General features: G+C 35.8%; 1 pseudogene; it reads right to left on the bottom strand.

Annotated features, from left to right (window-relative positions):
• Nucleotides 1–60889: 60889 nt before the first annotated feature.
• Nucleotides 60890–255039, bottom strand: LOC120248503 (annotated as a pseudogene).
• Between the last annotated feature and the right edge of the window lie 33319 nt (nucleotides 255040–288358).

Raw genomic sequence — 288358 nt, 5'->3', positions numbered from 1 at the left:
AATAAAAGGGCCACTATTTGTCATGTTCTGATATCTTGAGGATCAAAAAAAGAAAAATGATAGTTAATTACAATGGTTTCTAACCAATGACAATTTTGTCTCCCAAGAGACCCTGAAATTGTCTGAAGACCTTTTGGGCTGTTACAACTAGGGGAAGTGCTAGTGGCTTCTAATGAGTAGAGGCAGGGGCGCCTGGGTGGCTTAGTCGGTTAAGCGTCCGACTTTCGCTTAGGTCATGATCTCGCGGTTCGTGGGTTCGAGCCCCGCGTCGGGCTCTGTGCTGACTGCCAGCTCAGAGCCTGGAGCCTGTTTCAGAGTCTGTGACTCCCACTCTCTGACCCTCCCCTGCTCATGCTGTCTCTCTCTCTCTCTCCTAGAAATAAATAAAAAACATTAAAAAAAAAAATAATGAGTAGAGGCAGGGAAACTCCTAAACATGCTACAATGCACAAAACTGCTCCTCACAAAAAAGAATTTACAATTTAAAATGTCAGTAGTGCTTAGACTGAGGAGCACCTGTGTGACTCAGTCAGTGAAATCTGATTCTTGATTTTTGCTGAGGTTATGATCTCACGGTTCATGAGTTTGAGCCCTGCATCAGGCTTTGAGCTGACAGCACAGAGTGTGCTTGGGATTCTCTCTCTCCCTCTCTCTCTCTGTCCCTCCCCTCCTCTCTCTCTCTCAAAATAAATAAATAAATGTAAAAAAACCGTTTTTTAAAATCATGCTTAGATTGAGAAATGCTCATCAATGGAAACAAAATCAGTTCATAAACATACTCCAAATGGGGAAAAACTACATAAATGTAGAGTAAGGTAGTTGTTTGCAAAAGAAGAGTAAATGTAACATATGTTTTTAAATTTTTAAATTTAAAATAGAAATTTTAAATTACTTTTAATGTGTGACTGGATTTGTCACCAACTAGACCCCAACACCTGACATTTACTTCCCACCTGCTTGTACTCACTTATCTTTGTCTAACACTTTTTCTTAAACTCTTCTATTTGGCTTACATCTTGACTCAGGCAAATGAAACTGAAGTTGTCCCTCGGATGATGGTGACTGCCCTGACAAGACGTGCCACCAGCCCAGACCACCCAGACCTTGTGAGCTAAACCCCTGACTAGCACCTGTGCAGATGTACCACGGAGTGACCTTTGGAATGACCAATAACTACATTACTTCATTACACTAAGATCTCTGCCCAGGGAGGAGCCTCAGTCTCATTTACATAACATACAATGTGAGAATAGACATTTTTCTTTAAGATGCAACCCTACGCCCGCCTCTACATCGGACGACAAGGCATCCTTATCTAAATACTCATTATAGTCCAAAACCAAAGGAACCCGTTCACTCTCGCTCATGCAGCCATGGCTTTGGATGCTACTTCCTACAATCTCTTTATTTGCTGCAAATAAAAGTTTTCTTTGGGCAACAGCTCAGCCTGGTGCCATTTCTGACTCATCAAAGAGCAAACTCCTCTTGCTTCAGCTACAGATTGACATATCTGAGTGTGCTGATCTCAAGATTTTATTTGTTCTTATTAAGAATATGTGTGATGAAAGAGATTTATTGTTTGTTATCTGTGTGATGGGGAACAGTAAACAAAAGGAATCATGAGTGAGCCCAACTGAACCAGAAAACCAAGAACTGTATCATAAATAAGAGCGGTCAGCAGAAATGGCCACACAAAATCATCAGGGAGAAGTAGGTTTCAATGGTGGGTTGCAGTGCAGCAGTGCAATCGAATGTCTGTAAGAGGAAGTGGACAGTAAGGACTGAGCTGTCTTAGAAGGGAAATCTCTGTATGGTTCAACTAGTTATAATGAGGTACTAACCAGATACGGTGAAGTAAATGGCTATATGAGGTATCTGTAGCCATAACTCGATGGATAAGGGAACAAGAAGGGAGTTGCAAGAAAAGGAGTCAGTGAAACAGCACATGAACTAAAAGAGGGAGTCATACCAACTAGTAGAGACTTGGAATTGAATCCCCCACATGTAAAAGCAGGTCTTATTTTCAGACCAAGTATCAAATCATTGATACATCAGAACCTGATATCTTGGCTTGAAAGAATATTATTTGGGTTATCCTGTTAAGATGATCATATCCAAGTATATGAATGGAAATGCTAATTTTGTAAACCCACAAATCCAGAGTGTCAATATCTGTGCAGTGATTTAAGTGTTAGTGTAACAATAAGATTTGTAATCATTGAGCTGTTCTGTGTATATTTAATTTGTTTTAAGGGGTTGAAGCATTTTAAAGGTCTCTTACATTAGATTCTTATTTTTAGTGACATTCAGGGCTGGCCTGGGTAAACAACTTCTAAATGGTTAGAATATCAGATTTATGAATGTATATTTTTATTCATTGGAAACATAAGTAGTATATAAAGGTATAGGAAATTTGCCTAATGATTTATAGGCTTAATAAATCGAATGATAAAAAAGCAAAAGAAGAGATAAGTGCTCCTTTCCACGCACAACAGTCTCCCAAGATTTAATGATGAGAAATGGTGAGAAGGAATAGCACTGATATTAGCAAACTATGGCCCACAAGTCAAATCTCGCCTCCTGACCATATAAGTAAAACCTTATTATTACCTTTTTAACTACTTGAAAAAAATCAAAATAAGAATAGTATTTTGTAACATACAAATTATATGACAACCAAATTTCAGTGACCATATGTTATTCATTGTGCTATTGGAACACTGCCACACTCACTTATATATTGTCTCTGTTTTTGCAGTGTAATGTAGTATAACAAGTATAGCTAGTTGTGACAGAAACTATGCTGATAAAAAATGTAAACGCTTACTATATGGCCCTCTACAGAAAGTTGTTCAATCCTTGGGAGAGCAGTTATTAACTTGGCCTTCAGAATAAGACAGATTAGGTTTAAACTTCAAGTCTGCTCCTACTAGTCATGATTCTAGTGAGTTTCTTAAACTTTGAGAACCTCACTGTCCCCATCTGTGAAATGGAGACAATTTTAGAAGCTATCTTATAGAGCGGCTGCAAAGAGTAAACGTGTGATACATGTAAAGCACCTAGAAGAGTGCCTGAAAGCGGGGAGTCCCTAACAAAGGCTTCTATTAACACCAACTGGTGCTTACTTACTGCTAGTGTTAAAGGGAGGGTGGAGAACTGCATATACTATCAACTTGGAAATGTGCGCTTTTAAACGTTGCACACTTACTTACCATCCTAATCTAAAGTTCATATACCTTCTAAATGTCAGAGCCCTGATGCTAAGCCAGTTGCACTTCACTTGAACTCATCCTGAGTCACAAGGAGTTGGTAGCAGAGGTTAGAATCATTGTGTGGTGGAAGCACACGGGCTTTGGAACCATGGAGGTTACATATGAATTATAATTCTTCCCCTGACGATATGACTTAAAACAGTTCAATATCCCTTTATCAAGCATTGCTTTTGGCATCTACTTAAACGCAAGATATACACCAGCATCACAAATACAAATACAGGTACTTGGACCTGCTGAATCTCAAAGGATGATATCCAGATGTTTGCAATTGAAAAGAAGCTGACACGCTTTTGGTGCACATACAGGCAGGGCTGAGAATCACAAAACTGAAATGTTTATGTGAACATACACGTTATCTCAATGAGATAATGAGTGTCCAACGCCTAGCAGAGGACCGGAGACAACCACTCTTCCCAAACCCAACACTTGCCAACATTCTGAACATCAGTCATTTAGGGTAATAGAAAACTTGAACCTGGATGTCTTCATCCCAGAAAATGAAGAAAGATCATTTTTGTGCAATAACAACAGGTAGTGAACAGACCTTGCATAAAGTTGTCCCCCAACCTCTGGGAGTTGGGAGGGGGCAGAAAAAAGGCCTCAATCCAACGGTTAGTATTTCCTCAAACTCTCCATATTGGAAAGAAAGACGGTTTCCAGAACCTTACAAAATCCTGTTGATGATTGATAGCATTAAAAGTTTGAATATAGTGGCGCTGGGTGGCTCGGTTCATTGTGTCCGACTCTTGGTTTCAGCTCAGGTCATGATCTTGCAGCTTTGTGGATCTGAGCCCCACATCGGAACTGCTTGGGATTCTCTCTCCCACTCTCTCTCTAACCCTCCCCATCTGTGCTTTCTCTGTCTCCCTCAAAATAAATAAATAAACGTTAAAACATGCTTCTAAAAATGGTTGAATATAAAAAGCACATTCTCCAAGGGTGATATTTCTATCAAAATTAGACCCTTTCTCCTTCAACATAGTTGTGAGCTTATTAACACTTTAAAATCACTGGAAAACTTGTAAGACCATGCTTCCATAGTCCTGCTCTACTCTGAATGGTTCAGCATCAATACAAAGTCTCATTAACCTTATCACTTTCTAGTCCTTGAGCACAATGGGAGATGTCAGGCAGCTGCCACTGTCTGTGTGCTCTAATGCATAAACTTAATGGGTTTGGAGAACAAGACTTCCAGCAGTGCCACGAGCTATTCAGAGGTACTTTTCAGCTAGCAAATAAGTTATTCTGAACAACCCAGCTATTATTGGAACGTATGGAGCCCTTAATTTTGGTTTAATGGTATTTTTGTAAGGAAGGCTTCGATGAAACAGACCACATTTCTGAAGTCCAAGAAAAATAAGAAGGGCTCTCTTTCCCACATAGTCCCAGTGACATTAACCAATGCCATGTGATGAGGTCCTCACCTTCACAGCTGCTACCAAACTGGTTTTGAAAGATAAATTCACCTTATGGATTCAATAGTGCAAAGTTTAAGGAAAGTTCCAAAATAAACCAAATTCTCTTGGAATTACTGTAAGATAAAATATTTTTCATTTGACTTAATTGCCAGAGATGTCTAAAAGTTCTTTCTGAGGATAGAAAAAAGCAAATCAAAATATTGGATAAAGTATTTTTATACCTGAGAGCCACGAAACCACTAACACCATCCCCATCCCCACCACATCCCATAAATATAAATCTCACTGGGATAGTATGTCATATTTAAGAGATGTTTAATATACTGACAAGAATAGCTTTGTGAAATTGTGTACTCAAAATTTAGTTGGGAAACCAATCTTGTAGTTAAAAAAATTTCCAAAAAAAGAGGAATTTAGAAATCTATAATATGAGAAAAGATATCCATTTTATGCTATTTGCTCTTTTAGTGGGTACCACGCCATTCTTCATACAAAGAATTCTCACTTTTAGAAAATGCCATAATACATTTTGTTAAATAGAATCAGACTGGAGATAGTCTCAAAGAGCTGGGCCAGGGATGATCAAAGGCAGGGTCAATCCTACATTGGTTCGTCAATATGGCATGCTCTGTTATTGGCCAGCCAGGGCAGAAATCCAAGAACCTTGCACCATCAAACAGTTTTTTTTTTCTTTTCTTCCTTAAAATGATTTTTTAATGTTTATTTATATTTGAGAGACAGACAGAGAGCATGAGAGGAGGCAGGGCAGAGAGAGTAGGAGACACAGAATCCAAAGCAGGTTCCAGGCTCTGAGCTGTCAGCACAGAACCCAATGCAGGGCTTGAATCTACAACTGGTGAGATCATGACCTGAGCCAAAGTTGGACGGTCAATCGACTGAGTCAACCAGGTCCCCAACAGTGCTTTTCTTATTCACTAAGTTGTAAAATCATAAGTGATTTTGATGGTCATCTATCTGAGCTCTTGTCACTTTCTCCCCACACACATTGATTATATACCACACACAAATTAAGTATATACCTTTTAACTTTATCCTTATTTGTGGGTGGTTCTTCAAGGTGTATAGTTTAAAGAGAGTTTTCTGGATTTTTCTCTCTTTGTGACTTTCGCCATATCCAATCAGCTATTAAGTCATCTTTTTTTCCTTCTTTATGTGTCTTTTCATTCCATTTTCTTTTCATTTCTTTAAAAAAATTTTTTTTAATGTTTTATTTATTTTTGAGAGAGAGAGAGACAGCATGAGCAGGGGAGGTCACAGAAAGAGATACATGAAATCCGAAGACAGTCTCCAGGCTTGAGCTGTCAGTGCAGAGCCTGATGCGGGGCTCGAACCCACGAGCAGAGATCATGACCTGAGCCAAAGGACGCTCAACCTACTGAGCCATCCAGGTGCCCCTCTTTTCATTTCTACCACCCAAGTGCATACTCATTCCTTCTTACCCAGGTTATTGAAATAGTCAATCTCTTTCTCACTATAATCTCGCTTGTACAGTACTCCCTGGTCTATGTCAAAACATTATCTTTCTAAAATGAACTTTTGATCATTGGGTTGGGATATTCTTTTTGTTCCTTTGGATTCATTTTACACATTTTTCACTTTTGTTTGTGTCTGAGAGGTTTTCTTTGGCAGACAGTGTAAACTAGCAATCATGTTCTCTGGCTTTCCTTTCAGTTTGCCAATACGAGTCACCAACAGGAGGTTGGGTTAGGACAAAGAGGTAAACATACCTTTTATCCACCACCCTGCCGGGCTGTGTTTTGGTGGTAGCTACATATGTCCAAGGTAAGGACATACTCCTTTAGAATGTCAGGCTCCAATACCTTCACCTTCTTCAAATTCTGGCAATCACTTTCTCCTCTTCTGTCTCCTAGTCTAATGTTTTGAACCCCACAGTAGTTTTCCCTTAACCCTGCCCATAGTTTTCCAACTATTTCCTATGTGATTTCTGTATGATTTTCTATATGATTCCTATATTATATTCTTTTTTTTTTTAAAATATTTTTATTTATTTCTAGGAGAGAGAGAGAGACAGCATGAGCAGGGGAGGGTCAGAGAGAGAGGGAGTCACAGACTCTGAAACAGGCTCCAGGCTCTGAGCTGGCAGTCAGCACAGAGCCCGACGCGGGGCTCGAACCCACGAACCGCGAGATCATGACCTAAGCGAAAGTCGGACGCTTAACCGACTAAGCCACCCAGGCGCCCCTCCTATATTATATTCTTATATTCAACTGTTTCCTATATGATTCTGACTCCTATAATTATGCTACTTCCCGAACAGGTACTTTCAAATATCTTTTTATGCCTCTAATATAAATTCTACTTTCCCATATCTGATTGCTAACCCCACTAAATTTAGCCCTAATCTATCATCTTGATGATCTTCAATTGTTCAGTTACAGGAGCACTATCCTCTAGTCAGACTACATCACTCACCCTGTCCCTCACATATCACATGTGTTCCCAAGTCCATTCCTTGATACGGAGAAATAATCTGGCTTGGCAGGTCAGCCTCTTTTCCTCTGAGATCTACTTTCCATGTTCCACATTATGCTACTAGGAGGTATATTTCTGCTATATGATCCTCCTCTCTATCCATAAAAACTTGGATGAGGCACACATACAAGATCCAAGCTATGTAATCACAGTCCTGTTCTCAGGAATGTGGATTTCTAAACAAAATTATCACAACCAGATCCTTTGGACAGTGGAGTAACAGCAATAAGACTGTGGTAAAAGAAGGCCCATGATCATCCATCCTGGGCCCAATCCTTGATGTTTCTTTGAAAAACTTCCTTGATTTCAATGAAACACTAGAATATCTTCACTAATAAATTTTCCTCTCCCAGCTCAATTTGATTTCTTTAACTGTAAAGCAACCATCACTAATACACTAAGATTCAACATTTCTTTCTCTTGGATCAGCAGCATGCCTCACTCCATATATTTAAAGCAATGGTCTCCAAAATTAGTTGTGAGCACCAGAGATGATGAATTAGTGGGAGAAGAAAATTACTGGAGTATCCTTTTTCTATCAAAACAACTTCAAATGATTTAAAAATCAACTTATATTAATATTTAATGTGCAGATTAACCTCAGTGCCCTCACTCAGCCGGTAAGTCAACAGGTGAGGTGTTCTATACAGACAGTATTGGGAGGGGAAGAGTGGGAGGTTTATAAAGTGGGTAGGTCGACAGTGGTATTATCTTTATTTACTTTTAGCAAAAGTTGTATTATAATAGTTTATGTCTGACCCATTAGATTGGTTTAAATGCTGGAGTTTTTACAAGGCAATGACATGAGAAGGGAAGTGATTCTGATTTATTTCTGTAACATTCAGGGGTTCACTGTTTATGTCATGGCAAAGTACTTCAAAGAGATGTCAAGTTTAAAGATAAATGAAGAATTTCTCTTTTAAACAGATAAGTGTTCCAAATATATTGAATTTTTGGTGATAAAAAATTGCTATCTGTAGTGTGCTATCTAGCACATATTTTTTTAAAAAAACTCAACCTTCACTGTATCCTTAAGATAAAAATAATATTTTAATAACAAGTGAGAGTAACTCCATTTAGAAAGAAACTCCTTTGAATTTGAGTATTGGTTAAAGTTTCTCTCAATGTGCAATTTTTATTTTATTTTTATTGTAAAAATATGTCATTTACATAGACTTTGTCATTTGTGCATTAAATCATAGGAAGAGACATTTCAAACCAGTTTTAAATTCTCCAAAGAGACACTATTACTAAGCTTTGAGCTATCTGCTTAAAATAAAAATTCAGCACCTTCCAAACAAGTCAGAAATAATCTCCCAAAATCAGTTAGAATATAAAATTAAGAGCAAAATTTCAGTTACTTTTCAAAATTAGAATAGAAAAATATGTATCATAATTATCAAGTATTTCAAATTATTCATCTCACCAGTTAAATCTACATATATTCCTCAGCTTTCACAGACATTGTTCTCATATCAATATTATAATATACTTAATTCAGAACAGAAAATTCAAAGTATTATTAATATTTTAATTAACTACATTAAATTTTAATTAGTATTTTAATCAAAGGGTTAAAATTCATTTTTCAATAGATTGAAGCTTTTTCAATAATATTTAGTAAAAACAAAGAAGTTTGGCCATGACTAATAAGAATAAATGTAATAATTTCAAATGTCATTTATTTGTTTTCTTCTTACACTAATTTTTCTCACATATACACTGTATAATATATAATTATACTACTATAGTAATACATGTATCTTATTTTATGCATACTGTATATTATATAGTATTTCTATAGCATATATATGTAATAAGTATGGTAATGTGTTTACAACTTACGTATAGTTATATTCTGTAAATAGATATGTTCTCATTATTATGTAAATAAATTTTACATATATATTTGTCTATCCTTGCAGGTGTTCATTTTTTAACTATTAGGAAAATGGGATCAAAATAGTTCAGACATGTCAGCATTAGTAGTGGAGAATTAAAAACAAACAAATGTGGCCCCAACTTGGTGAGTTTTGTATCTGTACTTGGTGTTTTATTTTTTATATCTCCTCCACTTTGAGGTATTTTTGAAATGTCCTATTGAATAGCTTCTGAGAGCATGTTATTCCTATAATTATAGCTGTAATAAGTTAAACTTGTAAATGGACAAATAATTTATAGATTTCTCAAATAAGGGAGAAAAATACTTTGGGGGATTAGATCAAAACCAAATCCGTCTTCTATAAGAAAAACTTTCTAAACCAGTGTTTCTCTTTCCACCAAATTCCTCTCAAAGCTTGTATAACTAGTCTTAAGGTCTTTAATTTAATATTTATGAGTTTTCATATTTTTTATTTTTTATAAACATATATGTTGTCGATTCTATTATAGTTGATCCTTAAAAATGGAGGTAAAGGATGCTGATCCTCATGCAGTTGAAAATAGCTATGTAACTTTTGACTCTCCCAAAACTTAACTACAGTTTACTGTTGACTGGAAACCTTACCAATAACATAAACAGCAGACTAACACATATTTTGTATGTTATATGTATTACATACCATATTCTTACAAGAAAGTAAGAGAGAAAAGAAAACATTATTAAGAAAATCATCAGGGAAAATACGTTTACAATACTACATTATATTTATATTTAAGAAATCCACATATAAGTAAACTCACACAGTTCAAACCCATCCTGTTCAAGGGTCAACTGTATTTTGCTAGTTCTTCAGAAGCAATCATTGCGTTTCACGGTTGTGTGTATCTACCTTTTGGTCTTCTCTTCTGTCCTCATTTTCATTTGATCCAAACAGATCCTAGTTAAATTCAATTCTCTACCTTGAAATGGGCTGAGATGAATTAGTCATGCAGCTAGCCAACCTTATTTTAAATTCAAGCTCACTGATCTCAGATAAAATACAATGTATTTCCTTGGTCCTTTCATTCTCCTGTGTTTCCTCGTGACTATTTTGTGTCTTGCATTTCTCCAAACTTCTAAATAAACTTCTTTGCTTATTCTTATTCACAGCAGATCATCTCACTTTCAATCTACTGAAGGAATCAGAAGAAAACTCCAAGAGGGGCTGAGTCAGTTAAGGGTCTGACTTCAGCTCAGGTCATGATCTTAGCATCTCACTGTTGGTGAGTTTGACTCCCACATTAGATTCTGTGCTGACACCTCAGAGCTTGGAGCCTGATTCAAATCCTGTGTCTCCTCTCTCTGCCCCTCCCATACTCATGCTCTGTCTCTCTGTCTCTCAAAAATAAATAAACATTAAATTTTTAAAAATAAATAAATAATAAAAAACTCCAAGGAAAAAATTCTAATAAATTCAGCTACTTGTGTTCCTGCATGTATGACCTCCTTTGCTACTGTAACCTAGGTCAGCTCTTTACCTGAACTAGATCACATCTTGTCTCATTGGCTCAGACCTAGCTTTCAAAATGATCCCTTGTCTTTCCTCCATTGTCACCATTTCCCTCTGAGCTTTATGTCTTCATTAGCATACAAACCTTGCTTTCATTTCTTTCACCTTAAAAAGGGAGTCCAGGGGCACCTGGGTAGCTCAATGGGTTAAACGTCAGCACAGGGGGCAGTCGGCTTGGGATTCTCTCTCCTCTGTCTCTGTCCCTCCCCTGCTCACATGTGCGGCATGCTCTCTCTTTCACTCTGTCTCTCTCAGAATAAATAAATAAACTTAAAAAAAGAAAGTGAGTCCACTTTGCCTTTCAACCCCACTCTTATAGTTTGGTTTCAACGGAAGCCTGATATTTGACTACGTGTATAAAAAATATTTTCTATTTGCTGAATCCCTTCTCTTTGGACATACAGGGTCAGGCTTTTACCTCTACTTCTACTACAAAACTGTAATTAGCATCATCAATGGTCATTCAGTTGCCAAAATCAATGTTCAGTTCTCCAGACCTCATTTTCCTTGATCTATGAGCAACTTTGTCAGAGTTGATTACTCTCTGCTTGTGAAACTCTTTTTGTACTACCCCAAAGACACACTCTGGTTTTCCTCCTTCCTCCTGGTAGTCTTTTCTTTTTCTTCTCTGTTCGTCATTGCTGACCTGGCTTTTAAACATTGGAGTCCCTTAGGATTGGAGTCCCTTGAGGTTCTCTCTTTTATTTTCTACATTTACATAGTAGCTTGGTGATGCCATCCATTATATATACATATAATATATATAATGTGTGTACATATTTATTTATATATATAATATATGTTTATATATAATATTTATTTATATATAATATATATAATGTGGATATATTTATTTATATATAATGTATAAATATATATAAACAAATAAATATATATTAAATTATACACACACACTTTGCCTACCCTTTAGTGTATCTTCCATATATATATTTTAAACAATTTTGTACTACTACAAGCCTAATGATCACTGTTTATAATTTTTGCAGTATTTCGTCTTTTTTAAAAATAAAAATAGCTTTGTTTTTTATTGTAGAAATACAATTCAAAATCTAATAAGTATAAAATCAGAGAAAAAATGTTTAGAAAGCAAAATCATCTAAATATGAAGAAGGAAGCAGGAAGGAGATAAGGAAGGAGGAAGAGGAGAGGAACAAAGAGAACAAGGAAGAGGAGGAGGGAAGGAGGTAGGAAAGGAGGAGGGGGAGAAAGAAGATGAAGATGATGAAGAAGAAAGAAGGAGGAAGAGGAAAAGGAGGAGGAGGGGGAGGAGGGAATAAGCTTGACACATCAGAGCTTGTCCCCAGTCCCAATACCTCTCCTGGGACTCTAATATCCACCTGCTTAGTCACCTTGTCTACTTGGGTGTCGAGTCAGTATCTTAAACTTTACACATCTAAAACTGAGCTCCTATTAATTGCCCCAAACCTACTGCTCTCATAATCTCCATTTCAGTATTTCTACTCTTCTATGTGATCAGAACAAAATTCTTAGTTAGTTTCTTTCTTTCCCAGTCCGTTCTTAATAAGTCTATTCTCCAAACAGCCGCCAAAGTGATCCTGCTGACAGCTGTCAAATTATGTTTTGCCCATGGCCAACATTTCTCAGTGGCTTTCCCATATTGTATAATTGTACAACGGGTTTTAACTGTAAACATCTGTGGGAAGACTGGAGATTTTCTTTGTATCACTAACACTATTCCCAGATAAAAACAAAATGTTTATTTATTTATTTTTGAGAGAGAGACAGCGCAATAAGGGGAGGGGCACAGAGAGGAAAACACAGAATCCAAGCAGGTTCCGGGCTCCAAGCTGTCAGCACAGAGCCTGATGTGGGGCTCGAACCCACAAACTGAGATCATGACCTGACCTAAAGTCGGGCGCTTAACCGACTGTGCCACGCCCCAGTTCCTGGACAAAATATTATTAAATGCTGGCCTCCTGAAAGCACCACCCAAATAACCTGTTGATAAGGCAGAGCTGAGACCATTGCATCCTGTAGTGAGGGAGAACCTTGTGTTGAGAGTATTGGTAGCATTTCAGAAAAGTGAGAAAAACTGGGTTACTTTTGAGGCTTTGGGTTATAAAATAGATTTCTCAATGTGGGAGTTTAATTAGAATTTTAAGGATCATGATATAATAGTGTAGGATTGGTAGACACAGAAAGATGAAGATTTCGAGGAAAGATTCTCACAGACAGTGTCGGCAAATAAACAATTGTTTGATGCTGTCTGTGCAATATTTATTTTCCTGGGCAATTATTTCCTGTATCAGCAGTCATGTTGATGAAAATAGTGCAAGAGAAGGCATGCTGTATGAAGATATAATAAAAAAGCAAAGTTATATAACTGTAGCTAATGATCTGTTATAAACATCGATGATTTTGATTCTCACCAGATACACTCACCTTCTCTGGCTACCCTTGCCCACTCTCTGAAGTCAGAATATTAGAGAGTCTTGCTATGAATACACAGAACAGATCAAATATGGAACACTGTGTTGATTCACATATTATCAGCTCAGTTTGATCATTAAAAGTATTTAAATACATAACTGCCAAGATTGATAGGGGTTTTTGACTTTATTAGATCAGCTATCGGTACATTTATGTGCCAGAGATGTGTATCATCAAAATGTTAATTTGATTGAACATTAATTAATTTATTGAACAATAAATATCCAAAATGCAAACAGCACTTGCACTGTTTCTGCCATGACGGAAGCCATCATCATCTTGCATCAGAATTATTGTAATGACTCTCAGTCTCTACTCGTCTCTCTCTTGCCCATCCTTCAGCCTATCCTCCTCAGAGCAGCTGGAGTGATCCTGTTAATAGCTGTCAGATTATGTTAAATCCTTGGCCAAAACCTCTCAGTACTTTTTTTTTTTAAATATTTCTCAATTTCTGTTAAACTCCACAAAATCACCCTTTATGGGAATTTTTGAGGTTACCTATCCATAATATGTAACATCTCATCATTAGGAATCCACCCTTAAAAATCCTCAGTAAGAGCAACATCCTGTCCACTAATCCCAACATTGACCTCTAGGCTTGTAATATACACTCCAACCACTAGAGGCACACTTCTCAGCAACAAAACAGGACTTCCCCACTCCCAGAGGACCAATAGTAACAATTCCATAAGTCTTACAATCCTGCTCCTTGGAAATTCCAGCAAGTGGAAAAAAGTCAAGCGAACCACACCCATACCTAATAAAAAGCACTGACATTTCTTTAGCCAGATGTGTCAGGGCACTACTTTTTTTCTTGCAGAAATTCCACCACCACCGACTCCTGGTCCATTCTCTTCGGATTACAAGGTACTCTAAATTCTGCAAAATGTCCATCTTCAGAACAGTACTTCTTATTATCTTCATCTCTGCCTCTCGCTGGCTCAGAGTGAGCCAAATTCTTTACCATGGCTTACAAAGCACTTTCTGATCTAGCTGTCCATTAACTTTAATCTCATCTCCTACTGCTTTCAGTTACTTCCTCTGGTCCAGGCATACTGGCTTTGTTGGTGCATGTCTGGCTTGCTTGCTCCTGCCTCAGAGCCTCTGCGCTTGATGCTTCATCTGCCGGGGATACAATCCTCCACGTAAACGCATATGCATTCTTTAGTCACCTTATTTTTATTTTTCTCCATTGCACTCAACACCACCCAATACACTGTATATATCTAAGTACCTGCCTTTTTTTTGGTCTGTGTTCTTCCACTGAAACATAGGGTTTATGAGGATAGAAATTATTTTACTTCTGAATAGAAAATTTTTTACACCTAGTGACAGTTCACAGGATCAGACTATTGGAAAGACACGTTAAGCCTCACATGCATTATTTACAAAACATTACCTGAAAATCATAAGAATGAATGAGTCATCTCTGTTGTATATTCTTATGATCCTGTTCATGCCTCTCTAACAATGTTCAGCACATTCATTATAGTAGTCGTGTTCATATTTATCTTTCTTTCTGCAGTAAGAAGTCTTTGAATTAAAAACATGTTTTATTCACATTTCTGTGGCCAGGTCCCAGTGTAGAATTGATATTCAATAAGCATTATGTAGGGGTGCCTGAGTGGCTCAATCCTTTAAACATCCGACTCTTGATTTCAGCCCAGTTCATGATCTCGTGGTTTATGAGTTCGAGCCCACATTGGGCTCTGCACTGACAGCTTAGAAACTGGAATGCTTCAGATTCTGTATCTCCCTCTTTCTCTGTCCCTCTCCCACTCTCTCTGTCTCTCACAAATAAATAAACATTAAAAAAATTTTAAGAAAGCAAGTTGTATTGACCTTTGATCTCTCCTTTGTGATTTTATTTATTCATTTTCTTATTTATTTTTGCATTTGGAAGAGAAAGCAGGCATAAAAAGTAAATGTTGACAGCTCCTCATCACTATGCAGTATAGGAAAACTGACTGAAGTCAAGTTCATGGTGCTGTGCTAATTACACAGTCCACCAGATGAAGGGATCCTTTCTGTTCTTCCTTCTCTTGTGTCCCTATGACTGTTACTGACCAATTCCCCCATCTCACTATTTTTATGTCATTGGACTTTCTGACTTCACTTCAGTTCTCAGATCTAAAGATACATAGAAAAGAGACATGCAGATAGAAATAAGACGGAAAAGCAGAACAGGGATGAAGTAAGAAAAGATAGATAAGAGAGGGGAGTCCAGGGCAGAGGAGGAAGGAGGAAATTCTAGGTCTGTGACTCATTTGCATCATAAAACTTTGCTGCTGTAAGGAGATCAACAAGAAGTAAACTCTGGAAAGTGATCACATTCAAACTGAGGTGCCAGGGGAAGATTGGAAGGGGTGTGCACTGTAACGAAGAGGTATACTAGAGTAGAAGACATGAATTCACACCTTACAGGTTTCACAACATGGTACATACTATAAGAGGTGTCAGTTTTGGTGTATGATATTCAAAGTTTGAGAAGCTGAAGGATGACAGTTTAAATAAAACTCTCATCATTGGTGGGTTTCTTTATCTTTTTTCTTTTTCTTTCTAATTAGCTCTGTTTTGAAATATTATGCTTTTAATTTTTTTAAATGTTTATTTAATTTTGACAGAGACAGAGAGAGAGACAGAGCACAAGTGGGCGAAGGACAGAGATAGAGGGAGACACAGAAGTTGAAGCAGGCTCCAGGCTCTGAGCTATCAGCACAGAGCCCAACGTGGGGCTCAGACACACAAACCGTGAGATCATGACCTGAACCGAAGTCAGACGCTTAACCAACTGAGCCACCCAAATGCCCCAAAATACTATGCTCTTAAATATCTGCTTTTCTAAAAGCTAAGCTAAAACTTTCTTTTATTGTTTGATTGCTGCTTTGTTGGGAAAGGGTTCGAGGGACACCAAAAGCTTGTTTTAAGAAAGATACTTTATTTGTTCGTATTGTGTTTCTTTATTTTGATTTATAAAAGTTTTGCACATTAAACATTTAGTGAGTGACCTTGAAATGAAGCTAAACTCCAACTCAAATGTCAGCAGAAAGAAATGCCAATTTTTATGAAAATTTTGCTTATGACTTTTAAATGTGAGAATAATGTCCTTTCATTTTTAAAAACATTCTATTCTCTTTCACCTTTATTACTACTGTAACCTTTAATATTTCAGACAAAGACTTTCAATTGTTTGAATTAGTCAAATTTATACAAAGGGAACTTACGAATATTGACCATTAAAATTTACCATTTGCCAATACTAAAATAATTTCTAGAACGAATTATATGACATTTAACAAAACTTACAGGTATACTCTTTGGAGTTTTTATCATATGTTCTCTTTTGGAATTTTTTAAAATATTGTTTTATTAATATGGTGCTATAAATAATGAATTTAGGTTGGGAGAAAACATCTAAAAAAATTAAGGTAGTAGACATAGAATAGAAAAAGAACCTTAATCACAGAGTTCTTATAGAGGTATGAAATCAAGGTGTGTGGCCAAAAGCTACTTTAGATTTATAATTTATTATAATTAGTTATTCAGAGCTTTTTCTTTTTTTACTTTCTTTTTCTTTTTTAAAATATTTTTCAGGTTTGCTTATTTTTGAGAGAGAGAGAGAAGCAGAAAGACAGAGTGCAAGCAGGGGAGGAGCAGAGAGAGAGGTAGACACAGAATCCGAAGCAGGCTCCAGTCTCTGAGCTGTCAACACAGAGCGCAATGAGGAACTCGAACCCACCACTGTGAGGTTGTGACCTGAGCTTAAGTCAGATGCCCAAACGACTGAGCCACCCAGGCATCCATTTTTTTACTTTCACTATAAAAAATGATACTGCATGCTACCTTTTCTCAAATCTCTTTCCCTATCCCAGCTACACATGAAGAGCAGGAGTATTATGTTCGTTACTATTGTGTTTAAAACTAATAGATTCTATCAGTTTTTATTAGCCACCGGGGATTATTTAGAACTCTTATTGTTTTCCAAATATATTAAGCAATTTATTATAAAATGAAAGCATCAAAAAAATTTTTAAACAGAGCTTGGTTATAATAAAACGGTCACTGTGTGTTTATAAGTATTTTAACATATCTTATCCTGTTTAAATATTATACTAACTCTATGAAATAAGTACCTTTGGATAGAATAAACACTGAGACTTAGAGAGCTCCATGAACCTGTCACACAGTTAAGGTGCTGATCTGGGATTTTTAAATTTTTATTTATTTTTGTTTGAGAGATGGTGAGCATGGGAAAGGGACAGAGGGACAGTGGGAAAGAAAGAGAATCTTAAGCAGGCTGTATGCTCAGCATGAGTCCAATGCACAGGGCTTGATCTCACAATCCTGGGATCATGACCTGAGCCCAAATCAAGAGTCAGATGCTCGACCGACTGAGCCACCCAGGTGTTCCTGATAGGAGATTTGAATTCAAATTTGTCTGACTCCAGCAACTAGCTTTTAAATAGTGTGGTGGATGGTACTGCTGTTTCAAAATAACTGCTGCTCCTTTTCTAGGTCCCCTTTCTATGGAGGGCTATACATATGGTCCCCAACTTATGATGATTTGACTTACAGTTTTTCTAATTTCCAGTGAGGCAAAAGCAATACACATTCGCTAGAAAGCATACTTTGAAATTTGATCTTTTCCAGGCTACTGATAAGCAGTAGGACATTCTATTATGATGTTGGGTGGAGACAGTGAACCTCGCTCCCAGCCAGCCACACAATCAGGAGAGCAAACAACTAGTATAACTGCAAACAGTCCATATCCATATAACTATTCTTTTTTTGTTGTTTGTTTATTCATTTTGAGAGATAAAGAAAGAGAGAGCAGGGAGGGGCAGATAGAGAGAATGCCAAGCAGGTTCCACACTGTCAGCACAGAGCCCCATGTGGGGCTCAAACCCACGAACTGAGTTCATGACCTAAGCTGAAATCAAGAGTCAGACGCTTAACCAACTGAGTCACCCAGGTGCCTGAGAATAGACAGAGAATCATTCTGTCTATCACTTTCAGTAGAATATTCAACAAATTCCATGAGATGTTCAACATTTATAAAACAAGCCTTGTTGGATGATTTCATCCAACTGTAGGCTCACGTAAATGTTCTGAGCACATTTAAGGTAGGCGAGGTTAAGCTATAATGTTTGGTAAGTCATATGTATTAAATGCATTTTGATTTATGATATTTCCAACTTACGATGGGTTTATTGGTACATAATCCCATCCTACATCAACCTCACTGGCTTGTTCATGCGACGCACCCGGTTTTGGCCAACGGGTGATGAAAATTGACATGTGCCATTTCCAAACAGAAGATTTACAATCCATCACATGGTTGTCCACCTTGTTATTTTCCCCTTTCCCTTGAGCTTGGCAGTGTCCGCAGCTGCACTGACCCTACAGTCTGGGTCTCAGGTGATGCTGACTCTGAACAAGGCACTGGACAGCGATAAATATGGAACTGAGTGTTCACTGTCCTGTGTCAATGAGACCTGCAGGTCATTTTTTGTCATAGCACAACAGAGCCTAGCTTGGCAAATACATTATTCAGCCTGTGCCTCTATTTTCTTATTTATGTAGAGAAATTTATTTGTAATGTAATTTTTCTCTTTACTGCAAATAAACGAGAACAAATGAAAATCTCCTTCCCTGCAAAACATTCTGAATACATCATAAAGTCCTTCAGTAAACTCTGTAAACATACAACATAATTAAATTATGAGGGCATGAGAATTATAAAATGCCTGCTCTGGTTGGATGTTGCACAAAGTGCAAATCAAGTAGAAGAGCAAATACTTTTCAGAGATTATTTTCCATTATCTACTGTTAATAACACCTCTCTTGGTACCGGCTAAACCATTTAACTTTGCCTGCGAGCACATTTAAAACAGATTCTGTTGACAGGTGCTGTTCCAAAGACTTTTTCATCTTCAGTGAAATTATATTGCTCTCCCACTCACCCTCCTTCCTTTAAAATGGTACTTCCACCCACTGCCGCCTGGATGCTTTTATTGTGGAGGAAAGACTAAAGAGTGATTCATCTGGGTTTTAATCTTTTGGCCTTTTCAGAGGAAAGGTAGAATCACAGGAATTAGGGATGAAAATGATCAACTGCTTTTGCATTTACATCTTTATACCCGGAGTCATCAGCTTGCCAACAATGAGGTTGAATTAAAAAAAGGATAGGTAAACCAAAACCCTCTGATACAGATTATGAACTACCCACAGACCTGAGGGTGGGCGTGGTGCTTTATTTAGAAAGACTGCCTGAAAGATGTCACCGTCATCGTCTTTAAATTCAGTCTCTTTTGGCTCAGCACGTATCCATTGATTTTGTTTTGGCTGAAATCTGTTAAAAAAACAAGATAAACAACCATGAATTTCTCGTTTGCAACCATTTATGTATATGGGAAGTGACTTATTGATCTTCTAATTGAACAGTCATTGCTCACTCTTCACCAGACTATTTTTCATCAGTGTTATTTACCACTGCCCAGGCACTGACTTGACTGTCGGGCTGTGAGCAGCTCTGTAGACAAGAGTGCTGCTTCTGTGGTTACAGCAGCCATACATCAAATGCTTCTAACGAGCTAAATGGAAACTTCAGGCACAATATAAATAGATTTTAAATGATTACTGTAGCCTCTTCTTGATGGGTCAGACCTCACAAAACACTTGGTCACCTCCCGTGCCATCGCTTTTGGCCCCAATAACAATTTTTTGGTGGTTGTTCTTAATAAACTTGAAATGAACAATAGTAAGGTCTAGATAATGCAGGTAAATTAAAAATGATATGTGCCTACTTCATGTTAGCAGCTTTTGACATTTCTTGATTACTTCATGGCTAAAAGTAATAAAATAGTAAATGTGTTCTAGGAAATTTCATCAAAAGGAATACAAAGTATAGCAATTAAAAAGGGGGTCAAGACTGATTATATTCTCCTTCTTATATATGGTATCATGTAGGGTGGATTATTGAGACTTCCTGATAAATTTCTCTCTTGCTTTGTTACTCATTTTACTTACTGCTTTAAAAAAAAAACAAAAAAAAACTATCCAGACCAGTGCTGTGCAATACGGCTTTTTGCAATGATGGAAATGTTCTATAATCTGCACAATCCAATACCATACAGTCACTAGCCACAAGTGCCTAATGAGCACTTGAAATCTAGCAAGTACAACTGAGAAACTGATTTTTAAATTATATTGAATTTTATTTGACTTAAACATTTACATGGTGCTAGCAATTGCCTCATTGTGCAGTCAGGTCTAGACCATACATAATTTACATTTTTAGAATCACAGAACTTTAATGTTGAAAGCAATTTGCAAAGAATCTAACCTAAGCTGTCTATATTGTCACTCACCTGTTGGAGAGATGATTTCTGACATTATTTTCATCAATTATAGTTGCTTGCTCCATCTAATCATTACAGATGAAGCCAGAGTCCAAAAGTTTCTGGGTTTTATTCTTGTAAACCATATAACTGTACTTGTCAACCATAAAATAGTTCAAATAAGCAAATAGGATTACTAAAATGGTGAATGAGGGAGCTCCTGGATGGCTCAGTTGGTTGAGCATTCAACTCTTGATTTCAGCTCACGTCATGATATCAGGGTTGTGGGATCCAGCCCCTCTCACAGAGCTCCATGCTGAGCATGGAGCCTGCTTAAGATTCTATCTCTTTCTCTCCCTCTAGCCCTCTCCCACACTCTCACACACTTTTTCTCTCACTTTAGAATTTTAAAAAATGTGAATAATAAACATATTTCAGAATTCTACATATCATCTGAAATAATGTTGCTTGCCCTTAAAATTCATGCAGAAGTCCAGAATTCTTCTCAGAGCTAGAATAAATAATTCTAAAATTTGTATAGAACCACAAAAGAACCCAAATAGCCAAAGTAATGTTGAAAAAGAAAACCAAAGCTGGAGGGATCACAATCCCAGACTTTAGACTCTACTACAAAGCTGTAATCATCAAGACAGTATGGTATTGGCACAAAAACAGACACATTGACCAATGAAATAGAACAGAGAACCCAGAATTGGACCCCCAAATGTATGGCCAATTAATCTTTGACAAAGCAGGAAAGAATATCCAGTGGAAAAAAAGATAAGTTTCTTTAGCAAATGGTGCTGGGAGAACTGGACAGCAACATGCAGAAGAATAAAACTAGACTACTTTCTTACACCATACACAAAAATAGACACAAATTGGATGAAACAACTAAATGTGAGACAGGAAACAATCAAAACCCTAGAGGAGAAAACAGGCAACAACCTCTTTGACCTTGGCTACAGCAACTTCTTACTTGACACCTCTCTGAAGGCAAGGAAAATAAAAGCAAAAATGAACAACTGGAACATCATCAAGATACAAATCTCCTGCACTACAAAGGAAATAATGAACAAACCTAAAAGGCAACTGATGGAATGAGAGAAGTTATTTGCAAATGACATATCAGAGGAAGGATTAATATCCAAAATCTATAAAGAATTTACCAAACTCAACACCTAAAATCAAACAATCCAGTAAAGAAATTGGCAGAAGGCATAAATAGACATTTTTCCAAAGAAGACACCAGATGGCCAACAGGCACATGAAAAGATGCCCAACATCACTCATCATCAGGGAAATACAAATCAAAACCATATTGAGATACCACCTCAAACCGGTCAGAAAGTCTAAAATTAACAGCTCAGGACACAACAGATGTTGGTGAGGACGTGGAGAAACGGGAACCCTCTTGCACTGTTGGTGTGAATGCAAACTGGTGCCACTCTGGAAAACAGTGTAGAGGTTCCTCAAAAAGTTGAAAATATAATTACCTCACTACCCAGCAATAACACTACTATAAATTTACCCAAAGGATAGAGTCTGATAAAGTACACCTAAGGATACGTGTACCCCAATGTTTATAGCAGCACTTTCAACAAGAGCCAAATTATGGAAAGAGCCCAAATGTCCATCAAGTGATGAAAGGACATTCCATCCAAGAAGATGTGGTTTATACATACAATGGAATACTACTTGGCAATGAGAAAGAATGAAATCTTGCCATTTGCAATAACGTGAATGGAACCGGAGGGTATTATGCTAAGTGAAATATGTCAGTCAGATAAAAACAGATATCATATGTTTTCACTCATATGTGGAATTTGAGAAACTTATTGGAAGACTATGGAGGAAGGAAAGGGGAAAACATAGTTTCAAACAGAGACGGAGGCAACATAAAAGACTCTTAAATATAGAGAACAAACTGAGAGTTGATGGGGGTGAGGGTTTGGGAGAAGGGAAAATGGGTGATGGGCATTGAGGAGAGCACTTGCTGGGATGAGCACTGGGTATTGTATGTAAGCAATGATTCATGGTAATCTACTCCTGAAGCCAAGAGCACACTCTATACATTGCATGTTAGCAATTCTTTATATATGAAGAATTCGTGCTGAAGTAAATACAACACTTGATCATTTTTTAATTTTTTTTTAATGTTTTTTTATTTATTTCTGAGAGAGAGAGTGAGAGAGAGAGCGAGCGAGCAAGCGAGAGAGAGAGAGACCATGAGCAGGGGAGGGTCAGAGAAAGAGGGAGACACAGAATCCAAATAGGCTCCAGGCTCTGAGCTGGCTGTCAGCACAGAGCCTGACACAGCGCTCGAACCCATGACCTGAGTCGAAGTTGGACGCTTAATCCACTGAGCCATCCAGGCGCCCCAATACAAAACTTGATCTTAGTGAAACGGCTGAGAAGCGATAAAGCAGAAATACAAAATATGAAGTCGAGTGTGAGTTTGTATATGGAGGAAAATGGAACAGAAAACATGATTTCTGCAGAAACATTGAGAATATTCTTTGTTGCTAGAAACCATGCCTTGTTTATCTTTGTCTTTTCAGAACTGAGCACAGTAATTCTAATTTGAGAGATGACCAATAAATGTTCTATGGACATACTGAAATTAAGTGATTACATTAAGGGAGAAGAATGGCATTTCAATTGTTAGTATCCTGTCCACAATAGATTAACCAATACAGCTTAATACTTCACTAGTCTTTCATTTTGGCTTTATATTGGGGGCACCTGGGCAAACTTAGAAAATGTCCAGCCCAACTCCAGGAAAACCGAGAGCCAAGGCAATAGTAGTTTTAAAAGCTTCCCAGCTAATGCTACAGAGCAGTAAAGTTTGGAAAAGATCATTTGTTTAGTAAATTATGGTAATAAGTCAAAGTTAAAATATACTTCAGAGTCTAATTTATAACCTTAAAATATGCCAAAAGTGACTGTGATTGGACTGATGAAAACACCTTATCACTAATGAAAATAGAAAGATAAACCTCTACCAATTTTTAAAACAATCAAGCAAAAAACAAAAAATCAGTGAATTCTATTCTCGTTGTGGTTTCACATATCTATAGATATACCTGAGAGATTAGGAAGTCCTATGTGACAGAATCAAATTTTCATGGCATAAAATTTGGGTCATAAGAGAGAAATCACTCTTAAGCATGAAACAGAGTTTGGACCTAAGAACTGGACTTCACAACAGGGCTTTGGCGTAAGGGAAGAAAAGATATGCCTATGTATGTAGCAGGTATTTGAATAATAACTGTACTTGCCAGTAACGGCTGCCATGTGTATATGTATACATATATAAGTCATATATACGTATGTATGTCATGTATATATGCCTACTGCAAGTCACACTATTCCTAGGTCTGCAAGGGTATTTTCCATCTTATTTCATAGAGAACTACTGGATTGTTTTAGTGTCCGGATTGGAAGGGACTGAACTCCTAGATAGCCATGATATTGGTAAGAATCTATGCTACAAAGAGGCCAATTTTAGAGAAAGTGATAGAGCTTAAAATGGTTTGTTCGTTTGTTTCTTTAAGTCAGAGAGTCTTTTCTCCCTTCCTGCTTATCAAAAGCCTTTATATCTTTTGAAGACAATTTTGGAAATTAAAAAAAAAATCTCATGTATGTTAATAAAACTTTACTTAAAACTTTAATTGAAACTAGAGGCCTCAATTCCAAATATAGTTAATGGTAATATCGGAGTTAAAAAATTGTTAATAGTGTCTGCAAGAACAAAAGTAGCTATTTTCTTTTATTTGTAAAGCAAAGAGAAGTAAGAAAATATCTACTTACAACTTACTATAAAATGTAAGTAAAGGCTGTAGTACATTTATACTGTATTTGTATTCATTACAAAGTTGAGTTTCCGATGGTGCCTTTAATAAAAAAGAGATTTATGATAATTTGCATAGATAGCTCTGAAAAGTCTTCTACTCTAGACTGCTTACTTATTACTTTGAGATTATATTTTAGATAGAAAAACATATTTTTGGTAGAAAATTGTATTTGTTCACTTAAAACCAAAGTAAGTATATCTCCTAAACCTAACTTAAAGCCTTGAATATATATGTGCATGGAATAAACATTCACTGATTGATTTACATGAAAAATAAGGATATTATTGGGCAAATTGAAATTTGGGGTGCCTTGGTAGCTCCGGAATATAATTCCCATATGAGAGATACCATGTATGCATATGTGTGTGTTTGCGTGGGTGGGTATATGTTTATGGACTTTGAATTCAAAAAGAGTTTTTAGCTTTGGAAGTAAGAAATTATAGATGACAAAATTTTATTTTCTGGGTCCATTAGGAGCAAAGTAAACAGATAAAGAACAAAAATCACGTAGAACATAACTATGGAATCTCCTGAAACATTTTATGAAGGGCACTCAACAAGAAAATTAAAGGAAATTTACCAGATATAGACCTGAGGATTCTGAAAATAAAAGTAAAAGTTAAAATTGTTAATTACAATGACTAATCTTTCCATCATTTGTAAAAAGTAAATTTCTTCTTAAAATATGGTCAATCAGCTTCCTTTTTGACAGACTCTGCAGTCCTTGGTGCCAGTTGGAATTCTGCATTACAAATAGAAGCTCCATTCCCTTACAGAGAGAAGAGGGTTTGATGAACAATTGTGAGAATTGTTGAGTAGATTTCTCCATTCCCCAGATTCAGGAAACAAACTTGATGATGTATGTTTAAGGAAATGTACATAATTCTAATTTTAGAATTTTATTATCAATGCAATATAATGTAAGATTTTGTATTTTTACAAATAAAAATGAATGAAAATATTTAAAAGGGAAACAATAGTTGAATTCTCTATATATGTAAGAATAGACAGATTAGAAATCACAGGGGTCTATTTAAAACCCTGCATGGCGTTTTTATTTTCAGAGAAATAAACCAAAGCAAGATAAATCTCTTTCATGTCTGATGAACAATATTATTCCTCTATTTGCATTTTAGACTATAGATGGAAAAGGAAATGATATATTTGCCCAAGATTTTTTCAAAGAGTAAATGCAGAGCCAGGAATAAAATGTCTTTTATTCACAGTTCCAAATCTCTTACTTCCTCTGCTTGACAAGATGACAACATCCTTCTGCAGCAAAACAGATTCCAATTATATAACTATCTTTGAATCAGATAAGCGATGGTCTAAGAATGCATATACACTACAAATTAAAAGTAGCATTATTCCAAAACCTGTGTTCTTCATTTTTTAGAAACAACATTGGTAAAAAGTTACAGAAATCATGCACCAAATTAGACTTTTCTAAATAATCAAATGATTCCAGATGCAGTAACCAGTGCCTTGATTAAAGAGCATACTCCAAACTTTGAATTTCACTGCTCTTAAATAACCTTCCTGGCAGTAAACATTATGCAAATACAGGCAATGAGGAAAAACCACTTCTGAAAACTGCAGTGTGCATTTAAGTAAACAGCTATTGAACACAGAAATGTGCTTTCTGATTCTACTAAATCATTTCTTTCTAGAAACTCCAAAGTCAGGATGCTGATACACTTAAGAACATTGACCGCAATTCAAAATAAACTGAAATAGCAAATGGAATTTTGACAGATTTGTACATATTATAATCTAATAATTCCCTGCCATTTAAAAATATATCTTCTGGACTTGCCCCACTTTCTGAAAAAAAATTATATTTCTAGAGAATGATTTTGTTATTCCGAACTTGTGTACTAATTCATGTGCCAGGCATTCCTTGCCGGCAGGGACAGGAAGATAGAGTTCCCCACTGGCAAGCTACAGAAGCTACTTAAGAGAGCTAGCCCAGTGGAAGAAATCTCCTATATTAACCTTAAAAATCCCATACAATGGGGTGCCTGTTTGGCTCAGTCGGTTAAGCATCCGCCTTTGGCTCAAGTCATGATCTCACGGTTCTTGAGTTTGAGCCCTGCATCAGACTCTGTGCTGACAGCTCGGAGCCTGGAACCTGCTTCAGATTCTGTGTCTCCCTCTCTCTCACTCTGCCCCTCCACCGCTCATGCTGTCTCTCTCTCTCTCTCTCTCTCTCAAAAATAGATAAACATTAAAAAAAATTTTTTTAAATAAAAAACAATCGCATAGGAGATGCTTCCACTACACGAATCACCACCAGGAGTGTGTGTGCACTCAGCTCCCTCCACTTACCTGACTCCAACTGCTGTGTTGGGATTTTGAGTGAGTGCGCTATTAAGGGAAATCTTTGCATGTGGAAAAAAAAAATCCTTTCCTTCTTTGTGAGGCTAGAAAAACTCAACAGTGTTTCTCAGAACGCAACCGCAAGAATCATTGCCTGAGTTCTCACAGTGAAAGTCAAATCCTCGCAGGGCCTAGACAGATAAAGAAAATACAAGAAGCAGGAGGATATAATCCTGGAAGTACTGGTCACTGTAGTGACCTACCTAAAACCGTTCATATTTGGAAAATAAAATTTTTCAATCAGCATATTAATTATTCAAAATCGTACTTGAACATTTTAGATCAAATAGGTATAAAGTTTCAATATTTATTTTCAAATCTCAGCATATCACTTGCATGTCCCTACCACGTGTGAATCTCACGTGGGTGCCCCGAATAGCTCCATATGGCTAGATGTGCTGCTACATGTTTCTTCTTCTTCTGAGTAAGCTATTCGGTCTTCGGAGACTCTACCCCAAAGGCATATATGAGACAAACATAGACATTTTCAAGTATGTCTCAGGTAACATAACATAATTTGAAAATCAATATTTTACTTTAGGCCACTGACCCACGCAATGATCTCTTTTCTTATCTCCACAGGATTCAGAGATTTTTGAGCAGTATATCATATATGGTAAACACGATAACTGTATATATTTCTTCATTTCACTCATTTCACCTCTCTCTTTCTCCTTTATTTCCTTTATCTCTTCTTTTGGAGGCAGAAGACAATGTCATGTTTACTAAATTTTTATTTTTTATATTGTGTTTAATTAAGGCCAAGGAAATATACACTGATCCTTACATAAGTTATAGTGTAAACTCAAGTAGATTTGGGTTTTAATGATCTTTTCTTAGGATATAGATTTCAAATTCTTTATTCTTAAAGTTGATGTCTTGTTTTTCTCTCTTTGACATATTAAAACATTTGAATACTGAGAAAATCTTCCAGTGATTTGTTTCTTTTTCCTTTTTTTTTTTTCTTCATTCAGTTCTGTTGAGGATTACTTTATACAGAATAAAATATATTTATTTAAGTCTACAGATTGACGGGTTTTGACACAGGACACACCACAATCAAGACACAGAACACTTCCCTTATCCTCTTTGGTGGTAAAGATACCCACCCTATGACCCCGCCTCCAGGTTAGCATGATCTTCTTTCTGTCACTAGAGATGAATTTTCTATGTTCTAGAATTTCATAAATGGGGGCGCCTGGGCAACTCAGTCAGTTACACATCTGACTCTTGATCTGGCTCAGGTCAGGATCTCATGGTTCAAGTGATTGAGCCCCATATGAGTCTCCACAGATAGCATGGAACATTTTTGGGGTTCTCTCTCTCCCTGTCTCTCTGCCCCTCACCCCCTCCTCAGAATAAATAGACTTAAAACCAAAAGAATTTCATATAAATGTACTTATACACTGTGTACACTCTTTCATGTCAACCTAATTTCCCTCAGCATAACATTTTTAAGAATTATGCCTGTGTTTATCAGTATTCTTTTTTATTCATGAATAGTATTGCATTTCATGTATCACAATTTTGTTTATCCATTACATGCACAACAATTTGTTTTATCCATTCATTTATTGATAGATATTTGGTTTGTTTTCATTTGGGGAGTTAATATGAATAAACAGTTAATCATTCACCTGTTGCCTTCCAATTCTGGCCTGGAACATACGTGTAAACATATGTTGTCATTTCACTTGGATATAGACCTAAAAGTGGAATGGTTAGATTGTAGGCTGCACATATGTTACCCAATTGTTTTTCCATAGTGGTTTTACTGTGCTCTCTTATATCAGCGTTGCATGAGGGTTGAAGTTGCTTCATGTTCTCTCCAATACATGGTATTGTCAGTTTTTTTCTTTACCACCATTCTACTGGCTATGTACTGGCATCAAATAATTGTTGTACTTATATTCCTAATAAATGATGATGTGGAGCATCAATTATGTATATAATAGTATATACATTATTCTTCCTAGAAAGTTAGTAAATATAGTCTAAGAATATTAACACAGGGGTATGGAAATGAACCATAGGTATTAATGCCAAAAACTATTTTAACTTTTCACTGTATTTCCATGATGGAGCAGAATACAGAATATTATTATATTAAGAAATCACTTAGAGATTTACCCATTTGGGTAATTTACACCTTCTAATAATTTAAAAATTTTATACAGTTGTCATATTTATCGGCACAAAGTTGTTCCTAACATTACCTTACTGTCTTGCTAATATTTGTAAAATCGGGAGCTCCCTCCTCCATTCTTGATATTCATAGTGTCTTCAGTGTGTTGCTTTCTAGTAGTCCAGCCAGAAATTTATTAATTTTTGACCTTTTAAAAAAACTCTTTGGTTTTATTGTTTTTTCTCTATTAATTATGTGTCTTCCAGTTCATTGATTTCCACACTTATTTTGATTATATTTTTTATTATTTTCTTCCTTCTAGTAACTTTGAATTTATTTCTTTTCCTGAATTTGTTAGGTGTTACATAGATTATTTTAGACCTTTCTTTTTTTCTAATATAATGATTTCAAGTCTTATATTTCCCTCTAAGAATTGTATATCCCACAAATTTTGACATGCTATGTTTTTATTTTTATTCAAATTGGGATATTTCTAATACCTTTTTGACTCTCCTTTGACTCATGGTTACTTACAAGTGTGTTCATTAATGTCCATTTTGAGGGAAACTTTGCAGTCAATTAAAAATTTAATTCTAGTACATGCAGAGGTAATCTTTATAGTTTCAGTTGTTTCAGTTTTATTAAGACATGTCTTATACCACAGTATAGGTCCACCTTTGTGAATGGTCCATATGCTATTGAGAAGAATGTTTTTTCTGCTGTTTCTGAATAGAATATTCCACAACTATCAATTAACTTATTTGGTTAATATTGCTGATTAAGTCTGCTTTATATATTCCTGTAAAAACTTGTAGCCTCCACATAAAATTGTAGATTTTTAAATTTTTCTCCTCAGTTCAGTCAGTTTCTGCTTTGTGCATTTTGAAGTTCTCTTGTTGGAAGTACATATGCTTAGGGTTGTAATACTTTAATTAATTTCTTATCTTATCTTTCTTATCTTATCTTGAAATATCCTTTCTTCCAGGTATAATTCTTTGTCCTAAAGTTTACTTTCTCTAATATCGATATAGGTATGTCAGCTTTCTTATTATTAGGGGAATATGATATACAGATATATATTTATATTTGTTGTGTATTTATTTATTTATTTATTTATTTTAAAAAATTTTAATGTTTTTATTTATTTCTGAGAGAGAGAGAGACAGCATGAACAGGGGAGGGTCAGAGAGAGAGGGAGACAAAGAATCCAAAACAGGCTCCAGGCTCTGAGCTGGCTGTCGGCACAGAGCCTGACGTGGGGCTCCCACCCACAACTGTGAGATCATGAACTGACCCGAAGTCGGACGCTTAACCGACAGAGCCACTCAGGAGCCCCTATTGTGTATTTATTATACAACTTAACTGTGTCCTGACATTTGAAATGCACTTTTTATAGGAAGTATATGATTGGGTCTTGCTATTTTATTGTCTAATATTCTCTCCCTTTTATGTGGAGTCTTTATATGATTTTCCTTAAACTAATTATAGATGTTGTTCAGTTAAAAGCCATGACTTTTTATTTGTTTTGTAGTTGTACCTCTGCTATTTTTCCTTTTCTCTTTTTCTTATTTTTTCATATTCCTTTTTATTTTTTCTGTTGCTTTATAGCAATAGCTTTTTGTTTTACTTTTAGCTGATTTTGTAGGATTTTCAGGTGTCTGATTGCACTCTGCCTTCAGATAATGTTATACTACTTCACATAAAATGTTAAAAACTATAATATAATTATACCTTCTCATTCCTTCTACTTTTGTTTTCATACATGTGATTTATAAGATATTCTGTATACATATGACAAACTCCACAACACGTTTTTTATAGCTTTTGTTTTAAAATGTCTGCAGTTTTTGTTCTACTGTATACTTGTCTGTTTTTATTTGTATCTCACGGTTTGAAAACTATTCGTTATAGTTTTCCATCCCTGTTAAAATACCAGCTCTTTCAAGCTGAAATGCTAATTATATTGAATTGGATCCATTACATTGGATTATGCATAAAATGACAACGTCTGGTTATTTAAAATTAAAAAGTTAAATCCAAAAAAATAAAATAAAATGTCATATATTTGATAGATATTTAAAATAAGAAAAACATTTTATAGTTGTTATATATTTACTATTTCCAACATCATTACTTTCACTAAATCCAAGTTTCCATTTCACATCATTATCCTTTCACCTGAAGAACTCTCTTAAATATTTTCTGTACTGCTGGTGATAAAGTCTCTGTTTTTGTTTATTTAAAAAGTCTTCATTTTGAGGGAACCTGGGTGGCTCAGTCAGTTAAGTGTCCAACTTTGGCTCAGGTTATGATCTTATGGCTTATGAGTTTGAGTCCCATGTCGGACTTTGTGCTGAGAGTCCAGAGCCTGGAGCCTGCTTTGGATTCTGTGTCTTTTTCTCTCTCTGCCTCTCCCCTACTTGTGCTCTGTCTGTCTGTCTCTCTCTCTCAAAAATAAATAAAACCATTAAACAATTTTCAAACAAACTTCATTTTGCTTTTCTTTCTGAAGTGCATTTTTGCTGGGTATAGAATTCCACATTGACATCTTTTTCTCTTAGCACTTTGAAGAGGTTAATCCATTGTTTTCTGGACTTTGTGATCTTTATTCCTCTCTAAATCATTTGCTTTTTTCTCTGACTTGTATATTTAACAAGTATTTAACAAATACTTGTGTATTTAACAATTTGATTATGATGTGCGTAGGTAGTTTTTTCTTGATAGTTAGCCTAATCAGGACTTGTTGAACTACTAGGAAGTGAATATATCTCATATTTACCAAATTTGGTAATATTTTTGTCGTTATTTGTTTAATTTTTATCTGCCTCCTAATACTCTTCCTGGAACTCCAATTACACATTTATTAGACCATTTTGTATCACTGACACATGAGATGATGAAGCAGTAGAACAAGTCCCAAACAAGACCCTATTGATATGTTTTTAGTCTTTTTATATTTTTCCCAGGGTTGGGGGAGGGAGTCACATTAGAGACGTTTTATTTCCATGTCTTCAAGTTCACAGATCTCTTCTGCAGTACCATGTCTACTGTTGAAACAATCTAATTAATTTTTATTCTCAGATAGTGTATGAGATATAGAACACTCTAGATATTATATTTGGTCCTTTCATATACATCTCTAATTTTTGTCATTTTGTTGTTCATATTTTCCTTTAAGTGCTTGAATATATTTTTCTTAGTTCTGTTAAAGTCTTGTCTACTAATTCTATGATTGTTGTCATTTTTGGGTATGCTCACTGATATTTCTCCCTTTTATGAATCACATTTTCCTGTGTTTTCACATAGTAATTCTTGATTGGAAGTTGGATATTGTGTATTTACATGGCTGAATGCTAGTTTTTGTTGCCTTCCTTTAAGGAAAGTTGGACCCTAATCTGTTTGTGTAAGTTATTGCTAATCAGTTTGATCCTTTCAAAGTTTGTTTTAAGATCTGCTAATAGGTTTGTGGTAGCTTTTCTTCTAAGACTTGTTTATCCCTTGTATTAATTATCTACGTTTAGGTATTTATTATGGTAGCTCCCCACTTTCAGGTAATTATATACTGTATATAAAAAATTGTCCCAAAGCATTAAAGTTTTAAGAAATACACCTTCTTTACCTTACAGTGTCAGTTGGACCGTGGTCATAGCACAAATTCCTCTTCCTCTTCCTCTTCCTCTAGCTCCCTGTCTCTTATCAGCTGTAATTAAGCTGTGAAGCAGGGCTGCAGTCATCTCATAACTTGACTGTGGGAGAATCCTCTTCCCATCTCTGTCAAGTGGTTGTTCAGAAGATTTAGCTGCTCGTGAGTTGTTGGCTGGAGCTCTCCCTTAGTTCCTTGCCACGTGGTCCTATCCATGACACAGCTCACAGTGGATGCCAGCTTTCATTAGAGTAAGCCAAAATGAAAGCAAGGGAGAAGACAAGTAAGATTTAAGCCAATACTGTTTTCTAATTTAATCTCAGAAGTAAATCTCATCTTTTCTTTCCCTGTATTCTACTAATTATAGACAACCCACTATGTCTTGTTCACAAAGGAGAAGATCATAAATCCCAGAAGTGTGGATCATGGGGAGTATCTTAGAACACTAGCATATCCTTGCTGCAAAAGTGAAACTTGTTACATATATCCAGAATGTCTTTAGCGTTCAATGAAGACTTAAGTCTGAGTGGTCAGAATTTAATACCTCTGATGTTGAATTCAATTATTTAATTCAATTCAGTTCCTCTGTTTACTTTACAGGTTCGTGAGCACTTCCTGACCTCACGGAGTTAATCCTAACACAAGTTTTGCATAGTATGTAGGAATAGGCTCAAAGGGACACTTCTACAGATTTTGGGAGCTCTATCTCTGCATAGCTCCCTTTTCTCTGATACTATGTTGTCTACATTACAGCCACGTCAGCCTTTCCAAGACCTGCCCTCTGTCTCTTTTACTCAAAACTACTGTTATACTTTGTTTTGCTTTTCCTTTCTACACGGTGGTCTGAAGAGTGCTTCCAAGCAGAAAGCTGGGGCAATTATAGGACTCATCATTATTGTTTCCTATATTAAGAGCTGTAGTTCTTGCTCCCTGTTCTCTCATATTTGGTCATGAATATGTCATCTATTGTGCTTGTTTGTGTATATGTTCACGGGAGAATGGCAAGTCTGGTCCCAATTACTCCATCATGCCCAGAAGCAGAAATCTTCAAGGAATCTTTGAACTAGCTTTATTCTTCCACAGATACTGTGTATAGTATAGTTAAGATATCTTTTTGTAATACAAATGTTAGCCTTACAGAAGCAAATACTAATACAGGACTTAGAAGTTGAAAATAACTAAATTAACAGGAGTTACAAATATCCTACAGAAGCGATTTCTATAAAGTCCTTTAATATAACAACATACTTTTAAAATATAATTTAAAAAAACTTTCAGAGGCACTCATCTCTTCTTAAAAGTAACGATGAATGTCAATCTAACTGTAATATAATTCATTAAAAATTCTTAACCATGTAACATTTAATAGAGCTTCAAATTGTTACTGTTGCCCATCTTTGTACACTTTAAAATCCTAAAAATGTCTTCTACAGGAAATTTTTTTCCATGCTTCACTTTATGATAATACACTTTGAAAGGTTACAAGTGAAAAGTTCATCAGCTTAATAATAGCTGATGCTGTACTCTACTAAACTCCTCAACATTTTCCGTTTACTGTCATTCATTTATCACATGACTACTTGCAGTGCCCTAGAGATTTGAAACTAATTAGCAAAGGAGCAAAATTTCCTTTGCACATATTATTCCTTGCCTTTGTGTCTAGGAAAATATTCATAGCCCTCCTTCCCCTAGCTCCCACCTGAGGCTGTTCCTCGGAATGAGCAGGCATTGCAAAGGATTATCTAGTTACTCTAACTTCTACACTGTTCATTGCACAGTGTAGACACCATGTTTCTCCTAGATGCAGGTTTGATGTAAAGACAAATTAAGCCGGTCTGTGTATGCTAAAGGAATAGTTTCTCAATAAACTGATAGAAAAGAAAATTATATATTTCCTACTTCATCCCCTTACTATAATGCAGGCCAAGTCTGGGCAAAAAGTTTTAAAAAATATATAGGTTATTCAGACCCACCAAGTTTCACTGACTAACACCTTTTAAGACATAGTATACATATTTCTACTGTTATGATTCCAGATTAGATATGTTCAGGTACTTTTCAATATGGTTTCATGTCCCTGTAAAAATAAATAAATAAATAAAGATGGTGAGTGATAAGAAAAAAATACACTCTCTGTGTCATAACATTTATAAATAATATTTGTGTTGGGCAATAGTATTTGAGGCCAATACAACCTCTCTTTTTCTGTTTGTATGGCTCTTTTCTGTCTGTCCTTCTATGTCTTCCTTCTGCTGTCTGTTTTCAGACCCTCTTCTGCTGGGGAGAAGAGTTTTCTTAAAATTCAACATTTTTGTAAGAAAGCTAATATTCAGCTTGGAACTGAACTTAAAATAGTTCCCAAATTGCCCTGCAGTTATGCCTGTCAGAATATTTCTAATGTAATAATTTTAAGCTTACTCAATGGCTAGCAATGCTAATGGTTTAACTGCATAATTGGTTTGGACTCACTGCCTAGAAGACAACTGTGGTCTGTTGGTATAATCTAAAAAGAAGGCACAGCGTCCAATTAGTAAAGGTAAAAAGGTCAGCACAATCTTTTCACTGATTAAAAGTGAGTACTCTAAGTACTATGTTTGGAAACTTGTTTTGGTTAATAAATTCTGATTCAGTTATTAACAAAGATCGTATCTTTAGTAAATGAGTTGCGTTCAGCTAGGAAATCTACAACACTAAGAAGAACCTGTTTATCTTCTATATTTTCACTGTGACTTGAAAATGGAAACGTTTGCATATTTTACATATTTCAACAATTTACTATTCTAAAGTGGAATATTAAAAAAAAATTCTGCAGCACCGAATTGGGCAACTGTGTTTGACAGTATCTAATTCTGCCTATTCTGGGAGTTACTGAAATCCTGGCTAAATGTGGAAGGAGCAGACAGCTGCTTCTGTTGTTTCTGTTTCCACAGCACAGCAGTGAACTTAAACATGAAGGTGGCATTTGAATACTAAAGCATAGCCTTCTCCTGGCTAAACTGAAGTACTACCAAATACATAATGTTGTCAGGCTCAATTAATTTTAATTCAATTAACATAACATTATTCAAACTGGACAATGCTTGTTTTCAAAGATAGAGTTAAATCTTTTCTTATAAATAATTGTCAATCAAATTTGGGCTAAACCAATTTCTATGTCTACACAAAAACCTGGGATTGTAAGAGTTAAGTTTGCTTTTAGGTTTAGACAATTTAAAAGCAAGTACCAACCAAATATCTTGGTGTAATGAATACTGCTGAATTTCCAGATTTACCCAGGAGTTTTAAAAATATATCAATTGCTCAAATGAAGAATAAAATTACCTTTGGAAATCTAATAATGGGAATCTAGAGAGGTTAATTTCACTATGAGTACTTTCTTATTCATCTTATTTTAGACAGATTGTTAGCAACAAAAAATATGCAACAGAATGAAGTTTATAAAAATTAATTCTTAGGATCATTTTGATAAATAAAATATTAGATATTTAATTCCTCCTTAAATATCTACAAGTGGCATTAAATATAAGCTATTTCTTTATAATAAAACAGGAGGTCTTTTTATAAGATGGTACTATTATACTGGCATAGTGATACCCATGTAATAATCTTACATGCTATTGTATGTTTATAAGGATATTTGCTAGTGCCCTCAAATTATTAAAAGCAAAAATTCAGACAGTGCTCACAAGAGATCCCAAATGATAAGAAGTTATGATATTTATTGGACATATTCTCTCTGTACAAAATGAGAAAGTTAAATTATTTTTTTTACCTGAGTTAACCAGTGTTTTTTATTTGGGTTTCTGATATACAGTTCTTATATTAAACAAAACACAACAAAAATCCCAGAGAAATCATCAAAACGTAATATCTAATTCATGCTGTTTTGAGAGAATTCATGTCTGCTAGAGTCAACCTCTACCAATGACCTTGGACTGCTCTGTTCCTCTTTGCAATAGCTCCATTTACACTTTCCATCTAGAACTTTGTGATTGGATTTACCTGGGCTTTTTCTACACTTGCAAGGGAACTGCTTACAGTTAGCCCCACACTCGTGAATAACTAGCCTGTATTATTCTAGCTTTCTAGTATAATGATATGAGATTGGCTAATTTGTTTATTAAATTATTTGGTTTTTTTGTTTTATTTATCTGTATCCCATTCTATTACACAAAAGTGTTATAAACCATCTTGAAAAGATGTATTCAAGATAAAATGTAGTAAAACAGGAGAATGGTGACAAGAGGGGACAGTTGGAGACACAAGCAGGACAGCAGTGTAGAGTCAGGAGGTTAGTATGGAAAAATAAATCCAGAAAATAGTTTAATTTAGTAAAGGTGAGCCACAATTATTGTTCTAAATTTATTTAATAAGCAGTGTAGGAAAGGGACAGGGAAAATTCCAGAATTCCCAGAAGCAAAACAAATGGGGCGGCTGTGGGTAATCTGAACCTCTGCTGCGAACGTCCACATGCTTTGGAAGTGGTCGTCTGGGTTCAAATTCTGCGCTCCTCAGGGATGTAACTTTGGACATGTCCCTTTACCTATCTGTACCTCTGATTCCCTGTCAATCCAGTATAAATAATAGCAATGAAACTCTTATTGGGTTGCTCTGAGAAGTAAACGAGTTATTCTATGACAAGTGATCAGCACAACGTCTGACATATAACACTTATTTAATAAGTAATGCATAGACGAATTAGAAAAAAATTAATTTTTTAGAGTGCATTTATTTCTTTTGAGAGAGAGAGAATGAGTAGGAGAGGGGCAGAGAGAGAGGGAGAGAAAATCCGAAGCAGGCTTTGCACCGACAGTGCATAACCTGACTTGGAACTCGAACTGATGAACTGTGAGATCGTGACTCAAGCCAAAGTCACAAGCGTAACTGACTAAGCCACCCAAGTACCCCAAAAATGTATTTTTCAAATCTAAAAACATGGAAATATCGTTATAGAAAATATTTATTATTATCTGTAAGTTTACATTTAAAAGTGATTTTACGATGATAAAGCAACAATATTAGACCATGAGGGAAGAAACTGAGTTTTTATCCTAATGCTTCTAGATGAATCATTTGTTTAAGATCTCAGAGTTTTATGACCCAGCAATAGCACTGCTGGGAATTTACCCAAGTGATACAGAAATGCTGATGTGTAGGAGCATATGTACCCCAATGTTCATAGCAGCACTCTCAACAATAGCCAAAACATGGAAAGAGCCTAAGTGTCCATCAACGGACAAATGGATCAAGAAGATGTGTTTTATCTATACAATGGAATACTACATGGCAATGAGAAAGAATGAAATCTGGCCATGTGTAGCAACATGGATGGAACTTGAGGGTGTTATGCTGAGCGAAATAAGTCAGGCAGAGAAGGACAAATATCATATGTTTGCACGTATAGGAGGATTAGGAGGAACTTGAAGGAGGAACGAGGGGGAGAAGAAGGGGGGAAATGGTGGGGGAAAGGGAGAGAGGCAAACCATGAGAGACTCTTGAATGCTGACAAAAACTGAGGACTTATAGGTGTGGGGGGGGAGGGGGGATGGGCATGGAGGAGGACACTTGTGGGGATGAGCACTGAGTGTTATGTGGAAACTAATTTGACAATAAACTATTTGTAAAAAAAAAAAGATCTCAGAGTTTTAGTTTCCTCATCTCCAAAGATCAACTGAACAATCTCAGGATTTGTGCCAGCTCTAGGAGTAGCTTGTTCAGACAAAGCTTTTTTGTTGTTGTTGCTATTGTTGTAAATAGATAATAGAACCGGTACAATGTTGAAAATCAAACAAAAAGAAACAAAATGAAGATCACTCTCAATATATTATTGAGTTAGAGAACTTGAAGCTTGGTGTTTATATAAGGAGCATATTACTGGAAAACAAGGAAAAAAAAATGAAGCTGGAGACACTGGCCTCAAAGGAACCAACCTACACATCACTGCAGTCATTATTGTTATTTTCATAATTAGAGAAAGTTCATCTAAGATTACCATAGACTTTAGACAAGTCTTTTTGACAACTGTCAGAGGCAAGTAGATCCGGTGGAACGATGTGACTCAAAAATGCAAGATTTTAATTTATGATGTCATAAAGGCAAGGATTATTTTAGCTTCTTCAGTATTGCTTAGGGCTTATTAAACACAGTGGACAAGAAGATACCAAAACATGTTTCTGAATGTATTTTATTTTTGATATTTATTTTACCAAACAGCCATTTGGTAGAAGGAAAAATAGGCATCAGTGTCTAACAAACATGCATCCATACAGCAGGTCCTAAATTTTACGTGTTCACTGAATACTTCATTGCATTAGCATTCCCATCATGTGTTCCAGCCTATGAAAACTATTCAGGGTTATCATCAACGTATTTTTTAAACATTCCATAGCCAGACCATTTCAAATTATCTCCTTTTTCTCATTATGTTTTTTCAAGGGTTTAATCAGTACCCTGTCACATTGAGCAGAATGAAAGCAGGTTTGATTTGTTCCCTCCAAGAGGCCTCTGTGAGACTGAGTGCCAGACCCTGCAATGGGATTATTGTGGGAGGGTGGTACATGGACCACATAGGGATGTGGCTGACTCAGGAAAAACTGAATTGAGACCAAGTTGGCAAGGAGTCCCCAGCTGACCTGACCATATGGAAAGTAGATGTGCAAGTCCACCAGCCATGGCCTTAGCAGCAAATGTATAGGAGACACCCAGTGATAAGACAAAATTAAGGCCCTCTACCTGCTTAAAAATAGATTGAAGAATCCCTTCTCAATAACCAATGAGGTTGCAGTGAGTTACCCAAATCCAGATGTCATCTTAGAAAGTACAGGAAGAGGGAAACAACTGGAGAGGGAGCTTGATTCTTAATTGAATGGATATTTATCCAGACAGAGACACATGATTTGGAAGAATCCAAAATATTTTTCTGTAGAAAACTTTAAATTGTTCTGCCATAGGTCAATACAAAGAAGGCTGGATTCTCAGTTCAATTTCTGGTACATCCAAGTTAACAACACATTCACTTTCAACCCACCACATGTTATTTTCCTATTATAGCCAGGAAATACATACTACTCAAGAGAGAAGTACTTAAAAATACTTTATTCTAACACATTTCCAATGTCAAAGAGTATAGAGGCATTATTGTCAATGAGTCCGGTGAGATGGCAGTTATAATGTCTTTTAGTCATCTCAAGCTGATGTAATACAACAGCATAGATTGTATGGTTTAAACAACAGAAATGTATCTGCTCACAGTTCTAGAGGCTGGGAATCCAAATTCAGGGTACTAATATAATCAATATCTGGTAAACGTACCTCTTCCTGGCCTACAGATGACCACCTTTTTGCGGTGTCCTCACATGGTGCAGAGAAAGAGGGATAGCAAGTTCCCTGGTGTCTCTTTTTACAAGGACACTAATCCCATCATAAAGGCCCCACCCTCACCAGTCCATTGAAACCTAATTGCCACCTAAAGGTCCTATCTTCAAATACCATCATGTCAGGGATTGGGGCTTCAACATATAAATCTGGAGAGGATGTAATTCAGTCAAAGCATTGTCTAATCAAAAAGATACCAAAATTCCTGCACGTCTGTATTGTCAGTAAAAAGAAGGAAGAAAAGATACTTACCATGTTTAAGGGAAGATTAAAAAGGAGTTAAATATTAGGGACCTTGAAGCGTAGACACACAATTACTTAGGATCCTGACTGCCTTGTGAATCCCCATGTGAAGTTTGGCAAGGGACCCGTGAAGTCAGCCAGTGGACAAGAACCAGTTCTGCTCCCCCGAGTCAAAGCCCACAGCATCTTTAAGCCATCTCAGGAGCAGGCTGTGACCCATTTTGTAAAGTACAGCATTAGTTCCGGCAGTATCAAAATGAATGCTTGGCCAATCTCCAGATTCTCAAAGAAGATATAGAGGAGTTTTAACAGTGCCATTTTAGGAACTTTGTCCTGTGTCTTGAATAGACAAGGAAAAACATTTTGGAAAGCAATCAAGAAATCTTGTGAGTCATTCTGCACTATCATTTTATATAATTTTTTTCTTACTTGTTGACATGATATTTGTGGAATACCAGGCCTGGTTTTTATATAACATCTATTTAAAAAGAAAATATCCTAGGGGTAGCCTGGTCAAATGATGAGAGTTACTTTGTAGAGTCCCTGTCAGATAGCGAAAATTCACTCAGCTAAGAATCTAGATTCTGGAGTCTACTCCCTCAGCTGTTGTCACTAAATAGCTATGTGGCAATGATTAGCTACTTAATCTCTAGACCATAAAATCTGCCATCTGTTAAATGGAGCCATAGTAACCCCTTTACATCCTTCTGTACTTGTCTTATGTGTATACTGAACAGGATAATGGTGGTAAAAATACAATTTAAAACCAGGAGATAGTATATAGGTACAAAGTGCTTTTTTTTCTCTCTTTCTCTCTCTCCTTATTATGCTACCTTGAAATGCTCTGATTACTCTCAAAGTAGGACAAGGATGGGTAAAATACAAGTAAAAGTTAGAAACATAATGTAGATATGTCAAAGCCTAGCTGGGTATGTTTTGAATGGTTTGCGGTTACTTTAGTTTTACTGTTTTAACAGTTGCTAAAATGAACGTGTCACCCCTGAGACTCTATCTTGTATTTCTGCCTTCACGAATGCCAGACTATATCATGAAGGGTACACCATCCTGGTTAGCAGTATTTCTGTCTGAAATATTTTATAATCTCTGGGCCTCCTTTTCAGAAATAAGAAAACCCAATTCTAGAGTGGATGCCTTGACATCTTGACATCAGAACTATTAAAACCTAAAGTGTGTTTGTCTCTAGCGCTCTCTTCCTTTTATGATGGCAGCTTTAATCATTAGAGCCTGAGCAAAGCCAAGATTCCTTATCTCAAAACCTCCTGAGCAGACACATTTTATAATTCAGGTTATTTTAGATTTATAAAAAGATAACATTGTATAAATTGTATAATTTGTTAACATTCTAGCCCCCTTTACCCAAAGGAATGAGTGTAGCACCTCATGGCCAAATACACCAATATTTTGGCAACAAAGCAAATGAATATTCACAAGTGTGATAAATAAAGATTGGAAATGGCTTCACCATTCAGGGTAATATTCGCAGCCAAGTAAGTCCAAGTCAGGCCAGATGTTGCAGCTAACTAAGTTTAAGAAGTTTGGGTTTTCAGAGTTGTTTCAATATTAGAACTTCAGATAAGAGAATATATAGGTCTATAGAAGGAAAGACCTGAAGCTCACTTTTTAAAATTTTTCTTTTTTTAAGTTTATTTATTTAAATTCATGTTAGTGAACACAGTGCATAGTATTGGTTTCAGGAGTAGAACCCAGTGGTTCATCACTTATATATAACACCCTCCTTGATGCCCATCACCCATTTAGCCCATCCTCCCCAGGAACCTCCCCTCCCACAAGCTGAGGCTCACTTTTTACACCCAGCCTCAAATCCACCAAAACAGTCAACTTTTCCAAGGTGGAAAAAACAGACCAACTCTCAATCTCCATGTCCACTTCTCAAGTCTGTGTTTGATATTAATTTGTTGTTAATTAAAGATTGGTCATAGATTTCTTAAATATGTTTCTATTTAATTTGGAAAGGACCTTAGAAATCACTTGATAAACACCTTTATTTTATTAATAATAAACTTTGCTCTGAGAATTACATGAAGTTTTGTATATGGAGAATCAAAGCATAAATTTTGGAGTCAATTAAATCTGTCTTAAAATCCTTCCTCTGCTTCTTGCTCGTAGTATAAAACATGTAATTTACTCCATTTTGTTTTTTACCTCAGTGTCCTCATCTGTAAAGGGAAGGTTGTAACACCTCCATCACAGACTTTCACATTTATTACTATTTATTTATTGCTACTAAGCAGGCACTGTACTCGGGACAATACATCAGGATTGTTTTCAGGATTAGGTTGATGATATATATTAAAACTTAGCACAGTAGCTGGCCCTTTATAGTAGTAATTGCTGTGATCAATTATTATTATTATTATTATTATTATTACCTAATGGTAGAGTCCTGGAATAATAACTCAGCTCTCTGGGATCACAATCCATTTCTTCTTCAAGAAAAATGGTGGGATGTGGGTATAGAAATGTTTGCTTATGCCAATATGCCCCAGGAGTAATACCGGATTTGGAATACTACAATATTAGTACTTCAATATTAGTGATTTTTTTGATTCATGTCTGAGAATTACCTAACTTTATGGTGCCATTGAAATGTCCTAGTCTTGGGAAATTCCTTCTAAAAGAGTAGAATCTCAGAGACCGCCTAAGTTACAGACTACAGACTGCCCATGTTTATTGGTTTGTCATGATCATTCTTTTATTTCTTAAGTACCTGAACTAAAATTTTATAGCTAAATGGGAACATAGCGATGTCTAATAATAACCAGTGTTCCACTATTTTTATTACTGTCATGATGCAATAGCATTTTTAAGAAAAAAATATAATGCAAATATCCTGAGCTAGTGAAAAAAGGTTAATTGTTAGATTACAATTGCCAACATTAATAGCACTTTATACATTTTGTTGTAGTAGATGCTATATGAAAATGAATCAACAATTTATCATTTCTGTTCTGTATGAAATTAAAGCAGTTCCTTTTTTTCTTTTTGCCTTTTAGTGAATTTTAAAATTTGTAATATTCTCTGTGCAAGAGAGTGTTATTTTAACGTTAAGTCTAAGTGTTAAAGAAGCTGTCAAGGACAAAGAGTATTTTTTAGCCTAGAAGATACAGTGTATACACTTTGCTTTTCACTGAAACTTTTCTGTAACTGAATGCTAGTTGTGGAATTTTTGAAGTATGTGGGAGCAAACTGGCAGTCACCTTAGCAGAAATGTTCCCTGCTTTCACTCAAATAGAAATGAATAAACTGGAAGCATTTCTTTCCAATATAGAATAATGATATATTTAACATTTTGCATGAAGAGAATGAAATACCTTTGAGTCATAAGATTCTGGCTCACTAAATGGAAGCAGCACTCAATAAATTGTTATGAGTGTGTGTGTGTGTGTGTGTGTGTTTAGTAGAAAGAGACATAAACCAGTTAATGGTTTAAAAGTTATTCAAATTCCTATGAGAAAATTCATCATAATATAACTGATACATTCACTTCATTCAGGTTACTAAGTCCTATTTATACAGAAGCTCCACTTTTCATATATTTTTAAGATTTTGATATTTTTGAGGAATTATAGTGGCATAGAAGAGACACAGTATGGGCGCCTGGGTGGCTCAGTCATTAAGCGACCAACTTCGGCTCAGGTCATGATCTCTCAGTTCGTGGTTTCGAGCCCCGCGTCAGGTTTTGTGCTGACAGCTAGCTCAGAGTCTGGAGCCTGTTTCAGATTCTGTATCTCCCTCTCTCGCTGACTCTCCACTGCTCACACTGTCTCTCTCTCTCTGTCTTAGAAATAAATAAAACATTAAAAAAAATGTAAAAACAGTATTTGAGGGGAGTGGATCTTTTTTATTTTCAAAATCCTATAACAAAGTTCTTGTTCTAAGATGAACTTTGTTTCAGGATTGAGCAAGGGACATATTTCTCAGGGAATTTTCCAGTGATTTCTGAAGATTGTAGAAATTATCACTCCAGGATTTCAAAATTTCAACAGCACAGGTGAAAGATGGAAGGTTATAAAAATAGTTTGCAAAGGGGCTCTCAATGCAGAATGGTAAGCTGGAAAAAAATAAAGTGTAAGCAAAAATGTTTTTCCTTGGCCTTGTCTTTGACAAACAACATTTCTGCACTGACATGACAAATATTAAGAACTAGAAGTTCTAGAGGCAGAAGAAATAGAGAAGATGACTACAGTATCCACTCTTCTGGCCCTCTACATGAGGATACACACGGAATAGATTTTAATTATGGCTACCAATTCCGTGTTGCTTAATGTAAAGGGATTCTAGACAGAGAAGTGCAGCCTAAATCAAACAAAGCAAGTGATAACCTCAGAAACCCATTGAAATGATTCATTATTAAAGAACATCCATAGTTTCTAAAAATGAGTGTTGATAAATATTAATATTAAAGAAAGTCTGGAAGTCTCTCTCATTGCAATTTCCCAACTTGAATGTATGCCTTACCTTTCATGATATAAAAAAAAATCATAAAAATTTGGAATGTAAACCAATTCCTTGTTTTCCAGTTTGCAAACAGTGGTGCTTGTGGTAAGGGAAAGACGGTAGATGATATAAACCTAGCTTTTTTATACTAAACATATTACTTACTGGTCCAGACCAAATTCACCAAGTGAAATATTTTTATTATGACACAAATTTTTACATTGTCTTCTTGATGACTTAGAATACTTTGAGTGTGAAAGTTGAATTATCTTAGTATTACTCACCAACTTAGATACTGTTGCATAAAGCCGTATAAACAGCTCTTTAGTTACTCTTGAATATCCAGTAAGTTGTTTGAACTAGAAAAAAATGTCAACACTTTATATTCACATATCACATCCTCTGAGAATACAATTTATGCTTGTATGAGACTATCTCAGTATAAAATTTCATTTTGTCAAACAGACTCACGAACTACTACGCTAAGGTATATTTATTTTTCTTTTTCTATATTATAAACTCATACCAAACACACTTGAAAAACTGCATACCAGGAGACTATTCTCCCCTCTTTAAAGAAATAACTTGTAACATTAACAGGATATAGCAGAAAACCAGAGGGAACCACACCCATTCATAATACAAACATCCTAGGTGCGTAACTACCAGCAGTACCAGTAGATTATAAATGACAAAAGCAACAATACTATTTTCTAAAGATGTGAAAGGAAAGTAGGTCTGAGACAAGATGGACAGAAATATCCTTCATCCTGCTTGGTGATACTTAACAGGCCAGAGGAAAAGAAAGCAACCTGTCTCCAGTACTTGGAACCCTGCACAAAGACCTAATTAGAATCTAGGTGACAGCACTGAAGGCAAGTAACGGATTAAGAAACAGAACTATAATGGCCATTTATACTGAAGTATTTTATTTTCCCTTGAGAAGTTACATCAATGAATTGAAAGGTACCATGCTCCACTTTTCAGATGGCCTAAGACCTGGTCTCGAAGTCAGGAAGTTGTTCAAGGCAGCCACTTGACAATTATTCATTTCACTAAAGATGTAAGTGTAATCAAAAGTCCTGAAATTAAAAAAAATATCATTTATACTAAGATATGAAATTAATTAGGCTACATTTAAAGAGATAACAATTACTTTCTATCACGTGCTCACTCCATATAAAAGGAAAGCAGAATCGCCTGGATGACTCAGTGGGTTACACGACTGACTCTTGGTTTCAGCTCAGGTCATGATCTCGTGGTTCCTAGGTTCAAAAACCCCATGAAAGACTCCTTGCTGACAGTGCAGAGCCTGCTTGGGATTCTCTCTCCCTGCCTCTCTCTCTGCCCCTCCCCTGCTTTCTTTCTCTCCTTCCCTCCCCAAAATAAATAAACTTCAAAAAAAAAGAGCCAGAGAGAGAGAGAAAGAAAGAAAGAAAGAAAGAAAGAAAGAAAGAAAGAAAGAAAAAGAAAATAAAGAAAAAAGGAAACAAGCAAGCAAATGTTAAGCATGGATTCAGAGGGAGCTTAGGAGTCCATACTACCTCCTTTCTCTGAGCCTTTGACAGTGAACACTACTTGGCAATGGTCAGCTCAGTTTACCACCTGTCACTGCACAATGATTTAAGAAGGTCTCCACTCTCTTAAAAAAGCCAAGCTATGAAATTCAGTGAAATATTTGTGTTTCTAAGGATACTTCTTCCTCTTGAAAAGTAGAAATAATCTGTCTCGAATGTCAACCAAAGATATAATTTAATCTGGCAAATAATTACAATAAAAATGATAGACTTGACACCAAACCTAACAAATTCTAGAATAAAGACTAAGAAGATTGTTGATGATGTAAATGATGTAAATGATGTTGATAAATAAAATTTGTATATGTTGGCTATAGGTATGATCTGGAATAGAAGCTCTCAACTTTCAAGGAACATTAAAAGTACCAGAGAAAATGTTAATACAAATTACTAGGTCACATTCTAGATTTTCTAAATGTGGAAACCTGGAGCCTACATTTTTTAAAAGCCCTCCTGGCAGTTGTAATATGTGTTCTGATTTGAGAAGAATTAGTCTAGACTGAGAATTCTTATTTTATTTAATCTTAGGTATGCATCTTTTTGTTCCTAATAGAATCAAAAGTATAAAAACTATATATGATTAGTCTTATATTTGAGAAATTATCTAACTAATATTTCTTTTGATCTTAGCATTTTAGTTTTGCTTGTGTATAAGCCTCACTTATGTAGGGTTTTTCCCTCTCAACAGCTGACAAACACATTTAGATTAAAAACAGACAAACAAATAACAACAACAACAAAACTGCTCCACCTGACAAGTAGCCAGGTAATTGTGAATTGAAAGTAAGTAATTTTTTATACTGATGAAACTTCTAAATATATGACTAAAAGGATTATGTTTGGTGTATCTCAAGGTTCAGAAAAATATCACTAAGTTGAGGACACTATTTTTTTAAAGTATGCCTTTTATAGAATAATATTTATTAATGAAAATAAGTCCATTCCTTTACCAGAAATCCATTTAATACAAGACTTCAAGGACTTTACTTGTCAAGTTCTTCTCTTACTCTGAGTAACGTCCCATCTCTGTTGAATACTCAGTTCTATTCAGGCATCATCACTCTTCACACAAAGCACAACTGCAGTAGATCTGTGCTTCCGTGATTGCCCCCTGACAGTGCTTACACAGCAGATTGAGTTAAAACTTCTGGAAAAGAGAGGATAACACAATACAGCACCACAAAATAAACAAACAGGAATTTTAGAAGCCCTGTTTAATTGCATGAGCGAATATTATATATGTATGTGTGTATATGCTTTTTTCCCTTTTCTAATTTTGGGATAATAATCATATATTCAAAAAGGCAATGTTAATTTTAAAATGAAGAAGTGGAACAACACATCTTAGGAAGTAACTCAATTCTGACCTGGATAAAAATAGCCCGACACAATTGTTTTAAAATTTTTTATTTTTATTTTATTTTAATTTTTTAATGTTTTATTTATTATTTTTGAGAGAGAGACTGACAGAACGCGAGTTAGGGAGGGGGAAGAGAGAGAGGGAGACACAGAATCTGAAGCAGGCTCCAGGCTCTGAGCTGTCAGCACAGAGCCTGATGTGGGGCTCAAACTCACAAACTGTGAGATCATGACCTGAGCAGAAGTCAGACACTTAACCCACTGAGCAACCCAGGCGCCCCCACAAATTTTTTTTTTAAAATATGACATTACTAAAACTTCCTTTGCTTTGGTTTTCTCTCATCTATAAGTGTAATGATAGTAACTATTTCCTGGAGTTCTTGTGCAATTGAAGGATCAAGCATTTAAAACAACGTTTCACAAATGGTATATACTCAATAAGAATTAGCGATTATTATTTTCCTTCTTTCATTTCAAACTCTGTGATAATAAAGAATGTCCCAGAATCTATTAGCTATATTATGAACCATAAATTCATCTAAATAATTCACCTTGTTTTTCCTCACTGGTTTGGATTATAAATTATTTTCTAATAAAGGTTGTCAACAGAGAGTGAAGTTTCAGAGAAGCAAATACAGTAACAGTCAATCTTCCTCATTATTTTGGGATTCCATAATTGTGAATCACCTAATTGCTAAAATTTATTTGTAACTCCCAAATCGATACACAACAGTGCTTTCACAGTCATTTGTGCACATGTGCAGAATGGCAACATTTTTGAGTCACTGACATTTTCAACTAAGATCTAGTAAGGCAATACTCTGCCTTCTTATTTCTGCTCTCACACCACAAGCAAGTGTTCTTTTCATGGTCTATTTATTGCCATGTTTTTGTCATTTTTATGCTTTTTGTTGGTGATTGAGCTGTTTAAAATGGTGCGCAAACATAGTGCTGAAGCACTGTGTAGTGTTCCTGAGTACAAAAAGGCTATGATATGCTTTATGGAGAAAGTATATGTGTTAGATAAGCTTCACGCAGGCATGAGTTACAGTGCTGTTGACTGCAAGTTCAGAGTTAATGAATCAACAGTATACTACAACCAGAAAAGAAAAAAAGAAATTTGCCAATCTATACATGAGGTCACTCAGAGAAATGCTAAAGTAACATCTGTATACTGTGTGATAAAGCTATGGATCAGATGGAAAAGTAGCTCAATGTGTGGATTCATGAAACGAAAACAGATTTTTTTTATTTTTGTTTTTAAGTATAGTTATAAGAGCATGTGGTGGGTGAGGCACAAATGCTGACCTGTGCTCAACAAATGTTAAACCCTTCTTGACTATTGTTGTCTGACTCACATGTTTCATAGGAGAATTCTGCAGACCAGGGGCCTCCAGAAAAATCTTAAAATTACTTGCTAAGTATAAAAGGGTTATGTGGAAGATAAGTTTTCAATTCTGAGGAAACTGGAGACTGGTGTATTTTACAAGGACATTGGAAAATGAAACTATTTAATGCAATGGCCTCTGGGGTCCCTAGCTTTAAATCATTCAAAAGCCATGTAGTAAACTGTTGATGAGAAATATATATTAAATGAGGTGTCTTTAAATAGAAACTATCATAAAACAAGGTTACATATTGGTTGATGAAAATGTTGTGACCAGAGGCATGCATGAACCTAACTCTGAATTTTTCCTAGAAGCATTTCCCAGTTCAGTGTTTTGAGGTTAACTTACAGAACATAATTGCCACAAATAATGAGCATTGACCATATCTGTCTTGATAGCTACATTTTTACTTTAGATTAAGATGTGTCATTTGTTTTAATTTTTATGCTTTTTTTTCTCCTATCTTTATACTTTCCCATTTCAGAGTGTATCATTCATCATTATAGCGAAGGTTAAATCATTGACTGGCTTCTATTAATTTCAGTTATTCATTGTTTTTGTTGTTGTTGTTGTTGTTGTTCTGTATAATCCTCTCAAAAAATCTTTTCCAATGTTCATCATTCTTGTTCTAAGATTCAAGTTTTCTTCCTTTATAATTATCCTTCAGTCTGAAGTATTTTCTTTTGCATTTCTTTATTGTAGTTCTGCTGCTGACCAAGTTCTTAGTTTTCTTTTATAAGAAAGTATTGTTATACCTTCATACTTGAAACATATTTTTGCTGGATGTATAACTCTGAGTAAACAGTTCTTTTGTTTTAGTATTTTAAAGATTTTCCTAGCTTTTTCTGGTCTCTGTTGTTTCTGATGCAAAGTTGAAGTTATTTCAAATATTGTTCCTCTGAGTGTAATTTATCATTTTCTGTGGTTATTATGACAATTTTCTCATTATCATTGGCTTTCAATAATTTTAAATAATGTATTTTTTGCTATAACCACACTTGTAATTTGCTAAAATTCTTGAATATAAATATTTATATTTTTTTATTAAATTAGGGAACTTTTCAACCATTATTTTTTCAAACATGACCAAGTTCAATACTAATAGGCAGAATGACATATCCTTTACATAGAGGAGGTAAAAATCTATTTTTACCAACAAAACCCAAATCTACCAAATTGGGTACCACAGCCTTCAACTAAGCTGTGAGATGAGTGAGATAATTTTATTCCTGTGGTTGGTTAAATCTAGTGAGAAGGATACATAAAAATTTCTTGTATTGCAGGAATTTTATGATAATGTACTGCATGATCCTGGATCCTTTCTATTTTTTTGAATATTCCTTCTTTCTTTCCCTGATGATTAAAAAAATAATAATATCATTGTAATATTACAAAATAAAGACACACCCCAAAAACTATAGGTCTATACACCTCTTGAGTATACACAAAGATTCTTTGAAAGCTAGTCTCAAATAGGGGTGTCTGGGTGACTCAGTTGGCTAAAAGTCCAACTCTTGATAATGGCTCAGGTCATGACCTCACAGTTTGTGAGTTTGAGTCCCTGTCCAGCTCTACACTGTCAGTGCAGAAACTGCTTCAGATTCTTTCTCTCCCCCTCTGAATCTTTGCTCTTTCCCTGGCTTGTGCTCTTTCTCTCTCAAAAAAATAAGCAAACATATTAAAAAAAACTATTCACATATAGACCATAATCATATAAAAAGGGCAATATATAGTGACGATGCCAGATTTACCTCAGATACGCCAGGTTGATTTAACACATTCTGAAAAATTAATCAATGTCATTTACTTTAATAACCAAATAGAGCAGGGGAAAAACACATGATAATGTAAATAAATGTAAAAAATTGTTTTAAAGAAGTCATTACTCATGATAAAAACCCAGAACAAACTAGACAGAGAAGAATTTTCCTAACATGATTAATGAGGAAAATTACAGCTAACATCATACATAATGAGAGAAGACTGAATGCGTTTACCCTAAGACTGGGAACAAGGCTAAGTGTTCACTTGTGCTACCAATGTTGATTATATACTGATGGTCCTAGCCAGCGCAATGGAGTAAGACAAGCAAAAAAATTTTTTTTTAAATTACAGATTTGAAGGCAAAAAACGAAAACAGTCTTTTTTCATAAATACATGATTGCATTTTATATAAAACCCTACACCTTCTACGAAAAAGTACTAAAAATAAAAAATGTATTTAGCAATACCATAGGGTAAAAATCAATATACAGAAATTTTTATATGAAAGCAACAAACGTTCTAAACAAAATGAAACATCCAATTCAATTAAAAATAACAACCAAAAATTTAAAAGTTAAAAAATGTGAATTCAAGCCCTCTGTTGGGCTCTGTGTTGACAACTCAGAACCTGGAGCCTACCTTGGATTCTGTCTCCCTCTCTCTCTGCTCCTCCCCCGTTCTCACTCTGTCTCTCTCTCTCTCTCAAAAATGAATAAAACATTTAAAAAATTAGAAGTTTAAAAATGGCAACCAAAACTATGAAATGCTTAAGGATATTTTAACAAAATAAATACAAAACTACAAAATTATACTGAAAGAAATAAAAGAACATCTTACAAAAATGGTGATATAAACCATGATCATGAATAAAAACCTCAATATTGATTAATACACCAATTTATCCCATATTGACCTACAGATGTAACAAAACTCCAGTATAACAATTATCCCTGTAAATTTTGACAATCTGATTATAAAACTCACATGGAAACGCAAATGACCTAGAATGGCCAAAACAATCTTGAAAAGGAAAATGAAGATGGAAAAATGTCATTACCTTATTTCAAATCTCACTGTAAAGTTATAATAATCAAGATAGTATAAATTGGACAAAGAGACAGACAAAGAGACAGACAGACAGATAGCTCAATAGAACAGAACTTAAAGCCCTGAAGTAAACATATACACATACGGCAAATTGAATTCTGAGAAATGGGTTAAGGTAACGCAAAGATGAAAAGAATCATTTTAAGAAATGAGGCTTCAAAAGAAGGTTGGAAGATGTTGGCAGAGTAGAAGGACCCTGAGCTCACCTCAGCCCACAAATACAACTAGGTAACTATCAGATCATCCTAAATAGCCCAGAAATTGACCTGAAGACTGGCAGAACAAATGCCACAACTAACAATAGAGAAATGGCCTCATTGAAGAAGTTAGGAAGTGCAGAGGTACAGCTTAGGAGAGAAACAGATGGTAGCTACTTCAGAGGGGAGGGAGCCATGATCTCAGAGGAGAGGTGAGAAACAGACAGCACACAGGGGAGTCACAGGGGAAATAGGAATCCCACCATAGCATTTGGCTTGGAAAGTGAGAGGGGCTGAATTTCCTGAGTTCTTGCAACTGGTGCGGCTTAAAGCCTGGAGTTTTAAAGATTAGTGGGCTCGGCTAGGATAGAGCCTGTGGGGTAGTGGGGCTGCTCTTGGAAAGAAGGCAGTCAAACAACCCGCGGATATACAGCATGGACACAGTGAGAGGAATGGCGCCTGGCACCTGTGGTGAAGAGGTTATTTGCTGATCTCAGCCCATCCCAGGAGACAGCATTCAGAGAGTCCCCTTCAGGAACAAAGGAACTGGCCAGCACCATTTCCCTCCTTGCCCCTCAGCATAAGCACAGAGCCACGTACAGGCACCTGTGAGCACACTCAACACTGACTACCTACCCCAAGCCCTGTTCCTTCTCTCCTTGTACTGTAGTGGAATTGCCCCTCTCAGTCACCCTTGTCTTAGTTTCAGTGCAGTGGCCTCTTCCTCCCAAAAAGCAGCCCAGAACCCTGCTCATACCATGTCTCTGGACCCAGGAGTTTTTCAGGGCCTTGGTTTCAGCAGTGGTGGTAACAGGTCTCATTTCACAAACATACCAGAGCACACCTAGTTGAAACATGCCACATTCAGGCCAGGGACCAAACACTGCCCAGAACAGGCAGAGAAAGCCTCTGCAGATGACTCTCCTGAAGGAGAAAGCTGCTGGAAGAAAACAGCAGAGCATATGCAGCACACATTGAAGACGCTACCAGATGTATGAGGCCCTGGGAAACAGGGGATCCTACATGGAAGGACACTACAGGACCTCTTCTTCATAAGGCCATCACCCTCAAAAGCAAGAGACTTCCTGAAACACAGAAATAGGCACCAAGACTTAGACAAAATGAGAAGACAGAGAAATGTATTCCCAAATGAAAGAACAGGATAAGGTTACAGCCAGAGATCTAAACAAAACAGGTATAAGTAGCATTCCTGATAGGGAATTTAAAGTAATGATCATAAGGATACTCAATAGGCTTGAGAAAAGAGTGGAAGACATAAGTGAGACCTTTAACACAGAGATGAAAAATAGCATAGCAAAGATAGAGGGCTCAATAAACAAAATGAGAAACAACTTTAATAGAATGAACAGCAGGCTGGAAGAAGCAGTGGAATAAATGAATAACTTAGAAGACAGTAATGGAAAGCAATGAAGCTGAACAAAAGAGAGAAAAAAAGAATTATGCAAAATGAGAAGACTTGGGAGCCTCAGTGAGTCCATCAAATGTAATGACATTCATTTTATGAGAGTCCCAGAAAAAGAAGAGAAAAGGGGCAGAAAACTTATTTGAAGAAATAATAGCTGAAAACTTCCCTAATCTAGTGAGGGAAACAGATATTCAGATCCAAGAGGCTGAGAACTCCAATCAGAATCAACAAAGGCAAATCCACACCAAGACATATTAAAATTAAATTTGAAAAATAGAGTGATAAAGAAAAATCTTAAGCAGAAGTAAAGAGCAGGAATAAATGTTATAGAAACTAAACAAACAATAAAACAGATCAGTGAAACAAGGAGCTGGGTCTTTGAAAAAATAATAAAATTTATATCCAAACTGATCAAGAAAAAAAAGAGAGGACTCACATAAATAAAATCACAAATAAGAGAGAAGAAATAACAATCAACACCCTAGACATACAAACAATTAGGAGATAATATTATCAAAAAATATATGCCAACAAAATGGACAATCTACAAGATATAGATAAATTCCATTTCTTTCTAGAAACATATAAACTAACAAATCTGAAACAGGAAAAAATAGAAAATTTGAACAGACCAATAACCAGCAAATACATTAAACCAGGAAATCAAAAAACTCCCAACAAACAAATGTTTAGTACAGAAATCACAGGTGATTTCTAACAAACATTTGAAGATGAGTTAATACCTATTCTTCTGAAACTATTACAAGAAATAGAAAAAGAAAGAAAACTTCTAAATTCATTTTATGAGGCAGCATTATACCACACCACAGAAAGACACTACTAAAAATGAGAACTACAAACCAGTATCCCAATAAATATAGATGCAAAAATCATCAACAAAATACTATCAAACCTAATCCAACAATACATTAAGAAAAAATATTCACTACAATCAAGTGGGATTTACTCTTAGGTTGCAAGGGTGAGTCAATATTCACTAATCAAAGTGAATAAGAGAAAGGATAAGAACCATATGATCATTAAATGATCAATAAATGCAGAAAAGCATTTGACAAAGTTCAACATCCATTCATGATAAAAACTTTCAAAAAAGTAAGTTTGGAAGGAACATACCTCAATAGGATAAAGTCCATATATGAAAAACTCAGACTTAACATCATCCTTAATGGGGAAAAACTGAGAGCTTTTCCCTCTAAGTTTAGGAAGAAAACAAGGATGTCCACTCTCACCGCTTTTCAACTTAGCAAATGTGGGTCCTAGCCACAGCAATCAGACAACAGAAAGAAAGAAAAAGCATCCAAATCAGCAAGGAAAAAGTCAAACTATCACTTCTTGCATATGATATTCTGTAGCAAACCCTAAAGACTCCACCAAAAAAACTGCTAGAACTGATTTAAAACATTTCAGTTAAGTCACAGGATACAAAATCATTTTACAGAAATCTCTTGCATTTCTGTACGTCAATAATGAAAAGTAGAAAGAGAAATTAAGAAAACAATACCATTTACAAAAATGAGATACCTAAGAATAAACCTAACCAAAGAGGTGAAAGACCTATACTCTGAAAACTATAAAACACTGATGAAAGAAATTGAAGGCAACACAAAGAAATGGAAAGACATTCCATGCTCATGGATTAGAAGAACAAATATTGTTGAAATGTCTGTGCTATCCAAAGCAATCTACAGATTTGATACAATCCTTATCAAAATACCAATCGTTTTTTTCAAAAAGTAGAACAAATATCCCAAAATTACAGAAATACAAAAGAACCCAAATAGCCAAAGTAATCTTGAACAAAGAAGAGCAAAGCTGGAGGCATCACAGTTCCAGACTTCAAATTATATTACCAAGCTGTGGTAATCAAAACAGTATGGTACTGAAACAAAAATAGATGCAAAGATCAATAAAACAGAATAGAGAACCCATAAATAAACCCAAAATTATATAGTCAACTCATTTTGACAAAGCAGAAAAGAATATCATTCAACGGGAAAAAGATGGTCTCTTCAATAAATGATGTTGGGAAAACTGGACAGCTACATGCAAAAGAAAGAAACTGGAGCATTTTCTTACACCATACTCAAAAATAAACTCAAAAAGGATTAAGACCTAAATGTGAGACCTGAATCCATAAAGTCCTAGAACAAAGGCAGTAACTTCTTTAACATCAATTTCTAAATTTCTAAATATGTTTCCTGGGGTAAGGGAAACAAAAGTAAAAATAAAATGTTGGGATTACATCAAAATTAAAAGCTTCTGCATAGTGAAATAAATAATCAGCAAAACTGAAAGGTAACCTATGGAATGGGAGAAGATATTTGCAAATACCATATCTGATAAAGGGTTAATATCTAAAATATATAAAGTACATATCAAACTCAACACTCGAAAAACAATATAATTAAAAATGGGCAGAATATATGAACAGACATTGCTCCCAAAGAACATATACAGATACAACGGACGCATGAAGATTCTCAACATCAATGATCATAGGAAATGATGGGGGTTGGGTGAAATAGGTGACAGGGATTAAGAGGGCACTTGCTGGCCATATGGAAGTGTTGAATCACTATATTGTACACCTGAAACTAACAAAACTAACTGGATTAAAATAAAAACTTAAAAACAAGAAATAAAACTTAAAAAGAAATCTATTTTTATTTTTTTATGTTTATTTATTTTTTAGAGAGATAGAGGCAGAGAGAGGGAGACACAGAATACCAAGCAGACCCCACACTGTCAGCATAGAACCTGATGTGGGGCTCGAACTCACAATGAGATTATGATCTGAGCTGAAATCAAGAGTCAGACACTTAATCAACTGAGCTACTCAGGTGCTCCTAGAAATGTATTTTTCCAAGAAAACAAACAAACAAACAAAAGAAATGAGGCTTCAACAATAGGAGTTCTGTACCATAAAAAATAAACTTCCAATTCACTCATATCATACCTGAAAATTACCTTAAAATAAACCATAGGACCAAAGGTAAAAGTTAAAATTATATAATTTCAAGGAAAAAAGGTGAGAACATTTTTAAAGTGATAGACAACCAAACATTTCTTAGATAGGCTATCAGAAGTATGAAACAAAAAAAAAAATAATAGTAATAAGCTGAACTCTATCAAAATAAAAAATTACCCTTCTAAGGTCAGATGACGTTAAGGCTTAAATGAAATAATAATTCATGTGTAAATGAAATAAAATTCAAACTACAAATTAGGAGAGAATATGTGTATGTATGTATGTATGACAAAGCAATTGTATCTAGAATGTGTAAAGAACTTTTACAACTGAATGAGTAACACAATTTTAATATTTAGTAAAAATTGAAGAGTAATTATTTTTTAAGTTTTTATTCTAACTCCAATTAGCGTACAGTGTAATAATAGTTTCAAGAATAATTCTAAAGATATACGAAATATCAATAAACATCATCAGTTGAAACAAAGTAAACTAAAACCTCAATGAGATACAACTATACACATACAAATGGCTACCGTAAAAAATGGTGGGAATGAGTGGTGCCAATTATGGAAAAAACTACATTGCTGGTGGGGAAATATAATGACACAACCCATTCTACAAAAATAGCTGGGCAGTATCTCATAAAGGCAAACCTACAATTTACATATGATTCAGTAATTCCACTCCTTGGGATTTATCCAAGAGGCATGAAAATTTATCTCCTCACAAAGACATATGAAAATGCTCACAACAACTTTATTTATAATAGTTAAAAACTGAAAGCAACTCAAATGTTGATTAGCAGGGAAATGGATGTCCTAATATGCAGCACAATGGAATACTACCCAGCTCCAAAAAGGAACCAAGGAAACATTCAATAACATTGTGCGGAAGGAAGTCAGAAATGTCATGCTGAAAGAGAGGGGCTAGGTATAAGAGAGAATGTACTTCATGATTCCGTTTATGTGAAATTCTAAAAAGTTCAAAATAACGTATATTGAAACCGCTAAGGAGCATAAGGGAATTTTAAAGGGTGATGGAAATGTTATTTATCTTGATCGGGAGAGTAGTTTTACAAATGTATTCATCTGTCATAACTCACTGAATTGCTCGCTGGGAATGGATACTGATTATTCTAAAGTTGACAAAAAGAGACTAAAGTCTGCACCTTCATTTGTTACTACCCATTTCATATCTTGGATTAATACTTGGTAATAATTAATAAACTCATGTGTCAGGAATTGTTATCAATGCTTTACAGATATGAATATTTACTAAGGCTTGTATAGAATTTTATTGCTTGGGGGTACTTTAAGTGATTTCCCAAGTATTCTTTCAAGTCATTATAATCCCCGTCACAATACTGCAATGTATCCTAGGCAAGTGTATTTTTCCCATCATTTTAAAACAACAACAACAACAACAACAACCTGAAACACATTGAAGTTAAGTAATGTATTAAGCAAAGCCATTCAGCTACTAAGGAGTAGATTTGGAAATCTAATCCTGTCATCTTTCTGCTAATCATTCGCATATTTGTGCTGCTGAAGTGATCACTCTGCTAATCATTCTAAATAATTCACTGGCAATTTGTTTGAATTGAATAAATCATATATTTTTGAGTAATTCTCAAATTTGGAAATCGACGCTATTTTTTTTTTTTTTTTTGTCCTTGCACTTTTAGAGGAAGAGGCTTGCGTAGTTGACTCATCACTACTTAACTTGGTTCTCATTTTACTGCAGCTATTGTAAACACTTAGTCCATTTGCAACCCACATATGGAGAGAACACTGCCTCCCATGGACTGTGTTTATCTTGGGTGGTTAATGATCCTGAATCCAACATCTACCAAGGTTATGGCTCAAGGAGCTTTTCCAAAGCACTCATTTGAAAGATATTTTTTCCTTCGCAGAAGGAAATTCTATATGAAATCTTGCCTTCTGACTCATCTGCCAAGTCCAGCACATTGCATTTTGTCCCAAAGGCACCAGACAATGGAGCCAACCCATCAAATTCCTGCCATAAATTTAGCTTCAACTACGAGATTATTTCTCCTGGGAAAGATGTTTCACACCCCTCAAGCAATCCCCTGGACATTTTAAATATTTTTCTCCTGGGGCGCCTGGGTGGCTTATTCTGTTAAGCGTCCGACTTTCGCTTAGGTCATGATCTCGCGGTTCGTGGGTTCGAGACCCGCGTCGGGCTCTGTGCTGACTGCCAGCTCAGAGCCTGGAGCCTGTTTCAGTCTGTGACTCCCTCTCTCTCTGGCCCTCCCCTGCTCACGCTGTCTCTCTCTCTCTCTCCTAGAAATAAATAAAAAAATTTAAAAAAAATAAAAAATAAATATTTTTCTCCTTATATGAGTGCTTATTATTTAAGACTAAGCGACGAATACTTCTGAACTAGATATTTTCTTTATCATTGTGCTTTTGATGTTGATTTAGATGATTTAGATGTGTGTGCATGCACGTGTGTTTGAAAGAGAGAGAGGATTGGAGGAGAGGGAAAGGGAGAGAACCAGAGACGTAGGGAGAAAGGAGAGAAGGCAGGAAGAGAGGGAGGAGAGGGAGGGAAAGAAAGGGAGAGTGAGGGAGAAAGGAAGAGAAAGGAGGATATTTAAAATATGTCTATTAGCTAGGTATTCAGTGGCGTGATTTGGGGGCCAAATAAGAATGTTTACAGAATTTTTTTCCGTTCTGAAACACTTTTGGGGGAGTCTAAAAAGTAATTTATTTTAGATATAACATGTATCCCGACTATTAATAGTACGATTTATGGATAGCTACATTTCCAATGTAGATAGTTTAGATTGGAATACATAACTATAATGTGGCAGGCAGAAAATGCCCCTGCTCCAATATGCCCACGTTCTAATCCCTAGAATTTATGAATATGCTATTTTATGTGGGCAAAAGGACTTTGCAAATGTGATTAAATTAAGCAACTTGAGATGGAGAGATAATCCACGATTATCCAGGAGGGCCCAAAGAAATGTCAGGGGTCCTCACAAGTTAAAAGGAAAGCAGAAGGTACAGAGGGAAATACAGAGATTCTAAGCACTGCTGGATTTTGGTTTTTTGTTTGTTTGCTCATTTTTTATTTTAATTCTTGTGTAGTTAACATATGGTGTTATATTAGTTTCAAGTGTACAATATAGGGATTCAGCTGGCCTTTGAACGCAGAAGAGGCCACCAGCCAAGAGTGCAGGCCCCCTCTAGAAGCTAGACAATTCAAGGGAATACATTCTCCCCTAGAGCCTTCAGAAAGAATGCAGCTCTGGCCAACACCTTGATTCTAACCTACTGAAACCCATTTCAGACTCTGGTACTCCAGAACTGCAAGATAATACATTTGTTTTTCGTCTTGAGCAAACAGATCTGTAGTTGTTTGTTACAGAGGCAATAGGAAACAAACAGACCTAAGCAGGACATAGGAAGGACTTCTTTCCCCAGCAAAATGTGTCCTTTATTTACTTAAACATTTATTTACTTCTAGGAAATAAGTGTTTTCCTAATTTCAAGCAGCTATGAGAGAGCTGCTCTGTTCCTCCACACGCATTTGCCAGGAGGTCAAACTGGAAGTCACATATATGTCTATGGATGGGAAATAAAAGGGAAACTCAGATGTTCCAGAAGATGAAATTCTGAACCGTGTTTAAATCTTTCCTAGAAATAGACATTGCTGGGTAGAAATATTCAGATGCTGCATAAATAAGCCTGTAAACATTGGGCAAGATTCATGGAACTGGCAAAAAAAAAAAAAAAAAAAAAAAAAAAAAAAAAAAAAAAAAAAAAAAAAAAAAAAAAAAAAAAAAAAAAAAAAAAAAAAAAAAAAAAAAGCCACTGAACTGCTTTACCAAATATCACCACGGAGGAAATGTATAAAACATATCACAAAGTATAAAATCGTATTTTAATACAAATGCCAGATTTTAAAGGAAGCGCTTTAGATATCCTCATGGTGAGTTTTATTGTTTCTTCCACAATATTCAGATGTGCAAGAAATTTCACAAGAAAACAAGTCAGCAAGCTCATAAGAAGCCAGCAAATTCTTCACAAGTCAAAGGGGCTCTTGAACCTACAAAAAGACAAGAAGCAAGTGTAAGATTATAAAATGTTAAAAATGAAATTCCATCACAATGTCCTGTTTTCAAGCTTTACTGCAAATGCAACACAAATATCAGTGTTAATTACACTTTGTCATATGATTTGAGCTCACTTTCAGCTCAAAGGAAGATTCAATTCATGTACAAAATCTGTTGCTTACCTGATGTCCTAAAACTACAGGTGGACATTCCCAGTGCCAAAAAAAAAAAAAAAAAAAATTCAGCAAAGCTTAACTATAGGAAAATGCAAGGTAGTAAGCTTTTGCTTGACGCTTCTGAATAGTAATGTGAAGTCATCAAACTGATACTAAGAAATGGTAGAAAGACATTATCTTGATAGTTTCATTTTAGTTTCAATGCCAAACCTTGCAAAAAAACCCCCATGTTTCTGTTGCTATTTTCTGATTTAAGTTAACCATGATGATCAATATTTAGGGTCAAAAGTAACTGCCCTGATTTTATTTCAAGATTAGCCATGTGTCTTCCATTATTGTGACCTTATTTATGCCATTTACCTTCTCTTTCATAAGTTTGTGGCTAAGGGTGCTTCTGCTCTGTTTTTGATGCCTGGAGTTTTAAATATTTACCATCCATTGTTTTTTATCTGGTTGACTGCAGAAAAGAGGAGGGGTCAGAGTGTGAACAAAGAAGTGTCTTCATATATATACTCATCCAATTTCTCCAACACTCTACCATTATCTGATATCCCTTCATGTCTAAGATAATCTTTAACATCATTAGCAAAGTCAGTGAAGAGCTTCTGATCATATATAAAGATACCATTGAGGAAAACTTAGTGATAAATGGATCATTATTTCTAATGATGAAAAACATCCAGTTTTTTAAATAAATATCTTTTAATTAACTGTCTAAATTCACCTATCTTTACATGTTTCAGTACATTCATATTTAAAAAGTTATTGGACCCCTGTTGAACACATTCGGATACACCAGAACAAGACTTTCTTCTGTAAAAACCATAATTTTCACTACAGTCATGCTCAGCACTGCATTTCTGTGAATTTGTATTTTTTTCTAAATTCTTCAGAGTGAATTGGATTTTCTTTCCTTCCTTCTCTTTACCTTTATATCTCTGGTTTTATGTACGTGCCTTATACTGTGAGTGTAAATACTCACTAAAGACTGTTGTTGGGGGTACCTGGGTGGCTCAGTTGGTTAAGAATCCGACTTGGGCTCAGGTCATGATCTCATGGTTCCTGGGTTCAAGCCTCACGTTGAGCTCTGTGCTGACAACTCAGAGCCTGGAGCCTGTTTTGGTTTCTGCGTCTTCCTCTCTCTCTGCCCCTCCCCCACTCACACTCTGTCTTTCTCTCTCTCTCTCCCTCTCCCTCTCAAAAATGAATAAGCATTTTTAAAAATTAATAAAAAAAAGACTGTTGTTGGTTTTTGAGCTGCTGCTTCTTTTGTGGCACTGTTCTACCCAGATCGCAGTATCCTCACCGACCAGGGACCACCAGGGAGACCGAGTCACGCATGCAAAGGCAAAGGGCTTTATTACGGGCTTAAGCTCGGGCTCACAGACTTCACCAGCGTATGGGTCCGTGCTGAGAGCCCCCAACAAAGGCAGAGTGGGGTTTTTATGGGGTTTGTGATGGGGAAGTTACAGAAGTTGTGACATGGGAACAGTGATCCAATCATAATTATTCAACATCATTGACAGCGGGTTTGACCATACACATTGTCTAGAGTATTCGTTACTTTTGGTGGGATCCAATTACAGCATTTAGAGTACCTTTAAATTCAACCAATCACAGAGCCAGCCTAGGGTCTTGTTTGGCGACTAACAGGTTAACTTTAACATTAGGTGGCAGGGTCCTATCTATAGTTTCTATCTCCAGGCCTCTCCCTTAACAATGTGGAGGGTGGTCGCTGGCCTTTCCTGATTGGGTGCTGCAAGGGTGGTTTCTCCTGCCTTGGGCAATGTGTAACTGCCTGATAGTTTCGGGGAAGCCGAAACTCAGGCCTTCTAGTTCAGAGGGGAAACTTAAAGCCTGTCATGGAGTCAGTTTGATTTAGACATTTAGACTTGTGGCCTTACAGCACCAAATCTTTGATTGCCCTTTTCTTCAAGGATATTCTTGGTGGTATCTTTAAAATACCTGGAAGTGTATATAACTAACCTGATTTTTTTTTTTCTTCAGATTTTCTTCCATAGCTTCTTTAGCCTGTTCAATTTCTTCTTTACGATGCCTCACAAAATCCTCGGTAGACATCGTGGCATCAAATGCTTCCTTCACTGAACCCAAAATGTTTCCTTCGACTTATTTTTTAGCCCTGTTGTTTCCTCTGCCCTCTTTCTTGTTTGCATCAGTTTCTTTGCTGGGAGCCGCACTGGCCTCATTGGATGACAGTCACAGCGAGGGAATGGTAGCGTTTGCACAGCTCCTGCCTTGAGAAACGAAAACTGGTATCTCCTTCTGCTACTACTGGCTCATGTTGGAAGTGAGGCTGCTGGTATTGACCAGGCCTCACAATAGTCCAGATCAGACCGATATTCCCCACAGAGATTGCTCATAAGGAAAAGCATATTCCGGCCTTTTTCAAAGAGATTTCACGGGCGCCTGGGTGGCTTAGTCGGTTAAGGGACCGACTTTCGCTTAGGTCATGATCTCACGGTTTGTGGGTTCGAGCCCCGCGTCGGGCTCTGTGCTGACTGCCAGCTCAGAGCCTGGAGCCTGTTTCAGTCTGTGACTCCCTCTCTCTCTGACCCTCCCCTGCTCACGCTGTCTCTCTCTGTCTCCTAGAAATAAATAAAACATTAAAAAATTCAAAGAGATTTCAGATGAAAACATTGTGGATGATTGTTAAAAGCCCCTTCCTAAGGGCCTTGCAGATCCAAGACTTACATAATAAAGGGGGCTTGAGTCTGGCCCTGAGACAAAGAGCCTAATTTAGAGTTAAGGGCAGATATCCATCCCCACCCATTTGTTTCTGCCTGGAGCACTAGCCGCCCCCCACCTCAAGGCATTGTTATCAAGTAGTTGGAGTGACTTATTTTGGTCTTGAATATGCTGATTGCTCCCTGAGGAGGAACCTATTGAGGAACTTCTCCTTATGTGATTATGGGATCAGAGGTGTTCTCCTGAAAGACCTGTTTGACCCCTGCTCACAGAGAAGTAACTTCACCCTTTTATGCTAAAAACATTGTCTGGTATACTAAAGATGCCTGCCTTTCTCATAAGATAAGCATCTAAATCCCCTACCTCAATCACTATTGATAAAGGTTATGCAGGAGTCTTCTACAAATCTATGTTCTGGGAAATTCTTACATATCAAAGAAGTTTGTTATCAGAAATCATTGTCTAAGGCAAATGCCACTTCTGTGCCATCCCCAAACACTTATAAAATAAAGTTGAGTCCCAGTCAGAGCTGAGATGTCTGGCCTGGTGATCAGAATGAATCTCGGGGCTCTCTCACTCTCTCTCTCACTGACACTGTCCATCCTTCAGGGACCCCTGGACCTGCCAGAGCCGGCCTCAGGCATTTCTTGTTTTACATTTCTATCTTTTGCCTCAATATAGAGTCTTTCCCACAAATCAGAACACCACTGTCTAAAGTTTAGCTTCTGCTTCAGTTTGGTGAGTCTTCCCCATAAGATTTCTCTTTCCTTTTTTTCAGTCAATACATTAGGAGAGTCCGAGTTGCTATAGGACTCACTAGGGCTTCACTGCTGGTGTTCCACCTTTAAAGCCATGTTAATTAGTTGTTCTGTCTCCAGTTTCCTCCTTAGCATCTTTGCTTCTGTCAAGAGAGTCTCCCTTTGGTTAAGGAAGCTGTTTGTCTTTAGCTTTTTTTCTTCCAGATGCTGCTTAAGTTTCTGATTTTCTATAATGAGTCCAGTCCCTGTCCCTTTATCTTCCAATATCCTAATCTGTTCTCTTAGTCTTCTTAACTCTTCTAATGAAGATAAGGCTTTTGCTTCCTTCTACAGAGATATTCTTAAATACTGATTTTTCTGTATCAGAGTTCTTTTTCTGAGTCTCAAAGGACATCTTTCCTTCAGTAAGGGCCCAACATCTTGTAAGGTTTTCCTTCGATGACTTATAATCTATAAAGATTCTTGTTTCTGTTGACACTGGGAAAGATAATCCTTCATATCTTTCAGTTCATCTTCACGTATCTTTCTGACTGTTGATGCTTCTGAAGCTGAACTGTGCCATAGAAATGCCCAATTCCCATGCTGATCGCAATCACAAATCAACTATAACACACTTATTGAGACCACTGGCATTTACTTATTGAACTGGCATTTACACAGCTCCCTGGAGGGTTTGGTTTCTTGTTTAGGGAGTAGCTCACATTCTGAGTTAAGAACACTCCTCTTCCTAACATGGCATCATCAAAGGCAGGAATAGGCTGATGACTGGTTTCATTACTATTTGATTCATTATTGCTAGCCTGGGGTGAAAACATGGTTTCTGGATGACAGAATGTATACTGGGTGCTAGGAAAAGATCCCATGTTAAAGTCTTCGGGACTCTGTGCTTTTTTGAGAATTATAGCTTCTTGATTTTCAATTTCTTCTAACTTAGGTGGCTTAAGGTTATCAATATCAGAATCATCACTGTCAGTTCCAAAAGAGACATTGTCTTCAGATGACTTTTCTTCTTCTTTCTCGAGTGCTGACTTTGTTTCCTCCAAAGCTGGGTAAGCAGTTTCTTTGTCCATAAACACTGTACCATTTTGGCTCCTCACTCCCTCCTCTGACTGCAATATTTGTAACTTCTCTTACTCTAAAGATGTACATTCTGGAGTAAGCTCACAGCTGTCACTGGCTGTACTACATTCAGAATTCACCATCTCTACATCAGACCCTTCATAATGGATGACAGTCCAACCATAAGATGAATCCCTGCTGTCACTGGAATTTTCAGATGTTTTTCAGGTCTGAACGGGCAGCGTTACCTCCATCCTAATGAAGTGGCTGCCACAGTGGTGGCGGTCATAGCCTATAGAAAGTATGTTGGTATTTTTATTTCACACCCAGTTTTAAGCCCTAAGCGCTTCTGTTTTGTAGTCTTCATGGCCTGGAATTCCAATAAGTGGAAGATAGGATTGGCAGCATTAGCTCTTAAGGTGACAACACTGAGGTATTTCTAGGAGGGCGACGATCCCAGCATTAGAGAATATTACCCCTCCTAAAATGTCTGAAATTTGAGAATTTGAGACTATCTTCCACAAGTGTCCTTCTAAAGTATCTGAACTCTCAGGGTCAATATGTGGTCTTAGTATAAAGTACTTAGTAAATACGTGTTGAATCAACAGAGAAAATGGCTGCCTAGGAATAATAAAGGTATTTGATGCATAAAATCGCCTCCTCTACGGGCTTGTTAGTGTCTGAGTGTCACCTTGTATTTCTGTGAGGTGAGGCAGAGTGCGCTTTTGAAGAAATGAGACTGTAATAAGATACAATTTAAACGCATATGTTTTGGAGGTAGATAGTATAAATGTACTTACCAAACAAGCTTACTGTGAGGAATAAATGATTCAGTACAAGCAATGCGCCTAGAAACATAGCAAATAAGTACTGGACACAAAAAGAAGCTATAGGTAAACCCCATGAGTTGAAATGGAGTGTTTGAGACAGCAGTGAAAGTGATGTAATTTTATTAGAAGAAAGGTTCATGAGATACTGAAGATAAAATTTCCTATTAAAACATTTGCCTAGAGCTAGCCCTGGGCACTAAAACAATCTGACATTAACACTTTCCTAGGTTAGAGATATTTTTCTTCCTTATCATCTCTTCATATACACACTGGCTTTTGATGAATGTTCACCATTTTGAAGTCATAGGCTCACAATATTGACCTCATTAACAAGGGGCAAAGAAAAGTGGCATACTCAGTTGATAATAAAAATTACTATGGCCTCTAATGATCAATTAATTGAAGTAATAGCTGCAAAGCAAAGTAAGCAAGCAAAAAATAATGGCTGTTGTCAAATGGCTGCTTGTATATGACGTCATGTCAGGGCAATGCTGCTTCTCTTTTTGTATGTAGGTCTAAAGCCACTGGACACAACCACATTTTGTAGACAGTACAGCCCGAAGAGGTATATTATTTATGAAATGACTGTTCACATTATACCTGTCACTGAAAAAAATTCCATTGTCCCTTTTAATATTCTTTGACTCTATTTTTATTTTTTAATTTTTTGAAAAAAATTTAATGTTTGTTTTTGAGAGAGAGCAGGGTGAGGGACAGAGAGGTAGACACAGAATCAAGAGCAGTTTCCAGGCTCTGGGCTGAGCCCACAGCTCTCTCAACACAGAGCCCACATGGGACTCGAACCCATGAACCATGAGATCATGACCTGAACCAAAGTTGGACACTTAACTGACTAAGCCACTCAGGTGCTCTCTCTATTTAAAAACAAAAGAAAACAAAACAAAAATTACTGATGTATAAGGTACATACGATAAAATGTACAAATTTCAGGCATTATTTTGATAGGTTTTGACAACTGTATATGCCATGTAACCACCAGCCAAAACAAGATACAGAATTTTTCTGTTATCTCAGAAAGTTCTTCCTACTCATTCTTAGAAAGTAAGAACCTGCTCTATCACTACTTTGGTACCAAAGTTAACTATTTTCTGATTTTTATTACCTTAAAGTAGTTTTGTTCTTTCTTGGACTTCATATACATGGAATCGTAGAAAAATAGTCTTTTGTGTCTGGTTCCCCTTGTGGAATGTGACATTAACGACATTCGTCCCAGTTGTGAGTATATCAGCGTGTTCCTTTTTATTGCTCAATAGTATTCCATTGTGTGAATGCAAGAGGATTGTTTATCCATTTCTTCCTCATAGCAATTTGGTTTCTGTTATGAGGCTATTATGACAAGGTTGCTGTTCATATTCCTGTCAAAGATTTTATGTTGACATATGCTTTCATTTCTTTTCAGTAAATACCTGATTCAAGATGGATAGTAGACTTGAATGAAAAAGCTAAAACTATAAATCATCTGAAAGAAGTGATAGGAGGAGATCTTCAAGCCATTCGAAGCAAAGATTTTTTTAGATAGACACATAAAGCACCAATCAGAAAAGAAAAAAACAGACAAATTGAACTTTGTCACAAGAAAATATTCTCTGTACCTGAAAATGTCATTTAAAAAAATGAATAGGCAAGCCAAGGAGTAAGAATAAGATATTTTCTGTTTTTTACTGTTTATTTATTTTTTGAGAGAGAGAGTTCAGGCAGGGGAGGGAGAAAGACAGAGGGAGACACAGAATCCAAAGCAGGCTCCAGGCTTCGAGCTGTCAACACAGAGCCCAAAGTGGGGCTCGAACCCACGGATGGTGAGATCATGCGTGACCTGAGCCAAAGTCAGATGCTTAACCGACTGAGCCACCCAGATGCCTAAGGTATTTTCAGTTTGTATAACCAACACAAATTTTTGTCCAGAAAATATAGAGAACTAATACAAATCAATATAAAAAGACAAAGGGCCAGTGAAAGAGGTACAAAACATTTGATTGGATAATTGACAACATAGATCCTGATTAGAGGGCTTGTATTACCTAATTTCAGGCCTTATTTTACCCTAGAGTATTCTTACAGTGTGATATGGGCAAAATGATAAAACAGTGAATGTAGGAAACAGAACAGATTGCCCAGGAAGAAACTGAGATATGGATGTGATGAATTCCCGTTTTAAACCAATTCTTCTGCTGCCTTTTGCCCCATTGTTTCTTCAATATCTAATGTCCTTGTTCTTGTGTTTCTGTGATCTCTCACAAAATCACTCCCAAAGTCCACTCGCTTCTAACTCTCCTCTTTTTCACTAAGGTATATGTTATCAACCATGCATTAAGAAATCCTATTTTCTCAACAAAACAACATACTATGCCCTAGTTGACTGGTACCTCATTTAATCTTATTTGTAGACCAACAACTTATTTGCTGATACAAATACTTCTCTTGGTTGGTTGAGGAAATGTGCTAAAGTGAAACAAGCATCACAAGAACATAAAGTTTACAGAAGAAAAGGGTCACAAAGTGTCTCATCGCTCTCCTTATGCCACATGATATAGGAAACCCTGACTCCACACCTGTGTATATACAGGCTTCTCTTTCTTGACAAATCAAGTATCAGACATCTCAATGGAAATGATATGAGATACATCACTTTTTCTCAAACTAGAACCCATAGAAGGCTGGTCTCTTTTAATGTTAGATTTATGTAAATGGCCTCAGTTTCTGGTCTCCTCAGTAATGTGGTATGATCAGCTGCTAATGGTATTTTTAATGATATGATCTATATTTGAATATTAAAAATAGGAGTAAGCCATGGTAATAAGTAATAACAGGGAAGAATGATAATCCCGTTGTTTACTTATTGTTTGCTTATGTATTACAAATGAAAATTTTTAAATTTGGGAGAGGTTGAAGAATAGCTTTTAAGTCACAGTCAGCACTGGAATTTGAGCCCAAATTTGAGCTGGGCTAACTCAAAACTCCTATCGTTCCCATCGCCAAGGCAGTATTGCACTATGGTTAAGGACAAAGACTTGGTGGCACGATTTCTGGATGAAAATCCTGACTCTGTTACTCATTCATTGTTTAAACCTGAACAAGTCATTTGGTCTTCCTGAATACTATGTTTCTCATGTATAACATGGGAATAATAAAGAACCTATCTCATGAGATAGCAATGGGGATTAAACATGTTAATATATGTAAAGCCCTGGTAAGAGCTCCCTGCACCTAATACAAGCTCCATTAATGCCCCTGTTATTATTAACACACTATATACATTTTATTATGTATATGAGTATGTATCCACTTAGCATGTTGTAATAATTTCTGAATATCTTTTAAGTGAATTAAAATGCAATCTGTAATTCCTCTTGAGAGAGAAACTTCATGTACTTATTTACATTATACACTAAGATGTTTTGGAGGGTAAAACATATATATGCTCATGGGATAGTGGGTAATATGATCATAATTATGTTCTGACTGAATAAGCAATAGGACTGAATCATGCCTGTTACTCAATTAGCCATGATCTATAATCATCAAAACTATAGCTGCTATCTTGGCATGATTTTTTTTTTTTTTTTTTTTTGGATTGGGTCATAAGGAGTGGCTATAGATGACACTGTCTGTCTGACAATTAAAATCTAAATGATCATAGTGCTTCAAGATGTCTGTCTACTAACTGGAAAAGTAATTGACAAGGTATAATTTGCAAGTTTGTCAGTATTAGGATTTAACTAGTATTCCACTATTACATATTAAAGTTTAGAGATGCATTTTCTCTGAAAAATTAGTAGTGTTTCATCATCTGTTTTGTAGGAATGAACTTTAGAATACAAATCCCAAACAATCATTTTTGTTTAAGAACTTATCCCCAAATAATGGTTTCAGATTTTTCACTCAGAGTAATGTAAACTCTTAAAGAAATTTATTTCTAACCATATCAGGGCTGCATCACTCACATGTTTCTGTCTTTGCTTTTCCCTTTCCATAAATCTTCCCTCTTTTCCACTAACTATTCCAGAGTATTAAAGTGACGGAGACTTCTTAGATTTTCTTTTATCCATTGCAGCTTCTCATGAGATTCTGAGTACAAGGCTGCTAATAATGTACATGTGATAACCTCCCCAGAAGATTACTATGCTTTGGTTTTTATCCTTGGCTTCACCATTTTGCCCTTTGAAAAACCCTCACTTTTCTCCATATTCTCTCTGCTTGTAGATCAGTTCTCCTTTGGGTTTCTCAGTTCTTTCTCTTACTTAGGCCAAAATACAAACATATGTTTCTTTATACTGTCCTTAAAAAACTCTTTAAGGGGCACCTGGGTGGCTCAGTCGGTTAAGCGTCCGACTTCGGCTCAGGTCATGATCTCGCGGTTCGTGGGTTCGAGCCCTGCGTTGGGCTCTGTGCTGACAGCTAGCTCAGAGCCTGGAGCCTGTTTCAGATTCTGTGTCTCCCTCTCTCTCTCTGACCCTCTCCTGTTCACGCTCTCTCTCTCAGAAATAAATAAAAACTTAAAAAAAATAAAAAGCTCTTTAAAATGAAACAATACATCAGGAATATTTATTCATTCAGGTACGCATTCATTCATTCATCCACTCACTCACAAAAAGTGAATGTTAATCAGTTGCCAGGCTTTATTTCAGATTCTGAGAATACTTTAGTAAACAAAACAAAACAAAAAGAGGTTCTGCCCTTATGTCATATGGAAGACATGAAGATACACAAACACAAACCAAGTAACAAGGAACATAGCAGAGATCACAAAATAGGAGAAGAATTGTCAGGATGGCTTCTTTGACAGGGTGATATAAGAGCAGAAGTCTGAAGATGAAAAGTGCCAACTCTGAGTATATCTGTGTTTGGGGCACATGGAACATCAAATGAAGAGCCTCAAGGTGAGGACACATGGCATTTTTGGAAAGCCAGAAAGAAAATCAAAATGTTCAGAATGTGGCCAGCAAGTGTGAGACAATGTGCCAGTTCAGAGTTCTTGATTGCAGAGTTAAGAATCCATTCTAAGTAACATTTGCATGTTACATAATACATTATTAAAGGATACTAGGAAGTTGAGAGGCTCTCTAAGAAGTTGGAGATCCAGTCCCAGCAGCCTGGGCCAAGCAACCACAACGCGGGGGTTGCTTCCATGAGAATATCACTATCATTGTCACTGAGCACCAGAATTATAGCTCACACCTTTGAGATTCTTTGGGGTCCCAAAATCTCTCACTGTCTCCACCAAAAGACAGATTCTGCACTGTACCCACTTCCCCCTACTGCTTACTTCCAATTTGATCTTTTGCATCACAGAACCATGTAGACAATAGGAGGGCTGAGAAAAGATGGTCTGGCTTCTAAGTTGAGAACACGGGACTGATTATACCACATTGGAAGAGTGCTCAAAAGATGTCAGTGCATCAAATAATGATACATGCTCACCAGATCACAGAGAAAAGCTTGGATTGTTAAATGTGAATGTAATTTCAAGGGTGTTATGTGTGATTTTCCTGTTCTCCAAATCCTGCCTCATGGAAATAAAGAAATTGAGAAATATGAAATATGTTGAGCTCCTAGCACTGTAGAATGACTGTGAGAGAACAAAGGGCCCAGCAGCTCTGATGTGTGGCTTAATTTATGGAGAGCCTTGGAAGGACATTTCATCAGCAGGACTATCCCTGCCCACATGAACAGGGGCTGCCAGCCACTACGTGGAATCTCATCAGTATGATCAAATGAAAGTGACACCTCTCCGTTGAGAATAAGTACATCACTTCTGTAGGACTCTGAGGTGGAGATAATTGACCACTGAAAATGAGCATGAGTTATGGAGAGTTTGGCAGAAAACGGATGAGGCTTACAAATGTCATTCAAACCTTACACTCCTGGAGTTACACCACGCTGCTAACAAGGCCCGAATCATTTCTATAAATGAACTGGAAAATGGAGACATTTCAAATTCATCAAATGTAGCAAAACAGCTTTTATCTTTGGAAAGTTAAAATGTATTGTATTTGCAAATTAACTGGCCTTCAGAAGCCATCTTTTCTTTCTGTGACTAGACAGGGCTTGAGAGATACTTGTGACCAGGTGACATAATGAAGCAAAACCCTGAATCCATTAGGATTTCAGTTAATACCTTAGATTATAAAATAAAACTTTTTTTTTTAAGTTCCATTTTGCCTATGGTTGGGAAAGAGTTAAACTCCATTCATGCCACACAAAATCTATGTATTACAAGTTAAACATTTACTGTTTCAAGACAGTGAGAAGGATATACTGGCTGGTAGTCCTGGGTATCAGAATAACCTGGGGAAATGTGCTAAAATAAAAACTTGGGTCCCACTGCAACCTTCTTATTCATTATTATCTCTCAAGGCCTCAGAGACCCAAGGCATTCAACAGGATATGAATTTTACAGCAGTCTGTCCCCAGGCAGAAATCTACATGAAATCATGTGATTTTCATCTCATTGGAGATATACAGGGGAAGAGTTTTCACAGAAATCGGACCCACATTCTGCAAAAGCCATTTAAATAGTTACTAAGTAAGGAAATGATGACAACTTATCTCCCCAGGAAAATCCGTTAAAAGTAGTCCCTTTCCTCTGCTAAGATCTACACACCTCTGATAATCTAGGCACTTAGGAATATGTTTCAAACAGTCTTTGGGGGGATTATTATATAAATCATAATAACAATAATAATAACAAAGAGAACAAAATATAAATAAAAGATTATAGATTAAAAAATCTATAAGTGGTATTAAACAAATAACATATTACATAAATAAAAGCTAGAACTGATTTTCAAAAACCAGAAAAACAGATTAATCCCTAAGACATCTAGTAATAAACAGAAAATTGAAAACAAATTTGGAAATGAGAATGGGACTATAAAAACATAGAAGATTTTTATGATAAGAGAATATTTATAATTATAGTTAGTAAATATGAAATTTTATATTAAAAATTTTTTAAATATATTTTATTTTTGAGGGGGAGAGAGAGAGCCCAAGTAGGGAAGGGCAGAGAGAGAGGGAGACGCAGAACCTGTCAGCACAGACTCAATGTGGGGCTCAAACACATGAGCCGTGAAATCATGAACTGAGCCGAAGTTGGATGTTCAACCAATTGAGCCACCCAGCAGCCCTTAAATTCTATATGCTTTTTTAAAAAAAGTAATCAATTACCCAAACTAAAGCTGTGGAAAGCTAAAGTCTAATAGCTACACAAGAAATAGATCAAGTTTTTAATGACTCACATATCCTTAAAAGGTTTCTGGGTTATGTGGTTTTATACCTATAATAATAAAGTTTCCTATGCTATACATCTATTACTGAGAATAAAAATTAGTAATGATTTCTTATGTCACAAAGAATCAATAACAGTGATCAATAAAGTTTAGTAAAAAGGTGAATTCAAAACCAAAACTGATTAAGTAAAAAAAGACAAACCTGCAAAGAACATAGGGTATACAAAATATCATGTAACCATAGAGCATTTTACAGATCATAAGAGATTATGAACAACCTCATTGTAATGGAACGGAAACTTACAAAGTGAATATAAGTTTTACATAAAAATATGAAGGCCAGTTCAAGAAAATATAGAATATATGTAAGATCTCTTAAGATTAGATTTTTACTGGGTTGCTTAGTAGGTTAAGCATCCAACCTTTGATATCAGCTCAGGTCATAATCTTATGGTTGTGAGATCAAGTCCTGCTTTGGACTCCCTGCTTAGGATTCTGTCCCTCCCCCTCTCTCTCTGCTGCTCCCTTGCATGCAGATGCTCTCTCTCTCTCTTTCTCTCTCTCTCTCTCAAATGGATTTTTCAGCCAAAAATAACACTGATCCCTCAAATAAGGCTCAAGCAAAATCCAGCTATACTACTTTTTCATGTAAAAGTTCAGGCAGTTCAGGGCTGCAGAGTAGCGAGTCACCATATCACTTCTCTGCCATTCCTGAAGTTTAGTCCTTATCTCTTTGATCTAACATCATGTCTGGACAAACAAAACAAAGAAAATTATGTGCCAATCCTATTTATGAACTTAAATGCAAATGTCTTAAATAAAATAATAAATAATTGAAAAGGGAAAGATCCGTACATATAGAGAATATCCACATTTGGAATATAACAAAAGTGGCACCAAAATCAGTGGATGAAATAGGTATTTTGCAATAAGTGCCCAGAGACAATGGTTGTCTTTCTTTAAAATAGATGAAAGCAGATCATTTTTTCATTACCACGTACAAAAATAATAATCTCCATGTAGATTAAGGTTCAGGAATCTAAACTTTAAAATGCTTAGAACAAAAAAACAGGTCTGTGTGAATTTAGGACAGAAGATTATTTCCTTATTAAAACATATAACCTACAAATTATAAACTACATTATTTTGCAATAAAAATGTCTGTAATACAGAACATATTTAGGGGCGCCTGGGTGGCTTAGTCGGTTAAGTGTCTGACCAGCTCAGGTCATGATCTTGTGGTTCACGAGTTTGAGCCTGGCACCAGGCTCTATGCTGACAGCTCAGAGCTTGAAGCCTGCTTCAAATTCTATCTCCTGCTCTCTGCCTCTCCTCCACCCACGCTCTCTCTCTCTTTCTCTCTAGCTCTCAAAAATAAATAAACATTAAAAATCATTTAAATAAAAAAGAACATATTTAACATAATTAACAAATTAACAAAAGAACATAATTATACTTTGGTATAATATTAAGCCATAAATTTGGAGGAGATATTTGCAATAGAAAAAAAAAACTAACAAAGGAATAATATCCAGAATATAAGGAATTTCTTCAAATTAATCTGAAGAAAAGAATAATAGGGAATAAAAAGCAAAGGACCTGAGGAAACACTTTATAGAAAAAAATGTGGTCAATAAACATAATAAGATTATGTTTATACATATTATTAATACAAATTAAAACAAAAATTATTGGAAAAAACCTTGAAATTTTGAACTCTGATACCAAGTACTAGTGGGGATGAGAAGGAAACAGAAACACAGTCATTGCTTGTGAGAGTATAAAGAGGTACAAGCATTTTAAAGAGTCATTGTTACAACCTAGCAATGTTGAATATGCACATACTTTACAAGGTAGCAATTCTACTTCAGTGTGTTTACTGTAGACAAAAATCATGCCCATGTTGTCTACAAGACATGTAGAAAACGTTTTTGAAGCTTAGAAAAAAATACTGAATAGGAAAACCTATTATTAAATATTCATTAAATAAAATAACATGTAACCATTACAATGAATGAACAACATGAGCATTCATCAACATAAAATTTTTGTAAATTGTAGTAAAGCTAAAGAAGTATGTTTTTAGGGATTAAACTGATGAAATCTTCACCATATACCTCAAAGACTTTAGGATGCCTGGTGTCAGTCTGTTCAGGCTGCTGTAACAAAATAGTACAAACTGAAGAGCTTATAGACAACAGACATTTAATTATCACACATTTAATTCTGGAGATTGAGAAGTCCCAGGTCACAGAACCCACAGATTTGGTGTCTGATGAGAACTCACGTCCTAGAGGGCTGTTTTTTCATTGTAACCCCACATGGGAAAAGGGGCTAAGGAATTCTGTAGGGCTTTATTTATAAAGGGCACCAATCCCATTCACGAGGGTTCCACCATTGTGACCTCTCCAGTTCCTAAAGGTCCCAACTCCTAGCACCATCACATTGAACATTAGATTTCAATATACGAATTTTCAGGGGACACATTCAGTCATTTGGCATAGGGGAAGATAGGTCATCTAAAGTCCAGACGTAGCTGGTGCAATTCTCCAGGCAAAGTCAAAAGCCGTTTATCCATCTTCAATGCTATCCAAAACCCGAAAGAAGAGCAATGGACCTATAGGCAATTTTAAAGAAGTGCACATAATAAAAATCAGTATGAATATAAGAATGCATCTCTAAAAATATTAGACCTATGAATAGATAAAAGTAGAAATATATATAACAGTATCAAAATAAATGTAAAACAGCCTCTAATGCATAATACAATGTTCATTATAACTGAAGAAATATAGAACATTAAAGATAATTGTTAATGTTAATGACCCCAGTGAAATATGATTTAGGTTGAAAACAAATTTATTCAGTGAAGAAAGCAGAAAATACAAACAGAATGCTGATATTCAATAGAAATTAATAGTCTAGAAAATAATGCAATAAATATAGAAAACAAATAAACTTTAAGAAATATTAAATCTAAGTCTGTTATCTTGCAACCAGAAAATAATTTTAATAGTTTCCCCATTTGAAAATATATTCATCTGCTGGGTTGATACAATGTCTGTAATATGAATGGTAGAAAGAGACCAATGTACAGAGTTCATGGCAAATGATATGACAATTTATAAAGAGTTCAAATAAAGCAAAAGAAAACACAGAGGCAAGAGTGGATTCCCAAGTTTCCACAAATTTCTAATAACCTACATATCCCTTCGTGATCTGGATCCTAATTAGCAAATAACTAGTAAAATTTAAAAAAATGGACACTTCTGTTATTTATTGTAATATGGCATAGAGTATGTCAGTACCCTAGGAAAATCACTGAACAGGTCCAGACTTTAAGGTTGTCAGGCCTTAACTGCATTTGAGTACTTGAACATCTAATGTCTCCCTTTCTTTTTTTATTTCTTATTAACTTAGCAGGTAAAATACTTCACTCAATCTCTCAGGTTTACAATAGCTATTTGATATAACTAATTAAAGGAAGATGTTTCATTTATTAACACAGATAGAAGTATTTCAGCTTCCCTAATTTTTCTTATTTTTACTATCTTTGATATTGAATACCATATAAATCTATTAATATATAAATCAATATGTGCCTAATTCATACCATTTCCACAAAATTTAAAACTCCTCGTTTTCCTTTTCAGTTTTATGCTTCTCATGGCATTTTAGAAATGTCTACGAAGTATTCAGGTCTAATATGGTTTTGTAAGTATTATTTAACTACTAACTGGTTGTATATAGAAGAAATCTCCAATTGCATGTAATGGCCAGGATTTGGCTGACTAGGGTAGAATCCATTTGGGCTGTATTAAGCAAATAGTAAATGGTTATAGATTCTTTAGAAGGGCTACAGATAGAGACTCTGAAATGAGTTATCAAGAATACTTCCAGTGTCAAACTTTGCTGCCAAGAAATCAACTATTTGTGAGAGCTATTGAATTACGAAGCTCTTGGTTTCAGATCTATACTACCCCTGCCCTGATCCAAAGGCCACTAGATTGGGAGCTGTTTGCTAAATTTGGAAGCTGGATATATACCTGTCATACTCTAGGACAATGATACTTCCACTCTGTTTCACAGTAGCAAAATAGACCTCAATATTATTATATTTTAGCTTATTTATTTATTTATTTTTAATATGATTTATTGTCCAGTTAGCTAACATATAGTGTGTACAGTATAGTCTTGGTTTCGGGGATAAATTCCCATGATTCATTGCTTACATACAACACCCAGCGTTCATCCCAAAAAGTGCCCTCCCTAATACCCATCACTCTTTTTCCCCTCTCTCCCACCCCATCCCTCATCAACCCTGTTTGTTCTCTGTATTTAAGTCTCTTATGGGTTTGCCTCCCTCTCTGTTTGAAACTATGTTTTCCCCTTCCCTTCTCCCATGGTCTTCTGTTAAGTTTCTCAGGTTCCACATATGAGTGAAAACGTATGATATCTGTCCTTCTCTGCCTGACTTATTTCACTCAGCATCACATCATCCAGCTCATTCCATGTCTCTCCTCAAAGGACTCCTTTTCAAATCCAAGTCTCCTGGGTGTGCATCAGAGTAGTAGAATCTAAGTCTCACAAAGAGCTCTAGCTATAAGAAGGTCTAAGAAATGTTTTTAAGCTGTCTAGTCTCTGTGGGAAAGGAGCTGGGAACATAGACAGAAGGGATTTGGAATGCATGTTGAAAAACCCAACCAACAACAATGGCCTCACAAGCAAAGAAGAGGCAGAACCTCACATGGAGTCACAAATGATTACACAATAAAAATGAAAATGGGAATACTGACAAATATATTTATAAATGAGGATATTGTCATTTTTAACCTTGTACGATAAGCAGTTTAGGGTTGAACACCACTTTTTTTAAAAAAGCTTTTGCATGAAACGTATATTTATCATTTTAATATTTAAAGTATTGAAAATTCATTAAGGTTGTTAAATAGTATAACCAAATTACTGTCAATAATAGAGTTAAAAAGGTTTTATATATACACATATGTATATATAATGTGACATATACATATATAGCATATTATATATATTAATATTTTTCTTAGGTATCTTTAAAAACAACTGAGACTATTAAGAATTCTAGAAAAAATGATAACAATTTATTGTGGGATCTTGGCGTATATAGTAGTAAAATATAACAAGGGTTGTGGCTGAGCAGTGAATACAATTGTATAAGTTTTTCACACTGTATTCCTGATCAATAAAAATGAAAACAAAGAAAAACTGATACATAGTCAAAAATACCAAAAGATAAAGTAGAATATTGTTAATTTCAAAAACTTACTATAATAATGCAGAAATTGAGGAACATAAGAAATTAGCAGGTGGGCTAATTATAAAACACCCACCATGATAGGATACTTAAACTCAACCATATCAAAATTTCTACTGAAGATAAGTGGACTGGCACTCCATCTAAAAGCAAAAGATAGTCAAATTGGATTTTAGAAAATGCAAGATTTCAGTATATAGTATTTGCAAGAATCATTTTTTTAAATTAAAAAGACACGTACACACTGAAACTAAACATATAGGAAAAGATATACAATGGAAATTCTTAGTTTAAGAAAATGCACGTGGTATTAATAAAAGGCAAAATAGACTTCAAGACAAAGAAATAGAGGGAAGCATATCATAATGATAAATAAATCAATTCATCAAGAATACATAAAAATATTAACTATGTTCATGTCAACAAATACAATTTCAAGTTGCATGAAGCAAAACCTGAGAAAACTTCAGGGAGAAATTCAAAAGAACTCACCATGATACTAGAACATTTTCATATTTCTTCCTCAGAAATTGATAACAAAATCAGACAAAATGCAGTAAAGACAAAAAATTTGAATATTAGTAACCAATTTGACCTAATTTATATCCAAGTTGACATCCAGTATATATTACATCTATATAATATTACAGCTAAAAATCTGGTGAATAAATTTTTTTTCAAGTTTACATAGAATATTTACCAATATAAATAAGATATTGGACCATAAAATACATCTCAATAAAGTTAAAATGACTGAATTCACACAGATTATGTTCTCCATAACAGAATTAAATTAGAAATCAATAGCAAGAAGATATCTAAAGCAAATTCTTCCAAAATTGGAAATTAGTAACACACTTTAAATCCATAGTGAGTTGGAGCCCTGCAACAGGTTCTCTGCTGTCAGCACAGAGACTGCTTTGGATCCATTATCTCCCTCTCCCTCTCTGCTCACTCCTTCTCCCTCTCCCTCCCTCTCTCTGCCCCTCCTTGCTGACACCTTCTCCCTCTCTTCCTCTCAAAAATAAATAAACATAAGAAATTTAAATCCATAGGTTAAAAAATTGCAAGTAAAATTTGAAAATATTTTTAATTGGATGATAGTGAAGGAACAACATATAATATTGCAGAATGTAGCCAATGCTATTTTCACAGTGAAATTTATAGCTTTATATTGCTCATACTAGAAAATGTATTTTAAAATAGGAAAATTAATGCTTTAAGATTTCATCTGAAGAAGATAAAACAGAATAATAAAAATAAATGTGAAATGAATGAAATGGGAAATAGACAAAAATAGGAAAAACTAACAAAGACATAAGCTAGTTCTTTGAGAAGACCTCAAAGATAGAACATTGATAAACTCTTAGCAAGTCTAGCCAATAGTAAGAGTGAGACAGACAATAAAAAGTTAAAATGGCGATATTTTGAGCAATGTTATGCTGATAAAATTAGTGACTTAAATAAAATGGAAAATTTTCTTGAAAAACATTAAATGTAAAAGCAGCCACATTTTTAAAAAATTGAAATAACTCTTCATTTATTATAATTTTGAATCTAAACTAAAATGCTTTCCAACAAGGAACACTAAAGGCACTAATGGCTGTTTCAGTGAATTCTACAAATCTAAGGAGAAATAGTATCAATTCTCTATAAAGAGATGAAAAAGAAGTACTTCTATTTACACTCATCATTCCAATACTAAAATCAGTAATAAAAAGAATGATAAGTACAATGACTTGCTAGGCACAAAAAAAAAATGCTAGACACAAAAGAGTACTATGCATACTATACTTGATCTTGAGTATAGTACTTTACTATATAAATTTTATTTACATAAACTTTGTAAAACAACTTATTCTAAAGTGACAGAAATTGGGGGCGTCTGGCTGGCTCAGTCAGAAGAGCATGCAATCTTATCTTGGGTCCTGAGTTCAACCTCACTTTGGGTGTAGAGATTACTTACAAATAAAACCTGTAAGTGAGCTTGAGTGGCTCACTCAGTTAAGCATCGGACTCTTGACTTTGGCTCAGGTCCTGAGATCAAGCCCTGCGTGGGGCTCTGCACTGAGCTGGAAGCTTGCTTGGGATTCTCTCTCTCCTTCTCTGCCCCTCCCCTGCTTGCACTGTCTCTCTCAAAATAAATCAACAAACATTAAAAAAATAAAATCTTAAAAAAATTAAAAGTTAAAAATAAAGAGACAGAAACGGGATAATCATTGAAGGAACATTGGAGAATTGCCTGCCAAGGTCATTGAGGAACTTTCTGAAGAGATAGAAAGGTTCTTAATCTTGCTGTAAGTGGTGGTTATAGGGTATACGCTATTGTTAAACTCTGTACTGACCAGTTAAGATTTGACATTGTTTTGTTACATATATCTCAACAAAAATATATCTCAAAAAAGATAACCAGAGTTTAAATATTTCATATGAAGTTTAAATGGCACAATTTACATAGTTCACAATCTGTTCAAAACTTTCGTGGATGACATTAGATGAACAAACAAAACAAAACTGCACTTTTGGATACAGCAGTTTTGCTTATAGTTTTATCACACATTGCAGTCAGAAATTCCTCTCAGAGGGACGCCTGGGTGGCTCAGTCAGTTAAGTGACTGACTCTTGGTTTCTGCTCAGGTCACTATCTCGTGGTTTAGGGAGTTTGAGCCCCGCGCTAGGCTCCTAACTATCAGTGCTGAGACTGCTTGGGATTGTCGATCTCTCTCTCTCTCTCTCTCTGCTCCCCGCCACTTGCACTATCTCTGTCTCTCTCAAAATAAGTAGATTTTTATTTATTTATGTATTTATTTTTAAATGTTTTATTTGTTTCAGAGAGAGAGAGAGACAGTGTGAGCAGGGGAGGGTCAGAGAGAGAGGGAGATACAGAATCTGAAACAGGCTCCAGGCTCTGAGTGAGCTAGCTGTCAGCACAGAGCCTGTTGCGGGGCTCAAACTCACGAACCATGAGATCATGACCTGAGCTGAAGTCGGATACTCAACGGACTGAGCCACTCAGGCGCCCCAGTAAATAGATTTTTTTAAAAAATTAAAAGAAAAAAATGCCTCCCAGAAATTTGCAAAGGCCATCTATTGAAAAGACACGAAAGGTTGAAACACAGGGAGTACTAGGAAGAAGGTTGTAGATTACGATTATAGAAACTGATGAGGTCTTTCAGATTTAACAAAGAAAGTAGCCTCTCATGAGAAATTTTTGCCATAAAATAATTACGTTTCTTATACATGAACTTATCTTGGGGTATTTAAAACAACCACAGTAAAGTCTGATTTATGTTTCTAAATAAGAAGAAGCATACAACTTACTTTGGCTGTGAGAATTAGCATTCTAAGGTGTATCAGCCAGTATCATTTTTTTTTGGGGGGGGAGGGGTTTATTCCAAGCCTTTGAGATTGGAAGTTTGCAAAGAAAATGCTGACACAGTCTTGGTTCTGGCAGTCAGACGGCTTGCATTATAATTAGATAAGAATATAATGATATTAACTGAAGCCGAGCTGAAAAGCAGCACAGATAAATTAGACAAATAGGATTTATGAGACTTCATTTCTAATGCAAAAACTACATCACTTAGGAATATACCCTGTCCTTCAAAATCAGCATAACATAACAACATAGACTTGATATCCATCTGGGGCAAGAGTTTGAAAATAAGCCCTTAAAAATCTGGAAATAACCATAGTTTTGCAACAAGATAGAGATAGAAAACAAGCTTCCTTTTGTGTCTGTCTTCACATAAGCCGCACTGGGACTGCGCCGCAGATCATGAAGCTTGTTAAAGGAAAGACCAAATCATTTTCCAGTGGAATAAAAATAGAATGAGACTGACAAACATAATCTTCAAGAAAATTAGTGCAGCAGTAGTTAGTAGTAAGAAAAAGTATTAATTGTCAGATATGAAGAAAAGTAATAGAAACTGAAGTGGGAGTCGTTTTATGGATTCAAAACAAGCTCACTAACATGCTGAGAGTGCATATCAGATGAAGGGAGAAATCAGTCCAGGTTAATATTCATTTTTACCTTTTAATCAAAATAAATGTCTAATAGAAAATATGACTGATTAATTCTGAATCAATTATAAAATGTAGATAAGTCTTTTGGGCATTAATGAAAAGCAAATTACCTCTTATTTAAAAAAAAATAATGTGTGCAGAGTCTCTTCGAATGGTGCTGGCAAGGAATAATATCTCGTTAATCTTAAGAAAGTAACAAAAATTATTATGCCAAGTAGAAAGAGGGAAAGGATTTAAAGTAATTATAAGTGGGGTTTTTTGCTTGTTTTGACTTTAAACCTCCTTACCAGTCCCCTGTAGCAGTAGTATATCACCCACCATGGTAGAGAGGAAAGGAATGTTCTGGTTAGTTTACCTCCAGGAAGGACTTTCTTTTCATCAACTTTATTTTTTCAAACAGAAAGCCGCTTGAAAAATAGTTTGTGTAGAAATGAATGACCTCCTTTGTGGTATTACCGGCACCTCAATTATCTTCCTCCAAATGGTTTTTGAGATTTGTTAAAGGGGAAGAAGTAGCTCAAAGTCAGAAATGTTTATTTTTATGTTGATTCTTCTGTTTTGTCCAATTACACAAATATGTTAAAACTTCATCTAACGTAAACTACAGTTTCAGACTTAATGGGATTCAACTTTTTGAAGATACAAAGGCAACACGCGTTCATTAGAAACTGCACTTTGAATCTTGATATCTTTCCAGGCTACGGACATGTGGTACAGTACTGTCTTGTGGTGCTGAGCAACGGCAGCTCCCACTCAGTCATGTGATCATGAGGGTATACAATCGATACACTTAAAACAATCCTGTACCCATACAGTCACTCTGCTTCATACCTTCTGTCACAGACTGAGTCCGGAGTTCTCTCTTGAACAGCCAGGGAATGGATGCAGAATTGAATATGAAAGAGGCTAATGTCCAGGTGGAGACAAGGGCCCTGAGCAGGGCTTTCCTCTCTGTATTTATTGAGCTCTCACGATCTTACACATTTATGAACATGAAGAAAACAATCAGATAGCAATCATTAACTTGTATGTGTAGAAGCAGAGTTTTGGGGGCAAGTGGAGTTTGGGATCAAAGCACAATAGTATATTGGTGCCAGGTAGAAAGTAATTTCTTGCAGGTGATATAACAAGTTACTCATGATCCCATTAAAATATCTCCCTAATTAACCTTTGGCCCTTTCACCCTGTGGTGGTGGCTTTCCACCCAACGCCCATTTATGTAAGTATTAGGAAATATTGAATCGATTCCCTCATAACCTTCTGTAGAGTATTCGATCAATTACATACAATATTCAATACTTTAACCCTATTAAATAAATAGGGTTTATGTTATATGATTTTGCCCAAATAAAACTTACATTTGGGGACTTATGTAAGTGTTCTATGCACATTTAAGATAGGCTAGGCTAAACTATGATGTTTGGTAGTTTGGGTATATTAATGCACTTTTGTCTTATAATATTTGCAATTTACAATGAGTTTATCAGGACTTAACTCCACTGTAAGTCAAGGAACTTTTTTACTTAAATAGTACCTACCTACAATAAACTAATATAAAATTCATGTGTATGGCAAACACTTTTCATAAAAATAAACAAATGTCCCACAATTATATCTAACATGTTGTCATATGAACAATATCTATGCTTCTGGAAAATCCAAGTTTTTGTTCTACTTTATTAAAAAGTTGGCAACATTGCTGTTTTCAAAGTGAAAGTTTAACAACAAAAAACAAAAAGAAACCACATTAATTTTTCTATGATAATTATTTTATCAGTATACTACCTGGCTATTTTTAAGAACTTTGCTCATGGCAAATATTTATTATTTCTCAAATTATTAATGTAACAAATGTTTATTAGCTAACAAGTATTTACCACAGATCCTTGAAGGAATAAAGCCTATGTCATAAGGAGCTCACAGATTAATCATAGAGTCACAAGATGAGATATAAACTAAACACTAGAGCAAATGAAAAAAAAATGAAGTCAAAATAAAGAAATGGAAAGAGTTCTGGCACACTAGATAATATTAGTAAATACAAACGCTGTTTTGTTATCTTGTCTTTTTTTTTTTTTCCAAGAAAAGAAGAATTTGCTGAGGAGATTGGAAAAAGAGAGGGGGTTGGGAAGAGGGATAATTCAAGCAGAGGGAACAGCATGTGATAAGCAAGATAAGACAAGAAAGAGACTGACACAGGACAAATATTGGTGACTATTAACTCAGGCAGCGCTGTGCCATGGGTACCAGTATGGTGGTGAATGTGTCTGCCATGATGGTGAGGACTAAAAGAGTTTCATGTGCTATATTTCAGACACTGAATTTTATCTAGAAACACATAAGATGGACATTAATTAGAGGAGAATGGTGTAGTGGAATCTTTAAGAAGGGGGAGTTCTAAGAAGTGGTAGAGTGATCAACAGAATCAAATCTTACAAAGAGGTGTCAAGGTCAAGCAAAACTAGGACTAAGAAGTTTTTTTTTTTTTTTAATGTGCAGTTAATAACTGGTAAACTTTTTTTTTTTTTTAACTACAGAGTAAACTAGATACAAGCTGGTGGTTTCCACTCTGATTCAACTCTAGAGATGTCAGAGAAACAGAAGGAAGTAACAAAGCATAGAGCTCTTTCCCAGACACATACCCAACACAAACACACACACACACACGCACACACGCACACACGCACACACGCACACACGGATGAACTTACAGAAAATTGCTTTGTGGAGCCAGAAGGTAGTGGTACTCCTCTTGTGTATGGAGGGGAGTGCTGGAAGCAGGCAAAACGCTGGCATTTTGGAAGGGGATGAGAAAGAGAAAGGTTTCTAGAATGCCACATTGCTCCAGTCATATCATTGTCCTGAGTCAGGGGGCTTAGACTGAACCATACCTGAGTCTTCCTTCTGACTCTTCTCCTTCCTCCGTGGATTAGCTCATTTCAAAGAGGCAAAAACATAAGGAAGGGTGCAATCATCTGGTTTGTGTGTGTCTGTGTGTATAGTGGTTGGTGAGCAAGAAAGAAGACAAATAGGAAATACATGGAAAAATTGTAACGACTGAAGCTTATGCTTAGAGGTGAACCTGTCATAGCTCTATTCCCACTCTTTAAAATCATCTGGAGACTTCATACACTGGAGCTCAGGCTTTTAAATTTCACCACCTTCACAATACAACTATTAAAGTTGTTAGCCCTAAGGATATTAGGTTTCTAGGCATGTCCTCACATGCTTTCCCAAACCATCCAAATAATCTAAACTACATACCTCCCTCAGTCATTTCCAAACCACATTTCATTATTTTCCCTCTTAGATTCTTGACTATCTGAAAATAATCCATTAATCAATTTTCTTATTTGTTGACCATATGTTCTCTCTCCCACACTTCAGTGCCATTTAACAGCTGGGCCTTTTATGTGTTGTTTAATAGTTTGATCTGAGTCCAGAGCATGCTAATAACTCATCAGGTATTTTACATAAATTTCTAAATTAGTGGAATTCAAAGTCTTTGGAATATGTTGGCGAATGACCTAGAGGGCAACAGATGACAACAATGGGAAGAATTAGAAGGTGATGTAGCTGATTATCTTTATCCAAAAGGTCAGAGAATCTTACAGAGACCTACAAAATCAATGTTTTAGACCTGACTATCTTAATTCCATTAATATTATCCATAGTAGATTCCATCCTCTCCGTGCATGAGAAGTACCAATAAATCAAACAGGTAGAAGAAATTTTTTGAAGAAGTAAAGACTATAGGAATATTCATTGAAAATGTAAGTTAATGAGGAAGCCTCAACAAGGATGAGTAAGGAGTTAGTACCATGAGAATTGTGGGCAGGAAAGCTTAGAATTGTGATTGAGAGGAGCTGGGTGGCTCAGCTGGTCAAGCATCAGACTCTTGGTTTCAGCTCAGGTCATGATCTCATGGTTTGGTTTGTGATTTTTAGCCCCACGTCAGGCTCTCATTGAAACTGCTTGAGATTCTCTCTCTGTCCCTCCCCAACTTGCACTTGTTCACACACACACGCTCTCTCTCTCTCAAAATAAATAATATAATTGAGGGCATTGTAGAGGTGTGGAGAAGCTTGCATTTTTGTTGTAGTTCAAGGGTGACAAGAATCATTCAATAAATATAAAAACTTATTGAATACTTAGAAACAACAAATTCAGTTTTAAGCAAAAATTGATATATTTTCAACTTTCATAGGCTTGACAATCCAGTGGGATGGGAGAATTATTCCAGTGTCACATTAATCAATATATAAGTACAAGCCGGGATTAACTCCCACACCAAAAGAGGAGAAAAATTCATAAAAGCACAAAAAAACATGGTTCTATGAAAGCACAGTGAGAAAGATATTTTGACATCAGAGTTGAAGGGCAAGTAGGAGTTACCTATGGGGGTTATTCCATGTAAGCAATGACCAAACCATAAAGAGATATTCTGTTTTAATTATATTTACAATTATAGGGTTTTTATTCTGCTATGAAGAATAAAGAGTTCTATGATCAAAGAGAGCAAAAATGTATATTTTGAAAATGTACCCTGCCTGAAATACATAAAAGAATTGGAAGGTGGGCAGGATGGATGCAGGGGTACCTGTCAGGAGGCCAAAGTAGTCCTTCAGGAGACAGAAGATGGGGGCTTGGATTAGGGTGAAGTTGGTGGAAATATAGAAAGTAGAAGATACAGAAAAATATTCAGGAGGGGAAAATCACACAGGATTTGGTAATGGATTTGACACAGGGAAGATATAAGGATGTGAGACAAATAATTCCTGGCTCTGGCTTGCCTACATGAATGGCTTGTGTTGTGATTATCTGAGGTAGAAAACCAGGGTCAAAGACGAGATGTAGGAAAAGAGGATGGTTTGGTCATGGACATGCTGAGTTTGATATCGAAATTCTGTGCATGTCACTTAAGTCTGAGGTCGGGAGAGTATAGGGGAAGAAAAGTATAGAGAGTGCAGAACACAGCCTTGAGAAATTTCAATATCTGATTACGAGAAGAGCATTGGGCCATCAAGAGACCAAAAAAAGCCAGTTAGAAGGAAGAAGACCAGGGGATATTTTGTTGGGAAAAAAAAGGGAAGAGATTTTCTTTTTTAAAAAATTTTTAATGTTTGTTTTTGAGAAAGAGAGAGATAGACAGAGCATGAGTTGGGGAGGGGCAGAGAGAGGAAGAGGGAGACACAGAATCCAAAGCAGGATCCAGGCTCTGAGCTGTCAGCACAGAGCCCAATGTGGGGCTCAAACTCACAACTGCAAGGTCATGACCTGAGCTGAAGTTGGATGCTTAACGGACTGAGCCACGCAGGCGACCCAGCAAGAGATTTTCAATAATGAGGAATGAGTTACCAATAGTGTCTCATGCCACTGAGAGGTTAAATAAAATGACTTTTGGAAAATTTTCTAATGCACTTAACCTCTTAAAAAGGACTGCTGCCAATTAGAAGCCACAATGCAGTTGATTGAGGAGGAAGTGGGAAATCAAAACAGAAACTACATACCAAATTGGGGGATTTGGGATGTAAGGAGAGAGATAAGAAGTAACTGAAGTGAAAGAATTTTTTAAATTAACTAATTAATTTATTTTGGGGGGGATGAGCAGAGAGAGGGGGAGAGAGAGAATCCTAAGCAGGTTTTCTGTACTGTCAGCAAGGAGCCCCACATGGGGCTCCATTCCATGAACCACGAGATCATGACCTGAGCTGAAATCAAGATCACTCAATCAACTGAGCAACCCAGGTGTCTCAAAGGATTTTTTTAAAGGTGTGAGACACTTGAGGCTGTTTAAAAGTCTGAGAAGAAATCCAAATGATAAATAGAAAAGGAAAATCTTGGAAAGGATAGGTAATTAGCAGTGAGAGGTGAGAAGGGAGATTCCTAAGCCCAGGTTGTTGGGGGTTGGGTAGGGGGAGCTATGTGGAGTAAGGAAGTATTTTCCACATACACATAGGAGTTTAGAGTTCATGTAAGGTTTGCTAGCAGAAAGGAAGATTTATATCAAATAAAAGCCCCAGTCAACTGCTGAGAAGTAGTTGACAAGTCTGTGGTGTATGCAGCCATGGGAACCTCGCTGTAGCCTGGCGTGCTCTGGGCTAAACGTTCTGAAACACCCTCCCTAACACACTCAGCATAACAACAAGCAGGCAGTAGGAGAAGTACACTAAAACTGTGGCCAAATTTCACATACACACACTTACAAGAAACAATATCCTGAGTTAGAAATAACAAGTTAGAAGCATGGCCACTAATCCAGATTTAGAAAAAAATCCAACCCCTTAGGTCTGTATTTATCTTACTACACACACTACATGCAACACAGTATCTCAACCTTAGGCAGCTATATAATAAAACAAGTCTAACAATATTTCTCAGACCCCTGCAGGCAATCTATTATATTGTACAAAATATATTAATGTAATTGATAAAGTTCTATAATAGCTTAGTTTTCAAAATTTAAAGTGATTTAGGCATTTGACATCATCTATTGTATTTACATTTGTTTAACTTAACATATCGGTCATTTTTTCCTTGTATAAATATAATGCCCACCCCATTAATAGCTACATATATTTGATGATAAGGTACAACTGGGCATATTTTAAAAACAGGCAGTAAATATCTATCTAAAAATTATTATTGACTGTTGTGCCTGGTTCAGATTGGTTATCACCAGAGTAAAACAGACTTTTTTTAAGAAATGTAATTACATGTTTTAAAAGATTTTAAAAACAATGGGAGATAGAAAAATAAAAGGGCAGATTTCACTGATTTGGAAATAGAGTAAATGTTAATGGATGACCGACAGAAGGAAAATATCAAAACTCATGTTTGCTTTTGTTCTTTTATACAAATGTTAAACATTTTTTCAAATCAGAAAGGTGAAGTAAACAACATATGGAGGGACTTGAAATCCAGAAAAGACAATAGGATAGTAAGTGAGCACCTGGCTAGTCCAAAGGAATTTAAATCTAATCCCAGATGGAAAACACCTGAAGGTAGAAAGGGAAAATCTTTTTGTTGTTATTTTTTTTTATCCTCAAGACCACTTTCAGAGAAAGCTAAAGTAGGAGCAGATTTTCCTTTTCCATTTCTTCTTGTCAATCCCCACCTGTTCTGACTGCCCTGTTCCCAGAACCAAAGGCTCTCAGTGCTGGCAAAGGCCCTGCAGACCATTTTTACAAACCCTCTTGTGTTATAGACAATGCAGCTGGCATCATGAGAGAAAGGGAGTTGCTAAAGGACACTAGCTGATGTGAGTCAACCTTGTCAAAGAACCCAGATGTCCTGACATTAAATGAAGAACACTTTTAACTGCAGCTGCTTTATTCATTTATGAAAACTCTTCTGATCGTGATAAAAACAAAGTATTCCATTCTCATTCCTCAATTTCTATAGCAATTTGATAAGTGAAAACATTTTCCCATAAAACTGAAGACTAGTAAATATTGCCCATATTTAATGTTGATCACAAGTAAAAACTTGGTTTAGATTAGTAAACATGGAACATGAAAACAGCAATCGTTAACCTTCGATGTGATTAAGTAAGAGCTTTACTTGAAGAAATCGCTATTGCCATCAACTAAACTGTACATCAAAATTGTTAAGTATATGAATTGCTATATTAATTTTCTATGGTTGCTACATAGGTTACACAAATTTAGGGGCTTGAAACACAACATTTATTTTTTTCACAGCTCTGTGTATCCATAGTCTGTGTTGGCTCAGTTGGTTCCTCGGCTCTGGATGGAATTGTGAGGCACCAATGAAAGTGTTGCCCTGCTGGGCTCTTATCAAGAGGCTTCAGGGGTGCCTGGGTGGCTCAGCTGGTTAAACATGGATACTGGCTCAAGTCATAATCTCGCAGGGCTGGAGGGTTTCAGGCTGCATCAGGCTCTCTGCTCTCCACTCTCAGCTCAGAACAGGCTTTGGATCCTCTCTCTCCCTTGTTTTCTGCCCTTCTCCCACTCATATGCTCGCTTGCGCTCTTTCTCTCTAAAAATTAAATAAACATTAAAAAAAGAAAGGGGCTTCATAGAAGAATATGTTTTCTAAGTCATTCAGGTTGTAGGGAAATCTGATTCCTTTTGGTTATTTGGGGCACCCATTTTCCCATTAGCTGACAGTTAGGGACTCCCCCTTAGTTCCCAAAAGAAGCCTCTTCCCCATTCTTGCAAGTGAGTCCCTACATCTTAGAGCCTAAAATGGCATGTCAAATGCTTTTTATGCTCAGATTTTCTCTAGTACACCTTCTGATGCATCTCTCTTTTGTCTTCTTCCAGCTAAAGATTGTTCTCTGCTTCTATGGGCTCATGTAATCAGATTGAGCCCCGGCCAATGGTGCAGGAAAATTTCCCTACTTTAAAGTACACGACCCTGATTATATCGTCAAAGTTCCTGTTGCTATGTAAGTTAACATACTCACAGGTAACAGTGATTATTGCACCAACATCTTTAGAGAACCTCTGGTTTATCACATTTACCTAATTCCAGAAGGAAATGTGCTAGTTCTTCTAAAATTCCACCGTTGTGTACGATCTCATGTATTGGAATCTAAAGTCTGGTTCCAGGCTTCTCCTTATCCCATCTTGATTCTCTGCCTTGTCAGTTCTTGCTTGGGGGCTTTGCCAATTCTAGACATTAGTCACAAGAAAATTATGGAAATGTGTTGTGACTCTCCTAAAACATAAGTTTCAATAAAAGAGGGAGCAATCACACCAGGATTAGGCAAAACTGAAACATATGCCCAGTAAAAATTGGGCATTGACACTTGGTCAACAAAAAGGATAGTCTAGTAAATTGTCATGGATTTTTGACCTTTTTTGTGCTATTGCAGTGAAAAGAAGGAAGATGTTCAAGATATGCTCCTCATCTTGAGCCAAAATTTGGGCATGAAAATAATAACACTCCAGATTCAAGCATATCTCAATAGGTTGGGCTCCTGAACAGAAACCAAATCAAATTCATGAAGAATGAACACAAAGTTACTCTAATAACACAGATAGACAGGATATGATGTGTAAATTTTCAAGGGACCTTAGTCTGCTCCATGTTCTAATTGTAAAAACTTTCAAAAATGTGTTCCCATGAAAATGTGCAAGGCCTCCTCAACATGTTTTTCCTTAAGTGAAACCAAAAGAGGGAAAGAACTTGTAACTTTATATTTCTAGAGAGGTGGGGGTAATGGGCTCAAAGCATTTGCTTTTCTAAGAGGTTTATTATGTGTTTTATAATAATTAGAGAGAATTGAGTGGAGAGCTGTTCTTCACACCCTCTCTAATTACCACTACTTGAAGCAAATTAGAATGAACCCAACTGTTTCTTACCTTGTCAAAGGCAATATTGAGGACAGGAATAATTAATTTTCAAATAGAACGGATTTCTACAGCTTTCATGTGGGTTGAATGCAAATTATATCTAAAAATATGTGCTATAACTTTTCTATCAAAAATGCTATTTTTCACGACATTTTAGACACGATCAAGTATACATATATATAATTTTATATGCTTTTCTGTTCTGCTTCATACTGGAAATGTGAATGATAAATTGGTATTTAACACACACACAAAACCAGAGCTTATTTTAGTTAGTATTTTTCATGGCATGTATGACCTACTTAAACAATGCATGCTCACTACAGAGAAATCCATATTTATAAAATGGATTAAATGGTGATTATTTGAATTATATGATTATTTAGATTATACTTTTTTTTTGCTTTACAAAATGATGCTCAAGAAAATATTCCTACATAATCAGCATCTTCAATAAATGTAAAGTATAATTTGGCTTATTTAAATTTAATTTATTCCATTTTAAGGCAAGAATCTACTTTTTAAAATGATGGTGCAGACAGTACAGATACTTGAACAATGGAAAATCTGTGACTAATAGCATTTTGAAATGTGTATTAATATTTAGCTCTAGAAGTACTTGAAATACCATTCAAATTGTAGACATTTTCCCCCTAGAAATGTGGTTTAACAAATTACATATTCACTTATACATGGTCAAGTCTTTTGCCTAATTCCCCTCAATGGCTATTTTAAGTTGTGCTGTTTCCCTTAAATCCTGACACTGCTTCCCCAACCTATTCATTTATCCTCATTCACGTGCATTCTTCTTCTTTCCCATGAGTTTCTGAAAAAGTTTTTCTCTTCCCAAAATTCATTCCCTTCTCTCATTCTCCTCAATTCTAAACACTGTTCAGAATGGAAAAGAAAAGGCAAGCAAATAAACATCTAATTTCTATCTATTCTATGTATTTTTTGCTTGAACAATGGCAATGTATTTAAAGATATTGAACATCTGTTTTCTTATTAGTTAATGGGAATAGTAAGACTTACTTTATAAAGTCTATGTCAGGATAAATATTTAACATTTACTGTTGCTGACACTTGGTAGTCACTAAATGAAAATCAGCCCTCAGTTAACCTCCCCTCTCCAACCACCTCCTAACCTTTTTTTTTTTAAACAAGTCATTCATTGTTTCTTTTCTAAAATGAATCACCCTTTCATAAGAAGCTTCAAATCTCCTTAATATATAAATATGTCTCCTTTTAGGCTTAAGTAATAATAGCCATCCATCCTTTGATCTTGCTTATTATTTTGTCTACTACCATTTTCCATCTCTGCCTTTATAGCCAAGTCTACACATTTGAACAACCAACATTGATTCATTTACTGACAACTATTGTGATTCCACAGACTTCTGTCTTCCATCCTATGATCACTTGGTACACATGCATGAGTTTCAATACCATCTCTAAAAGTGATTTCCAAAGCTATATTCTTTTACTGGAAACCCCTATTGATTATATAAAAATATAAATTCTCAGTTCCTGGCCCAGTCCACTGAATTACAATGTCTGATGACAAACTCCTGGAATCTATATTTGAAAAGATACTCAGATGATTCTGGTAATGACACAAGTTTAGGAACAACTGACACATAATTCCCAAAATCTTGGTTTCATTACTTCACTCTCCTGATATCTAAATCTATATATTAATTTGCCCTCTAGACTGATATTTATAGCTCATAGGGTTGGATAATAAAGCATCCCTTAAGACCTGAAAACAGGAAATAAAAACTGCCTTTTGAGGGTTACAATAATTGCATCAGTTTATATCGGGACAAGACTTGTCATTTCCTGGAAAAGGAAAGTAGATACTTGAATATTAACTACTGACTAATTTAATGATATTTAAAAGAAAGATGAAGAATGGAAGCTGGAGAATATATGGAAATAGAGTTCAGAGAAGCACAATTGCCACTTTTGGTCATGACCAGTGAAGAGAGAGGCAGAATCTTGACATACAAGTATACTAGTCACTAGAATTATCTATTCTATGATAAGATGAAATACTCACATGCACATCACTATTATCTGTATGAAATAACACTGAAGGCCTCGGACCTCATTTGTTTTAATTCCATGTTTATTAGAATCTAATGACCACATTGATTTTCCAGATACCTACAAACTGGGCTCTAAGAGGGATATCTATATCCTTCTGTATATATGAGCAATCCAGTTGCCAGAAAGGGATAACTCTGTCTTTGTCAGTGTTACATAAGTGGCTAATCATCTTTGGTTATATTGATAATGTTAAATTTCTAAACAAATTAGGGCAAGACCCTAGACCTTGATATTTTATTTATTCAGCTTTCTCCCTGAAATGTCCCCACTATGCCTGTCCTCTGTGGTTTCCAGTCCTCAGAGAATTTGTTTAATCTCTAATCCACCTCCTAGACTTACTTCCTCCCACTACTGCTATCTATTTCTTGCACAGCATCACCTCCACCCTTTTTATTTATTTATTTATTTATTTATTTATTTATTTATTTATTTATTGGTCATGACTTTAGCATTCTTAACGGTTGTTAACAGTATTGTACCCACCTCTACATTCCTCTCTTGTTTCTATTGGGGAACATTCTTTCATTCTGTCAAAAACCAGTTATCCACCTGTGTTATCAATGTCTCATCTATACTCTTTACATATTTACATGTACATATTTAAGTACATGATCACGCTCTATCAATTTTGTGTACTTTAAATCTTCCAGTTTCCCCTTTTTATTCCGACTTCTTCCTAAGAGTTTAATATGCCCAAGATTTTCTGATCTCAAAAGAAACAGCAACAATGACAACAACTTGTTTATCTCCCTGGGTACCATCCTGGGCCTCCCATTCCTTTACAGACAACCTTTCCCAGGGAATTGTTCTTCACTTCTCCAACTGCAATGAGGAATACTTTACCATCATTCTAGCAAGAACAACAACAACAAAAACCAAACCACCTCCCACACCTCAAAAATCATTAAATTTGAATTTTATCTGTAAGTTCTTAACTTTATGGAAAGTGTCAGAAGGAGCTAATAGTGAAAATATTAAACACTTTGGAGCCAGACAACTTGGGTCAAAATCCTGATTCTACCATGCATTGTGCATACCATTTTGAGCAAGTAACATGCATTTCTGAGCTTGCTTTCCCTATCAGTAAAGTGCACTTTAAAAAGGCTCCTCATAGTGTGGTTGTGAAAATCTGACACTTGAAAATGACACCTAATATTATAATTGCTGAACACTGTCTTTCTAACACCTGCACTAATACATGTATTGTACCATGTGTCAAACCCTGCTACATGTACTGGGGCATTAAGAAGGATTGTCTTTATTTTGCCTTCTTCTGTTTGTCTTCCTACTTTTCTCCATTCTCTACTTAAACATTGAAATATCTTTTCATGATGGCCCTATGCATCTTCTCTTACACTTTTTTTATGAAGCAGTTCATTATTTCATCCACTGAGTGTTTATTATATATTCATCAGGTACCAGAAAGTGTTGTCTGCTGAAAATAATGGTAAACAAGGGAAACAAGGTTTTATTCTCATGGTTATTACATGTTGGGAGGAGGAAAGAGTAAATAAGTTAGTAAACAAATAAATGAATATCATAATTTTGTCTTAAGTGCTGAGACATAAATAAAGCCACACATTATTAGGTCCCAGTGACTTGAGCACTAGTCACTCTAACAGAAAAGACAAAACTGAGCTGATATTTTCATAAGTAGTGACTAACAAAGAAAATAATGAGATGCAAAGCATTCCAAGTAAAAGACTCAGCAGGTGTAAAGGCCTTAATGGAACAATGAACTTGGTATGTGGAAAAACAGAGAAATCTGAAGAAGATGGAGCTAGTAGTTAAAGAGGTTGGTAGACAAAATATATAAAGACTGGAATTCATCCTGAGTGTGAAATGGGAAGCTGAAGGAAGGTTTAGGTCTTGTAAATATTAAGAATTAAATTTGTTTTAACATTACACTTGCCTGCTTGCTGAAGAATAGAATGTATAAGGGTAAGAGAAAGTACTAGGAGTCCAGGTAGGAGGACATGATAGTTCAGCTAAGAACTGATGTTTGCTTGGAATTGGGAAGTATCAGTGAAGATATAGAAAGTGAGCAGATGCTGAATCTATTTTTGAACAGAGATGAAATGTCCTACCAAGAGCTTGGATATAGTAGGTTAAGAAATGTAAGGAATCAGGGATGGGTTCTAGGGTTTGGGTGTGAGCATCTGGTGAAATGATGCTGCCTGGAGAAATATGTTGAGGTGGTGGTCATCAAGAATTTCACTTTGCCCATGTTAAATCTGAAGTGCATATTAGACATCCAAGCTTAATATCAAGGATACAGCAGGCATGTGATTTGGAACACAGTAGATATCAAGGTATAAGTACATAGTTAAGAGCTATCAGCTTATAAAGCTGTGTAACAGATACGATCATGGGAAAGAAAAGCATGGGAAGAAAAGTAGTACTGAGTCCTGGGGGCTCTCCATCATTGATCAGAGTCAGCCACAAAGACAGAGATGTAATTGCTAATTAAAATTATAAGAGGTCAGCTCTGTTCTGAAGTTCAGATCCATTTCAATCCCAATCTATGTAAAATTAAACACACCTTCCTCTGAACCAAACCTGGGCCACCCTTAATAACGTCCTCTCCCTGACAATTTACATTTAATATATTCCTTAGTCCTATCAATTTTACCTCCCAAATATCAATCGAACATATTCAGTTCCTTCTTCCTTTCCTCCCCCCTCCTGTTTTACTGCCTCTGTTTCGGTTCCTACCCTCATAATGTATCTGAAGATTAATCTTCTAGTGGTGACCTGTCTCCAGTGTTTGGAGTTCAAACCTTCCTTCCACAGCTGTCATAACGGTGTTTTGAAATGTAAATTGTTTTTCATCATTCCCTTCTTAAAAGACTTTAATGAGTCCATTGTCTTTAGGATTTAGAATTTCAAACTCTGTTGCAGTTTTATGATTTTCTATAAATTGAAGAATTACTCTCCTTTCCCAAAGCATCTTATCACATCATACTTAAATCAGTAGAACTCAAACTTATATGCACCTTTCTATGCATTTTCTTTTTCTAGAGCTTCACAATCCAGCATGATAGTCACTAGCCACAAGTGGCTATATAAATTTAAGTTAAAGCTTAAAATTCAGTTCCTCAGTCATACTAGCTGCAATTAAAGTGCTTATTAGCCACATGTGGCTAGTGTATGCTTTATTAGATGGTGCAAATATAGAACATTTTCATCATCACAGACACCGTTCTATGGGATAGTAATGATCTAATGCAGTCTTTGGTCATTTTATCATTAATTCTCTACAAAATAAAGGTGAAATGCCACTGGAAGCAATATTTTATCTTTCCTACTCTTAACCTCAGAAATACTAAATCAGATGTCTCTCTTTAATGTTACTGTAATGCTATGCACACACTGCTTTTACAGCATTTAAATCACCAACTTAATAAATAACTCACCCAGTTTACTAACTTATGAATTATAACTGTTTTAATTCATTTTCTGTGTTTATTTCATAAAAATAAACTATGATATACGTGAAATCATCTTGGTGTCTATAATGTTTTTACTGAACATTAAATATAGTAGGCATTTGATAAATATTTGTCAAATAAAATTAACAAATAATCAATGAATACATGAAAGAAGGAATGAATGAATATGGACTTTGGGACTTCTTTATTTATTTATTTTTATCAGTATAAAGAGATATAAAATAATATATCAAAGAATTTATATCAAAAAGATATAAGGTGATAAAATTTAAGAAATAAATACAAAAATAGTTGATTTTTAGTTTTTTAAACAAAACTGAACATGGAATTCACAATAGTACAAAATAATCCAGATGGTAGCTGAAATATTAAGTATTTATTTAAGAGAACAGAGAAAAGTTCCTGAGAAAAGGAAGTGGAGCATTCAATCAGTAAGCTGTCATTTGAGGATCAGTTAAAAAGAAAGGGATGTTATACCCACATCACATCATCAGTCTCTAACAAGTCACATCTTAGTCTAGTTGACTTAAATAACCTGTTTTATTTAGTCTATTATAAAAATCCTAATACAATATAACATAATATAGCATAACATAATATAATAGAACATAATATGAAACTCATCAATATAGAAAAATGAAATTATTCTGAAACTAGTATACTATAAAAGGCATGAATACTAGTAAAGTTCTTGTAGCTCTTTCAATGAATATATGGCATCATTTGAAAAAATATTAGTAAGGATGTTTTGTGGATTTGATATTATACATGAAGTATATTATTAAAGTGAAAAAACCTTATTTTTATATAATAGCCTTTTCAACTTTGGATGGTATATGAAATTTCTAGATATATTATTTCCCTAGGCTCTTCATATTGACCATATAAGCCCCAAATCTAACTAGATATCTTCTGGAGCCCTGATAATGTTATTCTTAAATAATAACATAAACATTTTCAAGTTCTTTGCTGAAAGTAACAGAATTCCCAAGAATTAGTTACTTAAACAAGGAAGCCATCTAATCTTATATCACAAAATATCTGAAGATAAGTCATTTAAAGTTTGGTTCATTCACTGAAGACTTTATGTTTTTTTTTCTTCTTTGTTCCACTCCAAGATTTGGCAATGCCTTCACCAATGCCTCATGACGTCTGCTGCAATCTAAAAATGTCCTTGCACAAGTGTTCCAAGTACGAATGAAAGGCATAAGACAAAAATGTTTTCTGTATATAGGACTCCCTTATATATAATGACAAGTTTTCACAGAAGCTGATTATCTCTCATATTCTATATGCCAGAAGAGAATCAAAGGCCCATATCTATTTCTATCATTTAAAAAAATGGAAATGGATTGCTCTGAATGATAGACTAATCATGATTTACCTTCTGGGATGGGCCATAACACCATCCAAACAAAATTAAGTTTCTGAGAGCAAGGAAGAGTGGGGAAATGGCTATTATGTAGACCAAGATATCTGCCATAATTATAAAAATTATAAAAGGAAGCCATGGCAATTATACTAAAACTGAGATACGATTATATGTACAGGTACTCTGAGAAAAAATTCTGGATATCAGAATAACAAGAGAAATTAAAGATCCTGTTTTTTCTCTTGTATTACTAAAAGTAATTCTGAGCATTTCTTCAAAGCACTTATGTCTTCAAGATGAAATTTCACCGTTATGAAATGTCACTTTATATCTGGTAATTCTTTTTTTTTTTTAATTTTTTTTAATGTTTTATTTATTTCTAGGAGAGAGAGAGAGACAGCATGAGCAGGGGAGGGTCAGAGAGAGAGGGAGACACAGACTCTGAAACAGGCTCCAGGCTCTGAGCTGGCAGTCAGCACAGAGCCCGACGCGGGGCTCGAACCCATGAACTGCGAGATCATGACCTAAGCAAAAGTCGGACGCTTAACCGACTAAGACACCCAGGCGCCCCTATATCTGGTAATTCTATTTAATCTGATATTAATATAGCTACCTCAGTTAGAGTTCATGGTATATATATTTTCTACCCTTTCATTTTTAATCTATGAGTGCCTTTATAAATACATATTCTTTTCCAGTTTTATTGAGGTATGGTTGACTAATAAAAATTGTAAATATTTAACATGTACCACATGATCTTTTGATATGCATATACAGTTAATGCAAAATGACAATCAACCTAATTAACATATCCATCACATCATATAGTTTACTTTGAAGGTGTGTGTACTCATTTGGCAAATTTCAACTACACAATAAATTATTATTAATTCTAGTCATCACATTGTATTTTAGGTCTCCAGAACTTTATTCATCTTATAACTGAAAGTCTGTACCCTTCAATCCACATCCCCCCACCACTCCCCTGTGCCTTAACCCCTGACGACCACCATTCTATTTCCTTTTACTATGAGTTCAATTCCACATGCAAACAAGATCATGTAGTATTTGTCTTTCTGTGTCTGGCTTATTTCACTAAGCACAATGTCCTCTTGGTTCATTCATGTTGTCATAAGTGGCAAGGTTTCCTTCTTTTTGTGGCTGAATAGTATTCCATTCTATACATATACCACACTTTTTAATTCACTCATGACAAACGCTTAGATTGTTTTCATATCTTATCTATTGTAAGTATTGCTGCAATAAATTTGGGAGTGCAGATAGTTCCCTCTGAGATTCTGATTTTGTTGTCCTTAGATATGTATCTGAAAGTGAGATTGCTAAACCATATGGAAGTTCCATTTTAATTTTTTGAGAAATATCCATACTGGTTTTCAAACAGGGTGCACCAATTTACCAATCAACACCAACAGGGTATGGCTGCCTTTCCTCCACAACTTTGCCAAAACTTGTTACCTACTGACTTTAGAATAAAAACCATCATAACACATATGAGGTAATAACTCAGTGTGATTTTGATTTGCACTTACATGATGATTAGTGGTGTTGAGCACCTTTTCATGTACCTCATTTCTTAGTTGAGTTATTATGTGTTTTGCTGTTGAGTTGTAGGAGTTCTTTATTTTGGTTATTAATACCTCATCAGATACATGTTTTGTAAATATTGTCTCCCATCTAGTAGGTTGCCTTTTCATATTATTTATTTCTTTTGCTGTGCAAAGCCTTTTACTTTAATGTAGTACCACTTTTGTTGCTTTCACTGTCATATCCAAAATACTGTCACTAAGACTGATATCAAGGAGCTTTTGTTCTACATTTTCTTCTAGGAGTTTTATGGTTTTGGGTGTCACATTCAAGTCTTTAAACCATTTTTAGTTGATTTCTGTGTATGGTAGTCTAGTTTCCTTCTTTTACATGTGGCTGTACAGTTTGCCCAACACTATTTATTGAAGAGACTATCCTTACCCAATTGTATATTCTTAGTTCCTATGTCGTAAATTAATTAATTATATATGTGTGGGTTTATTTCTGGGCTATTTTATTCCATTGATCTCTGTATCTATTTCTATTCCAATATCATATAGTTTTGATTACTATAACTTGGTAATATAATTTGAAATCAGAAAGCATGATGCCTCTGGCTTTATTTTTGCTCAAGATTAATTTAGCTTTTTGTGTCCTTTGTGATCCCATATGAATTTTAGGATTTGTTCTATTTCTGTAAAAAATGTTATTTTTGTGGCATTAAATCTGTAGATTACTTTTAGTAGTATGAACATTTAAGTAATATTAGTTATGTTAGTAATATTAATTGGAAAAATTAATGTTATTTGTGTTTTCTTTAACGTATTTCATCAATATTTTGCAGCTTTCAGGTACAAGTCTTTCACTTTGGTTACATTTATTTCTAGGGGGCACCTGGATGGTCCAGTCATTTAAGCATCTGACTTCAGCTCAGGTCATGATCTTGTGGTTGGTGGGTTTGAGCCCCGTGTCCAGGTTTGTGCTGACAGCTCAGAGCCTGGAGCCTGCTTTGGACTCTGTGTCTTCCCCTCTCTCTACTGCTCCCCTGCTCATACTCTGTCTCTCTTTCTCTCAAAAATAAATAAATGTTAAAAACATTTAAAAAAAAAATTTCTAGATATTTTATTCTTCTTGATGCGATTCTCTTTTCTTTCTTTTTTTAAGTTTATTTATTTTGAGAGACAGAGAGAGAGAATGAGCAGGGGAGAGGCAGAGTGAGAGGGAGAGAGAGAATACTAAGCAGGTTTTGTGCTGTCAATGTAGAGCCCAATGCAGGGGTTGAAATGAGATCACGATCTGAGCCAAAATCAAGAATTGGACGCTTAACTGACTGAGCCACCCAGGTGCTCTTCTTTACTTTTGATGTCCAACAATTTGGCTATAATGTAACTGAATGTTTTTGTTTGTTTGCCTTTTATATCTGTGGGGGATCTTGAGAAAATTTTCCATTAAAATTGGAAATATTTTGACAATCATATCCTCACATAATTTTTGTATCTTAGCTTCTCTTTCATTTTCTTCTGGGGCTCCAATTACTTAATAGTAAACCACTTAATATTGTTCCACATATTACTGAGGTTCCTCCTTTTTTGCTCTCAGTGGTGTAATTTAAATGATTTCTATTTATCAGTCAGTCTTTAAGTTACCTGATTGTTTCTTCTGCAGCATCCAAACCTCCCCTTAGCCGATCTGGTGGTTTTTTTTTTTTTTAATTCTTATATTGCTGTTTTGTAGTTTTAGAATTTGTATATATATTTTTTGTTGTGTCTATTTTTTAAATGACATCTCCTACTTCTTTGTTCATTCCGTCCATCTTATCCTTTAAAGTATTGAAATTTTTACAATAGCTATTTTAACATTTCTAATTTCTAGGTTTGTTTCCATCAACTGCATTTTTGTCGTAGTTATAGATCACGTTTTCTTGTTTCTTTGTATGTCTGTCATTTCTTATTGTATGATGGACTTGTGGATACTACTCTATTTATTTTAGTTGTAGCATAGTTAATACACAATATTACATTAGTTTCAGGTGTACAACATAATGATTTAACAAGTCTATAAGTTAAGCTATGCTCACCATAAGTGTAGTTACCCTCTGCTACTATACAGTGCTATTATAATACCTTTGACTAGATACCCTATACTGTACCTGATGCTACTCTGTTTATTTTTTTTTCTTAAATAGTTTATTGTCAAGTTGGTTTCCATATAACTCCCAGTGCTCATCCCAACATGTGCCCTCCTCCATGCCCATCACCTCCTTTCCCCTCTTCCTCACCCCCAGCAGCCCTCAGTTTGTTCTCAGCATTCAAGAGTCTCTCATAGTTTGCCTCCCTCCTTCTCCCCAACTATTTTTCCCTTTTTTCTCTCCCATGGTCCTCCATTAAGTTCCTCCTAACCCACCTATATGTGCAAACATATGGTATCTGTCTTCTGCCTGACTTATTTCATTCAGCATAACACCCTCAGGTTCCATCCATGTTGCTACAAATGGCCAGATTTCATTCTTTCTCAATGCTACTCCGTTTAGAGTCTTTTTTTTTTTTTCTGTTAGAGAATGTTGTGAGTTTTGTTCTAGCAGTGAATACTTTTACTGATGATTTCTTATTGATGTTTATATCAAATTTAAAAAATGCACATGTCTTCTTGAATCACATAGACAAATAAGAATTGAAAGGTAATTCTTTGAAAAGGTCAAGGAAAAATATAGTGACTGATTTCTATTTTTACTAAAATTGTTGTCTTGATGAGCATACGTAAATTGTCTTTTTAAATCTATTAAAAATGAGGTATTTGTTTTGCTTTCTTTAAAAGAAATCAGGGGCACCTGGGTGGTTTAGTGGGTTAAGCATCTGACTCTTGATTTCGGCTCAGGTCATGATCTCACAATTCACGAGATGGAGGCCTGTGTCGGACTCTGCCCTGACAGCATGGAGCCTGCTTTGGATTCTTTCTCCCTCTCTCTGCCCCTCTCCCACTCACATGCATGTGCACAGTCATGCTCTCTCTCTCAAAGTAAATAAACATTTTTTTAAAAATTAAAAATATAAAAAAAATCATATAAGAAGGGATTATATATTATATAAGTTAATAAACCATAAAGTGAATTATGCTTTAGTAAAAAAGTGTACTCAATAGAGGCACCTGGGTGGCTCAGTCGGTTAGGCATCCGACTTTGGCTCAGGTCATGATCTCATGGTTCGTAGGGTCAAACCCCATGTCAGGCTCTGTGCTGACAGCTAGCTCAGACCCTGGAGTCTGTTTCGGATTCTGTGTCTCCCTCTCTCTCTGGCCCTCCCCTGTTCATGCTGTCTCTCGCTCTCTCTCTCTCTCTCTCTCTCTCTGAAATAAATACAACATTAAAAAAGTTTAAAGAAGTGTACCTAATTAAGCTATTTATAATTTTTTATGTGAGAAAATAAACTATATAGATGAGAAAAACACAAGCTTAAGTTTTAATTTTGTAAGGACAAGTCTAGAGTAGCCCTTCCCCTAGGGCTAAAGTAGCTCTTTCCTCTAGGAACTTCTTCAAATATTTGAAATGCTACCCGAGATCTCCCCATTCTGGCTGGTGTTTTCCAGCACTGTTTGACTTCTAAGATCTTCATTCAGCTCAAAGCCCTCAGGAGCAGTTTGTTTCTGCTGGGCCTCCTAAAGTCTTTCCCTGGGTATGTACAGCTTAGTATTTGGCCAAAGACTCAAGGAAACACCTTTTCAGATTTCTGGACTTTTTGTCTTGCAGAGCTAACTCATCTTTGGTACCTTGCCCCACAAACCCAGAAACTTCAGCAACCCTGACATCTGGTCTCAACTTCCTCTTCCTGAAATTCTGCTGCTCCCTGCTTGGGCTCCCCTTCCCCTTGCAAGGTTTGAAAAGGGTTCTGAGCAAAACACTGAGGTAACCGTGGAGCTCATCTCTTGCATTACATCTTCTCTCAAGGGTCACATCAGTATGTTTTCTAATGCCTGAAAGGAGTGGCCTCATACATTTGATCACATTTTACAACAACTTACTCCTCTGGTCTGCAGCTATTTATGTGTTTACTGTGGACGATAAGCATAATACCTTTACTTGTAATAGCCAGGCCAATGAACTTTTCCAACGCACTCATAAATAATACAGTTTCTTCATCTCACATTTAGCACCTGTCACCCACTTTAGTGAAAAAAAAAAAAAATTCTGCTTTCCAATGCACTTTACCCACTCACATCTAACTTGCTTTTATTTTAAAGTAACAAATAAAAATATAAAAGAATCTACAGGGTCTATACTTGAAGATTCTTTAGGGGATTATCATTTCAGAAAAAAAATACATGGAATAAATGCAAAACATAGATTCCAGCCACTGTTTTTAGTTGTATCGTTTCTAAATATTATCACTTCAGTGTTTGATGCTCCCCAACTGATAAGTGTGCTAAATTAAAACCATTGAGCTTATTTACTGAGGACCTAAGATTTGTGTTCCCCGTGAATCCCCATGGCCTTTACATCCCCAAGGTGCCCTCTTTTGCCTCTGATACCTCTCCTGTTCCAATGGAGACAATGTTCAGCTCAGTGCTCTGCAGTTAGTGTTCACAGCAAAGAGTGAGCACAATGAGGAACTGCTAACTTATAATTACTCTAAACGAAAACAATTTGCCACTGAGATAATAGAGAGAATAATGACATTCTGGAACTTATATAATGGATTACTCCTTATTTTAATCTACAATTCTAGATGGCCTTTGGTTATGTATTTATTTGCTACCGTGATGTAGCTGCCCAGCAGAACTGACAGGGAGAACAAAGAGGGGAAAATGGTAAGGAAAAAGTGGCCATTATAAAATAGTCTTTAGATCAGTTATTCTGTTACCTTCATATTTCTTTTTTATCACCCAGTAGTGCAACACATATTTCTTTTGCTTTTGTACCAATAATTCATCTTCCAGTGGATGATTGGATGGGTGAAAGTGACTTGGATTTATTTCTTCCCTGCTCACCATATCACTATATATTTATTTGGCTTGTTGTTAAAGTTTTCAGTGACACTTTCAAAAACTTAACCTAGAAATTCTGACTGGATAGCTTGAAGAATACTAGAAAATATGACTTCAAATAAATACTTGTAATTAAGTCATTGCTCTCAATTGTAGAGGGCTAGATATTGAAATCATGAAGATCTGATTATAACAAATCTGTATGTACAACAAATTATAATACTGTTAATCTCATATTTCAGAATGTCAATTAAAGAAATAATATATAACCATTCTAGTTAACATGCACATCTAAGGTTTTTATTACATATTATATATAATATAAATAATATATAAATAATATCCAATATAACAATAATATATAATATGATATGTTAACTTATTACATTAACGTACTCAATATATATCTGACATTGCTACAGACACTCTCTACACATGTATTCCAAAATGAATTAACATTGTGCTGGGAATTTTGCAGGAACCAAGACTTGGTCAATATTTCCATGCTAGTACATATAGAGTAGTTATAGGAGTTACCAGAAGTAAAACAAATGAACAAACAAACAAACAAAAACTTAATATTTAAAACAGATCTTGATTCATAAATTTAATGAGTTTACTACTCATCTAGCAGGATTTCACCATGAATTTCCCCCTTTGCACTTTAAGTCTGACTTAACACCTTGCAACACCTTGACTTTACCCTCAATTTGTTTCTTGAAGACTCTCCCCTGAATTTAACACAAGAAGTAGTATGAGGCTTCAAGATTTCCAGTAACCCCTCAATTACGATTTAAAGGCTTAAAATTTTAAAGTATAAGTTTTTTTCCCTTATGCCATTTCATTTAAAATATTCTTATTTGTTGATTATCCACAAAGAATGGGAGCATGTGAATTAAGTATCTTCTGGAAATATGAGGCCTATTTACTACTATTTAGAAAAGAAAGGATTGGGGGGCCTGGGTGGCTCAGTAGCATCCGACTTCAGCTTAGGAAATGGTCTCACAGTCCTTGAGCTCAAACCCCACCTCCAGCTCTGTGCTGACAGCTCAAAGCCTGGAACCTTCTTTTGATTCTTTGCTTCCCTCTCTCTCTCTGCCCCTCTCCTGCTCTCTCTCTGTCTCTGTCTCTCTCTCTCAAAATAAATAAACATTTAAAAAACTTATTAAAGAAAAGAGAGGATTGATCAAACATAGTTTTCACATGGCAGATGAAAAAATGCATCCATTTTCTTTTGGTACAGAACATATTTAACACTAGTTGTATTCCTGAAATAAACCCCTTTCCCAATATACTTTTTGTTTTTTTAAAACAAAAAAACAAAAAGAATTAAATAGCAATGTCTATTTAAAATTTTAAATAAATTCAGAAGCAAATAAAATTATATTTAATGATTCCAACACATTCACAGTAAGCTTCAAGTAGCAGACATCTTGAAACTTTTTATTATTTTGAGTCCTATAACAGCTTAAATTCTTTTCTAATTATTAAGTAGATCACATAAGATAAGATTATCTAAATAGCCTAGTTTAGAAAATGCCATCCAAACACACCAACCTAACTGTTTCTCATTAAGAACATAATCTGCCTTCGTATCTTCATTAAGAAGAAGAAATGCTTCCAATGAAATATTTCTCCAAGTGGCTTAGATCAAAATGTTATAACTATGCATGTGGAAAATTGGAAAGTCAAGTACTGGTGATTCGTTTTACATTAATTTTCACATGGCCAATGTATACACTGCATTTAGTAAAATCAAGGTTTAATTGTTTCATTGGTCCAATTAAAATAATCTTAATTGATTATTAAGTATACTGGCAATGATAGATGCATTAATTATAAACACTGAGCATCACAAAGCAGAATAATCTTCCATTCAAAAAGCACAGCTTTTTGCCTAGTTAAGTCATGTAGCTGCAGGGAAATTTTGGGATTCTTTTAAATCATATTTTATCTACACAATGACCTTAGACTAGTCACCTGGTACTAGTTAAGTCCCCAAGTTTCATTATTAGAACATCACTTGAAAATAGGAAATCTTGTTTATCTATATGTTGTACAGAATAAGCAGGTGCTAAGGCTGGCCTTTATGGTTGGAAATAAACTCTGAGACTATGCAAATGAAAACAACCATATTATTTTCAGCAATAACAGAAATATCATTATTTTGAAACCAAAAGAACAATGACAATTTTTCCAGTGAGATGATTCTAGCTGTAGGTTACTATTGATTTATCTACATAGGCCTAATTCTTTATTTTGACTCATACCACTTAAAAATGTTTACAAAGAATATCTATGCTAATTAGAATATGCTATGTGTTAGAGGAAAAGTATATATAACAGTATGATGTCACAGAGGAAGCTCAGTACTTGGAGAGGTAAGATCTTGCTTTAAATCCCGGTCTATTAATTATTTGGTGACTGAGCATGGACAGCAAATTGAAGATATTGTTTTCACATCCTTACAGGTATGTTATACAAAACCTTCTGCCTTGCCTACATCTCATTGCTGAGAGAATCCAACTGGAAAGTATCTGTAAATAAATATCCACTCTTGAAACTTAAGTTGCCACTATCATCACCCTATATCATTATTTATGGATAGCAACTAATGGTAACATAGGTCCACTCATGCCTAAACCATGGATTTCTTCTAACTGTGGAAATAGCTTGTACTATAGGCAATGTATGAAACGTGCATAAGCGATGATCTCATCCATGGTGGACAATATGGTTTGAGAAGTGAGCATGTGAGGATGGTAGTGGAAAAGAGATAAAAAGATTAGAAATATTTTTTCATCTGATTGTCGTGGCATAGAAAATAGCCTATTTTTATTTGTATGTTTATCAGAAAACATGTCAGTCCGCGTAGACCATTCGAATTGTACTCTGGTGTGGATCCCAAGACAACCACAGTATTTTTTGTTTGTTTTTGGAACACATTCTATACCAGATCTCTCTTGTTATCAGAACCAATTTTCTGCAGACACAGGAATGATACCAGAAAAAGTCTGTTACTTTTTGAGTTAAATGGATTCTTGAGAGGAATGTATTATCCTGCGAATAGTTTTTTTTTTTTAAATTGGCCGACTAAACTACTATGACAAAATAAGCATTATTTCAGTTTTACCCCACTTCACTGCTATTCAAAAAAACATATTCGTAATCAGTGTAAAAGAACATGCCTCAATAACCTAGCATCTGTTTCCATTCTCCGGAACAATACAGAGATTGTGGCAGGCACTCCTCAAAACACACTCAGTCAGCCATTAATTGAATCTCACTCTTCTCATTTTTTTTCTATAGTTCATACAGACATATGGCTCTCTTTTTATTTCTATAAATCTATCACTTGCCTCTTAAGATTTCCCCCCCATATTCTCTCTTTCCTCATATTTGTTCAAATAGCCATATTCTAGAAACTTCCTCTGGTCTGCATCTGTATACATGTTTACATCTTCTTCTTGTAGACACTTTCATACTTGAAGTATAGATAATACTTGCTAGTATATTATATCTACTAACAGGTTTAAAATCCATGAAAACAAGGAACTGTATCTTTGCAGCCTCCACAACACAAAGCAAGGTGTCGGTGTTTTGCACATGGCAGATAGCAAATGTTTCAGATAGACAGAATAAGTGGATGAAGAGATAAAAACAGCCATTTCATATTTATTTCCAGATGTAAGAGTGTTTCCAAAAGATTTTAGGCACTCTCATTAAAAATGAATCTTGTGTGTATGTGCCTTTAAGCATTAAATTTCAAAATACTATTTTTGAAACATAAACAATGACAACGACACGATTTTAGGTCAAGGACTGATTGTCACAAAATTTACTTGCATAAAAATATGCTGTTTGTGAAATAAACAGTAATTAAATAACATGTCTACAGAAAGATTTAAAGTCAATATATATAGAAATAGTTAAGTGCTACTATTAACAGCTATGTCTTTTTTAAAAAAACAAAATGCTTTTTATACTAATAAAAATCAGGCAGGTTTTTATTTTCAATTCTAATATTCATTTTTAAGATTATTTTTAGTTATCGCTATTCATTCTCATACATGATAGAAAGATAAGGTACAATGATCAATATCGCTGCAGAATTCAACTATCTGTATTCAAGAAAGAGAAGGAAAGAGGAGGAGGAGGGAGAGAAGGAAGAAGGAAGGCAAGAAGGAGACAGAGAGAGAAAGAGAAAATTGTTCCAGGGGTAGTAGCAACATGCCCTAATTTTAACTCCCCATTAGGAAAAAAAGAAACTCTTCCACAAATGAAATAATTCTCCAGCTTGACTCATCTGCATGTTAATGGAAAAATATTTCAATTTTACCAGTGTCTATTACAGACTGGGTATGACCCAACTCCCTGCTATTTCAGAAATAGTCATTAGAATTTAATATTGCTGTCTGTTGCATTCACAGTCTGAATATTTTAACACATAGGAGGAAATGATTCTGCAAGAGAAAATGTTTGAAAATGCTGTATTTAATTAATGCCCAAGGGAAGCCATGAAAAAGAAAAAAATTGTACTTGTCACGTACTAATTTTAAACACTGTTTACCAGATTTACTTACATGCACTGCTCTAGCCTCCCACTCAGCAGTTTGATAATAGCAGAGCAGTTCCATGCAGCACAGATCCTTGGCTTCTAGAATTCAGTGGGAGTAATAGGATACAAAGAACATAAGAAGAAGCTGCATTTTAATGCAGCTGAATTCTAAGGCTTAGGGCAGACCCTCTGTTATAAACACCTGCTCAGATACAAGCAGATCCAAGGAAACTATATGCTTAAACTGACGTATGAGCTATTTATATCCTCAAAAGGCAGTGGGTTATTCGGTTTATATATGATAGGCTTTATCAAACATTTTGATCAAATTAATCTAAAAATAGTTTGTAAATATTTTTTTAAATGAAGAGAGATTTCTCTGAAGAAAAAGAGAATGTAAAATCATAGGAGGTTCTCTTTCCATTTTACTGCATGTCTAGAAGAGGTAGGTCTTCCTTCTGACTTGGGTTAAAGACAATAAACCTCTACCATGAAAGGCAAAGACACATGGCATTGGGCCACACCAATGCATCAATAGACCCATTTAAAAAGAAGGGGAAAAGAATATGGGAATTGTGTGGCTAGGTGCCACACATTGATGTTATCTTACTTGACATTCACAGTAATGAAGTGAGGCAAATTTTAACCCTATTCATACATGAAAATTCTTAGAAAGGCAACTTGTCAAGCAGAATACTAAATTAAATCGGTTCCCTTTAGCCATGTGTTGCTTCCACTTATCATGTGTTTTGTGAAATAGAATCGAGCTTGCTGGCGTTAACTATTTATTGCTGTTTATCATCCAAGTCTGCCAGCCAGTCCACAATTACACAATAAAACGGTAGTTATAGATTTCATAGCATCCTTCTCCCTCTAAGGAACTCTTTGATCCAATCCTGAGTCCTGGCCTTTGACTTGTACTCTGCATATATCTCCAGCTCTTCCCAAAATTTTACCATATGGGAGAATAGGTGGGGTAGAGAAAAGAAAACCAGATAATCCTGGATTGGAGAGTCTCTCCCTAAAATCCATGATTCCAGAACCCCATAATGTGATCATTTGGAAATACAGTTATTGGAGATAACTAGTTAAGACAAGGTCAGACTGGATTAGACTGGCTCTAATCCAATGTGACTGGTGTCTTGTAAGAAAAGAAACACTGAGACAGACGTGAAGGTGAAAATAGAGGCAGAGGTTGGAGTGATGCCCCTACAAGCCAAGGAACACCCAGGATTGACATCCATCACCAGAAGGTAGGAAAAGACCAGGAAAGATCCTCCCATAGAAACATGAGAGAGAACATGGCCTTGCTGACACTTCAGTTTCATACTTCTAGCCTCCAGAAAACCATGATACAATAAATTTCTATTGTTTTAAGCCTTGTAATTTGTAGTAGTTTGTTACCACAGCCGTAGAAAACTAATACAAAACTCTACTTACTGAGAGACTTCTTCCATATGTCTGTCTTTAATCCATCCTGCTCTCTATTAATGCCTATCCACGAACCATGATTTTCCTTCTATTTCTTAGGCTTTCTCTGCTCTATTCCAAGTCAAAATCCTTTTTTTTTCTGTGATAGAATTTCCAGTACCTTTTATCTTGTCTGCTCTTTGCCTCAAGCCTTTTGAAAATATTGACGCATAGATCATTTTTTCATGAAATCTCAAATAATTTCCCCTAATCAGAAGAGTTGGAAGCAAGGTGATGATCCAAAGACTCCTTTAAAGTGAGGGGCTCAGTGTCCCAGGAGAATAACAAGTGTGGTCTCATCCTTGTTTGACCTATCTCTTTTGATGGGCAGTCAAAAGAGGGATTTGCATTTCATCTAGATGAGCTCTCAGAAGTGATTGTTCTAATTCTTTATTCTTCCTTCAGAACAGGCAGCCTATCAAAGAGAGAAGGCCACCCTCAGTGTTAGACCACTATCGGTGAAAGAATCCGCAGTCCCAGACCTAATAATGGTGTTAGTATTGAACTATAAAACCGAGATTTGGCTGTCAATTATTTAGGTTGTTGACAATCTGCCCTTTGTGCCCTTTTCATGGAAACAAATAAAAAAAGATGAACAAGAGTCACCTGCTGTCCCCTGAAGCTTCTTGTCTGGTAAGCTGGTATCGTGGGACTTTGCCAGTGTGCTTTGCAGCAGCACAATGACCCCGCTGAGGTGCCATCTGCACTCTGACACCTGGAATCCTGACTACAATTACCTGCCAGTGCCAAAGTCAGGGACAGTACAAGTCTCGCATTGACAGTGACAGTATTTTTTATCTCCAAATCAGGACACAGTGCCTGACAGGTACAGCTATACCTATGGGAACAATGAAAGAAGATATTTAAATTCGAGACTGTCCTAGAAAATCTGAGATATATTTCAGCCTAAAGTTATCTGATCTGTTGGGTGCAATTGGAGTTGTAAGAGAAAAGTAAAATATGGATTCATTCATCTTTAAAAAAGGTGATTAAAATAACCTTAAATTACATCAAGTATTTTAATTTTGAGCTCCGAGTGCTGAAAAGCTATTTTATTATATTACCATGTAATCCATATTATATACTTATATTTTACATAAATCTTTACACTATAGAAATAAGATGAAAAAATAAAGCAAAATTTATTGTTGAGCATCTGTATATAAGCAATACCAGGAGCTTTTACATTACTTTTCTGTTAGAATTCAAGTCGGACTCATGATATTGGGAATAATGATAGCTGCTACTATCAATCGAGTACATTCTATGCACTAGGCATTGTTCGGTGAGAGAATACACGTATTAAGCCTCCTACATGCATTATCTCATCTAATTCTCTCAATAAGCAGAGGTGTAATCATATTAACTCCACTTTACAAATGAATAAAATTTAGCCCAAAGTCACATGGCTAGCAAAACTACCGAGCAGCGATCTAACATAGTTCTACCTAAATACAAAGAGCATGGCCCTTGCCACAGTGGTAAATGGGAAATTAGGGTTCACCAGAACATCACTTAAATGAAACGGCCCTTCACATTTTTCTACTTGACAGAAATGTAAGCAAACCAACCACTTCCAATTTCAATTCCCAGAATGGCAGCCAGAGGTGTGCCCTTTTCACCTGCACATTAGAAAGAACCATCAGCAAAGCAAGTAAATGGGAATGAAGGGAGAAACTACAGAACAGATTTGGACCACAGGACATTTTCGTTTTCAGTGATGAGGATTTTATTTAAATGTGGTCCCTATATAAGAAATAGAAGCAGTTTATATTCAGTACAGAGATGTGTTATGGATTGGCACATACATACATGATGGAGATTTTTATTACCTGAACAAGAAACTGTAGCTATCAAAAAGGGTTAATCAATTTTGGTTTTATTTTTGAGAGACTCTATTTTACTTTATTTATTTACCTTACCCCCAAAATATACGTAATTATATTAGTAGCAATATGTGATTGCTTTTTGACAAAGGACAATTTTACTGATTAAAAACCAGGATGCTGTACTTAAATGTGTAGCAGTTGCCATGGAAACAATTTTACTTTGACTCAGAGCGTATCTTGTTTTAGGGAGAGTAGTCTGTTGTTATGGCAATGGGATCTTGAACATTTTTCCCAAAAGAAGACTAACACAGGATAGATAATAGGGTTGCCTGTTATGAAGCATACAGAAATACGACTGTACTTAGCTTATAGGAATCAGAGCTGGTAAAGACAGTAGATACCATTTTCGCCTTGTTATGAAAATCTCTCATTGCATGTCCCTCCCTTGTTTCATTTTTAACTGGAACAAATGATATTAATGTCATATTATCCTTGACATTTTGTTCACTAAAGGCAACAAATTCACACTGTCATTTCTGTAGCAACTATATATGATGTTTCACTAAAACATTAATAAGAACTACATTTAAGGCACTAGACAAATCATAATTTTTCATCTATTTCATCACATTATGGCAATGATGATGGTAATAATAGTCGAACGTTATAGAATGTGTGCCACATCTGGAATACTCTAAGACGGTTATATTAACACATTGAAATTCTCATAATACCTCTCTTTGAGCGAGGTATCACTAAGATCTCCATTGTATGGAAAAGAAATCTGAAGCACAAAGAGGTTAATTAATTTATCCGAGGTCACACATCAAAGAAGTACCAGAGACTGGAACCAAACCCATGAAGTCCATGCTCTTAATTAATTCCTTATGCTAGCATTTCTTAATTGCTTAACATATTAGTTTTTATTTTCTTATATTAATATTAAATCTCAATTTAAAATCTTTAAAGTACTGGGGTGCCTGGGAGGCTCAGTCAGCTAAGCGTCCGACTTCGGCTCAGGTCATGATCTCACTGTCTGTGGGTTCGAGCCCCACGTTGGGCTCTGTGCTGACAGCTGAGTCTGCTTCCAATTCTGTGTCTTCCTCTCTCTCTCTGCCCCTCCCTCATTCATGCTCTCTCTCCATCTCTCAAAGGTGAATAAATGTTAAATAAAATAAAAATAAACACTTTAAAATACTATAAATTTTATACAAATAAATACTACATTATGCTTGGTAGTTTCCAAGAATGAGCATAAACTTCAGATAGGAACTGACAACATAAACTTGAATTTAACTGAACCAAATAAACACATATATAATGGCTCAACTCACAAATAGTCCTTTGATGTTAATCTATTTAATCTTAGAATTAATTAATATTTAAGCCATTTAGGGTTGTAAATGTGAGAGCCTTATTCAGATTGAAAATAGAAGGATTTCTTGAGGGATTATTGTGAATATATTTGTAAGTCTGAAATATGCATGCAAATATGAAAATGGCAACTAAAGGATTCACTGTGATAGGTCCTTAATTAGAATTGCAAAATATTTCATTTCAGGGGCTTATGCCTTTCCTCATCAAAAATGTGCAGCTTTTTTAAACCAAAGCCATTTTTCCTACCAGTTTATATGTTGCAGATGAATCATGAATTCATCTCATCTTAGTCTCTTAGGCAATGGTTACATAAGTATTTCGACAACAGAAAACGTTCATTCCATTTTGTGTTATTGAAAACACTTGCATTATTTAAAAAAAAACAAACAAACTGCTTTCCCTGCTACCTTGTTTCAGGATAGACAGGTGAAGTTTTGACAAATAAGTGGTTTCTAAAAAGATAATGGTTGACCTGATAAAGGTTATAGACACATAAAAAAATCACTGCAATAAATATCTTCTAAATGTGGTGACATTAAAAGTATTCCCTTTTGAATCAGAAGTAGGACAAGAATGCCACTATTATCACCCCTATCAGCACTGCACCTGAGCCAGCCGAGTAACACAAGCAAGAGTGGTTAGCAGAGGGTAATCAGATGTTCCTTTTATATCAACACTCGAAGCACTTAATACTTGATATTAAGATGTTCTGAAATAAAAAGCACTGCAAACAGTAATTTGCTTAAATAGCAATGTGGGTTAGTAAAAGCCATCGCTTTAGCTAATGTTCCCATGCCTGTGCTCTGGTTAACTTGCTGGTGCACATGGTGTGTGCTCTCCAGACACTCCCACCCCTTACAAAGCCTAGATCTTACACCTTCATTCCCCACCTCAGCTTGTACCTCAATTATTGATTGTTCACACAGTGCTTGTTCTCTACTTTCACCCTAATTTTTGGTCTCACTCTCACATATGCTCAGAGCTGATGCACTGATAAAATGTATCCAGCTATGACCTTGATGCTTCAAACTGCAGAGGAGAACAGGAGTTTACTTCCAGACATGCTCATTTCCTGATGACTGTGTTAGGTAGTTGGCAATGTGGGCATGGACCTCAGGAAGAGGGCAAAGTTGGAGACGTAAATAGATAAGAATTATTCACAAATGTGTGTGTGTGTGTGCGCGCGCATATATACTGACATTATGTATAATGTTCTAATATCATACTAATAGTAACTCAATATATTGATTATCAATTAGCACATATACTGCTACACAGAGAAATCAGCTTTCAAGATAGGAACTATCTTAATTGAACAGATAATAACTGAAGTCTAGGGAGGAAAATTATAACCTGCCAAAGTTGTACAATCAATCAATTAGTAAGTAATGAAGCTGAGATATGAATACAGGACTCATCAAAAGGCCTTGTTCATTTCTGTAGAGCACAATATGTCCCAAAAAGCTTTAAAATATTTTAGAATATTGTGGAAAGAATCTTTGCCTACCAAATTGATTATCATTTTAGAAGCTGTGCTTTTATTTTTCATCATTTCCCACAAGACAATCATTCCATTCTATAGCTTCATCAGTTTCAATAAATCCTATGGCTTTTTCTTCTTGCTTCATAATCTTCTTCATCTCTGAAGTCATATTTCTTTATGTATGTCAAATCTTCCTAGCTTTTTCTAATGCTATTTCTGCAGGAAACAACAACCTTATTTAACATAGAATACATTTGCTCTGTCTCCATCTTTGTTTCTATCCTTTTTTCCCCTGTTTATCCCTCTCATCTAACATTGTCTGTCTATCTATCTATCTATCTATCTATAGTTATTTGCTTCATATCACTTGTGAGCACTGAAAGTGGGGTGCCTGGGTAGCTCAGTTGGTTGAGCATCTGACTTTGGCTCAGGTCATGATCTCACAGTTCTTGGGTTCGAGCCCCACATCGGGCTCTGTGCTGACATATCAGAGCCTGAAGCCTGCTTCCGATTCTGTCTCCCTCTCTCTCTGCCCTTCCCCTGTTCATGCTCTGTCTCTCTCTCTCTCTCTCTCTCTCTCAAAAATAAATAAACATTTAAAAAATTTTAAAAAGTAAGTGGGCAGAATGCACCTTGCATTAGTCAGGCAAGTTTATTTTGCCTGATGCAGAATCTCTTTTTACTTCATACAAAAGGCGTGATCCTTCATGTGTCTAGGTTAACAGATACATCAATTTTTTTTAATCAAATACATTTGTTTTACAACTATATCTGTATATTACATTTGATAAAAAGTCATATACAACTATCTTGGAATATATATTTTGCAATCATTCCTACATTCATTCCACAAACATTTAGTTGACCCTATTATGAGAAAGGCCTTGAGTTAGGCCTTGGATATCAGAGGCAGTGACATGAGTCTGTGCTGTTAAAGAGCTCACATCTTGTCAAGATAAAGAGATAAATAACTAGTAGTTATAGTGAAATATAAGGGTCATTAGAGAGATAGCCAAGACTTCTGGTTTCTGATTTTGCATGTAAGGAGCTTGGAAGTTACTACTCCATCATAACAACAAATTAAAAGCTAAACAGACTACAAAAATCAACAACTCTTCTAGAATATATAACAGAGGGGGAGACACAGGGCAAACCAAAGCCCCCAAATTAAAGATACAGACAGGAGAATACAGGGAGTTGTGGCATCCTAGACCAGAGATCCAGAGTAGAAACAGCCACTAGAACCAATATCAGGGTAGAAAACCTAACCTGCCAATAAACCGCTGGAGGCTTGATGTGGATAAGTCAGAGAATTAACAACTCTAGGAGGACTCAGTCATAAGAAGTCCCAAAAATTTTGTGAATTTTATCTCTAAGAGCTTGACCAGATTTCATAATAAATATCAAAGAAAAATCTCTTGGTGCTACTAACAGGAGAAGAGGAAAGGAGCTATTTTGAAATACACCAGAGCATTCTGTTCTTAATAGGGCCAAATCTCAGAAGAAGCTAGTTAATTAACCAGAGCCTAACCTGTTAGGGCATTATCAGACCATAACTGACCTGGCAGAAGAAAAATATCAAACTCCAGTCAATGCTAGCCATCCTGTCTCACCTACCACAGGCAGAAAAAAGCCTGAGAGACACTTGTGTAGTCCATAGTCCAGAGGCACAGACTCACTAAAATACTGAAAACTAACCATAGGACCATGGGATGTTTTTCTTTCTCCCACACTGCACAACTGCATTACTAGAAGCCTATTTATAGCAAATCTTTTATCCAGTACATCAAGAAGAAGGTGCAAGCATACCAAAAGTTAAAAATCACAACTTAGACAGAGAAAGCATCAGAGCCAGACTCAGATGTAACAGAGATGTTAAATATTAGAATAGGAATTTAAAATGATAGTAATATGCTGAAGGTGCTAATGCATAAAGTGGGCATCATGGAAGAAGTGATGGTCAACATGAGCAGAGAGATGAAAATCCTGAGAAAGAACTAAAATGAAATGATAGAGATAAAAACACTGTAATAAAAATGAAGAGTGCCTTTGATGGGCTCATTAGGACACTGGACTCAGTTGAGTCTGAGAGTGTCTTAATAGAAACTGCTGAAATTGAAAAGGAAGGAGATAAAAATTTGGAAAAAACCTCACAAGATATTCAAGAAGTGTGAGACAAATACGAAAGGTATAAGCATGATGGGAATTCCAAAAGAAGAGAGAGAGAAAGGAACAAAGAAAGATTAGAAAATTAATGACAGAATTTCTCCAAAATAAAGTCAGACACCAAACCACAGATCCAGGAAGCTCAGAGAATACCAAGTAAGACAAATGTCAAAACTACCTAGATATATCATTTGCAAACTGCAGAAAATCAAAGATAAAAACATTACTGAAAAACACCACAGATTAACAACCACCTTGCTTATGGAGGAGCAAAGATAACAATTACAGCCAGATTTTCCTTGTGGACCATGCAAACAAGAAGACACTAGAGTGAAATATTTAAAGTGTTAAGAGAACCCAGAATTCTGTGTCCAGTGCAATTACCCTTTAAAAATGTAGGGGAAATAAGGACTTTCCCAGACAAACAAAAATTGAGAGAATTTTTTTGCCAGAATTTCTCATTGCAATCAGTGTTAAGTTCTTAAGAGAGAAGGAAAATGACATAGGTCAGAAACCCACATCTATGTAAAAAAAGAAGAAGAAGAAGAAGTAGAAGAAGGAGGAGGAGGAGGAGGAAGAGGAGCAGAGGAGCATCTCACAAATAAAAACTTTTGGGTTTTTTTTTTTAACCTTTTTTAAGAATGTTTTTTAGGGGCACCTGGGTGGCTTAGTCGGTTAAGCGTCCGACTTTCGCTTAGGTCATGATCTCGCGGTTCGTGGGTTCGAGCCCCGCGTCGGGNGCCTGGGTGGCTTAGTCGGTTAAGCGTCCGACTTCCGCTTAGGTCATGATCTCATGGTTCATGGGTTCGAGCCCCGCATCAGGCTCTGTGCTCACTGCCAGCTCAGAGCCTGGAGCCTGTTTCAGAGTCTGTGACTCCCTCTCTCTCTGACCCTCCCCTGCTCACGCTGTCTCTCTCTCTCTCCTGGAAATAAATAAAACATTAAAAAAAATTTTTAAAAATGTTTTTTAAAGTTTACTTATTTTTGAGAGAGAGAGAGAGAGAGAGAGAGACAAAGCATGAATGGGGGAGGGGCAGAGAGCTAGAGGGAGACCCAGAATCTGAAGCAGGCTTCAGGATCCGAGCTGTCAGCACAGAGCCCAACCCAGGGCTTGACCTCACAAGGCATGAAATCATGACTTGAGCCGAAGTTGGATGCTTAACCAACTGAGCCACCCAGACACCCCTTGTGTTTTTACTCTTAATTGATCTAATAGACAATAGTTTGTTCAAAATAGCAATAGCAACAATATATTCAATGATGTGTATATTTATGGATTAATCACACTTAGTATGGTATTCTTTACAGTAACATTTGATATAGTGTTATTTGAAGCTGGACATGGATTACTTATAAAGCAACCACTAAAAAAGAACTGTAAGTGACATATTAAGGAGGGAAAGAAAATGGAATCATACCAAATGCTCAGTTAAAAACCACAAGAAAAGAAGGAAAAGTGTGGAAGACAAAAATAGAACCTAAGAACAAAGATAACAAATAGAATACAGTAGTAAATATGGTAGATGCTAATCCACTATATCAATAACTACTTTGTTTGTCAGTATTCTAAATACACCAATTAAAAGACAAGGAGTATCACAATGGATCAGAAAGCAAGACCCAACTCTATGTTTAATATAAGAAACAAATTTTAAATATAAAGAGACAGACAAACCAAAAGTAAATGGATGGAGGAAAATGTGTCATGCTAGCATGAATCAAAAAAAAAAAAAAAAAAAAAACCAGGAGTATCTATATAAATTTCAGACAAAGGAGACTTCAGAGCAAGGGAAATTATTAGGTATAATGATAAAGAGGTCAATTTTCCAAGAAGACATAAGAATCCTTAACATGTATGCACCTCACAACAGAGCATCAAACTATATGAGGCAAGAGCTGATTGAATTGCAAGTTGAAATAGATGAATCCACTGTCATTACTAAAGTCTTCAATGTTTCTCTCTCAGAAAGGGATAGATCCACCAGGGAGAAAATCAGAAAGGACATAGCTGAATTCAACTATTACATCAACAACAACATCAATTAACTGAATATAACTGGCATATATATAGCAGAATATACATTCTTCTAAAGCTCATGTGCAACATTCACCAAGATAGACCATATTATGGGCCATAACACACACCTCTTAATTTATTAAAATTAAAAGAATAGAAATCATAGACATCCAGAGAATTCTAAAGAAGCACAAATATAAGTCAGTTGCTCAGTTGAGAAAGGAACATAAACCTAGAGATGAAGTTCAGGTTGAATCATTTTCTAGAGTTTCATTTTGTTACTAATTTTTGTGTTAGCAAACTCTATTCCCAATGTGGGACTTGAACTCACAACCCCAAGATCAAGAGTTCCAGGCTTTACTGACTGAGCCAGCCAGGCACCTCTTAGGCTGAGTCATTTTTAAAAAGATAAGGATTTCACAATACTGAGAAGAGGATGAGGGCTTTTCATGGAGGGAATGGTAGGTGTAAAAGTACAGAGGCATGACAGCATGGAGCATTTGGGAAGCCAGCCGTTACTCAAGATGGCTGAGAAGCAATAATAAGAGACAATAAAGAAAATAAGTAGGACCTAGATTTGGTAGAAAGTAAATTGTTTACCTGTTGGGTAGTGAAACAAGCCAGGTGAAGTAGGAATGTATGATTTTGGACTGATCTCTCTTTTAGAAGTTTTCTGCAAAGGGAACAAGAAACAGCATGATTAGACACGCATGTTAGCTCAATAATTGTGTGTGTGTGTTTGTGTGTGTGTGTGTGTGTGTATTTTGCTTATTTATTTTAATTTTTAAATTAAATTAAATTAAAATTTTTTTAGAGAGAGAATGAGTGGGAGAGGGAGAGAGATAATCTTAAGCAGGCTCCATGCCCAGCACAGAGCCTGATGCAGGGCTTGATCTCACAACCATGACATCATAACCTGAGCCAAAAATCAAGAGTCAGATGCTTATCTGACTGAGCCACCCAGGTACCCTGCTTATGTATTTTAGATGAGAAAAGATTAAATGTTTCTCTTTATCAAAAGAAAGAAAGGGGTGGCTTGATCAATAATGCTTCTACCAGTGGGAAAGAATGAGATTCAGGTTACGGTGAGGCAGACATCTCCCCCACCTCAGAGTAGGAATCATATGGCTGCAGAAGTGTGAAGTGGGTGGTAAATATTTCTGTAGACACAAGAGAGTCACTCAGATATTGAATTATCAGAGATAAGATTATCTGATATTGCAGGCAGTTATTAGATTATCTCTTCTAATAGCATAATGCAATAAAAAGCAGTGCACATGCATCTTCATGCAACTCATAGTTTGAAGTTTTAAATTCATTTATATTACATAATTCACACCGTACCATCATTTATTATGATTTATCAAAAACTAATAAATTCTTGACTTTATACTGTAGATTGCTTTTTCAGATTTTAACCAGCAGCAGGAGGCAAGGAACATTCTGTTTTGCTGATCATTACATCACTATGTTCCTGAAACATAGCGATTACTCTGTACACATTGTCAATGAATGATTTCATGACCCCTCACATTATTGAGGGGGATTCTTTATTCTCCATTCCACATGTTCTCCCATTTAGCATAAGATACGTGGTGTCTCTCCTCTCTTTTGCCCTTTCCTCTCTTAAAGAAGAGTGCCTTCAGTCTTATTAAGGAGTTTTGAAGGGCAAAACTGGCATGGGATAGTCCAGCCCCCTCCGTATTCCTTTCCAATAGCAACCAGCTGTGGTACAGCTAGGGCCACTACATGGGTAAATAAGCTCCTATTCATGAACTTCATCTTTATTGGAAGTAAAAAAAAATTTTTTTTGTATACAGTTGCCAACTCTTTACCTTATTTGTCATTTGAGTCAGAACTTGAGTGAGGAAGCCGGGGTATAACTTATTGACCTCCGTCAAAGTCTGCCACACATGTAGTTCAGCAAAGCAGTAAGAGAGCAGCTTAGTTTCACGGAGAGAAATACTTATTTCTTAATTAGGACCTAAAGTAACGCCTTTGATGGTCAGATCTGTCCCTCACTTGCTATCTGACCTTAAGAAATCCACTTATACTTTGCACAATGTAGTTTCCGCATTTCTAGTACAAAAATAACCCTTCCCCTACATACTTCACATAGTGAAGCCATTAACATGAAGATTGATGTGTGCCCCCTCCTAATCATTATACTACCTCCTGTTTCCTAAAGGTCACCATTAACCAGACTACCAATATCAGAACTTAGTTTGACATGTTTTGGACTTTATATAAATGAAATAAGAGAGCGAGAGAGAGACAGAGGAGAGAGGTTTAAATTTAAAAAAATAATGAAAAGAAGGGACTTGGAAAAAATTTTAAAAACTAAAATGTTTATAAACAAGTATTGAATATGATGAAGCACTATACAAACGTAAGGCATTTTTATTATAATAACTTGCATCAGGTAAGACCAATACCTTGATTGTGTTTGCCCTGATCATAGCAAGAGCCTCTGCAAAAGTCTTTTGGCCCCTCGGGAACTGCTGCTGTCCCTTAGTGGTCCTCAAACTCAGTGAGAAGGAGAGAGAATCATTAAGGGAGAAAGGTTTACCCTCAGAAGTGGAGCCTGAGACAAAATTTGTGTTCAGGTTGTTTATTTGGGAGGAATTCCCCAGAGGACAGGAAGGAGGGAAGGAGGAAAAGACTAGTGCAGAGTCATCCGCAAGTGGGTCTCAGACCACAAAGAGCTGGATCTGTCTGAACTACCTCAGAGCCTATCGAAGGCTCCGAATCTACCTCCTCAGGATCCGTGGGGAGGCAAGTGAATCCCTACACTCCCCTTCTTGAGAATTACCTTCAGGAATGTTAGCTCCCCCACACAACGGAAAACAAAGGGCATGTGAATGTTGAGCCAAGACACTGCCAGCGTGAAGTGACTTGAATCCTTCACAGAACCACCCGCCGTGACCAAGCTGAATGCCCAAGTGAAGCCAAGAGGGTGCGAGACAGAGCAGCAGTCCAACTGGGCAGAGGGACTGTGAGTGCTATTTTTATTCTGCGGATATCATGAAACATTTAGAGTTTTATTTCAGGACATAAACTAGGGGATTTTTCGTAACAGAAAATATAATATCTTTTATCATTACGTATACAACCACAACCCCAGACAGCACGCTTGCAAAAACAAAAGTTAACAGAAAGCACAGATGGCTGTTTCAGTTATTATATTAATTTTTGCCAAATCAATACCACTTATTTTAGTAGATTTTGTTATCAGTGGTACTTGTAGGTAAACAAAAGATTTTTTTCATGAAAATACAGGAATAAATCTTACAGTTGAAGAAACTACCAATTTTCTTGCTAATTAAACCACTGTTACTTGATGTGAGCAGTTTCACTGCACCAACATTCTTCAGGCATACAGATGGAGACTCATTAATCCAGTCTATTTTGCTGCCGTATTGATTCTTCTAAAACTCTAATCTGAACAAGTGACTTTTCTTTTAAAATCCTGAGGGCCTCGGGTCGCCTGGGTGGCTTAGTCGGTTAAGCGTCCGACTTTCGCTTGGGTCATGATCTCGCGGTTCGTGGGTTCGGGCCCCGCGTCGGGCTCTGTGCTGACTGCCAGCTCAGAGCCTGGATCCTGTTTCAGTCTGTGACTCCTTCTTTCTCTGACCCTCCCCTGCTCACACTGTCTCTCTCTCTCTCCTAGAAATAATAAATTAAAAAAAAAAAAAATCCTGAGGGCCTCATTTCCTACAGCTCGCAGTTCCCTAAGTGTCCCGCATTTGGGCAACTGGGTGGCTCAGTTGGTTAAGTTAGGACTCTTGATTTTGTCTCAGGTCATGATCTCACCATTGGGGAGTTACAGCCCTGCATCGTAATCGACGCTGCCTCTACAGACCCGCTTGGTATTCTCTCTCTCTCCCTTCTCTCTGCTCCTACCCTGCTTTCTCTCTCTCTCCCTCTCTCTCTCAAAATTAAATAAAAAATTTAAATTAATTAATTAATTAATTAATATTCCGCTCTTGTTCCTGCCACTTTGCTTCAGGACACATCATCCTTTGACTACAATGCCCCCCACCCCTGGGACTGACTCTCCACTCACCCTGTAAGCCCAACACAAGCCACCCCTGCAAAGCCGTCCCCAGTGTCCCTGAGGTGGGTGTTCCTTCCTGGGGTTTTCATGCATCCTTCACAAATGCCTCCAATGGAGCATCTGTTTTTCACAATGTGGCTGGATAACCACTCTAAATGCCAACTGAACTGTAACTCCGCCTCCAAATACGCATGTGCGCGCTCCGAAGTTACTCACATGGCTGGAGCCCCAGCTGCTCCTGTCTCTGTTCACCCACCCAGGAAAGGCCAATGAGATACTGATCTTTCAACTTGAGCCCTGAAATATGATCTTCCTTTAATCCCCTTTAAGCTGAAATGTATTAGGGATGCAGTTCCATCTCCTTAAAATATGTCATTCACTGCAATAAAAACGTGATTTTGAATTGAAAACATTGTTTTGGTCACTGATTCTTAAGAGAAACTACAAAAGCCAAATCCCCAATTAGTAAACTGGAACTGTGACGGTGGCAGATGGCAGGGTGGGGGGTCGGTGGAGTGCAGAATCACATGCTCTTTGTAATAGGAGATAACCTGAAAGTATTTTAGCTTATAAACTACTCGTTACCTTTCTTTATTCATTTACTGCAAGCTTGTCCTTAACGTTCTCTCTGTAAAGCAGTACCATTAAATATTCATTGAGGGAGCTAGGAAGAAAGAAAGGCAAGGAGAAAAGGAATGTAAGAAAAATGGAAGAACAATAATAGTTCATACAGTTTCTGAGGCTTAAGAGAGTACTTGAGCAGAGTGTCAGCAGATGTGACACATGAGAGAAACAGAAATAGTATCTTACCTGGAGAGGAGGTCATGGCAGCCAATACAAAAGCAAACAATTGTAGTTAGAAAGCAAAAACCATAAACTAAAATGACTTGCGATTTGAGTATGGGTAATTATATTTGATCTGATCAACACCAAGTGCCCAACGGCCAAGTGCTATCATGCCTTGAATCACTGCAGTGGCTGTGCACCTTAAGCTGTGGTAAAAATAGAGAATCAAAGATATAAATCCTGAAAGTGAGGAATGCATCTAAAACAGCGTAATAATCCAATCATGAGCTAACGAACTTGCACTAAATGATATAAAAGAGAAGTGTATGAAAAAAGCATGCCGGAGAAGTTACAGAATGTATCAAGGGAAAATGAAGACTTTGCTGTCCAATAGACAAAAATGGATTCAGTATATACCAGCAAGGATGGTGTCATAATCACATGATCAAGCAAAATAAGAGAATCTAGATGGAGATCCTGAGACTGCCATGTATTTCATTGATGCTGATTTTCAGAATTTTCATTTGGAGGTGATGTGGACACAGAAAAATATTATGATCCACCCTGAAGAGGAGACTCACTAAGGGTAGGTACATGGGAACCAAAAAAAAAAAAAAAAAAAAATGAATTTAATTCATAGCATCTCCCTCTATAGGAATGTTGTAATCACTTGTTTTCCAAGGATAACCATTCTTTTCACTTGCAGAAAAATATGTTTTTAGAAATTTTTTTTTAATGTTTTTATTTATTTCTAGGAGAGAGAGAGAGAGAGAGACAGCATGAGCAGGGGAGGGTCAGAGAGAGAGGGAGATACAGACTCTGAAATAGGCTCCAGGCTCTGAGCTGGCAGTCAGCACAGAGCCTGATGAGGGGCTCGAACCCACGAACCGCGAGATCATGACCCAAGCGAAAGTCGGACGCTTAACCGACTAAGCCATCCAGGCGCCCCGAAAAATATGTTTTTAAAATGTATATTCTAACTGTAAGTTGCCATTCAAATATAGCTAGTTAATCTCAGGAAATATTTAAAATGATAAACAAGAAGGAGCTATTTTTCCTTTCTAACTATTGCAGAAAATTCCATCACTACTGACATGTTGCTGCAATGTGAGTCAAGCTGGGTCAATGAGGATGCTCAATTTAACAGAAAATTAGTTCTCTTTTTTCCTGCCTGTGACACCCAGGACTGTTTGAAGAAAGGGGGCTCAAACAGTATCAGATGCTCTCCATTCTATCTCGTGTTTGTGGGACATTAGCATATGGTATAGCATTTGGTTACCAGTCTCTGCAACAGAGGGTAGTAGACAGGCTGAAACCTGCAGTGCTTTTAAATGTCAGGTTGGAAGGATTCTTTTTCTAAAAACCCTAAGGGAGTTATTACCTTGACAGATAATATGTGACTACCAAGCTACGTTCTTCACACAACTTTGCTTGTCAACCCCAATCTATGAAATATTGAGTCAAGTGTGTGGGAGGTGTGTTAGAATGGAAAACTATGAAGTACACCTTCCCCAGGCTTCATCCTACATCTTAAAGGCTCAGAAAGCCACTGCATGGCTCATTGGAAGGTTAACCCAGGCAGTAGGACTGCCAATTTGTTGTGTTTTTTTTCTAAGTAGTCTAAGGTAATAAAACTAGCAAAAATAAATAACTTAAAACTTTTTTAAATCATTAATATGTTTTGTCTGACCCTGGGGTCAGTGCAGATGAGATGGATCTTTTTCTGCCTCAATATCCCCCCTTCTTGTATATGACCTTTGGCAAACCTAATCTGGGGTCACCCAGAATAATATACCCTCAACAAAACACAGACTGCTTCTTCTCAGCAGTCTTGAATGTTTGCTGCCGGAATAACCCTGGCTTGCAAATATTTCTCATGCTGTTTAGCTGACAAGCTAAAGGATCTTGTAAATATCTGGTCTAGATCCCCTGCCTCTAGTACGTGAGGAACTTTGCCCAGTGCCTCTGCAGGTACCTAAATACTAAGCTTTTCCCTCCAAAAGGATTTACAGATGGAAATACCATAGAAGATGGAACTTAATTATTTTCTTCCTACCTAACTCTACCAACTGATCCTTCACAGAACATCACCTACAAGCATTTACTTGTGATGCCCCTTCAGATGCCAGATCAATATCAGGCTTTTGTGGAGAACCACCAGTAAGCAAAGCCCAGGCGAAAGCAGACCCCTCAAGCCTGCTGCAAACCTTATTAAACAGCCTCGCCACAAAGCTGTGAAGGTCTAGGCTCTGCTTCCTCACAATACCTCTCCGTGTGGAGAACTCCCAAGCAATGCTTAACGATTGGAAAAAAAAAAAAAAAAGGTAAGTCCTCTTCTCTCTTTCCCAGCTGATATTTATCAATGCCTGCACATGACAAAATAAACTTTGTTTTACGAATTTGGTTTTCAAATGTCTCCACAGAGTGCTTGCTTGAAAGTGAAGCAATGATCTATCAGCATGAGTCATTCCACAGTACTCAGGAGGTTTAGTCATTCGTGAAGGAACTCACATTTATAACATAAGGAACCGGATTTGAACTTTTTAGAAAGGTATCATTGAGGATAATCTTTATAAAAGCTTTATGTGCACCACATAAATGAAATGTGCCTTGTATGGTCCAATAATGTTGCCATCCTATTTAAACAAAGCATTAGACTTCCAGTTTTTGTTATTTGCCTTTTCTTCCAAGAAATGATGATTGACTTGTACTGACACAGATATATACTCTCATTCAAACTCCAGATTAATGAAGAGTCCCATTTTATATAGGTACAATTGGCTCTGGTTGTACATTCTATATAAGCTTGGGTAGCTTGTCTACTACATAAGGTCACTCAGATGAGAGAAGGAGAGGCAACCGAAATTTAGTTTATGTTCTGTGTGGGTCAGCAAGGGTCACCTTTTCAAAACCAAATAGTTGCCAGTAGGTTAGCAGCTGCCCTATATCTAAAGCAGTGTTTGTAACCTGTAACGTTTACGGTGAATAGGAACAGAATAAAATGCATGGGCTAAGGCGTCCCTGGGTGGCTCAGTCTGTTGAGCGTCTGAACTCGGCAGAGGTCCTGATCTTGCAGTTTGTGAGTGTAAACCCCGCATTGGGCTTGCTGCTCTCAGCACAGAGCCTACTTCAGACCTCCTGTCTCCACCTCTCTCTATCCCTCCCCCAATTGTCCTCTCATTCTCTCAAAAATAAATAAAAACAGTAAAAACAATTTAATGCAACCAGCTGGTCTGAAGGGGGGGGGGACATATATGCATATGAGCCCAGACAGAGCTTCTGCTTGTTTTCAAAAAAAGTAATTACTTAAAAGTAATCTCTATAACAAATGTGGGGCTCAAACTCAACAGCCCCAAAATCAAGTGTTGGATGCTCTGCCGACTGACCCAGCCAGGCACTGCAGATCTGCTTTTTTTATGAAAAATTAGAAACTGAGATTTTTCTGTTGTGTGTTAACAATAATAGACATTTGGAAATGAGGTCCCGAGGAGACATATCAGAAATTTTGATCTTATGTGGGAGCCACAAATTGGCAAACTGAGTTGCAATTAGGGATACAGTTGGGCACACAGTTTCTAAGAGTGGAACTTTAAAACTCAGGTAAGGATGGGACTCAACAGCCTCGCTTGCCTCCAAAGTCACCATGCTCTACATGACTCTCAACTCTACATATTTTACAGCATTCAAATCAATCTTTGAAACAGGAAAAACACTTATGGCTCTTTGAATCGTCTCTTCTGAGTCTTGGAGATAAAAACAAATTAAAGGTGTCTTCTTCCATCGACCACACTTTACAAATTTCAGGGAAGCTGTAGTCATTTTGACAAAATGCAGGAACTAACTCACTCAGTATAATTTGTAACAGGCTCAGTAGACCAATAAGGCTCAGAGAGAGGACATCTTTACCTTGGAGCTATAGAATCCCCAGGCCTGGCATGTTTGAAAGGGAAAGGCCAATTTAATATTTTGATGTCAGGTGTCTTTATTTAATTCTGAAAAGTGTCATTTTTCAACAAGCCTTGAGGTTTATTAACAGAATGGAAAACAAGTACAAACCCATAATTTTACAGGGTTCACTAGCTCAAAATGGTTTCCTATCAATTTGTTTGCAGAGAATTATTTATTAAAGAAGTTTTGTTTTTCTCTAGCACTGAAAAAGAAGAGTTCCTGAACAGGCAAACAAAACTATACAGGAGAAAAAAAATAAGAATGTTCGTATTCTCTACTTATGAGCTCTTACTTTTCTCAAGAAATGATTGCTATAACAATCATTACAGAGCTATGTAGTAAAATTACAGAGCTGCTGAGTTGCTATAGTCAAATGGAGCATAATATGTGAATTTAGAAAGATAACTGGATAAGATATGATAAATACAATACATGTTACTCCAGTATCAGACATAGAATAAAACTAAAATCTGGTAGATCTCTACCTTTATTTTAATATACCTATTTTTACATTTAAATCCTTATAAAATACTAAACTTCTATACACTGTTACCTATAATGTTGACAGAGGACTTACAAAGCCAATAATAAGCATTAACTCAAACTAGATGCCATTCTTGACTATCTGACTTTCCACATGATTCCCATATTTAGATGGCAATCATTTTAACACTGTAGACTAAGTGAGTATACATGACGTTAGCAAACTGACTGTCTATAATCAACAGTGAATCAATGTTTGAGGTAGGAGACTTTGGATTGAGAACGAGTCTGGCAAGTTTCCTTCCTTCCTTCTTCCCTTCTTTCTTCCCTCCTTCCTTCAGTGAGATGTGTTCCTGGAAGTTGGTTTCCATTTCCAGAGCCCCACAAGGAGAGCCTGCTGATCTCTGCACAATGAATAAGACGCCTGGACCCTCAAAGAAAGAACAGTATACACACCAGTATACACAATGGCACAATGGTATACACTGGAAGCAAGAGTGAACAACCAAATAAAAATGCAGCTGTACTCTAATTAGTATATGACAATGTAACAGGTGGCATTTCCCACTCCATACCTAATGCCTCGCTTCTCTATTAGTACTTCTGACTTGATAACATCAAGGACACACTCAAATTTCTGTCCCTCTTTAGCACTTAGTAGTTTCAATCACTAACTATTTTAGATGACTTTTGTAAATTTGAGGCCATTTGTGTCTACTTCCAAACAACCATGTCTCCCAAAAGCCCATGGGAGGGAAGAGTAAATATAATATAATTTTAAACCCTTTATGTTTACAGAGATTTCTAAATAAATATTTGTATATTCCTTAATTTGATAGTAATAACAGTAGTGGTAGGGGAGAGTGATTATGAAAATGTCATTTTCACAAAATCATTTCACTGTAGTAAACTATGAATAAAAACCTATTACTGTTTCTCATTTTGGAATATGAAGCCTAATGTGCAGCTAGAGTGAAATTGGAATGTTTTGCTAATATACAATAAAAAAAAAATGCCCCTTATTATAGTAATGAGAAAGACAACCACATCTCCCTAAACAATAATGCATGGCTGGCTATTTCCTGTGTAGACAGCTCTTCAAGCACATTTCTGGTGGATATTGTATGTATGTCTGTCATCACGTGGCTGAAAAGTTCTACCTTGAAAGTTATTGAAAGTGTTCTTTCAAATTCCAAAAAAGGAAAAGAATAGGAGAAAAAAAGAAAAATGAAAATGGGAAGTGAGAATTTAAAAATAGAAGGCAAGGAGGGGCGCCTGGGTGGCTTAGTCGGTTAAGCGTCCGACTTTCGCTTGGGTCATGATCTCGCGGTTCGTGGGTTCGTGCCCCGCGTCGGGCTCTGTGCTGACTGCCAGCTCAGAGCCTGGAGCCTGTTTCAGTCTGTGACCCCTCTCATTCTGACCCTCCCCTGCTCACGCTGTCTCTCTCTCTCTCTCTCCTAGAAATAAATAAAAAACATTAAAAAAAATTAAAAAATAAATAAAAAATAAAAATAAAAGGCAAGGAAATTGTGTCATATTTTGGTACACACCTAGGCATGGGCCAGTAAAGATCTGGAGAGGCTCTAAAAGGTTCAGAAACATGAAATTTGATCCAACCCCACAAGAGAAACAGTCATTAGGAGATCTAAAGTAGATCACAGGCAATGAAAATTCAAAACATAAAAGTAGAAGTGTCTCCTTAGGTTGAGCATGGTGATGGTGATGGTGACTCCAGGCACAGAGAATTTGGGAAAATCTAAGCAAGCAGGTAATTGCAATCAGAGATGCTTGCCCACTGGTAGGCTGGTTGGGATTCAGTAATAGGACTCTGGTTCCTAGAAAGGGGACTGGAAAGCAAGCCATTTCCTAGTGGCATTTAAGTACCAGGCAGATTATCAAAACAAGCATTGACTTAGGCACGTGTGTGGCTCAGTCGGTTAAGTGTCTGACTTCGGCTCATGTCATGACCTCATGGTTTGTGGGTTTGAGACCTACATCAGGCTCTGTGCTGACAGATCTGAACCTGGAGTCTACTTTGGAATCTGTGTCCCCGCCACCCCCCCGTCTTTCCCCTCCCCTGTTTGTGCTCTGTTTCTCTCTCTCTCTCTCTCTCTCAAAAATAAATAAACATTAAAAAACTATTTAAAAAAAACAGGTATTGACTTACCATGCTGATACATAGGAAGGGAATAGATCTGAGAGACTTCCATTATTGAGATAGTTAATTATAAAATATCAAGGTATTTTATATCAGCTTTCTCCAAAAACATTATTAAATTGATAATAGGGGAATAGGATGACTTAACCTATAAGGACAAAAGAATGAGGAGTATAAAAAAAAAACAGTAGCTAAGATAAATCAGCAGATTTTAGAAAGATTGGAAGGACATAATGAATCCAAACATTTCTCTGACATCTATTATGTGTGTCAGACACATTTATAAGTGCTTTCATTATTGTAGTAGCCCTATAGGTTAGGTACTATTATTTTCCACAATTTACAAGTGAGGAAGGCCTTGAAAGGTTAAAGAATTTACTTAGATCATACGCTTAATAAGCGGCAGAGTTAGGGCTTGAAGCAAGGCAGTTTATCTCCAGAGCCCGACACCTAAATGCTATTTGCTCTATTGCTCAGAATAGTAAAAGACATAGAAGAATATAGAAAGTTCCAACCTACGTGGCTGCCTGGAAAGGAAACAAGAAAAGGTAATCTAGTTTGAAGCACAAAATCTCAGAAAGACTCAGAAGTTGAAGACATGTAGTTTTGCAAGGGGTGAGGATAGGAGTCTGTAGGAAGCAGGGAGGAGCTGAGAGCCAGAGGATTGGTTAAGACCACGGCCTCTCTGTACAGGAAGCAATTACTCCTGAAGACCTAGAAGCACAGTTCAAGGAGAGTTGATGCGCTTTATCAAACACTAGGAATTAGGGAAATCTACAAACGGGATGATGGGATTCTTAGCCTTCTTCACACACTAGCTTGCCGAATGTGACAAGCAGGCAGAAGACCAGGTGAAGAAAATGGAGAGATCAAGAAAAAAAGCATATATTCACAGGTGACAGTGGCTTGCCCTCTAGTATGCCAAATGGATGTGCACACAAAGCTTCCATTTCTCCTTTAAAATGAAGGTACAACCAGTGAGGAACTGAGAAGCCTTTTATAACAGTAAAGATAGAAATCAGATAGGAAAAAAATTTTAAGAGAAAAAGAAAAAGCAACAATCTCAAAGGAAAGGGACACAATGTGGAGTAGGGAACAGATGAAAATTTCAGAAATCTTACAATTAATATTCTCAGAAGCATTAGAGAAAAATATTGTTTTCGTGACACCAGAACCTAAGAATAGACAGATTTGAAGCAGGAAGTAGCTCAGCTGGGAAGAGAAGCAGGCTGTGGAGAAGGAAAATGCGCAGGACCTTATGATAAATGTCTGGATAAAGGGCGAAGGGCCACTAATGACTATCAGAAAAGGAATCTCTACTCCAAAGTCGAGCATCTTTGGTGAGAATTGGGTCTTTCACTCGTTGACCCCAAAAGGATGTAAAATCTATAGATATTTTTCTGGTGCTATTTTTGCAAGGAAAAGGAAAGCGTAGTACTAATAATCACTTGAGACACAGAAATGTTATGTATCAAGATGAAAGTAGAAATCATAGTTCTAGCAACATGTATTAATAGAAGGAGCATAGCTTACAGAGTGGCAGATAACAGGGCTATCACATCATAACTATGCTTTGGGCATGTTGCTTTTATTCCCTAAATTTCAGTGTCCTCATTGGTAAAATGGGAAGAATATCATGTACCACATGGAGTAGATTATATGACATAATCAGAAAATTCAAAATACCTAGCATATTCTGGATGTATAAGAAAGATTATGCCTTCTCCATAAATACCCTACATAGCAACCAGACAAAAACATGACAAATGGCCATGTCCTCACTTTTCATAAATGCACTCATTGATCCAGCATACATTACTGAGTGTCAGACATTCTTCTAGATATTGAGGACACAGCAATGAATGGATCAATCAGAAATCGCCTTTGTGGAGTTTACCTTCCACTGCAAGGGGAGAGAACCAGTCAATAAGCAAGATACATAGTATGTCAAACCTTGCTGAGTGCTTTGTAGTGAAATACAGTAGGAAGCAGGGATAGGGAGTGTAGGGTGAAGAGGTTGCCATTTTACATAAGGCAGTGAGAGAAAGCCTTGCCTGGAGAGAAACATTTAAATAAAAGCTTGAAGGACAGAGAAGGTAAATATCTTGGGAACAGAATTTTAAGGTAGAAAGAAAAGTAAATGCAAATGTCCTGGGGCATGGTATTATCTAGTTCATTAAAGGACAGCAAGAGGTCTCTGAAACAAGAGAAGAACAAGAATAAACAAGGTGAATAGTAAGAAATAAAGTCAAAAGTAAAGAAGAGAGGGATAACTCTCATGGATCTTAGAGAGGATTATAAAAACATTTGCTTCTAATCTGCATGAGAAGGGATAACAAAGGAGGGTTCTGAGCAGAGGAGTCAATAATCTGAGTTTGTTGTTAGACGGATCTCTCTGGGAAATCTACTAGAACATAGAGGGATTCAGAGGTGAAACAGGAAAATTAGTTAGCAGTTTACTGCTATAATTCAGGTGGCAGATGAGAGTGGCCTGCTGGTGATGGAGGTAATGAGGAATAGTGGGATCATACATACATTTAAAAGGCAAAGCCTTCATATGAGGAATGAAACTAAGTAGTCAAACTAAGTAGCACCAAGGGTTGGGGACTGAGCAACTGAAAAAAATAGAGTTGCTATCAACTAAGATGAGACAGACTGTTACCAGACCAGGTTTGGAAAGTGAGGTGAAATCAGGAACAGTATTTTGGGCATGTGAAGCTTGAGTTGCCAGCTAGAAACCCAAGTCGAGATGTAAGCGGCAGCTGAATATATGGATCTGGAGTTCAAAGACATAAATCTGAAGTTGTCAAAATATACAATGGATTTATAGCTATGAGACTGGATGAGATCACTAAGGGAATGAGTGCAGACAGCAAAGAAGGGATGAGGGACTGTGCCTAAAAAATTCTATGTAACCACCGCTAAATCAATGGAGATAGAATCAACATAAGGCAAAATTATGGCCAGTTGGTCCCATGAATAAACAGAAAAAACCTAGAACAGTGAGTGCATTGAGTTATTTACCTACGCTGAATGAGCAATTAATATTATTGAATAAGCAAATAAAACCAGACTGCAGCGAGTAAAATAGAGAGGAACAAAATCAGATTGAGACGGAGAGATGCAATTTGCTTGACAATTTTTCAGTTATTACTTAACCCAGTTGTATTTTATGCCCTACACTTTCATGGTTCCTCTATATATAACCTTTTAGCTGAATCCCTTATTATCTGAGTTAGTTTGCACGGTCTTCTCCTCCTTATCAACAAATTACCTTCCTTGCTGTACTCCAAAACCTGTCTAGCTTAATTCGCTCTACCTACCGCTTCTAGAAAGGTGTAAGCCTGATACTCTACAATGTAATTTTGCACCCAGGCTATAGCTGGACATCTGACCCAAGAGAAATCATGGGGGTTACGCCAAATACTGTCTCTATAAAATTTAAATTAAGGTCAAGAAATACGAATTAAGGGTCACAATTCATGTGACCTATAAGTTCATATGGAACTAGGGTGGGAATAAATCAAACTGAGTCAGAAGCATATGCAATCATAAGTTCTGGGGAGCAGAGAAGTCCTTTATGAGCACAGAAACTGGGCAAGCACAGGGAAGTTAGACAGGTGGCACAGATACTCAGAAAGAAGCATTGATAAGCCTTCACGACTTGAGCCTACGGAGCTGTAAAGGAGTACACTTGGGCCCTGCTTCGAGCCTCAGCCTTAGAGAGCTGACTGTTCTTTGTGTTTTGTCCTGGGACAGTCATACAGTCATGACACTGTTTTCTGGGGTTTATTTGTTTTTTCAATAAATCTCTGTAAGGGTTGCTGTTGCTTTCAATTATAGCCTTGACTGGGCTGAGGAGCACTGAAGGAGATTCAGAGGCTTGGCCTTGAAGGACAATGTTTTTAAGTATGGAGTGTTTTTTGTTTTTTGCATTTGGAAAGGGAAAGAAAAGACAGAAAAGACTAACTAATAATTAAAGTTATCATCTATTGAATACTTGCAATGTGTGTCATGTGTTTATAAAAATTCTCTCAGTTCTGACCGCACCCCCATGGAAGAAGTATAATCATCACATCCCTATGGAATAGGTCTTCATTTTGCAGATGAGAAGTGCAGACTTTTAATGAATCCCTAGATCATACAGTTAATAACTGCTGTAGTCCGGGGGTCACTTCTGGCCTATCATATTCAAAGGTTCTCTTAAACATTCTGCCATAAAGGTTTCCAATTTGGGGAAATGACACCCATAAAAAATAGGAATCAGAAATTCACAAGGTTTATGGAATATCCAGGGATACAGTTGGCTTAATCATACGAGAGCTTATCTTTGAGCTGAGAAGCAACAAAAAATAAGGATAAGTATGAATGTGCCAAGCTCTGTGACACTATAGGGTTCCATGAAGACTCAGCAGGTGAGTTTTCACTTTATATTGCATGCAATTTTGCAGAGCTATTTTAAGTTATTAAGTAAAGAGATAATTGGCACTATTAAAGTAATTTTTTTAAAGTCTTGAATGGCTGCAATATACATTATACCCTATCAGAAAAAGAGGCTAAAAGCCTATAAAGCTATGTTTATATATCCACCTTCGACTTTACCTCCAAGCTTTAGAATTAATTAAATTCAGCATCACCATTTAAATGTATGATGGCTATCTTAAATATAAAAATGTGACCACCATCCATCTAGGTCCTGAAGCCTGGGATTTACACTGGATTCTTCTTTTCTGCTCCATCCTCCGTTTCCATGCCAAAAGAAACTCCTGTCGAGTCCGAGTTCAAATAATTAAGAAACTTGAGATCCCTTTTCTTTATTGCTACCACGCTAGTTCAAGCCACAGTGGTGATTCACCTGAATCACTGTATTAGCCTCTACGGTGAATATTTGTCACTTTATTAGCTGTCAAGTGTAAGAATCTTTTCTTACATTTAAAGAATGTTTCATGAAAACTTTGCTCTCTGCTAAAGGCTGAAATCACAAGACATACATTTCCCCAGAATTTCTTCTTGCAGAACTTCGGCAAACCAGAGACAACAGCCCAAGACCTTGAGTCTGAAGCCAGTGACCCACAGAAGTGGAGCAATTACAACATGTGCAGAGAGTCACCACATCCAAGCTGGACACTATAGGGCCTCCAGTTGTTCAGAGCTGAGTGAGCAGCCTCAACTGAAGCTCTATTTACCAGAAATATGACGGGATTCTGATTGTGTTTCTGCCTATTTCCTGTACCTTCTGGGTGATTCTTGGGCTAACCAACATGCTGATGAAATAATTATTTTCTGTTTAAACCAGCCAAAGCTGGAGTATTTTGCTTGCAACCAGAGACTCATTGAATGAAGCTCTATAATTTGTATCCATTCTTCACAGAGGAACCCAAAAGGTGATATTAAATCTGATCTTGTTATTCCTTCACTTCTGTCAACCAATGGAATTCCATCTCACTTAAAATCAGTGAAACCTTGGCAAATGAAATAATATAGGGCCTACAAGATCAATGTGGTTCAACCTATAACCTACTTTTTGCCTTGTGGCCTTTTGTTTTCTATATATCACCCAGACTGGCTGTCTTTCTTTATAGTCCCCAGACATAAAGGAGGTATTCCCTCCACAAGGGTCCAGCACTCACCCTTCATTCTAGATGAACACTCCATCCACAAATTTTCGCATACTCAGTTCTTTCAGATCAGTCAGATCTTAGCTCAGATAGCTCTTTAAACAGGTCTTTTGTGAATATCCAATTCAATTAGTCTTCCTCCAATGGACTCACACTCAGGAAAATGGTTCAAATTTCCTTCTTAACACCTATTACTATTGGAAACTACCTTGGTTGATTCATTGACTTAGTCCTATCTGCTTACCCTGCATACACACATACATAAGCTTAAAGAGTAAAAGTTTTGTTCCCTTCTACATTGCAGAGCTTAGAACAGTGTCTGTAACATAGGTACTTTATTAATAAAGTGTAAACCTGAAAGAAACTTTTAAATCAAAAGCAAAAAACAACAAACATCTATTTTCAAAAATAAACTCTTCAGTATTTATTACTTGCAAGGGGGTAAGCTAGTAAGTAGAATAAAAGAGGTTTCATGGGGCGTATCTCTGAAGGACATGGATCATGGTGCCATTATTTTTTAAAATGGAAATTATGAAGCCCCCAAATTCTCAGCATGGACACAATACTCTAAGATTTGGTTTAAGTGTAATGCTTATCAGAACACAATGCATCTGTAAAGGCAGTCATAGGAAAACGTTGATGAGGAAAATAATTAGAAATTACACAACATAAAGAATTTCAGATTATCAACGAGAAGAATCAGAGTCAATGCATTTTTTACAAAGGAGAGGTCTAAATAAAGGGCCCAGATCCCCAGAGAAGCTTGCAATGATTGATCTAATGGAAAGTTGTGCAATTCCAAGTAAGCTTTTCTTGCTATCCATATCTAAATGCAATGATGGAATTAAATAGATATATTTGTGCACATATGATTAGTCACCCAAGCAAAAATGGTTAGAGAAAACTTCTGTATTCGCTGGAAGAGGATGAGAGGGGAGGTGGGGTGAGGAGTTGTGTGGGGGAGAGTAGAAGGGGGAGGAAGAGAGGGAGAGAGAGAAAAGGAAAGAACACTGTTGCTGCTCTGCTAGTACGTGTATCTTCAGTAAACCCGGGTCACAATACCGAATCTCTTCCTCCTCATTCTCTGTCTCTACTGTAGTACTTCTTTTCCTCTGCGGTAAGCACCGTCATTTCCCTGTAAGTATTTCCCTCTGAGCTCACCACTCAAGAACACTTTTTTTTCCTAACTAGTTCTTGTTTCCCACACAACAGAACAAACTGTGCATCTTATGAAAGAATAAATATTCAACTCAACCTAATGGAATAGAGATAAAACACTATCTTACTTATGTAAGCAATTTACTTGATAAATTTGAAATATTGCATGAGGTGCAGATGTTCAGTCAGTACTGCAGAGATACCATATGTCAGCTTCCGTTCTGGGTTCTTTAGGTAATCAGATATGGAGTAAAACAAGTAAAATTAGCAGCTTATAAATTAAACATAATTAATATCTCATCTCCTAAGACCGACCAATGATATACACTGGCAGCTTAGCATTAATAGTGAAAGTGAAGAAAAAAGTAATTTCCAGGATTTATCACAACAGAATTGTGCAAACCAGTGCCCAGATTTATGAGATGATTTCTTCTGTCCTTTATTTATGAGCCAAATTCAAAATGGATGAAGGAATTGCTTGGTAGAGGTGTGGTGGAGGTATGTTTGAACTTCTTTCCTCGTACGATCTGCCCTGAAGCAAGTGGAATGAAATAAGCTTCATACAATAGTGGGATAAACAGATCCATCTAGCATATGCAACTTACTGGCAACAAATCAATATGCTTTTTGGATTTGGGTCTGACAAAACCTAATAGCAAACAAGAGATAATATTTTTCTGAAACAATTCTATACAGCAGTGCAAAAGATCTCTATCAAGCTTTCCTTTCTAAATACAATTCATATCCTACCTTTTTCAAAACTGCTGACACTCTGCAGATGACTTCTGATATAATCTCTATAAGCTCCAAATAGCTTAAATTTACTTAGGTATTACAAAAAAAAGAAGTGCCATGCAGGCTTTAGAAAGCCCTGCATTGAATTGTAGCAGCTAACATAGATTTTTAAAGATCCCTGCATCGGTTTTCATTTATATAATTCTTATATGAAAGAATAGCATTCAAAAATCCCTATGCATAATTACTTTAAGTGCTGGATTTTTCTGCTATATTCAAAAGAAGAGATGTTATGCCAAATAAATGCATTTGTAGTTAAATTGCACTTAGACTTATGGTGTCTGGAAGTACATGATCATACCTAAAATTCTGTTTTATTTTCTACCAGTGAGGAGACACTTGGAAAAAAATCTCCTTGCTAAGTATGAAGGAAATGGATCACAGTGCCATTTGTTAAGTTTTAAAGTCTTATATTGTACAGTGCACAATATTATAAAATATGCTATTAATATCAAACTCTCTAGAAGCTCTTGGAAAGACCCATATTTATTTTCAAATGTCCCAGAAGGAAAATAACCTCAAACTTTATTGTGAATTTTTACCTACATGATGGAGAAGTTCTAACATTCCCCTAGTCTAATTAAAAAAATACATCTTTGGTGGGGGCAGGGGAATCCTAAATAATAACTCCTTAAATTTAATTGTAAGTTTCTTTGAAACTAAGCACACATTATGTCGTGGCACTCTATTATCCCTGTCTACCTTATACATGTGGTAAAAGAAATTTTTAGCATTAAAAAGGAAATTCTTTTTTGGTCAAAAAATTATAACTTCATATGGAAATAAAGTTGTAACAGAAACTAGCATTGATAATTGGGGTTATGGTATGAAGAGCATTGTAATACCAATTAAAATGAAGTGAAATGTGATTGAAAACTCAAAATATATACCTTGAGACAGAGGGGAGAAAGGATTGTCGTAAAGTAGAAGTAAATTCAACTTGTCTTTGAGCAAAGAATCTTCAAGGGTAAAGGCATAGGGCAGGGAATATATCTATAGATAAACCTGGATGAAAGAAAGATCTAGTTTCACTTAACAGATACTGTTTCCCTAAGCACTTTAAGATAAGTAAAGTTATCTTGGCTCCCTTCCCTATAAATTGGCAAACCTTCAGAGGTAACCTGAGAAAATACTTCTATGTTCTTGGATTTATGTTTTATCTTTTCCTCTCCTTCATGCTCATTCTATTAGCCCTGAGTCTTCTTGGACACAAATTCCTACCATCATACTTCTGGCTTTGACATCTTCCTGTGGCCCAATTTAATTTGATGACTTTCTGAACTTCCTTCTTGAATTTTCCTACCTTTCCTGCAAAGATTTTAGTCTCTCAACACTTTGAATTCTGGCAATCCTCAAATAAGAAATTTCTGCTTCATCTTTTAGCACTAAGAAACTCTATCTGCATTTTGTCAAGACTCAGGTCTCAAAAGGACTCACACTCTTAAGACATGTACAACAATATTTTTACCAGTTATGACTCTCAGTAAGCATAGGATACTAGTCTGGCTAGCTTATACAAAAGAATAAAATGGGAAACATACTGCAAGCCCAAAGCACAATAAAGTAAACTCAAGCTTTAGGAAGTACAGTCTACGGAACATATGACCTTTGATTTGAACACCAATGTTTTGCAGTCTATATATTACCTTGTTTAAGATTAATATCCCATAAATGGAAAGTCTCATTTCCTAGCTTAAGGGATGTGACTTTGGATTACAGTACCATCTAAATTGGTCCAAAGGGGAAAACAAAAATCTACAAAATGAAATTTAAATGTTACTTAGAAAGGACAAATGGTAAGATCAGCCACTATTACTACTATGACTATGACTACTACTACTAGTTCATTGACTTTCCCAAAACAACAGTGGCCTAACCAGAGTCTATATTATAATACATAATATAATCTTTGTAAAAAAAATTTTTAATGTTTATTTATTTTTGAGAGACAGAGCACAAGCAGGGGAGGGACAGTGAAAGAGAGGGAGACACAGAACCTGAGGCAGGCTCCAGACTCTGAACTATCACCCCAGAGCCTGATGGTGAGGCTCAAACATACAAACTGTGAGATCATGACCCAAGCTGAAGTCAGACACCTAATTGACTGAGCCACCCAGGTGCCCCTATAATATGATCTCAAAATCATGTTCATGAACTGTTTCTTCTGTGTTAAAAATACAGTTCTATTAGGATTTCAGAACCCATTTAACTCCCCAAGTTCATATTCATACTAGGTAATCAAAAATCATTCAGCTAGAACAAGAGATACTTGTTACAGATACAAAGACTAAAAAAATAAAAAATAATAATGTGTATAATTGAATTAATCTGTCAATATGAACAAAATTTTATTATATGGGTTAGGTAGTTCATATACTTACCACATTTAATACTCACAAAATCTAGTGCGTATTATTAGATGTCTTGAAACGTGAGAAAACTGAGCTTAGAGATCAAAAATACTTTTAAATTCTTGAGGGCAGCAGTACTAGAACCCATATATGTCTGCCTATAAAGATAATATTATGCCTTGTGTGGGGAAATCAAGAACTGTGGCAACAATGTTAGTCATGACTGTGGAAATGACCTAAAGGAAGCTAGAATATACATGGGTAAAGGAACTGGTAAAAAGTTTTAAGAAAAAAATCTGTGCTTTGATATTTGAATTGAGAAATATGGAGTAAATAAGGCAGATGGTATCTATGTATTCAACTGCCTATTTGACCTGGCCCCTTGCATGTCAAATTGGGATTTCAGAATTAATGTGTCAAAAACGAAGCTCTTCATCTCCTCAAACTTTTTGCTCCAATAATCTCCGCTAGCTCAGTAAATGGTAACGTCATCAAAATCATTCCCATTAAATACATGTAGCTGGTTTTTATTTTGGAATTATTCTTAAAAAAATAAATTCTAAGAAGCTTGATATGTTTTCCGTCTTGTTAATAATGATTTTACCTCAGTTCCCATGCTTGATGCAAAGCAGATGGTAAATACATAACTCTCAAATTAGTAAGAGGCCATGACTGATCTTATGACTAGAATCTGTCAAACTTAGAAGTAATCAGATGCTAGACAATAGAGAAAGCAGACTAGATAAAGTAGTCTTGAGAATTTCCGGTTTCTCATCCATCACTACTGGAAGAAGTCACTACTCTCTCCTACCAATTAAACAAACTGCAAAATCAACAACTCTTTTTTAGATTTGTCCGAGAAGTAAGCCCTTAGGCAATTTGCTGCCTCTAAAATTGGAGGCATCAACAAGAGAATAGAGAGTATTGCAATTTACCAGAGCAGAAACCCTCGAGCAAAAATCTCCATGGGAACCAATGCTAAAGTAGGGAAACTTGAATTGTAACCGATGAAGTACTCCAGGCCTCAATATGGACAAGTCTGAGGGATAAAATTTCCAGGGGTACCCAGTCAATGTGCCAGGGAGGGGGCATTCTTTAGTGAATTTTACATCTAGAAGCTGAAACAGATTCTCACAGGACATATCAGGGAAGAATATTGCTGGGCTTCCTTCAAGTGGAGGAGAAAAGAAACCATTTTGAAGTATGCCAGAGCACTCTGTTGCTCTTAAAATCAGCCCTCCGGAGAAACTAATTATCCACACCCTAACCTGCTGGGGTTTCTGGCAGAGCCTAACTGATCTGGGAGAAGAAAAATGCCCAATTCTGGGGCGCCTGGGTGGCTTAGTCGGTTAAGCGTCCGACTTTCGCTTAGGTCATGATCTTGCGGTTCGTGGGTTCGAGCCCCGCGTCGGGCTCTGTGCTGACTGCCAGCTCGGAGTCTGGAGCCTATTTCAGAGTCTGTGTCTCCTTCTCTCTGACCCTCCCCTGCTCACGCTGTCTCTCTCTCTCTCCTAGAAATAAATAAAAAAATATTAAAAAAAAAAAAGAAAGAAAAGAAAAATGCCCAATTCAAGCTGGCTTTAACCACCCTCTCTGATCTGCAGGGGGAGAAGGGAATACTTAATGTGTGAAGTTCACAGTCGAGAGGTGCAGACTTACTAAAAAAGTGAGATCTAATCATAGGTTTATAGAGCACATTTCCCTCCCTACATCCTACCACCACATTACTAAAAGCCTGTCTATATCAGTTCCTTTTACCCAGTATGGCAAACAAAGAAAATTTTATCAAGTCTGGCAAACAAAGAAAAATTACAAGACACAGTAAAAGGCAAAAATTACAATATGGAAAGACAAAGTAACCATCAGAAGCAGACTCAGATATGGCAGCGATGTTGGAATTATGAGACCAGGAATTAAAGCAACTATTTTTAAAATGCATAAGGCAGACAACATGCAAAAACAGATGGGCAATGTAAGAAGAGAGACGGGAATGTAAGAACCAGAAACAAATGTGAGAGATCGGAACCACTGTAACAATGCCTTTAATGAGCTCATTAGGACGCTGGGAACAACTGAGAAAATAATATCTGAGTTTGAGGATATCTCAGTAGAAACTGACAAAGCTAATAAACAAAGAGGAAAAAGACTGAAAACAAAACAAAACACTGAAATAACCAAATAGCCATGACTGATGGGATAACTACAAAAGGTGTTAATTTATGGATAAAGGGAATTCCAGAAGAAGGAAGAGAGAAAAAGAGAATAAACATTTGAAACAGTAATGACTGAGAATTTTTCCAAAATAAAGTCAGACACCAAACCACAAACCACAGATCTAGAAAACTCAGAGAATAACAAGCAGGTAAATGCTCCAAAAAAAAAAAAATATATATATATATATATATATATATATAATTTTAAACTACACAAATCAAAGATAAATACTAAAAGAGGCTGCAGAAGTCAGCGGGGGGGGGGGGGAATGGGAAACACCTTACTTGTGGAGGAATAAAGATAACAATTACACCCAACTTTTTATCAGGAATCATGCAAGCAAGACAAGAGTGGAAGGAAATATGTAAAGTGTTGAGTGAAAAAAAGAAAACAAAACACGAAAAAACAGCAACACAGAATTCTGGATCTAATGTAATTATCCTTTAAAAGATAAAGACTTTTTCAAAGAAACAAAAATTGAAAAGATTTGTTGCTAGTAGACCTGCCTTGCAAGCAATTTGGAAAGAAGGTCTTTAGAGACATTTTTTACATAAGTTAAAAACCCATATTTACAAAAAGAAGGAAGAACATCCAAGAAAGAGTAAGTGTGGGCAAAGAAAAGCTTTTATTTTTTAATTCTTAATTGACGTAAGAGATAACAATTTGTTCAAAATAGTGATAACAACAATACATTATATAATCAGTCATATATGTTTACATGTGTATTATATATGTACATATATAATATGTATATAAAAGCAAAATGAATGACAGCAATAATATATAGGATGGGAGGAAGGAATCAGTCTTATTTTGTTATTATAAGATACATAACCTACCAAGTAGTATGGTGTTATTTGAAAGTGGACTTGAATTAATTATAAATATATACTCCAAACTCTAGGGCAGCTACTAAAATAGTTTTTTTTTAATGTATAACTGATATGCTAAGAAAGAGAAAATGGAAGCATATATAATGTTCAATTAAAACTTATTTTAAAAAGATAGAAAATGATTTGAAAGCAAACACAGAATCAAAGCACAAGGACAGCAAATAGAGAAGAGTAGCAAATTTGGCAGGCATCAATATAATATATGAATAATCACTATGAACTCAGTAGTCTAAATACACCAATTAAAAGAGATTGTCAGAGTGGATCAAAAAACAAGATTCAACAATCTGTCATTGGCAAGAAACCCATTTTAGATATAAAGTCGTATAAATATTAAAGTCAAGGGATGTAGAAAGATAAGCCATGCTAATGCCAATCAAAAGAAAGCAGAAGTAGCTATATTAATTTCAGACATAGCTGACTTCAGACCAAGGAAAGTTCTTGGGAATGAAGAGTGGCATATTGATAAAGGGGTCAATTCTCTAAAAAGACATAATAATCTTTAACATGTATTTTCTTAACAACAGAGGATAAAAATACGTAAGACATAACTGATAGAACTGCAAGTTGAAATCAGTAAATCCACTATTATAGTTGGAAACTTCAACACTTCTCTATCAGAAGTGGACACAGTCAGCAAGCAGAAAATCAGTAAGGATATAGTTGAACTCAGTAACACAATCAATCAACTGGATATAATGGACAAATATAGACAACCTCATCCAACAACAGCTGAATACACATTTTTCTCAAGCTCTCAGGGAATATTCACCAAGGCAGACCACATTCTGGGCCACAAACTAACTTAAAAATATAGAAATCATATAATGTCTACTGTCAGTCCACAATGGAATTAAAGTAGAAATCAGCAACAGAACAATAGGTGAAAAATCCCCAAATAGTTGGAGACTAATCAGTATGTTTCTAAGTAACACATGACTGAAAAAAGAAGTCAAGAGAAATTTTTAAATATTTGTACTCAATTGGGGCGCCTGGGTGGCTTAGTCGGTTAAGCGTCCGACTTTTGCTTAGGTCATGATCTCGCGGTTCGTGGGTTCGGGCCCCGCGTCGGGCTCTGTGCTGACTGCCAGCTCAGAGCCTGGAGCCTGTTTCAGAGTCTGTTTCTCCCTCTCTCTCTGACCGTCCCCTGCTCACGCTGTCTCTCTCTTTCCTAGAAATAAATAAAACATTTAAAAAAAATTAAAAAAAAATATTTGTACTCAATGAAAAGGAAAACACAACTTATCAAAATTAGGGTGATGCAGTGAAAGCAGTGCCTGCACTCCTAGTGAACACAATAAAACAAGGGGACAAAGGGCACATAGATTGTGGAGGAAGAAATAAAACCGTTTTTGCAAATGGCATGATCATCTATGCAGAGAACTGAAAAGAATAGACACAAATTTTCTGAAATGAATAAGTTTTAGCAGATTGCAGAATTCAATGTTAATATACAAAAGCCAACCACTTTCTTATATATTGGCAACAACAAATGGATCTTGAAATAAAAAAAACAATATTATTTATACCCCCCAAATGAGATAATGAGGAATAACTCTAACAAAATATGAACAAGATCTGTATGAGGAAAACTACAAAACTCTGATGAACAAAAACAAAAGAACAAAATACATGAAGACATATTCCATGTTCTTAGATAGGAATACTCAATACTGTTAAGATACCAGTTCTTCCTAACTTGATCTACAGATTCAGTGTAATCCCAATCAAAATTCCAGCAAGTTATTTTATAGAGATTGATAAACTGATTCTAAAATTTATATGAAGAGGTAAAGTTTTAGAAGAGACAATAATATTGGAGAAGAGCAAAGTTGGAGGACTAACATTTCTGGACTTTATGACTTAATACAAAGCCACAATAAGAGACAGTTTAGTACTGTGGAAGAATAGACCAATGATGAACAGAACAGAATAGAGCCCAGAAATACACCTATATAAATAAAGTTAACCTTTGACAAAAGAGGAAAGACAATACAATGTAGCAAAGATAGTCTCTCAACAAAAGTTGCTCAAACAATTATACAGACATATGCAAAAAAAGAGAAAGAAAGAAAAAGAGAGAAGGAGGAAGGGAAGGAAAGGGAAGGGTGAGGAAAGAAAGAAAGAAAGAAAGAAAGAAAGAAAGAAAGAAAGAAAGAAAGAAAGAGAGAGAGAGAGAGAGGGAGGGAGGGAGGAAACAAGGTAAGAAGGAAAGAAATAAAGAGGAGAGAAAAAGAAGGGAAAAGAAAGGAAAAAAAAGAAAAGAAAAAATCTTGACACAGACCATACACCATTCATAAAAGTTAACTCAAAATGATTTATAAATCTAAATGTAAAATTCAAAACTATAACTTCTAGAGGTAACAGAGAAGAAAACCTAGATGAACTTAGGTTTTGGATGAGTTTTTAGACATAATGACAAAGGCACAATCCATCAAAGAAAGAATTCATCAGCTGCTCTTTATTAAAATAAAAATTTTCTACTCCACAAAAGACATGATATTATATTATAATGGTAAACACATGTCATTATGCATTTGTCCAGACCTATAGAATGTAGACTGTCAACTGTGAACCTCAGTGTCAACTGTAGTCTCTAAGTAATAATAATGTAAATACGTGGGTTCATCAGTTGTAAACAAATGTATTGCCATGGTGGAGACTGTTGATAATGGAGGACGCTATGCATATTTGGAGGCAGGAAGTACATGAAAAATCTGTATCTTCAGCTTAATTTTGCTATGGCCTAAAACTGCTTTAAAAAATACAGTCTATATGGGGCACCTGGGTGGCTCAGTCATTTGAGTATCCAACTCTTGATATCAGCTCAGGTCATGATTTCAGGGTCATCGGATTGAGTCTGCCTAAGATTCTCTTTATCTCTCTGTACTGCTCATGCGTGCTCTCTCTCTCTCTCTCTCTCTCTCTCTCAAAAAATATAATAAAATAAGTAAAAATAATAAAAGTAAAAAAATAGAGTCTATTTTAAAAAGCTGATCATAAGAGAAGTTAGAAGATATACCCCAAAATTATATATTTATAAAATATATAAAATTAGATATGTGTATATATTTTATAAATATATATATATATTTAATATATATAATATATACATATAAGGGAGTGGGAGTACCTGCTTTGTAAATGGACTATCTATAAAATAAAGATTCACAAATTTCTACTTCTGAGGTTCTAGATTCTTAAGTTCCAGTGTCCATTAGACCTGGAATTCCTATACTTTTTGCGCTAGTATTTCTATGATTTCCAATCTCTCTTATTGCCTTCTATATATTTAAAGCATATTCTGCCCATAGTATTTTAATTACTGTGAGTGAGCCTCTGTTCCTTGCAACAATAAAAATTTGAAAGAAGATAAACTAAAAAATGAGGAGAGGTGAGAGAGGAAAACAAAAAATAGACAGCACAGTGTTGTTGATGCAAAAGAAAAAAGAATTTCAAGAAATAAAGAATTTGTTAATGTTATAATGTGACAGCAGTGTCATCAAATATAAAAAGAATGAAAGTGTGTGTGGTGAATGTGCATGTATACACATATGCATACAGAGCTGTGATGCTGGTAGTGAGGGCAGAAATAGTGAAGGAGGGGACAGAGTAGGAGCTGATGACAGATTGCAGCAGGTTTAAAAACAATCTTTAACCCTTATAACAGATAGAACACAAATGAGTTAATAATTTTTAAGTTTTATCATACCTTTACAAATATACAACTTTATTCATAAGGCCACTACTTTCAAGAGCAAGAGCCATAATTGACTTTCCTAACACATAGAAACAGATGCACAGAGCTGGACAAAATGATGAGATAAAGGAATGTGTCCCAGATGAAAGAACAGGACAGAATAACAGCAAGAAAGTAAATAAAATGGAGATAAGTAAGATACCTGATGGGGAATATTAACTAATGGTCATAAAGATACTCACTGGACTTTAGGAAAGAGTGGAGGACCTCAGCGAGACAAAAAAGAGATGGAAAATATTTTTTTTAAAAATTCAGAGATGAAGAATTCAAGAACTGAAATTAAATTTCAAACGGAATAAATTTTAGATGGAATAAATAGTAGACTAGAAGAAGCAGAAAAAGAGTTCAGCACCCCGAAGAACAGAGTAAAAGAAAGCAATCAAACTGAACATAAGAGAGAAATAATAAATAAATAAATAAATAAATAAATAAATAAATAAATAAAACAGATTTAGGGAACTCAGGGACACTAACAAACAAAGTAAAATTTGCATTATAGGGCTCACAGAAGAGAAAGAAAAGAAGACAGAAAATTTATTTGAAGAAATAATAGCTGAAAACCTCCTGATTGTAGGGAAGGAAATAGAAATAAAGGGCCAGGAGGCACAGAGAGCCTCCCAGAAGTCAATCCAAGGAGATCCATACAAGACACATAGTAATTAACATGGCAAAAGTTGTTATAAACTCAGAATTTTAAATTAATTTTTTAATGTTTATTATTTATTTTTGAGAGACTTGGAAAGACAGAGCACAGGTGGGGGAGGGGCAGAGAGAGAGGAAGACACAGAATGAAAGCAGGTTCCAGGCTCTGAGCTGTCAGCACACAGCATGGGGCTCAAACTTATGAACCATGAGATTATGACCTGAGCCGAAGTCCGACGTTTAATTGATTGAGCCACCCAGGTGCCCCTAAACTTAGAGTTTTAAAGGCAGTAAGAGAAAAGAAAGTTGTTATATACAAGGAAAAACCTATAAGTCTATCAGCTAATTTTTCAACAGAAACACAGCAGGTTAGAAGGGAGTGGCATGGTATATTCAAAGTGCTGTAAGAGAGAAAACTTGCAGCCAAGAATACTGTCTTCCAGTAAGGCTATAATTCAGAAGAGAAGGAGAGAAAAATGTGTTCTTGGACAAACAGTAGTTGAAGGATTTATGACTACTAAAACAGTCCTCTAGGGAGTGCCTGGGTTGTTCAGTTGGTTAAGCTTCTGACTTCAACTCAGGTCATGATCTTGTGGTTCATGAGTTCAAGCCCTGTGTCAGGCTCTGTGCTAACAGCTCAGAGCCTGGCACCTGCTTCACATCCTCTCTCTCTCTCTCTCTCTCTCTCTCTGCTCTTCATCCACTCATACTCTGTCTCTCTCTCTCTCTCAAAAATAAAGAAACATTTAAAAAGACTTTTTTAAATGGTCCCATGGGAAATATTAAAAGGGACCCTTCAAGTGAAAAGTAAACACTATAAGTAGAAATAAGAAAAGTAGGAAGCTCACAAGCAGTAAAGTTAAGAATCTCTATAAAAATCAGTCAAGGGATTCGCACAATTAAGGAGTGAAAGTATGAGACCATATACCTCAAATGTAAGGGTGTGGGGTGGGAGAGAGTAAAGAATGGGTTCATAATTAAGCAACTATCAGCTTACTATAGACTTTTATATGCATAAGATGTTATATACAAACCTAATTGTAACCACAAGTCAAAAACCAGTAATAGATATGCAATAATAATAATAATAATAATAATAATAAAGAAAAAAAGAAATCCAAGTATATCACTAAAGAAAGTCAGCAAACTATGAGAGAAAAGAGCAAAATAAGAAAAAAACAGAGAACTACACAAATGACAATAAAGTAACAAATCAGCAATAAGTGCACATCTATCAGTAATTACTTTGGATGGAAATCGACTAAACACTCCAATCAAGAAACCTAGAATGACAGCATGGACAAGAAAAGCAAGACTCATCTATATGCTGCTTACAAGAGACTTATTTCAGGCCTAAAGACACAGGCAGGTTGAAAGTGAGGGATGAAAAAGCATTTACCATGCAAATGGAAGTGAAAAGGAAATAGGGTAGCAATACTTATATTAGGCAAAATAGACTTTAAAACAAAGACTGTAACAAAAGACAAAAAAAGGACAATATATAATCATACAGGGAAGAATCCAATAAAAAGATATAACAATGGTAAATATTAATGCACCCAACATGAGAACACTCAAATACATCAAGCAGCTATAACAAGCTAGAAGGAAGTACTCAATAGTAAAATAATAATAGTAAGAGACTTTAACACCCCCCCTTACATCAATAGATAGATCATCTAAACAAAAAATCAAAAAGGAAACAGTGGCTTTGAATTACATGTTGGATCAAATGGATCTAACAGATATATTTAGAACATTCCATCCTTAAACACATTCATATTTTTTTTTCTGGTGTGATGGAATATTCTCCAGAATAGATCACATTTAGGCCACAAATCAAGTCTCAACAAATTAAAAAAAATCTCAGTCATACCATACATCTTTCCCAACCACAAAGAATGCAAATACACGGAGTTTAAATAACATGCTACAAAACAATGAATGGATCAACCAAGAAGTCAAAGAGAAAATTAAAAAAATACATGGAAACAAATGAAAATGAAAACACAATGTTCCAGAATCTTTGGGATGCAGCAAAAGCTGTTTGAAGGGGGGAGTTTATAGCAGTATAGAGCTACCACAAGAAGTAAGAAAAATCTCAAATAAAACACTTAACCTTGTACCAAAAAAAGCTAAAAAAAAAGAACAAATAAAGCACAAAACCAATAGAATGAAGGACATAATAAATATTAGAGCAGAAATAAACAAATTAGAAATAGAAACAAGAAAGAAAGAAAGAAAGAAAGAAAGAAAGAAAGAAAGAAAGAAAGAAAGAAAGAAAGAAAAAGAGAAATGAGAGGACTCAAACAAAATAGAAGTGAAAGAAGAGAAATAACAACCAACACCATAGAAATAAGAGAATATTATGAAAAAGTATATGTAAAACAAATTGGACCACCTACAAGAAACGGATAAATTCCTAGAGACATAAAACCTCCCCAAAGTGAATCATGATGAAATAGGAAATTTGACAGACCGATTACTAACAATGAAATTGAATTAGTAAGCAAAGAACTCCCAACAAACAAAAGCCCAGGGCCAGAAATCTTCACAAGTGAATTCTGCCAAGCATTTACAGAAGAATTAATACCTATTCTTCTCAAACTATTCCAAAAAATAAAAGAGGAAGGAAAACTTCCAAATTTATTCTATGATGCCAGAATTACCCTGATACCAAAACCAATATAAATATATTATAAATCCTGCAGGATGCAAAAATCCTCAACAAAATATTATAAACTAAATCCAATAATACCTTTAAAAATCATTCACCATGGTCACGTGGGATTTGTTCTCAGGATGCAAGGGGTGTTCAATATTCACAAATCAATGATTATAATACTTCACATCAATAAGAGAAAAGATAAAAACCATATGATCATTTTAATAGTCACAGAAAAAGTGTTTTGCAAAGTACTACATCCGTTCATGATAAAAACGCTCAACAAAGTAGGTTTAGAGGGTACATACCTCAACATAAAAGCCTGTATGTAAAAAACCCACAGCAAACATCATACTCAAAGTGAAAAGCTGAGGGCTTTCTCTCTAAGATCAGGAGCAATACACAGATGTCCACTCTCACTGCCTTTATTCAACATAGTACTGGAAGTCCCAGCCATAGTAATCAGACAAGGAAAAGGAATACAAGGCATCCAAATTGGTAAGGAATAAGTAACATTTTCACTGTTTGTAGATGAAATAATACTACATATAGAAAAACCTCCAGAAGACTCCACCAAAAAATTGCTAGAACTGATAAATGAATTCATTAAGGTCATAAGATACAAAATAAATATACACAAATCCATTGCAAATGGATGCATTTGAAATTGCATCAAAAATAATAAAATACCTAAAAATAAACTTAACCAAAGAAGTGAAAGAGTTGTACTCTGAAAACTATGAAACACTGATAAAAGAAATTGAAAATGACACAAAAAAATGGAAAGACATTACAATTTCATGGACTGAAGGAAGAAATACTGTTAAAATGTCTATACCACCCAAAGCAATCTATTGATTTAATGCAATCTTTATCGAGATACCAACAGCATTTTTCACAGGATTAAAACAAATAGTCTTAATTTTTTATGGAACCATAAATGACTCTGAATAGGCTAAGCAATCTTGATATGGTGGAACAAAACTGAAGGTACCACAATCTCAGATTTCAAGATATACCACAAAGCTGTAGTAATCAAAACAATATGGTACTGGCACAAACTATATACACAGATCAATGTAACAGAATAGAGAGCCCAGATATAAGCCCACAATTACATGGTGAATTAATCTTCAACAAAGGAGGGTAGAATATGCAATGGGAAAGACAGTCACTTCGACAAATGGTTTTGGGGAAATTGCACAGCTACATGCAAAAGAATGAAACTGAACCACTATCTTAACAAAAATTAAGTTTATAAAAATTAACTCAAAATGAATTAGAGACCTAAATGTGAGGCCTGAAACTGTAAAAATCTTAGAAGAGAGAACAGGAAGTAATTTTTCTGACATTGTTCATAAAAATTTTTTTTTCTAAATACATCTCCTGAGCCAAGGGAAACAAAAGCAACAATAAACTATTGAGACTATATTAAAGTAAAAAAACTTCTTTACAGCAAAGGAAAAACAATACTAAAGACAACCTACTGAATTGGAGAAGAGATTTGCAAATGACATATTAGATAAAGTGTTAGAATCCAAAATATATAAAAACTTACACAATTCAACATACACACAAAAACAATTAATCCAATTAAAAATGGGCAGAAGACATGAACAGACATTTCTCCAAAGAAGACATTCAACTGGCCAACACACACATTAAAAGATGCTCAACATCACTCATCACCAAGGAAATGCAACTCAAAATTATCTCAAAATTATAATGAGATATCACCTCATACCTGTCAGAATGGCTAAAATCAAAACATAGGAAACAACAAGTGTTGGCAAGGATGTGGAGAAAAGGGAACCCTTGTGCACTGTTGGTGAGAATGCAAACTGATGCAGCCACTGTGAAAACAGTATGGAGATTCCCCAAAAAATTAAAAATAAAACTACCACATGATCCAGTAATCCCACCATTGGGTATTTACCCAAAGAATTCAAAAACATTTATTCAAAAAGATATATCCACCCCTATGTTTATTTTGGCATTATTTTCAATATTCAATTCAAGGAAGCAGTCCAAGTGTTCATCAATAGATGAATGGATAAAGAACTACACACACACACACACACACACACACACTCACAGAAAATGCATTTGACAAAGTACAACATCCATTCATGATAAAAACCCTCAACAAAGTAGGTTTGGAGGGAACATACCTCAACATAATAATTAGCGACCGTAACTCTATGTGCAACCTTAATTCCTCTTTGCCAGATACCAAAACACAGCTCAGGTCCTGAGGATTAGGATGCAGACATCTTTGGGAGATCATTATTTTGTCTACTTCAGTCTTATACCTCTCTCCACCTTCTAGGGAGTTGCATTAAGTCCCTCAATTTTAATCCATTCAAGAAACTATCTAACATTAATTGAGTGCTACCTATATACCAACCAATGTGCCAACATATTATGTAACTGTGTAAACAAATACGTATGGGTAGGGGAAGTGGGGGAGGGAACAGTCACTTTAACTTCATTATACCTGAAATGTCCCACTCCTGCTTCATCTCAGGTATGCAGTTCACTTAGTCTCTTCCCCAGCCCTATGGACTCGTTGCCAAAGGGAAATTGTCTTCTTCTGGGAAAGAAGAACACACAGGAATACAGTTTTCTTTCCCCAGCACATGCATACCTCCATTGTGTGTATATGCCTCATTGTCACTGCTGCTATGCTTGCCGATACCTATAATCCAATTTTCAAAGAATAATTATTCTGTTCTATAATTAGAAAAGCTTTAATATGCTGCAATTTCATATGAATGCCTTCTTAGGAATGGACTATGTTAAAGCATTTTGACCATTTTAGTGTGTTTCCCATTTCTGTTTCTAGGTAAAACTTTATTATTATGGCTGTTGTTTTGGAATAAGTGGGAAGAAGTGGCGAGATGTAGATATTAAATATGCTTTACACTGCTCCCTACCCCCCCAACTCCTACTTCTTTGGTTTCTTTTCCATCTCATCCTCTGTCTCCCTCCCCCTCTTTCCTTCTTCCCATTATCAAGCCCCTCATATATTCAGAGTTGATTTTTTTTACACTAGCCTTCTTTTCTAGAAATAGTGTGAAAATAAGTATGTTTTGTTATAAAAGCTCTGAAGAAAAGAGTTACTAGGCAAAAAAAAAAGTAGCCTACAAATATTTTTCCATAACTTTAGATTGTGGTCAAGATGGTGTTTAAATATGAACGCACATGAACAAATAGTGTTCCAGTTCAAAAGACATAGAAAATAAATATTTTATGTAGAAAAAGATTAAATTTTAAAAATGCATCTTTATGGCCTATTACTTGAAATTTGGCTTTAATGAAAGAATTGAAAACAAGGACTAAATCAAGATAAAAGCTGTTAACATGCTTCCTGGCAATGGAATGTCCTCGTCATCGAGTAACCCTAGTTGGACTTCTTTTCTATTTTCTCATTTCAAGCATCCTACTTAAGGGTAGTCTTCTTCCTGCTAAGAATGTTAATTATTACTAAGGAGGTAGAAGTTATCTACAGATCATAGATGCACATTGGCCCAGAGGATAATATTTCACATCAATTATTTAGGGACTAAGCAAGTAACAACCATTTAATATTTCTTTATTTTTCAGAACAGAAATGGAATTGGTATTACAAGACAAACCCAGTCTTTTATAACAACAATGCAGGACAGGACATTAAAAGACTTTCTTTTTATTCGATACCCTCGCGTTCTTTTCTTCTGTGGTGCAAACAGTCATTGTGCTATGTCCGTTTCTGGAGTTAGTGTTTGGCTAACCAATCAGGACTGTGGAAGCTGACTTCCACGGATGGTTTTGTGCTGCCTCCTTCAAATGTCCCCATTTTCTGTGACTTCTCTCCCTCCAGTCATCTTTCCCCACCATTTATTGGCTTACCTGATCTACTTCAGAAGCTATGTAGATTCAAGTGTAAAAATTGTATAAAATGATCTAGCTCCTCACAGAGTTCAGTCAAATGAGGAAAAGAAATATAAGCAAGGTGATGACTAGTTTAGCACAATGTCTTTCAAACTTTTTAAAACACTGTCCATAATAAAAGAAATAAATTCATTTTTTCATTGTTTCAGTCCAGTAGATACATATGTAAGGATTAGGAGGATGAGTCACAAAGCAATACTTGTTATGATGATACATTCTGATAGTTCCTATTTTATTTTTTCTACTTCTGACTTTTCATGCTGACCAAGACTTATTAATTTTTTTAATGATCTACCATGTTATAACTCAAAGTTTAAAAAGAATATGGCTCTGGACAATGTATGTAGACAAAGAAATCTAAAGTATGGGGACTTACTACTTTGTATTACTGTGGCATCTCCAAATGCTTAGCAGACTCCCAGCATACATTAACTAACATAATGCAGCATGAGCCTGTGGGATGGATGGACAGATGCATAAAATAAATATTTTCATCAATCCTTAATTCTTCATAAGTAATCAAGAAAAGCTTCATGGAAGAGGGAAATATTGAGATAAGATATGTTAGATGTCATGTATTTTTTAGACAAAATTATTGCCTAAAGGCCTGCAAAGATTCAAAGGCATGAGAGATCATGGCAATCTTGGGATGTATCAAAAAAATCGGAATGATGACTATGATTTTTTTCAAGGTCATAAACTCACTTGGCCCCTTAGCTTTACATACTATCCATAAACTGATGCCCAAATTTATATCTCCAGTTCCAACCCTCCCCTGAGCACCAAATACTTATTTATAACTCTCTACTTAAAGTCTCCACTTGGATATCCAATAGTCATGCCAAACGTAACATTTCCAAAGCAAAAATTTTCTATATCCTATTCTTCCTAACGTGCTTCCCTCCCCTCTGATATTAGTGGGCTTAATATCTATATATTTAATGAGCCAAAATTAAGAGTCTTCCTTGATAGTCTTGTTTCATAGTCTGTTTTATTGATCAGTAAATCTTTTATCTCTACCTTCAAGATACTTGGGAATCTGATGAATTATCATAAGCTCTCTTATTACCACTTACTCCAAATCAGGGCTATCTGTTAGATGAATGAATGACTGCATTTGTTCTTTAACAGATCCTTTTGCTTCCATTTTTTGCAAGTACCTTTGCTCAAACAAACAGACGCACGGCCAGAGGAAACTTTGTAAAGGACAACTCTCACCTTCCTTGTTTACTACTTTTCATTAGCTTCTCATTTCACTTAGAAGCAATAAAAATACTTATATGGCCTGACAAATTCCTACATATACTGTAAAATGCTGATTACATTTTAAAGCTTGGCTGCTTGTGGTAGTAACAGATTCCACCACTTACTAGTTGTGACTTTTTCTTTGTTATCTGGCACAAACCATTTGTTTACTCTTTGCTCAGTTTCTTCATTTGCAAAACAGTGATTAATAACAGTACCTTTGTCATAGAGATATTGTTAGGATTAAATGAGTAAATGTTTCTTTGAAATAATATTTGTCATATTGCATTGGTTATATGGTATTATTATTGTCTTTGCTCTTCTTGTTTATTGAATAATTATTATACACAATTTGGACATGCTGACTTTTTCAATTTAACCTGAACCAATAACCTCCATCCCCTTTCAACTATATTCCAGCAACTCTGGACCTTGCGGTCTTGAGGGTCTTGACACACGTTCTTCGTTCTTCTGGAACTTCTTTTACTCTGGCTATTTGTATAAATGGATTACTTCAAGTCTTAAGCTTAGGTGCCACTTCCTCTGGCTGCTTTCCCTTCACTATCCTATCTGAAAGATCCCCCTCTCTCTTCCCATGTTCATCACTCCATTTCATACCTTTCTTTTATTTTTCTCAGAACACATCACTATCTTTAATTAATTTATAATTGGCTTTTCAGGGGAGGATCTGTTTATTATTCATCTCTGCCTATGGAAATGTAAGCTCTTTTAATGAAAAATGCAAACAATAGGTATTCAGAAAGTGTTTTGCAAATACTGTAAGTGTATATGTAGGTATATATATACACTATATATACCCACATGTATATGTTATACATACATATTCCATTTATGAGAGAGAATTGCAAAAGTTCCAGCTAGACATGTTTTTATGGCTTTTGGAAAGAAATCTCATTTTTAATTTTATAAGTCTGGAGCACCAGTGAAGCCATTCAAGCATGAAAGCAACCTGATCAGATTTATAAGTTATAAAGATTACTCTTGCAGCAGAGTAGAGAATGGCTTGGAATGGAGAAGACTGAAGGACATTCTATCAGTAATGAGTCTTGAAAAAAAAAATCCATTTGAGATAAGTGTCCAAACTACAGCAATCCCAGTAGAGATAAAAAAAAAATGAGAGCAAGTAATCAAGAGATACTTAAATGGAATTGATAACCTAGTTCTCATTAGCCAATAAGCACCAATGTGTGGGATTCATTTGGCTCACCCGAAATAGTGTTCCCCAATAGACTCTGTTCAAATCCAAAGGTTTATCAAAAGTTTATATGGCGATTAAATATGTAAATTAAATTTAATCTGTTTATTTTAGAATCTTAGATGAAAGTCATTTTTTCTGTTGAGAATTAAAGATACAGCATCTCAGTTAAACCAAATCTTCTGTCGTTTGTTGTCACATTCTTCTGTGTTATTAAACACTGTAGTTCTATGCAGTCTACATTCTGCCTCCTGTAAGGAGTGAGAAGTTTGAATGAGCAGAAAATATATTAAGCATATTTTACATTATATCTGGAACTACCTTTCCTTGCAATATTCTGGCTGTACCTCTTACTATAATACAGATTACCAAGGTTTTAGCTTATTCATGTTTTTTTTTTTTTTCCAGAGAATCTGTTTCTCCCTTCAATTCAGCTTTCATTAGGACCCTATTTATCCAAAGGATACCATGTTCAAATTACTTTTTATCAGGCTCTGAGTCCCAAATACATTAATGAATTGATTCAGTTTATTTTGCTTTTCATGTCATGTCAGTTAATAAGCCATAAAATTAAAAAAAAAAATCAGTTGGTCCAGAATAGCTTGAGATCCTCTAAAAATGGTCAGTACTACCTAACTTCACATGCTGGCCTATCAGGCAACTTGGTTCTGTCAACATATTATTAACATGGTTTTAAAAAATGGGTAAGGAGGGGCGCCTGGGTGGCTTAGTCGGTTGGGTATCCAACTTTCGCTTAGGTCATGATCTCGCGGTTCGTGGATTCGAGCCCCGCGTCGGGCTCTGTGCTGTCTGCCGGCTCAGAGCCTGGAGCTTGTTTCAATCTGTGACTCCCTCTCTCTCTGACCCTCCCCTGCTCATGCTGTCTCTCTCTCTGTCTCTCTCTCTCTCCTAGAAATAAATAAAACATTTAAAAAAATGGGTAAAGAACTGAGTAAGATTCCCATATTTTTGGCTTCGATCACTAGATGGATGGTATGGTAGAGTCATTCACCAAAAGAGGCTATCAAAGCATAGGCATAGATTTGACAAGGGTTTAAAAAATATTTACTTTTAGAAATGCTTGAGATTTCTCTGATATCAATTATATGTACCTCCTATTTCTCAAGATAGATTTAAAGAGGTGGGATTTGTCATTTACAAACCTTTATGTCACAGGCTTCAAGGCTGTATCATCTTTATCTTTTGGGGGTAGAAGTCAACACAAACCAAATGTCAATGAGCTAGTTAGTATACACTTAAAATTAGAAACCAGATGTGTCTCTTATACCATAGTTTTTCTGCTTCCTCTAACTTTCTTTTTTTTTTTTTTTAGTGTTTTATTTATTTTTGAGAGAGAAATAGAGACAGAATGAGCAGGGGAGGGTCAGAAAGAGAAGAGTCACAGGATCTGAAGACAGGCTCCAGACTCTGAGCTAGCTGTCAGCACAGAGCCCGACGTGGGGCTCGAACCCACAAACTGTGAGATCATGACCTGAGCTGAAATCGGACTCTTAACCGACTGAGCCACCCAGGTGCCCCTTCCTCTAACTTTCAAGGTAATTTACTTCACATATTTTTCTCATTTGCTTCTTGTATAATATAATTTCTCATTCTTCTCTCTCATGACTTTTTTCATTGAGAGGACTTAATGTGTGCAACATTAATAGAAGAAGTGGATGAAGAGCAAGAAGAACTCAGATTAAAGTCGTTCAACTCCCTAGACTTCATGAACTCTTTAAGTTCTGTCTGTTGGTCACAGGAAATGACTATTACATCTATTATTTTGAATCCCATACTATAAATTCTACTTCGCTTGTCTCTATATCCACAATTTCTTTGCTATAATAATTTTCCTGTAACATTGAATGAAGCAATTAGTTAAGAGTTCTATGTTTATTTTTAGATTTATTGATAACCTGAAGAAATTTTAATTATGGGTCATTTGAAAGAATAATAGAGGTTCACAAACTTCATTTTGCTAGACATATATTTAGAAATGCAGACATTTTCTATGTAATTTCCTAATAGAATTGGAAAGAATAACTGTCAGGCCACCATATGTCTCTCGCTGTCTTCTGGCAGTTGCTGTTTCAGGCATGATCTCACTTGTAGGGAGTAGTTCCTGGAAACCATCACATGCAAAAACTGGCAAAGAAGAGATAGTGTATTCACACCCAATAGAACAGTGGAACCAGGTTAGAAGTCTATGATACTATTTTATCTCAATGTCTAGACTAATAAAATTAGGTTAGAGTTAGCAAAAATTGTGGTTATTTGAAAGCTATTGCCAAGACATCTGGAAACTTAATAGACATTCCAGAGGTCTTTGACCAAATGTTACCTTTTTTAACTATAAAAAGACTACGATGACCCTTTCTAAATGATATATGAGGCTGATCTTTGGCAATAAAATATTAGGACTGTTGCAAAGGAACCTAGCTTATTTCCGTAGAGATGCCTAATATCTGTCTGCTGATTCCTCCCTCAAGCTTCAGATAATGAAAAGCACATTGCACACCACTTGAACAAATTTAAAACAAAACAAAGCAATAGAAATAGTTTCACATTTGCCTCTGACTGCATTTTATATTTTGTGAGCTATAGCCTAATGTTCACTTTCTTTTTCTTTAGCACCTCTGAACATGGTATTTATCTTTTTTTTGAAAAAAGTGATTATCAATTCTTAACTTGAATTATACAATAAAAGAGAAAAGAAATACTCAGGTATAATGTTAAACATTCTTTTTGTTAAATCCGTTGTAAATCACTGCAGCATATAAATGTTAGAGTTCAAAAGTTGAGTAAATCAACTGACCTTCAAGTTAATGTTCCTGATTCTCAAAGCATATCCCTGATTTTTATAAATCTCAAATTTCGTGAGTTTGTCTGAATAGTAAAATTGGTTTTGGAGGGTACCAATATAGAGAAACCAAATTTGTTTTTTTCTCTAATAGAATGCATTCTTGACTTAGTTCAGAAGTTATAAGAATAGTTTTGGGTCCAGGAAACTGGGAGAAGAAATAATAAAAACTATATTTTCCTAAGATTTATATTTTAAATTCCTCCAATAATGCATATTAATTAATCCTATGTGCTGGTCAAAAAAGTTCTTATTACCTTCCTTCTATTGACAAGGAATCTGAGGTTTACTGGTGAAGAAATTGCCCCAGGTAAGGGGCACCTGGGTGGCTCAGTCCATTAAGCGTTTGACTCTTGATTTCAGCTCAGGTCCTGATCTCATAGTTGTGAAATCAAACCCTGCATCAGGCTCTGGCCTGAGTGTGGAGCCTGCTTGGAATTCTCTCTCTCCATCTCTCTGCCCCTCCTCCACTCACTCTCACTCTCTCTCTCTCAAAATAAATAAATAAAAACATTTTTAAAAGTTTCCTAAGGTTATTCTTAGTGTAAATGGCAACACAAAAACTATCACAGAAGCCTTCTGAATCCTCAACTAGTTTTTTTTCTTTTTATTATTTGTTAATTTATTTTATTAATTTAATTTAATTTATTTTAGAGAGACAATGCAAGTAGGATAGAGGGGCAGAGGGAGAAAGAATCTCAAGCAGGCTCCATGTTCAGCACGGAGCTCTATGCAGGGCTGGATCCCACGGCCCTAGGATCATTGCCTGAGCCAAAATTGAGTCAGATGCGCAACCGACTGAGCCACCCAGGCACCTGTTTGTTTTTCTTTCTTTTTAATATGAACTTTATTCATGTAAATAGTAGTCCCCCCTTATGCACAGGGAGTATGTTTGTTCCAGGACCCTGTGGATGCCTAAAACCACAGATAGTACCAACCCTATTTATACTGAGCTTTTTTCTGTCCATACATACATATGACAAAACTTAATTTATATATTAGGCACAGTAAAAGATTAACAGTATTTAATAATCAAGTAGAACAATTATAACAATATACTCTAATAAGTTGTGTAAATGTGACCCCTCTCTCTCTCAAAATATCTTACTGTGCTGTAGTCACTCTTCATCTTGTGATGATGTGAGAGGAGAAAATGCGTATGTGATGAGATGAAGTGAGGTGAAGGACATAATCATTGAGAAACAGAGTTAGGCTACTATTGGCCTTCTGATCATACATCACAAGGAGGGTTATCTTTTTTCAAATGGACTTGTGGTTGACTTTAGATAACCTGAAACCGCATGAAGCAAAATCATGGAGAAGGGGCAACTACTGTTATTTACACAAATGAAATAAACCTATTTTTAGAGTGTAGTTTGATAAATTTTGACAAATGGTTACATGCTTTAGCCACCAAGAATATAGAATATTTTATGACCTCAGATTTTTGTTGTTCCTTTCTAGACTACACTCTCCCCTACAGGCTTTAGGCACTCACTGAACTATTTTCTGGTATAAAAGATTAATTTTTTTCTAGAGCTTTATGTAAGTGGAATCATTCATTATGTGCTTTCTTGTGACTGGCTTCTTTCATTCATTATATTGCTTTTATCATATGTATAAGTAGATTATTCCATTTTATTGCTGAGCAGTATTCCATAGGATATGCCATAGTTTTTTTTACCCATCATTCAACTGTTAATGGGCATTTGGTTGTATACAAAATTTGTTTGGAGGGGCTCCTGTGTGGCTGGGTTGATGAAACTTCTGACTTTGGCTCATGTCATGATCTCAAGATTCATGGGTTCAAGCCCTGTTTTGGGCTCTGTGCTGACAGCTCAGAGCCTGAAGCCTTTTTTCAGATTCTGTGTCTCCCTCTCTCTCTGCCCCTCCCCTGCTCATGCTCTGTGTCTCTTCTGTCTCTTGAAAATTAAAAGAAAAAAACATAAAAAAACATTTAAAAAATTAAGACTTTGTGTAGATAATTTTGTTTCATTTTTTTGAGAAAATGACTAAGAGCAGAATTTTCCCCAAGTTGTATCATTTTATATCCTCACAAAAAATTTACGATGGCTCTAGTTGTTTGGGACATGATCTGTCACTTGCTTCTTGGTCCCAGGTTTGTATTAATTACCTATTGCTGTGGAACAACATGACTACAAATTTAGCACCTTAAAACAGCACACATTTACTTTCTTTCTGCAAGTCATAAGTCCGGGCATGGCTTAGACTGGTCTTGGGGCTCTATAGTCCTATATAATATAAGCACGTGATCCTGTAGAGGTAACCCATACATCCCATCATCTCTGATGTAGTCTCAAGTCAGTATTTTTAAATTTAGCTACTCCAGTGAGTGTGAAACAGTATAACAACGTGGTTTTAACTTACATTTTATGTTATTTTAGTTATAAACTTTACTTTTATGTACACTATAACCTCAAAATTCATGGTTACTATTTTTGCTTTTGACATTCAACTGTCTTTATAACCATATAAAAATAATAAAAATGCATTTATAGTCATCTGTATTTTAACTGTTTTTGAGCTTTTACATTTCTTTGTGTAGCTCCCAATTTCAATCTGGTATCATATTCTTTATGACAGAAGAACTTGTTTTAGAGTTCCTTGCAATTTTAAAGGATATGCTAATAAAGAATACTTTTAGCTTTTCTTTCTCTGAAAAACTTCTTTGAAAAAAATCTTTATATTTTTTTTAATATTTTGAAAGACTTTTGCTGTATATATCTAAATTGACAGGTGGGGGGTTTGAGAACTTTAAAACGCCATCTTCCTTGTTTTCTAGGTTTCACAGTGAGAATTCTGTTATGTTTATATTATTCTTCTGTAGTAATATAACATTTTTTTCTCTGGCTACTTGAAGATTTTTCTTTATCACTTATATTTAGCAAATTGATTTTGATATTCTTTGGTATTGTTTTAGTTGTATTTATCCTGCTCATTATTCACCAAGTTTTTATCTCAGTAAGTTTTCAGTTTTCATAACATTTGGGAATCATTTGTTTAATGCTTCTTCACTTGATCTTAGTCAAAAGGCTGAGAAGTGATGTTTACTATTTCTTTAAGTAATTTTTCCTACCCCTTTTCCTTCTGAGATTCACATTTTTTATTCTTTCCAAGAAAGTACTTAGACTCCATTAATTTACTATCAGGCTTTATTTTTCTATGATCTCTTAATTTTGAATGGTTTCTATCAATATGCTTTCAGGTTCAAGAATTATCTACTCTGCAGGATTCAAATAGCTGTTACTTTCATCCAGTCAAATTTTTTTTATTTCAGTACTGCTTTTTAACTCCAAATTCCTATTTGTTTCTTTTCAAATTCTTAGAGTTTGTTTTTCCTTTAAGCAAATCAAAGATATCTAGAACATAAGTTTTAATGTTCTTATTTACAAATACATCATCTCTGTCATTTCTGTGTCTGTTTCGACAATTGAGTATTTTCTTACAATTATGGGTCACATTTCTTTCTTCTTTACATGTCTAGTAATTTTTAGATGGAGTGATTGACCTCATAAATTTTCTGCTGCCAAGTGCTAGATCTTGTCTATTCTTTTAAAGAATTCTTGATTTTGCTCAGGCAGGCAGTAAAGAGATTCGCTTTTTTGTCATTTATCTTTTCTCTTTATTGGAGTATTTATTCAGATTTAATGGAAGATATGCTATCATTGGGCATATATTCAATATGTTACTCTTTGTTTTGCCTTTAAACCAATTCTTTTAGGGTTTTTAAAGGGCACATCTTCAATATTTGTTCTACTTGGTAAGCCCCACTAAGGCAGGAGCTTTTGGAGTTCTGTGCTGAAAACTCTTTGTCACCAACAGTGCCCCTCATTCTGTCTGGTGAAAACAGGAATGATTCTTGTTCTGGTGAGAGCTCTGAATAATTTTCTCTTTAGTGGACCCTGGAATCACTTTTTTTCACCCTGGGGCTATTTTTTCCTAATGTTTATTTTATTTTGAGAAGGAGTGTCCATGAGCACAAGTTGGGAGGGTGGGAGGACAGAGAGAGAGAGGAGATAGAGTCCCAGGAAGGCTTTGCACTGTCAGTGCAGAGCCCTACTTGGGGCTCAATCCCACTAACCATGAGATCATGACCTGAGCCAAAATCAGGAGTTGAATGCTTAACCAACTGAGGCATCCAGGTTTCCCTAGAACTATTTTTTGAAGCTGCACTCTACATACCTGTAGAATGACATTCAATGGCTCAACAGAAATTTCTATGCAGACTTTTGGAACTCTTTCTGTCAAAAGATTTCTCTTCTTAGTATTCTGTTCTCACAAATTCTAGCTGTTTCAATCTCCTTGAATGCTAATCTATGTCTCATACAATTCATCCAAAATTTGGGCTTTGTCTGGGTTCCTTTCTCTATGTCACAGTACAAAGCTTTCCTTCAGCCAGTAAGTTAAGGCATTTGTAAGACTTAATAATTCAGTTGTTTCCCTTCTCCTAGGGTTGCAGGGATGCACTGCCTGTTGCCTCATGTCTGAAAACCATTCTTCCACATTTCTACAGTTTTCTATTTGTTGTCAATGTGAGGACTATTCCAGCCTTTATTACTCCCTCGTGACTGGAGTTCATCCTGAGTCATTTCATCTCACAGGCAGTGGAGTATAGTCCTAAAGCACATGGACTCTAGAAGAAAGTGGCACACAGTCCAATATCAGATCTACAAGGTATGAGTTATGTGAGATTAAACAATTTATTAAGTTTTCTGTGCCTCAATTTGCTCACCCGTAAAATAAGGATGGTAATAATGGTGCCTACTTCATGGATTCATTGCTATGATTAAATGAGTCAATATGTGCCAAGCTCTTAGAAGAGTGGATGCGTGTAGTAAGCACGATGTAATTACTTTTATTACATAATCTACTCTATGTATCCTTTGACCTAGATTCCCAGAATAATTGTGTCTCTCATATTAAAGAGAATTGAATCTGCAAGAGTTGATAATAAACTTCGTACTGCAGCTATGCCTGGAGGAGGACTAGAGAAATTGTGGTAATGATCAAAAAGAACTTCAACATTTACCTGCAATGCTTTGACTATCCATGAGGAGACTACATTTTTTATTAAATGTATAACTAAAAATAAATAAACAATATTTATTTATGGTAGCTACTGCTAGCTGACTACCAAACTCTATATTCTTATTTTCTTTTCTGTTCAAACATTTAGATTCTATTTCCCAGCTTCTTCTGTTATTAGACATACCCATATGATGAAGTTCTAGCCAACGAACTTTTACTGAAAGTTTCACACCCTACTTCTGGGCATGACCAGAAAAAATATCCCATATATGTCCTTTTATGACCATGATTTTCTCAGCTTCTGGCTGACAGGAAGAATGAGACCCTCAGAGTGGCTCTGGATATACCATGTGGAAAAGATGGTTAATTCTCCTCAGTTTGGATTTCCTGAAGGAGGACCCTTTGGACAAATTGTCTCCACAAATATTAAATTTATTTTTCTGCAAGTAGTTGGTGAGTTAGGAAGGGAGTCTATGGCCATCTGACCCACAAGTTTTGTTCTTTAAATTACTCATTTATTTGATTTACCTAAAAACAACAGGGAAATTTTATGAGAAATCAGAAATGGCTCCAGGTAAAGAAATTACTTTCTAAAATGAGGCCAGAAAAGACTCCTAGATATGGTCAACATTCCTGGAAGTTTCTAAAAGAGCCAGAATGATCAATGAAGTTATAGAGGGTGCTGTTATACTAAATAAAAGGTACCAGATTAGGATTAATATATAAGATTTTACAACTCTAGGTTTAAGACATTCACACTTGAAGCACCAATATCCAGTTGAAGCACCAATATAAACTGAAGGTAAATGATCTGCATTTTTAAAATTCAAAGAAATTCAGGGACTCCTGGTTGGCTCAGTCAGTTGAGTATCTGACTCTTGACTTCAGCTTGGGTCATGATCTCATGGGTGATGAGTTCGGCCTGCTTGGAATTCTGTCTCTTTCTTCCTCACTCTGCCACTCCCCTGCTTGTGCTCTCTTTCTCTCTCAAAATACATAAATAAACATTTAAAAATAAAAATTAAAAGAAAATTTTAATTGTCACCATAGATAAAAAAGAAAGTGTTGATCAGTTCCTATGCACTCTGAATTCATATAGCTTCACCTCATCCCAGATAGGACCTGGGATTTGGGTAGTCTTATATCTAAAGATCTATCACCTATTAGCTCAGTGTCCTTTCACAATTTTCCATAACTTTCTATGTCTTAATTTTCTCATTTGAAAACCAGAGACAAATGAAGTCTTTCTCATTTAGAGAATAAATGTAAAACAAAACAATGTACCTATACATTCATCACTTTTTTAAATTGATACCACACAAGATTCTAAAAGTCCAAGCATCTTCACGTGAAGGAAAACTCGGGTTGATATTTCATGCATATTTCAATGATTTGCAAATTTGCAAAAGCCTATTATCTCTTCATAGAGCACACTGTGAACCTGATGTTTCATACACTATCTCAATATATTTCCTTTCTTATATTTGATTTCTAAAAAATGGTATTTTAGGGGCGCCTGGGTGGCTTTGTCGGTTAAGCTTCCGACTGTTGCTTAGGTCATGATTTCGCAGTTCGTGGGTTCGAGCCCCGCATCGGGCTCTGTGCTGACTGCCAGCTCAGAGCCTGGAGCCTGTTTCAGAGTCTGTGACTCCCTCTCTCTCTGACCCTCCCCTGCTCACTCTGTCTCTCTCTCTCTCCTAGAAATTAATAAAACATTAAAAAAAAATTAAATGGTATTTTAATTTAAGGTTATATACTTTTTTGTAGGTCTTAAGTGGCCTAAGGTAGTGTTTGGTGACTTCAGATGGAAGGGAACCACTCACAAAAATTATGTCCTTATCCAGTAGATCCTGGTAATGAAGAATTTACTTGAAAAAAAACTATTGTGTTTAGTCCCAACTTCAGAGCCACACTATTGCTTCAATTATATTGTTAAACTCCAAAACCAAGACATTTGGTCTAATGTTCTTGATCTTTTTGGTATTTGGCAAAATGCCAAGGGCATCAAAATTATTCATATAACCTTCATGTTGTTGTTTTTTATGTCCTCACACACAGATTTCACTGTGTACAAAATATTTTGAGGATTATTTTGTTGTCATCCCTCTTTATGTATAAATTTAAGGTAATTAAATTCAGTAATCCTCAAAGGATAGTGTGCTACAAATTCCCAACTGTTTTAAAATCTCAATTGCATATATTTTTCAGTTTACTGTTTGACACAAGTTCAATAATCACAGTATATGCATGTCTTTTACTAGAACAACAAAATATCTCTGTTAGACAAAAAATCTTCTATTATTAGAGATGGACAGGAAGATTAGCATATTAATAAGGGAGATTTAAAACTCTGTTAAAAATCCAGATTGCTTTTCATTTCTTATAAACAAATAATGCATTTTCCTTTTATATTTTTGCAATCAATTGATTGACACAATAGCAAGATAAGAAGCTGGGTATCTAAAGGCAGCATATTATCACAAATTTTATAAGAACACAAATTAGAATTATAATTAAATAATGGATTTAAGGATCATACGGGGCTTTAAGGGAGAAAAAAGAAGTGTGTTCTTATCGGTGTTTTAGAGTTTTAACATGGATGCAATTGTTCCAAACACAATTTTTCAATTTTCTCAGCATTTTAAAATTCCATCGAGGCCAGAAGAATTGACATGTTAAGAAAACATACCCTCTTGTTTAGCCTGGAAATAGCCTGGAAATAGCTATTCCTTAAAGAAGAAAATAAAATCTTTATGCACACAAAAATATTCAAAAATTAACTCATGGTGTTCCTTATGCAATATTGTGACATTTCTTGAAATCATGAAACTCACAGTACATTATTTGCCCATGAAAATCAGCATCAGTAGAAACTGACAACCACTGAATATTGTCCCCTTTAGGATCTCCTTGACATGTGTTTAAAAAACTTATTTTTATAACATGAATCTTAAATTTGATTATTTTTTAGATCCATATACTCAACCACCCACAGAATAAAACCAAAGTTCCTTATAACTTAATTGCTTAAACTTAATTAGGAAATGGGTCAACTTTCTTTCAGTCATTTATTTACCTGTTTGACTGTGAACCTCTGTGTTTTTGTTGCATAAAAGTTATGAGGAAAACATCATGAACTGACAAATGAAAACCATTATTCTTAGATCAGTAATTTATTATGAACTTACAGTAGAAAAGTATATCATATACATGGAAACCATTCTTATTGTTGATACTATTTTTATCTGAAAATTGGATAACTATAATTTAAAGGACTAATGTAAAGGAAATTTTGTTCTAATATTGCTGACCACAGTTAATTCTGACTGTATTATAGTCTTCTAGCTGTCTACTACCACTTACATTGCTTTTTGTGGCACAGAAGTTATGCTTGAAAATTAGCTCTCAAGCTAGGAACTATACTTCCCAGCACCCTTGCTTCTATACACTGTCATGTATGACTTATTGTTGTCAATAGAATGTGGTTGTGTGTGAAGCATATCACTTCCTTTCCCTAACTGGAAAGAAACAAATATTCTTTCTTCATGCTCTCTTTCTTGTCCTTTCTTTTCTTTCTGTTTCTTTTTCCTTTCCTTTCCTTTCCTTTCTTTTCCTTTCCTTTCCTTTCCTTTCCTTTCCTTTCCTTTCCTTTCCTTTCTTTTCCTTTCCTTTCCTTTCTCTCTCTCTCTCTTTCTTCTTTCTTTCTTTCTTTCAGCTCTGGAGGCACATGATGTCAAGGAGGTATGGAAAAGTGAAGCCAAAAGATGAAAGAAGTATCTCTATAAATCACTAAAAGGAGATAAGTCACCCGCTAACCAGGTGTTGAAGTTGTTTCCTCATAAGAGAAATCATTGGTGGAGAATTAAGATGCCCTGTTATATCTTCCAAGGCTACAAATCTCATGAAATAATGGTATGGAATGAGAGAAAGTAGTCCTATTACCTGGAACTTCACTTGACTATATGTAATAGCCTAAAACTCATGCCATAAACAATTATGATCTTATGTATAAGGACATTCAGAGATATGTCAAAATAGCATAGCTTCTTAAGGAAGTTATCAAAGGCCAGAGAACCTTCTCTCCATTTGCTTTGCCAGCTTTGTCTTGTGATTGCACATGATTGTCCCACAGACAGATATAAAGGCATTCCAAAGAAAAAGGGAGAAAAAGATGAGAGCCAAAAGTCATGTCCCCACTGATTTTATGTTTTTATTATGATGACAATAATTACTTTTCTGGAAACTTATCTGATAAACTTCTATTTATATCACACTATCTAGGACTGAGTCGTGTGACTACTCCCAGCTTCTTCAAAAGAGACTAATGAAGCAACTACAGGTATGTCCTAGAGAATATGAGCTTTGTTAACATTTTCAAATCTATCACTTCTGTTACAAAGCTCTTAAAAAGAAGGATGTTAATATGTAAAGTCTATTGAATATATGTATCTCTCAATATATTTTTAAGCTAAAGTATATATATATTTTAATTTTTTAATATTTATTTTTGAGAGAGAGATAGACAGACAGAGCACGAGCAGGAGAGAGGCAGAGGAGAGGGAAGCACAGAATCTGAGGCAGAGTCCAGGCTCTGAGCTGTCAGCACAGAGTACAACATGGGGCTTGAACTCATGAGCCTTCGAGCTATGAGGCCATGACTTGAGTCAAAGTCAGATACTTAATTGACTGAGCCACCCAGGTGCCCCAGGTATATATATATTTAAATGTACATACCAAAAATGTATATGTGTAAATGTGGGGATAATTTTGAGTTAGAATCCAAACACAACTTGGGAACTATAGAAATCGTATGTAGACATTTTAATGAGCACAATGAAAATTAACAAATGAAATCCATAATTTAAAAGATGTATCTCATATATTATTGATCCAAAAGATCCCCTGCTAAAGCATTTTCTTAAAGCTGTTTCTCAACAGCACCTTTAAATAGGATGTGACGTTCCAAACATTTTACATTCTAACATGGTAGCTTTTTCATGCGCTTATACATGTGTATGTATGTATACACATTTTAAGGTGTCTTGATTACAGTTAAGATACTGTTTGGGTTTTAAAGTACAGTAAACTTTATGCAGAACATTTTGTTTTAGCAACAGATTACCGAGATTTAGTGGAAGTGGTTTGTTTTCTTACCTTTTTAAACTCTGTATGTTAGTACACTGAATAAAATCTGGTTTCTATAAAAAAAGTAGGGCAAAGGATATTGAGTATGGAACTAGTCGTGCAGAAAATACAAACTAAATTGAGTCTTCTTGTTTTCAAGAGAAATTTCAAACGTCATATTTAAAACTGCGTAAGAAAGATTATTCCAACCAATAACTTAAAAATTGTAGATTTTCTCAGTTTTGTAATGACATTGAGATACAATGTTGTGGATTATTTCATCATAAATATGGCTTTAAAATTGTGGAGCCCAATCAAACTAGTGTCATAAAAGTCTAAACGACTCATAAGCAACAGTGTCTCATTTATACTGGCTCAGATGGGTAGTCACAAGTGCTGTGTACTTGAAATGATTTCAAGTTGAAATGCCTCTGAGTTACTCTAATGAGAATTGAAGACAAAGAACAAAGTATTTTCAAATATTAATTCACATCGTTTTAGATGCCAGTCCAATATTTAATCATTCCATTTTTGACTTCGCACTTACCATGTGAGTTGATATAGTACTGACAGCCAACGTTAATGCCAAACATTGCATTTTTTCTTCATTTTCATAACAGTTATACAATCCACTTATTCTTATCCATGTCATATACTTCAAAAGGTTGCATTCCTTGCCCTTGTTCACAGGGCAAAGGATATAGTTCTTCTGCCATAAAGGCAGCTGTCCTGCTGTATGATTCTAAAAAATTATAAAATAAGATAGAATATGCCTCCACTAAATTTGCAGCCTGGGAGAGGTGATAAGACATAGTGAGACCCGACAGTGATACACGGCAGAAAACCGAATTCCATGTAAAGTTTGCTTTGACAGCACTTACAAGTTTAGTTTCAGAAATCTCAGGTCTACGAGTGCTTTCTTATTTCAAAGTTATGAAAGGGAATTTGAAATAAAGTGTGATTTGCTGGAAATATTAAGTAGCTTTTAAAAACCTTTTTGAAATATAACTGAACAAAAAGTAAAATAAGATAAATAATAAGCATTAGTTGATATAATGCCTTTTTTAGATAACTTACAGGGATATAATAAATATGATTTATGAAAACATGTGGGCTTTTAAGAGGGAGAAGGAGGTGGGAGAGGGCATAGGGAGAGAGGGAGAAAGTGAGTGAGAGAAAGAGAGAGAGAGAGAGAAAGACAGAAAATCACAAGCAGGCTCCATGCCCAGTGCAGCTCGTCTCCCACAAACTGACCAAACCCAGGGGTCAGATGTTTAACCGGCTGAGTCCCCCCAGGCAGCCCTGAAAATGTTTTTAAAGGCAAATTGTTTCTGAAAATAAGTAAATTTCCCTCAGTCATCAAATCCACATGACTGACCATTTAAGCAATATAAGAAAAAATATAGATCTAAAAAAAGAAAACATAAAGAAGAAAAAAAGATCTGCCAATGAAAGTTAAAAACTGAAACTGAACAAGATGTGTTTAAATGGTGAATTAACTGATTTTTTTACATTCTTTTTTAAAAATATAATTTATTATCAAGTTGGCTAACATGCAGTGTATATAGTGTGCTCTTGGTTTTGGGGATAGATTCCCGTGATTCATTGCTTACATACAACACCCAGTGCTCATCCCAACAAGTGCCCTCTTCAATGACCATCACCCATTTTCCCCTCCCTTTCTCTCCCCCCCATCAACCCTCAGTTTGTTCTCTGTATTTAAGAGTCTTTTATTGCTTGCCTACCTCTCTGTTTGAAACTATTTTTTCCTCTTCCTTTTCTCCATGGTCTCCTGTTAAGTTTCTCAAGTTCCACATATGAGTGAAAACATATCTGCCTTTCTCTGACTGACTTATTAAACTCAGCATTATACCCTCCAGTTCCATCCACATTGTTGCAAATGGCAAGATTTCATTCTTCTTCATTGCTAAGTAGTATTCCATTCTAAATATACACCACATTTTGTTTACCCATTCATCAGTTCACACCTGTCAGGCTGGATAAAATTAACAACTCAGGAAACTACAGATACTGGCAAGAACATTGCACTGTTGGTGGCAATGCAAACTGGTACAGATGCTCTGGAAAACAGTATGGAAGTTCCTCAAAAATTACAAACAGAACTACACTACAATCCAGCAATAACACTACTAAGAATTTATTCAAAGGAATTTATCCAAAGGAGTGCTGATTCATAGGGGCACATGGACCCCAATGTTTATAGCGATATATTCAATAACAGCCAAATAATGGAAAGAACCCAAATGTCCATTAACTGATGACTTACTGATTTTTACTCAAGACACATAAATATATCCAGGCATGGAATCTGACTCTATAATCTCTCAAGATGTCTGTAGCTCAATGTTCTATGTGCAAGTTCCCCAGTCTCACAATTGATTCCATTTTTGTTTAATAAAAGATGAGTCAACAGTTATTAAAGACATTAGAGATATGTTTTCCTTGTGAGATTATTAATCATCTGCTTTTGAAACACAAATAATTGAGGACCCAGAAGCACCTACTAAAAACTAGTAAAAGAGACAAGGGTGTTGGGATACAAGCAAGTTGAAGATAGCTTCCTTCTCCTGACCCCCATGTCCAAGCTGTCTGATACTCCTGATTAAAGCTGCAAAGGGGATGTATGAGCAGCTGAGTGCAAGAAAAGGCATGGCCTCTGGTGGATTCCAGGAGAGTGGGCTGGAGTAATTTTTCTTGATGGTGTGGGTAAAATTCTACAGAATCAATCTGAAGGCTCAGAAAAGTATAAAAGGTAATTCTCCAAAAAAGGCAAAATCATGAGTCTCATATCCATTTAAAATAAGCATGTATTTAAAGTTATATTTAATTTATCATTATTACTTTTTAGTTAATAAGAAAAACAGAAACATATCATGTGGTTTAAAATAGAACTCTAAGTAGCACATATTTATAGTCATAAGGAATACTGAAATGAATTTAACAAAGAAATGAGAAACTGGCAAACTAGTCAATATTCTCAGGGCAATAATTAATTACATTCCATCAGACACAATTTGCATTTCTATGGATAGAATTTTTTTTTGCGATACTTCCAGTTTTCTATAAATTAACATGTATCTCTGTAGAGTTACAGAACAGCCTCCTCAAAGACAAAGACAGAGATAATCCAGATGGAAAACGCTTATCAGGATACCTTCTACATTTCACAGCCTTTCACAATTTTTACCTATAAGGAATAAATACAAATAATTAAATCTGAAAAAGACAGAAAAAGGCTATTTTGGAATGGACAACACAAATTTAAATAAAATTCTTAAAACAGAAGAAATAGAGTAGAAATTCTAAATATATCCCCAAACGGACAGTAGAGAACCATTTAAGGGAATAAAGGCCAGAGGTTATGGGGGCAGATATAGTAACTTTCCAAAGTTCTTGTTGGGAGAAAGGGCAGGGAGGGTAGGAGATGTAGGAAGTGAACATATTCTAAAAATCTGATCATATAGAATTGGGAGGGAGGACGGAAAAATGGGGCATCTTGAGAAAATACAAATATTCTAATGGAGTAGCTCCTATTTCTTTTCCAAGTAATAGTAGAAACATATATTTTGGATATAGAGAATAAAGAAAAGGAAGGAAATTAAAAACAGCACACATGGATGTTCGTTCTAATTTTCCCCCATTACCTCACTTGGACCCCCCGTAGCCGTATATTGTTATCAATAGCCTTAGCTCTAACTTACTGATAAAGAAACTTTAGAATAAAGGAGGAATGTAGGGCTTGATTTTCTTTTATGAAAAACATCTGTCCTGAAGTGCCTTATCATGAAGCTAGTCGTTTTAGTTTTGGAGTTTTTGTTTGGTTTGTTTTGGTTTGGGCCGCAATTTCACAAATTGTTCTGACATGAAGAAAATGAATAAAGTACGGCTGTCACATCATGTCTTGATGTTGTTTACCTTCTGCTTACAACTCACACCAATTGGTCTCCAGTTATTTTTAGGAGCTAGATCTCAGGGAATGAAACGAATCAGGGAATCAGAGAGACAGTTTCACAAAAGAAACAAAGTGAGTGTGCTGGATGTACATGGGAGATTCGGGACACAAGTTAAGAAAAACTCAAGGAATATAAATGATGGCTTTAAGTTTGCAGCTAATGCAAACTGCTATAATTTGAATATGGCTTCTGCAGTTTAAAAGATGCCAATATTGAGTGCTATGGCATTTAACATCAGGGAAATGAGACTCAGACACAGATGGGTTTTCAGGCTTCAAGGGAACAAATCCTTAAATTTAAATAACTGTGAGAATAATTACAGAGTTTTGTTGCAAGTTACAAGGAACACATCACATTCTTTCAAATAGAGCTCTTTGTCTGCTATAATTACACCTTCTAGAAGAGTGCTGCAAAAAATACTGAGGCATATCTTCCTCAATCAGCATTATCATTATCAACATTGAAGTTTATTTATTAACTTTCTTGTGCATGCTTCTGTGAGAGAAACTAGTCAAAGCAACCCAAAAAAGATCTCTCAGTATTTAAAAATTGCCATATAATTATAAAACTTAATATTTGGGAGCACCTGGGTGGCTCAGTTGGTTGAGTGCCTGACTTTGGTTCAGGTCATGATCTCACCATTGGTGAATTCCAACCCACGTTGGTCTCTATGCTGACAGCTCAGAGCCTGGAGCCTGCTTCAGATTCTGTGTCCCCCTCTCTCTCTGGACCTTACCCCCTATCTCTTTCTCTCTCTCTCAAAAATAAATAAACATTAAAAAAGCTTAATATTTAAATTTCTAAACCATGAGAATGACCACAATTTTTATAAATTATTTAACATAGTTACATAATGCATGTTACATATTATTTATATGACAATAATATCAATCACCACACATTGACCCTGATATGTTTCTGTCTCGGTTTCATAGGGGCAGGGGTAGAATAGGTGCTTCCATTCTCTAGGAAAAAGTTGAGTATGCAAGGACATCTGGAACCCAGATGTGTGGTCAAGCCCTGAAACTCATTCTATTTCTCAGCAAGTAGAGGGGATATGCCCGTTGAAACTGAAAAATTGGGGTAGGCTCCTCCACTACAGTTTCATATACATGGATTTTTTCTCCCTTCAACTGAGTGTTTTGTTCTGTTTTGTCTTGTTTTGAACAATTCTATTTTGAGCAAAATACCTGATCTTTAATCTTCTTGAAGGACAATGAGGATTGAGGAGTAGACAGACAGACCCAGGGCAGGGACCCACAAAGTGTCTGGAAATGTACTCCTGGATGTTTGGGTAGGAAATTCCAAGATCGCGGAACCTGAAGTGGATGCCCAGAGGACAGGGAAAGGTCATATCTGTGTGGGTGTTCCCCATGGTGACACAGACTCCTCAGCCTCCAGAGTAGTTTGTAGCCACTGAACTTCCAAAATGTAGGGCTCAGGGAAGGGGCCATTTTACAGTCTAAGGTTGGTACTGTTTAACTACAGTTCCTATTGGATTCAATAGGCTCTATGCAAAAAAAAAAAAAAAAAAAAAAAAAAAAAAAAAAAGGTGTGTGCGTGTGTGTGTGTGTGTATGAGATTCAACCAGTACAGAAAATTTATTGAAACAACTGTCATTTTTCTAATTTTTTACTTACATTACAAATTAAGAAATATATATATATATATATATAGAGAGAGAGAGAGAGAGAGAGAGAGAAATACAATGAAAACACATTCTTCCATACATCTGGGCATTCTTCAGGACATTAGATTGGCCCACTATATCAATGACATCAGGTTAATCAGATGGTATGAGCCAAAAGATGCTAAACGTTAATAATGCCTTGAAAAGAGACATATATAGCTCCAGAGGCTGGGAAGTAAAATGCACGGTGACCAAGAACTCATCATATCAGTGTAGTTTTAGGGACCCCAGTGGTGTGGGACATACCCAGACAGCCACTACAAATAAAAAGAAAAAAATCCCAAATTATTACATATCTCCCTTCTACCTTGAGAAAAAAAGTGCAATGCCTGATGGCTTTCTTTAGGTTCTGGCCCATTCACTCTTATATGGAAGATGGCTATCTTTTAGCAAACTCAGAAAAGAAAGGGCCCTTGACAGGACCATGCTGTGGATCAAGTTGACCCACTGCTTCGCCAGAGGAACTAGCAGAAGATATGTTTTCAGGTATCTGTGATGGAAAACAGTGTCACATGGAGGTTACAGCAAACCCCAAAAGGAGAATCACACTGTAGACGCCTCAGATTTTCTAGCAATACCAGGTAGTCTACGGTAGAGAATTACAGCATTCTAAAAATCAACTCTTGACCTGCTTCTGGATCTTGGTAGAAATGAGACTCCTGACCGTGGTACATTAAGAAACCACAGGGCCAGAACTGCCCCTAGAAACCAGACTCTGCCAAACTTATAAAGTTATAAGGTCAGACAGAACCAGCAGCAGTTCATCACGAGATAGGGGCTGTATACATGGAATCAGGCACAAGACATAAAGCACAAGAAAGCTCCATGAGCAAGTAGTCCAAATCCTTTCTAACTGCCATTCTTTGCACCAGTTGAAAGGCAGTGCCTCCCCCTCAGGTCACACTGAGGGTCATATGGGATGTCCTTAAAAACAAGTAATGAGGACCTACCAGCCTGAGCTGGATTAAGGAATGAGTTGGTTTGGCATGTGAATACAAATAAAAAACGGACTGACTGCACTATGGCCTCCTTCCCCCAGGCTGACCCTGAAAGGCAACACTGAAAAGAAATCCCCCCAATGGGAGGAGCTTTTATCATTTCACGTGGTCACCCCCTTTGTAGAAAGAAAAGTAGCCTGAAGGAAGAATATGTTTTGGTCAAAAGTAGTGCTTAATGGCCTGGCTAGTTGGATGGGGGCATGGTTGATTAGAATATTGAGGCAAGGAAATTGTGGAAGATGCATCAGGATGGACCTATGTATGTGGACTCAGAATGTAAAGATCTTGTATCACCGACCAGAGGGCAGCTACAACCAAAGAGATGTAAACTGCCAAGTAAATAGAATGACCAAGACAGTTAGCATCAGCCTGCTTATATCATGGCAGCTCCAGTGTGAGCCCAAGAGGCATATTAGGGAGTAACCACGGTGGCAGAAATGGAGGCTCTGTACTGAGTTCAACCCATGAAGGTAAAAGTTGAACTCAGTCTTGCCCTTCTCACTCCCTCACACTGTTGCTGGCCGCGCTCCTCTGTGAACTCCCGGCAACCAAATCATCAGTCTGTTTCTTGGATAACCTGGACCAACACAATGCTCTTCTTTTCTCTTTTCCTCCCTCCCTCCATTTCTCCCTCCCTCACTTCTTTCCTTTCTTCCTTTCCTGTGTGGGACAGGATCTCTAGACACTGAGGAGTGGACGCCTACTGGGAAATGTTTAGTGTGTATTTAGCAACTAATGACACCAATCACTTGGTGATGTCATGCTGTGCAGAAAAATTTTATTCTTTCAGAGAACAACTGGGTACACTGTTGTTGTTGTTGTTGTTGTTGTTGTTTTCTGCAAAGGCCTAGGTAGTAATATTTTAGGTTTTGTGTACCACAGAATCTATATTTCAATTACTCAATTTTGCCATTTTAGGGCAAAAGTAGCCATAGATGATATGCAAACAAATAAGCCTGGCTGTATTACAATCAAGGTCTGTGTATACAAACATGTAGCAGACCAGAAGTACCTGGTTGGCTCATCCGGTTGAGCGTGCAACTCTTGGTTTCTGCGCAGGTCATGATCTTACGTTTTTGTGGGTTTCAGCCCCAACTCGGGCTCTGAGTTGGCAGCAAGAGGACTGCTTGGGATTCTCTTTCTGCCCTCTCTCTTTCCCTACCCCACTCCTGCTGTCACTGTCTCTCTCAAAATAAATAAATGAACTTAAAAAAAGTTAAAAAACAGGTAGCAGGTCAGATTAGGCTCATTAACCACAGATTCATTTTAAAGCACTAGAGGTAAGTGTGGGAGAGTGGTAAGTGCCTAATGGGGGCTGATTGAAGGAATGGATCCAACACTTAAGATTCAAGTTCTAGAAGCTTCTGTATGTTTTATTAGGCAATTTTTTTTTTTTTTTAATTTTCAGTTCCCTCCTCTCTCTCTGGAACTCAAAGCCATCAGAGATTGTTTCGCCACTCTCTTGACTTTATTTTTACTGCCCTGACTTGAGGTTAGCTTTGTTTACAGCCAACATATCTTTTTATTGTAGGGAATATTGACACATTTCTAATATGGCTCAGTCTATGGCTTAGAATAGTCCCATTCCACCATTGATCAACACGCAGAAACCAAGAACCCAGTGTCTTCACAACAATGAACTTGCCAATAGGAAGAACAGTGGCGTAAGGGAAGAAGAGTTCATATCTTGTCAGACAGGGTGGCTTTGCTGTATTTCTTTTGAAGTTTTTGAATGGCTAGTACATTTATATGGTTTGAAATCCAGGAAACATAATCAAGTAAATGGTAAAAAAAAAAAATCCCTCTACCATATTTTTCCCTTTCTTACTGGTTATCTTCCCAACAACCTACTAGGTAACCATTGTATGTGTCCTTTGAGTGTTTTTTTATTTTGCTTGGATTTTAATTAACTTGGCTATTGTACTTTGTATTCACTATTTCTAAGGTAATGAGATTTTCATTCTTCTCATTGCTGATATGTCATTTTAAATTTACAGTTTGGAAGTTTCTTTTTCATTTACTCTAACAAAGCATTCTAATGTGAAATGAGAATCTGTATAACCAAAACACGTACGTTAGAAGTAAAACTTAAAGCTTTTATATTCGTATATATAGGAGGATGGAAAGATCACTTGACTTACTACAGTTTGGGGGAAAATAAATTACTCAGCTCTGATACATAGACAGCCTAGATGAGAAAACCCTATGTGACTGAGTACTTACAGCACAGATAGCTGTGCAGTTGTGGGTTCAAGAGACAGGTTTATATGCTGGGGTCAAATGAAACAAAGTGAACAATGGGAAAGAAGAAAGGCGGTGAGTCAAGGTGACCATCCAGATGAAGGGAGAACATAGGAGATGTGGGTCTCCCTGAGCACCAAGCTCAAGTCTAGGTAGGAGTCAGAATCTGGTTGCCATGTACAATGTCTTTAATTAAAGAAGTGTTTGAAAGGGAGGCAAATTATGGCAATTACTATCATTGCAGTGTGGGACCAGCCCAAGATCTACAGACTTGAAAATTCTATTTCACCAAGTGTAGAATTTTTTTGCTTATGCTACATTTTCTAAAGTCATTATAATTTAGGGAAAACAATCCAAGTTTAATAAATGATAGTTTATAAATATTGTTTATATTGCTTTTGGGTTTGAAGGTTATCTGATCCAAATTTCTATTTTAAATACCCTCAAATTACACTACAGTTCTGAGAAAATGAAAAGGGAATGAATTGAATGAACTAAAAAAAGAATGAAGTTTTCAGGAAACCCTGTAAGAGATGAGGCTTACTTTTCCCAGGGCCCAACCCTTAGATCTTAGCATCAATCAGAATTTGCCCTGATGAGGTGGTGATAGAAGTGATTATATCGATCAGGAAACAGTTGTACTAATTCATATAGGCATTGGCCAAGACTAGAAGAGAAAATTTGGTGCACTATATTATATTCAAGAAAATATGATGCAATCTGATGATGAAATGAACTAAATTAAGGTCATCAGGGTTTTTTGTCTGTTTTGTTTTTTAAACACAAACAAGTTAGTTACAGGGATATCTAAAATGTGCCCTCTCTTCATGCAAGTTTGGCTGGCAGAATGTTAGGGGAATGATTTAGCACTTAATCAATAAAAGAAGAACAGGAGTGCCTGGGTGGCTCAGTCAGTTAAATGTCCAACTTCAGCTCAGGTCATGATCTCACAGTTCATGAATTTGAGCACTGTGTCAAGCTAGGAAAGTAAATAAACAAATAATTTGAAAAAATAAAAAAAGAGAAGAACATACTTATAATGATTTGCTAAATGTGAAAATTGTGTTCTATATTATAAATATGCAGAAGTTTGAATATGAGATTTTTTAAAAAATCTAATTTCTCTTTCATGCTCTATACATTTCCTACATCAAAAGAGAAAAGAATGATAAATTATTTCAAGAAGACCAAAGCATATCAATTGAATTTACTTTCATTCATGTTACCTGAATCAAGTTGATTTATTGCCCTACCTGCACAAATACGAATTGATTGGCATTTGCAGAGGGTAAAGAATTTTACAAACAATCTTAAGAGATTTCACTTTGTTAATATTTGACAATTTAGAAGAAAATTACATAGCATCTCTAAACCATTCATGTAATTGCACAGGCCTAAAAACACAAAAAATTCACACTAAGTCCCTTTTATCAAAAAAGATGAGGTGGCCTTCTGAAACTGATTAATAGATCTTTCTTTTCATCTGGAAGATACTGTGTATTTGGAGATTAGATAATAAATCAAACCTGCTTTAATTTCTGGTCTTGATGACACACAATTGGATTTGGAGGGATTTTCCACAGATTTTAAATATGTTGAGGGAAAATGAAATCCTGACTCAACCGTTTCTTTATCACATCATCTCATGTTCCTCTACACTCTTTCTGAAGATAAACTGTTTGGGGCCAGACTGAATTACTATAAATGCCTCCCCAGCATGCAATTGCAATGATACATATTCTCTCCCCAGCTAGCACGAAGGCAGCCTGGGCCTTCGTGTTTTCCTGCCAGGTGTTTGCTCATCTTCTCTTACTTCCTAATCAGCTTTCTCTTTCCTTCCCTCCCTCCATCTAATCTGGTTGCCACGGGTGTCATAAATCCTTAGCTTTGCTAGTAAAACTGTCTCCATATTAAGTTGTGCAATAAACTAGTCAATTGATTCTCTTTAAATATAATTGATATAAATGGCAATTCAAACAACAAACACTAGGGTACATGGTCGGTCTACATAATACATAATATTTTGCTCCAAATATTTCTATAGATTTGCACGAATGTTAATAAAATTATGTCTCCAAAGTCATATATGCCGTATGAATAGCATGTCCTTTCTTAATTGAGAAATGTATCATCTATTGCACCTTCTAAGAAGGACAATGAGAGTAGTTCACAAAATAAGAAAATGAGATAATTTAATGTATTAGGACATCCTCAGTTTTCTTATGAGGTGAGCAGACCAAAAACAAAAGAGGTAAGTAACTTTATTAAAATTTTTCAAGTCAAACTCTTTAATGCTAGGGTATTCACAGAAGTCTAGAAAATGCTCTCTAATCACAAACATTTGAAAATGTTATTTGTTAACCCTCCTTTCAGCTTGCTATACTAAATTAACATTGGTTTGATATTTTTAAACTACTCTTGGCCATGTTCATGATTCGGATGAAGAAACTGCAGTAGGTGTCTCAAGCTGAGTGGAAAACAGCACTTTGCATTAGTGTCTCTGTAACATTGTTAACATTTTCTACACATTAGTTAGTATTTCATAATAAAAATTGGTCCATACATTTCAAAAGAACATCAAGTAACAGGAAACAGTCTATTATCTGAAATAAAAGGTTTTTCCATTTTTTTTTTTACATGTACTTATTTTTGAGAGACAGAGCACAAGTAGGGGAGGGGCAGAGAGCGAGAGAGACACAGAATCAGAAGCAGGCTCCAGACTCTGAGCTATCAGCCCAGAGCCCTACAGGGGGCTCGAACTCACAAACTGTGAGATCACAACCTGAGCCGAAGTCGGATGCTTCACCAACTGAGCCACTCAGTCTCCCTTAAAAGTTATTTTTAAATATGCTTATAGTTGAAATCTAAAATAAAATTGATCTTCTAGAGCATATATTGAGCCAGCCGTTCACTGTAATCACACAAACACCCACCTTACTGGAACTCTATCCTTCAACCTAATCTTAACTAAAGTTCCTCAACTGTGAAGAAGGATAACAGTGATACTTGCTCTGTAGGATTTTCATGAGGATTAAATGAGTTAACAAATATAGTATGTACAATGGCATTTGATATCTAGTATGAATTAAATAAATTGTTTAAAATCAATCTTAATTTTCTTTTTCAAACTTATTTCAGATCATGCTACCTTCAGTTTTCAAAGATATCTTTTATCATTCAAACCACCAGAGCTTGAAACATTCAAGTTATTCCTGAATTGAAAAGACATCCTAATTCTTCTTACTTCTTTGCAACCGTAATAAGCTGTTATATCTTGCAATTTTCACATAGAATACTACCTATCATATGTATGCGGCAGCAAGCTCAAGCGTGGCCTTACTAAAGAATTGGACTTTTCCAGGGGTACCTGGGTGGCTCAGTCGTTTGAACATCCAACTTCGGCTCAGGCCATGATCTCACAGTTCATGAGTTTGAGCCCTACATCGGGCTCTGTGCTGACAGCTCAGAACCTGGAGCCTGCTTCAGAGTCTGTGTCTCCCTCTCTCTCTCTGCTCATGCTCTCTCTCTCTCTCTCGGTCTCACTCTGTCTCTCAAAAATAAATAAATACATTAAAAAATTAAAAATAATTGGACTTGGAAATTTGTCAGGTATGTCACTGGTAGAGGAAGGCTCAGTTGCGCTCTATGATTAAGATGCTACTAAAAATATTTAGCAGACTGCTATGTCTAGTATTTTTCCCCAAATACACTAAAATTCAGTTATAATTTTATAGAAAACAGTAATACACAAAATCCTAGCTAAATGATATTTTAATATCCAGTTCTGTATAACTTCATATTCAAATATTCTAAAACTACACATAGTATTACTTTTTTACTAACACAGAAACAAAATTCTTAAAGAATCCTTGTAATTAAGGATGCCTCGGTGGCTCAGCTGGTTAAGCACCCAACTTTGGATTTTGGCTCAGGTCATGATCTCACAGTTCATGGGATTGGATTGAGCCCCACATCAGGCTCTGTGTTGACAACATGGAGCCTGCTTAGGATTCTCTCTCTCCCCCTCTCTCTCTCTGTCCCTTCTCCCCCCACCCCCAACTTACTCTTGTTTTCTCTGTGTCTTAAAAAGAAATTAATAAACTTAAAAAAAAGGAATCTTTGTAATCATGTCATTTACAGAACCTAAGACACCTTTCAGGTTGGTAACTTGCCAGTTTACATACAATTAGTTTAAAAAGTCTTTTATGTTCTATGGACACCCACAGAGAAGCTCCAGTTCTGTTTCATGTTCTGTATTTCAAGACTTTTTACTTCTTCTTGACACCTACTACTAAGACCCTCTTGAAGCAATATAGTTTTCTATTTCTTTCATTTTATGTCACATTTACTTCAGAGTAGTTTGGATTGTCATATCTTCCTACTTGATATGATAGTCTGGAGTGTGATCCCTACTGACAAAAGGGAAAGGAAGGTGGGCCTAGGTCTGCATTCCTCCGCAGCTCCCAACATCTGCTTCCCATCTTCTTCATCTCTTTCTGGAAGATAATCCATGGTCCCATTTTAAACTCTAAAGACAAAATGGTCAGCTGATTATTTACATCACAATTTGCTATTGAGGTACAAATGAGCCTTGTTGTAGATACTTAGGTCTATAAAGAATATTATTATCAACTTAGTGCATCTTTGCCTTTTTGCTAATGCTTAAGAGGAAAAGAAATGGTATGCATTAAGAAGAAAAAGGATAAACATCAAAAGGCAAGATGGAGGAGAGAAACATTTAATTAATTACTTTTATTTATTATGAAAGAGTAAATCTTCCAAAACATATATATTCTTATATACTTGCTTTAGAAACTACAGAAGGTTAGACATAGGGGGATTTCATTTTGTCCCACCTTGGGCCAGGAAGTCAATGAAATTTATGATGTCAGTCATAAATAACTAGGATAACTATATAATTTTTAATACAAAACAGGACATTTTTGACGGGGGGGGTGGTATAAGATCTAAAATTAAGGTTCCAAATTACATGTTGCCTTGACATTTGGTAAAATTGGAAGCCCTTGAGTTGGCTGTCTCTTCCCACGCAGCTCCTGTGAATGAGGTCCCCTAGCCAAACAGCTCTCCTTCTTAGGGGGAACAGGTGCAGTCTGCCTGTGCCTGAGCAGCAGGATTCAGTTTCCTACAAGTCCATAGAATTATTCAGTCAATCACATCCTTCCACTGGAACCACTCTAGCTACTACAAAGACTGCTTCCCACAGCTCCTGGTTGTTTACTTTGCTTCCAAGTTCAGTCCTATATGGGCTTGTGCTCAACGTAATACTCCCTTGCCCTGGGCTGTGAGCATACATGACCAACAAATTGCTATCTATCTTGTCTGTTCAATGTCAGCTGTCATGTGCTTGGCTCTCCCCATGGGCACAAGATAAGAATAATTCTCTCACCAATAGTTGAATAGGAGCTATTTATAATGAAAAGAGAAAAACACATCTATAGTAGAAATCTCCTAAGCAAACTGGGACATATGGTCAACCTAGGCAGAACATTTGCCCTTGGGAATTTACACTGACAGGTGGAAGAGTTGAAGGCGAACAAGTTTCCAATCTACAGCACCAGACGGAAAGATTTAGTCATTTAGCCTGCAATGACAAAAATCACATTTTTGCCTGACTGTTCATTCATGCATTTATTCATTCACTTAAAAATATTTATTGCTTATATATCATATATTAGATACTTTACTAGAAACTGAAAGAAATGAACACATAGATCTTGCCTTTGAAGAGTTTCCAGCAAACAAAGAAAGAAAAAGAAAAGTTCTTGCCACAAGAATCTGAAATCCTAGATACATTTTCCCATAGCACATTTTGTTTGTGATAGTTAGGAATCCAGAACAGTTCTGTCCAATAGAAACCTGTGTAAGCCACAGAAGTAATTTTACATTTTCTGATAGCCACATTTTAAAAAGGGATAAAACAGAGAAATGACTTAACAATATATTTCACTTAACCCAATAACATATCCAGAATATTATCAGTTCAATATTTAATCAACATAAAAATTATTAACAAGATATTTTATATCCTACAATTCATACTAAGGCTTCAAAGTCTGACACACATTTTACATTTACAGCACATCTCAATTCAGGTGCTAAATTTTTACTGAAACAACCTGATCTGCATTTAGATTTTCTAACATTCACTGTTGGAAAAAGATGCAGATACCCAATACATTCCAAACATATGGAAAAGTAACATAATATTTTCAGTTTTTCTAATAGTTGTGATATTTTTCATACTTTCAATGTTCTTCTAACACTGAATTGAGCACATCTCATTTTCATTTACTATCGTCCTCCACATTGACAAAACAAGTTTGTCTTTTTTAGAACTGATTTAACTGAAGTGAAAGCACTTTAGCTTTCAAATCAGGCTGTGCAAATGTATTAAATTATTCTTGTGTCAAGCCAGTATTATTAACATAGAATCCAAATGGGAATTACATAAATTGAAAAGCAACTCTAAATTTATTAATATCAATTAAATTTCTTCATATCTTTCTTGCAGTGTTCGGAAAGTATATAAAACTACTAATTAATATAATTAATTAGTGAAAAATTTTTGCACTCATGTTAGAAAAAAATTGTAATTTAATTATTACTGATTTGTATTATGGAAAGTTTCTATTTCAACTGAAGTTTCATACCTGTCGTGCAAAATTCCAAATAAGCTTTTCTCTCTCTTTAGGGTTTCAAACTCATCCCATTCAAATGCAGTGTATATTGATGAAAAAATGAAAATCATACTCTCAGCTTGTCCTTGATTACTGAACATTTGGCAACCATTCCTTCTGTTTAGGAAAATCCTAAACTGGAGTGTCGATACAGTATAGCTTTGTAAACTCTTTCATAATCAAACCAGCAAACATTAGCAAGAACACAAGATCACTATATCCATTGTCTTCTATTTCTTTCAACATTTTCTATTTAATGAGTGATTCTAACAACTCTATCCATGACATTGTTTATAGAATCTGCTTCAGGAAACCAGGAACAATTTTTTCATAAATATTTTCAGTTTGTGTCATACCGCTAAACCAAACACTAGAGGGAAAATCAATTGTTTACTTTAAAATTTGATTTTTTACCTAACATAGTGACAACCTCATCTACCATGAGTGAAACTTTTCATACTAGCAGAAAATTTGTGTTTGACAAATATATAGGATTTTAAAACATCTATGCCACAGTTTAATGTTTTAGGCCACATACTGATAGCATTTCTTTGTAAATTTGGAAGTCTTTTGAAACAAAATGAGTCCAAAGTATTAATGAGCCAATATTTCATGTCACAGAAATCATCTAAAAGTAAAGAAAACTACTTAAAAATTTTACTAAGTATTGAAAAAATTGATATTCGATATTAATAGAAAAGTTTTGCATTCTAAAAGCAAATGGTGGCTTAAAGATCTCTAATTTTTTGTAAAATTCTTTGTAGGCATTTCCTCATAATTTTCTACCAGAATGTCTATAACTGAAAAATGATTTATTTATCACCTTTTTTAAATCTACAAGTAGGTTTTTTAAATGCAAGCAATCAACCCATTTTATAGCTTAAAATTCATAGCTTGGCTCTTTTCAATAATAATGACAATTGGTAAATGTTTTGTTAGACATTCAATTCTGATTTCAAGTGGCTAATTTTGTTGATTCTTCTTGATTGTTATCAAATTCATTGTGTATTTGCTGAAATATATTGTACACTTTATTCTATTAATTTTTTACACAACAAACATCTTTTTAGTTTTGCTATACCCCGGCAAATTGCAAATGTTATTCACTGTAAAATCTGCAACATAGCTGTCTTTAATCTATCTGTTTTTTTCTATACTGTCTGGCAGTAGTACGAGCTTCTTCATTTCTACTCAATTCTGCACCAATAGAGTATCCACAGTTTTTAATTTAAAATTTTACCCATGCTTATTCATTTTAACTAGCAGCATAATTTAATCACATCATAATCAAAATAATTGATTACATTAAGAGCAGAGTCATTTAAACTAATTTACTCCATTGACTACAACTATTTTGGAGATGTGTTTGTGTGTAATGGTGAAAATAATGCACTCACCTAACACTCACACAGTACAATACAATTATATCTCAGACAATACAAAGGTAAAGGTGAAATGCAGTCCCACCAAATCAAAGTTCTGCTTAATGGAAAACCATTTTGTACTACCAAAGTTTCTGTATGTCTTTATTTTTTTTATTATTTTAATGTTTTTTATTTATTTCTGAGAGAGAGAGAGAGACAGCGTGAGCAGAAGAGGGGAAGAGAGAGAGGGAGACACAGAATCAGAAATAGGTTCCAGCTCTGAGCTAGCTGTCAGCACAGAGCCCGACGTGGGGCTTGAAACCATGAACCACGAAATCATGACTTGAGTGGAAGTTGGATGTCTAGCCAACTGAGCCACCCAGGTATCCCCCAAAGTTTCTATATTTAAAGTTTAGTTTCAATTAATTAAAATTAAAAATTTAATTCCTCAGTTGCAATAGCCACAGTTCATTGGACAGCACAGATGTAAGGACATTTCCATCACTGTAGAAAATTATTTTGGACATCACAGGTCTATAAAATGAATAATATAAAAATTATAGGTTATACAGGACTTTAGGGAAGTCCTGGAAAGAAAAACATCATGAATAATATTATTTCAATGGGAAAATGTACTCCAGCTCCCACATATCTTGTCCATGACTTGAGGATTTCCTATATTATCCAATTTTAGTCATTTTTATTGGTAGGATTGCTGGACACAACAGTAATACCTCTTTAGCCTAGAAAACCTGAATATAAAAATTACAGCATATCTTTTTGCACCATGTTTCATGTAACAATATAATATAATTTTTCTCATGATATTAGCATTAAGTTTTGAAATGCTATATCATCAGTTAACTTTGGCTTGGATCATCTAAAACAATCCATTAAAATAACTTAACTTTCCAATATTTTCACTCTGAGAAGACCAGGACAGATTTTTTATTATTTCTTTCCTTCCAAACCAAATTTTTCTAAAACAAAAAAAAACAAGCAAAAATTAATTTTTTCTTTGTTTATTTTACTCAGATTCACACTGATACCTGGGAGGGTCTGGCTTCAATTTAGTTGTATATTGAAATCTTATAAAATGGATCATCGCATTTATTAGGGTTAGACTTAGGGGCTCCTGGATGGCTCAATTTGTTAAGCATCCGCCTCTTGCTTTCAGCTCAGGTGATGATCCCATGGTTTGTGAGTTCAAGTCCCACACTGGGATTAGGATCCTGCTTCTGATTCTCTCTCTCTCTCTCTCTCTCTCTCTCTCTCTCTCTGCCACCTGTGCTCTCTCTCCCCTCTCAAAATAAATGAATAAACTTAAAAATACAATAAGGGTTAGGCTTAAAATTTCAGAGTTCTCTCACAAGACAGCTTCATTTCTTTCTCCTAAATTAGCACATGCCTTTCAGACCACCAGAATCCTTGAAATTTCTTAGCAAGACAAGTGACAAACTATGTATTATTTTTCACCATGACAGTCTCTGCAGGCAAGAAGCAGCCTTTACCTACATGGCTATTCTTCATTATATTTGAGCAGTTTTGCAAAAGAGAGGGATTATGGGAAGGAATTAGTTATAACCTATTGACCCTGCAAACAGCAGGATGGAGGGGAAATAAAGAGAGAGGAGGTGGGGACGCAAAGAGTGGTCACTTCACCTGAAAAGTGAAATGGGCTGGTCTTAAGCCTTTGTTTCTAAGGTTCACCAAATGGTTGGTGTTTTTGCTAGATACAAGGGAACCCCAGATTAGGAGCCTTTCTTCAGAGTTACTCAATATTCTTATGTTCCCACTTGCACACATTTCCCCAATTAGATCTTGAAATCAATATTTACATGTCTAGGTAAACAAACTACCTTCATTTGAATTTTACCTTCTAGGGTTGCAGATTCAATCTTTTCAGTTTTACAGATGTTTGCTGTTGGAAAGATAAAACCTCTTGTGCTTTGTTATCAATTAAGAAAAAAAAAATTTTGTTGTTGATAGTTTAATTCCTTAACAAGTATATAGTAATGTCCCTTACCTTTGTCTAAGTGAAATAAGAAAAGCCTGTTTTCCAGGTAACTATACTTGTATTTTGACACTAAATAGTAAGTATTTTTCAAAATTAATGATGACCCAAACCTAGAAGTATAAAGGGGCAAGATGGCTAAAATCATTTTTTAATATGTAAGGTGTTCCAAAGACTTGAAGAGCATCATAGGATTGTATATTCTCATGGAATAAAAGGAAATTCATATCAGTTTAAGTACTCTTGCTTTTTATCATTGGCATAGTTAGAAAAAGTGTTATATATTTTTTAACAGGAACAAAGTAAATTTAACGTTTTGACAGTTGATAAACCCATGACACAATGAAAGAGGTTTTGAATGTGATGCTGTTTAGTTACCTCCTGTATACCGTGTATCTAGGTGAGTTAATCGTACTGTTTGGAAGGACTTGTTCTGAGTTAGTCATTCTTATTAGCCTAACCCACAGACAGACCTGAGGTGGGAATAAATAAGAACTCTAAGAGTCCTGCATTTCCTTTCCTGAATAATTTTGAAATTTGTAATTAAAGGTGCTTCTTACCTGAAAATCTGAAAGACATGATGTGTTAGTTTGCTCAAGCTACCATAACAAGATATTATAGACTGGATGCTTAAGCACAGAAATGTATTTTTTTCACAGTTCTAAAGTCTGGGGAGGCCAAGACCAGAGGAACAGCATAGTCGGTCTCTTCCTGGCCTGCAGATGACTACCTTCTTCCTGGGTCCTCACATGACAGAGGAAGAGAGACAGCACTCTCTGGCATCTCTCTATAGGACACTGATTCCACCATGAGGATCTCACCCTCATGACATCATCTAAAATCCAACTACCTCCCAGGGGCTCCTGGATGGCCTAGTTGGTTAAATATCCAACTTTTGATTTCGGCTCAGGTCATGACCTCACAGTAGTGAGTTCGAGCCCCCCACCCCATCGGGTTCTGCACTGACAGTGGGGAGCCTGCTTAGGATTCTCTATGTCCTGCCTCTCTCTGCCCCTACCCTGCTCATGCTCTCTCTCTCTCTCTCTCAAAATAAATAAATAAACTTCAAGTCTAATTACCTCCTGAAGTCTGCATCTCCAAATACCATAACACTGGGAATTAAAGCTTCTACGCATAAATTTGAAAGAGGAACAATTCAGTCCGTAACAGATGACTGAGCTGAACCTGGTGTGATTTCATTGATTTGTTCTATGAACAGAAGCTCTCATGTGTGTGAGTGTGTGCCTATGTCTAAAGAGTTCTTAATGATAGAGGATAATCTGGACCAACAATCTGTTCACTAAATTAAAGAATATATTGCTGCTACTTTCATCCATCCACATGAATATTTTATCTGTTTGTGTCATTTAGCACTAAGAATTATGAGATTCTAATTTCTAGAATTATACTAAAATAATCTAAATTAATGTGCAGCATAAATTGTTTACAATTTACAGCTTTGTACAGGAACAAATGCCTGAATAGATTTTTCACTAGGTGAAAATCTATAGAAACTGCTGGAGGCTCCCAGGTTTGTAACCTTTTTCAAGATTACATTCTATCTGAATTATATTCATCTTGCTTGGAGGGCTCTCCTTCCACCCTGAGTTATGTGGATGGAAAAAAGAAGAAATATAGTAATAGCCTGCCTCATCCAAGCTTTCGCTTTCTGCGGTTTCAGTTACCTGCAGTCCCCGTGGTCTGGAAGCAGACGATTCTCCTTCTGATGCATCATCAGAAGGTCATAGTAGCCTGACGCTACGTCACAGTGCCTGCATCATTCACCTCACCCCATCTCATCTCGTAGGCATTTTATCATCTCACATCATCAGAAGAAGACAGGTGAGGATAGTACAATAAGTTATTTCGAAAAGAGAGAGCGGGAAACCACAATCTCATACCATCTATTACAGTATATTGTGATAATTGTTTTATTTTATTTTTAGCTATTGTTGTTAATCTCTTACCATGCCTAATTTATAAATTAAACTTTATCAGAGGTATCTATAGGAAAAGACAGACTGTATAGTATAAAGTTCACATTTTCTGTGGTTTTAGGCATCCACTGGGGGTCTTGGAACATTTCCCCCATGAATAAGAAAAAACTACTGTAAGCTAAGTAAATACTCGTATTTTACCCTCCGAAACTTCTATTTGGGATATTACATTTCCCAACAATGCTGGTGAACTATTTTGTGCAGTAGCACTTAAAGTTGTAATTTTTATTTCCGATAGGTAGATTTGCTTCCTCTTTTATTTTAACCATATGGTGAGATACAAATTTCATCATTAGAAATTTTGGCATCATGGGGCGCCTGGGTGGCTCAGTTGGTTAAGCTACCGACTTCAGCTCAGGTCATCATCTCAAGGTCAGGGGGTTCGAGCCGCGCGTTGGGCTCTGTGCTGACAGCTAGCTCAGAGCCTGGAGCCTGCTTCCAATTCTATGTCTCCCTCTCTCTCTGACTCTGACCCTCCCCTGCTCACACTGCCTCTCTCTCTCTCAGAAATAAATAAAGCATTAAAAATTTTTTAAAAAAGAAACTTTTGGCATCATGTCTTATTTAAAGAGTTGCAAAACATAGAAAATTAATTTTCAAATAATTTAATTATAATTTGTTGGTTTCTTTTTTGTTTTTTTTTAATGTTTTTTATTTATTTCTAGGAGAGAGAGAGAGACAGCGTGAGCAGGGGAGGGTCAGAGAGAGAGGGAGTGACAGACTCTGAAACAGGCTCCAGGTTCTGAGCTGGCAGTCAGCACAGAGCCCGACGCGGGGCTCAAACCCACGAACCGCGAGATCATGACCTGAGCGAAAGTCGGACGCTTAACCGACTAAGCCACCCAGGAGCCTCAATTTGTTGGTTTCTTTATGAGGGGAAACCAACATTCTTTTTTTCTTAAATTGTTGCGTAATGCTGACCTTTTAACGTCTACTCCTTGATTCAATGTGTCTCATTAATCTCTTCAAAAATAAAACGTCCATACATCACCGTGGTGCCAAATCAGCCAGGACCTCACCTAATTTCAAAAATAGTGCTATGAAAAAAGAATACCATTAGAAATGTGTATAATCCTTTTATATTGTGAAATCTGATAAGATGCTTTGTAAAACTTTTATATTACATGGCTTATGTAGTATATGATGTAAGTCTGTTTTGGAATATGATATGAAATCAATCATGTGGCTTTGGCAAAATTTAAAAGAAAAATAACAAATTTCTACAGAGATTATGGCTGTAAGAAAAGAATGATAAAAACTAGAATATAGTTTACATCAGGAGTCAGTAAGCTGTGGCTTGTGGGTCAAATCCACCTGCTGTCTGTTTTTATATGGTTCATGAGCTAAAAATCGATTTGGCATTTTTAAATAGTTGAAAAAATCAAAACAATGTTATTTTGTGATATGTGAAAATTATACAAAATAAGTTTCAGTATCCAAAAGTAAAGTTTTATTGAAACACAGCAACACTAATTTATTTAGTTATTGTCTATGGCTGCTTTTAAGCTACAGGGACAGTGTTGAATAATCATGACAGAGACTGTGTTGTCCATGAAGTCAAAATTATTTGCTATCTGGTCCTTAACAAGAAGAGTTTGTTGGTCCCTGAGTTAAATAAGAACTATGGCAGGGTTTTTTGTTGTTGTAAAAATATGATTCCATAATATGCTTTATGATGTGGAGTTTAATATATCTATGTTTCATATACTTATGTTTAGTTTAATATACCTATGTGGAGTTTAATATATCTATCTATGCTCCTACATTTAGAAAAATATGTTTACATATGAAAAAGGGATCATACTTCATAATATTTCATGTGCATTTTTCCTTTAAGCCTCCTTAACCATGATTATTTTCTTGGTTATCTGCCAAATTTTCAAATAACATTACTGTCAGTGGGTTCAACCAAATTAATGACGGCAAAATGTATTTAGAAACTTGTGTCATGATGATGTTACAGCATATTGAATAAACTACTAACTCAAATTGGCCATTTAAATAACCATTTAAATAATCAATTATAACAAACCAATGTTTCTTTCAGTTATTTACACATGGATTTGTGTCTGAAAAATATAAAGTAAATATAATCTGATATATTGATGGGCAATTTGTTTGATTTTTTCCAAAGTATAAAAATAAACACTGGAAAATTCCCCTTTTTGCCTTTCTCTGAATCTAGTTTATTAGATTATTGTAAATTGTACTTTAAGACAATAGAGTAGTCTGCTTCATAATATTTGCTTAGAAAATGAGAAGGTTTTATATTTATATGAATAGAACTTGACTGCTAAAAGGGATTGTTAATAGGATTTTTAAAGACTAGAAACATATTTTCAACTATGTACTACCATAAAGGTGTATAATGAACTGTGAAAAGCACAGTCATCTTTGCAAAGATTCAAGCTAAATGAGGTTGTTACAGTTAACATAAAATGGTGGAGAGATAGGAAAAATAATCCAGCTGTCTCAACACACTGCTCCTTTTTGTCTCAAACTTTGTCACCCGAATAGAAAGATCATCAAGGATATTTTACAAAAATGCTTCCTACTCTGCTAACATAGAAATAACCACAAAGGGGCCTTAATGTAATTACTCGGATAGATTTTTATCTGGATTTTGATGTTTATTGAGTCTGGATCAAACTTCATTCATTTGTGTGGTTCAATAGAATCATGCAGTACTTAACATATGGGTCTAAAAAAAATGAAGTGATTCACTCACTCAATGTATAGATAAAAAGGAAAAAAATAAAACTGAAAAAGCACTGAGCCAGCCAGGATACAAAATTTTCATATGTCTAAGCATTCTTCCCATTAAGATGGATGTGACTAAAAAGACAGTGTTTTAGTTCCTCCTGGACATCACTCTCCTACACAGGTCATCTGTCCTGTTGTGAGGTGCACAGAAGAACAGCACTCGGGCTTCAGGCATCATCCTAACAGGATGTGTATAACATACCAAGAAGACCAACCCCAATCTGACTTTAAGGCTCAGATCTTTTATTAAGGTGGAGCTCTTGTCCAGAGGAAGGCCAACGTCTCCTTTCCTTGTCCCTCTTCCTCTACAGTAGTACTTTCTAGGCTGCAGGCTCATCTTTCCTTTACTTACAGCCTCCTTAGAACCAAGCAGAGGAGGTATGTGTGGGATAGGAGTGTGTGTGGTGTCGGTAGCAAGGGGTTATATGTAATTACTTTTGGTTTGACTTTGCTTCTACTGAGGAAAACAAACTTAATGACCCGGCTATGTCGTGTTGACCAGTGCAAAGTTATCATTCGACTCATGATATGTCATGACTAAAAGTAAAGGCAGACTAATTAGCTGGACCTTGAATGTAAATATAAGCTTGTGTTCAAGTTCATATTTATAAAAAATATAAACTTTGTTTTTCAAAGAGCAGAAAATCATCTTCAAACAAAAATCCCAATTTTTCCATTTCCTTCTATTCATCTTTCATACTAAACTGTAAGACTAGCTAATCACCAATAATGCAAAACCTTTCCCATAATACAAAAGCTGTATATTTAAAAATTATTAGAAAACACATGCATGTGAAATCAAAGAACCAGAATTTTTAGAAATAATATTAAATTCAGACATTCATAGAAACTTATTTCATTTAAACACAATTCATTTAACGTAAAAATAGTTTAACGTAAAAGATGATTAACTTGAATCTCAAAGAACTTAAAGTTTCCTTTGTAAGATATTCAGAAAGTGTTAATCTACTTACATGTGTTTTCAAGACTCACAAACACACTTATCAGGCCATTCTCACATTAAGAGAGCCGGGTCCAAGAGCTGCCGAAAATTGTAAAAGTCCTACTTAGGAGAGTATGTGATGTTTTGTCAAAAAACATTTTATCAGAAGGAAAGTAGACAAGGAAACTGACATTTTAACTTGCCTGCTCTAAATATACTCTGAAATTCATGTAAAATGCAACACAATCATTTTTGGTTGGTTTGTTCAGCTGACTTAAGAGTTGTCAAAAATCACAGCAGGGTAACATGACTCCTGTATTATGCTATCTTTTAAAAATTGAATTCATGCCTAAAGCAATATAGTCAGTGAAGCATGTGCACATTTGAATAGTACATCTCATTAACAACATCTTGATATTGTGGCCAAAAATAAGAATACTCGTGAGACACTGACTGAATTCTCTTTGTCATAATCCACTCATATACCATGACCCTCTGGTGGTTTGTTACCATTTGGAAAACAAGTCTGCAAAATGTCAATGTCACCAAATTGTAACAATGGTCTTTAATTCTGAAAACTAAGATTGGTATAATCAGCTTATTTTTAAATATTAACTACATATTAAGGTATAAGTATATTCCAGGTAAAATGATACAATGAATAAAACATCATAATTAAGCAATATTAGGAACATGATCCCTTATGATAGCTTCACCTTTCTTTCCTAGTTGACATTTCATTGGAGTTTTTAGATCACAGCCATAAAAGCTTGTTAAAAACTCAAGGCTTTCTCATGCATTTTTACAGAGTTTTAAATGAAGAATATTTTGAAGGAGGTGGGAGCTACATTTTTTAAATTGAATTCTAGAAGGTACTCCAAAGTTAAGGGAAGAGTTGGAGGGAGGAAGGACACAATAACAGACATACTCTGGGGAGGCTGGAGACACTGGCTGAAGAATTACAGACATCTCAGGTGGCTAAGCAGAAACACCTATAGTTACGGGGAAAAGAACTTAGGAGAATTTTTAGAGAATCACAGCAATTCAAATATCACAGAAAAGTCAACATCTGAGAAGGTCATCTAAAATAAGGGTACTGGGGTGCCTGGGTGGCTCAGTCAGTTAAGCGTCCAACTTCAGCTCAGGTCATGATCTCGTGGTTCTTGGGTTGTTTGAGCCCCATATTGGGCTCTGTGCTGACAGCTCAGAGCCTAGAGCCTGCTTCCGATTCTGTCTCTTGCTCTCTCTCTGACTCTCCCCCACTCACACTCTGTCTCTCTCAAAGGTAAATAAACAGTTAAAAAAAAAAAAAAGAAAAGAAAAGGGAACTTAACAATAATGGTACTGCATATGACCCAATTATTGCCTGCAAAACCCCTGAAGGTGGAAAGAGAAGAATTCGGAAAGTAGTGTAGACTGCCATGTGTCAACTAGCAAAGGCAGATCAAAGACAAGCATCCCAGCGCAATGATTCATCATTCACATTAACATGTAACACTATCTCAGTCAACTTAGGCTACCATAACAATATACCATAAATTGATGCCTTAAGCAGCAGACATTTAATTTCTCAAAGTTTTGGATGATGGAAGTCTGAGATCAGGGTGCCAGCATGGTCGGCTTCTCATGAGAACTCTCCTTTGGTTTGCAAATGTTTCCTTTCTTGCTATGTCCTCACAGGGCCTTTCCCCAGTGTGTAAACAGGGAGATCTCTCTACCTCTTCTTTATGAGGCCACTAATCTTATCACTCAGACCTCATACTCATGCGCACTCTAACCTTAAATGCTTCCCAAAGGACCCATCTAAAAAATACCATCATACTGAGGATTACAATTCTAGGGGAACACAAATACTCAGTTCATAAACCCACATATATTCCCTGAGAGTGGTGCTTATTGATTAAAATTAAGTTAGTGAAACCAACATTCTAAAGTATAATTTTTTCCAGTTTACAGTTCATGCAAGCTGTTTACAACTTTTATTTGACCACTACTAGTGCAAATGTTGCTATCCGTAGCAGAGATATTTTAGGCTTCCAAGTAAAAATCTTTACCTTCATTAAAAATGTTTACTTGAATTAACTGGTATTACTTAAGTTCTCATTGCTAATGATTTTGTGGAGATCATTGTCAGCCATGTTTAACTGCATTACACTACTACACAGAAGCTGGATTTGGGTCATATTTGAACAATTCTGCCTTTGCAAATGCATGCATTTCAAGAACATTCTTTAAAGTTACATAATGGGCTTTCAATCTGTAATTTTAAAAAGTCTGTGTGTATCTATGATATGCATAATTTAATCATGCCTGATCTATTGGAATACACAAGTAAAAAGAAAACTTAAAAAAATTTTAAGTATAAATTACTTTAAAACAAAACTTTTTTTTTTAATGTTTTTTATTTCTAGGAGAGAGAGAGAGACAGTGTGAGCAGGGGAGGGTCAGAGAGAGAGGGAGATACAGACTCTTAAATAGGCTCCAGGCTCTGAGCTAGCAGTCAGTACAGAGCCCGACGCGGGGCTTGAACCCACGAACCGCGAGATCATGACCTAAGCAAAAGTTGGACGCTTAACCGACTAAGCCACCCAGGTGCCCCTAAAACAAAACTTTTTTAAAGAAAACAATTTTTAAACAAAATAAAACCATTTTTAAATATTAGGATTCCTTTCAGTTGTGAATAACTGGAAGTTCAAAATACAATATCTTTAACGAGCCAGAAATTTAATTCCATTTCATGCATAAGTCTGGATTTTCACAATTTCAGGACAGGCAAGGTAATCTATCAAGTCATTTGTAGTCACACAAAGCCGACAAAGAAGTTCCACAAAGACCCCAAACATTCAGATTCATTAAACCTCTCTCTTCCCCTGTTTCTAGGTGTAACCTTCATAACCATAGTCCAGCATAGAGGTCCAGCCATCATATCCATGTTCCTCCTGGGCAGAAAAAATCTTCCTTTCTCTTCTAGGTTCTTTGGCTCACCAAATAATTAAACTGACATAATACATATTTACAAGAGAAAAAAGAATGATGTATGTACAGGAGCCCCACAAAGATATAAGACTCCCAGGCACTTAGGCAACTGAGGTTTGTATGTCATCCTGAGCTAAGGAAAATTGGGGTATGGGTTTTGTGACTTCAAAGAAGAGGAAGACAATTCACAGGAGGATGAGAAGAGCAAATGTCTGCTAAATAAATGTTTGCCAGCCCATGCAGATCAGTCTTTTTGATATAAAAAAGTTATCTTTGGTAACGGATCTTTTCCAGGACATAGGCCCCTTGTCTAAATTATTTTAGGCAGTGAAGGGAGAGATAAAAAGCTCTCCTTTATGCTACTGGGCCCCAATTGTTTTCAGCTTAAAATAATCCATATCCCAAAGTGAACTTTTGGGGGGCACTTTGCCCAGAAACCCCACTTTCCAAATCACAGGATAGAAAAAGAAGAGACAAAGGGCAAAAAAAGGAGGATGCTTCTAGAAGCTGTCGCAGATCACTTCCATTATAACCCCCTTGACTAGAACCCAGTCATCATACCTCACCTGAATGGCAAGACAGGATGGAAGGTGTAGTTTTATTCTTGAAAGCCAAATGCTCTGCTAAAATTTTTATTTCCATGGAAGTAAACCAAAGCTATTGGAGGGCAACTAGATTGGAAGGACTTTTCCCATTATTTCCAAGTGAATGTTTTGCCTCTTTGATAAGACCATCATTTCCTCACTTGAAACTGCAGTCTTACACAGAAATAGGAACGTGAGATTGCTGAGCTGGACAGAGAAGTAGCACAACTAGAAGAAGAGGAAGAAGAAGAAGAAGAGGAAGAAGAAGAAGAAGGAGAAGGAGAAGGAGAAGGAGAAGAAGAAGAAGAAGAAGAAGAAGGAGGAGGGGGAAGGAGGAGGAGGGGGAAGGAGGAGGAGGGGGAAGGAGGAGGAGGGGGAAGGAGGAGGAGGGGGAAGGAGGAGGAGGGGGAAGGAGGAAGGAGGGGGAAGGAGGAAGGAGGGGGAAGGAGGAGAAAAACAAAATTAGTTTGACGTCTGTTTTAAACCAAAACAGTTCAATTGGCAGTTTTTTCCTGAGGGGAAGTAGGATGAGAGCCAACACTGACTTTCCTTTCATCTATGGAAAACTTGGCCTTCATTCAGGGCACAGATTTGGCAGCTTATAAGTTTTGAAACCACACTCCATTATTCCATCTGCCAGATGTCTTCCACTGGCAAACACTACCCTTCCAGAGAACAGCATTGTGGTGAGCATGGAAAGGGGAATTTCAAGTGTGGAGGTCCTGAGTGTTGGAACTGTGGAAGTCACTCATAGATACATTGTCAAAATTAAGGCCTAATGAGCACAAAACTTCAGCCGAGCAACTAAATCAATTACTTTTAAACTTAGCTCTATAGTCCAAAGTCTATCACATTTGGGACAATTATCAAAAATAATTCACCAGCTTCTCTCTCTTCCTGACATGTACCATAACTTTACCACTGATTTTCAATGCAATTTTTAAAGTTCTGGAGAAAACACACTTTCATATTATATGTAATTTCTAACAATAAGCCTAAATCTGGATTAATCTTTTTTGGGTTTTTTTTTTTTTAATGTTTTATTTATTTCTAGGAGAGAGAGAGAGAGACAGCGTGAGCAGGGGAGGGTCAGAGAGAGAGGGAGTCACAGACTGAAACAGGCTCCAGGCTCTGAGCTGGCAGTCAACACAGAGCCCGACGTGGGGCTCGAACCCACGAACCGTGAGATCATGACCTAAGCGAAAGTCAGACGCTTAACCGACTAAGCCACCCAGGCGCCCTGGATTAATCTTTTTTATCAGTATAGTGTTGTTTATTTTTTTTATGTATGCTCTTTTTTTTAAAGTTTATTTATTTTTAAAGAAAATGAATGCATGCATGAGTGGGGGAGGGGCAAAGAGAGAGGGAGAGAGAGAGAATCCCAAGCAGGCTCTGCGTTGACAGTGGGGCTGTGTGTGGGGGGCTCAAACTCAGGAACCCATGAGATCATGACCTGAGCCAAAATCAAGAGTTGGACCCTTAACCAACTGAGCCACCCCAAGCAGTGTACAGTGTCATTTAATTAAATCTTGCTAATGACTTCTATATTGTGCCCATATTCAGCAACAAATAGCATGAATATTTAATAACATCTAGGCAGAAATAAGGTGGAACTGTGTATGTACAGGTGTTTTCCTCTACCTTTTATCTTCTGTCATGGGAACAAGAGCCAGAGTGGCTGTTTTCCCCTCATTATTTTCCTATCATAATATGAGCTAAACATCAGAATCTGCCATTTGAATTTTAAAGTATTAAATTCCACCTCCTGAGTATTTCCAAAGAAAGCCACAAACAAAAAGAAGCAGCAGGGATCCGATCAGGGCAGCTGAACACAGGATTTGATTTAGAAAGCAAAATGGGCTCTAACTATTTTATTATGTAATAAGCAAATTAAGTATTTTCTTGAATGAATGAAAAGTATATCCAAGACAATCTCAAAATTTAATTGGCAACATGGAAGAGTTTTACCTACTCAAAAACAAAACTAAATTGAGATGGAAGAGTAAAATCCTCCCCTAAAACAGAAAGGACACAATAGAAGAGGTATTCAGAATTCCTGAAATCAAGTATATAGTTTCACCTGCACTAATGAAACATTTGGGATCAAGAAGAGTGAGATTTGTTAGAGTTGGTAAAACTTACTGCTTCTGAATATTTTACTTCACCTCACATCAGATTTCTATTCTCCTTAAAGTCATACATGCTACCCATAATTTCATGAATCTACTGAATTATTTAGTGAACATTCAAAATATTCTAGCATAAACCTGACATGCCTCACTCTCCCATTTCTTTATTTTCTTCTCATTTCCATAACATACATCTTTTTACAATAATTGCAAATATATATAATTTCTCTCATTATCTCCAAGGTAAAGTGACGCAAAAGCCTATGAAGTTGAATAAAATATATTTAGCTTTTAATTGTGCTTAATCAGGTTTTAACTTTTAGATTTTGCTGCCATTTTCTCATATATTAGTCGTTTTCATCTCTTTATAACATCAATAGCAGTGTTCAATTTATCAAAGAATGAGTCCATCCTGAAGTTTTATACTTTGACACTATTTCTAAGAGAAACTAACATGAGCTACTGAATCATGTTTTGCAGAGACCTGAGGTTTTAATGGTAGTGACTGCATGAAAATATAATACCAGGTTAATAACACTCTGGGCTTTTGCCTGAGGCAATTTAAAATGAGAACATTTATTTTTATTCTTCCTGTTGGGTCCAGAATGGTAGTAGGTAAACAGCTCTAATGTTTTATTCTCTCTTATTCTGACAGGGGGCTGACAGTGGCTACTTACCTCCCAAGCAAATCAATTTCACTGAAAACTAAATGAGATCATGAAGGCTTGCTCATCAACACCTTTCAGTCAAGTAGAATCCACCTGACATGCCCTGATGAGCCAAGAGTTGGGTGGGTGAGAGAAGTATACCTTGGGGAACAATAAGCAAACAATAATTTCTCACCAGCACAACCACTCTGAAATAACAAAAGTAGGCCGATTTCCTTCCAGAAACAAAGAGGAGGAAGCAGAACATACAACTTTTCTAAAAGAAGAAAAGGATTTGCAAATATCTCATTCCACTTTTGCTTTCATTACTTATTTATGTCATTTTGAAATTGATAATGATGATCCAGGAAAGCACATCTACTTCAGAGGATTCTTGTGAGAATCAAGATAAAATGTTAAGGTCCCACACAAATACTAAATTAATGCTATGAGGAATATGATAATAGAAGCTTTTGCCAACACAATGAGCACAGTAAGCAGTTGATATATTTTTAAATGATTTGGGAGCAATGGACCCAATGTGGATGCTTTCCTGAAAGTCTTCCTGTTCCTTGTTTTTAAAAAATCAGCCATGCCCTAGTGATATTTGTTAAAGCCAGCTAGAAACATTCCCACCTAGCTATCCCTATAAGTGTGTTTATATTGTTTCCTCTGTTTTATATTTGGGTTCTCAGGCCATGTAAAAATTTCTTAAAATCGAGAAATATTGACCCCTACATCATTTGACTGAAAAGTAGGCAGGGAATCAGTTCACATTCTGCCTTTAAAAGCTGCTGCACAACAAGCTTCTTTAATATATCTCTTTATCCCAAAATCTAAACAGTGTAGAAAAATATAACTAAGCTATAAATAATGGCTCCCTTCTTCAGCCCTGATGCACTAAAGGTTTCAATGTGTGCAGTCTTCGTTCATAGCAAAAGAGAATGCATGTTGTTTCTACAGTAGTGATATGCTTCTCCTTACAAAAAGACATTTTTTGTATTATAAGTAGCTTTTAGTAATAAGAAGACCACTTTTTATAATTTTTTTCTAATGTTTATTTATTTAGGAGATAAAGAGTTCAAACAGGGAAGGGACATATGGAGAAAGAGAGAGAGAGAACAAGAATGCCCAGCAGACTCTATACTGTTAGCACAGAGCCGATGCAGGGCTTAATCTCACAAACAGTGAGATCATGACCCGAGCTGAAACCAAGAGTCAGAGGCTAAACAGACTGAGTCACCCACGCAACCCATGAGAAGACCATTTTTAAACCACATCATATTATGCCATTCAGATAACTAAAGCTTTCACTCCAATGTTATTCCATAACTTTTGGCTGTAGAGAACAGGTAGGAAAACAGGATTTATGGAATCTATTTCTTCCTAAGTATCACCCTGTTTTCCATGTAATTTTAATGGCCTATTTATGATATTCATGGTGTCTAGATAGCTTTTCAGAGAACTAATGAGACCCTGGCCACTTCAGTCGACAGTGACATTACTTCCATTCATTTCTCATCATTGCATTAGACAGAACTTACCATATCATAACTTATTTGACATTTATTACTTACTAATGTATATTATACTTGCATATTAATATATATTAATACATATATAATATATAATAAATATATAATGTATATAATAGACTGATTGCCTAACTAAATTCTGTTTGTTGAACTAATAATAGATTCTGGGATTTATATTAGTTATCTTCACATAGGAGATACTCAACAAACATTTGTTGGTAAAATTCATGATGCTGATAATATGTTCAAAAACAAAAGAAATATACTAATTCTACCAGTAAATAAGTAAACTAGTATAGTCCATCCATTTTCTACTTAAATTTAAATTAAATTTAAAAATACCATATGCACATTTCTGCCTCCTCCTTGAAAATCCAGTTACTAACTTTATTTTCCCGTAATAGTAAAAGAAACACATAACGTCGTTCTATCTACAGATCTTTTAGAAGACCACATCGTTTTGACCTTTCTGCCTTGAGTAAATATTAACCAAAAGAATCTAAATCAAAGACAAAAATAGTTATTGATTATATTAAAATTTATTTCACTTTTGGAATGCAGGCTCAAATTTCAGCTACTATATAAACTTTCTCCTATACTGTTACTATCAATATTTTTAAGATCTAAGAGACAGATACTGCTTTATTTTTTTTCTTCTTGTTTCCCTTAGACCCACAAATATAATAGATTAGAAAGTAGTTGATTCTGTCAAATCATCCTCAAGCAAAAAAAGAAAAAAAAATGTGAGCAGATAAGCTTTCATGAAAAGGTTTTATGGCTTGAAAGTCACCTGATTACTCACCTCTTCCATATACAGTCTCAAAATAACAGATTTTAGTCAAGTGTTATCATACGTAAAATGTTACCATTGTGGATTAATTGATTTAGCTTATCCATTGCCTTTTTCAGGCACTCCCTATAAGGAAAAACAAATGAGGGCATACTGTCATGTCTTCTATTTTCTCAGAAAAAGGTCAACACTTAGCCACCTTCCTATGATCCCTAAAACAAATGAATTCACCCTTAACTGTCATACTGGAGACCGTACAACCAAGCCGAAGTTAAAGAGTAGAGCATCTGATTGTCCACTGCTGAAATGTTATAAAAAACCAGCTTACAAAAATAAGATGTATTGGAGATTTTTAGAAGAATCAGAATCTACATAAACAACAAATATTTTCATGTCTCAAAAAAGAGCCATGAGAAACTTGCTTAACTGGACCATGTTATATTGGACTCTAAGGAATTACTCCCCAATAAGGTATGTGTTTAAAGTAGGCTCTACGGGGCGCCTGGGTGGCTCAGTTGGTTGATCCTCCTACTTCGGCTCAGGTCATGATCTCAAGGTTCGTGGGTTTGAGCCCTGCATGGGGCTCTGTGCTGACAGCAAGCTCAGAGCCTGGAGCTTGGCAACTATCAGTTGCCTCCTATTTTCTGTGGAATGAGGTATTACATATTTTTAAAAAGGAGACAGAATAGAATTTTTCATTTCTTTTTTTTTTTTTTTTAACGTTTTATTTATTTTTAGGAGAGAGAGACAGCGTGAGCAGGGGAGGGTCAGAGAGAGGGAGTCACAAACTGAAACAGGCTCCAGGCTCTGAGCTGGCAGTCAGCACAGAGCCCGACGCGGGGCTCGAACCCACGAACCGCGAGATCATGACCTAAGCGAAAGTCGGACGCTTAACCGACTAAGCCACCCAGGCGCCCCAGAATTTTTCATTTCTTAATAGAAATTATGTGGCCAGTTGTATGTGGGGTTTTTTTGTTTGCTTGTTTGGGGTTTTGAATTTTGTTTTTTGAGGTTTTATTTTTGTTGTTGTTGTTGTTGTTGTTGTTTTGTTTTGTTTTGTTTTGTTTTCTCATAAGGATCCAGCATGTAAAGAAGTCGGGAAGCAGGAGAGTGGTGAATGCAGGAAAGGCACATTAAGAATATAGCTTCCAAGATGGCCTCCAATCACTCCCTTCACTTCCTGCCATTTATGGCCTTGTGTGATATCTTCCACTTGAATGGGACCTAATCTCATTAGAATATGGTAAAGATAGCAAGATATCATGTCTTTAAGTTACATAAGATAATGACTTCTGTTTTGCTAGCAGGCTCTTTCTCTTTGGGTTACTTATAAGTCGTCATGTTGGAGAGGCCCACTTAGCAAGGAACTAAAGATTGTCTCCAGCTAACAGCCATCGGGAATTCAGGCCCTCAGCTTCACTATCCTTCAGAAACTAAATCTTATTAACAACCATAAAGATAAACTCAGCATCAGTTCCTTCTTCAGTCAGTTCTTCAGATGAGACCTCTATATTGGGCAACGCTGTGATCCTGAGATACCCTGAAGCAGAAGACCCATGCCCAGATTCCTAACCCACAGAAACTGTGAGTTAATAAAGGTGTGTTGCTTTTAACCAGTAAGTTTCTGGTGATTTGGTATGCCGCAGTAGATAACTAATACAGAGAAACGCTCATGTAGTTTATCTTATAATTTTACCCAGAACCAATATCACCCTGGGGTCATGTTAATGCATTGGACAATGTTCTCAGCTGGCTACCAAATGAATAACTTACCTTTGTCTTTGTTTTTCTGTCTCAATCAGATTGGTATTATAAGTTAGTACTTTACCCATTTTTATGTAACTAATTGTAAGACTATTCCTTCTTTTTCTAACCATATGTGAGATTGTATTTTAGTGGACTACCATTTTAAAAATCATTTGTTAATAAAAGTTATTTTCCAGATATCAGTAGGACCTTTGAATACCTGAGTGAAAAGGAGATAAAAACAATTACTTAGTCGTCAGAGAACTTAAGGACAAAATGTAACTGAATATGAAATGGATTTATGGTGTGCTTTTTTCCCCTCCACTTTTACAGATTTTCTATAAAGCAAATCAGAAAGTTTTTTAAAATGAAGATACTGTCCTATATAAATCATATTTTCTTGATGATTAATAAAAGCTTTGAGTCTTAATTCCATGACTTGAAATTATTTCTTTTTTACACTGCAACATAATTCAGGTATGCATCTAGTTATATCCTTAGGAGGTTAGTTATTTTATTATCTAATATTGTTCATCATATATAATACACTGCCAAAATATGTTTGTGTTCTTTTCCCAGAATTAGCCAAGATTTATTAAATTATATTCACTCCAGTTAGCCCTAGTGTATCACAGAAATCCTACTTTCTAACTAGTTCATACTATTTGACTGCTTCTCTCTGACTTCTTCAGTCTTTTTATAACAGACCTCAGATCGCAATGCAGTTAAAATTAATGACTTAGCCAAATGTGGTAGAAGTTTGACTCTGGGTTTCTTTGTTCTCTTTTTCAGCCTCTGTGGGAGATTTGATAACTTCTGTGCTCTAGAAAATTCTAATCGAGCATGAAGAAGGCTGGTAAGTCACTGTACTTTAGCAACAGTAATCCACTGTTTTTTTCTGACTAATGTTCCTAAAGCACATTCAATATACGTTCTTCACCTGAAATCTTAACATTGTTCCAAGCATATTTATTGGTATTTGGATTGAACTTGCACAAATCCCCTTTGCTCCATTTCATAGTTTATTTCAACTGCTTTTTCTTTATATAGATCAGAGAAACCCTGGAAGATTTACTATGAGTAAATACTCTAGATATAGGATTTGTTGGATTTCAATACTAGGCACCTGCTGGCTGTATAATTGGGATTATCTACACTGAAGTAGAAACAAATTTACAAATTAGGTTTCTTTTTATAGTCTCAAACTTTTTGCTCATATATATATATATATATATATATATATATATATATATTACTGGTTTGGTAGCTATCAATTTCTGCTACTTGTTATTTATGCCCTGCTTCTTTCATAAAAGTATTTAATTCATTGGAATGCTATTATGCAACCAAATAATAATAAGAGAAATATATACATTGCACAGGTCATCAGGTTGGGTATACTGACAACACCTCAGCTCCCCAGGTTACTCATCCAACCCTAATCCTCCAGTTATTCTCTATAAGAATTAAACATGTAAGTTTCTTTCTTATCACTTTTTAAAACTTCTCATTACCTTAATTACTTCTTTGCTCAATTTTTTATTTTCTGCCTTCAACATAAGCTCCGTAAGGGGATGAATTCTGTGTGCACATGCGCACTCACCTGCCATTCAAGATTCTGATGGAACATGACAATTCATGAAATATGGCAGTGTGGCTGGCATATAATAATAATAGAAGCTTAATAAATAAGCTACTAAATGTTTAAATTATGGGGAAACTTGAGAAGAGAAGACTATTACTTAGGTAAATGCCATGCCATGATGATGGCCCATGGCAGCCCAATGCAATGGGGATTCCACTGAATCAACCTTTTTCAAAATGTTGGTCTCAGCACCTGGATAAAAGTCAGTTAAACAGGACCCAATGGTGATGTACGGGCTTCTAGAGATGTCACTGCAGAGCTCTCAAACAACAAACGCCACACACTATCGCTGAGTAGTCAATGTCATGTGTTGACTGGGACTCAGATTCAAGGGAAGTGAATGAGTAACAGTGAAAAATCCTCATAAAATCACACCTGGAGTTTCCAAGGTTAGTAGGGGAACATGAGTCACAACATGGGAGTTAAGATTTTAATTTTCCACATAATACTTTGAGACTCATTTGTTTCTACTCTTTCCACTGCAAATATTAAAATCTTTTAGGAAAGAATCAGATCTCATAACTGACTTGATAATTAAAATACTTAGGAAAGAATCAGATTTCTTAACTATGAATTCATTATGGCCTAAGAAGTTAAGAGGCACTAAAGGATAAAGAAAATATAAAAACTATATTTTTGTAGCACCTCAAGCCTTATGTCTTCCCTAATCATTAAGCCCCAATAAGAGAGCTTAAATTTGGAGTTTTAAGTCAGAGCATTAAAAAAATCAGTGAGTGGGCTAAGTATTGTACTTATCACTGTTGGTACTCTGACTATATGTCCATCTTGTGAAGCCTAGAAAATATACCTGTCAGAGAAAGAAAAATAAAGAAAAAAGATCAACATATTCAATAAGATACAGAAGGTCAGGACAGAGAGCAGGAGTGAAAGTAGTTTGCAATCCTCTATGGCTTCTGTGGTTGCGATCCACATATGTCTCTATACTTCCTAACAGCAAGACAAACAAAGAAACAAACATACAACCTAGACTTCCAAGAAATAAAAATAATTTATAAGAGAAAACTGCCTTTCCAATATTTAATTTTACGTAAAATATTCATGGCACAGAATGAGAAAAAAAATAAATTTACCCACAGCTTTTTTTATTCACCTACAACTGCTTCTATTATTCCTAGTTTTCATCCAATTGATCAACATAAAACCAAAGTAAATTGACAATTACTGCACAAATTTCACTGACATAAAAACAATGTATGCTAACAAACAACTATACCAAACTTTCTTTTTATATAACTATACCAAATAACTATACCAAACAATACTTTGCATGATTCATAGAAGGTTTTGAATGAGTGATTTCCTCATGCTGACCTTTGAGATCCACAAAATTCAATTAAGCAATAAAAAAGTTCACTATTGTGTTATCATAAGACAGTCAGTGACTTAAATAATCAAAAGAGGTCTAGCCTTACCTTTCTTTTTGATTAACGCTTGCACAGAAATAAAGACATTTTTCTTCAAGATTTTCCAGTCAGTAAAAGCTAAAAAGCTTTCCTTCATTTTTATAACTATTATAAAAATTATGTTTGTAATCTATCTAGTTAAAGTGCCAGACAGTATCAGGTCCTTCTCAAAATAGATAGATGTGAGAAACTTCAGAATTCTTTTATTAGATTCAATGAAAAAGAAATGTAAACACTGAACAATTAATTTAATTTAATACCAATTAAAATGTGGGCAGGAGGTTACCATAAAAAGAAGGCAATGTGGATTGTTCACCGAATACCAAAGCAGTCGTTAACCATTCTGGTAATGAATATTGCTACTACTACTTTGAACCAAGCTCATGGGTTTAGTTTTGACCTCTGGCTCAATTAGTTGTGTTATCTTGGATAATTTGGCCAATCTTTCTGTTCTTCAGTTCTCTTATTTGTACCGTATAAAGCTGTTAAAGAAGTCAACACTTATAAAGTTCAATAGATGTAATGATTGTTTCTATTGACTTGCCTTTCTTTCTTTTTTTTAAATTTGTTTTTTAAATGTTTTATTTATTTCTGAGAGAGAGAGAGAGAAAGAGTGTGAACAGGGGAGGGTCAGAGAGAGAGGGAGACACAGAATCTGGAACAGACTCCAGGCTCTGAACTAGCTTTCAGCACAGAGTCCCACACGGAGCTCGATGAGCCCACAAACCGGGAGATCATGACCTGAGCCGAAGTTGGATGCTTAACCCACTGAGCCACCCAGGTGCCTCTTGACTTGCCTTTTCTGGTAGCTTGTCTGTATTGCATGTTCCCAACAAAACCAAAACACTGCATAAATATGTTTTTAGATATTTGTACCCCTCAGCACAAAGAAGAAGCATAATTAAAACTCATGGAATTGTATAAATACAAGATTGTAGCTTACGTGCTGGTATGATTTTTACTTTCAGAAATAACATTAGCATAGTGGCAAAATATCTAACGACTGACTTATCACATGAATAAATACATTATTACTTACTTTTCTTTGAGTCAATTTTGTAAGGAATCCCACCCCCAATAAACACACATACACACACACATACACACAGACACATGCATACATCCATGCACACACACCCATACCATCTTTGAGGCCACCTCTGTAAAGGGAGCAAGAAGTCTTCTGAATTATAATTGGTTAAGCCTTAATACTACAATGACTTCATTCAATACCTGACAGCTTTGCTCTGAATATTGTGTACATGAGCTAAAAGGCTGGAATTTTAAAGTCATAAAATTTTAGTTTAATTTTTCAAAAAAAATTATTAGATTGACATTTGAAAATTGTTGAAGCTGTAAATTTGAGGCAATTTTATCTAAATATATATGTGACTTATTTCTTTTGTATATTCCAATTATTTGTCATATCAGGTATTTACACATTCCAAATTCTTCGGAGAGACAACCTCAGCAAATAACTAGACATTAAACACTCCTGTTTTGTTCAAGAGACTTGAAATTCGTCCTTCTTTTTTTCAGGAAATGCTCTCTTAGAAGAACGCATCTCTGAAATTTTTATGAGTCAATAAAATCTGTGATTCCATTTAAAAAATCAATTGAGAGCCATTTTTTGAAGAAGAGAGCTACTGCTTAAAACAAGGAATGCACATAGTTAAATTCCTTTCTATTCTTATTTCTTCCTGAATTTGAAACAGACTCTGAAAAAATCTATGAACACCTGTTTTTTTTTTTAAGAGTGCCCAGCAGCATCTTAATTTTTAAGTAATGGCTGAATCAAAAGTGCAAACATATAAACAGTTTAAATCCTAAAGATGGGAACTGCTATTTCTCCCTAACAGTGCAAGTCTTTTCACCAGATTCCTTTCTAAACCCTAACGAAATGCCATCTTTATAATTCGCTCAAACATATGCCGTACCAAAAAGAAAAAAAAAAAAAACAGATGCCTTGATACTAAAAATACATTCAGAAACTGAGATATTTCTGAATCTTAAGGATGATACAGTAGAACATATCAGTCACAAAAATGACTTGGATCTTGGAAACAAAAAAGAAGGAAATTAACTATTTTTGTTAAGATATATAATATCCTTTTATGTGGTGAATTTAAATCACTTAAAACTGTAGTCCCTCAGTTACTATTGGTGACCTGTTGAGCCTAGAGTAAAATAATTAGGTCTTTGAACTATTCACTAGGGCTAAAAGGCAAAAAAAAATTTTTTTTAATGTTTCAACTATGTAAGAGCCATACCTGGACTTTTGTTATTAACAAAAAGCAACAGAGGAAAGAGTTCAAAAGACAGGAGCTCTGTGGTTGCAAATCCACGATTGCAACCCATTTCACTATAATTTTCCAGCATTTTCTTAGGCTTTCAAAAATCCACTTTGTAGAGTTGGGCCTTGCTCAGAAAATGAGAAGAGACCCTTCTAATTCTCAACTTAAATAAATTTTTACAGTCCCTGTAATTCATTCCATAAAAATGTGAGAATGCCTGTTTCAATTCTTTTCCGGATATGTTGAAATAATACTTCCTTTTCCCCCCTCCCTTCAGTACTTAAATAAAATGTCTTTGCATTACAACATATTTTTTTTCTATCTGATTCCCTCTATGCCTTCCTCTTTCCTTCCTTATTTTAATGGTGTGTGACTTATTTGGGTGGGAGGCAGTGGGTGAGAGAATGTTCTTTGTTAAGGACTATTTTCTACCCAGTACTCCACTGCCCTCTAGTGGTGCAGAACCAAATATTTGGAGGCTCCTACCATCTGGAAAGCAAGACACCATTTTATGCTTCACTAAGAGACAAGGAATATTCCTGCTGAGTTATCACAGTGATTTTGACTCACCATACGAAAACATGATCTCTGTATTTAGCCAAATTGTGTATGCTTTTTGTCTGAATCATTTAAGAGTATTTCTTTTCTTTTATTACACACCTTGTTCTTAACTACTTTCCATTTTTCTTCTTTCTTTCCTCTCTCCCTAGCCCTCTCTGTCAACATAATTTCAATTAGTGAAGGAAGACTTGTGAACTGTGGGTAATTAAAATCATACTTAGTTATAAAATTGCTTGCCATGATTTAAAACTCTTCCTCACAAAAATTTCAGTTGACATATTAAATCTAAACATTAGGTTAGACAAAGTCTGACAATGCAGTTCCCTGAGTAAAATTGTAAAGACTGAGTCAGCCCTCCCCTATAAGAAACTCTTATTTCCATTCTGATCATTTCCATAAAAGTAACCACAAGATCAAAGAGTAAATATACACCTCATTTACCAAAGAGAAACTTGTTTTAATCCTCTTGTACAGTGCAATTTTCAAAAACATTTTCTTTTGTTTTTAAAGTGGATTGATTTGTATAAAAAATTATATGATCACCCTGATTATCAAATCTCGAAACTTACTGCGTAAATTACCTAAGAGCAAACATAGTGCTTTCCCTTTTTTAGCTTTTGGGCACTAATGACAAGTAGCAGAAATACTAAGAGAAAGAGAAAAACAAATTAACAAACTGTCACCAACCATGGTCATTTAATTTATGTTTCATTGTTCTATATTTAAGTGTTGGTTTCCAAAACATTTCTCTATACCAGGATAAAGGACCCTGGCATTGACACTTTAACAATACGTCACATAAATCATTAACCTATTACAAGCAATATAAAATTTCGTCTATATAAATCAGTGCTCTATTATAAGCAATACAGACGTTCATCTCCAGGCCCTTATTTGTGGCAGACATGTCTGAAAAGGTAAGTATTAGAGAAATAGGGCAGACACAATGAACTTATAGGCTGTTCATGTTTCTGTAATTGCACTGACCTTTCTAATAAGATTTTTTTAAGGTTATTTATTTATTTGAAAGAGAGAGAGAGAGAGAGCAAGTGGGGGAAGGGCAGAGAGAAAGGGAGAGAGAGAGAATTCCAAGCAGGCTCTACTCTGTCAGCGCAGAGCCTGATGCAGGGCTCGAACTCAGAATGGTGAAATCATGACCTGAGCCGAAATCAAGACTCAGAGATTTAACCAACTGAGCCACCCAGGCACCCTTGCAATGGTCTTTCTAAATTCAGTTGACCTGAATTTACATTTACATGAGACAGCAAGACCAGCTCTCAGTACTGTGTCACTTGCTGCCAGAAATGGAGTGTCCCACAGAGAAGGACAAATATCATATGTTTGCATGTATAGGAGGATTAGGAGGAACTTAACGGAGGACCATGGGGGAGAAGAAGGGGAGAAATGGTGGGGGAAAGGGAGAAAGGCAAACCATGAGAGACTCTTGAATGCTGAGAACAAACTGAGGACTGATGGGTGTGGGGGGGAGGGGGGATGGGCATGGGGGAGGGCACTTGCGGGGATGAGCACTCGGTGTTCTATGGAAACCAACTTGACAATAAACTACTTGTAAAAAAAAGTACTAATGATCTTAAAAAAAAAAAAAAATGGAGCGTCCCCCAATAACTAAGAGTTCAGAGCAACATTTGAAAAATAGAACTAAATCTTTTTTTGTTAGAAATTCATGCCACTTATGATGTTCTCAGCCACTGCAATCATTATTCCACTGATGAGAAGGCCACCTTTTATATAAACTCTGAAGTGTTTACTGAGAAGCTATCTTCACTAGAAACCAGAAACCCACGATTTTCAACAAAACCATATCTTGTCTCTGCAGCAGAGTGGCATATGTGATCTAAACCAGAAGGTGTGGTTCTTGAGAGTGCCCAGGCGGCACCTACTGTTAGAGCCCATGGCTCCAGCTATTTGCTTCTAAATCATAAAGTCCCCATACATTACATCATTCCCACTCAGGCCTCTGTCTCTTCATTCACTCTCTCGGTACATGCCATCCTTCTATTCTTTTACTTTTAATTTTTAAAATGTTTTTATTTATTTTTGAGAGAAGAGAGAGAGAGACAGCATGAGCAGGGGAGAGTCAGAGAGAGAGGGAAACACAGAATCTGAAGACAGGCTCCAGGCTCTGAGCTAGCCGTCAGCACAGAGGCCGACATGGGGCTCGAACCCACAAACTGCGAGATCATGACCTGAGCCTAAGGAAGTTGGATGCTTAACAGACTGAGCCACCCAGGCACCCCACCATCCTTGTATTCTTAACTGGAAACTTCTGGAGTCCCTGCACCATTCACTGAAGCCGTGAAGAACTAGGCATGGGCTGTCTCAGGTTCATCTATTTAGGCCACAAAAATCAAATACCATCCCTTCCCTTCAGACAATATAAAGCATACTTTATTTTATTATTTTTTTTAACTATGAAGACAAAGTAAACCACCAATTAGTAAATCTGGCATTTTGCCTTGTGGATTTTTGTCAGCATATACGTGGAGCGATGACATTTGCTACTTTAAGCAGATGTAATAGAAAAGAAAAAGAAGAAAATGCAAATCAGAAGCCTAAATGCTGTAAGTTTACAGTCCAAAGCCACTCAGAGACCTTGCTGTTCAGAACGATTAATCATGTAATGTAAAGGTGTTTAAATATGAGTTCAGAATGGCTTGGAAGTACATTAACTCTTCATTATCTTTTAGTTACTGATATTTGTATGAGTGGGGGAAACAGGGAATTATGTTCATAACCAAACCAAACCTGACCAACTTTGATCCCTTTAGATGGACAAACATGAACTATGACAGCCACAAAGCTGGATGAAATTAAATGGAGTTTGTAGAGGAGAAAGCTCTTTATAAATCCAATAAATAAATTAATGGAAAGAATGGTGAGTGTGCCGATATTGAGTATGTGTCAGGACTGATTTTTTTTTAACCAAAAGGGACATAAATTTAAGATATCTCTCAAGTTTTATATCTCATCTGATGTCAGTTTGTCATCAGAACAAATTGTTCCGAGGCTAATTATACTCTCACCCCTTGCAAAGAGTTTTTAAGATCAACTTTCTGCTGGTCTGAAAAATCCAGACTCAGAGACTAAATGAAAACAACAGCTGTCTAACCTGAAAGTGAGAGCACATTTTATAGCATTATGTTAAAGAAATAATACATTTATATGCAAGAAACTATCTAATAAACCTTGATTTAATGTACAACTATCCACTTGTATTTAAACGTTTTATATATAATTAGCTTTTCAAACTATAAAGTAGTACAGACAACAGGTGGCAACCAAGTAAAGTAATAATTATTTGCAAACACCAAAATCTTTCTTCCTGCCTTTGATGCGTTTAGAACTGAAGCAGCCATTTTGCAACTCTGATGGAAAGGCCCAGAAATACTGGCTCTGACACACTGAGTCCTCAAGCAGAATAAGGCCCTGCCTATCTCCAGGATTTATGTTATTTGGGGGAAAAATGAAAATGATTTCTATTTAATCCGCTGTGAGGAGACTCACAGTGACTTGCAGCCAAGCTCATTCTTGAATAATAACCAGCCTCAGGGTAATTAAGCAAGATGAAATAGAATTTCCCAACTAGCTAATATTAGCATAAGAACTGGAAATCCATCCAGGGATAGGCTGTGATCCAAAGCCCAGTGGAGACCGAGCGCCTCAACATCAGAGAAGTATGTCAGCAGAGGCGCAGGCTTTGGGCTGACCAGGCCTCACACCCTCCACAGGAAAAGGAGAAAATAGAGCAAAAGGATCAAGAGGTGGGCAGGGTCTCTTCTGGCTCTAGGAGAAAATGCAAAAGTAATTTAGTTATCAGAGCTAACATTCAATGTTGGAAAAAGGAAGGAGTCCTTTATGTGTTCGGCTAGAGGAGCTTCTCAAAGCCTTCAAGGACCAGGAGAATGAGAGAGGATAAGGTATAAACCATGGTGCCTAGAAGTTCTGAACCACTTATATACTATGGAAATAACCAGTAATATAAAACACAAATCCTAGTAATTTTAGGTGCAAATAACTCAAAATAGTAGTATTGGCATTAATTTGGTTTAGGTTAGCTAATAGTTTCATCATTGATCAATGACCAATAATCCATTTTGTCTGTGAGATAAGAGTCATCATTTTGAATTTTTGTTTTGTCTGTTTGTATTATTTGTGGGGTAGGGGGAAGCTTTGGGACTAGCATATAATACTGACACACATTCTTTCAGTGATTTCAAATTTCCACCTCTTTCAGCATACTGTTGCTTTTTTTGGAGATTGGTTACCACTCTACCTTCCACAATATACTTCAGTGCTACCCACCTCGTATAGATAGATCTGGACCTCTCTCCATTCTTTGAATAATTGTAAATGGATCCCTAGTGTGTGGTAGAGTGATGGATAGTGAATGGTTAGTGACTTAAGATGGGGTGTGAGTGAAGAAATCATTGAAGGGTGACATTTAAGTTGAAAATTAAATGTCAAGAAGTATCCAGTCATGCTAAAACTAAAAGGGAAAACAACCCAGATAAAGGGAATGGGCATACAAAGTCCTGGTAGCAGAAATATTTTTGGCAAGTTAAAGAGACAGGAAGTAGGCCAGTGTGGTTGCCATCAAGGTCATAGAGTATGATGGGAAAAGGCTTTGTGATGTGGGCAAGAAGCATGGGTTTGGTTGAAGTATGATTGGAAGACCTGAGGAGGTTTTGTAAAATAAACAAAATTCACATTTGTATAAAGATCACTTAGCTGCTGAATGGAGATTGAATTGAGAGGTAAGGGGAGGGGAGAATAGAAGCAGAGGTTCTACTATAATGCTACAGGTTGGAAAATTAGTGTGGTTTAAAAGATTGGTAGTAGTGGAGAAGAAGAGAGGGGCTTTATTGGAGACTTGTGGAGAGTGAGCTCTGGTGGACTGGATGGGATAGAAGAGAGATGAACAAAGAGTGAGTCCATAAGTTTAGATCTTGGGAACTGGTAGTTTGTAGTTCCTTTACCTGGGGTAGGCAGAATGATGGAGGAGCCCAATGTGGGATGGAGAATGAGAGGGCGTGTACCTTGCTTTCGGTATGTGGTTATCTTGAGGTGCAGCGTGTTTAACTTGAGCTTCTAATAGCCATCAATAAGGTGTCTGTGCAGCTATAGACCCATGACCACCTTGGAAATATAGTTCTAGAGCCTTGTGTTTCATGATTTTGATGATTCAGAAACTCTGCCTCTTCCGTTGTTACATTCCTTTCAATGAACTTACTTCAACATCTCTCTGATCTGTTTTATGATATCTGATTGCTCAGGGTTTATTTTGTCCCATGGCTTCTCCTCAACACCTTTCTGTCTAATTTTTTCTTCCCATACTGTTTGTTGACTCATCCTGAAAGTCCCTGTTTTAATTCTTTGATTGGTGATAGAATCCCATATAAAGAACCTGTATTAGACAGAGGACTTGCAAACATCAACCTCATCAGTAGTAGCCTTTATTTCAAAACCTATCTCTGGTTCAGTCATGTGTACCCAAGGTAGTTAGATGGTAAAGCACATGGTAACCCATGGGAAGCCATCAGCTGCTATTTACTCAAAGATAAAAGACATTGAGTGCCAATTGCTATGACTATCAGTACAGTCAAATCCTATCACCCAACTCAAAGACTCTTCCTTTTGCCCTCATGTTCCTAAGTAAAAATCAACTTCCTCTCTTTCTTCTTTAAACACAATAACATTTGATTTGCCATTTATGCAATAGAATACTGCAATGGAACTAATTTAGTCTCAGCTTCAGCTGAAGGCACAAGACAATTGATTTCCACTTTCCTTATGAGATGCCAGTAGTCAGGCAGATAGAATGTGTCACACACAACAGTGAGCTAAAAGTTCCCTGAGAGAAGCAAAGTGGGCTTCAAACACCTCACAGGCCCATACTACACAATGCCAGCTTATGACAGTGGTAACTAAGTAAGAACTTTTCTGCTCTTTCTTCTGTCTTCCATACTATCCTTACCCAATGTCAAACACCAGAAGGGTTAGAAATGGTACTGTGGGTATGAGGGGGCTGTGGGGGAAGGACTGAAAATAGAAAAGAAAAGAAGCCCAATACAGCCTTTTTTCCACAAAGTTTAAAGATACAATTATGAATCAATAATAAGGGGCATATTAATTACTTACTGAGAGATTCTTATTAGTGTAAATTACTGGGGAAAATGGTGGCTTAATTTTCATCCAGTGGAAAGATAGACCTCCTGGAATAAATGTAAATAAAGATAAAAATAAAGTTTTGTGATAACATACCATGAGTTCTGTTTGTTCAGTACAAAAAATACATCTGTTTTGGCACTGATCATATTAGCCTTGATTTAGTATGTTTTTCTGTCTGTTTCACTATATGTTAAACTCCTTAAGAGCATAAGGCTGCTACCATGCTTCCTATTTCACTGAGAAAATAGAAGCAGGCAGAAGAGAGCTTCCACAAGCTCCCATCCCCCCATCTTTTTGTGGAATTTTAATGAAGCATGTCTAACCTTCCATGTCACCTATTTTGAGGGAAGAATTGTATATGCGCCTTGTGCATATTAAATCCTGCGATGTGCTCAAGACGCTGCCACCTCTCTCAGACTGAAGGATGTGACGTCAGCCATTCTCCTCTCCCCTGCTTTAGCATGTTTTCTCCTTCTGCTGGATCATTTTTATCAGCATAAAAACATTCATTTTCTTCCTCCTAAATGCTTCTTGAGCCCACGCCAACAAGACTCTTATCCTCGCGGTCAAAATTCTTGTTGAAAATGTTACCAAAGACCTTCCATTGCAAAACACAGAGATTGATACTCAATGTGCATCTTACACAATCCGTCAGAATCATTTGGCAGAGTTGATGACTCCCCATCATAGAAACTCCTCCAGGATGTCACGCTGGTTTTCCTCCTCCCACTCCTTCTCCATCTCAATCTCTTTTGCTACTTTCTCTACCTCCCCTAAACCTTGAGCTTTTTCTCTTCTAAGTACACTTCTTCCTTTGGTGGTATCATGCAGTCTTAACTACTATATAAATATGCAATTCCCAAATATTGTGTTTCCGGGATAACTCTAGCTCAAACCTCTCTCCTCAATTCCAGGCTCATATATCCAACTGACTCTGCTACATTCCATTTGGAAACCTCATCATCTCAACATGTTCAAAATCAACCTCCTAATCTTTTTTAAAACTTGATATACTCATTCCTTCTTTGTTAATGTTAATGGCAACATCATCCTTAGTCTCTAAAGACTAGACTTATTTTTAAATTCCCTCTTTCACATGCCACACTATTTCAGTAGAAAATTTTATAAGATGTATCCTCATTTATTACAAAGTCTGAACATACATACCTTACTATCTTCGCCCCTACCAAAAGTCAATATGAACTCTTGACTGAAATGTGGATAGCTGCATAATCACCTCCAGCTTCCTCTACATTTTCTTCTTCTTTGTCTTTTTAAAAATTTTAAGTGAATCAATTAGAAGAAAACATCCACAAACTCATACTTTATTTTTCTTATTAGAAATTAGCCATAAAAAAGAGAAACTAGCCATATTATGTCACTCCACTGCTTAAAACTTTCAATGATTTTCCCTATCATTCAGAACAAAAGTGTAAGTTCTTTTGGTGTTTTTTTATGATCTACTTTTCCCTTTTCTCTTTGATATCATCTTTACTCTCCTTCTCTCTAACTCTGCTTCGGTTGCCTTGGCACTTTACTGGACCCTGAATCTGTGGCATTCTCTGGACTCAGGACCTTTCCACTTGCTATCTACTCTGCTTGAAATGATCTTCCTTCAGATATTTTCATAGATGGCTCATTTAACCCCTAGGATTTTAGTCCTATGTCACCTCCTCAAAGAAACCTTTCTTGTTTACTCTATTTGGAATTGACTGGACTGCCTATCTCCTTTCCTGTTTTTTTTACCCATATTACTCCACCAGAGCAGAGATTGTGTGGTGGTCTGTGTACCCAGCAGAAGATCAAGCACATGGGTGCACTCAAAAAATTTTGAAAAAGAAATCTATTCATTCTCTTACTTCTACCTGCCTCCCATGCACATGCATACAGTTACACGAATGATTCCTAGAAGAGTATTTTGCATTTAACAGGTGCATCATGAATGATAGTTGACTTGTATATTAAAAGCAGCAACATACTAGAGGATATATAGTATATATTCCCTTAACTGAATTCATGCTGACAGTGTGAGCAAGGTAGTAGGTCAGAATCCATGAAGGACCACAGTTTTATTCCTTAGGTCTCTACCTCTCAGAAAGCATTGAAAATTGTGAGAATTATAGATATCTCTCAAAAATAATAAAACACATAGCATAAATAATAAACTACATAGAATTATGAATTTTATTCATGTCTATCTAGATTTTGCCTATTTTGGTAAACTTTTCTGTTTAATTCATTAAGAGGCAGTTTAATCATTATTGCACATCATTATGTAGTAAAATGAGGAAAATACCTACAGAAAATAGAAGATTCTTCTCCTTTCTTTAAGTTTATTTATTGAATTTGAGAGGGGGGGGGCACATGAGTTGGGGAGGGGCAGAGAGAGAATCCCACACTGACGGGCAGAGCCCCACATGAGATCAAACCTATGAAATTTAAGGTCGTGACCTGACCCAAAATCAAGAGTCAGACACTTGAGTAACTGAGCCACCCAGGCACTGCCTGCAAATATTTTCTTCTGAGCGCTTGCCAAAGATTTGTAGACAGTAAATAACTATTCTTACTATGTTTTCAAAGGAACCTTAACTGTTGAACAGATCTACAGCAGTCAGTTCAACAAAAATATGGAGAGAAAGAGAGAGAGAATGCCTAGTTACTCCTTAAAATTGAAATTGGGAAAGAAATGAGGCAAAATAATGAGTAAGAGAAATCCATGTGTTCACAATATATTTCCTGCTTATCCCTAGAGTCATAGTACATTTTGACTCCAAAGTAGCTTGGTCTTTTTACTCTCATATTTTTCTTAGGACTTTTTCTTTAAGTTCTACTTTCTGCTGATGTATTCATCTGTACAAATATGTAAATGCCATGCATGATTAAGTCACCTCCCCTATGCTGCCTTTCTTTTTTTTTTTTTTTTTTTTTTTTGTGGTAACAGGTGCCTCTTGAGACTCAAATACCTAGTATAAAAAACATGGAAATTAAGAGTATTTTAGGAGATGACTGGAAAATGTTGTGGAAAGTATTATCTTTCAATCCTCCTATAATCATCACCTTATATGGCATTATCATTAATAAAGCATGAAAGTATCTTCTGTATAACTGCAGAAGAAAATATAACCTATGAGAGACAATCAAAAGGCATTCATTCATTTGTTCATTTTAGTTATCACCTGAAGGCTCTGTGGTTAAAGTGTATTAGTGATCATAAAGCATTTTTACATACTTTTTGTTTAATCCTCACATCATCTAATATGGGGGGACGATCTTGCATTAGCAAGTGAGAAAAGTGTGACCCCAACAGTTTAAGGAATTGACTAAAGTCACACAGTTATGCATGGAATTGTTGATACACAAACTTGTATATTCTGATACTAAAAGTATTGTTCCTTCCACCAAATATATTTCAGCTTAGCATTTCCAATACACTAATAGGATGGAAAAACAAAGATGAGAAACCATGGTCCCTACACTCTAATGATTTATTGATTTGTAGAGTTTTTTAGTCATAGAAATATGATTTTGCAAAATCATAGTCAATATGAAGTTGAATAATATAAAAATATAAAGATCTTCATAGAGTAATGAAACAAGACTGTTGTGATTGGATATATAGAAGGACCTCTTTATCATATAAATTTAACTTAAAAGCTAACAAATAGCAAAATAATCTTCTTCAGTATATGGCATCTGTCCTTGAAAATCATTAAGAGAAGAGTATAGAATTCTTCCTGGAATGAGAGTGACATTCACATCCTGGAGTCAAAAAACTTCCTGCGAAGTTGAGAGAAACCTAGTTTTCACCAGCTTCAAGTGTTTTATTAACTTACAATAGCCCCTTTCTGCAAATGCTAGACTACTTGGCATATAGACTCAATAACTCTTTAAGCTTGGGGACCAACCCTGTCTGAGATAAAGGGATGTGAAGAGTCCATTAAGTAACTCGAGTGAATTCTATACCAAGTTATCTTGCTCTTAGTTCTGGGCTGAACTTTTGTCCCTTGACTAACAAGTAGACAACGTCTTTATTCTTCACACACTTGTGGACACTAACCATAGAAATGGGTCCTTGTCTTACTTTCATTTCCTGTAAGGATGGGGAGGAGGCTTGGGTTTTCCCATCCTCAGGAACTGAGGGTTTTTTCCTCAGAAACTGGAACCTGCTTTCTGAACTCCAGCTGAACACTGGAATCCCACTCTCAGCTTCTACTCTTTCCAGAAACCACTGCCTACCTGCCTTTGTCTTTACCTAAGAAAAGCCTGAAGAATAGGACTTGGCACAAGTAGACATTAAGTAATTATTGAAAAGAGGGATACCTGGGTGGCTCAGTCAGTTAAGAGTTTAACTCTTGATTTCTGCTCAGGTCATGATCTTGCAGTTGGTGAGAGTACTGTACTGGCAGAGTACCCCTGTTTGGGGGTCTCTCTCTCTTTACCTCTTTCTCTCTCTCTTTTTCAAAATAATTAAACATTTAAAAATATTAAAAAGGGATATGCAACAATAAACATGTCGAAATTAATATGCCTTCAGTGCAACTTACAGTGTAGTAGAGATCGATGAAAATTTTAAAAAACTAAGCATACAGATGCTATAATGAAAGGAATCTAGTGTAAACTGGCTTAAAGATATTTTTTTTTCTGCTGGAAGGATCAAAGAATACTTTTTGGAAGAAATGAGAAGAATAAATAACATTAAATTAAGAGGAAGGATGGGTTTTTCCTAAAACATGAAAAAATGGATGCACATTTTCTGGAGACAATGAGTAAAGTTATTTATATAAGAAAAAGCATTCATATTGAGACAGTGTAGAAGATGAGGAATTTGGGTATATTATGGATGAGTTGGAAATTTACTTTTTTAGACCTTTGGGGGCATGCATCAGAACTTATTAGTTGAAGAAAAGACTTGAGACAGGAAAGCCAGCTAGTTAGGAACCAATCTAATTATCCTCGTATAAAGTATAAGATGTGATCTAAGACAATGACAATGAAATAAAAAAGGGAATTACTGAAATCTGGTGAGTCACATAAAATCATTTCTCACAATGCCTCAAAAATCCAATACAGAGATTGTTTTTTAATGTATAAAATTACAAAAGAAAAACCAGAAATGGGATAACAAAATTGAGATGTAAAGAAAAAATTGAGAGATACAGAGTAGTAATGAAGACAAGAGGAAGAAGAGTGATTGTGTCTGCCAGGTTCAAGAATGGGGAGCCAAAATACTAGTGAATTCATGCTCTGGAGTCCAGGTAAGATCCATGAGTTAGAGGTATCAGGTTCCTATGAAGGATGAGCTGTGGAACAGGAAGACAACATGGAGAGTGGTTGAAAGTCTCTATAAGAAGACTTTAAATGATTTTATTCCATCAAACTCTATATAAGAATAAACCAGATTCTGAAATTCTCCCCAACACAACAGAAAGCAGGATAATTCTCTAAAGAGACTTGGAACCCAGAGACACCAAAGTTAAGGGTGGGAGTACATAGTGAAATCAAGAGAATTCCATGAAGGTCCACACACTGAACAATGGAACCCATATAATACATTCCTCACTTTCCACAACTTTGTATACCAGGCCTCCCTCACAGGTGGAGGCCTAGAGGGTTCATCTCTTTGGAATCCCAGTGGCTCAAGAAAAGCAATGGACAGATGGGGAGAGGGAGCATCCTGGATAAAAAAACAAAAACAAAAAAAAAAAAACTGAATACGTGTGTAATTACCCTACAGGAAAGCTACTGGCCAATAAGCCTGGAAATTGTACACAAAGTTTCCAATCTAATTTTAGGACTCTACTCTTAACCATCAAATATCAGCAAAGGATTAGAAAAGCCATGCCACTTACTAGAAATAAAGAGCACAAAGAGAATAAGCAATGCAGAAGAGAAAAAGCAATGCAAGAAATAGGAGAAAGGAGTCAAAGAAACCCTATATCCAATAGCCTTAAATATATATATATATTTAATATATATAATATACTTATATATAATATATATAAGTATATAATATAATTAAAATAAGAAGACTGAGAAAATTATTTAAAATAAGAGGAAAGATCTCAAACAATACAAACTCTTAGAAACTAAAAATGCAGTAGCAGAAAAAAAAAACTAAATAAAATGGTTGCAGTATTGGAATACAAAAATGAAAAAATCTCCAAAAAGTGTAGCCAAAAGTCAATATGGAAGATACGTAACACAGATAAAATTTTAGTGGTTTAATCTTAGAGTTTCAAACAGTCAAATAATGGAATCCCAGAACAGGACAAAAGAAAATTTGAAAGAAAAGAAATCCCATAGAAAGAAATAAGAAAACACCGAGGACTGAAATGTCTGGGTTTACAAGCTGAAGTAAATTGGTTAGTATCCACCTTGATAAGTGAAAAGATTTTCACATCGAAGCACAGTATTGCAGATTTTCAGGAAAGTGAGATGCAGAGAAAAAACAGGCTATCTGAATGGCCTCAGACTTCTCAACAGCAATGTGAAAGCCAAAAACAAAAATGGAATCATGCCTTCAATGTTCTGTGAAAAATAATTTTTGATCTAGGTTTTGAATCCAGACAAATGATCAATCAAATGAAAAGGTAGAATAAGGGCTTTCCATACAGGCAAGTTCCAAAAAACATTATGTTCCATAGACTTCTCAGGAAAGTACAGCAAGATTGATTCATTAAAATGAGATAACCAAGCAGAAGACTTGGAATTCCAGCAGCAAGTTTAACAGAGAAGGGAAGTATGAGAAACTCCCTCAACCATGGTGAAGGGAGAGCCCAGGAGAACAGTTGTTCAGCAATTCTAGAGGACAATTTGTCTACATCAGTTGTTACAGAAGGGTTCCAGGGAGAAAGTTTCTAAGAATAAAACAAAAAATTGATTACTCATCTGATAGGTTTCATGTGTGGAGGAAGGAGTTACTTTTCTCTCCAGGTGTTTGTAGATGAAGCACAGTAATGGGTACAGAGAAAAATCTAACAAATGAAAATAAAATGACTACTAATTTCTGAGAAAACCAAAAGTTACACAGGAAAAAGTCATAATCATAGCACATTTATGTGACTCAAGTGTGAATAACATTTATTTAGATCTAATAATGAAAATGCTAAATGTTAATTTAATCAAAAACTGAAATAATTACATTATGATGTTCAGAAAAGAATGGGGAGGGAAGATTGTTAGTATTTCAGAGAAATAAATTATTATCTCAGGGAAAGAAGTAAAGAGATATTACCCTACTAATTAGAAAATTGCAAAATAATAGCATACACTCATTTTTCAAGATGTATGGAAGGGAATCTCAGAAAAAAATATGTAAAAGATTCAAGACCATCTGCCTCTTAGAACAGAAATCAAGGATGGGAAGGAAATGTAGATACAGCCCATTATTTTTTGTTCAAGGCCCTGTGGAATTCTTGATATTAATTGATTTGACTGAAAATTTTTTGAGAGGTACAGATGTTATTGTAAAAAAGAATGAAGGGATCAATGGTATGGAGCAGAATGACCAGATTTTGGAGCAAAGAAGGATAATTTGTTTTAAACTGTGATTTCATACCTGGATGACTGAAGATAAGTTTGGAAAGAATCATGCAAGAGAGGAAATCTGAAATTAGTGGGGGACTAAGGAGTTTGGTGTAGGAGGAAGAATCTCAGACTGATTGGCAGTTAGACAACATGATTTCTAATTCTCATTGCATTCCCAATCGATGTGTGAGCTTGGTCAAGTAAGTTAGCTTTTTTTTTTTTTTTTTTTTTTTTTTTATGTTTTATTTATTTCTAGGAGAGAGAGAAAGAGAGAGAGACAGTGAGAGCAGGAGAGGGTCAGAGAGAGAGGGAGACACAGACTCTGAAACAGGCTCCAGGCTCTGAGCTGGCAGTCAGCACAGAGCCCGACGCGGGGCTCGAACCCACGAACCGCTAGATCATGACCTGAGCGAAAGTCGGACGCTTAACCGACTAAGCCACCCAGGCGCCCCAAGTAAGTTAGCTTTTGTAGCTTCAGTTTTTTATTCTGAAAAGAAAGTCACTGATTTCAGTGATAACCACCATCCTTCTGGTTTATTTGAGGGGGACTTAAGTTTTACACGTGTGTTGGAGGTGAGAGCGAAATGAAGGAGGGATGTGTGTGCAGGAGGCCACTAGAAATGCAGAACGGGGATGCAAAAAGCAGTCGGGGAGATCGTTCTGAAGGCTCGATACGAAGAACATAGAGATAGAAATGGAAAGATAGAAGACAAAACTTTAAGAAATGGCCGCTTTCAGGGAGAAAGAAAAGTAAGTAGCAAATGAACCATAGAGAAATATTTCTAAGAGGAAAATATAGAATCGTGGAGGTGGAAGTTTAAAAAAAATACAACAGAAGGATAATTTCAGCCATTCATCCATGTGGTTTTAAAATAGTATGAAGAGCCTGGGGGTGTTATAAATTGAATAATGACCTCCCAACTTTAACTGGTAGTAAAATTTTGATAGTAGACCAAATGAAATAAAAACTTTAGAATTCATCAACAATAAATTTTTCTCTTTTATTGAATCATTTTAGTCATTGCATTATAAATGTTACCATTTGGGGCATCTGTGTGAATAAAGGTTGGCTTTTAACTTATCACCTTTAGAGATGCGGCAGTGATTGAAATCTTTCCTGAGACCATGAATTTTTTCATAATAGCCAGGTGGCTATTCAGCCTAGCACTCTAAATCCATAAGCCTCAGCTGTGACCCAAGCAAGGTTAAATGGAAATAATACTTGATAATATTTCACCAAGCTATATCATGTAGGCACATGCCACTTCCTCTAATTTATTTTTCATGCATAATTATTCATCTATACAGTAAAAACAAATCAGTTACACAAAAATACAAAATCACTTTTCATGTACAAGTGTTAACTCCTTTCTGAATTTTATTTTATTCATTTTTACATATTACTTTGTTTTATACTTTAAAATCTGTATTTTATATACCTGAAAATATCATATGATGATTGCCATATGAAATCTGTATATTTTAAATTTTAATGGCAACATGACAATTTTATACGTATACACACATATACTACATATACATATACACACATATAATACACACATATATATACATATATATGTATATACATACACACACACACATATAAATACCTACACAAATATACACACACACACTTATGAGGACTCTCAATCAGCCATAGTATACATCTTTAATGTATAACTTTGTGTGTTTTTATATCAAAGTCATCATCATCCTTGTAAAACTACTTAGTCTTTGTTTATGTTTTTTATTACTTTCTTAGGTAATAATCGTATCCAACATGGCATTATTTGGTGTAAGATGTAAAAAATGTTGTATGACTCCATGAATTATTATTGTATTGCCTCTATCTCTTAAGATAGTAGGTCAAATTACACTTTTGTTATTTTAATAAATTGAAATATTATTTCTCTTTTCAACGATTTTGTCATTCGTGGTGAGTAATCCATCCAGTTTATTCTTTAGACCAGTAGGGTCTTTCAGGCAAGGGAGATGTTTTTTCTATATACTGGAAATCTTTAAACATTGGTTTTCCACAAAAACTTAATTCAGCACAATAATTGTATTAATTAAATATAGATTAAATAGATTTAAACAGAAAAAGACATGGAATATGAGTCAGTAGAGGGCAGCAAAGATCAGAGAAAAGACATGAATTCAAATGCTGATTTTTAATCCAGGATAAATAAAGACTGAAAGTTCTAGAGATAGCAAAGGACCAGAGCCTTCCCCAAATGTTTCTGTGAATCTTAAAGTCTTGGTCTTGCATCATCTTCGAATAAAAAATGCACTACCCTCATATATTTGGAAAGTGAACTGATTTGGCTTTCAGTGAACAATGAACATACTCAGGCATTCTCAAGAAATGAAATTCTATACTTTATGAATATTTTCCCAAAAAATATGGTAGTCCCAATTTTTTAAAGAAATATTTATGCTATAGATCAATGAAGAATTCTGTGGGATTTCTGCTCCTTCAGAGATACCAGATGTTTCCCAACAATTTTTGTTTTTCCATCTAGAGCAGTAAAAATAAAACAGATTTATAACTCTCTAAATATGGAGTTATTTTCTGGGTCATTAAGAAACACAAATGTTTATGAAGGAAAAAAAAACTTAAAATTTTAGTGCCTATTGCTACTAGTAGAAAATTTTTTAAAGTATTTTAATCTTTTTAATATATGAATAAGAAAATCTAATATCACCTACCTTTTCATTTTTTAATTTTCAATTTGCTGTATATAAATATTCACAAATTTATTAAATGAACACCTAACTCTTTTAATATCAGAAGAGGATTCTGAAATTATATAATTTTGCTTGTGGATGCTATCTTTACTCTCATTCTACATATTGAAATTCATGTTAAAATGCAATGGAAGTCCTCATTCTTTAGTATTATATCAGTATTTATTCTACTGGGTTTTAGGATCCCAGAAAACATCAAATTTCACAGATGTTTCTTTGGAAAATAAAACACAAAGAGTGGCCAAATGCTAAAATTGTCAATTAAACAAATAAAATAGTGTTTGTTTTATAATGCCGCCCTTGTAATATTGACTATGACTGTGTAATACTTACTCTGAAAATTAGTGCCTATTGAAAATCCCTGGCAATGCTGTAGCTTGTTTCCTTGAAATTTAAAAAATTAAAGGAGAAACAAGGGGTACTTACCATATCAGTAGATGTGTTTGAGGCCTAGAACTGGCTAGTCCATTTGGAAATTGAGAAACATAAAAATTTAAAATAAAAACTTTCCATATCATTACAGGTTTTCCATTTATCTGCATGAGAACAAAAATAATATTGGTTTGAGGGTTTCTTAAATAAGACATAAACTAGAAGAGAGACTGTTTTTTTCCCCCTCACAGTCCCAAATAACCAATCACTAAGCCTTACTACTTTTATTTTATAAACATTTCTTGAATCTTTCCTCATTTCAAACAGACCCAACTATGTCACCTATAGTAACTATGGTCACTTTGTAGTGACTTCCTAGCAGTTGTCTTGAAAACACTATCTATATTGTTATCAGAATGCTAACACAGATACCATGATTTTACTCCACTACCTAAATACCTATAATAAATCTTCATTCATCTGCAGAATGCAGTCAAAATGCCTTAATACAGCACACAGGATTATCATTATTTTTACATTTGAAGTGTATTCCCATTTATTGACCAAAAAGAACTCAATGCCCAATAGTCCTATGTTTAGACAGTGTTGACACAAAACCAGAATTATAATTTGGAGTTATATCAAATAATTTAAAATAGAAAATTAAAAATGCATATAATGTCAGTTTAATATATTTTTAGCATCACAGGAAAACCTATTTAAAAAAACAAAAAACAAATCATAGTAGACAGTGGTCATAACAAAACCTGATGAGGAAAATATTTTCCAAGTTTTTACCAGAAACAATATAAAGAAGGGAACTGTCTTGGGGATTTGTAGAATTAAATTCAACAAACAGCCCCCAAATGGTATTTCTGTCTCTTAGCTACATTCCTTTTTCTCACATTTCCTTTTCAAAAAACAATCATCAGCTCTGAAAAAAACTAATTCCTTGAGACTTTTACAAACAATGAACAGTCATGGCTGGACATTTCCTCTGAAGAAAAGATTAGAATTAAAACAAAGACACTTTCATCTTCTGTTTGCACTTGGTAAACAAGTAGTATGAGTTAGAAAAGATCTGTCATTTGTTTATTCATCTCCTCATGTGTCCAAGCACCCACAGAAAGTGTTTACAGAACAAAACAGCTCATTTCTTTCTCCAGTAAAAATCAAGCTATTGCAACTGGTAACATTAATTAAAACAGCATGAGTGTGGAAGAGCAAGTAGCTTGTTAGCCAAGAAAGAGACAACACCAAATAAGCCAATCTTCATTAAATCTTAAAAATGATAAAGACACTTGTCTTTCAGTAGATTAGGGACTTCTAAACACATTGATTTTCAGCCTTGGTGGATTTTCACTTTGCATAAAAGAATATTCTTAACAATAGAATGTCCTTTAATTGGTGCAGCTGCAAAAACATTTCTGTCCTGTTATTTTATACATTTTAAATATTTAACTGAACAAAGTTAGTTCTTTCTTCCAGTTTGATCATTTGGTATCATATGTGTCAACTTCACCCATAACACATGCAAAAGATTACTAATCTTGAAAAAATTGAACATAATTCTAAAAGATACTAAAGTGAATCAGTAAATAGTATTGAAATAAACCAATGTAAAAAATCCCTGTGCTAGGTATAAACCATGATAAGGAAAATACATAATGAGGTACTAGACTTCAATAACATACAGTTAGTATGAAAAGAAATGAACATGTGAAAAACCAAACAACACTACAAATACCAATATAAAACTCCATAAAGCAGTAGAACATTAGGTGATAGAATTTCTCTTCCTATTGAAAATTATTACTGAAATCTTGAGTTGGGATCCATAGCATGCACCAATTTGGTCTTTCCCCTATACTTAGTTTATTCCTTCAATACAACGATCTCAGCACTTGATTGTGGTTAATCCCACTGAAAATGCTATCATTTTTCGTCTCTTCTATTGAACATGAGATGATTGCACTCACTTTTCTTATTAAGTACATACATAGTTATAAACTCCTTATGGTTTCATATTTTTTATTAAGAATTCTTATCTCCTTATGGTTCCCTAGCTTATTGCTTTTAAATTTTTATTCCTAAAACTCAAAATTAATGAATTTGAGTCCTCCTTAGATGATTTTGGGGAGAGTTTGAGGAAATGGTCTTTGCTACAGGAAGACTTGCTAACAAGAAGCAGGAGTAATTCTATGATTATTTATCTTTTTTTTTGTTTTTGAGATATGATTGTTTATCTTATACATCTTATCAGGAGGGAACAGTAGGCTGAACCTGAATCTGTAAGTGGAGAAGAAGCAGCAGGTACTCATTGTAGCCAGGAGAAGGGAATAGTTCACTTTTCTGTTTATGTTTTGTCAATGCTCAGATATTATTACTAGTGATCTTGCTTTTGTCTTGATTTATCCTGGTCACAGAGGGATTTTTGTCTGGTAGTGATGTTCTATGAAATTGTTTATGATCAAAAGAAAAACACAGGCCTAATTGCAAGGGTCAAGCCAGCTCAGGACAGCAGCTCAGCCTAGATGATGGAACCAGACCAGTCCCAGATGTCTGGAGCTGCTTTCGCTTTCTAAGTTTTCCCTTTTAGACTAACTGAGGTTTTTTTTGATCAAGGTTTCTTTCCTGGGTAAACTTAGTCTGTACTTGTATTGGACGAAGATCAATCACCTGCTATTTTCTTTTTATGTTTATTATTTATTTTTTGAGAGAGAAACCATGCATATGTACATCAGTGGGGCAGAGGCAGAGAACAAGGGAGGTTCCGAAGCAGGCTCTAGGCTGACAGCAGAGAGCCAGATGGAGGTTTGAACTCAGAAACTGAGCCTTGAGATCATGACCTGAGACAAAGTCAGATGCATAACTGACTGAACCACCCAGGAGCCCTTTTCCTTGCAGGATGAGTTATTGAACACTCTTAGGCGACATTTCCTACATAGTAGCATTTGAAACTCAGGTGAGAATACACCTGCCAACTGCAGCATAACCAATTATCAGATACAAAATAATCATCGATGCTTGACAGAAATCTTAAGGTCAGAGTTCTAGATTATAAAACCCAGGGGGTAGAGCCACCTGTGCTTGTTTAAAAACTCAGGTAACTTTTTTTTTTTTCTTAGCTTAGTCATGAGTTCATATGTTTTTCTTGTGTAGAGATGCAGCAAGAGTTTTTCCTACAGTTTAAATCTTGGTTAATTAAGAGAAAAGTGAGGATGATACATATTGTTGCTTGCTAATGAATTTAGACCCATTTGAAGAGCTTTCAGAATAGAAGTTGTATTATTCAGTTTTTGCTACAAAATCAAATTGTGCATGATTTTGCCAATTTTATCATCTCAGATGTGAACATTGCAGCTCATGCAGTGTGTCTGCAGGAGTCAGTTATCCCTTCTGAGAGTTTTTTTTTAAAGCATGTATGTATCTGCTTACAGAAGTTGATGGGAATTTTTTTTTCAGGTAAACATAACCTGTTAGAATGACGATAGTCTTCAACATGTAAAAGTCTCTATCAATGATTCTGAAATGAATAGATAAGACAGCACGCGGAAGGCCCAATGAAATCGCTTATGGGAGAATGTAGCCAGACAAGAGAAAAGGACCCGAGGGCACTACAGCATTTGAAAGTTAGGTAAAGAGGAAGGAACAGCAAAGTAGACTGAGAAAAGGTTCCTGGTAAGTTAGCTTTTTAGGTCTCTGGAGAACATGATATCAAAGAGGACACATAAGGGTAGATTTTTAAGGAGGATAGATTTGTCATATGGTCAAATGCTGTCGGAAATAAAATAAAGAAAGAGAAAGTGACTACTGGGTGCAAAAGAGAGGCCAGGGTTAGTTTGACAAGAAACATTTCAGTGACTAGGAGGGACAAATACTACTTGAGTGAAATAGTGATTGGAACAATAATTAGCTGGAAAGTATGGTTCTTAAAAATTCCAGGTAGCATCAAGTTATGAATGAGTCTAACAAAAAGTCCACAGAATCTATATTAATGAAATGCTGAGTAAAACTATGCAAATATAAAAGAGAAATTAAATAAGCAGAAATTTCTACTGTGTTTGTTCTCTGATGAAATGAGTCATCATAAATATATCATTTTCCCTAAGATAATGCATTCATGTCATTTGAATTTACTCCATAATTTGTCAACAAATTTTGCAAGTTGATTCTAATGTCTACATAGAAAAAGTTTAACTTTCAACATATCCAGGAAAATCTGAGGCAGCACAGAAGAATAATCAGCACAGATTAGCCACGTAAGGTACTAAAACACATTATAAAACAACAGGAGATATTGGTATGCCACAAATAATTGATATAACATAGAAACCATACATAGTCTTAAACATACATGAATTGTTGGCTGCTGGTGAAAGTGGCATTCTAAATCAGTAAGGTAAGGGAACAGAGTAAGAATTGATTAAACGGTGCTGGATAACTGGATAGAATCTGGAGAAAGTAAATGAGCTAGTTTTCTTCTTCCAATCTCTACAGTAAATAAGTTTCAGAAAAACCAATGTTTTAATAAGTAAACATTTAGGGGCACCTGGGTAGTTCAGTTGGTTGAACGTCTGACTTCGACTCAGGTCATGATCTCACAGTTGGTGATTTCGAGCCCTGCGGCAGGCTCTGTGCTGACAGCTCAGAGCCTGGAGCCTGCTTCGGATCCTTTGTCCCCCTCTCTCTCTGCCTTCCCTGTCTTGTGCCCTCTCTTTCTCTCTCCCCCAAGACTAAAAATAAACATTTAAAATTTTAAGTAAAATATTTAACCATAAAACACAGAAGGAAAAAACTGAAACATTCTCTTTTATTCTTGATTTTAAAATACCTTTCTAAGCATGGAGCAAAGCCTTTCTAAGCATAGTGCAGAATCTATTAAGGAAAATATTTATAAATTTGAGTTCATCAAAATCAAAAGGTTCTCCATAGCAAGAAAAAAATATTACAACCTTAGTAACTTAGATTTTTTAGTAACACATATGTTAATAAGTTAATTCTCTTAAATGTGTGTACTTTCCATAGAAATCAGTTGGAAAATTATCAGCAACCCACTTTTAAAAAATGCACACACATGAATTCACAGGAAAAAAAAAAAGAAATAAAACATTGAAAATATCAACTTCAATCATAACAAAATGAATTGTATTAGAATTTACACTCTGACTGCGTAACTGAAACTTTATACCCATTGAACAACTCCCATCTGCTTTATAACAAGGTGTCTATAGTTAAAAGTACAGGATTGTGCACTTCAACATTTATTAAGAGGGTAGGTCTAATGTTAAGAGTTATTACCACAGAAAAGAAGGGGTTGGGCATAAGGAAACTTTGGGATATGTTTGTTATGTCTATGACCTCAATTGTGATGATGGACCCCAGGTGTCTGCATGTGTCCAAATTCACAAAATTATACACATTAGTTGTGAGGAGTTCTTTGTATATCAGTTATGCCTGAATAAAACCATCTTTAAAAATTACACTTGGCTATCAAGTTTTCAATTAATCCTTGGCAAAAAGCAAAAATCCCTAATACACTGAGTTAGGGAGGGCATGTGGAAACAGTCTCTCTCATAGAGTATTGGTATGAACATGCATTGGTACAAGCCCCTGGAAGGCAATTTCACATCTATCAAAACTGTAAATAAACATATCCTTGATTTGATCATTCCACTTGTAAGAGTTTATTCTATAAACATACACCATAAAAATACAAAGATTTTCAGAGTGGTGTTTATGACATAGCAAGCCATGAAGTTTTTAAAAGGAATGAGACTTACCCATGTGTTTCCACGAAACACTTCCTTGATAAATTATTAAGTGGGAAAGGAAAGCAGGCTATATTTTGTGCAAAACAACAAAAACAAAATCACTTTAAGAAAGAGAAACCTGAGTATCGGAGATCAATGATAGAAAAATTGCTTACTTTGTACTGTTTAACCTTTAGTACGGCTTGAAATTTGTGCCCTCGTCATGTGTTGCTTTCTCAAAAACGTCATATTAAAAACATTTTTGAAAAGGACAAAAAATCAATGAGAAGTAGCGATTTGATGGCAATGAGTGTTGAGAAGGAAACAGAGAAACTGGATTTACATGGGTCACCTTTTTGTTTTTGTTGTGACCTTGGTTGCTCTTTGAAAACACCTAGGTTTTAAAGGGTCTATTGTATTTCCATCAGAATGAACCAATTGGATGGGAAGAAAGGGTGCTTTGCACAGAGGGAGAAGAGCCCCTGACAAGGCCCAAGGGATTCAATTCAGGCGAACAGAGGCATCTGCCTCTGGTCAGAGCTGGGATAATTCTGTTTTAACAAGTAGAATGAAGAAAGTTAGATTTGTGTGTGCCACGGGCACAAAACTGGTGGAGATGTTGGCCTGACTGGAACAAGAACACGTCTCCCATTTTCACAGGTGCAATGTAGAATTAGGTATGCAAAAACAAGTAGCTCTTACATTTAAGTAATTTTTTTACATATTTGAGAGAGAGACAGAAACAGAGTGTGAGTGGGGGAGGGGCAGATAGAGGAGACACAGAATCTGAAGCAGGTTCCAGGCTCTGAGCTGTCAGCACAGAGTCCCATATGGGGCTTGACCTCATGAACCGTGAGATCATGACCTGAGCTGAAAGTCAGAGGCTTAACCGAATGAGCCACCCAGGCGCCCCTAAGTTTTTATATTTTCAGGTGAGTAGAAGTTCTGATACCCTGCATCTAATCAATCCATGAGTTAGAAACTAAATCTTCTGATGGTGAGTTTTGCTGGAGGTGGTGGGAGAGTTTTGTGGAAAGAAGATCGAGGGTCACATACTCGTCTCTGATCATGGGCAACTGAGTACGACGGTCAGACAGTTTGAGAGTTTGAGGATTGTGGTTAATTCAGAATGAAATGACCGTTATTACAAGGGATGAAGAGGATAATAATGGAGATTAAGCTGTTCACAGGAGAGTATGATGATTCACGTTGCAATCTAAACTAGGCTAAAGGTAAGTGAAGATGAGGAGAGAGACCAAAATGATGTAGTTGTAGGAGAAGTGGATTGTCCTATTCAAATAGTTGTCCTGGATATTGGTAGAGAAATGGAACCAGAAGGCTAAAAAGTCAGGCTAGAGCAGAATGTTTGACAGAGGTCTTAGTGACAATAAGCAATAGAGTAGAAACACCAGAGTGGGTGGTCGGGGGGGAAAGACTGGAAACAAAGGATTTTTCTGTTCCTTGTTTTCTAAGAGATGTAACAAGTAGTAGGTATTGAATGTTATCAAATATATTTTTAGCCTCTTTTGAAATGAGCTCTTTTTTTTGTATTGAATATATATATAGAGAGAGATCTATGTATATATCTATATAGAGATATATCTATCTTCTATTGCTAATTGTTAACCATCTTTGTGTGGAATACAACTACTTGAAAATAGAGATTATGTTTTTACACAGTGCTCTAGGATTTTATTTTGAATTTTCACATTTGCAATTACAAAAATGATTACCCTTTCAGGACCATATTACCTTCAAAGGCTGAACTGGATAATTTTCTATCCATTTCTATGCTCTCAACCACATGATTTGGCACGGAAATGTTAAATCTGTTCCTTGTAAATTTGTAATAAATCATCTGTTTTTATTTAGAGTTTTATGTGGAAATAACTTTTCAGTATGTATTTTTTTTCATTTTACTTCCTATTTCTTGGCATACTTTAGAAGTGTATTATTGTCCACGAGATCATTTATTCCATAGAAAATTTCAGATGTATTAGCATTGGGGCATATACAGTATTATCTTATAATTTTAATATCCTAATTATAAGTTTTATATTTCCTTCTCTCTCATTAAAAATTTGTATTTCATGATTACAGTTTCAAGAAATTTAACATTCCATTTTTTTCCCCAAAGAATTAACTCATGTTTCCTTTGCAGTTCCACTATATTTTCTTGTTTTTTAATTCATTTAACTCCTTCTTTCCTTTTTTTCTTTTCTTTTTTCTTTCTTTTATTTCTAAATGCGACTTGATAATTTTTTCCAGATTATCCTATGTTAAAGACTTAGTTCATTTTTGTGTTATTGTTTAGTCATGGAATCACGTAGGTCTTTGAACCAATATACGGTTTGGTTTTGAAGCAACTCTATCAATTTTAGAACATAGGATTCTCATCTTTTTTATTTTTCCAATTACTTATAATCATCCATAATGATAATTTTAAAGGTTTTTTTTGTCTCAAATATCAGATTGATGAGAGTTAGAATTTTTTGTTTGCTGCTTTTTCTTTTCAAATTTTTACTTTCTGAATTTTGTCTTACATAGTATCAGAGGTGTTTTTATTTTTAAGTGTGTATTAAAAGAACTGAACTGAAAATCTTATGTGAAAAAGAGCCTGAGAGTCAGTGTAATTCTTTTGATGTTCTTGGCACTGAAATATCTCACTAACATTATCCCAGTTCAAGGATAGTCTCTAACTAGCAGTTTATAGTCTGTCACTAGAACTTTTACTTCATTTTTAAAAAATTCTGCTTTATCATGGCAGACATTTGTGGGTTTTCTTGTTTTGTTTCTTTTTTTTTTTTTTTTGCATGTTAATGTTTTTTAAACAAAAACTTAATCACAGGAGGGAAAACACTCCCAGAGCTGGTAACTTAATACCTTGGGCAGAGAGAACAAAGAATAGATAAAATACTATTATCAGTAAAGGCAAGCATTATCTTACTAAAGGGATTTAAAAAATATGTGGGATGGCAATAATTGTTGTGCATAATTGCTGATGTTCTGAGAACAAAACAATACTGCTAATATCTATATAATGCTTTGAATTTTATAATTGATACTTGACAATTTTATGGTTGAAATTCCTGGACCAATCATGACATGATTTGTTTTTAGATGTCTGTAATTATAGAGTCAAGCCATGAGAAAATAGATCACTCTACCCATTAGTGATAAATCCATAAGACAATACAAAGATATTATACATCTTCATGCTATCTTCCTGAGAAGCTGCAATGCAAACCACAGACCCTAAATTTCTGTGAGGTTCACGGTTTAGTTGGTGGCCCTGGTTAAGTGCATACTTAGGAACTTATTTAAAAAAACAAATTCTAAAAGTCAGAGGTAACTATCAAAGAATAGCAGATTTATTTGTGATATGTGAGTTTCTTGTTAGGAGACATTTTAAAGTGTGACTAATAAATAGCAAAATTGGTGTGTCCCAGAATGTTACATACTTAGTGAAAATTAGACTCCTACACACATCCTCATGGACAAACTTGGATAAACTGTCAAATCTTTATATAACTTTTTCCCCCAAGAACAGACATGTTTTATTCAGTTCTTGTCTTTAGAGTTGTTTCTATTTTTCATTTTTTTGAGATGCTTTTATTTTTAAATAAAATACTGCCCTGTTATGTTTGGTTATTAATTCAAACATTTTCTTCCTATAAAAAAATCTATTTCGCATTTATTTGTTCAGAACCATGCACTACCATGAATACATTCAAACATTGCTTAAGCATATAAACATTCAATTATCCTGAGTGTTAGTCCATGTACTAGTTTAATGAAGTCACAAAAAAAGACTTACTCCAGTTTGCTTTATATACTGTTTCTCATTCTTCTTTATCATCACTTTTTTCCTTTCCCTGAAGCATTGGTATAGCCCAGAATTCCAGTCTAGAGTCCTTGTCTTTCCATATGTATCTGTTATCTAGGCAAGTTCATAATTCTAGCTCAACTACTTTCCACTTGTCTATACTCCACACAGTATCTGACCATCTTCCAAAAAACATAAGTCATATTATTCAACAATCCAACGACTTTTTTGAGCAACCATGTTGTAGCCACTATGCTAGAATGGAAAGAAACAAACAAACAAATGAAATGTTGTTCTTGACATTAAGGAGTAAGAGGTCTATTTCATTATATAAGTTCCCACTTTTAGAAATTCTCAATGAGTCTCCATTACTATAAAATATGTCCAGACTTTCAAGACCTCCGCAGATTATAATCTATGCTGTAATGAACATTTTGTGTTTCCTCTCTCTCTTTCTCTCTCTGGTAGCAATATCTTGAACTCTTTTTGGAAATCAACCTCTGGTCACTCAATGCATGCACTTTTTTAGGAAAGGAGCATGGGACTCAAAATTAGCCAATCAACACACTGAATTCTCTAGACCACAGCGATTAATTTAAGGGTGAAAATATGGACCAGGCTTAGCCAATAAGCACAATTTTCTCTTCCTGGTCACAGATCACCAAGGTGATCCAATAAGACTTAAAAGAGATACAAGCCTTTTTCACTGGACTTGAACTTGGGAAAACATCAGTTGAAGTTTCTTTTGTCATAGTATGAGTGCAAATAGAGAATCTATCTGTAATATTAGGATTTGACCATAGAAGCAATATGGAAAAAGATAGTTATTACTAAGATAAAACATTACACAACTGTGAGGGGTTGCTGAAGATATCCATGGGAGGGGCACTGCCTCTAAGTCTGGCAATAGGCCTGAAATTGACATTCAAGAAGTAAAACTTGGCATGAAATGAGGAGGGGGGGAGAATGAGAAAATTGGGAGCTATGAATTCTTGTTGGAAACCACAAAAATGACTAGAGCACAAGGGCACACTGGAACTTGAGCTTATCTTTCACCTCATCCAATCCTGACATCAAGGGTTCCCTGCTGAAGAAGCTGATGCATTTCTTAAGAGGGCTTAAGAAATGTAAAGCACATATGCTTTACCTGGACCCAGAGAAGATGAAGGATGAGGTCCAGCAGGTGATAGAGAACTTACAGGCCACATGGCTGACCCTTATCAATAAGCTAAAACAAAAACTCCATGTGTGCAGTCAACAACATCGCTTCACATCTTACACTGACCTTCAGAGCTTAATGCCTACCGCTTCACTTCCACTTTCCAAATCTTGCTGCATTTGACTTGTGACAAAACCTAATCCAGAATCACAGAGAAAAAAGAACTGTGGTTCCAGTTTAGCAAAACGGCACAAAACCAGCATGCCATCTAAAAAAGAAATCAACACAGAAAATATGAATCTAAAACATGAACAAAAGAAAACTTGATCGTCTTGACATCCCCCAAGATCAAGCAAGTCCTGGACCTTTCAGTTATGAGTCAATATACTTTCTTTGTGATAAAGTACTTTGGATTGTATTTTCTCTCACTCGTCATCAAAAGATACAAAAGCTGGCACTAGGAATGGAGCCTTGCAAGTGAATGACACCGAATTCATAATTCATGACACAGAATCGAGGAAAGGGGAGAACTCTCACACCTTGGCTGGGGGTCAGATGATTGTATTTGTAATTGGTCATAGAGGTTAGAAATAGGTAAATATACACCATTTTAGCTTGGCATTCAAACTTAACCTTACCGAAGCAACAGCATTCCTGGTCTTGATATGAAAAATGTAAGATTTCAGAGTGTGGTTCTTGTTCTTACAGGTCTCCATAAGCTCTAAGAAAAATACAAGCTTATGTTGAAATTGGTTCACTTGAGTGCAGACAGGGGGAAAAATATGACTTTACTAAGAAATACCTTTCTTGCCTGAGATGCATTCGAGGTCACTGAGAAATTTAAAAGATTAGAAAGCTGAATTCCCTCTTCCAAACTAACATTACTGCCAGCAAAAGCAGGGAAGTAGGAACAATAGGAGGAAATAATATTAAAGCCTGTGAAAAGCCATTTTCATCAGGCTTCTCCAAAGAAACTCCTATTTTAAACTTAGAAAAGCAGACGGTTACCCCATCTCAAAGATGCCACATAACATGTACTTGGGAAAAAGAGGTAGACCGGCTCTATAGCCCACCCCAGTCAATGTGGTAAATTGTCCCAAGGCAGAAGCAAGGTTTAAATAATTAGATGAAGGGGATGGACAGGGTACTGTGGCTAGAAACTATTAAGAGAAAAATATAGGACCTGGTTCTAATACCACAACTGGCTTGAAAACATTTCTGGCCTTGATAGTATTCCATGGAATTGTCTGGAACACATGGATTGAAAGCCCAGAAACATTTTAAGAGAATTGTCCCATCATCACTGGAAAAGTACAGGCTTTAATTACAATCCCTAAGACATATCCCAAATTCCTTATCCCATCAAAATGGAAAGAGGTGGGGCATACCGTGCATGTACATCTCTCTTTCGACTACTGAAGACAAAAAAAAAAAAAAGGAAAACCAAGAAAATATATCAAATAAACAAATAAGGAAAACCACCCAGAAAAGAAGCGTAAGGTCAACTTTCTTTAAAAAATTTTTTATGTCTTTATTTCATTTTGAAAGAGAGAGACAGAGAATGAGCAGGGAGGGACAGAGAGGAAGGGAGACATAGAATCTGAAGCAGGCTCCAGGCTCTGAGCTGTCAGCACAGAGCCCAACGCAGGGCTCAAACCCAAGGACTATGAGATCATGACCTTTGCCGAAGCCTGACGCTTAACCGACTGAGCCACCCAGGCACCCCAGACCAATGGTTTTTAAAACAACTACTGCTAGCAATGGAAAAACAGGGCAAGGAAACTTTGCAGTATTTTTGAGCCAGATATTACACATGGGCTGGACTCTTGGCCACTGTATTTTATTTCCCATTTGCCTCATCCAAAAGAAGTTTTACTGCAAATATTTCTTTTCTCTGTCATTGTGCTTTGCAAATGATAAGTTATTGTATAGATGTGCTGGACCATGAGGAACTACATCCAGACCTAATGAACAAGATTTGAAGTTAACCAGAAACGTGGACCTGGAGCTGGATACCATAACTGGGAACAAAGAATTTAAGCATAACATTGTGTTTGTATGTGACGTGGCCAAAGTGACAGACTATAGAGGACTTTTTTTGTTTGTCAACTGCCATGACCCATGACCTCTGTTATTCACGTGGGTCTCTATCCTTAACTGCAGGGGGTATCACCACACACTTGGCCAGTAGTACACTGCAGTGTTGGATAAGAAGTGAGAATCTGACCAAATGGACCCAATCAGAATGAATTACAGGTCAAGCTTGGGAGTGATCAAAAAGAGGTTTGCTCTTTTTCCTTCCAGATTTGAACTAGGAAGGAACATAAGCCAGAAAGCCCACCCCCTTATAAGGAGAATGTCTAGCAAAATCTCAACCCCAACAGACAAGAAGCAGAGCTGAGCAATGCAGAGAAAGAAACCAAACCCTGATAATTGAGAAAGGCCCTGAATTGAGAAGGGTTACACTTTCTAACCCTAGATTTGTCTGTAACATAAGCTAATTGTCTTTTCAGTTAAAGGTCTTTGAGATTAAATTTGCTTTCATTTTTAACAGAAAAATAAATCCCAACTAACCTTTTCAATTTACCCCTGCCTCCCCAATCCACAATTTTATGCTATAGTCACTCAAAGCATAACCAAATCTCACATTTTGAAGACTTAGCTCTTGGAAGGCTTTAGTCTGGAATGCCCATTTTCTTCTGCTTTCTTCTCACTATGTACCAACTAAGACTCATATACATGTTGCCTCCTTTGCAAAAGCCTTCCAGAACCTTCTGAATCGATTAATGTGCTTCCAAAGGCATTACCATTTCTAAATTGATAACTAAAATGACTGGTGTATCTATTGTGTGTGTCATTCAGAGATCAGAAAAAGATTTTGTTAATTAACTGGTAGGCTTCTGGGTTTTTCTTATATACCCTGTTTGTTGCTTTGTCTTTCCACAGAACATTACAAGTACCCCTTCTCCGGTTTTCAAAAGTTCGCATTATGCTAATTCACTTTTACAAAAGACTTACACTTAGTGCCTGTTTGGACTAACTAAAAGAAATCCAAAGAGGATTTGGGTTTTCAAGAAAATAGGTGAAAAGCAAATAGCATTCAGCATTTGTTTTCCTGCCAGACTTTAAAGAGGCATCATGCACGCCAAGCCGCAGTGTGGCCCTGCCACTCTCTTTCCCTGGGAACTACACTCCACAGCTCAGCATCAAGCTCCATAGCTTTGAACTCTGTCTATGAGCATCTGTGCTTTATCATGATTTATTCCATACATCCATCAGCAAGATGTGTCCTGCGGTAAGGGAAAAGCCTCCTAGAGTTTATTTTTTTAAGTCTGATAGTGTTCAAAAGTTTTTCCATGTAAATTAGTGATAATTTATCCTTCGCCTTATTCCATTTTGGCTTAAGAAAGGTTCCTCAGGGGCGCCTGGGTGGCTTAGTTGGTTAAGCTTCCGACTTTCGCTTAGGTCATGATCTCGCGGTTCGTGGGTTCGAGCCCCGCGTCGGGCTCTGTGCTGACTGCCGGCTCAGAGCCTGGAGCCTGTTTCAGAGTCTGTGACTCCCTCTCTCTCTGACCCTCCCCTACTCATGCTGTCTCTCTCCTAGAAATAAATAAAACATTAAAAAAAAAAATTTTAAAAAAAAAAAAAAAAGAAAGTTTCCTCAGGAATATTCTACTTTCAGATAGCACAGGGAAAACCTGTACATAGGATTTAAAATAATTTGTGACAAGATACTGTGACAGTTGCAGTTAATTGTCATTTCCAAAAAAGCGTATTCCTTTTGTAGAATCATTTTTTTAAAAGAAGCATATGACTTCTCTTGAGTCGGAAAGGTATACTTCTTAAATAACATTATACCTTTTTGTAATATTTTTGCATCAAGTAGAGACTCAATGAATATTGACTTCTAATTATATTTAAATGTTGTGTGCTTTTCTGTGTTGAGCCCCTCCAGAATTTGTTCTTTACTTATTATTTACTCCCATTTAAATTAGTACTGAAGTTGATTGAAAAATAATAATTTCCCCAAGGCCCATAAACTAGAGTATATTAAGTCTGGCTACACTCTACTGTTAAGGTTATGTTTTAAATGCCTTATGTTATGTGGCTGTCCTATCTGATTCTCAAGGGAAAAGGTGGCATAAATAGGGACTGTGATTATCAAAACTATTTTAGGTATTATCTTGGTGCCTCAAAAAGAGAACATTAATTTTAGGCGGGGATGTTATAAAAAATATCATATCCTCTAGTTCAGTAAGTTCCAGCATGGTGTTTTATAAGCTATTTTTCATATGTTTTATGGCACAATGCTAACTGTTTTTATTAGGAAATGGCTGCTGGCTGAGGGCCCATTCATTGTATTGCAGCATTGTCCCTCCACTGTATCAGAACAACAAACTAAGACGCTTACACTTCCTCATTAATTTTGGAAAACCCATACCACAAATAACATATCATGAACCCATGAACCTTTTTAAGTCTTGACAATTGCTGGAAGTGTTTTATTTATAACAAACTCAAGAATATCCAATTTAAATAGCAAACAGTGGATACTGTGGAAACCAAGTCTAGTCTCATAATTTTCTTAAAGGATAATTATTGTGATTCAGATCCTGTGAGCTAGGTCCTCATAACTTGTAAGCCTATTTCATTTATAAATGGTTTCTCATTTGTTGAATATATCATTGTAATTTTTTATTTCAAAAGATAATATAAGAGATCATTTTTAAAGTTTGATGTTCCCGATAGTTTACAGGGAGAATTCAAATCACTCATGTCCTAAAGATAAAACTGGACACAGATCATCTAAGTCTCATTTCTGACCTCCAGCCTCTGTAACTTAGTTCAATTAATTTAATTTTTCTAAGCTTTAAATCCATTCACAAAAAGATGAGAAACTTACTTTGCTTACAAGGTTGTTATGACTGTATGAGATAAAGTAAATAAAAACTACACTGTGGGAAGGGGAAAAAAAGAGAGAGAGAAGGAAACAAACCAGAAGAGACCTTTCAGGATAGAGAACAAACTATCCTGGAGGGTTGCTGGAGGGAAGGTGGGGGGGGGGCTAAATGGGTGATGGGCATTAAGGGGGGCACTTACAGGGATGAGCACTGGGTGTTGTAAGTGATGAATCACTAAATTCTACACTTGAAACCAATTTTACCATATATGTTAACTATCTAGAATTTAAATAAAATCTTGAAAAAAAAAGAAAGTGCATTATACAAAAACTGCCTGATGATGAGACTCAACAAACAGCAGGGTAGACATTCATTCATAATAGGCCCTCAGCTAACAACATCAACAACTGCGATATTTATTCAACTAACAGTATCAACCATGAGTATTTACTTAGGGCCTGACATCTTTACAAAAACTATCTATTTAACAGTAATGGTAACTATTGCCTGTTGACATTACTGCTGTTTTGTTATTTTGCTTTCATTGCCCTAAGTTCAGAAATAATGTATTTCCCTAAATTAAATTCTTAGATTGGGAGAAAATGTCACTGATATTCTGGAAAGAAAAAAAAAGACCATATGTGTTCCCTCCATTCCCCTCAAAAACACACTCTCCAACTTGTAAGCAGTTGTCTTAGTACAGGTTTCCCCCACAACCCGGAAGAAGAGCATTCCTGTGAGACCTCTCATAAACCAAAACAGCATAAGACTAAGAAGCAATTGCCATGAATTTATATGGAAACATTTTTGAGCACTCCCAGACCCCCAGAAAGAACCCCTCTTAGGTTTTCTGATACCGTAGGACATTTCTTGCTAATGGATGCACAAAATAAATCCAGATAAAGCACAGATGTTCACACACACAGTTTGAAACTATAAAGCTTAATGCTGAGTGTAGTTCCCAGGGAAGGAGCTTAGCGGAGCCACGAGTAGTGCCTCTATAAAGGCCAGCAGAAAACAAAGTCTGAATGCTATTTTTGTTTTTCTGCCTTTCTTTGATGAAAGTGAAAACCCTCTTCAGGTTTCTTTTGGTTTAGTGAAAACAGGTACTAATAGTAGGTCTTTTTATTCATTTATTTTTAATTTATTTTTATTTTTTTTAACATTTATTCACTTTTTGAGAGATAGTGTGCAAGTGGGTGAGGATAAGAGAGAGAGGGAGATACAGAATCTGTAGGTGACTCCAGGCTCTGAGCTCTGAGCTGTCAGCACAGAGCCCGACATGGGGCTTGAACCCACAGCGGTGAGATCATGGCCTGAGCCGAAGTCAGATGCTTAACCTACTGAACCATCCAAGGGCCCCATAGTAGGTCTTTTTAAAAGTGAAGTGGCATAACGCAAACTCTCAACATACGGGGGATACCTGTATCGTCATCCGGCTCTGCCTCCTGCTCTTTCCCTACAAGGTCCACATCATCTCTTGATCTTCACTATTCCCCTACTTTGTTTCTTTCTTTTTTTTTAATTTTTTAAAATGTTTATTTATTTTTTGAGAGAGAGACAGAGCACAAATGGGGGAAGGGGCAAAGAGAGAGGGAGACACATGAAAATCCATATTAGTTTTTCTGGACATATATTTATCTGTTTTGGTAGAAAAAGCTTTAGATTGATCATTTACCAAAGATTACACAGAGATTCATTGGCTCTCTCAGGGCATGCCATTGTGGGCTCTGGGCGAGGTCTGTCCCCTCAGTTTGCCATTTTCATCCATCAACCCCATCTATTTACAGCTGACCTACAAGGGCTATAACCATGTCACAGGTGTCACAAGAAATATTTATCCTTGAGAATGAGAAGAAAAGAAAAGGAAAGAATAGAAAAGAAAAGAAAAGACAAAGAAAAGAAGAAAAGAGAAGAGAAGAGAAGGAAAGGAAAGGAAAGGAAAGGAAAGGAAAGGAAAGGAAAGGAAAGGAAAGGAAAGGAAAGGAAAAAGAAAAGAAAAGAAAAGCAGAGAACTCTTTCCTTTGGAAATTGAGGAGCCCCGTTCTTGGTTCATCAGTTTTGACCTTGACACAGCGGAGAAACAGAACAGTGGTCAGTTTGTCAGCTGCAGCCCTTTCACCTGACAGTCCAGAGGGCAAGTTCATCTGCCTCACTGCAAGAGCTTGTGCACAGATCCTTCCATTCGCGTTGAGCATTCAGAAAGTTTTCAGAGAATCTTTGGTACCACAGACACCAATCCTCATGTGTTTCACAATGTGATTTTAAATATATGCCAATGACCTTGTCTCAAGGGAAATTATAAAACACATGTGTCCATGCATGTAAGGGAACATAAAACCAAATTAAATAATCATTCTGATTTATAAAGTTGGGAGAGTTGATTTTGTCTAATAAGTTTCTACTGCTATTAAAAACAGATTGGTAAGTTTGGTTCAGGCCCTACAACTTAGGCCATAGTTACTTCACTTCTTTGTGCCTCACGATAAAGGATAATTATAATGAGGAGTTCGTTTCGAGAATTGACTTTATTGGCATAACCTTAGAACATTTTTGTAAAACCTTCAACAATTGTAGACAATATTACTATTAAAATATCAAGAAATTACTAATACTTTTTAAAGATAGTATTTTAAATTTTTAATAGGCAACAGCATTTGATTGTAGAAAATGTAAACCAAATATTTGGATAAATGCAGACATCTCTTTTGGATTTGCATTTGAATATTTTAAAATATGATAATGTATTCAGTCTCCTGATAATTCATTCAAATAAACATTTATTAAGCCACACACATGCTGAACTTCTATTTTTTTGTGTATGCAAAACTTGTTTCCAGTTCAGATTTTCTGTAGCTGGTTTCTTTTCATAACTCAGATATGAACTCAGATTTCCCTTCCTCAAAATGGCCTTGCTTGATTACCCAGTCTATTTTTGCTCCCCCAACCTTCTCTATAACATTGCTCTGTTTCATTGTGCTTGCAACCTCAATTACAATAGAAATATATCTGAATTATATGCTACCCATTTCAATATGTCTCCCTTCGCTCTTGCTATTTTTGTTCACTACTGTATCACCAGAGCGTAGAATAGTTCCAGAACAGCAATAGTAGTAAAAATACCTTACACTTATGCATTTTGTGCACAACTTGCTTTATGTGCTTCACATTCATTGGCAATTTAATCCTCATAACAATCTTGCAAAATAAATGCCATACAACACTCATTTTACAAATGAGGATAAGAAGGCAAAGATTGGTAAAGTCAGTGCCCGTAATCAACAACTAATGAGTTCTTAACCACCACCCTAATCCACCTAAATGGATTAATGGATAATTCACTAATCATGCCTAAATGAGTAGGCATTTAACCCATAGCTGTTAAATAAATGACTAGGTGTATTAGGTTTGGGGCAAGGAGCTGAATAAGCAAAGGTCAGGTCATGGTTCACATTAGTCTACATGAGGGAAATAAGATATGGTAAGTTAATAAGCAAGATAGCACTGTAAACTTCTACAATTATATCCTACTAAAAGTGAAAAAATAAGCAAGATAGATTGATTCAATGAATCACAATAGATGCTTTGCAAGTAGCTTTTAGAAAGAACATGGAGAGTATAATTGAGGGTGTGGCATTTTGTTTGGTGATAAAGTCCAGTTTTCTTAAGGAAGATGATGGCTCATGCCTGTTTTGAGGGAGAACCATGAATATGGGGGTCTTAAATTGTGCAGCATTGGAAATTTCTAAATGAAACATTATATAATAGAGTAGAAAATGCCTAAACCTGTAAGCTATCTTGACAACCCCCTAAAAACATTGCATGAGATTCATTCATTTCGCAGCACCTCAGTGGCTCTAGCTGAATATGGTTCCGCTGCAAGCCAAGCTGTTGCCATGGATATGTGAACAAATGACAGTGTGGAGATGGTCTGTAACCATTGCGAAGCTCTTAGAGAACAAATGCCAATGAGCATTCCTCCATCATAAGCGATGCAATCTTTGTAAAAACTAAGCATAGAAAATTGCATCAGTCATTTCAAGAAAAGTAACAAATTTAGAATTTATAACCATTGGTCATAGCTACCAGATAGAATTTAAAATATTTTCACTCACTGTTATTAAAGCCTGTCTCATCAGCATAATCTGTGGTTTAAATATTGCTCTTTTAATTTTTTTTACATTTATTTATTTTTTGAGAGACAGAGAAAGACAGAACACAAGTTGGGTAGGGGCAGAGAGAGAAGGAGACACAGAATCCAAAACAGGCTCCAGGCTCCAAACTGTCATCATGGAGCCCAACACGGGGCTCAAACTCACAAACTCTGAGATCATGACCTAAGTCGAAGTTGGACACTTAACAGACTGAGCCACCCAGGTGTCCCAATATTGGTTTTTTTTTTTTTTTTCAAATTTGGGGGTTTGGTTTTGATAATCTCCAGTAATATTAATAAATTGTCAAATTTACAAGGTACTTTATAATGAAAAATGTATATATTCATTTTGAGAACACTAAGATGTTAACATATACCAACACTGAAAGGAGAAATATGAGGACATAATAGCCTGGTAGTTGTCAATTTTTGCCTTCTATAACCATTGATCTTTAGTAAAATGGCCTTAACTTGCATCATATGATGTATTTCTGCATATAAGGTAATTCTGTAGAAAATTTAAATTTTATTTTCAAATTTCATTTTTACTTTTTAATTTTTAAGTGAATTCTTAAGCCCTTTTAGGATCATGTATTTTAAGAATATTATTCTCACTCATTACAGAGGGTTTAATGTGGTTATTTAGAGGTGACCCTGTTTACAGATTTATGATATTTCTCAATTTCTTAAAAGACTAAAAACTAGAAAGCTTTCGTGCATACTGTGAACCAAATATATTATGCTATATTATGTTAGGATTTGTTCAATTAGTTAAAATATGTTGAAGATGAGAAATCTTTTTTAAGAATTACAGTTTATTAGATATAAAGGTAGAATTAAAACCGTCTAAACATATATACATATATGCAAATATGAATTTAGTGTGATTTTCTTGTGTAATCCTTGAGAAGTAATCTTGAATTAAATTGAATTGAATCTTGAATTGAAGTGATCTTTAATAGATGATTTTTAAGATACTTCAGGAGAAATATTTTTCCATATGTCATTTGGTTTCTTGTCATTAGTAATTATAGTTTCATAATTTGCTTCTTTAGTATAATATAGTCATTTTTTATATTTTTTACATTTTTCATATGTTATATGAAAATATATAAATTTTTCATCCTAAAACCAAGCAATCAGAAACAATTTTTAAAAGTTGAAGGATGTTTTTTGGATTTTTGGGTTTTTTTGATAAATCAAAGTGGCACAGCAGGTTAGATTATCATGCTGAGCTTGGCAATGTTCAAGTAAGATTTCTTGCTTTTAGTAGGCAATAAAAAATGTATTTTTTTTCTGCTGGAAATTTTCTGGAAAACATTAGCATGAAAGAATATATAACCTTTAAATATTTTTTTGAATGTTTATTTATTTTTGAGAGATTTTTCATTTGAGAGAGAGAAAGAAAGAGACAGAGTGTGAGTGGGGGAGGGGCAGAGAGAGAGGGGAACACAGCATCCAAAGCAGGCTCCAGGCTCTAGATGTCAGCACAGAGCCAGCACAGACGCTGGGCTCGAACTCACAAACCATGAGATCATGACCTGAGTAGAAGTCAGGCGCTTAACTGACAGCCACCCAGGTTCCCCAAGAATATATAACCTTTAGAATGTAGTTTGAATTAATCCAAAAGTTTTTGTTATATTAGAGTAAAAGTTTTCTGGAAAAAAATGAAACAATTATTAAGAATACATATAGTATCCTGAAAAATATGCTGATAAACTTCATTTTAATGTTCTAAACAGCTCATTTTCTGCTATTTAAGAGTATTTGCAGCAGCAGGAGTATAAGAACAAAGAACACATGAAATATGAGCAGACAGAGGAAATTAAAGGCCCTTTGGCATCTACTCTGAAAATGGGGAAACCAAATTATAAGGTTATTTAATCCTAAAGTTAGGAAAAGAGATACAAAAAAAAACCAATATTCTCAATGGGTAGTGATCAACAAGAAAAAAGATGGGTTGATTTGGCTTTTGTAAGAAATTAAACTAAATTTTCCATTCAAATTCCTCATTCAAATTTGCTCACTCATATATTTTCATTGTATTCTTTAATTAAAGCTACATTTTAAAAAACATTTTAATTAAAGCTATATTTTTTCTGTCAAATATATTTTACTTAACTTGCCTTTTCAGAAACACAAACAGGATTCTTCTGCTTTTGTTATTTTTTCTTCTGCAAATTGGGCTTATTTAAATTTTTCATTTAATATGTGGAGACAATTTTAAAATTTCACACCCAATCACTGCCTACTTGACTCACTATTATCACTTTTCAGAGAGAATCACTCTAAGCTCTTACTATTTTTCTTTAATAACTCTAGTGGTTGCCAGAGATGACATTTTTGATAGTTATAGAAGTCATGAAAAATTGCTGGCCACAACACTTAAGGGAATTATTAAGGAGATGCTGTTTGAGCCCATATCTAACCTACTGGCCTTAACTTTTTTCTTTTTTTTAAGTAGGCTCCATGCCCAGCTTGAAGTCCAACACAGGGCATGGACTCAGGACCCTGAGATCAAGACCTGAGCTGAGATCAAGAGTCTCAGGTTTAAAAAAAAAAAAAAAAAAAGTCTCAGGCTTAACCTACAGCTTCCCCACTCTGCCCAGGATGGCCCCTGGCCTAAACATTTTTAACACTATGTTTCATTCATTTAGCAAATATTCACTTTATGCAACTCTGCTATGTATAGTTCCAGGTACTTTGCTTCAGAACATTGTCTGAGTAATAAACAGTGACTATTTCTTTCTATATCTTCAGCACCTGGAAAAACTTTATTATTCCTATTTTTTACTGTATCCTCAGTAATGAAACCTTAAGAAGTATAACCAATAAATACTCAATGTCCTACTTCATACTATCACTAGGGATAGTCCTAAATTGTGAATTATTTGCTTAGACAGGTTAAATTTTTTAAGTTAAAACATACAAAATTTATAAAAAGACAATAATATCATATATGTATTGTTTTCAATTGTTTATGTAATTTATTTCTCTACCAGTAAACTAACTTTTCTAAATTGCTAGGAATTACCTTTGCAATGCATAGAATAAACATAATATAATTCATTTAATGATTGAATTTAATTTAATCCCAAAATATTAACGTTAAAAGCATTAAACTATCAAGTCTCAAAGTAATTGCAATGTTCAAACCTTTATTTTCATTTGAATTTCTTAAAAGAAGTTGAAGCATTTCCTAAGTTACTCAGTAATTGACAGAAATAAAATAAAAATTCAGACCTCCTACTTTCAGAAGGTATCCTTGTTATTGCCTCTCTATCAAGGCTTTTGGTTAAAAAAATGTCCAGTCTCCATAATATAAGATAAAATGGTCACTATTTTTTAGACTAAAGCAATGAACAGGAAGGAAATGGAGTTGACTGCTGGACAAACCCAATAAATCTAGCATCTTTTTAAACTTATTTTCTAGCCATATAACTTTTCTTCTAAAATATTAGTGGTAGCTAGAGATGGCTAGCTGCTTGCCAAAGAGTCTGGGTAAAGTTGCGTACTTCTGTATAAGAGGAGTCGAGCTGTTCCAGGAACCGACTGCCCTCACCACTTTCCATCCAAGGGGAGATCATAGGGCTGGTTCTGGCCAAGAGAGAATGCAAATAAAAATGGTATTAACTAGTCCTTCTTAGACTTTAGTTTGCATTAAAATCACCTAAAGAGCTGGCTTAAACATGTATTTCTCGGCTCCACCTATAGAGTTTCTAATTTAGTAGATCTAGAATAAGGCCTGTGAATTTGTAGTTTTAACCAGTTAGTAGGCAATGGTGATGTTTGTTGCGTGTCCTTGACTCACACCTTGATACACATCACTACTACTTAGCCTATGTCCAGAGCAAAAAGGTTAGGTTTTTTTTTTTTAATAATGTCATTATTTTATAGTTATAAAGAAACAAAAAATAATTGCCATCTGTTTACAATTTGACACATGAATACATCCCTTACTACCACCAATTTTAGTTATAAAAGTTGTATACATTTACACATTCAGTTTATAATATGGATATTTCAAAAGAGGAACATCTTGTTCAATCAGGGGATAGTTTTATGGAAAGAGATGTAGGAAAGAGCTGAAGAATAAGAGCTATGCATTTAAGCGTGATTTATCATCTGCAAGTTATCCCTAAGAAAGGAGAGCCAGAAGAAAAAAATGATGCAAATAAAGTGAATAAAGATATATTTTATGGATCTTGGAAGATCTCTACTGACCACCATGATGATGTTAATTACTTTCCAATGTAAACTACAACGAATGAAGTCGTTCCTAGTACACTCATTACGAGCTTCAGAAAATCACAAGCATGTGAGCACAACTAAAATGGAAACTCCTATGTTCAAGATAAAAACAATAAGATGTTCTACTGGTATGCCAGGAATAACTCTCTGGCTTAGGAAACTAGAGCCATATTATATACACTTATCTCTCAGTCCACTTTTTAGTTTATGTATGACCTGCTCACAGCTCAACAGCCTCACTTCTCACCTTCATTTTCACCTCTGGCACAACGTGTAAACAGCTTTCCCAATGCATCACTCGGTCTCCATGGTATTCATCCCATTATTTCAACATCCCTAGGAAAACAAGTACTACTAGGGTAAAATTTTATTTCACTGTCTGCTATTCCTAATCTTCTACATCTGCTTAAAACTGTAACCTTTCAAAAATTAGACTCATTCTGGTAGCTCCCCCTTATTAACTTGAGATTACGGCTTAGACTCTCCTATGTAATAATTATTTCAAATGGACAACGGCAGTTTGGTTTGTCTCCCTTGCCCTACCACAGAGCTGAGAATTCTACCATAGACTTAGGTCATCATTTTTTTCTGAATCTGTGGTAGGTGTGAATCATCATTTCGTAGATGAGGTACTTGCTGTAAAACATAGTTGGAACTTGTCTAATAAGCACAGTCAACATTTTTAGCAAAGCTAAGGTTAGAATAAAAGCCTCACAAATCCAATATATATATTTTTTAAGGTATCTCTCCTTATGGAAAGCTTATGTTGTAAAAATGAAAATGGACCCAGGACACCCAAACCTGTGTTTGCAATGCTTAGAGAACTAACAAATTATTTACTTTTGATGATTTCTCTAGACCACACATTTCATGTGGCTGACATGCATGTGAACACAACTTCAATGCAGACTCTCATTTTCAACATGAAAACAGTAAAATGTTCTACTGACATGTTAGGAAAATCTCTTTGTCTTAGGAAATTCTTCCAGAGACATATCACGCACTTACCTTTGGTCCACTTTTTAGATCAACGGTTTGCATTTGTGTGTTATTCATCATGATAACACCAGTATAGTGTGGTCCCTTGAACCTAGAAAGCATTTGAATTAATGTTGGAAATGTTAATAAAATCATCAGGTATACTCTTTCAAGAAATCCAATTTATTCCTGGCTTATTTTTCTCCTACTTAATAAAGTTGTAAAAAGAATAGCTTCTGGAATCAGGCTCTGTACCCCTATTAAGCTACCTCTTTTTTGCTCAGTTTCCACAGCTGAAAAATGGTATAACAACACCACCTAACTCACAGAATTTTTATGAGAACTAAATGAAAAAATTCACATTAGTCTTTTATATTGGCACTGGACACACTTTAACCACTCAGTAACTGTTCATCATTACAGGATTTTCCATTTGATACTGGTAAGGAGCTGGAGTCTTTTTAAACTCATGATAAACATACTGATCCTAAAGTGATAGAAAGGGCATAAATTAGACTGGAGAATATCACAAAAAGATGAATTCATCATAAAACTAGTAAAAGGCCTTTCTATTATTTTTTTAAAAATCCTCATAACATTGTCTAATATGCACTCCCTCCTAATAAAGACCTTAATAGGTAAATGAAGGTTTCTATTATTCTGTTCTTTTGTCCCAAGACAGGAAAATAAAGATATGCCATATTTCTAAGTAGCACAATCTCTAGTGAAACATCTAAAATTCAAGTCCTCTAAACCACATAGCAGACCAGGCTAGATAACAAATTCAATTAATACCACTGAATAGAATCGCTATATACTTCTTACCATGTACCTCTTGCATTTTGCTTTCTTTTCTCCTGCTTTGCTCTCTCCTTTCAATTTCACCTTGTCTTCTATTATAATTGAACTTGGGAGTTTTATTTTTGTCAGTGGTGGTGACAGTGGTGGGAGTGGTGGGCTTTGGAACAACTGCATTTTCTTTCCTCACCATCTTTTTACTTTACTCTGTCCTTGAGCTAAGAAATAAAAGTGCCACTAATATACAAGAGCCTTGCTTTGTTAGCAGAATTTGGGATTTTAATTGTATGACCTCTATAACCATTTGTTCAACTACAGTTTTCTTTAAAGAATCATTTAGAAGCAAGCCAATATTTTCAGACTTTCTCTGGTGACTGGCAGCATTGCCATCCATCTTTAAACAGGTAATTCCCCTGTCAAAGGCCTAGTCTCGCAGATAATTATATACAGTGCAGCATTATTTATTTTCTCCAACAATACATTGGAATCATACCAGATAAATCATATGCTATGGTAAAATGCTGGCGAGCTATAAGAGCATGAGGCTTTAGGGTGGCATACCCTGGGAATCAAAAGTACTTATGACTCGACACATTTATCTCACTTGTTCAGGAGATGACACTGAGTTCAGAAGATGAAGAGTAGCATCATAACATTACAAATGATAAAGATACCTTCTCTTCCATTGAGATTTCCTCATGAGGAGGATGTTCTCTTAGAGAGATTTGTACTGCTCTCTTAATGCAAGTAGTTATATAGTTAAGAAATAACTTAGGTTGGGGCACATGGGTGACTGTTGGTTTAGCATCTGACTCCTGATTTCAGCTCAGGTCATGATCTCACTGCTGTGAGATCAAGCCTGCCTAGGCTGACTACTGAGCATGGAGCCTGCTTGGCACTCTCTCTCTCTCTCTCTCCCTCTCTCTCTCTACCTCCCCAGCTCATGTTCACTCCCTCTCTCCCTCATAATAAATAAACATACGTACATACATACATACATACATACATACATAACCTAGGTTATTTTCCAGACAATCCTTCTGAACATGTTAAATATAACACACACACACACACACACACACACACACACACACACATTAATTCTCAAACCACCAGGGTGGCTCAGTTAAATATCATGTTCTAGATAACATTGGTATCAAGGAATCATGTGGAAGAGAATTTTCTTCTCCTCAAAAGATGGGTTGGGAGGCTGCTTTTGAAAATATGTTTTAGAAATAACTTTTTATGCCATGAGATACATTCACGTTAGATGCAGTAAGTAGGCTACAAGCTTGATTTCTAATCACTGCACCATTATCTTAATTATGTATGTAAATCATACATACACAAAAAAGAATAAAAGGAAATAAAATGTTCTTTTTGGATAATGACATTGACTATTGATGACTTTTTTTCTTTTTACTTTTCTGTATTTCCAAATTTTCTAGGGTGAGTTTTCATTATTTGCATATTTGAGAAAATAAAACTAATGTGTCTAAAAATATTTTAAACGTTAAAACATAGCATCTAAAATTTCAAAATATAACACATTCCTACTACTTCTTTGTTTACTTATTACTGATTTTTTTACTATTCTTTTCTCTTTAATTTGTACTATTGCTCCATATAATGAACTCCAAAGTCCTATTGTACTGAAATTAGTTAATTAATATGCTTTCTCTTAAAGAAATTAATAGCTAATAATAGTAACACTAATATATAATATAAAATAGGAGTCAGACCATCTGGGATGAAGAGAACCTCAGCTCTAATATTTGCTAATAGGTGGACCCTCAGCCTCTGTGTGTTTTATTTTCCTCACATATTAAAGAGAGATATTAACAGAATCCATCTCACAGATTATTGTAAGATTAAATGGGCTGTTCTATGTAAACATTTAAGACAGTATCTCATACATAGCAAGTGCTATGTGAGTATCTGTATTCTTCCCAAATTTGGGTGGGCCTATCTGCATTGGCATGAAAATTGTATGAATACTCATTTCCTCTTGATGACTCTCTAATACTTCTAGTAAGTTCCATAATGGCATAGAATTCTCTAGTCTCATTCACTATTAAGTCCCAACTCCTACCATGTTTGAGACTTGGAAGGTATTCTATAAATATTTCTTAAATGAATAATTTTATAGTAGATATTATAATCCTAAATCCTTGTCTAAAATTAAATCTGATATTTGAATGTAGTCTGTTATCTGAAAGCTATCTAGTTTCAAGACTATCCCTTTCCTTACTAAGAACAATTAGAAAATGTTTCAGCAGAACTGTTTTCGTGGGCTCTTACACTATTGTTTATACATTTCAAGTGAGATTATGTTGTCACTTAATGACCTCACATTCTTTCATGATATAAAGCTTATGTTGAATCTAGGAAAGAGTTATGTTTTCTGAATGAAATTGACATGTGTTTCCCATCTGAGTTCTCTCTGCGTTGCTTTCAAAGTGCATGAAGGACAGTTGAAATCTCTCCATGCCACAGGAAACACTCCATGCTGAGAAGTTCCTCTGGCCACGTCCCCTGACCATGAGTCATACTTAGTCAGAACATTGCTTGAGAATAACTTTACAAGGCATTAAAAGTACACAAGACTGGCCCAAATGGTCTGGAATTACAAATGCTTCCAAAAATCCATGGTTCTGTTGTTTTATTCCATGTGCTTGATGTTCAGGGGCACATGAGGGATACATATTGTTTCTTTTTTCTTGCAGAGATAATTTATAACTCAGGATGATAATACATTTGAATCTCAAATTTGCCTGTTAATCAAACTTAATACGTCTTATTCAACATTATCTTCAGAGTATTAAGTGTATTATGAAAAAGAGTGTGGTATTTTAACCCTTGGATCAAGTTCAGACTGTTGAGATCTTTTCAGTTCTGATTTAGTACAATTACAGGATGTGGGAGGGCGTTTCAAAAACACTCAAGTGGTTCTATAAGCCTGAGACTAGAAAGGAATCACAAAATCATTTTTCATCTTGTCAGTTGCCGACATCATGCTTAAAGAATTCTTACAGCAAAACAAATGCCTATTTAGAGTATTAGCCATTCTATTCCCTGGTATCAAATCAAAGCAGTAGTTTCTACAAAGAATGTTTGAAAATGAGCAATCATCACTTAAAAAATATATACATATGTAAAATTCATTATTACTCAAGATGCTCATAGCTCCCCAAGATAGACTACATACATTTAACAACCCCACACACGCTGGGCCAAAAAAGGCATTAATCCAGGCCTAAACAATGCTAAGATTATAAAGATATCATCTGGATTTTATCTAGCATAAAAGCAAGTTGTGAATCTAAGTAGAGCAATTTTGGTATCTTATTGCTGATTTTCAGATATTCTGAGGAAAAGCCATGAGATTTCGTGGCAGATGAGCCTTTATTTTCACATCTCACCCAGTATTTTTTCAGCTTTCACTGCACTTCAGGATTAGCTGGGAAGCCCTTAGAAATCCTTGTACCTAGCTCAAACCCCAAGCCAGTTAAATCAAACATACTAGCAGTGGGACCCCAGGCTAGTCTTCCAAGTTCTCCTATAAAAAGCCAAGGTTAAGAATGACTGCTTCCAGGGCACCTGGGTGGCTCAGTCGGTTAAACACCTGACTTCGGCTCAGGTCATGATCTCGCGGTTCAGGGGTTGGAGCCCCACGTCGGGCTCTGTGCTGACAGCTAGCTCAGAGCCTGGAGCCTGTTTCAGATTCTGTGTCTCTCTCTCCCTCTCTCTCTGACCCTCCCCTGCTCATGCTGTCTCTCTCTCAGAGAGAGAAATAAATTTCTCAGACAGAGAAATAAATAAAACATAAAAAAAATAAATAAAACATTAAACAAAATTAAAGACTGACTGCTCTAGTTGTATTTTGCTGGTCTGGGTGTGTTGGAAAGGGGTAGGTGGCTAAAGCCAGAGTTTACGATTAATGTAGACTGGCCCTGTCCTAAGTGCTTCCTTGTAGTAACGTTTAATCCACCCAAATGGGTAGAAACTATTATTATCAGTATCATTGTACAGATGAAAAACTGCAAAAGAAGGAGGTCATACAACTAGAAATGGTGAAATGGGGATTCAAATCCAGGTATTTGATTATGCAGTGATACTTATTTTGAAGTTCATATAATATACCAAGAATAGTGTCAAAATACTTGGAATCTCTAAATGTCTCATGCAATAAACAAGGAGATGCATTCTATCAATAAACACCTGATTATGAGCTACTGCTCGCACAGGCTGGAATTAAGCATGAAAAAAATAAATAAATAAATAAGGCTGCCCTCAATAGTATCCTGGACAAACTGTTAATAGTAACTGAATTCATAGATAACTGTGACTCTAGCAATATTGAACCAAACTATAATCATTCTATTCACGTATATTCAGCACCCGGATTGAACAATGCTGAAGGAACAGGACTCTCAAGAACTGAGAACTGATCCCTGTGTGTAATTCACATTCTTTTTAATCCTCTAGAAATGGAGTACTGTTTAAGACATACCTTCTGTAGGGGTATCCCCAGGGGCAAGACAGCTACAATTAAAATGACTTCACTTATGTGCAGTATAAGAAACACATTTCTCCACATCCTACATACCAATGTTGACTTTTTGCCTTCAAAAAGGAAAGACATCTGAGGAACATTGAAGATTTAAACCACATTTTATTCCACTGTTTATATGAGGAGTATTTCCTACCCTTAAGAGATTCTTATAGGTTGAAAAGCCACAGTTTGAAGATATGAAATACATTTCCCCTTTTCTCCTGAGATAAACAAACCAATTTAGACCAAATCTGAATTAAAATGGTCTTATATAAGTAAATGTCAGAAAATTAACAGATATGAGTTTAGACAAACTAATACAAGTGTTCTTTCAGGGCCATTAAAGAGTTAATGCTGCCTTCAAAGACATTCACCATCCCCTGATAAATCTACAATGAGATCTTCATTTATTTAGCTGTTTTACTTTTTCAAACTATTTACGAAGGGGTTATATGCCATTCTTAGTGATTTAGAGTTCAGTATGAATTAGTCATTTAAGGGTAAGATTTTCTATGGTTTTAGGAAAGAGAACAGTCCTAAGGCCTGAAAAGGGTGGGGAGAGGAGCTGATATCCTGATGGGAGAAAGAGAAAGTGTGCAAAGTCTGATGGGGAAGGCAAACACAAACTATTTCACAAGTTTATCTTGGAACCACTTTTAATAAGAAAGCAGGAGAGATCTGCGACGGGAAACAAGAAAAAATTTATTTTCTTTTGTTCCTTGAGAATACACATTTCCCAAGGCTAATTAAGACTATGACTTTTAGTGGCGCCTGGGTGGCTCAGACAGTTAAGCATCTGACTTAGGCTCAGGTCATCATCTCACAGTTTGTGAGTTCAAGCTCCGTGTCAGGCTCTGTGCTGACAGCTCATAGCCTGGTGCTTGCTTTAGATTCTGTGTCTCTCTCTCTCTCTGCCTCTCCGTGGCGCTCTCTCTGTCTCTCAGAAATAAATAAACATTAAAATTTTTTTTAAAAGGACTATAATTTTTATAGCGTACAAAGAGGGTAAAGATATTTTAATTGTAAGTAACTCATTTAGCACTGAATTACTTATGAAAACAAGTAATTGAAATCCTTTAAAAAGAAAAGAGAAGAAAAAAAAGAGGAAAAGAAGAATGTACATCATCATCACCATCATCATCATGCTCATCATCAATAACTTGACTCAATAAATCACTAGAGAGATTAGGTGATTCATGAAGTTTGGCCAAATGACTTTGAGACTGATTGCAAACAGTAACTATGTTGGCAGGAATTTAAAAAGCCACTGAACTGATCATATTGAAGTGCAGAGGGACCACACAACAAAATATATAAAGATTCAACCATGCATGGTAATTAGATTTAATAAATAAGGTTTAGGGACACCTGAGTGGCTCAGTCGATTGTGCATCCAACTTTAGCTCAGGTCATGATCTCATGGTTCTTGAGCTCCAGCCCCACATTGGACTTTCTGCTGTGAGCATAGAGCCCACTTCAGATCTGCTGTCTCCCTCTCTTTGAGCTTCCTCTACTCATACTTTCTCTCTCAAAAATAAATAAACATTTTTTAAAAAAAGAAAAGTTTAAGAAGAAAAGAATAAACAGAAAATCATAATGATGTCCCAATGATAGAAATATTGAAGTAATATGAAGACACATTATGCATAGTATAAAGGTAACTTAAATAACCTTATGCTTAAGGAAGATACCACTGATTCTCATAGCTGTACTGATCCAGAAAGCAATGCATCATACTCCTGCCTTCACTCTCATTTATGAAATTTAGGTTCATGTCTCCCTAAAGAGATGGAAATAAGGAAGAGAAAAAGAAGTGAGTATTGTAACCCTCACAGATTTTAAAAAATGAATTTATAGCAATAAATATGAGGAGGAAGATAATGTCAACTCTAGAAACTAAATATATCATTCTCTTTTTAAAAATTTTTAAATGTTTATTTCTTTTTAAGAGAGAGAGAGAGATAGCATGAGCGGGAGAGGGGCAGAGAGAGAGGGAGACACAATCTGAAACGGGCCCCAGGTTCCCAGCTCCCAGTTCCCAGCACGGAGCCTGACGCGGGGCTTAAACTCGAACTCGACAACCGTGAGATCATGGCCTGAGCTGAAGCCGGGTGCTCAACCGACTGAGCCACGGAGGCCCCCCACTAAATGTACCACTCTTTTTTTTAATTTTTAAAAATGTTTTATTTATTTCTGAGAGAGCGAGACAGCATGAACAGGGGAGGGCCAGAGAGAGAGGGAGGCACAGAATCTGAAACAGGCTCCAGGATCTGAGCTAGCTGTCAGCACAGAGCCGGATGCGGGGTTCGAACCCATGGACCGCGAGATCATGACCTGAGCTGAAGTTGAACGCTTAACCGACTGAGCCACCCAGGCGCCCCCTAAATGTACCAATCTTAACACAGTAAGTGTAATGTGACAATAAATGAAACCTTCCCATTCACTGAGAAAAATTCTAAAAAAATAAATTTGAGAAAGGCTGAAAAAATCATCATATCAGTTCCTTGTGCTATGAAACAAATCTTCCTAAAACTTTGTGGCTTAAAACAATAACAGTGCTTGCATTTCCCATGATTCTTATTTGTTGGGAATCCATAAGCCGCGTTGCTGGGCAGATGTGCTTCAGAGTCTCTCATGAGGCTCTAGTCAAAGAGGAGCAGCTGGTGGCTGGCCAACCATCTCTCTCTGTAGCTTCTTCACAGGGTACAGTTTGGACTTCCTTACAGCAAGGTGACCTCAAGGCAGTGGAGTTACTCACATTAAGTTCAGAACTCCAAAGCAATCGTTTCAGTGAGCAAGACGGAAGCTGAATTTCCTTTTTTGATCTGGCCTTGGAAGTCATCTAACAACACTTCTGTCAAACTTTTTAGACAAAACAGCCTCAGAAGTCTTCTCTGTTTCAGAGTTCATGGGCTATAAATCTAATCTCTCTATGGAAGGAGTATGAAAGACATTGTCAGAAAATCATGCAGGATGGGAGATACCACGGAGATCATCTTTGGAAAGGAGATCATATCTGGAAAGTACGATCTGTCACGGCAGTGTTTCCCATGCCACGTGACCTTCTGACACTATGTCTTTCATATTTCTTCCATTGAAAAATTAGCTTTATGTCCCATGCTAACTTATTTTTTACTAGATGCTAGCAACAATAAAGACAATAATATAATAAAATAGCAAATTATCTCAGGTAATCCTATCATCACTCCCATTTATAGTTTCAATAATGGAACGTCACAAAGTCTACTTAGCATGTTCAAAAGTCACACTCCAAATCGCTAATAAAACCCGTTTATCACTGAATTCTTGTTTATTATAAAGGCTTCTTCTCAAAAACACCTTTAAGTGGAAGTTCAACTGTAGACCCACCAAAAATGATGGGGAAAAGTGCCGGTTAGCACCACAAGGGACTTGCCGGGTCTGCAAGAATCAGACTTTTGGCTGGTCCATCAGTACTGTTCTACAAAATATTATTTAATTTTGTCCATTTCACCTTCCCCTACCACATCAGTTGTTATGATTATATTTCATGTTAGTTAATCTAAGTGTCAGTTTTCTCACTCCTAACAGACATCCAAGACTCCAAAAGAAAATACTGTCTGGTATGACTTCTCTCAAATTCCCTTCCCTCCACGTCAAGTTTATCTTGAACCATGTAACTCTTTCCACCCGATTCCTACTTCTACTCAAAGCTAATCCCTTCCCCTGTACTTTGGATCCCCTCCCTTCCTGTCTCTTCTGAGAATTTTGTCTTAATTATGTCCATTTATTTTACCTTCTACCTCCCTTCTTTATGAGATTTTTTTCTGCCTTTTAAAAACAAGTTCAAATGCCTTATTCTAGAAAAAATAATCCTGCCCTAGTTTCTTCCTGTCTCATTTATGCTGCTTCCCCTTCCAGGTTTCCTTGCAGGTCCAAACTGCTTGTCACAATGTTTTACACAGCATGAACTCACTTTATTATCTGCTACTCATTCTATGACTCATTTTGGTCTGGTTTCAACCACTCATTTCCTTCAAGCTATTCTTTCAAATGACCCAGCTCTTTAACACAATTTTATGACTAGAGATATGACAGTTGCATATGCATCTTTTTAAACATCCTTCTCATAGCATTTATCCCAGGGTCAGTATTTGCCAGGGATAAAGATTTTACTTGAATTTCATCAGCTCCTCGTTAAAATCATGTTTTCCCTTTCCTTTGTGTGTGCACCGAGAGTAGGAAGTGCTGGATCATATAGTAGTTCTATTTTTAATTTCTTGACCAGCCTCCATACTGTTTTCCATAGTGGCTTCACCAGTATACATTTCCAATAGTTTACAAGGATTCCTTTTTCTTCACATCCTTGCCAGCATTTGTTACATCTTGTCATTTTGATGATAGTCATGCTAACAGATGTGAAGTGATATATCATTTTGGTTTTAATATCCATTTCCACAATGATTGATGATGTTGAGTATAGCTATTGTTATTTGTATGGCTTATTTGAAAAAATGTCTATTTAGGTTTTTTTTACCCATTTTCTATTTAGGTTGTTTTGTTTTGTTGCTGTTGAGTTGTAGGGGTTCCTTGTATATTTTGGATGTTAACCCCTCATCAGATATGTGGTTTGTAAATATTTTCTACCATTTCATTGGTTGCCTTTCATTTTACTGATAGTTTCCTTGGTGTAAAAGCTTTTTACCTTAATATAGTCTACTCGTTTATTTTTTTGTTGTAAAATCCAAAAAAATAAAATAAAATGAAATTAGTAGGACCAATGACAGGGAACTTAAGCCCCCACTTTTTTTTTTTTTTTGAGTTTTATAGTTTCAGGTCTCACATTCAAGTTTTTAATCCATTTTGAGTTCATTCTTGTTTACGGTGTAAGGTAGTGGTCCAGTTTTATGCTTTGGCATGTGGCTGTCCAGTTTTCCCAACACCATTTATTGAAGAGACTATCATTACCCCATTGTATTTTCTTGGCTCCTTTGTCAAAAATTAATTGAGGATATATACATGAGTTATACCTGGCCTCTCTATTTTGTTCCATTGATCTATATTTGTCTGTTTTTAAACCAGGGCCATACTGCTTTAGTTAATATAGCTTTCTAATATGGTTTGAAATCCTGAAGTGTGATGTCTTCTGTTTTGTTCTTTCTCGAGATTTTTTTTTGCTACTTAGGATCTTTTGTAGTTCTGTATAAATTTTAGGATTGTTTTTTTCCATTTTGGGGTATATGCCCAAGTGAAATAAAATCAGTAAATCATTATCTTATAAAGAGATTTACTGTCTTATGCTCATAGAGCATTATTTACAATAGTTAAGGTATGAAAACAACCCTAATTTATCAATGGGCCTCATGGATGAATGAACGTGGAGGGTATTTTCTTAAGTGTAATAAGCCAGACAAAGAAAAAACATATACCTCATTATTTATATGGGATCCAAAAAAAAAAAAAAAAATAGAACTCATAGAAAAAGAAAGTAGCAAAGTGGTTTCGAGGGACTGAGGGGGTGGCAGAAATAAGCAAAAGTAAGTCAAAGGGTAAACTTTCAGGTATAAGATGAATGAGGTCTGGGGATCTAGTGTATAATATGATGATTATAGCTGATAACTCTGTATTTTATAATTGAATTTTGCTAGCAAAGTAGAAATTAAATGTTCTCACAAAGAAGGAAGACAGCAAGGATGAAAAGAAGGAAGGAAGGGAAGAAAGAAAATGAAGGAAACAGGTACCTATTTGAGATGATGATCTGCTAATTAACTCAATGGGAGGAATCCTTTCACAATGTATAAATGTTTCAAATCATCATCTTCAACATTTTAAATATCTTACAATCAATTATACCTTAATAAAGAAAAAATAGCCTCATGATTGCAGTATAATACAAGCTACAAGAGTCAGGACAAAAATGTTTTCATTTCTCTACTTCACTCTCAAGCCTACATGGCTCTCAGAGCACATGTTTTACTTATAATTAATATCCAGATGCTTCTCATGGTTAAGTGCTTATCCTTTGAAGTCCAGCATGGCAAGCTCCACCAAAAAGTTAGGATCACTAAGAAAGGGTATAACAACATATTTTATCATTAATGTCCTCACAGTAGGGCTGGCCCCTTTCACTCTGATCAGCTGCCATAACAAAATACATAGAATGAGAAAATTAAAGAACAGAAATTTAGGAGAGCCTGAGTGGCTCAGTTTCTTAAGCATGTGACTTTCGCTCAGGTCATGATCTCATTGTTCATGAGTTCTAGCTTGGCATCAAGCTCTATGCTGATTGCTCAGAGACTAGAGCCTGCTTCGGATTCTGTATCTCCTGCTCTCTCTGACCCTCCCCTGCTCATGCTCTGTCTCTCTCACCCTCAAAAAAATTTATTTAAGAAAAAGAACAGAGATTTATTTTTCACAATGCTGGAGGCTGGAAAGTCCAAGATCAGGAAGTTAGCAGATTTGGTCTCAGCTGAGAGCTCTATTCTTAGCATACAGGCACTGTGTCCTCAGTGTGTGCATACAAAGAGTGAATAATTTCTCTTTTTTCTTCTTCTTAAAGGGCCACAAGAATCCTATCACAAGAATCCAACATTTATGACCTAATCTAACCCTAATTACCTCCCAAAAACTTCACCTCTCCACATACCATAGCATTGGGAATTAGTGTTTTAATATGTGAATTTGAGGAGGATTCAAACTTTCAATAATAGCCACCCTGCGGTTGGTTCCAAAATTACCAAACTAACAACTGATTTCAAGATTACAGTTCAGTTCAGAATTATGAACTTCCTCATGAGCTCTGAGTGTGATAAGAGCCACAAATTATAATTTCTTGTTTCAAGGTTAATGTCAGGCTTATGGTAGCCATCTACATTCTTCTTCATACATGAATAAGTCTCTGGGATTTTCACAATCTTGGGTCATGATGAATCTTTATTAGCCTTGAGTATTCTTGTTGATTCCAACTTAGGACATATTGGAGAATAGCAGCCAAAGAGGTAGATGATTAGGAAAATACAGTGGATTGAACATACGTATTTAAGTTGAGCCCTTCCTGGGGCACCTGGGTGGCTCCTTTGGTTAAGCGTCCAACTTCAGCTCAGGTCTTGATCTCATGGCTCATGATTTCAAGCCCCACACTGAGTTTTGTGTTGATAGCTCAGAGCCTGGAGCCTGCTTTAGATTCTGTCTCCTTCTCTCTCTGCCCCTCTCCCACTTGTGATCTCTCTCTCTCTCAAATATAAATAAACATTAAAACATTTTTAAAAGATCTAATTTTAGCTCATCCTAACATTACACCAAAACTACAATTAAAAGACTTTTTTAAAAAAATGAACACACCAGTAGCTAGATAGATCAATGAACCAAAATAAAGACCCTCGAAATAAACCCAGTTATATGGTCAATTAATCTATGACAAAAGTGGTATGAATAGACAATGGACAGGGGTGCCTGGGTGGCTCAGTTGGTTAAGCATCTGACTCTTGATTTCGGTGTAGGTCATGATTTCACAGTTATGTGGGTTTGAGCCCCACGTAGTGCTCTATGCTGACAAAGCAGAGCTTCCTTGGGATTCTCTCCTTTCTCTCTGCCCCACCCTCTCTTTCTCTCAAAATAAATAAATAAATAAATAAATAACTATTTTTTAAAAAGTCTGTTCAATGGGAAAAGACAGTCTTTTCAATAATTGGTACTGGGAAAACTGGACAGATAAAAGAATGAATCGAAACCACTTTTTTATACCACAAACAAAAATAAATTCAGAATGGATTAAAGATCTAAATATAAGACCTGAAACCATAAGAATCCTAGAGGAGTAACCTCTTTGACATCTGTCATAGCAACTTCTTTCTAGATATGTCTTCTGAGACAAAGGGGAAAAAAAACAAAAATAAACAATTGGGGTTACATCAAAATTAAAAGCTTTTGCACAGGCAAGGAAACTATCAACAAAAGAAAAGGGCAACCTACTGAATGTGACAAGATATTTGCAAATGATATATCCAATAAAGGGTTAATGTCCAAAGTATATAAACAACTTAGACAACTCAACACTAAAAAAGAAAATATGATTAAAATATCAGCAGGGGACCTGAATAGACATTTTTCCAAAGAAGACGTACAGATGGCCACATGAAAACAGCTCAACATCACTAATCATCATGGAAATACAAATCAAAACCATCATGAAATATCACCTTACACCAGTTAGAATAGCTAACATAAAAATGACAAGAAGTAACAAGTGTTGGCAAGGATGTGGGGAAAAAGAAACATTCATGTACAGTTGGTGGGAATGTAAATTGGTGTAGCTACTGTGGATAACAGTACTGAGGTTCCTTAAAAAACTAAAAATAGAAATACCATATGATGCAATAGTTTCACTACTGGGTATTTACTCAAAGAAAATGAAAGCGCTATTTCAAAAACCTCTATGCACCTCTGTGTTTATTGCAAAATTATTTACAATAGCCAATATATGAAAACAACCTAAATGTCCATCAATAGACATATGGATAAGGAAAATACACACACATACACACATGAGTGTTATGTAACCATAAAAAAAAGATGAGATTGAGCCATTGGAGACAACAACGATGGACTTAGAGGGTATTATGCTGAGTGAAATAAATCTGACTAAGGAAAACAAATACCATAGATTTCACTTAGAAGTAGAATCTAAAACAAAACAAAAAAAAACAAGAAATGAACAAAATGAACAAACTAACAAAAAGCAGAATCACAGCTATAAATACAGAAACAAACTAATAGTTACCGGGGGAGAGGAGAAAAAAGGTTGCATAAAATGGGTGAAGGAGACAGGGAGAGACAGGCTTTCAGTAATGGAATGAATAAGTCATGAGAATAAAAGACACAGCATAAAGAACACAGTAAGTGATATTTTAATTGTGATATAATGAGACAGATGGTAACCACACTTCACGGTGAGCATAGCATAATGTATAAACTCATCAAATCACTAAGTTGTACACTTGAAACTAACATAACATTGTGTGTCAACCAAACTCAAAAAATGCATAAAACAAAGCATGTGGACAAGAGAATATATTAAGAATACCTTTTTTGGGAGTGCCTGGGTGGCTCAGTCGGGTAAGTGTCCCTCTCTGGATTTTGGCTCAGGTTGTGATCTAAGGTTTCATAAGATTGAACCCTACATCAAACTCTGAGCTGAAAACTTGCAGCTTCCTTGGGATTCTCTCTCTGCCTCTCTTTCTCTCTCTGCCCTTCTCCTACTTTCTCTCTCTTTCTCAAAATAAATAAATAAACATTAAAAAAAAAAAAAGAATACCTGTTTTGGAAGCTGGAAGACATGGATCATAGATTTTTACTTAGTATATCCCAGGAAACCCATTGAATCTTTACTCCAAAATCTTCATATGGCCAGGATAATAATAGGACCAAATTCTTTTGTAACTTGGGATAAGGGAGTACCAAACTAAAGAGATGGTATTTAAAGCTGTTTAATATTTGGTTAGACATTAGATCTTCTTCCCATTCTACCCTAAGAAAAGACAATTGGTCCCCAAATCCAAGAAGACTAAATGTTTACTAAATGTAAACAAGGAAGAACAGAGAAAATTTGAAATAATCAGTTAGAGGGGATGAGCACATACCAAAATTAGGGGGTTAAGTGAACATGTGAAAACGGAGTGATAAATTCTGAGACCCTATTGTTTTTCCAACTAAGTTTTTATAAAACCGGAAACCCATGCTTCACTCTCCAGGAAACTTCAGTTCACAGAACTTGATCTCATGCTTCTCTAGAGACTCAGAGCATCCCTAGAGGGGAACGGCCTCAAGAAACAGGCATTGAAGTTTCCCCAAAAAGACCCAGGCAGGTGGCACAACAATTCTGTGTTTGAAAGAAGAATGGCTTGGTGTCTCTGGATCATATAACTGAATCTTAATTATGATTCTAAGTATTCCTTAAGTTACCTAGATCCTTCTTAGATAGGAAAAGAGTAGAATCAAAAGTAACTAAACTAAGGTTTCTTGTGTAACATGAAAGCAGGGAGTGTATAAGAAATATGAATCCTCACAGAAGGAATCTCATTTGGGACCTGTGGTCCACAGATCATGCTGCAGAAGAGATACAGTTTGTGACTAACTGATGAGGACTGAAAGACGGCAGCTGATAAAATGTATATAGACTGCTATTCCAGAGAGCAGTCAGGACTTGACAATGCTGGATTTCAAAATAGGAGAGGAAGTTTCAAGGTCTCATTTCCATGCACGGCAACAAACTACCTTGTCCCCACAAGGCCTAGGCTTTTTTCCAGGAGTCTCATAACAAACAATGCTTAATTCCCTAGTGGAAGAGCTAAGGAAAAAGAAGGACATTTCCTCCTTCATTCCAGCTAGTTTATTAATCCTCTCTCAGGCTAGGAATTTGTAGTTCTATATTTATATCATAAATTGAGACCTGTTCAGATGCATATGGAGCTCGGCATGATGTGATAGCTCAGCACATGACCCAATTTACCGGTTCTGAGGGGCAAGCCAGGAAGACTTTGGACTTGGCATTAAATCATCTCTTCAGAGATGTAGTAGATGGGGGTTCAGAGAATCAACTGGGAGGTACACCAATCCAGCATTCAAAGAATGATAGACAAAAGATAAGCCATCAATAGTAATTCATCACCACACAAAGAGATCACAGAAAATGAGTTTCCAGCTATGTCAAGGCTAACATTTAGAATGAGCTAACACTTGGAATGGAAGTTTTACAAAGATGAAGAAGTTTTACTTGAACTATTATCTGAAAAGGAAAATTGGAGGCCTAACTCAAATTCTAAAGGGTGGACTATATATCAGACTCTGAAAATGACAAACTAAACATAAGCAGATTGAAGAACAAAGAATCAGAGAAGCAATCAATCGTGAATTTCAAATACTTGAATATTTGTTTCTATAAAAGAAGAATTAGAATTATTTCTGAGTTCTCATATTTTTATAATCGGGCATAACCCGCTGAATCTGTGCTGTGATCAGTCCATAAGGCAGGATGGATCCCACTCCAGTTTTGGTTCACATGTAGAGATGGCGCATGATTACACACACACTAAGAGTGCATGGAAAGGTTCAATGATCACATAATGAGGTTTTCTGAAGAGAGCAGTGCAGATCTGAACATGACTTGAGAGATTTGATTTTTACTGTTGTGAAGTTATTGGGCTGGGGTGAGGAGTCCCGCAGGCGGACCAAGACTTGTGTGGTTCAAACTTTCTGCTGGTGTCAAAGAAGGAAATAAACTGGATTTTCTCAAAAGCTTGCCCAGATGTAGGACAAAAGGGGAAAAGGCATGATGGGGCTTGAAAGCTTTCAACAGTCAAACAAATGTCAATAATGGAGTCTGATTCTATTATAATCCAGTATAATGAATCTTGAAATACCAGAAGTTATACTTAGGAATGAAAATCTTATTTTTGCAGATTGTAAATGCTCTTCTTGACAGTCTATGACTATACCCTTGCATGGTATATAAGACACCTTAGAAATATCGAATTATTTCAATTCCTAGATTAAACAAGACGGTCTCAAATGCAGAATTTTAGAGGAATATTAATGTTCTATACAGCATCTGATACAATATTTGTGTTATAGGAGTTAAATAATAACTAAATATTTTTACCACTATTTAAGATCCAAATCAGATAAGTCCACAATGAGTTGGAAGAATAAACAAAGGTGAACTGGGTTTCATTCAAGTAAAACCAATCTGAATTAATTCAAGAAATGCATTTGACCCAAAAATATCTTCTAAAAGGTTTCAAAGTTCTCAGATGTCAGTTTTAAGGGGATAGTTCCATTTCAAGGCCTACTGGATCATAATGTTTTTGGATCACTGTTCATTTTTGCATAAGAGTGCATGTACCTCTGTCTTATAAATGTATTCTTATTGGTCAAAAGCCCAGTATTAAAAAGTACCTGGCAGTCTGCCCACAGTACAGGCTTCTAAGAAAAAAGATATGTCAGAAATAGCACTTATCAATGTTACATAGAGGAAAGTGAATAAACATGCATTTTTACTATTTTTGTCAGTGTATATGTATATAATACATATATTGCTTTAAATTTAAATTATATATGTATATATACATAGTGTATGTCACTTTAAATTTATATATATGTATATATCATAGTCAGTGTATGTCACTTTAAATTTATATTATATATGTATATTATGTATGTATATTATGTATGTATATATACATAATCAGTGTATGTCACTGACACAGTCACATACACTGACTATGTATATATACATATATAATTTAAATTTAAAGCATATACATATATAATTTAAATTTAAAGCTATTTTTGTCAGTGTATATGTATAATATATATATAGCTTTAAATTTAAATGTTATGGGAAAATAAATGTTAGCCTATAACTGAAGTCCTACAACTGAACATTAGAATGAAAATCCACCATACTACAAAATAGGTGCAGTGGACCCTTGAACAGCACAGGTTTGAACTGCATGGGTCCACGGATCCGTGCATGTTTTTTTGATAAATACCGCATAGTATTATAAGTGATTTTTCTTTTCCTTATGATTTCCTTAATAACGTTTTCCTTTCTCTTGCTTACTTTATTATAAGAATACAGTATATAATACACGTAACATACCTAAATATGTCTTAATAGACCGCTATGTTATTGGTAAGGTTTCCAGTCAACAGTAAGCTATTAGTAGTTAAATTTGGGGGCAGTTCGGAGGCCTGGGTGGCTCAGTCAGTTAAGTGCCTGACTCTTGGTTTTGGCTCAGGTCATGATCTCCTGGTCTGTGACATCGAGCCCCATGTCAATCTCTGTGTTGGAGAGATTGGAGCATGGAGCCTGCCTAGGATTTTCTCTCTCCCTCTTATTTGCCTTTCCCTGGCTTGCACGTGCTCTCTCTCTCAAACTAGACAAATAAACTTAAAAAACAATTTTTTTTTCTTTTTAGGTTGGGCGCGGAATCGAAAGTTATGTATGGATTTTCAACCCTGCAAGGATGGGAGCGGGGCGTGCCAGCAGGTCCTTAACCCCCATGTTGTTCAAGGAACAGCTGTACTTAGATCCAGCTAGCAAGATGATTTTCAATATTCCTCAATATTTTCAAGGGGAGGATTAAATCAGGTGTATCTGTGCTACATCCACAAAGCTATCTGGTACACAGCCACCTCACCAATCTTTGTGGTAGATCAAAAATTACTTAGTCAGGGACGCCTGGGTGGCTCAGTTGGTTAAGCGTCCGACTTTGGCTCAGGTCATGATCTCGAGGTTCGTGGGTTCGAGCCCCACATCATGCTCTGGGCTGACAGCTGGCTCAGAGCCTGGAGCCTGCTTCGGATTCTGTGTCTCCCTCTCTCTCTGACCTTCCCCTGCTCATGCTGTGTGTGTGTTTCTCTCTCTTTCTCAGAAATAAATAAAAACATTAAACAATTTTTTTTTAATTACTTAGGCAGAAGAGCCTGACTTTGCTGATCCATCATTCCCGTGTCATCACACATATGGTTCCCAGGTGAGTTAACTGTGTCTACGTGAGACTACCAGACCTCCTCTGAGATCTTGAAGTAATCATTGAGTCCACACTCTGCTAGTAAAGCACCACTGCTATACGCTGGTATGCTGTAATTTGAGATGGTGCAAGTATTAGGCCTAACATGTCTTTTGCCCGGTATTGTTTTAAATAAACAGAAGAGAAAATTCTCATCACGTTAACACTTTAGTTAAACAGCTCCATAAATAATGCAGATCTCCATTTAATTTTCAATCTATATTTTTAGTAAAATTTACATTTGAAGATTAAACCCTTCTCTGTATATATTTCATTGCAGTAAGAATACCTAGTATTCTTTTGTGATTGCTGCTTATTATTTTTATACTTTTTTAAAAAATTCTCCATTTTCTAAACAATATGGCTACTTAAACTTCATGAAAGGACGGAGTTTTTCCTTTCCAATTTCACATGCAATGCACATGCTTCAGAATGAGGTTTGGAACTAATCACTGGGAAAGAAGCAAAGAGATGAAAAGTTGGAAGTGTGACTCTCACTGAAGCTCTGCATTACAAAACTGAATTCAGCAAAGTGATCATTGGCTCTTTCGATAATTCTGCAAAAGTGATTGGTCAGGCACTAAAAATAAAAGTAAATAATTAGTCTAATAGCTTCCCCCAATATAAAACCCATAGTTAAAATCTTGTCTTATATGTAGTTAGTGAAGAAACTGGAAAAAACCTTAAAATCTAAAGAAAAATGGTGTGACTGGGTTGCTCAGACAGTTGAGTGTCTGACTCTTGATTTCAGCTCAGGTCATGGTCCCAAGGTTGTGGGATCGAGCCCCACATCAAGCTCTGCTCTGAGCATGGAGCCTGCTTAAAATTTTCTCTCTCTCTCTGCCCCTCTCACTGCTTGTGCACTCTCTCCTTCTTTTAAACAATTAATTAATTAATTAAATTCTTATAATCCTCTCACCTAGTAGCATTTACCTACCATTAACATGTTAGAGTTTTACTTCCAATAATTTTAGTTTTTATGTGTGTTGTGTTAGAATGTATCCCTAAAAGTGATTTGTGATTGTATATAAAGATAAATATGCAAACATAAGTATGCTGCTAGCTTTTATTTTACTTAATGTTATACTTTAATTTTCCATGCTGTTAAATGTTCTTCAAAAATCCTAATTTTATGTAAGTATATAATTTGCTGTATTATCAATATGCCACAATTTTTTTAACTTTTTTCCCTATTATTGAACATTAAGTTTGTGTCCGGGAAGAGGGTTGAATGTCTTTGTCATAAACAATATTTCAATGATCGTATGCTGGCATATAAAGATTTGTACTCATCTCTAGGTATTTCATTTGGATGTAAGAAGTACTTTTCTAGGTCACAGAGTTTTGCCATTACTCGCTTATCTACATTTCTTCACAAATAGATTGCACCAGTTTACAATCCCGTCAGCAGTTCATCGTAATGCCCTTTGCATCACACCCTTACCATCACTGAAATTGCCTTTTAAAGAACTTCTGCAATGTTATACAGGATCATGATACACCATTTCAAAGTTAGGTTATATTTTTTATGATTATAGGCCAGGTATATTTTCTTTCTGTGAATTATATCTCCGTGTTCTTTTCATATTTTTTTATATTGTGTTACTAAATTGTTTTTAATTCGTATTTATTTGTAGGAACACGGTTTTTAAAAACTAGTATTTTTAAGTTCTTTGTTAAGTTTCTAAATTCAAGTGAGTCTGCTTCAACTAGGCATCATCAGTAACTCTCCTGTATTTCTAAATAAGCAAAAGAGTAGACGTAGGAAAGAATACATCAAAAGAACATTTCCTGCTTTCTTCTTTCACAGTGACCTCTAGGCATATTTTTTGTATTTGCATCTTTAACTTGAGCAGAATACATACATTTTGTATGAGATCAGGAGTGATCATTTTTCTCTGACATCCCCTTCGTCTTTGTGAGACCCCATTCTGCATAATAGACATGCCCACTTACACAAGCACAATGAAATTTGATAAATTGTAGAAAAGCATTCTTCTGTGGGGAAAGGGTGCCACACATGTCTTCAGAATGTAAGGAATTTGACCCTAAGTAGACAGAGTCACATTTTATATAAATAGTGCTCTGTGGCAGTAACTTTCATCAACTTAAACTATTATGTTCACTTTAGAGGAATAATAAGGCAATTGCGAAATTTTTCATAAACTTTCATTAGAAAGAAGGAGGATGTTCATGAAGCAAGAATTGGTATTGCAACTACAAGTGCAACATTGTGTGAGGAATTCCATGTCCAGAATCTGCCCTCTTGACAACAAGATAGCTTTTGACCTTTGACTTTTAACAAATTGTGGTTTAGTTAAAACACTATCTAGAAATCCTCCAGTTAACAACTGCGTTATATTGCAACTATGTTAAAAAATAGGAGAGAAAGATAACAAATGTGAAAATCACTTGATCAAAATTATTTCAATTTTGTTAAATGGCATGAGATACTTATATAATACACTATTTTAAAAAATTCACCAGCCAAAGACAGACTGCCACATACATAAAAATAAGGAAGGCCTAAACAATATACTTTGTAAAGTAGATCTGATACCTATATGTTTTTGATGCCTTATGCATCAAAAAGATCATACAGTAGGTCATAAATCTAGACTTCATAAACCTAAAAATGTAGAACTAATACAAAAAGCATCCCCTGATCATAATATAATGAATTCAGTAATTAATACAAAAATAAGAAACAAAAGTCCATCTATTTAGAAATCATTTTATTTACTTAAATTTTAAAAATTAAAATCTTGTTTATAAATGTTTAGATCATAGAACTGTAAAAGTTACATATAAAAGATAATATACAAAATGTAAAAGAGATATTTCCCAAAATAATAAACACTAGGCCTTGACAATTTTACAGAGCATTTTTCTAAATTTTTAAACAAATAAACAATTCTAAACCACATTAAAATATAAGATTGCAAATTACTCTAATAAAGTGTGAATGACATTGATATTAAAACTAAAAAAAGATTGCAAATAAATAAAAAAGAAATACTGACTATCTTTAATATTTAAGAAAACCTTAAATAAAATAGTAGCAAGCCCATCTAGCCGCACATTATTCTGCACCAAGAATGAGTGAGATTTCTTGCAGGCATTAAGAAAATGAGTGAATGCTAGAAAATCTTTTTTTAAATTTAATTCTCTTTATTGGCCTAATGTGAAAAAAATGATTATTTTCCTGGTCACTGAAATGGCATTTGATGAATTCCCTACTGATTTTGTATTTACCAGAAAACCCCAAAAAGTAAAAATCAGTCAAATTTTCACTGACACGTGGGTGTACACATGTGCACACATGCATGTCTCAAGCCCTAAAGGCAGCACACCATATGAGGAAGGGACACTGAAGATGGCAACAAGATGCAAATGCACACCATTACTCTGACAAACGAACAAGGGGCTAAAGGTATTAGCCATTGCAATTATGGTAGAAAATTTATTTTTTATTAGAAGTTTAAAAATGAAATGAAGTTAAAATAACACTCTTTGCAGATTATATAATTGTACCATTGGAAAATCCAAGGCAAATTATAAATGAAACAAAAACAATATAACTACACAGCATGAAACCATAAGGTATTACAGAAATGTGGTTGTATTTTTTGATAAAAGAATAGGGAAGGAAGATCTTTCTAACCATGACTTAAAGTGCAGAAGTCATTAAAGTCAGAATGATAAAATTATCAGTGAGATTTTTTAAAATGCCACTATAAGAAAAATGAATCACAAAGGCACCATAAGCAAAAAAAAAAAAAAAAGAACTTTGCCGTAGGCAACGTGTTATTTCCCAAATATGCAAATACCTAGAAATCAAAAAGTAAAAAGCCAATAGCTCAGTAGAAAAATGAGCAAAGACATGAACAATTCATTGAAAGTTAAATAAAAATATCCCTCGAGAAATAAAAACTATTCAACCTCATTCATTATAACTGAAATCTTTGTTGAAGTATGATACATTGTTTACCTATCATATAGGTCAAGATCCAAAATACCCAAACACTCTGTTGGGAGGTTATATGGAAAAAAGCATTTTCATTCATTCTTGGTAGGAGAACCAAATACCACAACCCTTATTGAGGTCAACTTAACAAAATTTAACAAAATTTAAAACACATTTACCCTTTATCCAGCAGTTTTTCTTATAGGAATTAATCCTCCAGGGACACCTGCTCTGTCTCTGTCTCTCAAAAATAAACATTAAAAAAAAAAAAAGTTGGATACTTAACCGACTGAGCCACCCAGGAGCCCCTTGAGTATTTTTTTTTAAACTTAACTATCTATCCTGAAGATTTTCCATATCAGAGTATAGACTCTTCTCTGTCTTCCCCGCCCCCCACCATCTTCACATAGGTAACTGTATCAGTTTATTCTATCAGTTCTCTTTAAATCAATATGACTAGTTGTTACTGAATCTTTTGCTAATCCAAAAGTATTTCAGGGGAGGGTCAGAGAGAGAGGGAGACACAGAATCCAAAACAGGCTCCAGGCTTTCGGCTGTCAGCACAGAACCCGATGCAGAGCTTGAACCCATGAACCATGAGATCATGACCTGAGCCAAAGTCCGATGCTTAACCGACTGAACCACCCAGGGGCCCCAATTTAAATTTTTTAGATTAGTTTCCAAGAATTGTACTTCCATTCTACTTAGCAACATGGTTGAAATGTATTTTAGCCTCATTTTCTCCTATGATGCTTTAAGAGGGTATTAGAAACATGTTCCATTTTTCAGATTGCTGTGTGTGTGTGGAGTAAAAAGAACAATTGTACTTTTATTACTAATACTAAAACGTTTTTCCACAATAGAGAAAGTAAATTTCAGGTAGTATAATGAAGTTTGAGTGAAAGATTCAAATAACAAAAAAAATACATGTTTTTGAGAAGGGGGGAATTCCATGGGTACATCATCCCAACTGTGAATCTCTGCACAGGGTTATCTTCACTAAGTATTTCCTGGCTGACCTTTAATCACATATATTCAATTACCTACTAAATGCATGTGGACGTGTATGGGGAAGGCTGTAGCTGCAGAAGGATTGGACATCTAGTCTACAGTTGGCACATGTTGTCCAAGGAGCACAGCGACAGGTACGGTGAGCAGTTAACATTCAGACCACAAAACATGTGAGTGGAAGGAGCAGAAGAATCCACGTGCCTGGCAGAATGTTATTACTGTATGGACAAGCTGGCTACATAACTCCCATTTTCCCCTTTCCCCCAGGGGTCTTTATCATTACTATCCTGAAGCTGAGCAGTCATTGTATATTGAGCATATATAAGGCAAATACCTTTTTATATTCATAAATCTTTGGATCAAGGGATGCCAGACCTGGACTTCATGGACAGACCCCAGCACCCTGCCTTGAGGTAGAGGCTATTGTGTAAAGAAGCTCTGACTAGATCTAGCTTCTGAATTGTTTCCCTTACAAAAGACTTATATTTTTAATATTGATCTTTGTTCCTTTATCCTGGATGTACAACTGAGGAAGACCATGGGCCAGACTATCGCTATTTATTTAAAGAGCAAATAATGACACTGTGGACCCTATTACTCTGATTCTTGCCTCAGGAATGATACGAGGAAAGTCGGATAAAATGTTCTACCCACACAAACCTCGATGTCTGTGTCTCCAAAGGAATGGAGAACAATGGATATTTTTGGTTTATATCCAGTAGAGAGACAGCTGTCTGCCTCCCCTCTTAAAAAGAGAAGAGAAAAATAAACAAAAACAAAAACAAAAACAAAACAAAACAAAAACACTTTTGCTCGTTTGGGAGGGGATGATGACAATCCTGGATTCTGACCCTAAACTTTGGGAATGTAAATACATCTTCCCAAGGGCCAAATGAAACACTGGGTGTCTCCTGCTTTTGTGACCTAGAAATACTGCCAATCTCTGGACTTCATAAACTTGGGAATGTAAATACCCGGAAAGAGAGTTCTCCAGTCCCTCTGGCATCTTGAAGCTTAACCTAGGGACCTAGTCCAAATGTGCACAGAAACAATTCTCATGATATATAAAGAGTAAAATGCTTCCAGGAAGAATGAAAGCAAACGCTCCCTAACTTTATGTTCTATTTTTCTCTCTCCCTCAAAAGGCTAGGGCTTTTTACAGGAACACTGAGAAATCCAGAGATATTTATTTACCCACAAGAGGGAGAATGTATATTTTTATGCTGTATGGTGATTAATATGCTCAAAATTGGTGACCAATATTCTAGGTGGTCATAATCATTAACATTGTTCATTAGTATTTTTATTACCATTTCTTGCTCTCTTCTTTCAGTCTGTGGTAAAATTGTGCTTTGCTGTCCCTTGAAGTTAGACATAATCATGCAACTTGTATTGGCCAATAATATAGGAGCGAAAGTAATATGTGTCATTTGCAGGTAGAAAGCTTGAAAAATCAGCACATTATGATCTCTTCCCTAAAGGGTAGACACTCTGACACCTGGAATTCCTGACTGAGGATGAGGCGGCATATAGCCCAAAGCTAATCCTTGAAATATGTATGGAAGGAGCAGAAAACTACACCTTTGGTTTTAAGTTATTCGGACAATGTGGTTGCTTGTTATACAGCCTACGTGGAACTATCCTTTCTGACATAAATACGTACAAAGTAATTGAAAAGTGCTATTGATCTAAAGTTCTAAAAGTCGATACACTTTGAGTTGTTTTCTCCTCTGAGACATATCAGTCCCTTCCTCAAGTGACAGGAAATGTTCAAGAAATTAATTTTCCAGAGATTGCATGTCTGGTGTCAGCAGCAACCCATAATGTCTGATCCATTTCTCATCAAAAGACATTAGATATTCAAGTTCAGATTTGAACTCTGAGAGAGCCCTGTGTCAGCCAATTTCTATTCATATGTATAAACTCATTCAACCAATTTCTGTTCCTATGTACATATCGAAATTTAATTCTTTGTAAGAAACTTGCTTTGTTTAAGGAAATCAACCTTAGTTCATGTACATGTGAAATTTAGCAACAAACATTATCTTTACCTTCCTTAGATATAAACAGGAACTTATTTCAACATCTCAGACAGTAAATTTGAGGAGTCCTCAGAGTATTTCCCTGACTTTTTAATATTCTACAAACACGGTAAGAGTCCGAAAATGTCCTTTAAAAAAGTTGTTTTCTAAATTTTATTACGTCAAGACTATTTGTTTCCTATAGTTAACCTTTCTTCATTGAGTTTCTATTACTGAATTTTATCTACTATCTTGTGATGTCCCATAGGTAATTAATCAAAAGAATCCTTTTAAATGCCAATTATATACCTACATTTCAAACAATGAACAGCTGATATCCATAGACTATTATGGCAAATCAAGCAATGCTCTGCATTAATAAATTGTATTCATGACATTCTAGTGAGAAGCGAGGAAAAAACTTACTAATAAATGAACTTCTCATTTTATAGTCTCAGATTTTAAAATTGGTGTTTTTTTTTTTTAATTTCATAAAGTTGTACTTCAGAGAACAGCAGTGATTGTCCATTATGTATCTGAAATTCAGTGGGGACAAACAGATAAATTACTGGCTTTAAAATTATTATTTATTAAAGGGTTTAAGATTAAACCAAAACACAAAGTAGGCAATTATTTATACAATTCAACACGAAGACACTTCAATAGAAATGCCCAACTATTGAATTTGAGCCAGTAGTATTTGGGAGGCTTCCATTTATAATGTCCGTATCTACCTTTGTTCTGCCTTTTTTGTTTTGAATGAAAGAAACCAGCTCTTCCTCTTGATGGCATCAAATGAGTAAACAGATTTTGTTACTTTTACCCCATACATGGAAAAAGTAGTCTTATTAGAGATCTTGTTTGGTGCAAGCTCTGGTTAAAGAAAACTTTTTTTCAAAATCATTATTTTTCCAAAATTTCCAAAAACTTTCTGAATATACCTGTAGAGCCTAAAAGAATGTTTTATTAAAAATTAATAAGACACACAAAAGCTAAATTTGTTTCTACCTTAAATGACTTTTAATAAAGACCTTGGAATTTTCCAAAGATACTGATAGACCAATCAATGGTTTCGGTCTGTTTTTGTTTTTTTGAAGTTGACTTTTCTTATTAACTCATATATAAATCAAAAATGGGGGGGAGGGGGAAAGACCAAAAATTTTTTAATAAACCTAGTTAAAGACGCAAACTTGGGGAAAAGTTTTACTTTTTTCAGTATACTATCACAATTGTTTTAAACATTTATTTTAATTCATCAAGACCAATTTACCTTCATAAATATACTTAGAGGTAAGTTAAGATTTAAGAATATTAGCATATTACACTTTTTAGAGTTTACTTCCACTAAATAAATCTGGATTAATGATAGACTCTGAATGCCCTGGATTAACTGAATAAATAAGTTACATTACTGAATTATTTTGTTTGTGTCGATGTAAGTGCTCTCTTTAATCAGTATTTTAAGACATTTTTATTCAGATCTAATTAGATCGGCTCTAGGGTAACATATAGTCCAATCTGTTGATGAACAAGGTGCTATGGGTTGTTTTAAAAATAATATATCAAATCACAAAAATATGTTTTCGTGTACAAAAGCAATTCAATGTGGGAGTAACAAGGAAACTCTGGATGTTAATATGAACCTCATCTTAAAATTTTAAAATAATCTAGTCCAGGCCAAAAATATGAAAGAGAGTTTTTGGTGTTTGCTGTCTAAAGACTGTGGGTCTTTTATTCCAAGAACAATAAGAGAAGGAAAACAGAGATTCCAGCACCTTGTTGTCTCAGAAAAGGACGAAGACATAAAACCCGTCTCAGCATAAGGCTGAGAATGACAGAGGAAATGGATGCCATCCATGCTGGAGATCTCTGTTACATGGTTGTCAAAATTGGGGTGCGGGGGGAGAGGGAAGAACTTTTAGATTCTAAAGAATTAGAATGCAGTCAGCCAGATATGTAATTTAAAATATTTTAGTTAATCTTTTGGGACCTCTGTTACATTATCAGAGATTACACAACCCAAAAAAATACAATACTTAAAGTCTCTAAGTAGATCTTTGGACCAAATGATCTATTAAGTTTCTTCTTCATATTAGACCTTTGATTTTATAGTGCACAAAGAAGCAGAGGAGTTTGGATTTTTTTTCTCCCCCCTTAATAATCGCAGTTGTCTTTTTTTTTTTTTTTTTTTAATCTCAGAAGAGTGAGTAAGAACAGACATAGGGTTGAATCCCAGCTTTCCCAGCCCTGACTCCCACACTGTCTCTTGGGAAAGCGATCCCTCCCTCATTGTGAGTGTTCAATGAATCAACTCCTCCAAGGGCCTTGGGATTCAAGCGGAAGTTTTACACTGATGTTCTGAGGTTTTGGCTCTGAAGAAGAAAGCAGGAATTTTAAGAGTTTTGACATATTATGTATTATTTTATCCCTGTTCTCCCATAAGTTTAAAAAAAAACTGTTGAGACCAAATGTTTCCCAACTACCCTGGCACCAAAAGCAGCACAGAGATCTCATAAGGGACTTTAAAAGAATACCCATCCTTGTACCCCATCCCTGCCATGGTCTCAGGATACTTGAGTAAAGAGCATTGGGAGGGGAGACCTTTAAAGTAACCCAACACTTTTGCATTCCAGGCATCTGAGACTTGGAATAAGACCTCATTTCCTCACAACATTGCAAAACTGTACCTCCCAACCTTCTAAGGGACTTGGGATATTTTGAGTTATTTCTGTTGGCATCATATAGCACAGAATAGAAGGTCTATAATAAGAAAATAGAGTAATTCTGTCCTCTCTTCACTTCCTTTCCTCACTACGGCTTGACCAACAACAAAAAAGACTGGAGATATTTCAGAAAAGGAATGTGACAAGGCCTGTTTCATTTTAAAACAGTGGCTGTTGAAGATATTTCCTTTGACTTAAGCATCATGATGCCATGTTGCATTCCTTCCAAAGAAGAGGCTAATATTGTTTGTTTGCTCTTTGAATCTACTAAGTTACATCTTTAAAGAGAATGTTTGGAAATAATGGATATGAAAATGTCTGGAACTGAGCCTGGCCTTTAAAACCCAGTTAATAAATGTACATTTTACAAAAAAAAAAAAAAATAAGTGACACTATTGTGTTTATCTGTAAAACCAGATAGTCTCAATATATACTTTTAAAACGCTGTGCTTCTCAAACCTGGATGTACATCAAAATCATCTGGAGACTTGAAAAATAGTATCATGCTTTGCTTAAACAAATGGCCTCTGCTTTCATCTTCAGAAAGAGTCAATTCAACCATCCACATGACTGGGAGAATCATCTGTTGAGGGTCAAGGCCTTATAATATCATATGAATTTTACATCAACAAAAGAATATGAAAGTATGACATATTTGGCTGCTAATCTATATGATAAAAGTATATAATGCTTTCTAAGAGTCATCTTCAAATCCTATAGGATATTAAACTTTTTAAAAATAAATGCTTGCCTATTACACTATTGCTTCATAAGTATAATTACAATAAATTAAATGTTGCTATTTCTAATAATTTGTCCAGGAACAATTGTTTATGTACAGGCCTCAGAAGGATCCAAGACTATTATAAACATGAATGCCTAAGTAATTCGCTCATATAATTGTGAAATCTAACCCTTGAGGATGAAGTAAGATGAAGTATGAATTAAGGCATTATTCAATGAGTGTTGAAAATATAGCTTATCTTGAGTTATATTTCATTAATAGTTGACTCTTTATTGATAGTTACTATTTCACCAAGACAAATAACTCTACAGATGGGGGACAAAAAACATACAATAAAATAATTAGGGTACTGTGCTTCAATGTCTCAGGATAGCACTCGTGACAAAAATCTTCACGCATTACACCAGAGCCCGTCAGATGTCAGAGAGTGCTCTATGTGCTGACCGGTTTTAAGGTAATAAGCAGTTATCTCTGTGATGTGATGCAAGCAGGCCAGGCAGGCCAAGATGGCCTTCCTAACCCTCCATGTGTGTTGACTGACACCTGACATTCCAGAATGCTTGGGGTACCTGGGTGGTTCAGTCGATTAGGCTTCCAACTTCCACTCAGGTCATGATCTCATGGTTCATGACTTCAAACCCTAGGTCAGGCTCTGTGCTGACAGCTCAGCCTGCTTCAGATTTCATGTCTCCCTCTCTCTGACCCTCCCCTGCTCTTGTTCTGTCTCTCCCTGTCTCTAAAAAATGAATAAATGTTAAAATTTTTTTCAAAATTCTTTATCCTTGAGGTCAGAGCTTTTAATCAGGTATACCTTCAGTGTTTTAAAATACTCTATTTCAAAATTCAGATGTCCCGCCAGAATTGCTGAATCAGAATATTAGGGACTGGTAAAAGTACGTGTGAAAATTTGATCCCTCATAAGACCAGTCCCTCTCCCCATCCTATCCACACTTCTACAGGAGCTCTCACCTAACACTATTGGCAAGCGTCTGTATTTTAGTATGAATTTTCTGAATGCAGGTTTTGAAGAGGTAAAGCAGAGAAGAGTCCATCAGTATAACTGTGGAAAGGTCAAGGTAAAACTTGAGAAAATGGTGGACTTAATCTCATATGTTACGTCTAGCAGAAACTTATGAGAAGATAAAATGTTACAGGACTCGATGTGAACAAGACTTCCACTGTTTTTTGTTTTTTTTTTGCAAAAAGCTATAAAACAGTAAATTTCTATAGTAGTTTGAAAAGCTTTCAAAAATTCGCAAACTAGAGGAAAATTCACTAAAAATTTTTAAAAGGTCCCTTACGATAAATGGACAACAATTAATAAGTAAATAATACTTACGGTGCTTATGAACATTTACAAACACCTTTCTCACAGGGAGCATCATTTAAGTATTAAAACAACATTATTGTTTTGTAGAATTCAATGTAAGTAGATAGTGATTAACATTATATTAGAGATGAAGAAACTCAAGGAGGTTAGTTGGCTGTACCAAGGCCCTGTCGCCAGGGCCTGAGAACCTATGTTTGAATGTTTGCCTAATGTTATCAGCCCCTCTACTAAATCACAGAAATGTGATTTAAACTCCCTAGAAAATAAATAGGACTTGATCATTGAAGATATGATTCCTGTCTTTGGAATCTAATAATTAAAATATATGGTCAATGTCTTTCTCAAAGGAAAAACATTCCTCTTGTGTCCCTCCACCCCTAGAGAATCTTTTTGCCAATGGTTCCTTAGCTAGGTTCCAAACCTTTCTTAGTGGCATGGAGAATGTTCGGATGCTCTTCTAAAATTCTCTGGCCTTTCAGGAGGCTGGGGATTATGTTAGACCCTCTCTGTCTACTTCTTCCAGGTCATTATGCCATAGGAAATATCCGCTTAACTAGCATTACTTAGTATTCCAAATAAAACATGAAACATGGTGGCTTCCAATCTTCCAAATCTATCTTGGAGTTCCACTCTACAATCTATATCTGGCAGAGGTAAGATCAAGGTCAACCTCTAATGTTGTTGTTCTGTTCTAGCTTCTATCTCTCCCTCTTTTATTTTTATTAGTCCAGCAAAATATCTATTGACTGTGTTGATCTTTACAAAAAACTAACTTTCAGCTTCATTGATTTTCCTCTAATGGTTTTCTCTTTTCTCTTTCATTGATTTCCACTCTGATTTTATTATTTCCATCTTCCTCTTATTGGCACTAGGTTTGTTGCTCTTGTGTTCCCAGCTTCTTAAGGTGGAAGCTGAGGTTATTGATTTTAAATCTTCCTTTCCACTATGAGTGCTTAAAGTTACAAATTTTCCTCTAATCACAGACTGCTTTCTGTTGTCTGTTTCCAATTTAATTCTGTTGTGGTTGAAGAATAAACTCGACATGATTTCAATCCATCTGAACTTACTGAAACTTGTTTTATGTCCCAGCATAGGGTCTATCTTGGACAATGGGTTATGTGCACTGAAGAGTATGTGCATCCTGCTGCTGTTGAGTGAGAAGTTCTCATTAGGTCAGGTCAAGTTGGTGATAGGGTGACTCGAGTCTTCTGTAATCTTACTGCTTTTTTTTTTCTAAAAAATAAAGTTACTGTGAGAATAGTATTGAAATAAGCTATAATTATTGAGTTCTCTATTTCTGTTTTAATTATGTAAGAAATTGTTTAACTTATTTAGGGACTCTGTTTAAGTGCATTTATTTACATTCAGTTGCTAAATCTTTTCAGTGTATTTGGCCACTTTATTAATTAGAAAAGTCTGTTTCTCTCTCTGGTAATATTTGTTGTCTTAAAATTTATTTTGATGTTACTATAACTACGTCTGGTTATTGAGAATTACTGTTTGAGTTGCATATCTTTTTTCCATCTTTTACTTCAGCTATTTATTTCTTTGGATATAAAGAAAATATTTGTCTTGTAGAAAGCATAGGATTGGATTATTTTTATTTAATTTGACCAACTCTGCCTCTGATTGCAGTTTACCTATTTACATTAACATAATTATTGTTAGAGTTGAATTATATTTTGCTAGTTCTTTTCTTATTTCTCATATCCTTCTCATTCCTCTTTTACTGCCTTCCTTCGCAATAGCATTTTTAGTTTACCATATTACTTTCTCCGTTGATGTTTAGTTCTACATATAATATATAATGCGTATACACACATGCTCATACACAAATATGATATTTAATTCTTCATATTTTTTTCCTCATCAATACTTGGCATATGTCATTCCACACTGCCTTTTGGTCTCCATTGTTTCCATTGAGAAATCAGTTATTGATCACATTATCGTAAATCACTTTTGTTTTGCTGCTTTCAAGATTTTCTTTTATGCCTTTGGTGTTCACAGTTTGACAATATTGATAGGTGTTGTTCTTTTCTATTTATCTTTTTTAGGATTCAGCAAGTTTCTGGGATCTGGGGAATCATATTTTTCATCAAATTTGGTAAGTTTTTAGCCATTATTTCTTCAAATACTTTTTTCTATTCCTTTCTCTCTCCTAGTTGGAGATAGAAGATAGATGGAATTCAAGGTGATTCTCACATTCATGGGGATTCTTTCTTCTGCCATCTCAAATCTGTCGTGGGTCCCCTTGTTGTAGTTGTTGCAACTTGCAACTTTAGAATTTATTTCCTTTTATTAGTTTACATTTCTTTACTAACATTCCTTATTTACCAGCTCGTGGTCATCCTGATTTACTTTGATTCTTGGAATAGCGTTTCCTTTACTTCTGTGAATATATTTATAATGGCTGTATTTAAACCTCTGCTATATCCAGCAGATGACCCCATACAGAGTCAGTCTTTATTGACAGCTTCTGCTCCTATAACTGAGTATGAGTCACACTTTATTATTTCTATGAGGGTTTTTTTTTTTTTTTTGGAAAGTATTCATTTTAGATTATCTATTGTAGCAACTCTGGGTTCTTTTAATTTTTTTGAGGCTTACTGGATTTTTAAAAGGTCCTTGTCTGGATTTTAACTGTAGAATCTATCTGCTCCAGAATCATTGTCTCTGCTCAGGATTTTCATTTTCATGTTGATATTTTAGCCGGACTTTCGTGGTATCGCCTCCTATTTTTGTCAAGGGAGTTAGTTAATACTTTAGACAGAGGTTTTGCCAAACATCTTAACCATATAGTTTCTATCCCTTACCAATTTATCTGGCTTGAGAAACACACTCAACATTGCAGTCTGTTTTCAAGTCTCCCTAGACTGTTTTCTTTTAACTTCCTCTTCTTCCCCACCCCACCCCCGCCCCCTCGCGGCCTTGTTAGACTTCTCACGAACATGCGTAGGTTTCCAGTAAGTCAGTAGGCACATGTAAAGCTTATCTCAACACGTTTATGGCTCTCTCATTTCTCCATGAAATGTCTGGCTAGAGGATTTTCCTGCCCATTCCCAACTGACTCCATCACCATTGTCAATCAGCAAAGTGAAAGTTTTTCACTCCTACCCTGAATTGAGTCAATCTGCTCCCTTTGGCAGAAAAGCCACAGGTAGCTTTTGCATCCAGACATAACCTGTGAATCTAGTTCTTGTCTCCAAGCAGGGAGTGGGGATGTGAGCAGTCTTTGGGAAATGGCCAGAGACTCCTGCCATCCTAGCCCAAAGCTCTCACGGGCTTTTAGAAATTAATATTTCTCAAATTGTTGCCTGCTTTTGGTTAATTTTCAGTGCCTTTACACTGGAAAATTTTGTCCAGTTTTATACACATTTTTGTGGACATGAGTTGCTAAGCTATTCACACAACTATTATTTCATCAATATGCCAATCTGCAAAAGGCAGAAGTCATAGAGACAAAACATAGGTCACTGGTGTCTGGGCACTTAGGATGGAGAACAGAAATACAAGAACCTATTAAGGTGATAGACATGTTTGACATCTTCATTTTGGTTTTGGTTTCATGACTATATGTATTTCTCAAAACTCGTAAAATTGTGCACTA

This window comes from Hyaena hyaena, unplaced genomic scaffold (assembly GCF_003009895.1).
Source record: "Hyaena hyaena isolate Hyena2069 unplaced genomic scaffold, ASM300989v1 scaffold_592, whole genome shotgun sequence".
NCBI classification, from domain to species: domain Eukaryota; kingdom Metazoa; phylum Chordata; class Mammalia; order Carnivora; family Hyaenidae; genus Hyaena; species Hyaena hyaena.
This window is presented reverse-complemented; position numbering and strand designations above follow the sequence as displayed.